This window comes from Patagioenas fasciata, chromosome 5 (assembly GCF_037038585.1).
Source record: "Patagioenas fasciata isolate bPatFas1 chromosome 5, bPatFas1.hap1, whole genome shotgun sequence".
Lineage (NCBI taxonomy): Eukaryota > Metazoa > Chordata > Aves > Columbiformes > Columbidae > Patagioenas > Patagioenas fasciata.
The window spans coordinates 22,934,649-23,187,535 of NC_092524.1; the positions used below are offsets into that span (position 1 = coordinate 22,934,649).

The 252,887-nt window shown below is 39.6% G+C and overlaps 3 protein-coding genes across 10 annotated transcripts; 2 read left to right on the top strand and 1 right to left on the bottom strand.

The window, feature by feature from the left end:
* Window positions 1–11,688: 11,688 nt before the first annotated feature.
* Window positions 11,689–42,131, bottom strand: APIP (APAF1 interacting protein). 2 transcript variants are annotated; one of them, XM_065838541.2, is made up of 8 exons: window positions 41,597–42,120; window positions 25,761–25,861; window positions 22,705–22,753; window positions 21,327–21,444; window positions 18,859–18,994; window positions 14,940–15,107; window positions 14,267–14,389; window positions 11,689–13,035 (listed from the first exon to the last, which is right to left on the bottom strand). In XM_065838541.2, the coding sequence occupies exons 1-7, from the start codon at window positions 41,630–41,632 to the stop codon at window positions 14,290–14,292; spliced, it is 708 nt and encodes a 235-aa protein (XP_065694613.1). In that variant the 5' UTR covers window positions 41,633–42,120; the 3' UTR covers window positions 11,689–13,035; window positions 14,267–14,289. The 2 variants fall into 2 exon arrangements, with proteins under 2 accessions (XP_065694613.1, XP_071665180.1); XM_071809079.1 differs by lacking the exons at window positions 18,859–18,994; window positions 21,327–21,444; window positions 22,705–22,753; window positions 25,761–25,861 and having other exon boundaries at window positions 41,597–42,131.
* A 387-nt stretch (window positions 42,132–42,518) lies between these two features.
* Window positions 42,519–178,455, top strand: PDHX (pyruvate dehydrogenase complex component X). Of its 5 annotated transcripts, none has more exons than XM_071809082.1 (12): window positions 42,519–42,709; window positions 52,380–52,463; window positions 72,317–72,417; window positions 84,437–84,642; window positions 86,721–86,819; window positions 91,714–91,897; window positions 93,418–93,565; window positions 102,444–102,502; window positions 106,832–106,990; window positions 110,516–110,580; window positions 129,520–129,552; window positions 135,197–135,275. In XM_071809082.1, the coding sequence occupies exons 1-12, from the start codon at window positions 42,568–42,570 to the stop codon at window positions 135,258–135,260; spliced, it is 1,344 nt and encodes a 447-aa protein (XP_071665183.1). In that variant the 5' UTR covers window positions 42,519–42,567; the 3' UTR covers window positions 135,261–135,275. The 5 variants fall into 5 exon arrangements, with proteins under 5 accessions (XP_071665183.1, XP_071665182.1, XP_071665184.1 ...); XM_071809083.1 differs by lacking the exon at window positions 135,197–135,275 and adding an exon at window positions 137,760–137,805 and having other exon boundaries at window positions 42,520–42,709; XM_071809084.1 differs by lacking the exon at window positions 135,197–135,275 and adding an exon at window positions 178,437–178,455 and having other exon boundaries at window positions 42,521–42,709.
* Window positions 178,444–239,104, top strand: CD44 (CD44 molecule (IN blood group)). Of its 3 annotated transcripts, XM_065839205.2 has the most exons (10): window positions 184,352–184,601; window positions 185,814–185,997; window positions 207,031–207,196; window positions 210,189–210,325; window positions 211,722–211,793; window positions 212,477–212,716; window positions 214,206–214,301; window positions 229,129–229,251; window positions 231,148–231,226; window positions 236,302–239,103. In XM_065839205.2, the coding sequence occupies exons 2-10, from the start codon at window positions 185,931–185,933 to the stop codon at window positions 236,516–236,518; spliced, it is 1,197 nt and encodes a 398-aa protein (XP_065695277.1). In that variant the 5' UTR covers window positions 184,352–184,601; window positions 185,814–185,930; the 3' UTR covers window positions 236,519–239,103. The 3 variants fall into 3 exon arrangements, with proteins under 3 accessions (XP_071665186.1, XP_065695277.1, XP_071665187.1); XM_071809085.1 differs by lacking the exons at window positions 184,352–184,601; window positions 185,814–185,997 and adding an exon at window positions 178,444–178,524; XM_071809086.1 differs by lacking the exons at window positions 184,352–184,601; window positions 214,206–214,301 and having other exon boundaries at window positions 184,758–185,997; window positions 236,302–239,104.
* The last annotated feature ends 13,783 nt before the right edge of the window (window positions 239,105–252,887 follow it).

The window sequence follows — 252,887 nt, forward strand, 5'->3', positions numbered from 1 at the left end:
ACTGGTTGGAGAGCAAACTTTGGACATGTTACTGCAGCAACACCCACTCTTCTAGGGAAAAGTATTATCAATGCAAATTAGAGGGTGTGTTTATTAAAGGTTACCAGTTTGAAAAATGAAAAATTTGCCTAGATGAATGATTGGTAGAAGCATCTGTCATCTATCTCAGGACCAAAGAAAGATTATAAGAATCATGGAAAACAAAAGAGTTTTTTTTTAAAAAAAAAAAAAGAGAGGCCTTGAAGCTGTAATTGCTCATTTGTTTAGTTTTGTTCTAAAGTGCCCATTCAAACCTCCATTTCATGCATCTAGGACTATTCTCAAGCATGTGAAGTATTTCTATTAGAGGTATCTAATACATAGTTATTTTCCCTTGTCACTTAAATTTCTCCTAGAATTGTGTACAGTCAGCAAAAGCCTTGAGTAAGTAACCACCTACCCCAAACCTAAGCACTTTCAGGAACCAGGGTCTTGATATACATTTGGAGGGTGTGAGCACATCAGGGTCAGACTCTGAATAAAATATTTCTCAAAACAAAGTGACACAGAAAGTAGCTTTTTATAGCCCTTGTTACATAGATTACACTCATTCAGAAACCTCCAAGACATTTTAATTCTTTCATCTTCTGAAAAGTCTTCATATCTCCATCTCCCATGACTAAAGCTTTGATGAGTGACTTCCTTTGGCTGACCCATCTTTCTCTAGTTCAAGCTAAAACAAAGTGGGACATAGATTCAAGTATCTTTAAATTAAACAGAGATTATAATTCAAGACTCCCCTTGTAAACTTTTGTTTAAGGATCCATAGGTGATCACTGCTATGTTTTTTTCTGAGCCACTGAAGAGTTCCACAGTGTCTTTAGCAAGAAGGAATGAGAGTACTCCCTCCAAATTTAGAATAGCTGAAGTTTTACAGAACTTCATGAAAATGGGAGAAACTTGGTTGCACCTCTTCATTGTGAAAAGGTACCAGGTTTTCATCATTCTGAAAGAGATCATTCTATGAGTTGAGACCATGAGACTACCTGGGTACAATTTGAAGGACCTGGTACTTCCTTTTCCTCAGGAATAAATTAATAATCCATCATTATATATACATATATATATATATTTTTTCTTTTTTTTCCAAAGACAGTGTTTAGGTATCTATCTTTAGGAACAGATGATAGGCTGAGATTTCTCAAATAAGAGGAGGCTCCTCTGTGCTGTGTTCAGTCTAACGCTCAGATATGGCTTAAGATTAAAGACCTACTGCTGTTCACATTATTTGATACTGGTTTCTTATTCTACTTCATATACAGCTTGTATTTTAAAAATTTAGATCTTCTTCTACCTTTGAATACAAATGTTTTTACAAGGAAGTCCATTGCAAGTATCAGAAACCTTCCTCATTTTTTGGAATAGCACTTTCAAGCTATACATGATTGAAAGATGCACAATGAAGTACAAAACTTTTACAGAGCTTAGGTGGATCACAGATGAATCAAGGACCTCATATTTCTTCTCTGCATAGAAAGTGATTTTTACCCAACTGGGAAATCCCACCTTTATCTTCTAAGAACTCCAGCATGGAAATCATAGTTTGGGGGAGGATGTTGTGAATATGAGCCAGCAGTGTGCCCAGGTGGCCAAAAAAGCCAACAGCATCCTGGCTTGAATCAGGAATAGTGTGGCCAGCAGGACTAGAAAAGTGATTGTCCCACTGCACTCAGTGCTGGTGAGGCCTCACCTTGAATACTGAGTTCAGTTTTGGGCCCCTCATCATAAGAAAGACATTGAGGTACTAGAGAGAGTGCAGAGGAGTTAATGGCCTCAAGTTACACAAGGGGAGGTTTAGATTGGATATTAGGAAAAAATTCTTCACAGAAAGGGTTGTCAGGCACTGGAACAGGTTGCCAGGGAAGTGGTCGAGTCACCATCCCTAGACATGTTTAAAAGGTGTTTAGATGAGATTCTTAGGGACATGGTTTAGTGCTAGAGTTAGGTTATGGTTGGACTCCATGATCCTGAGGGTCTCTTCCAATGAAAACGATCCTATGGTTCTATGATTCTGTGATTTTATACTACTGTTGTGCTCACTTGAAGCTGAAATGGCCAAATAGGATATTTTAGATAGTCCCAAGATACTGCATGAGTTATAGAAGATAATTTCCAAGGACATCTACAAATCCTGAGGAAGTATTGTACACTCTGCCCCTGAAATCACTGTCTTAGGGTCAGCCCCTAATGGAGAGTTTGCAAGAGTTCTGCAAGAAAGGCTTCATTTGCATACATTATTCTCCATCTCGGGGAAATTATCTCTGGCCTGATCTTAGACTTTTTAACATTTTGGTCTTTCTGCCCAAGAAGACAGTGAGAATTTCCTCTATAGACATTAGTAATGTTAAGAAGTACAATTTCAGTGCACAGCTGACAAGCTGTGAAAAAACAACTCATAAAACTCTCCTGGCTAAACAGCATTTCAGTGATCCCTGCTGCACTTCAGCTGCCTATCTTCTGTTTACTTCTTTGAAAACAAGTTTCTTCTCTTGTTTGTAGAATTTGAACTCTGTCATTTCCACTGGACTGACACTTTGGGATGAAGTAAGATGAAAATATTCTATTAAAAAAAAAATAAAGAAAAAAATGAATCTATTTTGGTCAACTGCAATTCAAAATAGTAGCTTAAGAATTTTAACAAAATACGCAAATGAGAAATAACTTGGATCAATTCTTAGTATGTTATTTTGAAGGGAGGATCATTACAACTGTGACAAAGCTGATCTTTGTGGGATGGATCATTAAGTTCTTGATTTCTCTATTAGCTTCTGAGCACATTAAATTTGCATCTATGTCTTACAGCTTATTGTGTGATAAACAACCTAGTTGACATCTGTAGCATAAGGCTAAGACTGGCCACTTAACGGTTTAACTTCATCAACTTAATGACACTTTTGAGCTCTTGATGGCTGCTTTTCTCTCTGCTTTTCTCTTTTCTCTTTTTTTTTTTTTTTTTTACCCCATGTGCTAGTCTATTTTTATGCTGCATTCCCTGGTGTATTACTTTGAATTTCTGGGATTTTAACAGCCATTCCCTACAGTTTTTAGTCTTCTCTTTCTTGTTCATCTGCACTGTATTCCACTGTTCAGGAATCCTGTGCTCATTCCTTGTGCTCACTTTTTACTGCATATGAATATTCTTCATTCTTCTTTCATCTGAAAGCAGGTCTTTCATGGAGAAGTCTTTGTAAAAATCCCCCCTGTGTTGTTAGGATCAATTTTGCATATAGTATGAGGAAAAAAATCAGACACATGTGAAGACAGGTAAGGCAGATAAGAATGTTGCAGAGATTTACAGAGTTTTGTAGGACTTCTGGAAGTGAAGCTGTGAATGGTCTATCACTCAATAACAAAGGAAGTAAGAAAAGTTATTTCAGGTTGCTTTTGGTTTTTGTTTTGATTTGGTTTGGTTTGGTTTCCAGAGATTAAGCCTTCTGATAAATTTCTTCATATAGATTTCTGCACAGATTTCCACATACACAGAAACATGACCAAGGAAAGCTCATGACTTGCATAGTGCTGTTATATGGCATAATGTCACAACTTTGGTCTCGGTGTTGCAGCCTGGGAACCTTTATCAAGTTAAAGTTAGGCATAGACTATATTTTAAGGAAAGACATGAAACTTAAACATGGCTGGGATGAGTGTCTTCCATCCTTTGTCTCCCTATGGGAACCAGCTGCAATATGTTGTTATTGCATTTTATTCAGCAATTAATTTTGTGCAAATGTGAGTTTAGGGTTACACTAAGTTATTGAGTGTTGTCTACTTGATCAGCCATTGTTCTCTTCTGGTCTAATTAGAATTAGTTCCTCCTGTTCAGTATGTGATAGTTCTGGTTTTAAGATTTTCCAAATTAAGGAGGAATTTCTGTTGCATTAACTACTTAAAATGTCTAGACCCTCTTTCTCAAATATAGCAGTCTTCCTTATTGAGGACCAGGAATTTCAAACAGGACAATACACCTTAATGTAGGTTAGTATATGACTTTTTTATTAAAGAAATTTGGTCTAACTATTCAGGCTATTAGAACTGTACTGTTTTAATAATAGTTAAAGTATAGTAAAACATGGTATTATTTTCTTGGAAGTGTTTCATTAGTGCTTCAACTGCAATAGACAGTGGTCACAATCCTATTAGTTTAACTGTGCTTATCTATTAATGTTCCTACAATTGCTATTAAATGCTTGCTTATTTAGGTATCTGAGATGTTAATGATGTTCTCTTTGCCTTTGCTACAAGTAAATAATTTGTTGTCATAATGTTTGCCCTTCCCTCACTTGAAACATTATTCTCCTCTTATGCTATGCCTTTAGGCTTGGTAGACTGAGCTGTCACTGAAATGCTACTAAATGGGTTCTCCTCCCTCTAAATATTCTGAATATCTCCCTCTCTATATACCTGAATTCTATATTCAGAAAGTGCAGCTCCTTGCTTCCTTCCCCTACACATCTCTTCATAACCCCATGGCAAGTAAACATGACAGTAGCCTTGGGCTTCCAAGTTGAGTAAAAAATAAATAACCTTTCAGACATCTCTACAGCATCTCAACAATAAGCCTCTAAGCATGTTTACATGGAAGAAGTATCAGGTGACAAGTGTGACAAATTCTTTACTTCGGCAATGGGATTTTCCAAATAAAAATTTAAAGCATGCAACTGGATTTAAAGTGGAAGTCAGGGACCTCCATACCTAAGTATTAATCTGTTCAGAAACATTTAAGTGCCTTGATTTTTAATTGCTAATGTACTTTCTTTTGGGCCCTTCTACTAAACTCCTATTTGGACATTCCTTTATTCATATACAAGTTGAAAAAACTATCTGCATTATGAAGTCTCATTGGTTTTGGTTGTGTTTTTCATAAGCATAGTCCTGAACTCTTGTTTTTGTGGTGCATGTGATATTTCAGAAGTTATCATAACCTGAAGGCAAGGGCATTAAACAAAATGATGATCCAAGGAGACATGGTAGCTTGATTTTGAACCTGTGACACAAGTCATAAAAGGGATAGTTCTTTTATTGTATTAATTGAGTCACAGGGATTGTTAAGTTAAACTTAAAATGACCCTTTTAATTCATGCCATAATTTTCTTCCTTTTTTTCCTGACCTTCTTTGTAAGACCTACCTTTGTTGTCCTTTTTCACTATCAAGGTAATTGAAAACATAAATTATATAACTAGTTTTATACTTCTTATATACCACAACCACTCACTGGAATATAATGATCTAAGCACAATCTTCATCTGCAAAAGAGAAGAAAGTGATTTCAAGCAAACAAAACAGTTACGACTTTTAAATGTTGTTGAGTATAATGAATTAGCCAGGAGGAGTTAGAGCCTGCTGATACCAACTGAAGTGCTTGGGGACTTGAGATAGAAGTCAATGATAAGGAGCAGCTTTCATGTTTTCAAATAAATTACATACTGGGTTTGGCTTAAGCCTGGCATCAGAATGATCTCTGGGGTTTTCCCTACGTTATCTTCGTCTGTGATTATGCAAATACCCTTTTAATGCGGCAACTCCATAACAGGAAATTAGTCTCATGCTTGCTCACATGCTCTTGCAACCAACAGACATTTGCTTGCAAAATTCTAATGTATCTGAAGTACAAAAGGCACATTAACCCTTTAAGTACCAAAATTTTGCTAACAGGACATGCTCAGATATGTCATGGATGCAGCAGATGAATCAGGAAAGAGATAAGTTTCCTAGCACAAAAATATTCTTGGGTTTGAAAGTTAAACCAGAATGCAAATGGTGTCAAGTTTACATTTAGTTTCAAAGAAAAGGAAAACGGGAGGAAGAAAAATCTTATAAAAAAGCAGGGTTAAAACTGAATAAAACATGGAAATGAGACAAAGCATAAAGACAAAATAAATTTAACTATTATTGTTAAATGCATAGCAATCTGCTGAGCCCAGGTAATCTGCCATCATCATTCACACACATAGAAGTACTTAAATTTATTGCAGTGATTTTGTTTTCAGGAACTGCACCAAAATGGGGACTATGAAGGTAACTTGCTTTGTCTGTAGAAGAGAAACTTAAGAATGGGAATCAGAGGAAATCATCTGGAAAGAGAGGCAACTGGTATTCTTTGGGAGTGGCAGAATTGAGGCCACAAAAATCGTGTTGTGTTACTTGTGGTAGTATTAATGTATGTATTAATCTCTGAGCAAGTAGGAAAGCTCACTTGTTGATTTGTTGTTTTTGTAAAACTCTGCTGGGTGAAATTATCTTGGGTAACCTTTTTCTTAAACTAAGGGTCTCTAGTATAAGGTCATATTTCGTTTTAGGAAAGAAAAAAACCCCAAACAAACAGTTTAGCATTTTTTGATCTGGGATACTCTAGTGCTAAGTTGGCAACTCGTATGTGAGATGCTCCCCACCCCCTTTTTCTCTTTTGCTCCCCTGATTGAAACAGAGACAGCTAAATAATTGGGGTTACAGGGGAGCCTAATGAAATTAAGAACCTAACTTTCTAATGGGATTTAGGGTAGTATCTGATTCATTCAAGCGCTTTTGAAACTCCCATCAAAGTGAAATGTTCAAGACATGACCTTAAGGTAACATTTGAATCTAGAGTTCCAGCTCTTTGTTTTAAATGTAATACTTATTCTTTCTTCTCTATCCAGTGTATTCTGTTTTTAATTGCTAGAAATTACTATTAGAGAAATCGGAGCTACTGTGAGGCTCATTAAGGAGTGAGAATTCATGCTTAACTATTCAAATCAATTCTTGTTGATCTGGTTTCTGGAGATTACACTTTTAATTTTATCTGTCATAGATGGGAGAAACTTGCTAGTAAAATAGCATAGTATCTTAGAGTAAAAAAAAAAAAAGCCAATACACGTACGTAGGTGTTCACAAATGTTATTCAAGCAACATGAATTTTCTATGATTCTGCATTAACTCCCATCTAGCCAAACATGCTCCGTTCATTTTTGGTATTAAACAATAGCCAGTCACTATTTTTTTCTGACTGCTCCAGCAAAATGTAGCAGATGCTAGATTAAGTCTGAAGACATATATAAAAATTTTAAAATCTGCTATTTGGAATTGATTTTGTTTTCAATAGATTAAAATCACAAGAAATAGCCAACTGCTGTGGTTCCACTAGATGTTTCACCTCCAAAATAATTTTGCAATGGTGCAATCAATATGCTGAACCACTAGAATTCAAATTTAGCAGAAACAGGTCCCTGTGCAAATGATGCCAACCAAAAAGTAGTGAGACTTTTATTGACTATCTGATTTAGGTAGTGAACCCTTTGGGTAGTACCATGATAAATGCCTGGGAGCTCTTTTTGAGACTCACGGACTTAGAAGTTTACTCTTTTAAAAATCATATCAGGTAGAGTTCTTCTGGCATAACATTAAGCTTTTAACACTAAGCTGACTTAAAATCAAAGTAAACAGATAGGTTCACTAACTTCTATGAAAGCTTTGATTAGCTCATAGCAAAGTGCAGTCACAGGCACCTCCATATTCTTTGTTACAAAAGTCTATCCCAGGTCAGAGGGCTGTCTTTGGACACAAGATGGGTCTGTAAGGCATGACTTTTTTTTTCACCTTACACTATGGGAAGAAAAACAAAAACAATGCCTGCAAGGGTTCCCTTCCCCTTACAGCAAAAAGCAACAACAAATTTAAAGTAGCTTCAAAACCAAAGCACTCTTCTAATTTTTTTATAGCTACAAATCTGTAGAGTGCATGACTGACACCTCCCTTCAGTAGGGAGAGCTTAACTTCTATGAGCTCAGAGGGTTTTTAACTATTTTGAAAGTAAGAAGCATTAACAACAAACTATATATTTTCTACTATACATTGATACAGAAGTAAGCCATCTAAAGTGCTCCAGGTTGCCCCCCACCCCTCAATTTCCCATCTTCTGTAAAATGGCAAAAAATGTTACAGATATATTTATCAAAACCTGTGGTAAAAGAGTATTTAGAGGAAAGCTACGGGTTTGTTTGTATTGTTCCACTACTCACTGTGCTTTTTCAGATGTTAATTTTTAAATTATTATTTTGAAGTTAAATTAAATTGGACACAAGTGGCTCAGGCATTACAGCATTCACTGGAGGACCTATATTGGCAACGTAACTGCTTACTGTATGTTAGAGCTCTATCTCCTAATGTTTCAAAGATGCTACAGTCTGCAGTTTTATTTCCTTCTTGGAAAACAAGCAGGATGTTTGCTAGGAAATTACTTTTATTGGGAAACATTGGATTTAATTAGTATTTTGGATGACCCAATTGAAATTGGAATTATGTCATTTTTACATAAGTCTACCTGGTGATACTAAACCTAGATAATCAGCTTTGATGGAGATCAAGTCTTTGCTGCAAATATAAGAATAACTAGCTGGTTTATCAGCCTAAAATTCACATCAGAAAATGATCTAGACTTAAAAATGATGGGAGTTTAGCAGCTTTAGATCACATGGGAAATTTCATATTTTGTTTTCCATAATTTGAGCTTAACTGTAAGAGTTTTCTGAAGACTTTGGGAAACAGTTTATGAAGCCACCAAAGCTGTGAAGTAATAGATTTCTTCATTGAGAGTTCATACACAGACATGAGAAGAGTGTATATAGCTCATTTCTATACCACTGAATGGGATTGTGAGCATCTTGGAATCCTATAAGAACTTTACTACTCCTAAGGAAATTTGATATTTCACACAGATTTTAGAAAGGTTATAGAGTGGCAAATTGTAGCTGGATGAGGAAATTAATATTTGTAATTCACATGACCCCAGAGGAATATATTTGGCAAAAAATACCTTTCCTTGTGAGTGTTCCTTTGTACTTTGTCATTACAAATGCAGAACAAAACAACATCAAGTGTAAAATCATCTTCATCCTTACAAAATTTCAGTATTAGGAAACAAAACAATTATTTTCTATTCTGATAGCATCGCCAGAATACTACAGTGATTTACTCTTTTGCAGAAATCTAGCAGTTTAAATAAATCACAAGTAATAGATGGCAACTAGATTTCAAGACTAAAGCAGACTGTTACATCAAGAAGTATTTTCGCTAGCATGCTCATAGGGAAGAAAAGCTAAGGGAAACATAATCTGCTTTCCCTTCATTTCAGTTGTACCGCTGAGATACGTTTTGTGCTCAAGTGGAGGAGAGGAGTATGCAGCCTGTCCAAAGTTACTCTCTGATCTAAATAGGAACATTTCACCAATGTTCTTACTGCAATCCACATAAACTCACAAGATGTGGAGCCACTGCAAAACGTTTGCCACTGGCAGGTATCTAATAATGAAAAAATGTATCCATAAACATATAGGCAACAACCTGCAGTAACTTAGTGATAACCACTATTGCACAATAATCAATGTCACCCTCCCCCTAAGGTTTAAAAGTTGCACACTGCAGGTACAGCACTACATGCAGTGGGGAAGGACAAACAGGTCTAACGGTAACAAGACACTGATCTTAATTAAACCTGCCAGTCTGTAAGTATAGCAGCACTACTCCTTTTCTATTTTAAGAATCAGGTAGCACAATGATTTGGGAAAGGAATTCAGAAATAAAGTAAATGGTATAAACCACAAAATGGTCAATGCTATTCTTATGTCTCTAAAATGTGTATGGAAATCCAGAAAAGAACTCCATATAGTTATTCCTTTAATCTAAGAATATAACGGCAAAGATTTTCTTCAATTTAATTCACTGTTATTAATGCTGGTGAATACTGCAGTCCAATCATCAGGGGCAAAAAGAGGTCTATCTGAACTATATGGCAATTTAACAACTTTTTAACAACAACTTTAACAACTCTTTAGTTTGTATCTGACAGGGACAGGAAAACTTTAGAGCAAGGCTAAGCTATTTCCTGTTGAGAAAACTGGAAGCATCCCAGAGAGGTGACGGTGTCGTGGCTGAGACGGACAAACGACATAGACCATCTTTCAGGATGAAAATAGTAGATGCCATTTATTGCCTCAAGTGCATTTTTATACAGTTTTACCAATTCATGTGTCTCTTCACTATTGGTTACAAGTTACAGCTCTAACATCTCATTAGCTATTTTTGCTATCATCAATGTTACTCTTCTACTCCCTTCTCTCTCACGGGTACACCCTTCACATCTCCAGCTACTCCTTTACTCCCATCTTTCTCACAGGTAGGCCTTAATATCTTCAAGGCTAATTTCTGTTCCCATGCCCTTCATCAGAGGGAATCCAAGGACCCACCGTAGTTACTGCTTAAAAACAGCAGGTTCCCAGGAGGCTGGATCAGGTCAGCAAGAGCTTGTCTTATACCATGACGCCTTATTGCAAATGAGTTTTGTCGGAACCCAGTGACAGACTGTTACATGGAGACACGAATACTCACCAAGCTAAAGCAGGATGTATTTTGTGCAAGTTCAGCACAATGCAGTTACCAGTAACTATAGAGACGAATGGCATATGTTGTATTATAACCAGTAGTCTGACATACATAACTAAAGAAAAGTCAATGGTCATTAATGGGTGAAAAATATAAGAAGTTTCTTCCAGACTTCTTGGTTGATCCTGTTATGGTGATTCCTATAACATGCAATTCAAACAATGGGTTACAACAATTTCAAGGTATTTTCATTATGATCTCCACCCCTGGTCCCTTTGGGCCAGGCTGGTCAGTTTAACATTGCAATGAACTCCTAGCCTTGCTCCAAGCCTGGTTAGCAACAAGAACTTCCTGCTATAGTAATCCCCATAATGTGCAACTTAAATCCCAGGTTTAACTTTACTCTCAATTTCCCTACCTTGTCCCCAGCCCTGAGTGGTGCAGGGCAATGGGGAACAGGGATTGTGCCCAGTTCATCACATGTTGTTTCTGCTGCTCCTTCCTCCTCAGGGGGTGAACTTCCCACACTCTTCCCCTGCTCCACTGTGGTATCTCTCCCACAGGAAACAGTTCTGCCTGAGCTTCTCCAGTGTGAGTCCACCCTATGGGCTGCAGTTTCTTCACAAACTGTTCCGGTGTGGGTCCCTTCCATGGGGTGCAGTCCTTCGGACATCCACTTGCTCCACTGGCTGCAGATGGATATCTGCTCTGCTGTTAACCTCCATTGGCTGCAGAAGGACAGCCTGCCTCACCATGGTCCACCATGGCCTGCAGAGGAATCTCTGCTCCAGCACTTGGAGCACCTCCTCTCCCTTCTTTTTCACCAACCTGTCTGCAAAATTGTTTAAACTGGAGTTCACACTGGAGTTCCAGCCTGTGCAGTACAGCAGCATGAAAACAGTAGCAATGCCCTGGCCATCTGCCAGCACAGGCACTAACTGCTTTTATCAATATGTTTCCAGGCACAGCAGAGTAAGAGGATAAGCAGCACAGCAAGCAGCAAAACCAAAAAGCAGCCACCAACGAGCACCAGGCTCTAATTTACAGTAAGGCTAGCAAGCCCCACAGCAAGCACAGAAGCCTGCCAATTAATAACTAAACAGCAATAACAGCTATAATTTGACCTAACACATTCCAGTCAAACCTGTCATTATCTCGAACTCTTTGAGACTCACACTGGGTGTCAAAAAGGCTGGTTTAACCCCAGCCAGCAACTAAGCACCAAACAGTCACTCATTCCCCTGTGGTGCGACTGGGGAGAGAATCAGAAGAGTAAAACTGAGAAAACTTGTGGATTGAGATAAAGACAGTTTATTAACAAAGGAAAATGCCACACACATAAGCAAAGCAGAAAAAGGAATTCATTCACTATTTCCCATCAGCAGACGTGCTCAGCTGTCTCCAGGAAAGCAGAGGTCCATCAGGCATAACAGCTACTTGGGAAGACAAATGCTGTAACTCTGAATGTCCCCCCATCCTTCTTGTTCCCCCAGCTAACATATGGAGCATGATGTCATATGGCATGCAGTATCCCTTTGATCAGTTGGGGTCAATTGTCCCACCTGTATCTCCTCCCAACCTCCTCTCCGCCTGCTTGCTGACAGGTCAATATGAGAAGCTAAAAAGCCCTTGACTGCTTAACAACAACTAAAACATCAGTGTATTATCAACATCCTTGTCATACTAAATTCAAAACACAACATTATACCAGCTAACAGGAAGAAAATTAACTCTCTCCCAGCTGAAACCAAGACACTTACCCTGTCTCAATTCACCCTTGGGACTAAAGTCTCAATACTCAATCAGCAAGTTGGTCAATGAAGACTTAGACATATGGGGGGCCACTTCAGGAGATTTTGAAAGAAGACACTAAAATGCATAAATACGTAAGAGAATATTTTAATCAGCAATTTGATTAAATCTACCTTAGGCTGGCTAACCACAGGTCATAAAAAGCTGTTTTAAGGTTGTAATGAAATCTTACTGAAAGTGAATGTGAACGCAAAGAGGGATAAAACAGAGAAGACCCATAGCAGTCTCAGTAACAACTTTCAAATGCATGTCATAAAATTATGTGTTTCCTAGTAATTTTAAAGACAACTAAGAGAATTTAAAAATACAAATACTACAGGCTTAATTAAAAAAACAATAATACAGCATGAATGAATCAACAGTTCAAACAATGCTTTAAACCTTATACATAATTAGAAGGGGTCATCCTCACTTTTTTTCCCCCCAAGAACATATACTATATTATACTAATATATACTATTATAACTTTCAGAAATGGAGACCTAGAAAAAGTTATATGATGTAGCAGTAGAGCAGGATCAACAAATGCAGGGTGTTGAAACAGAAATTTTTAAAGCACACAAACAAAATATCACATTAGTTCTCCACAGTTTTTTTAAAAATCCTTTTTTTGCATCTGAATTGTCATCCGTCCTACTGTAGCATTTGACAGGATTCATAAACAGCAATGATTGTTCGGCATTTCATTGTTCTTTTAATTCTTCTTTTTGAACGTGTTTAACAATCAAAACTGTCTGCCAATATCTGTCAATCAGTCGAGTATAACAGCACCCCCTTCTGGTTTTAACACTGTGAGGTGGAATCTGGAAATCCCGTCTCATGAAAGAAACCTGTATAGGAGAAGCGAGATAAAAGTGAAAATACTCTAAAACTAGGTCTTTCATAGTAAAAAATAGGCAAAGGGATATTAATTCCACTATAATAGCCGAACTTATTCAATTTCAGGGGCTGAGGAACAATTTTAGAATGGTTCTTGCAGGTCACGAGTTAGCCCTATGCAGGTGTGGTAGCCCGCACATCTTCATCACTCCAGCAGCACTCCAAATACCTGTTCATGCAGAGACTCAATTTACAGCAAGTCTCCTGTCCCGCTGCTTCTTTCTCTAGTGTAGGCATAAAGGCTAATGATCCAAGTACCTGTCTGTTCTGGGCTCACGCTGCCCGAGCAGCCATTTGTCATCTCTTCCAGTGCAAACGTGGTGAGTGGAGAGGATTATCTGATGGACAAAATCTGGGCAACAAGCTAGCCTATCCTGTTTAATTAGGCCACCACTTTGGCCTATCATCTCCTTTATAATCTCAGTACTGGTATCTTTAAACTTACCTATATCTTCAAGAAGTGTCCCAGACTCTCAAATGTTACACTACCACTGTGTTTTGCCATACTGGGCTGTAAATTGCTTGTGGGAGAATTGTTTCAGGGATCCTTCATGCAAAGTACTGATAGATCATATTATCTGTGTGCTTTTACTTCAAAATATTTGCCATGAAAGCTTTCAAAACATTGATCATTGCTACATTAGAAAACAGAAAGTCATCGTAATTTGCTGCATGAGGTAAACAGGTGACACTAATCAATGAAACTTAATCAAATTGCAACCAGCCATTTCTGCAGAAGGAAAAAAAAAACACAACCCACCACATAAAATAGTACCACTGAGATGGACTGAAATCAAACCTGGTCCTGCAGGCTGAAGAACAAAAGTAAGTCTATTCTCTGATTAGAATAGCTTACTAGGCTGGACTTTTTTTTTTCTCCTTTTTCTCCTTTGGCTTTTTCTAGTAATGCTTGATACAATTTAGTTTTAAAAAGTAATTGCACTCTGTGCTGTACATGGGTGCTAAAATATGCACAGGACACAACTATTAACATATCTTTTTGTTGCATTGTGTGGTAAAGGAGCATTACTTCAGGCATAAATAACAATTGCAGTGGTAATGGTGTGGGAGTGTGGGAGATGTACAATACTGAAGTTGCCTGAGTGGGAGAGCAGCCTGAAGTAATGGTGTCATCTGTAGCCTCTCCTTCCAAACAGATCATCTCTACAGACAAATTCACACCTGAATAAAAATGCTGTTGTCATTCACAAGATCCCGTTTTCTCCTGCTGGATGTTTTGAAGGATCTAGCCCGTGTTGCTTCATCTGCACTGCGATATCAAACAAGTAATCATAACACTCACACCTAAAATTAAAAGAAAAGTGATGTGTAAAGAAAGGCTCAAATCTTACCATATTTTATGAAAACTAGTAGTTTTCTTCCTTTACCTTTACATCACCAATGCGACAGTCTGATTGGACAGTTCTATTGTAATTTCGTTCCTTTACTGTGGCATGGAAAGTGCGTGGCATATTTGCTACATGATCCTGATTTGCTGCATTTCCATCAGTGAATAAAGAAGTAGATTAAAAAAATGGGACTAGGGAAGACTACACAAACTGTATTGGCAGGTGTCATATAAAAGCAGAGATTGCCTGCAGATTTCATATGAGGAGGGACTTGTCCATGTGAAACAAAAAAGTTGGCAACCCCGTTATCTAGCACTGGTATGAAAAGAGAACCAAGCAGTACAATCATGGATTAATGCATTCTCAAAAGTTCCCTATACTTTAATTGAGGCCAGAACTTAATGTTCTGAATCATTGTCCAGGGGCTGGAAATACACCCCACAGTAAGGTCATTAAGATTTTAAGGTATAATAGCAAAAGATACCACATTCCTAAATTGTACTCACATTGTTTTGGCTTTTTCCCATGTTTCTCCCCACACATAAACTCCGTGACGTCTGACCAATACAGCACAAGAGTCTGGGTATTTTTCCATTGCACGTGCCATTCTTTCCTTGAGATCCTTCTCTTCTGGTGTATTCTCAATAATGGGAACCACTAGTGTATCATCATATCTAAAAGAAAAATGAATGTTCATATACTTAAAAAACCACTGTGTTTGGATCTAAGAAACAGATTCTCCTTCGATTGTGTAAAGATGTTAACAAATTCTCAACCCTAATGATTTTACGCTCCTCTCTCATGAGTCACTCTGTAACATAAGAACTCTCAGGAACATCTCTCAGTCCCAAACATATGCTATGCTGCCAATATCCAAGCAACACTAGAGGCACAAAAATAAAATAACACTTTAATGTATTAGGCGTAGCTGTTTGTTCATGTATCAATTTCGTTGTTGAGTTCCTTTACAACTTTTTCATACTCTCTTCATCCTGTATTGGCATCACCTACAAGCTTTATCTCAGAGTGAATTATTTAAAAGAATCATGAAGAAAGAAAGAAATTAAGCTATTGCTGGAGAGCAGGAAAAAAAAAATATTCAAGTAGTCCAAAAAGCCCCTGGAAATAAGATATACTTGTTAAGGCATATAAAGAGAAATCAGAGTCAACACATGAAAAATAAATTGTCTGTGATGGAGTCACTGGTGAGCTATATGTGATCTTAAGAGAGCCTGAGAACCCCAGTTCAAGAGACAAGATGATGCATGCTACTCAGAAGATCTTGCCTAAGAGTTTCTGCTGAAGGAGAATTGGGATATTTGGCATTGTGTGAACCCTAATTAACACTGGCAGAAACTTGTTGAAACAGTTCTAATAAGTCTCCAGTTCAGGTCCAGGTTTACCATTGAGATCACAGATATTTCATGAGTAGATGCTAGTAGCACTTGTATAAAACACAGAGAGGAAGCAATAGTAAAAAAATTACAGTCTGTATTTTGAATCAGATATTCAGAAAATTAAAAAGTCTCATCCCTTACAGTTTTCAATGCTCCTGCTTTCCCAAGGAAGTCCATAAAAATAGTGAATGAAGAAAATGAAGTTGTAGATCTCTAGATTTACTTTGACTCTTACATATTCTGATCATTAAAATCAGATTTGGAGTGTTTCCTACTAATGAGGCCAAATGAGCTAAGGGACTGGTTTGCTACGTTCTGCTTTCTACTTGGATGTGAGTTTGGAAGCAGGTATAAATACCATAACTGATTCCTAATCATAACTATAAGCTTTTTATCAAGAACTAAAATCTATAAAACCCCAAGAATACTCTGAATGAGTTAAATACCTGATATCTCTTTAGTTTTACTGAAATATAAGCAGCCTATGTTTAGCCAAACCTCCTTCTGAGACTTTCAAAGCTATTTACTACAGATCTTTTCTCCTTCTACTGAAATCAAAGGTAAAGCTATTCTGGCATCACTGGGATCATATTTAGGCCAACAAATACTTCTGACTATCCTATCTGTAGCATTTTTTTAGATAGCTTCTGGAAAAGGCTTATATAATTAGAAACAACATATTGTCAAACCCTTTTTTGAAAGATCCTATTCTGTACTATGAAATTGATTTTGAATTCAATGGGGAGCCTTGTGTGAGGTAAGACAGTGGAATCAGTATGGATGAATATGTACTTAGGAACCATGTAATCTGGAGCTTTGATTTCTTTAGTTTTCCTGGTAAATTAACAGGATGACATGGGACAGCACAGAGACATGGAACCCAATAAATACAATGTCTCCTGATTAACATTTCGGAATGTTTGAGAATTTGAAATGCATATCCAAAAAATAAAACTGTAGTGTATTTTTTTTAAAAAACAATGTTGTTAGACTATTCAATATAAGGAATGTCTTTTGTCACTTTAAAAATACAAATGCTAATGCTGACAAGAAGGTAAAGCTGGCAAGTCAACCTAAATGGAATAAAATATGCCCAGGCGTAAAGTCACATGCCAGACAGAGGGCTTGCTCCCTTGCCAAAGGGCAACAGTTTCTTACAAAAATCAGCATTAAAAAGTGGAAAGAATTTAGCATTCCAATTTTTCATCTAATTGTGACATATTATATAAATATTGTTTGTGGATCTCAATTTAACACTCTGTGGGTGGAGTCCTCAAGACATCACACATAATTTGGAATAACACATCACTTAACTCAGAGCTCATCCTTGAAAAGTAGTAACATTATCTTTAATGAGTTGTTTATTCTGAATTTTCTTTCAAAGTCTGTCAAGTAAAATCTGAAATTCTCTGCTCCTACAACATGCCCTAAACTAGCACAGGCAGTGATATGTAAAGTCCACCCAAATGTAGTTTGTGTGTTATCAATGCGACCTAATGTTGGTTGGCTTCAGTTTCAGTTTAACATTGTATAGAATCATAGAATTGTTCTGTTTGGAAAAGACCTTTAAGATCATCAAGTCCAATCATCAACTCAGCACTGCCAAATCCATCTCTAAAACAAGTCCCTAAGAATCTATACATCTTTTAAACACCTCCAGGGATGGTGATTCAACCACTTCCCTGGGCAGTCTGTTCCAAAACCTGATAATCCTTTTGGTGAAGAATTTTTTCCTAATATCCAACATAAACCTCCTCTGTTGCAACTTGAGGCCATTTCTTGTCATCCTATCACTTGCTACTTGGGAAAAGAGATCTACACCCACCTCGCTACAACTTTCTTTCAGGTAGTTAAAGAGAGTCGTAAGGTCTCTCTGAAGCCTCCTTCTCTCCAGGCTGAAAAATCCCAGTTCCCTCAGCCATTCCTCATGAGACTTGTGCTCTAGACCCCTCACCAGCTTCATTGCTCTTTGAATTCACTCCAGCACCTCAATGTCTTTCTTGTAGTGAGGGACCCAAAACCGAACACAGTATTCAAGGCAGGGCCTCACCAGTGCTGAGTACAGGGGGACAAGCACTTCCCTAGTCCTGCAGGCCATGTTATTCCTGATGCAAGCCAGGATGCTGTTGGCCTTTTTGGCCATCTGGGCACACTGCTGGCTCATATTCAGTCAGCTGCTGACCAACACTCCCAGGTGCTTTTCAACCAGGCAGCTTTCCAGCTGCTCTTCCCCAAGTCTGTAGCACTGCATGGGGTTGTTGTGATTCAGGTGCAGGACCTGACACCTGGCCTTGTTGAACCTCATGCAATTGGATCCAGCCTGTCCAGATCTGTAGAGCCTTACTACACTCAAGCAGATCAACACTCCTTCCCAGCCTGCTGCTGTTTTACTGGGAGTGCACTCAATTCCTTCATCCAGATCACTGATAAAGATATTAAACAGAACTGGCCCCAATACTGAGCCCTGGGAAATGCTGCTCATGACTGGCTGCCAACCGGATTTGACTCCATTCACCATAACACTTTGGGCCTGGCCATCTAGCCAGTTCTTCACCCTTCAAAGAGTATGCCCATCCAAGCCATAAGTAGCCAGTTTTTCCAGGAGAATGCTGTGGGAAAGTGTCAAAGGCTTTACTAAAGTCTAGGTAGACAACATCCACAGCCTTTCCCCTCATCTACTTACCAGGTCACCTTGTCATAGGAGGAGATCAGGTTAGTCAAACAGGACCTGGTTTTGATCTTTAGATATTTGTCAGGACACAGCTCTTTATTTGGTTTGTTTCTGTAGCTCAACAGAGCACAGTAGCTTTGACATTACAAGACTTCATCTCAGATCTCTTCCATAGGCTTGAGACCTTCTTAAGGAAAGCCAATGACTGAGGTATTTCAGAGGTCTTTTTACTTCTTATTCCTAATACTTTATATTACACACTTTAACACACATAACTCAAATGACTTGTCATCTATTTATACTGCTGAAAACAAATGATCAAGCAGCACGCCTCTTTTCTTAAATACAAAGAAGTACCGGTAACAGCCTCCTGAAGTACACTTCTGGATTCCTTTTATCATCTCCTGATGGGTAATACTGAACTCACTCCCTGGGTAAAGAAGGGTAGCCATAACAGCAGCCTTGGAATGAGTATGGATCACTGCACCTGCCCCTAAGAACAGATAAAAGAAAGAAAAAAAAAAGAAAATAGAAAATATTTTTAGAATGAATTTTGAAATGTGTCTATTAAGAAAACTTTATTTACCTAATCAATTCATTTCCTTTGGCCAGACATCTTAGCAAATGGTGATCTACTGTATTATAGGAAAAAATATATTGCAACCTAAATAAAGGTATGAGATAGTTAGTCATCTATAAAGGATAATTATGGATTGTCTTAGGACACTAGTGTTAGTAAGTGACAAATTCCAGGAGAGAAACTACTTGTAAAAATTCAAGGAGAAACACTACTTGTACATTTCTTTACATACTACAATGCTTGAAACACTATTACTTATCAGAGTTCTGAGATTATAACGAATTCTCAAACTTATTTGTGAGATGAAATTTTAAAGACTCTTACTTTCTTTTCATGCTAGTATTTCTCTACAATTATCCACTGATTTTCTGAAAAAAAAATTTATTGTAATCTTATTGTGTCATGATGGAAAGATAGTGTCGTGGTTTAACCTGAGCTAGTAATATAACCATGATAGCCGCTTGCTCACGCCCCACCCCCGTTGTCCCAAACAGGGGAGAGAATCAAAGGGGATGGGAGAAACTTGTGGACTGAGACAAACACAGTTTAATCAAATAACACTAATATACTACTAATAATAACCATATACATATATATATATAATAGACTATAAAATAAAAGATACTCAACGTAATTCCTCACAAACTCTGTCTGCACCACGCAGTCAGTTCCAGGAAGCAGCACCCTGGTGCCGAACAGCCAATCCCAGAGAGAAAAAGGCAGAAAGGACCAGAGATCTCCGCAAAGTGGCAGGATGGCAAAAGGTCGAGCTAACCAAAGTCCCAAACAGAACTCACCCAAACAGGTCTCCATTCTGGCTCCAACCAAAGCCTAACCGGAAGAACCCAACTCTTCTTAAACATGAAGCATGACGCTAATTGGATGGAATACTCTTATTGATTAGCCTGGATGTCAGTCAAGGTTTGCCTCATCTATGCCCCCCTTCCTAGCTGCCTCACACCTGTTGGCAGAGCGCTCAGAACTGTCCTTGGTTCTCAGACCAGAGCAATTAAAAACATTAACTCTGTCCCAGGGTGTTATCTTCTTGTTCTCAAACTAAATCTAAACAATTATGATGCCAGCTACCAAAAAGAAAGGTTTCTAACTTCAAGAAGGAAAATTAACTCATTTTCAGTCAAACCAGCACAGATAGGTAGGCAATATTTACAATTTACTTACAAAGTTTCCATATGAAATGAGTTTTTCTGCATTACATGTGTCTTGTGCAGGAAGATCAGAAAAGACTCCCTAAATCCTTTCTAAAGTAACAGATGGAAACCTTCACAACAGCAAAACCTCTTTATTACTGTGCACCTACAAGAGAAAAGTTTCGTATTTCTTTCAACCTATCCATAATCAAGAACATTTGATCACAGCCAGTGGTTGTAAAGGGATCTAAAACACAGTTGCTGAATAGGCAAAACTACCAGTAAAAAAAAATGCTACCTCCTCCTGCAATCTATTGATCCACTGCAGCAAAAATTAGTTCTGAAATGATGACCATAGGTCTAGCTACATGAGAAGACTAAAATGTAAACAACAGTCAAAGGTGGTTACCACAGATTACCTCCCATTGTACCTATTCTTTCGCAAATCAATCCATTTTACAGTTTCCTGTTTATTTCACTGCAAGAATAGAGAATCACAGAATCATTTTGGTTGGAAGAGACCCTTAAGATCACCAAGTCCAACCATAACCTCAACCTAGCACTAAACCATGTCCCTAAGAGTCTCATCTATATATCTTTTAAACACCTCCAGGGATGGTGCTTCCACCACCTTCCTGGGCAGCCTGTCCAGCGCTTTACAAACCTTTCCGTGAAGAAATTTTTCCTAATATCCAACCTGAACCTTCCCTGGTGCAACTTGAGGCCATTTCCTCTTGTCCTATTACTTGCTACTCAGGAGACCAGCATTCTCAATGCTACAACCTCCTTTGGGATAGTTGTAGAGAACAATAAGCTCTTCTTCAGGCTAAACAGTCCCAGGTCCCTCAGTCACTCCTCATAAGACTTGGGCTCCAGACACCTCACCAGTCTTGTCACCCTCCTCTGAACTCTCTCCAGCACCTCAACGTCTTTCTTGTAGTGAGGGGCCCAAAACTGAGCACTGTATTCAAGGTCGGGCCTCACCAGCGCTGAGTACAGTGGGACGTTCGCTTCCCTAGTGTATGGTATTGATTTTTAATTTTGTGGATATGTATACACAGTGTTTCATCACTGAACTAAAAACATTTGCTATGCACCTCTCATAGTGTAGGCATTCATGAAAAGAGGTGTGCACTGGCTTTTCTTTAGTTTCTTGTGCGGTGGAGGACCACTGATATGCTGTTCATTCATGTCACAAACAAACATATCTTCTGCCTGTAAGAAAGCAGAAATTATTTTGACCTGTGATGACTCTTCTCAGGAGACAAATATATACAGCGCATATTTAATATAGAATGTGATCTCAACTTTGTAAAAGTGCTGTAATGCACCACATTTATACTAGCTTTTAATACTGTTTACTGACATTGTGAAATGTGAGTTAATATTAGGTACTCTTTTTATTCAGGCTGCTGCCAAGCAGATATTTGTAAAACCAAAGTTTCCTTAGAAAGGAGACAGCCTGTATCTAAGAAACAGAGAATAAATCAAAAGGAAAAGTAGTAATTGATTTAAAAAAAAAAGAAATGTAGATGTACTTTTCCTTCCCCCCTTAAGAAATCAACAAAGCACATGAATTAAACCTCCATATAGTATAATACAGTATAACCTGTAGAACTAATTTTTTAAGCCTTGCTTTCAGTGGCTTTACATCAATGTTGCCTTTGCAGCAATCAGCTATTCATAATAGTACATAAAATGTTTCAGGACAGCAGTAGAATTTTCTTCTTTAACGTTATTCTAAAAATCAGCAGGAAATACAGTTGCAAGAGACTTCCTGACTCACTGTGCTCAGTCCACTGCTACTGCTATCAAAGAACACAACCATCACAGCCTTGCCATGTTATGCTTTTGCTTGACTTGCTAGCATCTTCAGGAAGCACTGCTGCAAAATCCCAGGTTTCCATCAGTGAAGAGATTCCTTTCACTTTTCATTTTATTTATCCTCAGATCTATAAAACAATAAATCCTTTCCACATATTCTATTCTGGGGGAGTTCCTGCTGTCATAAAATAGTTTTCATTTACCATTCTCCCCTCCACTTATATTGTGGGTTTTTTTCTGGAAAGGACAGATAGAGGAGGTCATCTTTCCACAGGGAGAGTCACTCAAATTAAAATAGAAATAAGGTGTTAATGCTTAATTACATGTGTGCCACAATAACTTGAAATGTAGGTAGACCACTATAAAGTCATTCAAGCTTGACAAAGAATAAAACTGGACCTGAGTCATGTTTGAATTTCACAGTCTACTGTGTTAATTTAAAGCAAAGAGATCGTTAAGACTAATCTACACTGGCCACTGAAAGACATGTTGGCTTGCTATGTTAGTGGAGTACTGGACAAAATCGCCAGTTGTTTCGATACAGCAGTACAACAAGTTTATAACTTTACATAAGAAAAAATCAAACCCTAAACAAAGGTATGTTCATCTATCTCAAGTTGAGCTCTGAGGTAAAAATACAATTCAACATACCTGTATTCTTTCCTTTTGGACTCCTGAAGGAGCAATGTAGATTTCATTCCTAAGAAAAGTTACAGACAGGGAAAAATAGATAAACACAGGGCTGTTCAACTGCACAGGCTTTAAAGGTCTCAATCTACTGAAAAGGAAATAGCAAATGTAGCCCCTCATAATTTAATAACTTTCTTACTCCTTCTAGAGATTGACGTGTAGACGGTTTTCAAAATAAAACTGAATCATACAAGGGCATTTGAAATCTCTAAATTGCAAGGGTACAAAACCGTGCTTTCAACTTGCCAAGAGATTTGAAACACACATAGAAGTGCAGCCTTATTTTTCCTACACATAAAAATACAAAGCCTTCCCCTGCAATAAGTCCAAACAGGAATCCCCAGAATTTAGAATAAAAATGGAATAAGAGAAGTTGCAAGCAGATGCTGGTCTATAAAAAAACAGGTGACAAAACTACTACTTAAAAATCCAGGATACCTAAAACCAATATTAATTATCTGTAGTACTGTACAACATAAATAAGTTTGGTTTTTGTTATATTTGTGTACTTTAGGTTTTTCATGCATTTATATGTTTATTTATATCGATAAAAAAGATAACACTAATTCAATGCAATTAAATCACTGAAATTCAAACATTAGTGCATCACTTCTTGCAAAGTTTACATGAACAAAAACAATGAAAAATTGATTTAAATTAATATGATTTTAAGATGGGATCTGAAATATTTTAAATTGTAATCACTATTGAGTTTCAGCAGTAACATATCAAATTCAGGAGCAGAGAGACATCTAGTGAATAATTAGTCAAGTTACAGATACATCTTGTAAGGACCACAAGATGTTTATATTTCTGGAGAAGAGCACTTAGAAGAGCAACAAAGTTGGTGAAAGGTCTAGAGCACAAGTCTTATGAGGAGCAGCTGAGGGAACTGGTGTTGTTTAGCCTGGACAAAAGGAGACTGAGGGGTGACCTTTTTTGCCAAGCAGAGAGTGATGGGGGACAAGAGGAAACGGCGTCAAGTTGCGCCAGGGGAGGTTTATATTGGATATCAGGAAAAATTTATTCACTGAAAGGGTTGTCAAGCATTGGAATAAACTACCTAGAGAACTGGTTGAGTCCTCATGCCTGGAGATACAAAGATGATGTTTAGGCACAGCACTTAGGAACATAGTTTAGTGGCGAACTTCGCCGCATTAGGCTTATGGTTGGACCCGATGATCTTAAGGGTCTTTTCCAACCTAAACGACTATGATTCTAGCTCTTCCAAAAATACAACTCTTATGATGATGTACTCTTCATAGCAGTTAAACACCTGTGAAGCACATCAAAATGTGGCCTTAGCATATTTGTAATTTTCAATATTCATGATTAACACTGCCAACATTGCATTAATTTAGATTTAATTCCTTTGCATAAGAAAGATGATTGAGAGTGCAATATATTGAGAAATCAAGTTGTAATTTGGCTACTAATGAAACACACGCATTTCTTCTTAAAACATTTTTTTCTCTTTTTTTAGAAATTAATCACAAAGGGAAAAATCTGATTAAGAAATACCTTTGAAATACAGGACACCTGACACAGAATTCTAGATTCATTTCTAATATGCAATCCCACATCCAAACTGGCATTTTTGAGTAGCTGATAAGAACTGCACAGTGAGTAATGCTGAGTGGGATTAGCTGGTAAGACTAGTTGTTAGCATTTCAACCAAATTTCAATTGTTCTTTCGTTATTTTCTATGTAACAATTCAAAGTCTGATCTCTGCCTCCTAGCTACTCATTTTGAAACATACCTACTGTCCCTTTAGGAATATATTTATACCTATATTTATACCTTTTATACCTATAAATATAGGCACCTTAGGTATTTGTTTATACCTTTAGGTGTATAACAGTACAGCCGCAAAGATTACTATTCCTAGACCATGTACAATATTGGTACCAACTCAAGTATGTATTTCAGTGTAGTCTGAGCTATAGAACTGCTGAGGAAAACTGTACTACTATGTTAGTTGACAAGATTTGTCTTGCCACAACCAACACAAATTGCACTGAAATGATGAATAGGCTACATTTAGCTACCAATGAGAAATTAGTACTAGAAATATTTTTCCATAAATGAAAAAACATTTTAAAAAATATTAACCCTCTTATCATTTCTGTCTTTGTTATTTTGCAATTGCTTTGCTTGCAAAATCAAGCAGGGAAGTGAAATGCACGAAGGCATTAGAACAGCACAAATATAAGCACAAATATAAGCCTTTACTTCATATATATATATATATACACATATATATAATGTATCTAAATAGAAATGGCTGTTTGTGTCTGCATGCAAGTGTACAACAGAAAAAAGAGAGGTCAGACAATTTCAAGCTAGAGTGTCACAACACCCTGTGACTGCAGACAGAATTGCAGGCACTGTACAAAATGTTTTGCAGAATGAAGACTTCTGTTTTTTCAGTGGCCACTGAGAGGAGCTCTGTCTCCATTAAAAGCTTGGGAAGTATGAATAGGGGGAGACAGGCAAATTAAAAAGTGCTCCTGAGTAGTGGATACATCCCCAAAATTGTTTTGCTGTTACCTGTCGCAGTTTATTATATGTTAAGAATATGTCCTTAGAAATTATCTCAGTAGAACAGTAATTTATTTCTCAAATGAAATGTCTTGCCTGCAAAATTCACAGGCATCTGAAAGCTGCGTGCCTGGTGTAACCCATTCTTAATTCCACAGACAATTAAGTGAAAAAGGGGGAATACATTGTTCCTCAAACAAAGGAACAAAAAGCATCTACCTTAAACAAAGATAGAAAAAGGACACAAAAAAGACACTCTGAATTTGGCTCTCTCCATTGAAGGGACTGCGATGATTAATTTAGACCAGCCGCCTCCCTTCTATACAGTTAAATTTGGTGTACTATTCATTTCCCTCTCTAACTTCTTGTTCACTCTTCCAAACATTTTTCATGGAATTGAAATGCACTCAACAACTACTAATCACAGCAACTCTCTCTCTCACCATCACATTCTTTCTCTTCCATCTTCACTTACCCATGTTTCAGGCTGATTCCTCCACCAGTTCCTGTTACCCAGCCTAAACCATAAAACAGTCTACAAAGCTCTGGGATAAGATTTCTTGGATGTAAATTCTCCTAAAAGTAAGGAAATAAATTAAAAACCATCAGAACCATCAAACCTAAGAATTTCAATTCTGAAATTGAGTTTAAAGGGGTAGTACTTTCATATTGCAGTATGACAGTCTAATTCATGCTTATGAACATCAGTTACAAAATGACTGCATGTTTGCACAATACCCTTTACACTTTGCAGGGGCCATTCACACCTTGAAATGAACAAACAAAACTGCTAAACAAAATGTATGTCTGATTATCCTTCACAGGAAGGGTCTTATCTCAAATTTATGTGAGTGAAGTGGCCCACAGGTACTACACAAGCGAGATTAAGTCACAGACTACTGCCATAAAAAAAGAAAAATAAAGCACCTAACATTAGCCATTTTGAAAAGCCCAGCTAATGTTTTTTCCTATTGAATCTATTCTGTAGGTTTATTTTGCTTGATTTACAAATTTCAGTGGAACAAACTTTATTAGTTCTGTTATATAATATTTTCACATAGCAGTCAAAAATACAGTAAAAACCATAAGCAAATTATTTGATTCCTACATTTTTACAATGTTATGTTACCTTATATGCAGTTTAGCCAGAATTTATATTCCATTATTCTAATATTTCAGAATTTAAGAAGTTCTTATTTTTTTTCATATTCCATTATCACATGAATAAATATATCTACAAATAGATCTATATCAATCTATTAACCAAAGATATCTGTAGTGTCAGAGATTTACTCATAGCTAATCTAAACCAGAATGGCTTTATAGTACAAGCCAAAACTACTGGAAACTCTAAACTGTACACTGAACATGTAAAACTAAGAAAGCTGTACCTATGTCATATTTTAGGCCCAGCCTACCTGCAGTTAGCAGCTAAAACCATGTACCACTTGCTCACCCTTCCCATGCCCCTGATGCGATGGGGACAAGAATCAGAAAATAAAGGCAAAACTCGTGGGTTGGGATAAGAACGGTTTAATGGAACAGCAAAGAAAAAACAACAAACTATTCTATGATTCTAGTCTATGACCATTAAAAAGTCTCAGCTTTATTTTATACTAACTGCCTCACCTCTAATGCAGCATAAAATGACTGATGGCTGCAATTAAAATGCTTTGTACTTGATATGCTCCCTTGTCTACAGATGCTGCAGATTTGTAGAAGCTAAAAGAAGAAACCAAAGACAGGAGGGTGGTATGCATGCAGTCTTGTTATCAGTCAAAGTCCAGCCATAGATTTTGCTGCAGGTCTGCCTCAGCCTTAATACACAAATATGTCCCAGTCACCACTTTGCTGCCACTTGCAGTTCTTTACTGTTTCTTGCCTTTCTCCTCTCATCTGTGACCAGCAGGTTGATGCAGGTGATTCCCCCCTCTATTCTGCTCTGGTGAGACCCCACCTGGTGTCCTGTGTTCCGCTCCAGAGCCCTCAGTACAGGAAAGACATGGACCTGTTGGAGAGCATCCAGAGGAGGGACACAAAAATGATCAGAGGGCTGGAACACCTCTCCTATGAGGATAGGCTGAGACAGTTGGGGTAGTTCAGCCTGGAGAAGAGAAAGCTTTGAGGAGACCTTATTGCAGGCTTTCAGTATTTAAAAGGGACTTATAGGAAATATGGGGACAGACTTTTTAGCATGGCCTGTTGCAGTAGGACAAGGAGCAATGGTTTCAAACGAAAAGAGGGTAGATTTAGATTAGATATAAGGGAGAATTTTTTTTACAATAAGAGTGGTAAAATACTAGCACAGGTTGCCCAGAAAGGTGGTAGATGGCCCATTCATGGAGACATTCAAGGTTGGACTGGATAGGGCTCTGAACAACCTGATCTAGTTGAAGATATCCCTGCAGGGGAGTTGGTCTAGATGACCTTTGAAGGTCCTTTCCAAATCAAACCACTCTATGATTCTATGAACAGGAACAACAATGAAAGCACCTACAGAGCAATAGCCACAACCTGACCATGTGGTGGTCGTGCTGCAGCAGCCTGTGCCAAAATCTCCCACTGTGGCTTGTGCCAAAACTGCCTCCCGCTTGCACGAACCACAGCTCATGCCTGAAATACAAAGCACCAAACCGCATGGCCCATATAGAACTGGGAGTGTTCTCAACCACCCTGCTACCCACAGCAAGAGCAAGAGAGAGAGAGAGGGGAAGAGAAAGAGAGAGAGACAGCACCCCTGGCCCGCTTTGTAACTGAGCATGATCTTATACGGTATCAGATACTCCCTTTCTGGGTTCTGAGTCACCTGCTCTGACAGTGTAGAAACTAACCCTGCCTCAGCTGACTGAGCACTTTCCACCCCTTATTCTATATAATTTACGTCATGCTCAGGTCTTACCAACACATTTCAACTAATTACTACCACCTTAAACATATATACACATACACACAGATTTTTTTTTTCTCAGTTCATGGCATAGTCTTATTCCTTTGGAATGTTAATTGAGTACATGACTTTGGATTCTATCTATCAGGACAGCCTCCTGGGGCAAGAAAACTGGAGTGTCACATTGTACTGCTGCATGCAGCATCTAAGACTCATAGTTCATGCTCACGGTTTACAGAATAAAGGTGTCAACCCTGAGGAGGTGGCTGGATGCCAGCTGTTAGAACCAGTTCTGGTTCCATCATTGCTGCACTTTGTTTAGTTTAGTAGAAGTTCATTCTTCATTAACCTGAAAGGTACTTACTGAGTACTGTCAGTATGGTGTATAGTATTACGTAGCAATTACCATCATACAGTTCACATCATGGGAGTATTCTCACCCAGAATCAAATCCCCCTGAGGCATGCATGGAACTCCTCCATCCTTCAGCAATATCCACTGAGTGCACTCAGGTCCCTAAGCAAAAGCAGTTCCATGGATAGGTTTGCCTTTGCTCAAGGCAGGAATAACCCAGACTGTTTTCCCTAACAAAATTCATCATGTGCAACACAGGAACTCTATCCCCTTTACAGTACATGGAAGCTTTGATTAGGCAGGGCCAGCTCGATTGGTAGATCCCCTAGTGTTAACTAACCAGGTGGCCTTTGCTAAATCCAAAGTAGCAGTTCTGCTGACCACCCTCCTTACTTCCCCAAGAACAGAAAATTCAATCATTTTATGATCTCCATGCCCAAGGTGACCTCCAACTGACACATTACGCATGAGTTCTCCTCTGTTCACAAACACCAAGTCCAGTGGGGTGCCTTCCTGTCGAGCATTGATAGGGATCATGGCTGAAAAAATTGTGACTAGTTCAGCCAGAAGACAACACATTCAGAGCAGGAGGCACTGCGATCTGCAAATCAACGATGAGCTAACGAGCCACAGATCAGGCTGGCTGACCGACAGGAGATGGAGGATGTGCGGGAGGGCACATAGCCCCTTCTCCTGATATGTGCAGCTTGGCAAACACAGGGGAAAAGTTGAGACCCCTTTATCATGGCCCACGGCTTGTCGAAACTTGGTGATCTTTTGCAATCATCATCTCCCCCTGGATTTCTGCACAACACAAAGGGAGACCCTCAACGTGGCCCAGGACTTTTTGCAATCACCGCTTTTGCCCCACCCCCCAGACTTTCCTCTACTCTGGGAGTAATAAAAAACCCAGCTAAAACAGCACGGTAGTGGGGGGGGAAATACCAGTCTCATCTAAGGGCCTGTTCAGTCATCATCAGTGGGGAACACCAGTTTCACCAGGGCCTACCAGTCTTCACCAAGGAAATACCAGCTCGGCCTCACCAAGAGAATACCAGCACCCTGAGGACCCTCACTCTGAACCAGACATCGGAGGACGCTGCACTCCTGACCCCAGCATCCTCGCCGTGGAATACCAAGGCCACACATCATCGTACAAGTCTTGTCATCCACATTGTGGGGCCGTAAGAGACTGGATCCCTCACTCTTTTCTTTCTTCCTTTCTCTCTGCTCTTTCCTTCTCTCTTTTTTTTCTATACCCCCACTTCTCCGTCTCTCCTTCAGTATATATATATATATATACATAGATATAGATATATTACTCTCTTTCTTTCTCCCTTATACCTTAGTTTTTTCTTCCTCCCTACCACTCTTTTCCTCTCTTTCCCTTTTGAACATATAAGGATAACACCATCTTTAAGCTCTGCCGTTGATTTCTGGTTAAATTTCGTATTATAGCTATTGATGGTTGCCAATATATCGCTCGTAGTAGGACTTTCACTGTTAATGTGTTGATAAGTTCTGTTATGCTTTTGCCAAGTCACCATTTACTGTAACCAATATTCCAACAAGTACTTTTAGTAAAACTCACAACTGAATTGGACCCCGGAGGTGATTGTCTGTCATTCACTTCACATAATCGAGCAGAATTAACCCAGAGTTAACTCACACCTGGTCTCATCTGTTGAGCCAGGGCGCGTGTCACGTCTAGAGTTAACTCATCCCTCACCCCATCTGTTGGAACGGGACAACACCCCATACCACGCATGCTTTAACTGCTTGGCTTGCTTGATTGTAGTGCATGTTTTACAATTTTGAATAACCTGTGTAATAGTGCCCCTGGTCAAATCCATCCCTTGATCATGAGCCCATCTACATGTTGTATGCCTTCCCTGATGATCTGAGGCATCACTGGCCCACTGAGCTATAAATAATTAACTTTTGTGTTGCTAGTCCAAATCTACCTGAGACACTTTAATCTTGGCAGCTCGATCCACCTGCTGGTTGTTCTGCTGTTCTTCAATAGACCAACATCTAGGCACATGAGCATCTACGTGGTGCACTTTCACAAGCAGGTTCTCTAGCTGGGCAGCAGTATCTTGCATAATTCAGCAGCCCAGATGGGTTTGCCTCTGCACTGCCAGTTGCTCCTCTTCCATTGCTGTAACCACCCCTACGGGGCATTTGCCACCATCCATGGGTCAGTATAAAGATAGAACAATGGCCATTTGTCTCAATCACAATATCTAAAGGCAGCTGGATGGTTTTCATCTCTGCAAACTGACTTGATTCACCTTGGCCTTCAGTGGCTTCTGTGACACACTGTGTGGGACTCCACACAGTAGCTTTCCACCTCCAGTACTTTCCCATTATATGACAGGACCCATCAGTGAACAAAGCATATCGCTTCTTATTCTTGGGTAACTTACTATACAGAGTTGTCTTTTCAGCACGTGTCACCTCATCTTCTGGTGGTACTCTGAAATCCTTACCCTCTGGCCAGTCTGTGATTACTTGTAAGATATCTGGGTGATCAAGTTTCCCCATGTAAGCCTGTTGCATGATCAATGCAACCCACATACTCCACATAGCATCAGTTGCATGATAAGCAGAAGAGACCTTTCCTTTGAACATCTAGCCCAGCACTGGCAGTCGAGGTGCCAGGAGGAGCTGTGCTTCAGTACCAATCACTTAACAGCAATGTGACTTAAGGCCACGGTAGTCTACTGTTAGTCTCAACTCTCCACTGGACTTCCACACTGGCCATATGGGACTGTTAAAGGGGAAGTGAGTTTTACTGATCACTCCTTGGCTCTCCAGTTGATGAATCAACTTATGGATGGTAATCAGGGAGTCTCAGTTAGTGCAATATTGCCACCAGTGCACTGTTGTGGTAGCAACTGGCACCTGCTGTTCTTTGACCCTTGTCAGTCCTACAACAGAAGGATACTCTGAGAGACCAGGTAAGGTAGACAGCTGTTCAATGTCCTCTGTCTCCATGACTGCTACGTCAAAACCCCACTGGTACCCTTTTGGGTCCTTAAAATACCATCTTCTGAGGTAATCTATACCAAAGATGCACAGAGCATCTGGGCCCATCCCGATGGGGTGATTTTGCCAGTCCTTTCCAGTCAGACTTATCTCAGCATCTAACACAGTCAACTGTTGTGATCCCCCAGTCACTCCAGAAATGCTGGTGGGTTCTGCCTCTTCATAGTTTGATGGAATTAGAGTACATTGGACGCCGGTGTCCACTAAGAGGCCTGTACTCCTATGGCTCTGATGTTCCAGGCCATCGAATCCACATGGTCCAATAAACCCGGTTATCCATCTCTTCCACCTGGTTCAAAGCAGGGGCCCTCTAGTCCTGGTCATAGTACTCACTGCTTCCTTTTTGCAAGAATGAATCAGAAGCCTCTTCAAGAGGATCAAAAGCAAGATCAGCTCTTCTACTCTGTCTGGGGAACTGCCCACTTGAAACTGGAGTCGCATTTTTCCTGGCAGAATCCCCTCTTATGGTTGTCTTTCCCTGAAACTCATGTACCCATGCCTCTAGGACTGAGGTCAGTTTCCCATCCCACCTCCTCATGTCTTCTCCATGGCCATGCAGGAAAAAACACAGGGTTTCCTTTCCCTTTATATTCTCTCTCTTGATTGGAGAGACGCTCTTTTTGAGTAGCTGAGATCATAGGCTGTACAGGTGGAGAATGGAACTTTGAAATGCTGGAACTCTCAGGATATTTTTTCAGCTAGCACGTCTTGCAGTTTCTCCACAGCTGAGATGCAGGCCTGCAGGGAGGAAGATAGACTTCCTTTGTATCACTGTAGTTGGCCAGCCAATTCATCCACTATTTGTTCCTCATCTTCTTTCCATGACACTAATGCCAATAAGCTGGCACAGGATTTGGCAGCCAATGCATCCACTATTTGTTCCTCACCTTCTTTTCATGACACTATTGCCAACGAGCTGGCGAAGGAAAATTGTGCACTCTGCAGGATCTTTCACCACATGGGTTGTATGCACTGGACTTCATTGGGATCTGTGGGTAAATTGTCATTATTGGTGTAATTATAATTCACCTCCAGAACAGCTAATTCCCTCAAGTACTGGATACTTTTCTCCATGGTGGTGCACTTCACTGGGTGACAGGTAACATCTTCCTGGACAAGATACCTTTCCTTCACACCGTCCAGAGGCTGAGGGTTTGTGTCTTTTCCCCAATTGCCTTGCCAATGCCTCCTTCCTTAGACAGGGATCCTAGCTGCGTGGCTTCCCTACCCTCTAATTCCAAGCTACCTGCCCTGTTATCCTAGCATCGGAGCAGCCAAGCAACGATGTGCTCACCATCCCAGCAGCTGAAATATATGCTGCTGCCCACCTAGGGATAGAGATCGGGTGATTATCTCTGTTTCTGCCTCATCCTGTTATCACGATGGAGCTGGGTCATTACCTTCCCTCACTAAGGTAACTGATTTTTTTGCATATTTCTCTTTCTGTATAGGGGCAACTGATACAGACATGGGTTGGTTCTTTGATTCAGCTGCAGCACCTGCTGCCTGGGTTTGGGTAACCAGACTGCCTGTCACGGGGGCTTGAGCAGCTGCAGTGTTTGACACAAGGGTAGGAGTGGCCACAGTGTCTGTCAGTTTGTTATCCCCCTCTTCACCCTGGGGGTGCTGTATGCTATTGAGCAGCATTTGGTATGTACTGGCTAGGGCCTAGCACAATGCAGTAATTTGTGCTTCTTTGGAATAGCCAGAACATTTTCCTTTTAAATATTCTGTCACTTTATCAGGGTCCTGTAGCTGTCCAGGAGTGAAACTCCAAATCATCAGAGGTGAGAAATTCTCTATAGATATCTGCCCATGTTTTCCCACATGCCTTGCCATCCATGACCATCCAGCCTCGGGGCAAATGGGTGATATTCTTAACACATTCTTTTGTAACCCTGTATATGACCTCAGACACATTCAGGAAACATAGCAACAAGAGCATGCTAACTTGAATATCCCCAGGGCATTCAAAATCCACAAAAACTAATGTACCTAAACTACAGGAGATGAGGGAGGTGAAAAAATGGGGGGAAATTCTGCACCCCTCCACCTTCCCCATATACTGAGGGACGTTGTCTTAGATAAGAAAATAACAATACCTTATAAAAATTCCAACCGAGATGTGCAAAATAAGAAATCATGATCTCATAAAATTGATATTATACAGGACAGCAATAGGATAAACCCAATCCTTTTCCCAAATACAATAAACAGCACCACAGAGAACACATAGGGCATGTAGGAATTCAGATAACACAGCCATGTAGATAAAGAAATAAACATCATGACCACTCAACTAATATAGTAAATGCATATTTTAACACACTCTGGTCAGCTCTGCCGTTATTCCAAGAACGTATAAAGCAAGGGACACACAATGCAAACTGATGACATGGCCGTGGCAGCTCATACCGAAACCACCTCCCCGTTGCCCGCCCCCACCTTGCCTCAGTGTCCCAGACCGCTCTGGTCGAGGGAGGGGAGGAGGAGGAGGAGAGGGGAGGAGGAGGAGGAGGAGGAGAGGGGAGGAGGAGGAGGAGGAGGAGAGGGGAGGAGGAGGAGGAGGAGGAGGAGGAGAGGGGAGGAGGAGGAGGAGAGGGGAGGAGGAGGAGGAGAGGGGAGGAGGAGGAGGAGAGGGGAGGAGGAGGAGGAGAGGGGAGGAGGAGGAGGAGAGGGGAGGAGGAGGAGGAGAGGGGAGGAGGAGGAGGAGAGGGGAGGAGGAGGAGGAGAGGGGAGGAGGAGGAGGAGAGGGGAGGAGGAGGAGGAGGAGGAGAGGGGAGGAGGAGGAGGAGAGGGGAGGAGGAGGAGGAGAGGGGAGGAGGAGGAGGAGAGGGGAGGAGGAGGAGGAGAGGGGAGGAGGAGGAGGAGAGGGGAGGAGGAGGAGGAGAGGGGAGGAGGAGGAGGAGGAGGAGAGGGGAGGAGGAGGAGGAGGAGGAGAGGGGAGGAGGAGGAGGAGGAGGAGAGGGGAGGAGGAGGAGGAGGAGGAGAGGGGAGGAGGAGGAGGAGAGGGGAGGAGGAGGAGGAGAGGGGAGGAGGAGGAGGAGGAGGAGAGGGGAGGAGGAGGAGGAGAGGGGAGGAGGAGGAGGAGAGGGGAGGAGGAGGAGGAGAGGGGAGGAGGAGGAGGAGGAGGAGAGGGGAGGAGGAGGAGGAGGAGGAGGAGGGGAGGAGGAGGAGGAGGAGGAGAGGGGAGGAGGAGGAGGAGGAGGAGAGGGGAGGAGGAGGAGGAGGAGGAGAGGGGAGGAGGAGGAGGAGAGGGGAGGAGGAGGAGGAGGAGGAGAGGGGAGGAGGAGGAGGAGAGGGGAGGAGGAGGAGGAGAGGGGAGGAGGAGGAGGAGAGGGGAGGAGGAGGAGGAGAGGGGAGGAGGAGGAGGAGAGGGGAGGAGGAGGAGGAGAGGGGAGGAGGAGGAGGAGAGGGGAGGAGGAGGAGGAGGAGGAGAGGGGAGGAGGAGGAGGAGAGGGGAGGAGGAGGAGGAGGAGGAGAGGGGAGGAGGAGGAGGAGGAGGAGAGGGGAGGAGGAGGAGGAGGAGGAGAGGGGAGGAGGAGGAGGAGGAGGAGAGGGGAGGAGGAGGAGGAGGAGGAGAGGGGAGGAGGAGGAGGAGGAGGAGAGGGGAGGAGGAGGAGGAGGAGGAGAGGGGAGGAGGAGGAGGAGAGGGGAGGAGGAGGAGGAGGAGGAGAGGGGAGGAGGAGGAGGAGAGGGGAGGAGGAGGAGGAGAGGGGAGGAGGAGGAGGAGAGGGGAGGAGGAGGAGGAGAGGGGAGGAGGAGGAGGAGAGGGGAGGAGGAGGAGGAGGAGGAGAGGGGAGGAGGAGGAGGAGGAGGAGAGGGGAGGAGGAGGAGGAGGAGGAGAGGGGAGGAGGAGGAGGAGGAGGAGAGGGGAGGAGGAGGAGGAGGAGGAGAGGGGAGGAGGAGGAGGAGGAGGAGAGGGGAGGAGGAGGAGGAGAGGGGAGGAGGAGGAGGAGGAGGAGAGGGGAGGAGGAGGAGGAGGAGGAGAGGGGAGGAGGAGGAGGAGAGGGGAGGAGGAGGAGGAGAGGGGAGGAGGAGGAGGAGAGGGGAGGAGGAGGAGGAGAGGGGAGGAGGAGGAGGAGAGGGGAGGAGGAGGAGGAGAGGGGAGGAGGAGGAGGAGAGGGGAGGAGGAGGAGGAGAGGGGAGGAGGAGGAGGAGAGGGGAGGAGGAGGAGGAGAGGGGAGGAGGAGGAGGAGAGGGGAGGAGGAGGAGGAGGAGGAGAGGGGAGGAGGAGGAGGAGGAGGAGAGGGGAGGAGGAGGAGGAGGAGGAGAGGGGAGGAGGAGGAGGGCGGGCCCACCCCGTTTGTAACTAAGCATGACCTTATATGGTATCGGATACCACCTTTGCCTAGTTCTGGGTCAGTTGCCCTGGCAATGTAGAAATTAACCCTATCTCGGCTGACCCTGCACAACCTAACAGGTAGCAGTCCTTGATAAGTGAGTACTACATTGGAAAATTAAAAATTTTGAATGTTGGAATCATTTTTATGAGAAATATAACCAGTATACACAGAGAAAACTGGGACATGCTAACTTAATTCTGTGTGATTGAATTTATGCGTTTGCGTGTTGCCTTGAGTATTTCTTCCGAGAGAACAAAAAGCCCCATTCACCAGTGTAAAAACTAAAAATCATACGTTCTTTCACAAAGATCCTGATACAATTAAACCCATCAAGGAAGAAATTAAACAGTACAGAAACAGAGCAGTAATTTTATTTACGTCAATTTATCTCCCTGGGATGAGGTAGTATTTCCACCTACATTACCACAGTGCTACAGCTGGTTTTCTTTCTTACTTGACTGTGTGACAGAAATCAGCAAATAAGCACAACAAATGTGCTTCTTGCATTTGTTTCAACAGAAAAAAAGGATTAGTTTTAGGAAGTCTAGACACTTATGTCACCAAATACAGTTACCTGCTACAGCAGTCGACTCTCACATAATTCTTTAAAAATATGCATCAAGCCTGATCAGTACTTCAAAGTTCAACTTAAAAGTATGGCACCATATTCTTCAATTGCATTAGTTACTGAAGCTATTATCTTTAAAAAACTGGGATTCAGTTCAGATAGTATTCCTGCCTGCTCTGATTTTGTTTCTATTATTTAAAGTCTCTTTTAATATAGTAAAAAGTCATCTGTTCATTCATTTCAAGTGATAGAAACAAGACTCTAACCAGCACTCCTAGAATATTATATAAGAAGCTAAGATTTTCAAAGCACCATGAACCTTCATCAGTTCACATTACCTGAAATAAATAGAACAGCATATATAAGGGTGCATGAAGGAAAAGGACTCCTACATTTACAGTGAAAAAAATCTGAAATCTTCCCATTCACACAGCTGAAAATGAAACTACTCCTTTCTAGCTTTTTGTCACTGAGAATAATATACATCAAATATACTCTGACATTCCTCACATACTAATTACTCTGAAATGTACCATGAATCTGAAAATATTAATGAATGTGTTTTATATTTATAAATTCAAAACAAGTGCACAGAAGGTGTAAATGATGGGTCCCAATTTTGTTGTTCTTACTTATTTACACAGAATTAATGGCTGTACATAATTTTAATCTGTTCACCTATTACAAAACTGAGTGCCACAGCATCTTGTTTTGACTCTTATTTAAAAGGACATTCCTGTCTATTTGTAGCCTATGTGCAACACCAGTATTTTTCATTTCAAGTAAAAATTATTTATTTTCTACTTTTACTGGAATAAGCATGTATTTAACAGGTTTACATTGCTGTTATTTATTGAATGTACACAGCCATAAAACCCCCAGATTATAACACTCCTACAGCTGTTTCATATTTTCCCTGTTTGATGAATGTTGACATTTACTGCAAAATTCACATTCATAGGAGAACATGAATGCTTTTCACTACTTTAAATAATTAAAAAGAATTTTAAATAAAAGTTCAAATTCAGAAGCTATCCTCAGAGTTTAACAGTATTTTTCCAGGATCAGTGGATACTAATTGCAACCATAAAGTATTTAAACAAAAACATTACTGCATTTTGTGTTTAAAATTACTGATAATGACAGTTCTTTCCATAACTAAAAGTGTACTTGCTGTAATAAGCCTGAGAATTAACATGTGTGAAAGCAGTAGGCAATTCAGCAGGATTACTCTTCGTCAAATCTCAATTAGCAGTACTTTTAAATTTTATTTTTAAGTTGAAGTACAGATGCCATCGGTTATCTCTTCCTTCATATTTCCAACTCAGGATATGGCCCACTAGTTTTCTGATACAGCTAACATGAAAAATTTAGCTTCTTTCCTGCTATGTTATTACCATTTTAGCCTAAGTTTCTACATGGTGTTAGGTATTAAGGAAAACTCCACAGATCTCCATGAACTAAAAGAAGTGACTAATTTTTCACTCCATTAAATCATTCTTTTGAAAACAAATTTGCTGGTAAATTTCTAAATAGAAAGTGACTGAAAATTTAGAATATTTCCAGCAGTCAAATATTTTTTTAAATTATTATTGTATTCTGCAAGACTGTGGTGGTTCAAGTAAAACTAGCTTTTCCCTATTTAAATCAAATTACTGTACCTAATATAAATTAAAAACCCAAACAAACCCACCTTCCCAAACAAAATACCCAGAAAACAAAGTAGATCTAATATAATGGAAATCAAGGTGGATCCAGGCTACTCATGGAACAAACACATTTGTAAAAGACTTTAGAGATAATTTTCAAAAGGTGTAAAACTGACCAAAAATGTCGTTATTTTAAGATATTATAGTAAATAAATGGTTAATAAACAGTGCCTGAAATATGTATCTCCCTTTCATATATTCCTTGGACATCATACATTTTCCTCAGAAATAAGCACAGACTGCACAGATGAAATCATATCATTGATATTTCATACTGACAGGTAGTAAATCATGATGAGGTTTCTTTGAATAGCTATGTAAGTTTGATGTGGCAAAACAGATTTGTGCTACACTGTACAAAGTGAGAAAAGTACCATTAATAAGCTAGTAGATTTCTGTTTAAAATCTGTCTTTAGCATAGAAATTGATCAAATAAAAACTAAAGTAGCAAAAATACTGTCATGATTCTTCAAAAGAGTTGATTTCCTACAACACCTTCGGCACCACACAAGGATTCTATAATACAAAAGGGAAGGGTTTTTCGGTGAGTAAAATAAATAATTGTAAGGAAGAGGTAGGAAAGTAATGTGGTTAGGATTCCTACTCTGCTTAAAAGCCTCACACTGTCAATTTTTATAGCAAGTACATACCTCTAACTGAAATGGATCACTTACGGTGTGTCTTTTTTATGTTTGTAGTTTTTTAATTGCAGCAATTAGAAGCTTTAATAGTTTTCCTTAAAATGACAAGTGATTAGCTGCTCTATTACTCAGCTTAGTCAAATATGCCCATGAAAGAACATTTTCAAGAGAAATGTTTGTTTAGCAGCAGGAATCCAGATTGGGGGGGGGGGTATACTGTTAACACCCACAGAATAAAGAGAACAAAAGCAAAAAATAAGTAGCACATACCAAAAGTGTTAGACACTTACTACCAATACCTTCGCTGAAACATCAAAAAAAAAGTGCCGTTGTCACTGTTCTCTCCCACCACTGCAATACCACAGTGACTTCAAAAGTTGAAGACTAAGTGATCTTTGATGGTCTAAGGTAAAATCATAAGACTTAAACAAAGGGGAACTAGGATTTTGTGAGACTGCCAGCCTTCAGAATCACAGCAAGAACAGGCTTTGTTTATTGCAGCCTCTCTGGACAGACCACTTGCATCTTGTTGCAGGGGGCTTACACACCTCAGGAAAACGTTTGTATTGGACTTGGAGAACCAGGTGTGGAGAGGCAGTGGCAGCAGCACAGGAGAAACACGTATAGGTGCAAGATAGCAGCAGTGGTTCTGAGGCAGGAGACAGGCAAGGTGAAGTGATGGAGAAAGAAGCCTGGGGCAAGTTTGACAAGGTTTGGAAGTACCTACCTTAACATCACATTTAAACTTAAAATGACAACAAGTCAGAAATACCTTAGGCCAGGGGTGTCAAACTCATTTTCACCAAGGGCCATATCAGCCTCACAGTTGCCTTCAAATGGCCAAATCTAACTTTAGAATTCAGCCCGTGGGCCTTGTGTTTTCCATTCAGTTATGTGCATCATCAACACTGTCTCATAACACAACAGACATACTGTTTTTTCTCCTTGAAACACAAACATGTATTTGCTTTCCCATCTATCATTAAAGTGCCTTCCTTCTGCATCAGTCTTTAACTTACTAGACATTTTGGGATTCAAATTGATCCACTAAAGATGGTATAGTGCACCATCTAAGTAAAAGACCAAGATGTGCTTTAGGACCAGGTTAAATAATACTCAGGCCCTCTCATGCAGGCTCACCTTTCCTTCAAACCCCCTTCCCCATACAGCAGAGCTGGCCATATCCATGGAAAACAATTTACAATTCATGAGTGGGACCCTGGTCACTGGTTACAAAATATCTTTTTAGAGGTACTTTGTTTAAAATAACATGTAATTGCTAAAGTTCATGTATCTAGCTAATTTATTAAAAAATTAAATGAAATGTTTGCGCAGTTGAGAATACCCCTTTAAGTGCCTCATTGTCCCCTCACTACTATCTCCCCCCGCCTGGTAATTCTGCTTTTTCAGTGCCCCAAGGCAGCTACTAGTGTCCCACATCAGTCTCACCTATTACTCTTCCCACACCGGCTCACTACTGTCCTGTACCTACGGCCGCAGCTCGCGCCGTTCTGCTCCTGCAACGCAAGCAATGCGTGTCACACACGCTGCACGCGTGACTGCCGCGCTGGCAGGAGCCTGAAGGCGAGGAGCTCAGCACTGCCGTCAGGTGGAAACAAAGTGCTGGGCCGGATAAAACAAGGTGGCGGGCCGCATTCGGCCCGCGGGCAAGGTGTTTGACACCTGTGCCTTGGGCAGTCCATTTAACTGTACCAGGTTAGAAATATTTTCCTAATGCCTAACCTAAACCTTGCTTGTTGAAACTTAAGCTTGTTATCTCTTAACAAACAGTTATGGACATAAAGAAGACATTCTCCCCTTTCATCTCTGTGACAACATTTTACATATTAAGATAACAACTCCATTTGTTCCTCTTTTTTTTTTCTTCTGTCTTTTTGACTAAGGAAATTCTTTCCCTGTTTCCTGGCAGGCCACATTATGTAGTCTGCCAACGATTCTCATCTCCCTGTTGTCAGTCCACACTGTTCTTGATGCTTGGGCTGGTCTCTTGACCAGTTCCCCATATGAACCGGACAGGTATTTCAAGCCTTGTCCAGGTGATGCTCCCATATGCTCTAGCACAACGTTTGCTTTCTTTGATGAAGCACAGTACTGTCAGCCACTGAACTACAAAAAAACTCAATCAATCCAGCACAGAAAAAAAAACCAAAACAAATCTAAACCCTAAGGGTTACTATAAATAAATAAATAGGGCCCCAAGTCCTTGTAACTGCAGCCAGAGAGTAAACCGGCAACATTTTGGTAAGTGTAGTAAATTTCATAACATTTCTATACTCTCTGTTCATTATTAACTATGAAAGTTACTAGCTGATTACTAAGGTTACAAATATAGCTTCTACAACTGCAATTGCGAACTGCTGTCTTGCAGCACCCGCTAACACGAAGTGGCCCTAGCCAGGCGGCAGGCAAAGCGCGGGCAGATTGCGGGATCATCAGCAGGATCAGGGGTGACAGAGGTGGCTATGACAGGGCCCGAGCACGCCAGCAGAGCCTTTGCTAGTTCGCTGTCCCGTCTCAGGTCTCCAGAAGTTCCTCCCAGCGGCAGAGCGGACCCTGGAACGCACAACTCCGCCTGCAGGCAGAAGTGGCCAGCCTCACATGGCGCGCCACTGGGCTGCTTAAAGGGGCTGCTGAGGGGATGAGGCGTGCGGGCCTCCGCTGCTGAGCCCCTTTGAGGCTCACGCGGCCTGAGGGGTAGCTACTACTTGTGGGGTCTGCGTGTAGCCCTCGTTACCTGCGCAGCGTCACGGTCGTTGGCGGCGGCCGCCATGGCGTAGGTCGGTCAGCGAGTGTGGGGTCCTTTTCCGGGGGCTTCTTCCGGGGACCTCGCGGGCGCCTGCCTACCCTTGGCGCTGTGTTATTGATCCGAGCGATGCCTTGGCTGGCGGCGCGAGTCCTCTTCCCGGCGCGGAGGCAGACTGGCCGGGGAAAGACTAGCACCCTTCCCCCTACTCTCTCCCCCCGGTCGGGAGAGCAGGGAAGGGCCAGTAGTGGGAGTAGCTGGAGGGGAGAATCCCAGGTGCGGACAGGCAGACAGGGCTCAGAAACGCACGCATACATCTGCGGTAGGCTTGTACTTTTAGGCGATAGAGGCAGTCAGGTCCAAGCAGGCGAGTGGCTGGAACGACCGCGGCTTGTGCTGCGGGAGGGCTTACCGCTGTGCCAGGTGCAGGCGGGTGGCCAACAGTAGAGCAGAGGGCGTTGGTAAAACCTTTCCTCTGCGCTGAGGCGGTTTGGCTGCGGAGTGGGGGGCGTGTCGCCTTCCCCTCCTCTCCCTCCTCCTCCCCCTCCCCCCCCTCCCCCTCCCCCCTCCCCTTTCCCCCTCCCCCCTCCCCTTTCCCCCTCCCCCCTCCCCTTTCCCCCTCCCCCCTCCCCTTTCCCCCTCCCCCTCCCCCTCCCCCTCCCCCTCCCCCTCCCCCCTCCTCACCCCTCCCCCCCTCCTCACCCCTCCCCCCCTCCTCACCCCTCACCCCTCCCCCCCTCTCCTCCCCCCTCCTCCCCTTCCTCCCCCTTCCTCCCCCTTCCTCCCCCCCCCCTCCCCCCCTCTCCCCCCCTCTCCCCCCCTCTCCCCCCCTCTCCCCCCTCTCCCCCCCTCTCCCCCCTCCCCCCCCTCCCCCCTCTCCCCCCTCTCCCCCCCCTAACCTCAATGCTCAGGCAGCGAAAGAGACAGCCCCGGCTCCTGGGAGGGCGGGGAAGAGAAACAAGATGGCGGCTGCTTTGTGGTGGAGCTGTGGCCGCAGGAGGGTCCTGAGGCTGCTTCTGGGCTGGCGGCCAGCTGTGGGTGCTGGCGCGTTTTTCCTCGATCGAGAAGGCTGGAGGCGTCTGCACGGGACCCGAAAGCTACTGGGTGAGTGATGGGCTGGATTCTGCACCCTTCATTGTCATTTGGGTGCCTGCGCTGTTGGCCTGCTGCTGGAGCTGCGACGTTAACTAAGGGATGGTGCTGAGGTAGAAATAAGGGCTGTGCGAAGTGGTGGGGAAGTGTGAGTGTCTAGTATTGCCGGGTAGGTGTGTAGGGTGGCAAGGTCGAGCAGGGCTTTTGATGTACTGCTTAGGAGCGACTGAGTAACAATGACCGATTGGGAAGTGGATGAGAAGCCATGCAGATGAGTTAGTTTAGCAGAGTGTTCTTTGGTTTGGTGTCTGGAGGTACTAGAAGTACATCAGGAAGGGTATGAGTTTGATGGGACAGTATTCGAGAGATATGTGAGATTTATTAAAGGTCTAGAAAAATGTCATCACTGAGAAAAAATGAAGGAATTTGAATGTAGAGAGGAAAACAGATAAATTGGAGTTTAGGCCTTCAAATATATAAATATTCTGTTGTACATAAGGAAAAAGGTGCTTAATGTAGTTGAGAGTTTTCTAGGTTGAGTATGGTTAAGTACTGAAAGAGGTTATGGTTTAGTTTTGTTTGGTTTGTTTGTTGTTTTTTGTTTGTTTGTTTGTTTGTTTTTCCCAGCCCAATATGTGGAGATTCCACCACTTTTCTGTAATCTTTTTATTCTACAAGTAGTGTTTCAAGTAGCTGGAGAAGGGCATGGGAGCTATATTTTCTGTAATTATTTAATTATTTTTGTTTTAAAAATTGACTTTGAGTTTACAAATTTCATATCTACCGTACGTTGCTATGCAGAAGTTTAGTGTTTTGTTCTCCCAAGTCCTCTGCCCACAACATTTTCCAAGAGTGTCATGAATATTTTTCTTTCTGTGATATGCTAGCAAAAGCAGCCTAGAAATAATTATTATGCTTTGGTGGTGAGTATAGGAGTTGAGAGGAGAGAAAAGAAGTCTTGCGTGCGTTTTTCCAGGGTAGGGATTAAATCTTCTTGGCACTGTGATGGTTCAGTTTTTAAGTGTGTTTTTTTTCTGAACAACCTGCTTGCTGGAGGTGACTAAAAGTTTGCAGTGGTTTTCTAAATAATTCATGTCAGTTTTATGCCGTATACCTTAGCTGCTATTTAACAATCAAGATTGAGCTATAATTGCCACAAACAATAAAATAGATTAAAAATGTATGCAACTGCCATGTGGGAAAATACAGTAGAATTTCAAATGCTAACCTTTAGCAGCTACAAGTAAACCAATATTTTCTTTTGAAATTAAGACCTGTGATGTATTTGTTAATTGTCTTTTGCTTGAATCCATTTGGGAAACAAAATGTTGCCATATGCACATTAGTTTATAATTTAAGCAGTATGTTGAACTTTCATTGAATGCTTTAAGGAAAAACATCTATTACATCAGTAGTTGTCTTGCAGTGTGTTTTAGGTCTGCAGGGACAATTAAATAAATGTTCTTGACCATAGCATAGTCTCAGACATTTGTGCTTAAAAAAAGTGATTTAGTTGAACAGTAAAGTTAAAAAGAAAATGAGAAGTACAACAAAGAAATAGTCTGGACTGAGTGCTTCTCAAGGAGAGGGACCCTGAGACAAAAGGGGCATGGGCTTTTAAACTCTCACAATCTATGCACCTGCTCTTCATGTGTCCTTCATGTTCTGTCCATGCATCTTTTGGTCCAACAGTAATTCTGAGTCTGGGGGCTTCTTTGTTTCTTACTGGATTTTCTTTCTCTGCCCAGGCAGCTCTTTCACTATTCTCATCTAGATGGTTTGCAGCCTCTGCCGATGTTTCTTCTTTATCTCCTGGTACTGATCTTCAAGGCCCACTGTAACCAAGCAACCAGGTTAAGATAAGTTCACAGTATGTGGCCTGGAATTCCAGTGAGCCTGTCCGCTTATGCTGAGTTTGACTACTAATGCCAAACTAGGTTATTCAAACAAAAGAATACAGCTAAAATAAAATAATACGGTTAGAAATAGTTTGATCAAACTTATTCTGAAACAGCAGAATTTTACAGCCACGTATTTCTTTTTCTGAATGAAATTACTGCATAGAGTAGTATAATATTTGTATGTAATTATGTTTTGAAGTAAAATGTTAGCAGCCTTCCAGGTAGTATAAAAGTTGGTTACCCACAACTTGTGAGGTCTTGTATTTAGCATCTTCAAGGGAAGTGGAACATAGGGTTAGTTTTTAAACTGTTTTTCTTACAGTTTCTAAATATGCTTGCAGATTCACGAGAATAGAATTACACTGAAGTGTTTCCATCAGTCAAGAAGGGGGATTGGACTAGATGATCTTCTGAGGTCCCTTCCAATGCCAAACATACTGTGAAGGGAAGGAAGGCTATTTGAGTTTATAATACTCTATTTACAGCATAAAGCGTGTTACTAGAAGTGGAAAGATGAATGTTGTTTACTCTTGCTTTGTGATGTAGAGTGCATTATTACATCAGTGATATGGAGATAACGTCTCATTAAGAGCATTTGTATTCTCTTGTCTGCTGAAGCTGCTGAGCAGCCCTCAGCTCCCCATGTCTTCCTGAATAGGAGTAACTGAACACTGTGGGATTTTTTTTCAGAAACAAATTTTCCTTTGAGCCACATGATATATTGGTCTTTTTCAGATAGCAGAGAAGTTCTGCTATGTTATAATAAAACCCCCTTATTATTTGCTAGAGCTTTATGAGTCAAGTATGCTGTGTACCTGGTGGAGAGCTGGGGAAGGATGAAGGAAATAATTTTTTTTTAGTTACCATTGTGAGTACTTGTCTGATCTCCCACTTAGTAGAGGTTTTGTGAAGTTTTTATCTAGTGACAAGTGGGTTTATTCTGTGAGATGTCATTTGTTTCAGTGTGACTGTTAGTAATAAATCATTAAGCACATAAGACTGTTAGCCTACTATATTGGCTATTAAAAGCATAGTCACATGCCTTCTAAGATCAGTTTGAGTGCTGATCCTCAGTTACAGATACCATTTTGCAGTGAGGCACAGTAGTATAGAAAATGGCAGTTTCTCACTTTCAGATTTGATATGTGCCTTGACTTTTGGATTCTTCCTTCTGCTTTGTATCCAGTTTATTTTATTATTTATTTGTACACTTCGTGTGTACTTGCTGCTGGATCTTTTAACTTGATCAAAGGACCAGAGGGGACTGTATGTTTTGTGGTCATTGCTCAAAATATGAAAGGGAAAATGTTACAGTGGCACAAAGTTGTTGCTTAATTTCATGTTTATGCCAAAGTATGGAACAAATTCTGGGGAATGGTTCAAGTGACTCTTTACTGAAGTGAAACATGAACCACCATGTTTAAAATTTTTTTCCCCTCATTACAAATATGAAATGCTTTCACTTTTTTTTATGGAAGTATATCCACTAGTTCTAGATAGCCCTAGATATTTGTGGGATATGGCTTCAAAATCATGTTTTGATTGCCGAAGTTGATTTGTCAAGTTAGACAGATGAAACAAAGAATACTTCTTTGCATCCTGTAATCTACTTGTTGGTATCTGTAAATACTTTTTGAGTGAACATATATAGTGTAAATTGTGAACTCATGCTTTAATTTGCAGTATTTGAAAAATGATCATAGAGAAAACATGATTTGGTAAATGAACACAGGCATTCATAGAATAATACACATTCTTAACATAGTTTATTTGTCTGTGTATTGGTCCAAGTTGAGGGGTTGCAAGAATAAACTTGTTAAAGAAAATCCTTGGAGGTAATTCAAATGGCAATTGCCAGTGTTATGAGGAACATTGGATACATTTCTAAGCATTATAGTAATATTAAACTGACATGTATTCAAGTACCATGGAAGGGCTGAGACAAATATGTGTATTTCCTCATGCAGTCTTCTGGGAGCATGAACTGTGCATACACTGGGTTCATATCCACTGGGCTCAGTTCACGTGTTTTGGGGAGCATGATCCTCATTGTGCTGCTCTCCTGGGGGCTTTTAGGAATAAATAACTCACTTTCTGCTCTTGGTGCATTCTAAAATGTTAAGATCATTGCTGGCTGCTGAGGTTATTAAACATTTGCTACAGTGTTTCTGTTTCACATTCTTAAAAAAATTATGAATGGTTTGGGTTGGAAGGGACCTTTAAAGGTCATCTAAACTCATTGCCACTGCAATAAGCACGGACCACCTCAATTAGCTTGGGTTACTCAGAGCCACATCCAACGTAGCCTTTAGTGTTTCCAGGGATGGGGCATCTACCACCTCTCTGGGCAACCTGTTTTAGTGTTTTACCCCTGTCATCTCCTTTTTGGACTCTTCTTTTCTCCAGACTAAACAACCCCAACTCTCTCAGCTGTTCTTTGTAGGAGAGGTTTTCTATCCCTCTGATCATCTTTGTGGCCCTCTTTTGGACCCTCTCCAATAGGTCCTTGTATTGAGGCCTCCAGAGCTGGATGCAGTACTCTGGGTGGAGACTCACCAGAGTGGAATAGAGGGGCAGAATCACCTCCCTTGACCTGCTGACCACGTTTCTTTTGATGCAGTCCAGGATACAATTTGCCTTCTGGGCTGCAATCGCACATTGCTGGCTCGTATCCAGTTTTTGATCCACCCGTTGTGCTCTGCAGGGCTGCTTTCAATCTCTTCGTCCCCCAGCCTGTATTGATAACAACGGTTCCCCTGACCCAGGTGCAGGACCTTGCCCTTGTTGAACCTTATGAGTTTCTCATGGGTCCACTTCTTGAGCTTGTCCAAATTCCCCTGGAATGCCTCCTGTCCCTCAGGTGTGTCAACCACACCGCTCAGCTTGGTGTCTGCAAATTTGCCAGGAGTGCACTTGATCCCATTGTCTGTCATTGATGGAGATTAATTAAAAGCACTGGTTCCAATGTTGGCCCTGAGGACCATTTATCACCCATCTCTATCTGGACATTGCAAAGGAGATAAGAGCCTTGAAGATGCAGAGTGTAGTGGCTGACCATTGGAAGTTGACAATGACCGATTGAGAACTGATCCTCTTACAACTACGTGAGAAGTTGTCGTCAGTGATGTGTGATCTGTGCTTAGTTGTGTTTAGATTCATAAAATCATAGAATAATTCTGGTTGGAAGAGACTCTCAGGATCATTGAGTCCAATAATAACCTAACTCTAGCACTAAATCTTGTATAAATGCCTTTTAAACACCCCCAAGGATGGTGACTCCACACTTCCCTGGGCAGCCTGTTCCAATGCCTGACAAGCCTTTCTGTAAAGAATTTTTTCCTAATATACAATCTAAACCTCCCCTGGCACAACTTGAGGCCATTTCCCCTTGTCCTGTCATTTGCTACTTGGGAGAAGAGACTGACACCCTCCATGCTGCAGCCTCCTTTCAGGTAGTTGCAGGCAACAATGAGGTATCTTCTGAGCTTCCTTTTCTCCAGGCTAAAGAGCCCCCGTTCCTTCAACTGCTTCTCATAAGACTTGTGTGCCAAGACCTGTCCTCGAAGACTTGTGCTTCAATTCATTATTGAAAATGTATTTGCACAGACAGGTGCTCCCAAACACTGACAAAATATGGGCAGCATGAAGCTGGAGCTGTGGCATCAGAGCAGAGGGCAGTAATAGACAGTAAAAAGTCCTCAGTTTTAACATAACTTTGCTCTGATGCCGCTATAGCTTTAAATATCAATTAATTCCATCTGAAGGTTATGGGGTGCATTGCTGACATCAGTGGTGAAAGTATTGGCAACGATGGCGAAGTTTGAGTGCTCTCTTCTAAAATTTGAGAAGCACTGGTCAAATTCATCAGTTAACTGGCTCAAATTGGTACCCAACTGAATGCATGAAAAAGCACTGGGAAGTGAGGCTGAGATGCTCTGACAAGTAGGAAAGTGTACGAGATTGTCCTTGTCCACTTGGGACTTCCATAGGTACAAATTACGCCGTGATCATGTTGGACATCTGCATGATGACTTGTTCGTGTCCCTGCAGCTTCTGATTGAGTTGTGCAAAATGCTTGGTTATGTCACATAGCATAGCAAAATCCCGCAGCCTGTTCGTATCTGACAGCTCAGGCAAGGGTTTTCCTTTACTTTGCATGAAAAGTGCAGTTTCTCCCCTAAGCTCAAGAAATCGTTTCAGGACTGCACTCTTGCTCAGCCACCTTACTTCTTTATGGTATGGCACGTCTTCATGGTCCAAGTCCATTTCCTGCAAAAACACTTGAAACTGGTGATGATTCAAACTACGTGCTTGAATGAAGTTCACTCTTCTCATTACTATGGTCATAATACTATCCAGTTCCAGAACCTTTCCCTACAGAGCTTCATGGATAATGCAGTGATACGTTATCAAACGTGTGTGGCAGTTACTTCTTTGCGTTTTCTCCTTCATTAGTCCAACCAAGCCTATTTTTTCTCCACACATGGGAGGTGCACTGTTGGTAGTTAGCCCTACCAGCTTTTCCCAGGATAGTTTATGATTACTTATATACTTCTCTACCACATCAAAAATGTCCTTCCCTGTTGTTATCCCATGCATGGCAATTACATCGAAGAGGTCCTCAGTGGCAGAAAAGTCCCTCCACTGCCACAGCCCCCCCGATGTAATTCTTGACTTTCAGTGCCCCAAGACACTTACTAGTGTCCTCTGTCAGTCTTACCTATTACTCCTCTTACACAGACTTGTCACTCTCCTATAGCTACATCCACAGCTCCAGCCGTTCTTCTACTCCTGCAGCATAATGCACATCACACGCCCTACACATGTGAGCAAACACGCTGGCAGGAGTGTATGGGCAACGAGCTCGGTGCTGCTGACAGGTAGAAACAAGGTGCCAGGCTGGATAAAACAAGATGGAGGGCAGGAATTAGCCCGTGGCCCTTATGTTTGCAGCCTGTTCACTACAGCTTTCTGAATTCTGGCGAAACCATTCCGTCTGAGAAGTATGCTCAGCAAATCAATGAGATGCATTGAAAACTGCAACACTTGTAGCCAGCATCGGTCAACAGGCCCCAGTTCTTCCTCATGACAGCACCTGACTGCACATCATACAACCAACGCTTCAAAAGTTGAATAAATGGGGCGAAGAAGTTTTACCTCATCTGTCATATTCACTTGACCTCTCGCCAAGCAACTACCACTTCTTCAAGCATCTCGACAACTTTTTGCAGGGAAAATGCCTCTACAACCAACAGGATGCAAAAGATGCTTTCAGGAGTTTGTCGAATCCCAAAGCATGGATTTTTACGCTATAGGAGCAAATGAGCTTATTTCTTGTTGGCAAAAATGTGTTGATTGTAATGGTTCCTAGTTTGATTAATAAAGACATGTTTGAGCCTAGTTATGATTTAAAATTCACTGTCTGTAACTGAAATTACTTTTGCACCAATCTAATAGTATCTAAAAAGGTATTTATATATTTATTTATATGTCTTTGGCCCCAGAACTGTTCTTTAAAAGTTTAGAGAGAGAGTATTTCTTGTATTACAAGCTATATGTCTGAATACTAATTTGATATACTGGACCAAATGACAAAAGAAGTAGTGTGCTATGAAGCCAAGGAGTGTGCTGTATCATGAGCTCTGTCCTCAGAAGAATCCCACTTTATATGGCATTCAGCTTACTTCTGTGCAGTCCCACTTCTTCTCTCTGTATGAGTTTACTAAAGCAGGCTCAGTCAGTTGGCAGACGGAGTGATCTGCTAGCTAGCTGTGTCTAGTACATGGTGTTGCAGGGCCAGAGAGGTTGTGGTGTTGTGTTGCTTAAATACATTGGGCTTTTGTAATTTGGCTTGTTAAAGGAAATGAAAGGCTAAGAATTTACCAGGTCTCTGTATATAGGCACCCGTGAGAAGGATCTCTGTAATGAGAAATCTTTCAAGCTTTTTAACAGATACATGAGATCCAATCACTGAAACTTGAAATTAGGCAATTTCAATCTGCAAAGTAGATACAGTTTCCTAGCAGAAAGGATAAATAAACATTGGAAAAGTTTATTAGTGACACAGGTGGATCATCAGTGTCTGAAGCACAAGGATCAGAGGGCTCTGTTAATTTAAAAGAGATACTTTAATTTGTCATCTGGAAAAAATTCCACAGCCTATGGCAAAGAGGAGGAGGAGAGGAGAAAGAGGATGTGGTGTTTCTGCTAGACTTTGATAAGAACAATGAAACTTCTGATCTAGAAATTCAAGACTCTTGAATCCCCATTTGTTTTTTAATGTTGGAACTTTGGTAGAATGGGATTACATTATTTGCTTTGGCATGCCCTTAATATTGCAGTTCAGCACTAAGACAGAGGTCATAATGATGGATTCTAGCCTTTGATTATGAGTCAAAAATTCTAACAATTGGCTAGATATGTTATGCACATTTGTACCCCGCTCTGTCCTCACACTTGTGTGCCCATAACTAGAAGCCTGAAGATGGATAAGTACTCTGAAACAGAAGAGAAGATACCTGCCTGCCTGGTACTCTGGTTAGACATTTGTAATCATACTGCTCGCACACTGCGTAACTAGGAAGGAAAACTATGGTAAATAGCACTGAGGAATTTGTGTGTGGAGTAATACTATCCTCTGTAGTACTTCCGGGTTTATCAGTGGGGAGCAATACCCCTCACCTGATACTTCTCACCCAGTTTCTTGTGATTGCAGTGGTTCTGGCCTCTCTTGAGGAGTGAGATATGTGTGTGTGCATTTGTGTGTATGTTGTTCTCTCCTCTGGGCTTGCTTATGTCTGACAAATCTTATATTCAGACTTCCTTTCCTGCCAAGCAAGTAGGAAATTAAAGCACAACTCTTTAAGACTTGTCTCATTCGCTTGTGTTCTGGAGTAAATCAGAGGCTGTGGCACATCATTTTAACAGAGGTTTTGCTGAAAGGGGCAGGTTTTATTGACGGGGCAGAACTAAGTATATGCAGCGCCATGTGTGGAAAACCCCTAAAATGGGAAATATGATTTGGTTTGGTTTAGTACGTATGACTGATACACAAGAGGCAGGGGGTATTAGCAGGCTCTGTTTTGAAATCTCTGATATTTTAAAAGTGAGGGGGGAATAAAATAAAAAATGCTTGATAGCTTAATGCTAGCTGCTGTTTTTTGGGGGTTGGTTTGTTTGTTTGTTTTCCTAATGCATGTTTGTATTTTATAGCTGCTTTTTCATTCTGCACATGATAGCTTGTGCGTAGTTGGAACTCTAAGCAAGTTGTAGATATTTTTTCTGTTTATGTTACTGTTGGACAAAAGTTATATAATCCTGTTTCAATTACATCTGCTATAGAATTGTTCAGTAGGTCAGGCTGAACTGAAGGGTACTTGAAATACTCGTTTGTATATTTTTAATAATGCACTAAGACTTGGTTGTGGAGCAAGCTTCCATTAAAAAATAGTTGAATCCAAACTGACACAGCATGAGTCATCTTCATCAGATCCAAATTTTCTACATCGTATTTTTACTTAAGACAGAGTTCAATTTGCTAATACTTTGTATTATTTATGACTTCATACTCAAGTTGACATACAGGTTCTATATTTGGTGCCTTGTATTCCTTGGTGCTCTTAGGAGTGCATGCTTGTATGTAAGCTTAAAGAGCATCATAATGAATCTTTTGTTTAGCTGTCTTTCAGATTCATGGACTTCTAGTTTCTTTTGTGTTAAGCAGTTAACTGAGAAAATAATTATACTGAATTAGTCTAGATAATAATGTGTTTATTTTTCAGGTACACCTGGTATTAAAGTTCTCATGCCTGCACTTTCTCCTACAATGGAAGAAGGAAACATTGTGAAATGGTTAAAAAAGGAAGGTAAGATAGCATTTTCTATGACCGTGTTTGTTGTAATTTTTTAGCTATATGAATTTGTTATGTAAAAACAAGATCATTCTTTCTGGTTGTATCTTAGTATTTTGAGGCAAAATGTTTGGTATGTGTATGCTGTCTTTTTGAGCAAGACGCGGTTTAATATTATTAGTTCTTGAAACTTTTTCCTTTATTTAATTGTCTTCCAAAAGGTTGCATTGATCATATATTTGAAAAAATTCCATTAGGCTATTCCAGGGTGTGAGAGTGTGTGTGTGTGTGTGTTGTTTTTAATTCCTAGTGTTGTCATGCTGATCAGTACCTTTGGAAGTCTGAGCGCCTTTGACTTTAGGGAGGATCTCTGTTTCATTATTCTGCTGCATTACAGAATAACATATAGTATTTGTATAGCTGTTATTAAGGGCTTTTTTAATGTCTAAGTTATAGTCTACAGTTAAAGCTAATAGAACAAATTTAAATTACTTTCATAACCCAAATTCCAAATGGGGAAATCTCTTTCCAAAACAGACCAAACCCAAACCAAAAACCAAACTACTCCTCCAAAAAAAGTCTTTAACAACCTTGGTTATCTTGGATTCTTTGTACTTTGACAAGTGAAAAGTAGTGTACTTCTGCTAAAGTATGTTGGAGCAGCTAGATGAATAGTCTGAGTGTTTGTTCTGTCTTCACATAGGTTGTAGGTAAATGAAAAATGATCCACAGAAGAATCGGCAGTGCTTGTTTTGTCAGTGACCTTTCTCCTACCCTTTCCCCTCTCTAATTTAATATTAAAACTGGATTTTGGCTGTAGTTTTGGATTCCAGGTAGCAGTTGTCGATTGTTATAGGGTGCCTTGCAAAGTTTTAGGTAACTGTAGGAATATATCCTGTTCTCAGACATTTTTGGATTTGCTGAAGAGTTGAATGCATTTGGAGAAAAGAAAATCAATTAAAGCATTTTGTCTTTGACAAATGCAATTTGGTGAGCTAAACTATTCTGCCTAGGTAAGCCATGTCCTTTGTTTTGATACACCCAGCACCATTGCATTATTGGAGTACTTTGCTTTTGTATGTTTTGTATACGTTTTGAGAAACAGCTGGAAGGCAACTTCTTGCTCCAGTTTGCTCATAAAACTTATAGTAAGAATTTCTACAGAATTTACTAGGAACAGTATGGCAGTTTATGTGTGTAAAAAGTAATTGCGCCAATCTTCTTGAAACTTGTAACTTCAGTTATTCAAGTATCAAGTCTGAGATTATGCTGAAGAAGGGAGCCATCCTAAGTCTTTTTTGTAGTCATTAGTTGTCAACAGCTCTAAGACACTAAAAACCATAGTCTGTTTTACAACAAATACAGCGTTCAAAATTGCAAGAGAAAGCAAAGAAGGGAGCACGATAGGAATTTAAGTAGATTCCAGTTTGCTCAGCAGCACAAATTAATTTGTTTTCCTCCTAAAAAAGTCTTGGGACACAACAGCTATATAATGATTTTTCTGTCTTTCCGCACCACTGCCACCCCAAAAGAAAAGGAAGAAAAAGCTCCACACCTATTTTAATTAAATGAAAATAAATTCTTAATTGATGGTTATACTTCAAGAGAAAACTATTTTAGTATTTTCATTACTCTACTTTCTATTTAGAAACAGGACCAAAACTACATATAGCATATTGCCTTATTTGGCACATCTGTGAACATAATTAGTGCCTATGGATATCTTTTTCCTCTGACAGTCTGGAAAATGAACATAATGACAACATTAAAAAAGAAATGATAAATTTTGAAGAAAAAGCAAAGTGATATAATGCTTATACTCCTGTCTGAAAGGGATGCTCATAAGTATGTAATCTTCCAGTGAGTTGGCCATCAAAATGTAGTCGCATTACTGAATACGAATGTTTGATAATCTCATATCCAAGAAAATAAATACTCTAAAGCAATTGAGAGAAGAAAGCTGATGGTTGCATATGAAATGTTTTTCCCACTTCATAACCAGCAGGGGTCACTAGAATACTATTTTTATTATTTTTTTTTTTTCCCTGCTCTTTGTGTAATTATCAAAAGTTTTCATTTTATGGTTTCACAGGATGGACAGATAATTTCAGTACTGCAGAAGGAAAAATGCAGTTTGACAGCTTTACTATTCTCATTCCTAATGCAATTTCATATTGATTCCTGTGGGTAATGAAGTCTCATAAAAATGAAACTGTGTTTCTAAAAACTTGTATTTATTATTGTCGAGGGTCTCTCACTAGGCCTCAGTTCGCAGGGACGACCAGCAAGGTCCTCTCCTAATGTCAGCCATGAGGAAAAAAAAGGGAAAAAGGGCAGCAAAAGGGATGAGATCCTCGTGATCTCCCACTTTTATATGAAGTATTCACGTGAATGGAATGTTATACACCGTTGGTCAGTCTCTCGGACATCAGTTTCTCGTTGCCCCTCTCGCGAGATGTCCATCCGTGCTTATCAATAAGTTTGCATTCCATTGCTAGGTTTAACCAAAACATGTGTTGGGTTCTCCAGGAAAATGCTTCTCCATACTTATACTTTAACCATGGCCCCCCATACCATACAGGTTTTAACCATTTTGCTTGTTTGATTTCGGCGCAAGTTTCACATTCATGAATAACCTGTGAAATAGTGTCCATAGTTAAATCCACCCCTCGATCATGAGCCCATTTGTATGTTGCATCTCTACCTTGATGCCCTGAAGCATCATGGGCCCACCGAGCTAGGAAAAGTTCACCTTTATGTTGCCAGTCCAAGTCCACCTCAGCTACTTTAATCTTAGCAACTTGATCTGCTTGTTGGTTGTTTAGATGTTCCTCGGTGGCTCGACTTTTAGGCACATGAGCATCTACATGACGAACTTTCACAGGCAGGCTCTCTAGCCGAGCAGCAATGTCTTGCCACAGTGTGGCAGCCCAAATGGGTTTACCTCTGCGCTGCCAGTTGCTTTTCTTCCATTGCTGTAGCCACCCCCACAAGGCATTTGCAACCATCCATGAGTCAGTATAGATATAAAGTATTGGCCACTTCTCTTGTTCAGCAATGTTCAAAGCCAGCTGGATGGCTGTCACTTCTGCAAACTGACTGGATTCACCTTGTCCTTCAGTGGCTTCTGTAACTTGTCGTGTGGGACTCCACACAGCAGCTTTCCACCTTCGATGTTTTCCTACAAGACGACAGGATCCATCTGTGAACAGTGCATATTGCTTATCAGTCTCTGAAAGCGTATTATATGGTGGTGCTTCTTCAGCACGTTTTACTTCCTCCTCATCTAGAGACATCCCAAAGTCTTTACTTTCTGGCCAGTCTGTAATAACTTCTAATATCCCTGGACGGTTGGGACTTCCAATTCGAGCTCGTTGCGTGATCAGTGCAATCCATTTACTCCATGTAACTTCGGTTGCATGATGTGGAGAGGGAACCGTCCCTTTGAACATCCAGCTCAGCACCGGCAGTCGAGGTGCCAGGAGGAGCTGTGCTTCAGTGCCGATCACTTCTGAAGCAGCTCGAACTCCTTCATATGCTGCTAGTATCTCCTTTTCAGTTGGAGTATAGTTGGCCTCAGATCCTTTGTATCCTCGACTCCAAAAACCTAAGGGTCGACCTCGGGTTTCTCCTGGTGCTTTCTGCCAGAGGCTCCAGGTAAGTCCATTATCTCCGGCTGCGGTGTAGAGCACATTTTTAACATCTAGTCCAGTTCGGACTGGTCCAAGGGCCACCGCATCAGTTATCTCACGCTTAATTTGTTCAAAGGCTTGTTGTTGTTCAGGGCCCCACTCAAATTGGTTCTTTTTACGAGTCACTCGATAGAGAGGGCTCACAATCTGGCTGTAGTCAGGAATATGCATTCTCCAAAAACCTACAATGCCCAAGAAAGTCTGTGTCTCCCTTTTATTAGTAGGTGGAGACATTGCTGCAATTTTGTTGATCACATCCATTGGGATCTGACGACGGCCATCTTGCCATTTTATTCCTAAAAACTGCATCTCTCGTGCAGGTCCCTTGACCTTGCTTTGTTTTATGGCAAAACCAGCATCCAAAAGAATCTGAATTATTCTCTCACCTTTCTCGAAGACTTCTTCCGCTGTGTCGCCCCATACGATGATGTCATCAATATATTGCAAGTGTTCTGGAGCTTCACCTTGCTCCAGCGTGGTCTGGATCAGTCCATGGCAGATGGTAGGACTGTGTTTCCACCCCTGGGGCAAGCGATTCCATGTATACTGGATGCCCCTCCAGGTGAAAGCAAACTGTGGCCTGCACTCTGCTGCTACAGGAATAGAGAAAAATGCATTAGCAATGTCAATTGTAGCATACCACTTGGCTGCCTTTGACTCCAGTTCAAATTGCAGTTCTAGCATGTCAGGCACAGCAGCACTCAGTGGTGGTGTAACTTCATTCAGGCCACGATAGTCTACAGTTAGTCTCCACTCGTCACTAGACTTACGCTGGCCAGATTGGGCTGTTAAAAGGTGAGCGAGTCTTACTGATCACACCCTGGCTTTCCAATTGACGGATCAGCTGCTGGATAGGAATCAAAGAGTCTCGATTGGTGCGATATTGCCGGCGATGCACTGTCGTGGTAGCAATTGGCACCTGCTGATCGTCAACCCTCAGCAGTCCTACAACAGAAGGGTCATCTGAAAGACCAGGCAAATCAGACAGCTGTTCAGTTTTCTCAGTGTCCACAGCTGCTATACCAAATGCCCACCTATACCCTTTTGGGTCCTAAAAATACCCTCTCCTGAGGCAGTCTATACCAAGGATGCACGGAGCATCTGGACCAGTCACAATGGGATACTTTTGCCAGTTTTTTCCAGTTAGGCTCATTTCAGCCTCTACAACAGTCAGTTCCTGGGATCCCCCAGTCACTCCAACAATATTGATGGATTGCGTTCCTTTATAATTAGAAGGAATTATAGTGCACTGAGCACCAGTGTCCACTAAAGCTTTGTACTCCTGGGGTTGTGTTGTACCAGGCCATAGTATTTGTACAGTCCAATAAACTCTGTTATCCCTTTCCTCCACCTGGTTGGAGGCAGGGCACCTCTAATTCCTGTTTTGCACAGTCTCTGGGTGTGAATTAGAGGTTCCTTCAAGAGCATCAGAATCTCTTCTGCTCCTTTTGTAAACTGGAGCAGCCACCTTCCTAGGAGTTTTTCCTTTTATCTCACGTACTCGTTCTTGAAGTTCTGAGGTAGGCCTTCCATGCCACTTCTTCATGTTTTCTCCCTGCTCATGTAGGAAGAACCACAGTGAACCTCTTTTTGTGGGCTGTCTCTGCCCTCTCTCTCGAGATTGGAAATGTCTTCTCCTGACAGCTGAAACATAGGTTTGTGCAGGTCGTGAACGGTACGAGTCTTCTCTGAGCTCTTTGATTTCTTGCAACAGCTTTTCAAACCGGTCATCAGATTTTTCACACAATTTCTCCGCAGCGGAGACACAAGCCCGTAGAGAACCAGCAAGGCTGTCCTCAAAGTACCGGAGCTGCTCAATCACTTCATTAATTTCTTGTATACCTCTAGCCGACCAGACCATCCCTGCCAATGACTTAGCATATGCAGGTGGTACACTTTGTACAAATCTGCGCCACATAGATTCTATCTGGGTCTGTCCCCTCTTGGCTGTTTGGTCCTAGATAGATGATCTCTCGCACAGCTAATTCTCTCAGGAACTGGATACCTCTCTCCATAGTATTCCATTTCCCTAACTTGGATATACAATCTTCCTTGTAGGGAAATCTGACTTTCATAGCTGCCAGGAATCGGGTCCAGAGAGTAGCAGCATTAGACTCTCTTGAAATTGCCCTATCAATGGTGGAATATTTTGACAGAGATCCCAGCTGCCTGGCTTCACCACCTTCTAATTCAATTGTTTCTGCCCCATTGTCCCAGCATCGCAGCAGCCAGGTTAAAATATTCTCGCCTTCACGACGACTAAAGTCTTTTCGCAGCTCTCTCAGCTCACCTGGAGAAAAGGACCGAGTGGTGGTCACTTCATCTCCACCCTGTCCTGATGATGCGTCTTGGGTTGATATTGGCCCTGTGCCATCACCTGCTGCACGGGTAGTCTTTCTAGTGACTTTCTTACAACCAGCAACTGATGCTGATATGGGTTCACCATCATTTGATTCATTTTCAGAGTCTGAATGACTGTCACAGTGATTGCTGTGGTTACAGCAGCAACAGTGCCCAGTGTGTGAAGATGGGGGGGCTGCCTTGTTAGCCTTTGAGGCTGGAGAGGTAACGTTATCTGCAGCGACCTTGGCAGAGGAGCTCTGCGTAGGAGCTGTAGCTTCAGCCTGTGAAGCCGCGGTTGGGGGGGCAGTGGCTACAGCAGCAGCTTTAGCTGTTTTGCCTTTTCTCGAGCGGCTAGGAGTGCTTTTTGCTAAAGCTTCCGAAGACGCACCGCAAATCTCAGGACTAAAAAGAGACGCAAACCTCCTATTGAACCTCATTTCTCTTAACAGTAACACAAACTGACACACATTCAGCAAACCAGATAACACCATCACAGTTCTATCAAAGCTCCAAGGATATTCAGAGTTCTCTAACACATTTGCAAACTGTCCCAGCGAAATCACAAAAGTATTGTTAGTCAGCCTTTCTAAAGATTCGCTTGACCAATTAGCAAATATAGAGCCATTCTGCTCTTTAATCGCTCCTGGAGGTTTTTCAAGCTAAAGCAAAATCGAGTAGAAATTCATTAACGGCTGCAGTACAATAAAATAAACCGGTGCCATACCACACAGTATCATCATGACTGCTGTCCAGTTTCTTGTTGTTATATAATGAATACTTCGATTCAGAAAGAAACACCAACACAGATATGGGATCAGTGAGCACAACGTAGAAAATAACTGATACAACTTATGCCACAACATCTTTAAGTCAATGTAATTCACTTTGCCATAATACCACTAAATGATATCCGTAGCAAACAGACGCGCGAGTATCACAACTCTATGAGTTGGCACCGTGCCAAGAAAATTGAAAGGTACGTCAGAGCAGTAGAAAAGCCAAAAATCTCCAAATTTACCCCTTTCTCTCGCCCCACGTTGGGCGCCAAATTATCTGTCGAGGGTTAAGATTGCGGGGTGACAATCAAACCCTGGCAGATGTATTGTTATCCTCCTCTCCCCCCCACTTCCCCCTTTTGCCCCTCCCTCTCCCCCCTTCCCACTCAGGGCAGGCGATCAGGAGGGAAAGAAGAACAGAGAGAAGAGAGTTGGAAAAGTTAAAGATGTTTTACTAATGCTACTAATAAGAATAGAGAAAATAATACAAAATGTACAAAACCAATCTTGTAAGTCTCAGCAACTGCAGAGCCAGCACCCAAAGTCCTGGATTAGACTCTGTAGCCAACCGGAACTGGATTCAGTCTCTCACTAGGCCTCAGTGTGCAGGGACGACCAGCAAGGTCCTCTCCTAATGTCAGCCATGAGGAAAAAAAAAAGGGAAAAAGGGCAGCAAAAGGGACGAGATCCTCGTGATCTCCCACTTTTATATGAAGTATTCACGTGAATGGAATGTTATACACCGTTGGTCAGTCTCTCGGACATCAGTTTCTCGTTGCCCCTCTCGCGAGATGTCCATCCGTGCTTATCAATAAGTTTGCATTCCATTGCTAGGTTTAACCAAAACATGTGTTGGGTTCTCCAGGAAAATGCAGTGAACATGAAGGCTTTAGCTGACAGGCAAATTCACTAAAAAAGAAACTTGTTTTTAACAAAACCAGGACAATTATGTATGAATTTAATGTTGATGAAAGATGATGTATTGACAGCCCAGGAGACCAAATTCCTCTGCTTATTCTGGGCAGGAAATAGAAGAGGCAACAGTACTAGCAATTTCGGTATGTGGTATAACCCTGCTGCCTTCTGAGACATCACCTCTAGGGACTTCAGTCTCTATGCTCAGTCAACTTTGATTTGATTTGCAAAGAGTACATCAAGCAGCATAGGGAGCACTAGCAACCAGGAGAGCTGTGAGCAGAGCAGGCAAAGAAGAGTGGAACGAGGCAGTTCGTGTGGAAGGGCACATAGGAAAGGTGGGGAAGCTCTGCCAGCTCAACCAGGGAGTATGATGTCCACCTGCAAGAAGGCCATGGTGTCTGTATGGTTGGCACCCATCACAAGTGATTCAGCTGTCCAGACAGAGCTCTGGTGGGAAAGTGCTGCCACCCAGGTGTCAGGCTGCAGGGTGTGCCCTACTTCTACACCAATACTGGATGGCAGCAGTGAGCACAGCTGTGGGACGTGTGACCAGGTAGAGGAACTCTCTTCGTTTTTCCATGGGAGCCACATAACCTGGCACACCAATATGATGTTCACAGAGTTTGCTTTATTGTCGGACCGGGCTAACTTTATAGCAAAGCTGCCCTGTCCACGCGCCTTCCAACAATGTGATTGGTTGTAACTCGTGCTATACAATAACATGATAGGCTGCATGTACTGTCAACGCGCTCTGCACCAGTGTGTCCGCGCTCTGCACCAGTGTGTCCGGCGATTGTTCACTCATTATTACCTTCTAATGGTGCTCCTTTTGTTTCTTTTGTCTCTGGCTTCACCGCTCAGCCAGGCTGGCCAACCCCATCCCCCCGGGGCGGGGGGGGGACTCTGCCACTATATCCCCCCCTCTTTTATTTAATATAATATTAACAATGTGCCGTATCATGCTTTAAAGACAGTGTGAAATACAGGGTAAGAACATTAAGGCTAATAAAATTACAATTAACAAGAACAGACCTCTTTTCAATATTCCTTTTAACCAAACAAGGCATTCAACCCAAAAAACCCAATATCTTCTGTTTTTTTCTTGTTCTGCAAATCTTCTATCTTGTTAACTTTTAAGTTCAAACAAGACATACAATCAAACTCTTCATAACTGTGAACATGTCCAATAACAAAACATTAATCGCTGCTCTGTTTTACAAAGTGGTATTCTCAACATTGGCTACATTCATTGCTTAAAGCGGTAACATCTCTGAGGTTAAGGGTTGTCATCATTGCAATCAGTTTCTTCTCTGTTAGCTAGCCAAGGTCTCACCCACTTTGCTGGGATCCACGAATTTTTGTGGTTACCTGTAGAAACACAAGCATATCCCCTTCCCCGGGTTATTAGTGACATAGGACCTTCCCGTTGTTGTGGTGTTGGATTAAACACACTAACCGTAGGCACATCTTCGGAAAAATCTTTGACATTTTTGATATGGTGCATAACAACCGGTTCCATTTCAGTTTCACTTTTAGGATTAAGCCAGTTCAGCACATACAATGCCTTCATCAATACCTCTTCTGGGCTCACACTAATTCCCCCTTGTTTTTTCAAAATAGATAAAAGATTTTTTTAATGTACGGTGTGCATGCTCAATAATTGCTTGGCCAGTAGAATTTTAAGGGACTCCAAACAGGTGTTGTACCTTCCACTGTAGGAGGAAGGTTGCAAGTCTGTCAGAGTGATATGCAGGACCATTATCTGTTTTGATTTGTGTAGGGACACCCATGACAGCAAAAGCCTGTAATAAATGACGTTTTACTGCCTTTGCATTTGCTGAGGTCAAAGCTGTAGCCCACAGCAGTCCTGAACAGGTATATATGGAGACATGAATGTACTTTTGTTGGCCAGGTGCAAATTCAGTAATATCAGTTTGCCATAACTGACCTGGCTGCAAGCCCCGAGGATTTACTCCCTTTTGTTGGAGAGGTACTATGCGGGCACAATCAGGAGAAGCTGCAATAATGGCTCGAGCTTGTTCCTTGGCAAGTGTAAACGGCTTTTGGAGTGCTGCTGAGGATTGATGAAAGAATTCGTGAGCTTGTCTGGCTTGTTCAAAAGGGGATATATCTGTTACTGCCACAAGTTTGCCTATAATGCTGTTTCCTTCTACTAGACCACCTGGTATGTTAGTATGGCTTTTTATATGCATGATAAATACTGGTGCTGTCCTATAATCTAATACGTTCCACAAATCTAACAATGCTTCAAACAACAAGGAATTGGAAACTCGCTGCAAAAGCGCTCTATGTATTCTTTGTACAGTTCCTACAACATAAAGAGAATCTGTTACCAGATTAACTGGACAGTTATGTCATTTTTGCAATGCTGCTAAGCATACTGAGGGCAGTTTCTTTTAAGATATCATGTCTGTCCACAAGTAAAACATGCTAGGCCACAAGAAGAAGGGCTTTGGCCTTTCATTGCAGGATTAAGTGCTGCAGCCAAGGCCGCAGCGTGGGCTTGAGCATGTATTTTGCTTTTTCTACCTTCTGTTGCATACAGTACCCATGTGCAAGCTTCCACCATCTCTGCTAAAGAAGCAGTTTTTCCCAAACCGGCTAATATCTGTTGGCATTCGGTGTTTGCATTCATCATAGCCAAATCTTTTCCCCACAGCAGCTTTTGCCTCTGGAGTCAAGTTAGGAGAGGCATCTATACCTTCTTTCAAGCGATCTACAAACTTCATATATGGTTCCCCAGGATCCCGCTTTATTGTAGAATAGGGTGGCACAGGGTTACCTATATTTGGCAACTCTTTCACTGCCGCCTGAGCAAGCCCTTGCATTTGCTGCAAAATCCTTGGATGAAGTGCTGCCTGAGTAGCACCATCCGCATACTGCCCACGACCCAGCAACTGGTCCATGCTAGCTAACTGCAACGGATCATCAGCTGGTAAACGAACACTTTCTAATACTGCCAATTCCACCTTCCCCTGCCACTTGTCCAAGAACAGCAAATACCCCGTTGGAGGAAGCAATAACTCCATCAATGCCCTAATATCTGTTGGAGCTAGTACTTGCCCCTTGAAAAATGAATTGATTAGCTGCATCACGTGCTTATTATCCATACCATATTGCATAACTGCACTTTGCAATTGGTTAACTGTTTTCCAATCGAAGGGTGACCACTGCCTTTGTCCTCTGTTATCTGTGTGCACTGGCATTGCTGTAATACTACCAGGTAACATGATCCCTTCAATGGTTGCATCTCTGATTACCCCTTGCCAACGTTGCCCTGTATTATAAGAATGATCTCGAGGAATATCTCTACCCTGATGCACAGGGGCAGCACCCAAATTATCATTATTATCACTGCTATACAATTCCCTTTTGTTTCCCTGTGGATCAGTAAGTTGACGCATATTTGCAAACCGATCAGCTAACCCAGTCTCCAGCCCTTTTCCATATTGCGCTCTCAAATATTCATCTGCCTCTCTTACAGACCACATCCCATCTTCAACACATTGTCTAGCCCATTTTTGTATTCGCTCCCTTTTAATACGGAGCTCCTCGGGAGCGAGGTCTGATTCCACCCCCTCCCTTTCCTATTTTTCTCGTTTTTCACATTCCCTGCCAATTGCCTCCAGCCCGTCCTTAATTGCATCTGACGCCTTTTTATATACTATTAACTGCGAAGTTTTACTGTTACCGCCATCTAGTCGTTTCATAGCTTTTTGAACTTCTTGCATCTGGCTCTCCTGCCGTCTCAGTAAGTCCTTCAGGCTCTGCACGTGGCTCTCCTCCTGGAAGTCAGGGCGATTCTGCGGTGCTGCATCCTGGTGTTCCATCGGGTCCTCTGGCAAAGGCACGTCGGCTGGATTAACTTGTCGTGGCTTGTTGAAACTTGCTGGTTGCTGCCATTCGTCGTCGGAGCCAGGCAATGGCTCAACGGGTGCAGAGGCTATAATTTGCTCTCCGCCCCAGAACTCCCGATCTGATACGGGACATACCAACGGTGTTGATTTTTCAGAGTTCTCGGAGGGGGGGCGGCTCCGAGGGGAGGGCACACAGCTCCGGCTCCTCTGAGACTTCCTACAGCAGCTGCCTGACCTCCCGTCAGGGTCCGGCGAGGTCGCAAGCCTCGCGGCTCCCCCGTGTGACTGCTTCCCATAGTTCGGTCCCTATGTCCTCCTCCCATGTACCGGGAGAAAAAAATTCGTCCGTCGAACGGACACACCCCTTACGCAGGGCGAGTTGGAGCAGACGCTTTAACGCGTCTTTTTCAAAATACCTTCCTGTTCGTGCAGCCAGCTGCAGAATACTTTTCATTATTATTTTTTCTTCCACGGATGCCGTGTTTCCTATGCCACCTGCTTCCCCGTAGGCCTACTTTCTGCTATTCTAAAGCGCTGGGCTGGTGTCGCCCACCAGGTGGATTCCTTACCTCTTCACTTCCAGCGATCTTGCTTTGATATGAAGTATCACATCAGGGTCACCAAAATGTTGCTTTTTCCAGCGAGCCACGGAACCTGGCACACCAATATGATGTTCACAGAGTTTGCTTTATTGTCGGACCGGGCTAGCTTTATAGCAAAGCTGCCCTGTCCACGCGCCTTCCAACAATGTGATTGGTTGTAACTCGTGCTATACAATAACATGATAGGCTGCATGTACTGTCCACGCACTCTGCACCAGTGTGTCCGGCAATTGTTCACTCATTATTACCTTCTAATGGTGCTCCTTTTGTTTCTTTTGTCTCTGGCTTCACCGCTCAGCCAGGCTGGCGACAACCCCATCCCCCCGGGGCGGGGCGGGTCTGCCACTACAGAACTCCTCTGCTTAGTGACAGAACTCTGAGAGGAGGTGAGTAGGTTGGAATATCAGGGAGTGTGGGAGGGAGATAGACCACTGGAGTCACACCCTGCCTTCCCTGGGGCAGACCCAGAGGCAGACAGGCACACACAGTACAGAGGACTCCCTACCTTTTCTCTGCGTAGTGGAACATACTGACTCAATGGATAGGGGGCAATGGCAGCATGTTCCTGCCCAGTGCAGAAAGAGGAGTGTCTCTGCTGTGACTACCCCACCTTCCCAGGTTCTCTTGCAAAATGGGTATGAGGCTCTGCAGGTGGAACCAAACAACGATATTGAGGAAGGTGTTTCAACTGAGTTGGAGGTGCCACAGAGGATAAGTTGATCTGTGTGGTCCATCAAAGGAATTGCTACAAAGGAAAAAAGGCAGGTCATGGTCATAGGAGACTCCCTTCTAAAGGGAGCAGAAGGCTCAATATGCAGACCAGACCCACTTCTGAGGGAAGTCTGCTGCCTTCCTGAGGCCAGGGTTCAAGACGTGAAAACTTCCTGCCCTGGTAAGGTCCTCAGATTATTATCCTCTACTAATTTTTCAGGTAGGCAGCGATGAGACTGAAAAGAGAAATCCAAAGCAAATCAAGAGGGTCTTGAGGACCTTGGGATGACTGGTTAAGGGATCAAGAGCACAAGTCTTCCTCTGGCCCCCCAGTTGCAGGATATGATGAGGAAAGATGCAGGAAGACACAGCAGATCGGTAGCTGGCTGTGGGATTGGTGTCACCAGCAGAACTTTGGGTTTTTTGATCATTGGTTGGTTTACCTGACCTGCTAGCAACAAATGGGATGCACCTGTCTCAAAGGGGCAAAAGGTTACTTGAGCAGGAGTTAGCAGAGCTCATTGAAAGAGCTTTAAACTAGATTTGAAGGGGAAAGGTGAGAAAATCAGGCACAGCAGAAACAAACCCAAGGGCCGCAACCCAACATTTGAGGGATGTGGGCTAGTGAGGCCCTTTGGTCTGTTCTCTCGTTGGAGGTGGGGAATGGAGAGCTGTGCGGTAGAAAACACAAAAGGGTTATAGATGTTATAAATATGTTAGAAACCACAGTAGTGCCTGAGAATGGTCACAAAGGAATTAGGGCTTCTCACTGCAAAAGGTGGCAGTATCCATAACTCAGTTGAAATGCATCTATACTAATGCACACAGCATGGGGGAAAAAACCAGGATGAGATGGAAGCCACTGTGCAGTAGAAAAACTATAATATACTTGCCATCACAGAAACATGGTGGGATGACTCCTACAACTGTTACATAGTTGTGGCTATAAACTCTTCAGAGGCAATAGGCAAGGAAGGAGAGGAGGTGGGGTAGCCCATTATGTTAGGGAGTGTTTTGATTGCCTTGAGCTTGATGAGGGTGATGATAGAGTTGAGTGTGTATGGGTAAGAATCAAGGGGAAGGCCAACAAGGCAGATATCCTGGTGGGAGTTTGTTACAAACTACACAGGATGAAGACACAGATGAAGTGTTCTGCAGGGAGCTGGGAGAAGTTTCAGAGTTGCTAGCTGTTGTTCTCATAGGGGACTTCAACTTACCAGATGTCTGCTGGAAATACAACACAGCAGAAAAGAAACAGTCTAGGAGGCTCCTAGAGTGTGTGGAAGACAACTTCCTGACACACTTAGTCAGTGAGCCAACTGGGGAAGTGTCCTGTCCCAACAGATGGGGTGAGGGATGAGTTAACTCTAGACGCGACACGCGCCCTGGCTCAACAGATGAGACCAGGTGTGAGTTAACTCTGGGTTAATTCTGCTCGGTTATGTGAAGTGAATGACAGACAGTCACCTCCGGGGTCCAATTCAGCTGTGAGTTTTACTAAAAGTACTTGTTGGAATATTAGTTACAGCTAATGGTGACTTGGCAAAAGCATAACAGAACTTATCAACACATTAACAGTGAAAGTCCTACTACGAGCGATATATTGGCAACCATCAATAGCTATAATATGAAATTTAACCAGAAATCAACAGCAGAGCTTAAAGATGGTGTTATCCTTATATGTTCAAAAGGGAAAGAGAGGAAAAGAGTGGTAGGGAAGGAAGAAAACTGAGGTATAAGGGAGAAAGAAAGAGTTATATATATATATATATACACTGAAGGAGAGACAGAGAAGTGGGGGTATAGAAAAAAAAGAGAAGGAAAGAGCGGAGAGAAAGGAAGAAAGAAAAGAGTGAGGGATCCAGTCTCTTACGGCCCTGCAATGTGGATGACAGGACTTGTACGATGATGTGTGGCCTTGGTGTTCCACGGCAAGGATGCTGGGGTCAGGAGTGCAGCGTCCTCCGATGTCTGGTTCAGAGTGAGGGTCCTCAGGATGCTGGTATTCTCTTGGTGAGGCCGAGCTGGTATTCCCTTGGTGAAGACTGGTAGGCCCTGGCGAAACTGGTGTTCCCCACTGATGATGACTGAACAGGCCCTTAGATGAGACTGGTATTCCCCCCACCGTGAAGACTGGTATTTTCCCCCACACTACCGTGCTGTTTTAGCTGGGCTTTTTATAACTCCCAGAGTAGAGGAAAGTCTCGGGGGGGATGGGGGGGGGCAAAAACAGTGATTGCGAAAGAGGGACAAGTCTGGACAAGTCCTGGGCCACATTGAGGGTCTCCGCTTTGTGTCATGCAGAAATCCAGGGGGAAATGGTGATTGCAAAAGATCACCAAGTTTCGACAAGCCTTGGGCCATGATAAAGGTGTCTCAACTTTTCCCATTTGTTTGCAGAGCTGGGCATATCAGGAGATGGGGCCACGTGCCCTCCAGCACATCCTCCATCTCTTGTCGGTCAACCAGCCTGATCTGTGGCTCGTTAGCTTGTCCTTGATGTGCAGATCACAGTGCCTCCTGCTCTGAATGTGTCTTCTTCTGGCTGAACAAGTCACAGTGTTTTCAGCCATGATCCCTATCAATGCTTGACAGGAAGGCACTCCACTGGACTTGTTGTTTGTGAACAGAGGAGAACTCATGCGTAATGTGTCAGTTGGAGGTCACCTTGGGCATGGAGATCAGAAAATGATTGAATTTTCTGTTCTTGGGGAAGTAAGGAGGGTAGTCAGCAGAACTGCTACTTTGGATTTCCGAAGGGCAGACCTGTTGAGGAGGCTGGTTGGAAGAGTCCCTTTGGGAGGCAGTCCTGAAGGGCAAAGGAGTCCAGGAAGGCTGGTCACTCTTCAAGAAGGAAATCTTAAGAGGTATAGGAGCAGGCTGCCCCACATGCCAAAAGATTAGCCAGTGGGGAAGAAGACTAGCCTGGCTGAATAGAAGGCTTTGGCTGGCACTTGGAATAAAATGAGAATTTATAACCTTTGGAAGAAAGGGCAGGCTACTCAGGAGGACTATGAGGGTGCTGTGAAGTTATGCAGGGAGAAAATAGAAGGACCAAAGCCCAACTAGAGCTGAGCATAGCTATTGCTGTAAAGGGAACAAAAATGTTTCTGTAAATACATAAGCCACAAAAAGAGGGCTAAGGAGAATCTCCATTCTTTAGTGGATGGGAGGGAAACATAGTGACAGAAGATGAGAGAAGGCCTTGGGTACTTAATGCCATCTTTGCCTCAGTCTTTCATACTAAGACCAGTTGTGCTCCAAGTACACAGCCCCCTGACCTGGAAGACAGGGAGCAAAATGAAGCCCAAATAATCCAAGGGGAAATGGTTAGCAGCATGTTACATCGCTTAGATACACACAAATCTGTAGGGCCAGATGGGATCCATCCAAAGGTACTGATGAAGCTGGTGGAGGTGCTCACCAAGCCACTTTCTATCATTTATCAGCAATCCTGGCTAACCAGGGAGGTTCCAATCAACTGGAGGTTTACAAATGTGACACCCATCTACAAGAAGGGCCAGAAGGAGGATCTGGGGAATTATGGGCCTTGACAGGTCTGACCTTGGTGCCTGGGGAGGTCATGGAGCAGATCATAATGAGTGCCATCATGCAGCACACACAAGAAAACCAAGTGATTAGGCCCAGTCGACATGGGTTTGTGAAAGACAGCTCCTGCTTGACCGACTTGATCTTCTATAACAAGGTGACCAGCTTAGTAGTTGAAGGAAAGGCTGTGGGATGTTGTGTACTTAGACTTCAGTAAAGCCCTTGACACAGTTTCACACAACATTCTCCTGGAGAAATTGGTAGCTCCTGGCTTGGACAGGCATACTCTTCGCTGGGTGAAGAACTGGCTGGATGCCCAGTCCCAAAGAGTTGTGGTGAATGATGTCAAATCCAGTTGGAGGCTGGTCACAAGTGGTGTTTCCCAGGGCTTAGTACTGGGGCCGGTTCTGTTTAATATCTTCATCAGTGATCTGGATGAGGGGATTGAGTGCACCCTCAATAAGTTTGCAGGTGACATCAGGCTTGGCGGGAGTGTTGATCTGCTTAAATGTAGAAAGGCTCTACATTGGCATCTGGACAGGCTGAATCGATGGGCTGAGGCCAGTTGTATGAGGTTTAAAGAGGCCAAGTGCTGGGTCCTGTACTTGGGTCACAACAACCCCATGGGGAAGAGTGGCTGAAAAGCTGTTTGGTGGAAAAGGATCTGGGGGTGTTGGTTGACAGCTGACTGAATATGAGCCAGCAGTGTGTCCAGGTGGCCAAAAAGGCCAACAGCATCCTGATGTGCATCAAGAACAGCGTGGCCAGCAGAAGTAGGTAAGTGATCATCCCCCTGTACTCGGCACTGGTGAGGCCCCCACCTTGAATACTGTGTTCAGTTTTGGGCCCCTCACTACAGGAAAGACATTAGGGTACTGGAGAGAGTTCAGAGGAGGGAAATGAAGGTGGTGAAGAAAACAAGTCTTATGAGGATGGGCTGAACAATCTGGGACTCTTTAGTCTGGAGAAAAGGAGGCTGTAGCATGGAGGGTGTTTGTCTTTTCTCCTAAATAGCAAGTGATAGGACAAGAGGAAATGGCCTCAAGTTGTGCCAGGAAAGGTTCAGATTTGATATTAGGAAAAATTCACTCACAGAAAGGGTTGTGAAGTAGTGGAACAGGCTGCCCAGGGAAGTGGTTGAGACACCATCCCTGGAGGTGTTTAAAAGATGTATAGATGAGGTTCTTAGGGACATTGTTTAGTGCTAGAGTTAGGTTATTGTTGGATTCAGTGATCTTGAGGGTCTCTTCCAACCAAAATGATGATATGATTCTATGAATGTTGTTTGTATCTTGTGATTTGGATACTTGATTGTCAGTAACTGAACAGAGCACATAGGCAATTGAATGCCAGTTGGGTTTGATGTCCTAGAGGGAAATTTGGCTTAAAGCAAAGACGTGGCATAAGACCAATGATATGCTCTGCAAAAATGTTCTTTCCAGTCCTGTCTGTTGAGTAAGCTGGTTTGTATTTGATGTGAAAGAGGGCATTGATTTTGCAGTCTTTAATGAACATAACTATGATCCTTTCTCTTGTGCTTGGGTACTGAAATACAGATGAGTTTTTTTGAATGCTGCAGTGAAACATTCTTAAAATTGCATTTGATTAACTGCCTTCCAAACTTATGACCACTTCTTGGCTGCAGCAGTAAAAGAACAAAAAAAAAAAAAAGTAGTGGAAAAGTGGTTTGCCTGGTTTTGTGAAGTCATTTCCTCTTGCCTTCCCTGTGAAAGAGGATCTTTACCTTTCTGCCTGGCATACCCAAGTTAAGAGGTGTCATAAATGACAAAACACATGAATCAAGGTATTTGCTTTGGTTAGCTTGCACTGTTGGAGTTACTGCTGCAGGTTTCTTAGCACTGAGATTTCATTTTATTGATGCAGAACACTTACAGGCTGATTGCGGGCTGGGAGAAGAGAATAACTAAGATACAGAGTTAAGCTCATTTCTTCTTGCCTTCGTTCAGTATGTTACAGAATTTGCCCAATAATTTAATTTCTTAACATCTATGAAGTACTTAATGGTCTGATATATAGGCTACTTGAATTAATGATCCAATGGAATTAAAGTACTGATACAGAGCCTGGAATTATGACTCTCTGTTATAAACTGTTTACGCTTTAGTTATTGCGAAGTGCAGTGCAACAATTAAATAATTAAATTAAAAAGGTCAGGTGCTATTTTGTGTACTCCCCTGCCAAGTTCCATAAAAGGAACAATTATGACTTAGTTTTATAAGTGACTGAGTTTTAAATGTTTTCATTGCTTATTACTATAGAGGTCATACAACGTTTCATTTTCCCCTTCTAATTCAGGTAGTCCTGAACCAGGATTTTTTTTTTTTTTAAGGCATTTGTCTCTTACCTAGATGCAGGTGGTATTATTGTGCTTAAATATAACAGAGTGTGGTATCAGGAATTTAATGAAAATGCTTAGACACATAATACTGTTGCAGCATTTCTGGTACTGGGGTAGTATTAAAAAATTACTTAATATAAAAAATGTAGTCATGTGTTGGGATTGTATGTAATGTCCCTCTTTTTCAGTGCTGTGTAAGGAAAAGCTTATCATATTTTGTTGGAGGCCAAAACATTCAACTACCTCAAACTTTTTCTATGTAATTTCAATTTCAATGTTGGCCATCTATTCAGTATTGATGTATTTGAAGAATCTAGACCTGTAATATCTTTATCATGTTCTAGCATATATAGATACTCTTCAAAAGTATAAGAAGAGTATACTTTAGAATTAATCAGACTTGTGTAACGTAGCAAAAGCAATTTCTAACACTTGTGTAAATTTTTATTTCACAAAGTAAGTATGTTTCTAAAATACCATATTTAACTATATAGCAGACTGAGGAAACAAGCTTGCAAACATGCTTTCCAAATACATTAACGTTTCTGAGGTTTTTATTTGAATATCTTTAGTAACATAGATATAAACTATAGAACTGTGATAGTTGGTTAAAGATATCATTGCCTGTGACCTTTGTCTTAAAATTACAGTTTTAAATAGCTTGCTTTGACTTATGGCTTGCAATGAATATGAAAGGCTCAGGATTTTATTCAGGGCAGTGTTACTCAGTGATGGTGTTGTGGAAATAAATTTCATTGTGTGGGTACTTCGTCTTGGAAAACCTACTGTAAACATCAGTATTTGTATTATGTTAATGCTATGCTGCAGCAGTTTGTGTCTCTGAATCTCCGTTTTTTTATTTGGAAATGAAAGTTACAATATGATAAACAATAGGGGAACAACTAGCTATAGAATATATTAAAGAATGTAAAGCAGCTGTATTAAAGGGATAAATATCTATCTTCCGTGATTAAATAGATCTAGATTTCATGGTTAAATGGTGTAGGCTAAGTGTTCTTATGTTCTGTTCTATTTGGCAGGTGAAACAGTGAATGCTGGAGATGCATTGTGTGAAATTGAAACAGACAAAGCGGTGATTACCATGGAATCAAGTGATGATGGCATATTGGCTAAAATACTGGTAGGGATTCTGCCTTTCTGAGTAAGATTATACAACTTCTCTTCAGACTATTGTTTACCATATTGCCCCAAAAACTAGTTTAGATAGCTAAATTTTTTCTCTCAACTTTCAGAGTAATGCACTGACTTGCATTCCTAGTGAGAAATAATTGCTCTATTTATTTTGTACGTATAACAGACTACTGGTACATGATCCTATATATTTTTAATGCATTTTCAGTTAACATGATTGAATTATGTTGCTTTGTACGTTTTGTACCTTCTGAATTATGTCCATGAAATATTGCCATTTATGACATCTCTGAGTTCTAGAAAAGTTACGATCAGTTAGTTAGAATATGGAATTTTGGATGGTACTGTACCCAGAATGCGTGGTCTCTGTGCTAGATTATCTTGTGCTGGCCATTGAAGATGGAACATTATACAAGATGGGCTTACCTGAGGACAATTCTTAGAATTACTAATTTCCTGTATGCTTAAATTGATTGATTAGGCTTAATGTAAAAGAATGAGAACTGGAATGAATGTGAAGTTCTCTGAACATCATTGTGGAGTATTTGTATGTATGAGATTCTTCCCTCTTACATGTGCACAGTTTGAGTTCCGAGTTTATTTTTGGCTTTAAATCCTGTTCTGTACCAAGGTGGAAGCAATAATAACTGAACTACAGAGATCAGGATAGAGGACATTGTTCTAATCCTGCATTGCTTAAGGTCAGCTTGCAAGTCTGGTGCTATTCTTTACATACAAGTCGAATTCTGAATCTTTTCCTTTCTCCTCCTTCTCTTTTCTAAGATTTTTTGAAAAATGCTTCTTATTTTAAAATGACCCAGTATTATTTCTTGTCAGAATTTAGAAGGGTGAGGTTTTAATTCTGAGGCCTTCTGTTGCTGCTTCTGTGTAAAAGTAAATATTATATTTTCTGAAACTCATATTTGATGCTTAAAATTTAAGGGAGACTTTTTTTCTTGTTCCTTAAATGTATATAATGAGAAATGTGTTTTAGAGTTTCTTATCTTTAGGGAGGGGAATTAAAATTGTTCTAAATTTTGTTTTTATTTTTCCTCCTTTCCAGTATTTACCCGTTTTTCCAAAATTTCCCCAAACACTACCCAAATCTGTGGAGTTCTCTTATCCTGTGAAAGCTTTATCTGTCAGCTAGCCTCTAGCACTTCCAACAAGAGCACTGATACATTTTCTTTTAGAAATTGGGTAGATAAACATGGATAATCTTAACTATGATTTTGCAATGAATTTACAGCTTGGGATAAAGCAACTTGTACAATTACAATTGTACAATATCTAGTTAGGCAGTCAAGTAGGCAGATAAATGGGGAAACAAGGTAGTATTTCTCAGGTTTAATGCATATACAGATACATAAAGAGCTGCTTACCGTATTTGAACATCCTACTTAGGACCTACTGTAGCCAAAGAAAAGTTATGAAACAGTTTGTAACGTTCAAATGATATGGAAGAAATCTACTTGAATCACTGTGCAACTTCTTAGCTTTTTTGGTGATAGATATGTTAAAATAAATATTAATGAATATTAATGCTCATGTGAAAAGTCTGGTTTTAAATGACTTGCCCTTGTATTGTGTGGGAACTCAGTAACAGAAAGGACTAAATTTCAGTTCTCCATGATCATTCAGTTGTCTTTGGTGATACCTCCCTTTCAGTTCTTTGCCTCATTGTTTATATATCTTTATATAAAACAAGCAAACAAAAAAACCAACAACCAAAAATGAAAGACCTCAAAAAATTAAGAAGCAGGGATGTCCTAGAGGCAAAACTCCATCTCTTTGTACAGTCTTGATGTAGCTTCATCGAAAATGGAAGTAGTACAAGTGAGCATGTTAATAAAGACTAAATGATACATATGCAGAAATTGTGCCGATTGCATGTTTGACTTTCTGGCAATACAGTGATGGTCTTTTGCTGTTCCTGTGTGCGGAAACTGTAGTTGCAAACTACATTTTCCAGATTTTCATGGTACTTCTGTGCTAGTCTATACCTCATTTGAAAGAAAACACATATGAATTATAGTCTTTGTTCCCCCCACAAGACTCCATCCTTGTGGTTTCTCTGGGAGGACTAAAATTTTGTTTCTTTTATTTCTTTTTTTTTTTCTCCCCCAAACCCTTTGAAATTTTCAGAAGGGTCTCATTTCTGTTCTGCTGGAGTATTGCGGCTCTTTCTTCATGCCCTCCATGATAATTAAGCAATAGGGTGAATTGGAAGAACTTTGAATAAAATAAGTAAAAAATAACAAGAAATTGTTTTGCCATATATGTAGCAGATTATGAAACCCTTATGTTGCATTGAGGATTAATTTAGCAGAAGTTAAGCCCCCTTGTTATGTGGCTGGGCTGAACCCCTGAGTGATATCCAATTACATCAAATAACCTCAAGTCAGCACTGTAAATCGGATTGTGCAAACGTACTTGCACAGATTCACAAATAGTATAACATATACTCGAAGTCTGAGCACATTAATTTGCACAATTGGATTCACTGATAGTGCGGGATCTCTTGAGGTCCCTTCCAATCCCTAACATTCTGTGATTCTGTGACAGTTGCAACCACTGAATTTACACAATTGCACAGATTCACAAATAGTATAACATATACTCGAAGTCTGAGCACATTAATTTGCACAATTGGATTCACTGATAGTGCGGGATCTCTTGAGGTCCCTTCCAATCCCTAACATTCTGTGATTCTGTGACAGTTGCAACCACTGAATTTACACACTTGCACAGATTCACAAATAGTTTAATAATACTGAAAGTCTGAGCGCATTAAATGAGAAATTCTCATTACTTGATTCTGAAGTATTGAGGGTTATTAGAGCAACAAATGCAAGTTCTTTTAGATGCCATTGATAAATACACTGTCTGCAAAAACACACTTTAGTTGTAAAAACAAATGTTAGTTGCAAGAAATAAGTATTGGTACCATATATATCTAAATTCTAAGATTACTATATTGTGCTATTAATGTGATTACAAATACAAGCTTGAAGTCTGAGTGTCCAGGGGAAGACTTGGTATAACTAAGTGTTCAAATTGCACCCGAAAGTGTCCCTTTGCAGCAGGGAAGGTAGGTACAGACTGTAAACTGCTCCCAGAAGTCTTATTATGCTGTTCCCTTGATTTCTCAGTGATGGTGTCTTCTCTCACCCTTCCTCTATTTTTAGGGTATTTTATGCTATTTTTTTATGCTTAGGTGGAGCTTGAGTGACTCTAGTCATACATACCTTTGTTATTTGGTGGTGTAAAAATCTCTCTTCAGTTTTTAAGGTAAAAACTTTGCTACACATGCTCACAAGTGTGCTGTAGGTGTATACCATTTGACATGGAGGTATGTTTTGATATTATAATGAGATTTTAATGAACAACATCCATCTATTGGACAAATTTCTGGCTCAGTAACTAGCATTTTGGATGGAACTCAACATTTATTTTTTTAATTGACAGCAGCTATACCTTATCTTTAAAATTGGCAGCAGCTATACTATCTGGTTCCTGTACCTGCCTTGTTATACAAGGCCTGGTCGTGGTTTCTTTGTATCACTTCGCCCCCCATATCTTCTTGATTGGTACTATACTGAGCTCACCCAGGTACTACCATCCAAGAATGCGGGCCAGGTGGGGGCAGGAGGGCTGAAGCCATACAGAGTAGGTTTTTTTCCCCACCACTCAGCTGCCTTATATGCTGAAGATGGGGATATAGCTTTATTTTCAGCAAGTGTATCCTTTCTAATTAGTTTCAATAATTTGTCCCCTCAGTAATTATTCCACATCCTTTGTCAAAATTTTTATTTCCAGTTGGTATGTTAGGAGAGAAGGGAGAGGAAAAAATGTAGAGATTGAGTAGTGAAATGTAACAAGTGGAATGAATTTGAAAGGGAAAATTCCTGACTGAACAGAAGTGGTGGGTTTGAGTGAAAATAATGCAGTTACAGAATTCTCCACTAGGAGAACAGATCTAAGACCCTACTGAAAAGCTGTATTGAATAAAATCATTTTTGTAATAGGAAGAAGAGGCGGAAGGAAAAATAAATAAATAAAAACAAGTCCCACAAAACAACAACAACAAAACCACCAAAAATCTGCACCCAAAACATAAAAAAAATCCTCTCTTGCGTTACACAGTAAGACCTGATGAAGAGATCCAGCCTTTAGTTTGAAACATTAATTGACAAAAATAATTTGTATTTTGTATAGAGCTATAAATAAAATTGAATTTACTATGTAGATTTTCATTAACTGAATGCTCAATAACGTGAACTGAAGAGACAGTTCTTCATTGACTTTTATTCACTGAGATCCTTTATGCTCTGTGGTAGACATTTTTACCATTTTAAACTGGTAATATTAAGGGTAATACTCTTAAAAAGGTTCTTTTTGTTTTGCATGATCTGTTTAAATAGTTATTAATTCATAATCTGCATACAATTTTTGTTAGTGTTTTCTTAAAACAGTTTTTCAGAACCTGTTGATAATTGGAAAATATTATTCCAAAATTAAACATGAGATTCCTTTAAAGATGTATAATCTTTCACCTTCCTAACACATAGAAGTCAAGTGTCACATTAGAAGTATTTTGTAGATCGCGATGTGTCTGAAACGCAGGAAGTAATAAGAATTCCACTGTGTTTAGGGTGAAATGAAGGTTAAAGTATTTCTAGTTTTAGTATGCAAAGTTGTGTAAGCACAAAGCAATGATTTCCTGAAGCTTAAAATAAAATTTCAACTAAACCATACCTCTTGTGGAAAAAAAAAAAGTTATTCTTTATTAATTTTAACTCCATGTGGTCATATTTTTTGATCAATAAATATAAGTAGTCTGAAGCGTTTTGAACTGTACTCAGTACTCTAAATCCCTTTGTGGAGATGATATCTACTATCTCAGTCATGTTTCTGAGCATGAATGCTTATGAGTTCTGAGAATTCTTAACAACTCCATGGAGCTGTTGGACTTTATCTAAAAGGCGTGACTGTTTTTTGTGGTTCCACGCTAAACAAACACTGTCAGATGCTGCCCTGCAAATGTTGCTTTATATAGAGGCACTTGTTAATAATGAGACTGTTTAAAGCTTAATAACATTCAGTCAAAACTGAAAAGGATTTGTGAAAAGATAAAATGATCTGAAAAATGAAATAGGCATGAGATTTAAATGTCTGTTTCCTTGATGTTTGCTAACCATTGTTTTACTGTGTTTAATACAAACATTTCACAATTGAGTTTACGTAGAAAGTGGGAAGAATAATTAAAAATTGGGGGTTGGCCTTCCACAGAAATCTTATACTGTTTCTGTAGTTATTAAATGTTGCTGTGACCACAAGTGTTGCTAGTAAAATTTCTCCAGAAGATATTGCAGTTTTTGGTCTTAGCACTTAGCTATATTTGTAGTTCTAAAAAGGGTGGATATTGACTTAGTTGACTGCAAAATCTGGAAGAGAATACAGAAGATCAGTGTGATCAGAATGGATACAAAGGTATGAAATTTGGCAGTATATATCGTGTGGAGACAATAAGCTATAGATAAGTAGGTTAGAAAAGGACAAGTCATTGATTACTGCAGCCTCCTGGACTGACAGCGGGTCTAATTTGCCTAGACCATTTGCTGTCAGACAGTCTTTACATGCTGTGACACCATTCTATATTTGTATTTAGAAAAAAAATATTCTCAATCATCAAAAGCAAATAGTTGTACGAGAGTTAACTGTCTTATTCTCTTGATGCAGTGGCCACAAATTGCAGCTCATAACTATTCCGTTTATCGCAATCCTTTATGTACTGGGAGACTCTTGAAGTATCTCTCCAAGGTATTCTCTTTTGCAAATTTGAAAAAGCTTGCATTCTTCGACTCCCAAAGGATTGTTTTCAAAAATCTCTTTTTTCTCTTATAATCCTTCAAACTGTCTTTAACAATTTGTCTTGGAAGTATGGTGCTCTAAACTGAATTAAATATTCTATCTAAAGCCTCATCAGGGCTTTATAGAGTGAAATGCTTCTCAAGCTTTTAATGGAACATTTCCAGAATGAAATATGCTATGCTTCTCTCACCCCTGCTTTTTTGCCTGTTTATCTTGACTCATGTTAACTAGTTTCCTGTGTGATCTTGGAGCCTTTTCGACTTAACTAAAACAGTGTTATTCTGCTAACAGTCCTACAGTCACTAAGAACCAAGTTTTCACTCTGAAAGAAAATACTGTTAAGGGCAAACTTTTATAGTAAAATTTATGTAATTTAGTCAAGGAGGTCTCATGTAGGGGATATCTACAGCAGAGTTGTGGATTCCATAATTATATGCAGGCATACTGGTGTTACTAATAATTGCTACCTAGCTACTTAGGAAACAACAGAATGGGCATAGGTACAAGCTGGTTCCTGGAGCCATCAGTGTGCAAGAGAATATTCTACTTTACACACGGTGAGACACACATTTCTGCTGCTATTACAGAAGCTCTTTGGGTTGATATATTAGGTTACCTATCTCTACTACAGTTGTATTTTCTTACAACAGCATGTATCTGCATAGTTATCCTTTAAAAAAAAAAAAAAAGAGTAGTTCCCTTCCTGGCAGCACTTAAGAAGTGATAGTCTGTTTAGTCCTTTTTGTTCATGTGAAGGGAATTAACATACTTTGCAAAAATGAAAGCATCGAAACAGGTCGGGGGGCTAGGTGGAGAGGAGAGGTGTTGTAAGATGGAACTCAGCTGCAATGAAGTCTATCAGGGCTTACAAGAAATTATCATTAGTGTTTATTTTCTCCAGGATAACTTGCATTTTAAAGACTAGTTTATATAAAAACTAAGAGTTTTTTAAATATTTTCCTTCTTTTAATTTATGTTGGTAAATAGTAAGTTTTCCCAGATGATCTGGTTTTTTGTAGTACCTTGAAACATCTGAGTTTTTGTATTCGACTGTGGAGCAACATATCTAATGAGTTTCAGATAATCTGTTCTGCTATCCCAGGACACAATCTCACATCAGATGTATATTTAAATGTTTTTTCTTGTCTCCATGTAGTTATTTTAATAATTACTGAGTGAGTAATGGTTTCACTGTTTTTAATTCTCTCTTCTTCAGTTTTGAATGTTTCTGAAAATTATTTTGCATCTAATAGCCTTGACAAAACTTGTGCAAAATCTTCATCATTTTTTTAATATGAAGTACCTATTCTACATTTACAGATACTGCTTTTTTAGATTATGTGAAGAGGAAATATGGGGATTGTCTCTGCAAAAGTATTAGAGAATGATTCCTAGAGAGACATTAAGAAAAGAATAGCAGACTTCAATATTGATTTTTCAAGTTTCTTTAATAGTAATTCACAATGACTGCAAGTAGCATTAGTATTTCAGAAGCTGTGTTTTTCCTGTTTCCTTTCTTGTATTCCAAATGCATTCCAAATTCCAAAATTTATTTGTATTGCTGTTGTACAGTGTTTTTTGATAGATCAAAACCAGAATATCTAGCAACTAGGTGATAGCAGTATCCTGGAGCAGTGACACACAGCTTTAGCCAAGATATCCACATAATCCAATTAAAATAATATGCTGAGAGCTGAGTCTGAGAAGGAGGTGCCAGGAGATAGAATGTAACTATATTGTCTTTCAGATTAAGGGAAAAGAGTCAGTTTTATTGAAGTAACACAAACAGATTATTACGGAAACCAAATCTTCAATGGATTCTTTTAATGCTCATTTTTGGAATCTAGAGACAAGGGACTTAAGTTTTAGAGTACAAAATAGATGCACAAATAGGTTTTTATTCTAGTCTCCTAATAACTACAGAGAAAACCTGATGTTTTGGAAACTGAGATAATAGGGGAGCAATAAGACTAGAAAACTTCTGATTTTTTTTTCCTGCCTTAAGTATGATCCTTAGTAGTCTTTCTGCAGTATCCTATGGATATTTCTGCACTATATTGGGTGTTCAGTAGATGTTTGTGTAAGGTTTATAATATTAAGTTGCCTTAGGTTTGTGGATGGAGAGATCATTTCTGATTGAAAAACTCCAAGAAGCCACTCAAAAATTTCAGAATGTCATGTAGTCGATAGGAAATTAGGAATGTTTGATGCATCTGAGTTAACAGCATTGTTGAGGGTTAAGATTGCGGGGTGACAATCAAACCCTGGCAGATGTATTGTTAACCTCCTCCCCCCCACCACTTCCCCCTTTTGCCCCTCCCTCTCCCCCCTTCCCACTCAGGACAGGCGATCGGAAGGGAAAGAAGGACAGAGAGAAGAGAGTTGGAAAAGTTAAAGATGTTTTACTAATGCTACTAATAAGAATAGAGAAAATAATACAAAATATACAAAACCAATCTTGTAAGTCTCAACAACTGCAGAGCCAGCACCCAAAGTCCTGGATTAGACTCTGTAGCCAACCGGAGCTGGATTCAGTCTCTCACTAGGCCTCCGTTCACAGGGACGACTAGCAAGGTCCTCTCCTAATGTCAGCCACGAGGAAAAAGAAAAAAAGGGCCGAGATCCTCGTGATCTCCCACTTTTATATGAAATATTCACGTGAATGGAATGTTATACACCGTTGGTCAGTCTCTCGGACATCAGTTTCTTGTTGCCCCTCTCGCGAGATGTCCATCCGTGCTTATCAATAAGTTTGCATTCCATTGCTAGGTTTAACCAAAACATGTGTTGGGTTCTTCAGGAAAATGCAGCTAACATGAAGGCTTTAGCTGACAGGCAAATTCACTAAAAGAGAAACTTGTTTTTAACAAAACCAGGACAAGCATTTAGCTGAAGTTTACTCACTTCCTAAAAGAAATGAGCCAACAATTTCATGTTCTTTGGTGCCAACCACGATTCTGCACCACCTTGACTGAGTTCAGTGTGGAAAACTGAGTCAAATAAACACACTATCAACCTAACACTTTGGTTTTTATCTCAGCCGTAAAAGGCAGACAGTTCATTAGATTAAATGAATTCAACTTCTGTAACCCTGCTTGTTTTTCCTGAGTGTATAACATAAGTATGTATCATTTAAGAATGAGCAGGCTAACAATAAAATAGATACTCATGCATATATTCCTTTTCTCTCTGGATAGGTCTTTAATGATCACATCTGATTCAGTGTAAAATGCAGTAAAAGATTAAATGACTCAATGAAAGTATCATTCATGTGATGCCAGTATGGTGATGTATGGTGATCACTCATTAACACTTTTTTTTTTTTGCCTGAAATACTTATTAGTTAAATTTTGACCAAAACCAGATGATGAATGATTAAGAACTGCACTTAATATTCACTGCCATTCATGACCAAAATGACAATTGGTATGAACTGAAACTGCTTTATATAAAACTTTCAAGGCAGAGTGAGCCAGCATAGGTTCTGTCCATCTTTCTTCCCAGTGTAGGAAATGAACATCTACTTTGGTATATGTATGTTAGTGACTAAAGCACTGAGCTGCAGTGGCAACAGGGAACTTTATTCCTCTTTGCACTTAATCTCTTCCTTTTTTTTTTCTCCCTGTCATGGGCCATCTGTGCTTTGTTGGTTTGTCAGCAAAGTTAGGATCTTTTTGACTCATCTTGGCTGTGTGTACACAGTAATAGAAGTATTGTGAAGCTACTTATTTCAGCTCTTTCTACATCTGAAATTCTGGGCTTCATTGAGATGTATGCAGAGAGGTTTTCTGGTATTGTGGATTATGAAAGTGTAGAAGTGACTCAAAAATCCAGGAGATGAAAAGTTAAGTAAAATAATAACAATTGTTCTTTGTCCTAGTTTTCAGATGCAAAGACTGCGTGTTTAAAAACATATTTTTTAAGAAAATACTTGTGTACACTTTTTTAAAGTGTTATCTCTGCAGTCATCTGGGCTAGAAACTTGTATTGGAGAATAAGGAATGCTGGAGTTTTCACCTAACTGTCTTGGAGTGCTGAACATCAGAAAGAACATCACTGGCTTGCTCTGAAGAGTGAGAGTTGAGAACATCGATGGCTTTGAATCCTTCTATAATACTGGGTTATAAACCCTAACTAGTACAAATCTTGTGTTATATTTCTGAAGGCTCAACTCGATGTCTTCATGTATCATCATAGCACCACTTACACACTCTGACACTAAAACTGTGGTAAGGACTTGACACCACAAGCATGTTGCAGTTCTTGGTCTATTCGGTTACAATATGTAAACTGCTTTTAAAAGTAAGTGTTCTCTCTTGTATGTGCAAGCCTTTGTGAAGCAAAGAGAAGACATAAAAAATTGCTTTATTCTTATTTTGGGAAAAACAATTAACTGCTGCATATTTATATGCTACAGGGGAAGTATTTTGAACTTGGGGAATATATGTGGTTTTCATCATCATTGGTATGGCTCAAACATCTGAGTATTGTGCTGATAGTTTTGTTTTTCTAAATACCTTTTTCAGTGCTAAGTATGATAATGCTGTAAAGTTGTTAATTAAGAACTTCAGCATTTTGATCAGAACAAGAAGCATTGAACTAGCTCTTAAATTTTTTTTTTCGTCTAACAAATATTTTTAAAGTAATATTACACTGGAATTTACCTGCTGTTCATGGCGGGGGGGGAAAGAAGTGAAGTGACAAAACTGTAAATGTGAGATGTTTTATCAGAACATACTGAGGAAAAATTTGCCTTTGTTCCTTCTTAGGTCTAATATCTGTCCTAGTGAGGGAGCTAGAACTACGTAATCCTGTGAAATCTGATAACGTTCTGTCAGTGGAGTCAATAGTGTGCAGGCAACAATCTTATCTGAGTTATAACTTACTAGTATTTGCATCTGCATAGTACAGTCTTTACAGAATTCTGTTTTATTTATTACTGTTTAAATGCCTAGAAAACCAAATTAAGGCAGTAGGAACAGTGTGATACTTGATACTATCTATATTTTTATTCTGTGTGTCTGTCTTTGGGTTTTTCATATGATAGTGATTTGCATTTTCTTGGGTAAAATGTCAGAATTGCGGATACATACCAGCTCCTTTTGAGGAAAATGTATGTGCATTATGGCTTTATGGTGGAAATGAAGTGTCTGTTTTCTTTGTTAGGAAATTAACTCTATTTGGGCTGATACAGTTGAAGGTGTATTTGACTATTTGTGGTCCTAAAGAGCTATCTCTATATTTGGCCTTATGGCCTGGAAATGTTGCTTTTGAGAGCCTGCAGAATTGTACTTCTGCAACCATTTCAGAGACTGTAGGAGGAGCCCTTCATTAAGTTGTTAGCACAACTGCCATGCCTTTATCTGCCAAAACATCAAAGAGATATGTTGACTGTGATACAGATATAGTTTTGTTTTAAAATGAACATCTAGAATAGATTTGCCTTATCCAGTCTAATTAGATTATATTGGATTAGCTTATATTTATCGTTCTGTAATTTTCTGTTCGGATGTTCTTTGAAATGGGGATTTACATACTGCGTAAGTGCTATCACTTTCTTGGTGGACAGATTTGTTATTTGGCACCAGTTATGATAAAATAGACAAACTTAAAGGTGGAAGTTAGTGGAAAGCAAGTGTTATCTTTTTCAAAAAGAAGTAATGAGGCACTGTTGTTGTGGAGTTTTGGTTTCTTTTTGTTCCTCAGCTTCTAAATTTACAAGCATGTGTTTTAAAATGTAACAGTGCTAGATACAGGGTAGATGCCTTAAAGTATATCTGCTCAATGTGTCCAGCAAAGTTTTCAGGCTCTGTTTACAAAGATTAGACAACCACATGTATTTTGAGTTTATTCCAGGAGGTACTCAATAGTCTGTAACTTACTTAGTTTGATTTCTGAATGCTGACTTTAGATGTATAGGATTTGGAGGCATAAATTCGTATTCCTCACCTTATAATAGCAACTGTAATTAATCTTGGTAATGAGTCATCTTATTAATAGTAGGAATAAAATGATACATATTGCCTTGATGAAATGTCATTAATATACCTGACATTTCAACATGTACTATTTTTAGTCCTATTAGTCCAGACAGTGCAATGTGTAACTTAATGTTCTCATTGTCTTAAATTAAGGTGGAAGAAGGAAGCAAAAATGTACGCTTGGGCTCGCTAATCTGTCTGCTGGTAGAGGAAGGACAGGACTGGAAGCAAGTTGAAATACCAGCTGACAGTAGTGATCCAACTTCTCTGGCTCCACCAGTACCTGCTCTTACCTCAACTCCTGCAGGTCCTTCTGTTTCAGCCCCTTTTAAAGTGGAACAGAAACCTGGAAAATTGCAGTAAGTTTCTGTGTTTGTTATGAAATGGAACTTGTGTTTAGTTAGATCAGTAGAGCTAAACCAAAATGAATCTTTTGTCCCTTTTTACCTAGTATTAAGCTGTTAGTTTAAAAGAGTGTTTCAGGATGTGTGAGGTAATAAAGCTTGTCTACCCAGAATATTTCTCTGCTTGTAAGCTCAATAAATTTGAACAATATGGTTTTATTAGAACACTTTCTATGGGTGTGCTTTTATTTTGACTTAATACTGCTTTATGAAGGATTCTAAACTTAGATTAGTAAGAAGTTGTATTTATATATGATGGACTCTAATGCTTATGTATTGGATGCCTAGTTTACCTATACCTTGTTTTCTATTTATTTTATTAGGAGAAAAAAGTAAACAAACAAGTGGCAAACTCCAAACCCCTTCCAAGCTCTTGCACTTTTGATAGCAGAAAATATTTCTTCTTATTTCCATAACAGTGGAATGTGAAAAACTCAAAACTGTGGATTTACATGCTCTTGTTTTGATTTGTTAGGGTACTCTGAGCATTGCAAGCATCTTAGAGAGAGAAGTAAATTAACCTCAAAGTGTTAGTCGGGTAACAATAATCTGTAAATCACTGGTTTGTGTTGCAGGATGTACCTTATTTTGAGGTATTGCCCCTTATTTGGAGTGAATTGTAATAAGACAAAAACTGTAAAATTACAGCCTATTAAAGAAAATAATAGGAAACTAATTTTGGTGGCATGTACTATGCAAGCTGTTTGGTTTGGGTAGTTTTGCAGTGTGTATGGGTTTGTTTTTTTGTTTTGGGGAGTTGTTTGTTTGTTTTCTAGCAAACCAGATAGAAAAGGTAATGAGGTTTGAAATGTTTACTTTTGCTGTCAGCATTTAGGTTTTCCTCATGCAAGTGGAAGACAACTAATTGGGGTTCCTTGCCCAAACATTACCTGTAGCAGGGGGATGATCCAAGGCAAGACTCCTTGAAAGGATTAAGTATTGCATTTTAGTACCAAAGAACATCAGAACTGCGTCTGTTTCACTGCAGCTGTTGATTAGAGATGTATTGACATACTTGAAAACAAGTGATCATTTATGACATAGGTTTTCTTTGCCAGCAGTTTATGGACAGTTCTTAAAACTCAGCATGGTGGGAATATAGTCTCCTTTAGAAAATAATGAATTGGAGATTTTGTGGAAAGATTTGAAACTGAGTATTCATTATTTTCTGATAACTTTGCTGCTTTTGTATATAAGAATTCTGAAATCTCTACATGTTGTTGTTTTTCCTCATTTCAGAAAGCAAATCATGCTAAGGGGCACTGTATGCTCTGTAGCTGTGTACTGTGCTTTGTAGTTGATAACTCTTTCTGTTTCCAGGCAGAAATGTTACTATTGAGCATACCCCAGATAGGTCAAGATGGCAGGTTTATTAGTATTATAGTATATCTTAATTATATGCAGATTGAAAGGTTTTAGTGTTGGAGGGCTTAATATTTGGTCTTCTTAAGTGGATACCAAATTATGCAACTACATCTTTATGGCTTTTGCTTTCTGAAGAAGTAGCCATTTCATTAAATCAATGCTATAAAATAAAATTGAAGCTAGGACAAAGTTAATGTTATAATTACACTGCATTAATGATGGAATTACAGCTAGGCAAACAAATAATAGAGATGAGCAACCCTCTTGTCTGAGCTCCTAAAACTAATTTTTTAATGTTACTATAACAAGCTGGTCTTAAAAATGTATTTGGTTCTTCACTAATTACCCTTTTCCAGAGGAATCCACAACTATAATGCAACACTACTGTAAGAGGAAAGTTTGGACGTGAGTTTTACAGTCTTTATTTTGATCTCTTCAAAGTAATTTTTGTGGGTTTTTTTTAAATTCAACGTTATGTTAAAGCTTGGTAAAAGGGGCACTGTCCAACTTCAGTGTTAGCATTGCAGCCTTTGTACAGAACAGTTTTATTCCCTAGCTGTTGCTTCTGAAATAGGGTATATATTGTGTAGTTTCTCTTGATATCCATTAAAATAAATAAGTTAAACTTATTGTTGAAATTTTTTTTTTTTTCCTCCTGATTTCTTTAGAATTCGCTTAAGTCCTGCAGCTCGCAACATTCTGGAAACACATGGACTAGATCAAAGCAATATTACTCCTTCTGGGCCTCGAGGAATCTTCACTAAAGAGTATGTAGATATTTCAGTGAAGCTACAACCTCATATTCTATTATTTCTTTATTTGAACCTAGAGCAATCTCCATGAACTTGAATAGTTCATTTATTTAAAAGGCAACTTTTTGTTCCAGTTTTTTCTATGTGGGAATGGCTTAGTTGAATTTGAAAAACCTGTTGAGAAGATATGGAGAATAGAAATTGTAAGAAGCCTTTAATTTAAAAAAAGGAAATTTTGTTTTTATATCCCATCTGAGCTGCTGTCACATTTCTTGCAACTCACGTGGTAGCTATCAACTCCTGAGCACCACTGTTAGCTACCATTGTTGATCTCAAGAATTTTGCTACTCAGAGATGTGTTCAGAGCCAAAATAAAATACCAGTAGCCTGTTTTCTTCAACTCCTTTTCTTGTGAGAGTTCAGATATTTTGCTACTTTCACTGAAGTTCAGTTTTAAAGTCTGTCGGGGTTTAATTTGTTCCCTTTTTTATTAGGCTAAGGAGAGCAATGAAGTGTAAATTATGAGACATAATCTTTGATTTAAAGAATGTTTGTTTACAAACCTGTGATTTGTTATGATCAGACTTCTAGTAGTTTCCTATACTTTTTGAGTGTCCTGATGTAATGATTGTCACTCAAGCCTTGGGATGAGGAACTTGTGTATAAAAACATGTTGTGGTATATCCAAAGTCCTTGGCCTTGAAATGGTGCGTTATTTTCACATTAGCATATATGTTATTGGACATAAGGATTTTGGCAGAAATATTTAATTTTGTTCTCAGTAAAGTTACTGCTTTTGAAAAATGCCATAATTTGCCTACACAGACCTCGTTAGCTACTGTACTTTTAGTTCCATTCAAAACCAACCAGTTCTTACCCTGATGGTGACTTGGAATTGAACCCAGAGAAGTAGACATTGGAATTCTGCTGTCTTTTTAGAACTCTTTTTCCTATGGTCTTTGGCTGAGCAGAGATCAAATAAGGTCTTGAATAGATATAATATCCTATGTAACAGCAAACTATCAGTATGTTTTGTCTTAAGTAAGTGTAGTGTTAATTTATAATGTGTTACTGGGCTAGGGCAGGTGTAAACCCTCTAGGACTTTGAGCTACCTAATTAACATTCCCTAGTTGTCATGGAGATGTAGCAGAGAGTTTTCTTTAACTACAAGAGTTATCTAACAAAATCTTCTTTATTCAAAACAACTTTCTTCTATAGAAAATATTTGACTTTGAAATGTCATTTTAAGAAACAAACTTTTTTTTTAATAAGTTGTTTTGAAATGGTATTAATCTTTCAGATACCTACAGGCTCTGCTATTATGTTCAGTTTGAAATGAAATGTTTGCAGATTTTTCGTGAAGAGCTGCTACAGATATTCAGGAAAATATTTATTTTGCTAACTTGAGATTACTGTTAAAATGCATGCCATGCTTTATAGCTGTGTGACTCATGGTCTCTCTTCCAAGTAAATGAGTGATTGATTCTTTAAGGGTGTATTGCAAGTTCACTTTTCACTTTTAAACACTTGAGTTTCCTTGTTGAACAGGGCTACACTCAGCAGATTGTAAGAAATAAAGAGAGATACTGAGCTATGTGAGCAAGCAAGATTATTTCCTCTCAAATTTCTATCTTTAAATTCAATTCACTGTAAAACTTTTAACAGTAACAGGAGCTTTAACTTAGTAGCTTTCTCTGTCATAATCTACTCCCTTAGTAGGCTGGTACTTAATTTCTTTTATGTATCTGTGCAAGGCTGGATTACTGTTGTCTTCCTACCTGTTTTTGTTTTATAGATTGTCAGCTTTTTTACTTTTAAGCAATATCTTCTGCTTTCTTCAGAAATATACTAGGAAATCAATGTGTCAGTACGAAGTAACTCATAATTTCTATCAAAGATTGCCCAGTGTTCCTAGTCATCAACTCAGACACTGTTTGGGAGAGCTGAGTCAGAATTGATGATTCTTTCAGGTTGCTTCTGCCCTTTCTTATAATTTTCACTAGTGATCTAGGGATTTATAAATGAAGCCATAAAAAGGTGGGGAGGCCAGTTAGAAGTAAAACTATGTTCTTCTGAGGCTGTGTTCCTCCCATCTGTACCTTACTACCAACTGTCACTGTGATTTGGGATCTTGGAGCTGCTCGAGCATTTGCATTTTCAGCTTGCAAATAAGGCACAGCATACACATATAGTGCTGGTTTTCCAGACACTCATGTCATACATATTTAATGAGTACAGGTTTTCGGTGGGATCTATGCTGCATGCAATTTTTTAGCTGCCACCAGAGAGGAACGAGTTTCTCCTACAATGTTGGTAGTGCAGTAAGTCGAATACCTAAAAGTTTCTAATATTTAACGTTCTCTGCTCACCTTTTTCCTTCTTCCAGGAAACCTATTAATTGAATAATCGGATGTTCAGGAGATAGAGCGTTGGGACAATTTAGTAACAGTAACTGTCACTAGAGGAAGCTAGTGTTAATGTGTGTATCTCCTCTTGCGCCGTCTGATCCTTAGTGATTTTTAGGTGTGTGTATCAATTCTAACTTGTCCATTTCAAGCAAAGTATATTTTGAGAACAAAGTACTCGGTTTACTTTCACCATTGTTTGGATTTTGGCTAACATAAAGTGAAAAGACTGCACACTTCTTTAGTAATGGTAAACTGAAGTGTAACAGAGTTGCCAGTATTTGCATACTTCTAGTAATAACAGTTCAGTAGGGTACATCATTGTTTAATAAATGTTTATGAAGCTCTGGTATCTTTTCTATGGAACAGACTGCTCTCTTTTATGTTTGTTACCTCTGTCTCATCTTTGTCCATTACTATCCTGTGTTGGTAGAGGTTTATAGAGTAGAAAGGAGGTGTCCAGCTCCCGGTTCTGATGAAGTATCTGTTTGCCTGCCTTGTACTGAAATCTGTTTAATTTGACTTGCTTTGGTACCTCTTCCAAATTTATGTATATGCAGACTCACAGTCTTGCACCCATGACAGTCATAGCATTGCTGTACCTATTTTTTTTATTCACTTAAACCATGTGGAATTGGTAGGGGGAAAAGTATTTTTATATGTATGTATAACAAATATTTATATAATATACAAAATATAAATATATATGAAATATTATTTTTATATATGTGTATTTTATAGATATATCTCATACTCATGCATGAGTTTCAAAAAGTCCTGAGTGAATCTTCTAATCTAAAAATAAGATAAATTTTGGTAATATACTTTGCAGCTAACACAATAACAGCCACCAAAATTATAAAAGCATTTTGACTTGGCTACAATAGGTAGGGCTATCAGGTTTTTTGTCATTTGCATGTTATATGGAAGTAATTCTAAAGCATTTCTTTAGCTTTAAAATCTATAAGAAGCTATACAAGCTTTATTTCAGGTATTATGTAATATAATGAGCAGATGGTCTATCTTATGACTGCCAAGTTAAAACCCTGAAGTGATTTTTTTTGGTGGCTTCTAATATTTTAACTAGAGAAGTTGTATTATGTCATGCAGTTACTTCTTTTTGTCGCAAATTATAATGGTAGGGGATGATTTTCGTTCAGTGAAATCTAACTTTTTCCCTGATACAGTATTTATGTTAAATACTAAACACTTATTTTTAAAACAAATTTTGGCTAACATTTTAATTTGGGAAAACAAGTAACAGCTTTAATAACAAAAAATCTACGTGCCGAGCTCAGTTTAAAAAAGTATATTGTTAATATTAATTTCCTAAAGTATGTATTAAAGCTAAAAATAAATTTAAGCGAGTCAGCAATCGGTAAAAGACATCGTATAGAACATACAGAGCTTTAGGGTTTTCAGTTCTTGGTTCTGGTGTGCTGCTTTGTTAGGAAGAACTAAGAACTCGTATTTTTTGATATTTTTGTCTTTTCTACAGAAATTTAGTGGTATACAAACTATTGACTCTCACTCAAGAATAGACTTACACTGAAGCAATAATCTAATGAAGTTGCATAGCTTTGTTTTTTAGTATTTATGGCTTGTGTTTCAAAGACATGGTATGGTTGTAAGTAGTCTGATTTTTAACTTATTTTTCATTTCCTCTGCCAGTTTATGCAGTAAAATTTTGTATACATAAACTTTTGTGTACATGCTGTGGTGATATCATCATGAAGTGGTAGAGGTTTATCTAGAGTATATGATACAGATTTTCATTATCATATCTTGAGCATAAAGACAGATTTGTTAATGATACAACTCTTCTAATAAGTTGCTAGTACAACAGTAATACCTGCAAACCAGAAATTTTACTATAGCTCATTTCCCTTGCAATTGGCAGTGGTGGTGTAAATAGTCTTTTCTGTTTACCCTCATAGGTGCTATCTTTAGCATGTTACTTTGTAAATACAATGAACCTAGGGTAGATGTGGTCTTATAGCTCAAAGATGGAAGTTTATTTACGTCTGTCATACTGTACCCATAAGAGGGATTTTTGTGGTGGCAGCTATATCTGTGTAAAGACCCTGGGAGAATGCTTATAGAGCAGGTGAGGTTCAGCCACACCTGGGACTGTTACATGTTACTCAGTTTTTGGCTTTGGTTCTTTAGTGTGGTGCTATCTTTCAAATTGCCTATGAAGTATGGACTTGCATGCCATCTACGCCTGTTTGTGAACATGTCTGTCAGAAAGATACAGAGAAATGAGTGATAAATTACTACTCATTTTTTGTGAGCACTAATTAATTACATTAAATTTAAATTATTACAAATATAATGGATGAAACAGTTTTTATTTGAGACTTTATAGCCTGAGTAAGTATACTCTGGTATCTTATTTAGAAGAATTGTCAGCACAATTCAGAAATTATCTCGTACACTCACAGTTAGTGATGATGAATAATACGCTTCTCTAACACAAATGTTTTCTGTGTTTAATCACCAGGGATGCTCTCAAACTTCTGCAAGCGAAGCAGAAGGGCAAACCCAGTGAATTGAAACCTGTGGTTTCTGCAGCTCTTCCCCAGCCTACTGCAGTGCTGCTTTCTTCACAAACAACAACTATGACTTCTGCTTATCCAAGACCAGCAGTTCCACCAGTTTCCACACCAGGACAACCTGCTGCACTGGTAATGATTCTGTTAAGTCCTCAACATCACTACAGCTAAATATTGCCATGGCTGCTTAAGTAGCTATATGAGATTTCAAGAACTGGAGAGATGAAGGAATTTAAGACCACCAAGATGCCAAGGCCAAGGACATGCGGTTTTTAGTATGTTTGAATGATTCTCGAGCAATGTAATTCAAACTGCAGAGCTCTTGGAACTATGCACACTACTTTGTGTAACTTGCAAATTGAAGCCATGAGACAATTTACAATGTGAGCCTTGGAAGGGGAAAGTCAGAGAGGCAGCAGTTTTATTTTAGTCCCCGAACATGAAGATGGCACTAGTTTAGAAATCAATAATACACCTCAATCCTTGCAGGATCAGTATGTCATTGTATATTTTCAAACTTGGAGAAACTTGTATCCTGACTTAATTTTGCTGTACTTCATTGTACTGTACTTAACTTTCCTGCAGTATATGTAAATATCCATTGATCAGTTGTCAAGAAGCAAGGAGAGAAAGGCTTAGTGGTTGCTTTGAAGAGTAATGTTGCAAACTCTATCACCTAAATACAGTTTCTGTTAAAAATGTTAGAAATACCCATGCTGAAATGCACATTAGTAGAAATTGAAAAGCTTTTGTGAAAAATGCAGGGAAAAATCTTTCTGACTTTAGAACAAAATTTGAATCTTCAGAGGCTGAAGTTTACAGTGTAGCTACAATTCATAACAATCAGAAAATGCTGCTCTTTTTTACCCTGTGCAAAGAACTAAATCAAGCACAGAAAGCTCAAACTTGGTTATTTTTCCATTACAGGAAAAAAAAATGTTATATGATTGCAGCAGAACATACATATTGCAATTTGTTGTGTGTTGACTGTTACTCAATATGTAGTATATGTGTAACAGATTAGGTATACAAAATAATACTGTACTGAATGACTTATTTTCTTGCTTTCAGTAGTCACTGATATTTCAAGTGATTGCTTGAAAGTTGACTTACCACTATGAAGAAGCTGGGAAAACTTCTGCATTGAAACGTTACTGAATATATCTGGAAGGAAAGAGAAGAGTAACAAAAGATATGCAGTAAAGCCTGTCTTAAGGAACCACTAAGGGAACTGAAAAAGCAGTAGCTTACTGAGGAAATATTTTATTACAATTTAAATAGAACAAAACATATTCTGAGCAGTATGCCAAGTCTGGCAGATGGAACAGTGCTTATATACTCTGGCTGGGAATTAGTACCTGAATATTTGGAATTTTTTAAGCAGTCTGTTAGGACAGTAGGATTAATTCTATACTGTAAAGTGAAACTATTCGGTAAAACCTGTTGATCCAGGTTAAGTGGAGTCGACTGGAACACTCAGTGGTTTTAATCATTAATGTCAGGAGTTGGAACATGTCATGTTTTGGTATGTAGGGGATATTTGAAGTGAGCAGGAGTTAGGGATAACACATCAGTGCTGGAGTCCTGTTTTATCAAAGGGGAAGTATGTTTGCGCTCTTGATATTTAATATGCAGCATATGATTTCTTTCAGGGCACATTCACAGAGATCCCAGCTAGCAACATCCGAAGAGTTATTGCTAAGAGATTAACAGAATCTAAAACTACTATACCTCATGCATATGCTGCTGCTGACTGTGACATCGATGCTATTTTGAAATTAAGAAAACAATTGGCCAAAGGTTAGTGATGAAACCGATTTACTGTAACATGGTGCTAATGCATAGTTTGTCTTGTTTACATAATCGTACCCAGGAGGTGTAGATATTTGTAGAGGCAGAACACTGTATACAAGTAATCTTTTTCAGTATTCTGTATGTTGGACTCAAGCTGTAGTTATTTAGAAAAATTTCTTGAGATTTAAGGTCCTAATAAAAGATTGCTTTGGTTTTGCCAAAACTGTTTTGGTTTTTGCTAAAAATCAGCTGAGTATACTGTGCAATAGGAAATTTTAATAGTTTCAAAATTAACTATGGAGACTAGAGTGTTCTTTCCAAAATCTCAGTCCAACGAAGTATACGTGACATACATTTAAAAAAACCAGAATTTTTCAATAGAATACTCTTCAGACAGGTACTTCATTTTCATGCAAAGTATCACAAAGTGGTTTTTGCTTGGTTTCTTCTTGTTTAAGGACTTCTACTTAATGGGGTAAAAAAAAATTAAAGACAATTTTTATTACTTTAACATCATAATATTCTTAATTTAAATACATTCTATTATATTTAGAAATATTTGGTCAATATACTGATTTTAATGTTGTCTAGAGAAAGTGCCCCATGTTCCATAGTTTGTGAAGGTATTAAACCAAAAACTGTGGAAACTCTTTAGGTACGCGTTGTTTTATATTAGTTAGTTCTTGCAATTGTCTGCAGTTAGTAGTATTTTTTTTTCTTTTTTTCTCTTTTCCCTTTTGGTTCCTTTTGCCTTGTTTAGTATTCTGTAAAGAGGACACCAGTACAGCATTTATAAATACCAATATGGAAACAAATGTTTTTGTAAAGCTTTGACACCTGTAAGTTAATTTTATCAAGCCAGATTTGCGACTAGGTTGGTTAGACTTGTACTAATCTAGGGCAATTTGCTCTTCAGTAGAGAAATTTCTAAAAATTTTGTCTTTTGACTCAGAGATATTTAAGCCCAAGGAAAAAAAACATTTTGTAATGTTTCATTTTTTCTGTCACATTTACAAGACTATTTTCCATTAAATACATGTCTTGAACAAGAATTTAAAGGACTGTAAAGAAATAAGATCAGAGGGAGAATTGCTGAGCAGTTGGAATATAAAACTGTGTTTCTCTCAGCAAGGTTATGTTTAAGTCACCGATCTGGTAAGCTGTGGAAAAAAAAATGAATGAGTTTGCTGTGCTTTTTCAGTCACATCTTCTATCTTCTCTTATCTCCTACTTGCAGAAGTTATAGATTTTTGGAGATATATTTCTTCACAGAAAAGCTATTTTAAAGAGTTGGAAACATGTGCTGCATGTTTCTGCCTCTGTAATATCTTCTTTCACTCTGATACCAAAACTCGAGTTATTTTAAAAAGTTCTAGTCCACTGATATATTTCGGTATCAGACCTGTAGAACAGTTATACAAGTACAATTGAAGTGATATTGCAAAGTAGGAAGCAGTGGCTGACGGTAAGGTAGACAGGCCTGGGTTGGGGGCAATGCCTGCTTTCAGTTTCCTGCTTGTCCATGGAGCTCCAGCTAATTCTAATACATTGAGAAATGAGGTTTGGTTGCAGCTGTCTGGGAGGAGTAGCCTTCTCAGGAAATCTGTCTCATTTTAAGGCAGAACTTGATAAATTATTCAAGATCATGTATTATGATTGTCCGCAATACCTGCAAGTCATTATTCTGGTCTTAAGCTTCTATAAAATGTGGAATATTCTTCACAAAGTATAATATTTACTTATAGTGTCTGAGGTTAGCAATATTATTTATTGAACTGACAGTATATTGCCTTTACCTAAAATGGCGTGATATCTGTTGCATTTTATCTGCTGGAAATCAGTTGAGATCAGTTGATGTCTACTTTATCAGTTACAGCCAAACTAATTATGCATAGATTTTAAAAATAGTTTTAATTCTTTTAGAATCTTCAAATCAAGTTAGGAAAATATTGATGATTGTTTCTTTTGATAGTTTTAGCTAATTATGCTGGTGAAAGAATAATTTATTTGTTTATGTTTGAGTAGTATTCAAGGCACATGGATTAATCTCTGCCACTTCATAAATTTAATTTTCGTTCATCATTCATTCATTTTTACAAAATTTCATTTTCCATACTGTTCAGGCTACATAAGCAAGTAGTGAAGGAGACATGTACACGTACACCTCAAAGCCTGACACTAACTAAGTCTGTTACTTGGGTAAAAAATTCTGAAGGGTCATCATTTTATAATGAGGAGAAACAGTATTTCTTGAAAGTAAAAATGAGGAGGAAATAGGAAGGAAGAAAATAGGAAGGAAGAAAGGTGTCAGCTCATAACTCTGGAGTTGAGAGGGTGAATTTGATGGGGCTCACAATCAGTTTTTGAGCTCTATTCTAGAGACTGGTCCTCCTGAGGTGTGGTTCTGTCAAACTGCGGTAGCTAAGCAATGCTTTAGAGAAACCTTAATTGACAGGCAGTAGTTTTTTCTTTAATACGTAATTGGAAATACAGTTTTTAAATCAATACAATTTGTGAAAATAAAGCTTGTTTTTTTCATTTCAAGCTTAACTGGTAATTGAAATTAATTAAAGCAAATCTGAAAGAAAACATGGTTTTGCAGAAGCAGGGAGTCCATATAGTGTTTCAGGTGATCTTTTGGCATATCTGCAACTTGAAATGTATTTGAGCATCCTAGAGGTAGAAGATTCAGTTTGGACTGAGGTCAAATAAGAGAAGAAAGAGCTTTTTTTTTTTTTTTTTTTTTTTTTCTAGCTAGCAACAAGCAGTAATAACACAGTTTGTGTTTTTGTGAATAGATATACTATTGTCACATCCCTTTTCAGTTCTTGAAAGAAAAGAACTGAATACCAAACCTTGAAAAATGGATTGGAAAGATTCATTGAAAAGGCACTTGTACAAATGCACAGGGAGGTAAGAGTTGACATTTCTTGGTATCCCAGTGACACGTACACTTCAATTTGCCAGTTTATTTTTAGGTGCAAAGTAGTTCATTGTACAATGTGCATTAAATAACTTCTTGGTAATAAATTATTTGATAGAGAGGAAAGCATGGTTTTTCTATCACTTAGGAGACAACTGTCAGTTTTAAGTCAATGAAACATAGACTCCAAAGTCACATAAGTACTTCTGACACATTGTGATCTGGTAATCTTAAAGTAATATTTTTATTACTGTAGCTTTGGGTGATGATCCACAATTAGTTCTTCTTCAAGCAAATGACAAAATCTTTCAAGTGATTTGACCAAATCATTCTTTGTGCTATTCACCTGTCTTTATTTTGCTTGTTTGTTTGGTGAGGTTTTTCTAACATGATGAAGGAGAATAGCAGTAGAACAAGTGTTGAAAGATATATTTAGACCGTATGGATTTTGTGGAGTGGGTTTTGTTGTTTGTTTGCTTTCAAAAAAAATAGTATTGTAATTGCCCTAGACAGGGTACCTAGGTTTTCAGAAGCTTTCTTGGTCCTATCTGTAAATGTTTTGTATCATAAGACCGACATAACTCTGCATTATGTCAACTGGGCAGAGAATGGATTAAGAGCAGCCCTGAAGAGAAGAACTTGGGGATGTTGGTTGATGAGAAGCTCAACATGACCTGTCAATGTGCACTTGCAGCTCAGAAAGCCAACTTTATCCTGGGCTGCATCAACCGTATCCTGGCCACCAGGGTGAGGTCGAGAGAGATGATTTTCCCCACTCTACTCCATGCTCGTGAGACCCCACCAAGAGTACTGGTGTTCAGCTCTTGGATCTCCAACATAAGAGGGATATGGACCTGTTGGAGTGAGTCCAGAGCATGACCACATAGATGATATGGGGTCTAGAGCACCTCTTCTATGAAGACAGGCTGAGAGAGTTGAAGTTGTCCAGCCTGGAGAAGCATCCAGGGAGACCTTGCCTCCCAGTACCTAAAGAAGACCTACAAGAAAGTTGGAGAGGGACTTTTTACAAAGGTGTGTGGTGACAGAACAAGGAGTAATGACTTTAAAGTGCATGAGGGTAGATTTAGATTAGATATAAGGAAGAAATACTCATTGTGAGGGTGGTGAGGCACTGGAACAGTCTGCCCAGAAAAATTGTGGATGCCGTGTCCTTGGAAGCATTCCAGGCAAGATTGGCTGGGGCTTTGAACAACCTGATATAGGGGAAGGGGGCTTGGAACTAGATGATCTTTAAGGTCCCTTCCAACTCATACCATTCTATGATTCTGTGATACCTCAAATGAGTAATTTTCCTATCTTCAAGGAGAGGCAGGCTTATTAGCAATCCAGTATTCACTCTGTATGATTCCAAATATAGCTGTAGATAGGTGTGGTTTCTTCCTTGTTGCCACACCCCCCAGAATGATATTATAGCTTTTATATGTGGCACCTCTCCCAGCTTAAATCTTTAAGAGGGTTCCCCCACTTGGATCATCTAGCTGCTAGTGCTCAACAGAAGGAGTTTGATTTACTGAAAACCATGCTACTGAGGCAAGGTTAAAAATCAGCTTTGTTGTTATCACAGTGCAGCATCAAAAGGTATTTTCAAGGTACAAGTTAAATTTCTTTACATGTATGGATGTGTAAAAAAAGGGGTTTTCAAGGATAACCTGATGAAGTTATCCTTGAAAGGTTCTGTAGATAGAGGCACCAGTTAGGTTTTAGAAAAGTATAAGTTTTCCTGTGGTAATATGGCTGTCTAACAAAGGAGTTACTACTCTTCATTCTCTCCTTCACCCTTGCTTTTGTTGATATAACAAATTATCTGCTTGCAGACAGGTATTTCTAGAAAGTTAGACTGTTTTGTTTTTCCTGGGGGTATCTCAATATTCCACAAAATCCAGAAAAATACATACATTTCACAAATCCATGGGCCTGGCTGGGATGCACCCATGAGTGCTGAGAGAGCTGACAGATGTTATTGCTAAGCCACTCTCCATAGTCTTTGAAAGGTTGTGGAGAACAGGAGAGGTGCTTGAGGACTGGAAGAAAGCCAGTGTCACTCCAGTCTTCAAAAAGGGCAAGAAGGATGACCCAGGAAACTAAAGACAGGTTAGCCTGATCTCCATCTCTGGAAAGGTGATGGAACAACTCATTGTATATGTAATCTCAAAACATGTGGAGGAAAAGGAGGTTATCAGGAGTAGTCAACATGGATTCAACAAGGGGAAATCATATTTGACCAACCTGATAGCATTCTGTGATGGCACTACTGTCTCGGTATGTGCAAGATTTGAGGGATTTTCTTGAAGTTAATGTGTGGATAGGTTTCTATTAGGTGGAGATTTGTTATCAAACTAGCCAGGCCCACAGGAATTTTAAGGCCACCTCGTCAAGCTGAAAATAGGATCTGCTCTGGGAGTGAGGCAGTTCGGCGGCTGCAGGGCAGCAACACCACGTAAATCAACAGACCTATTAGCAGTGAGACTCAGGCGCGTGGACAGCCCGTGAACATAGACAATATCCAATCAGTTAATGCATGCTTGGAGCGTGGACACGTGATCAGGAAATAACTGCATATATAAGGAGGCTTGTTTTTGTAATAAATTGGCTTCGCTTGAATTCATATTGGATTGTGTGGAGTCCATGATAATTCACCCTGGCATGGGTAGAGGAGGGGAGAGCAGTGGATGTTGTCTACCTTGACTTCATTAAGGCTTTTGACACTTTCTCTCACAACATCATCATAGGTAAACTTACGAAGTGTGAGTTGGATGAGTGCATGGTGAGATGGATTGAGAACTGGCTGGATGGCAAAGCTCAGAGGGTTGTGATCAATGATGCAGAGTCTAATTGAAGGCCTGTAGCTAGTGGTGTTGCCCAGGGGTCAATATTGGGTCCAGTCCTGTTTAACCTGTTCATTAATGACCTGGATGAAGAGAATGAGTGCACCCTCAGGAAGTTTGCTGATGATACCAAAGTGGGAGGAAGAGCTGACACACCAGAAGGCTGTGCTGCCATTCAGCAAGACCTGAACATGCTGGAGGACTGGGAAGAGAAAAACCTGATTAAATTTAACAAGGACAAGTGTAGGGTCCTGCACCTGGGGGAAGTAACCCCAGGCATCAGTACAGGTTAGGATTTGACCTGCTGGAAGGCAGCATTGTGGAGAAGGATGTGGGAGTCCTGGTTGACAACAGGTTGACCATGAGCCAGCAATGTGCCCTTGTGGCCAAGAAGGCCAATGATATCCTGAAGTGTGTTAGGAAGAGTGTGACCAGCAGGTCGAGGAAGGTTATCCTCCCCCTCCTACTCTGCCCTGGTGATGCCACATCTGGAGTACTGCATCCAGTCCTGGGCTCCACAGGTCAAGAAAGAAAAGGAGCTACTGGAGAGAGTCCAGCAGAGATCTACAAAGATGATTAGGGGTCTGGAGTATCTTTCTTGTGAGGATAGACAGAGAGAGCTGGGTCTGTTCGTCCTGGAGAAGGCTGAGAGGGGATCTTATCAATGCTTATAAATATCTGAAGGGTGGTTGTCAAGAGGATGAGACCAGACTCATTTCAGTGGTGCCCAACAATAGGATGAGGTGAATTGGGCACAGACTGAAGCGTAAGAGGTTCCATCTGAATATGAGGATAATCTTCTTTACTTTGAGTGACAGAACACTGGAACAGGCTTCCCAGAGAGTTTGTAGAGTCTTTTTTGCTGGAGACCTTCAAAACCTGCCTGGATGCATTTTTGTGCTACCTGCTTTAGGTGAGCCTGCTTTAGCAAGTGAGTTGGGCTAGATGATCTCCGAGGTCACTCCCAACCCCGACCATTCTGATTCTGTGATGTCTCCTTAAGTGGCATTATAGCACGTGCCCTCCAGGAGTGTTAGGGTACTTCATAGTCACTTGCTGTTACTGAGGCTTTATCCTGTGAGTCAGTTTTCTCTCAGCTTAGTGTCATGGAGCTGTACTCGTAAGAACTAGAATGCTGATGTTGGAGGGCTACTGTTATGTACTGGTGATTAACCCACATTTGTTTATCCATTTGTGAGGTTCTACATTAAATTAGACTGCCATATTCAGTTTTTCTACATGATGCTACAGGAGCTGTTTCTCCTTTTCTTGGAGTTTTGCATGACTACTTTTTAATGCAAGAGTGTCCAGGTCATTTTTCTACATGATTTTATTTTAAAATGGTATCTTATCACATGTCAAAGACAATTTATGATGTTGATATTTTCTTTAAATAGCAGCAGGTCATAAGACACAAAGTAAAAAATTGTGTTAAGAATGCTCACCTAAATTTTTTCACATCTCTCTTGCTGCTATGGATTCTTAATTAATATTTTTTTAAAATGTAGGAGTGGAAAAGAGGCATATGTCTTAGCGTAAAATTGAATTACGGAGGTGGTACTGGTAGATTTTTTTCTGATGGAAATAATGGTGGTTTCTACTGCATGATGAGATGTAATGTGGAAGTTTTATGCGGCATTCCCTGCTGTCAAATTCTTTGTTTTGGGGGTAATGTATAGCAATTATCCCTACTATAAACTTCAGTGATTGAGGGTAAAATATTATCAGACTTATTTCATTTGACCATACTCCTGTAATTTCACTGCATTCCTCTCCCCTAGTGGAAAGTGACATTTTTGCCAAGAATTAGTGATATAAATCAAGATATAAAACAGCAAATGTATTTTATGATCAAGATATGGATTTGTCTGATGTGAAATTCTGTCAATGCAACATGGTACTTGCAGATCCCATTGTATTACATGAGAATTTTGTCTGTCTTATATATAGATTGCTAATCGTGGCAAATGTTGCAGGTCCATTATCTGGTAAGTGGATACTTGGCTCATTCCTCCAAATTTCTGATCACTTAGGAATATTTCACTTAATGTAACTGTCTATAAATAACTTTCCCTTTACAAAAGCTTTTCTAAAGGTACATGTATTACATGCTGTAAACTAGGCTTGAAAATGAAGTAGTTTTGCTTATTTGCTGTTCAGTTGACAGCGGTGATGATGGTAGCAGAGTGACTTTGTTGTTGTTGTTGTTTTCTACTGTGAGAATGATGCATTTAATATTGTGTAAATATTATGTGTCTTCAGGATAATCTTTTATCAACTGTGGCATATTTTGCATTGTATCGATAGTCTTTGCTTCTGCTACCAGTACCTCAGTCTCCTAAAACCTGGAAAAAAATAACGTAGAGCATACATGGCCATTGTTTCTATACCTCCTTTCTCCCAAGCTTTTGAGGAAAGGAGGCAGATATGCTAAGTGTTATGCAGTATTTCTAAGCCTCACATTAAAAAAAGTCCAGTCCTCTCAAGGTTATTTTATCTGCTTCTGGCTAATGTTCTCTTTTGTGGCGTGTAGCTTTGCTTTTATTTTAACAATATTTCACTCTCAGATTATTTTGCAGCCTGCTTTGGAATATATTGTTAACCCATTTTAAGAATTGACAGATGACTTCACCTTGCTAATTCTTACATTATAATGCCCCAAAGGTCACTGGAGAGTAACATCTGATTTATAGCTGAATAAACGTTGATCTCTGCCGTTATTCCAGTTAATTCATCACACTACATAACTAATAGTAGTCTCCGGTATTGTCTCTGTATATTTAGATCTTGCAATAGATTTCTACATAGACAATAAATATGTAAAGCATAAAACACATATGGGCTGCTACTTATGAGTAGAATACTAAAGTTTAACCTTCTATTAACAGCTAGCAAGAACATCTCTGCTCAGGAGGCTTTTCCTTGATGATACTCCTTTTGTCCCAACAGGCAGAAAAGTTTTCTTGCTTTTATGATTGTAGTTTGAAGATGAGTTACTTTCTGGCAGTGTTTCGAAGAAGCAAATCTGCTGAATCACTGGAATCTCATCGTCATGTAAGTGCTGATAAACAAATCTTATGAGCAATGATTGTTGTCTTCTTTTTTCTTTTTACAGATGACATTAAAGTATCTGTAAATGATTTTATTATCAAAGCAACTGCTGTTACTCTGAAGGTAAGTGAATAATTGACTTAAGAAAAATACATTTTATAGTAAACTTCCAAGGAGACAAGAGAAGTATTTTGTGAGCCTATATGGAGATATGAATGGTATCATAGCAAAGTTTGTAATCCTTTATCACTTATTGTTAGCTGTTTTTTAAGCTTTCCAGGAAAAATTTTCTACACTGTCTATGCTGTAGACTGTAAAAATGAGAACTTCTTAGTAAAGATCCACTTACTACAGTTACCATCTGCTGAAAGTGGTAGATGCTTTATCGGCAGACTAAAGCAATTGGCAAGATAAGTCTTCTGTGCTTTGCTGGTGCATCTTAGTTTCTCTTACAGTTATAAACAAATATTTGTCTAAGTCTTATACCAGTCTTGTGTTTTACCTTAGGTATATTCTGATGGCATATTCAGTGACCTCTACTTTGAATTAAGAATTCTTCAGGCAACCAGTCTTTACTCATTGCTAAGAATTGTCATTGTTCCCCTTGCCAATGTAATAGTTAAATGATTGCAATACATCCTGAAGTCAAGATCTTAAATTTCATTAGGGTATACTTGTTCTATGCCAAACTACAGAGGCTTAACCATCTCCATAAGCTATTTCCCTGTTCTCTGGATAGAACCGTATGCATTGTCTTCTAATTTGTGTCAGTTTCTCTACTTGGAAAACACTCCCTGTGCCACTTAATTTGTTGAAACTGAAAAGTTTCAGAAATCCTCCTTTAGGAGAACTCCCACACTTTGGAACTGTCTTTCCTTAGTCCAGACTATCTCAAATATAGTTATTTGTAAAACATAATGTGAAATTAATTTTGTTTCCAAACTTGTGAAAAGAAAATACTATTATGTTTTTCACTTAGATATGGAGCATTTTTGGTTTAAATTGGGTTTGCACTTTTTTTTTAAATGAGGCATAGGTGGGAGCTCTGACCAGTCTGAAGGCCAGTATTTTTAAGGTTCAGGAAGAAACAGTGTCTTTTAGTGATCACTAACACCTGGAAAAGATCTCACTCATGTATAAAGGTAATAAAGGGGGACAGACGCTTGATCCTCAGACTATCCTATGAAGTTTGCCCTCGTCATCAGGGCAAATATACTCATGTGTGACAATGAATGAATTCATATTTTGAAGCAGTTTGGTATTGCTGTGGATTTGTTACCTGTGCTTTCCTGGTTGCACAGTATTCACTCCTAGCTAGATGGTAAATGCCTGGAAGAGCTAAACTTTTCTGATATAACTGCATCACTTGAGCAGGGGGTTTTAAAAGCTTAAAAACTGACGAGATAAAGCAGAACAAAGATCCAGACTAGTGGCATTACCTCACAACAATATAAAATCATCAGAAAGAGAGTGAGAGCTATTTTTTTCATTTGCAACGATGATTTTGATTATTTTAATTTGTTTGAAAGCTGAAGCAGGAAATTACATATAAGTTATGGAACTATTGAGAAATTTCTACCCGAACATGATCTAAATATTTATGTATAATTGCAAAAGCTATAGATTTTTACAGGAAATAGACAGGATTCTAAGCAGTTTCATAAACAAGTACCTGGAAGAAATTCTGGACATTGAATAGATTGGGAAAAACTTCCCAAGTTATTTTATACCAGAAACAGAATGAGGAGCTAAACATGATTGGTATGTGTTTGTTACATGTGAACATAACAAGAAACTTCCTTTGGTGGCCTAATGCAACCTTACATGAAGAAGTGGTGACATCTAAAAATTACTGTGAACTGCTAGCTGCGAACATGGAATAACAAATCTCTGCAACAGAGAGTGGGTGAGAGGAACAAGAGACACAGAGAGAGAGGAATGAAAGATTAGGTTTTCTGTTTTTCTCTTCTACACAAAGAAGGATCAGTCAAGAAAGATAACGGGATGTAATTCTAGCTTACAGTTTGTCTATATGTGAAAGAATGACTTGAATACAGTGTACTTCCTATTACTTCTGCTTATGTAGTAAAAGGTTTTTGTGGCTATTTATGGTTTTATCAAATTGCTACCTTATCTGCCATCATGAGATGACTTAACCAGTGAATCCTGCAAATATGATTTCTCTTTCTGATATACAAATAATAATAGTCTGTTATTACTTTTGTATTCTTTTACCTCATAATTTTAGCCGACACTTACAATACAGAATTTGAATCTTGAACTTAAGGATTAGATAGATCTATGTTGTGAACATAACAAAGTCATCAGTAGCATGTCATTCTTAGCTTGCTTAAAGGAAATTCAGGAGGTAAACAGAGTGAACGATAATGCATACGGCTTTGTAAAATCAATGCATCTTTGATTATAGATGAGTTGGTGTTGCAGGTCTGATTCTGAGAAGCTGGAGTTCTTGTGCTCTGGGTTGAGGTGTTTTGTTTTCTGGGTTTTTGTTTGATTGTTTTTAATGGGATGTTAGTATAGTGTTTAAATGGAAGTAGTCTTTAAACTATTCTGTCCTGTCTTATTGCTTTGTTACAAATCTATGCTAGCATTTGTTTTACTATTAAAGTAATACATTAAAAAAAAATGAACTCAGTATGCCAAGAAATATGTTCATGATCAAGCTCACGTCTCAACTATTTTCTGTCAGTGTTTCAGGAAAATACTTCCACCTGTTCCTCCCCACCCCAAAATTCAGTGGTGTGAACACATTTGCAAGTTTAAATTCAAAGTGGCTTTGTTGGCTCTTTTCTGGGCACTCTCCAAATCATACTTTGTTAATATTTTCTTCCTAAACAATGCAAGACGCGCTCTTCTAACTTGAATGAACAGACAGCAACTAATTTGACACTTGGTAATTGGTTGGCAAACACCTTAAGATAGTGCTTGTATCAGTTCTTTAACATGCTAAACTTCTCCTTCATAGGATCACAACTCCAAGTATAAATTCTAGTTTTCATCTTGATCTTGCAATTTGACAGCCCGATGTCTGTGAATGTGCCAGTGGGCTCACTGGATTATAGCCCATTAGAACAATTCTGGTGGCTTTCTGAAACAAGGAAGGAGGAGTAAGGCTGGAGGAAGAAATTCAAGCTTTCCAGGCTGATATCCACAAGTAATTTGGCTTAGTAACAACAGCTGCTATAGCAGCCATCCTTTAAAAATAGTGTCTTTCATCGTGGAAGTAATGGATGAAATAGTATTGTCTGGTTTGCATCAAAATTAAGACTATTCTAATCCTGTTGAGCTTGATAGGAGAAACTCCTTGTCCCTACCACCTCTTTTGGATACCTTATACAGAGTCATACTTGCACAATACCCATTTGGAGGCACATTACAACTGTGCGTACAGTGTGACTTTCCTGAAGTTTATTGAACTTGCAAAGAGGAATAGTATCTTTTTTTTTCTTTTTTCCCCTATACATTCTGGCATTGAAGAGTAGGAACTGAGAGTACCGTTACACCTCTTCTTCCAGGAGTGCAGATAGATAGATAGTTAGTATAGTTAGAGATAGACAGTGGAATTAGTTTATGTAGAGGTAATGTATCCCTCTCATAGTTTCTTCTGGAATACACTCTCCAATATGAAGTCAATTTTCTAATTCTTAATTTCATTAAGTTCACTAAATACTGATCTTGGATTTATTGGCAATAGTACCTTGGCGGTATCTGTGACCAGTTACGTGAGACTTCATCTATATGTTGTAGTTTTTTGAAGGGGTGAGGGTGGGTTGGTTGGTTTGGTGTTTTTTTTTATTTTTTTATGTGTGGAGTGTTTTGGCTTAATATGGTAAAATCAAAAGCCTCATTGAAAAGTAAACATCATCTCAATTTTAATTAAGTCCACACACAAAAAAAGCCACTGATGCATTTTAGGAGAACTTCATCTGAATAACAATGAGCGTACCTGCAGGATACTCTATTTGTAGCTTCCTTTGTTGAGAGCCAGGCTTGACACAAACGAAAAATAACACGTGAGTGTAGTAGGATGTCCATTTCCATGCTTCTTAAGTCGGTATCCTGTGCTTTATTTTGGGGGAGAAATGACACTGCTTTGTGTCTTTGCATGCTGGGCATCCGTAAAGTGGTATCAATGACTCCTGAAGGAAATTGTTGGCTTTTGTTATTTTTTTTTTTTTGGTCCAGGAAGTTAAATAAAATAAAATAAATGCAAGTTAATCATGTACATCTACTCTTAGATTTTTTTTCTTGCTCATGGCATTTCTGATGACAGATGTGACCTTTTGTTTTGCCTTCATTTATAGACAGAACTCTGATTCTCTCATTAACTTGGTGAATGCCTGTATGTAGACATGTGTTTTAAAGGATTTTCCTTTATAATTGATTGCACCATTATTCTTTTAACAGCTCTCTTTTTTTACTGTCTCCTAGCAAATGCCAGATGTGAATGTAATCTGCAGTGGAGAAGTCTGCAGGCAGCTGCAATCCATTGACATTTCTATTGCCGTGGCGACAGACCGAGGTCTCATTACACCAATCATAAAAGATGTTGCTGCCAAAGGAATAAAGGAAATTGCCGCCTCTGCAAAGGTAGGTCTTAAATGTACAGTAGGCTGAAGAGCAGAATAACAGAATAGTGTAGCAGAAAACATAGGATGACCCAGATACACATCAGTAATAACAAAGACAGTTTCAAAATGGTTCTAAAGCAGTCTCAGCATTCCGTAGACTTCAAAATTATTATTAATTTTGCTACTGTGTTCATTTTTAATTAACAACAACTTAGCCATCATGTTATTTAGTTGAATACTAGCTAGAAAAAATAAACATGTACAGACTTCTGCCATTTGACATAATTGTATTTCTTTAATCCTCATGAGAAAGCTAGATAATGTTAATTTCTTTAGTATTTCCAGTCTTTAGTTTTGAGATTTTGTTTGCTTGGGATGTTTTTTTCCTCCTTCCCCAGAAATTTGCCTGTAGCTGCTTGTGTTACTCTGTTTACAGTTATTTTATGGCACTTGTTTCTGTTTGCGTGTTTTTTTAAATGTGATTGTGACTGTCACCTGACAGGTAACATTAAATTCTTCAGACTAATGAGCAGTTAGACTAATGCGAGTTAGTGACTTGAATCTGTGGCAGTTGTTGCCAACCATAGAAGTAGTATTTTGTGGCAGGCAAAAATACAATAAATTATGAAATCCCCCAACACAAGCGTTTTTTTGTAATTTAATGAGTGCTAATCAAAGGCCTACAGTATCTGAGGAATGCGTGGAAGTAGCTGCTAGGGCATAAAACTGTCCCCAAAACAGACACAAGCTGCACTTTGTAAATTTTTGTCTTTTACCAAAAAATACAGAAATCCTAATAGTCTCTGTTGGAAGAGGCGAGCAAACAACAAAGTTGTAGCAGAAAAAGGCGTTAAGTGTCATGCCACAATACATTCATAATTGCTTGTTTTTAAGATATTTCCAGTCCATATTGCTTACTTAATGTTTAATTTGTTGTGAAAGGAAGTCCTTTCACTGATACAATAGCCAGCCAAGGAGGAAGGTCAGCTGAGGTTGTTACATTATTCTGTGATTAGTGATAGAAGGACAAGAAGAAAAGAATTATGAGAAGTGAAGTATAGGTCGTGCTTTCATTATAATCTCTATACATCTGATACTGTGATGCAGTATTACAAACCTCTCTTACCATAAACTACTGTGTCCTACAGTTCCCATGACGGGAATGTACGCTTGCGTTATGTTTACCAGGGCTATGATAAGTAAGCATTCCTGTTTCATTTCAAGTTGAGTGTGTGTAACATAGATCACACTATGAAGGTCATTTGGTCAGGTAGATTGCAGGTGTCTACACCAACATAATTTTATTTTTCAACTTCTTCATTGAATTATTGAAATACATATGTGCCTGACATGCACATGTGGGAGTCACAAACTGAAACTTCAGCTGTTTCTCTACCAGTCTTCCTGTAGTTTGGCAGGTGCGTTCTTTGTGTAGATTGGTTATATGTCCCTTTCTGCTGCATGTTTGTTTTAATTTCTTTCTGGGTCATAAGCATCCTAGCACCATATTTTCATCATTCAATTGCACATACACATGCTGTTCCCATGGCTGTTGTGTATGGTTCGCTATTCAGATATGAATAAAAGCCTAAAATAAAATTTAGTATATCCTTTTAACTTTTAAATTAATAATAAGGGTGTCAAAGTTTTGCAAAACTTGGTGTAATCTTGAATTATTTAGTGGGTGCTTCATTAGAATGAGAGTCTCTTAAACTTCTTGGTGTTTATTTTTAAGCTGAAGTTATTGCAGTTCTTACACTACAGTGGCATTTCAGAACCATTGCCTTGAAAATGTTTAGAAATGTATGAAGGGAGGACAGTTGTTCACCATGACCAACAGAGTTAGATTTACAACATGAAAAGGGATTAATCCATGTCATAACTCTAACTACTGATCAACTCATTATAAGTGTTGAAGTTTATCTTGCAATGACTTACCTGCACCCACAAGCAAACAAAAAGAAGTCAATTCAGTCATAGTTTCCACTTATTTACTCTGGTCCTTGAAGGCAGGGGTGAGATTTCATAGAAATTACCTCTTGGTATATTGAACTGAGTGACCGGATATTCATAGAACACATGTAGAAAATCCCTGGAGAGCAGAACAGGCATTTCCTGGAAAGTAATGTAGAATATATATGTATATATAATGGTTTTTTTTGAGGGGGTGGGGGAGGGAAGGGGCAAAGGTCAATTGTTAGAACCTGGAAAAATCCTAGAAAACAGCAGCAGAATTCCTATAAAGGGATTGGAAAATTCCTAGAAAACAACGAGGATTCATGGAATAATCTGCTCCAATAAAGTTTCACAAATATGATATATCGCTTTTTAAATGTTGTTTTAATGTAGATTTTTTTGGTTATTTATTCACTTCCACCATAATTTCCCTAACATAATTAAATGATTGGAATCTGTAATCAGTTTTATTATTTTTACCAGAAGGAAAAACGGCCTGTGATGATTTTATCAGCCTTCCCAGAAGCAGATCTGAGTCTATTTCCCTGACTGTGCTTTTTTGTCTTAAAATGTCATAATGCTGCACTTGTCATAATATGACATTTTCCATATGCTTTTCCACCTTCAGAAAAAATATGATACAATCCAAAAACACTAAATGTATTTTGTATGAATATGAGAAATCATCTGTCCTGCATATATTCCCATTTCATTCTCTGCTGTCATTTTGAAAAGGTTGCTACTAATGGAGGAGTCCTCTGACATGTGTCCAGTCACCACCTTTTCCTTTGGGTACTCACAGGGTGTTAGCAATGGGTTGGTGGCTGAATAACTGGCTCTTGACCTACCAATGAGTGCCATTTCTCTTGAGGTCCACACAGTCCTTTCTTCCTTACATGGCAGCTACTATGGAAGATATTAATCATGATACCCACTGCTTCCATCTGAGGAAACCTCTGAACTACAGACATCCTAGGTGGGGATAAGGTTCTTTTTCTCTATGATTTTATCTTAGAACATAGTATGAATTTCTTGGACTGTATTTTGACAAAGAGTTTGTAGACAGTTTCTTCTGTGTATATTTAGAAGCAGAAAAGTCTCACAAATTAAATGGAGGTCACAGAAAGCATTGTCTCTAAGGTAGTTGAATACGTAGCTGTAAAAAATACATTCTCTAAATCTGCTAGAAAATTCTGAAGTCATACATGGCAGTTTCTTTAAACAAATATTTTAAGAATAATGCTGTGAATTTGTCTCATCAGCATTATGCTAGATATTTTTGTCACCTGAAAACACCAGGGAGAATGGTGGTTCCATTGTGAAAACTGGATCAAGGTTTGTAAGGTGAAAGAACAGCTTCTATTGAACAGTCAATATAGTTGGAAAAATAAAGTTTTATGTCCATATGTTTGCCAAATCATTGTAGCTACAAGCACAGTATTGCTGAGGTGCTTCTCTAAATCCATAAGCAGATGACTTTTTAATGGCTAGATGGTAAGTATAGTGTCATACTGAAGTAAAAGGAATTATTCTATTACAACACTTTAATTTCTTTTCTCTCTCCTTTTTCTTTTTTCATTTTCCTTAGGCTTTAGCAAAGAAAGCAAGAGATGGAAAACTGTTACCGGAAGAGTATCAGGGAGGATCTTTCAGGTAAAACTCTAACAGCATTTAGTATGTGCAGTGTGCATTCAGCACTATTTTACTCTCCACTATTCCTCTGTATGTTAATACATTGCCTTTTAAAATCTTGCTCTATTTAGAAGGAAACTCCGTATGATGATTCTGAGGGCTGTACCTACACTGTGTCCTATGTCAGGGTGAAACAATTATCTTGACATAGGTTTATTTCATCTGAACCTGGTGTGAAATTTGTGTTTTTCATACTGAGACTGATCTGACTTTTATTTTTGCACCTAATTTTTCCCAATTGCAGAAGAATTTTGTTGTTGGGTTGTTGTTCTTACTGTTGTTCTTATCATTGGTTGGGGGGCAGGGGGAGGAGTGTTTCTTTGTTTATTTTGGGGGTTTTGGTTGGTTGGGTTTTTGTTTGTTTGTTTTTTAAGTTGCACTCTGTAGTTAGGAGAAGACATTAATAATAGTTTAAATATATTAAAAGGAGTTGTTTGGCAGAAGTATCGCAGCAGACAGTGATGTCCAGTTTGTCTTCAATTCACTCTTGAGTAGAATATCTCTAGAGGGGCAAAAAAAGTTTCAGCAAAGGTGTGGTGTTAACTCTTACAGTTAGTTTTAACTGAAACATTAAAAACTGATTCGATCGATTTTAAATAGCAACATACATTCAGTAAATATTTTTTTATATAAAACATACTCTGCAAAAGGAGTGAGTGAACTCAGCAATGAGAAATAAGTGGCATGTGTAAAACCGACATGAATGTAGTGGCACAGTTGCACAATTAATTTTTCAATCAATTTTTTGTACTTCCCGAGTTTCTAAAACTGTTAATGTATTCTATTTTGTGACATGATTATCATCAAGCAACAGGCAGGGGTGATACGGTTGTACGTGTCTATTATAGGCCACCAGATCAGGCTGAGGAAGTTGATGAGGCCTTCTATGTGCAGCTGAGAGTGGCCTCGCAGTCACAGGCCCTGGTTGTTGTGGGTGATTTTAACTTCCCTGATGTTTGCTGAAAGGACCATTCAGCCAGCCAGCCACAGTCCAGGAGGTTCCTCCAGTGCATTGATGATAACTTCCTCATGCAGATGGTGAAGGAGCCGACTAGGAGAGGTGCACTGCTGGATCTCATCCTCACTAACAAAGAGGGTCTGGTCGAAGCAGTAAAGGTTGAGCGCTGCCTGAGTTGCAGTGACCACGAGATGGTGGAGTTCAGCATCTCATGTGGCAGGAACAGAATAGCAAGTAGAATTGCAACCCTGGACTTTAGCAGGGCTAACTTCGGCCTTTTCAAGCAATTGCTGGGGGAAATCCCATGGGCAAGACTGCTTGAAGGAAAAGGGGCCCAAGAGAGCTGGATTGCATTCAGAGATTGCTTCTTCCATGCTCAGCATCAGAGCATCCCCACACGTAGGAAGTCAAGGAAGGGAGCCAGGAGGCCTGTGTGGTTGAATAGGGATCTGTTGGGTATGCTCAAGCAGAAGAGGAGAGTTTACAGGTCATGGAAGCAGGGGCTGGCCACTTGGGAGGAATATAAGGCTGCTGTTAGAGGATGTAGGAAGGCAGCTAGGGTAGCCAAGGCCTCCTTAGAATTACAGCTGGCGAGAGGGGTCAAGAACAGCAAAAAGAACTTTTTCAAATACATAGCAGATAAAACTAATACCAGAGGCAATGTAGGCCCACTGATGAATGAGGTGGGTACCCTGGTGGTGGAAGACACAGAGAAGGCAGAATTGCTGAATGCCTTCTTTGTCTCTGTCTACTTTGCTGGAGGCTGTTCTGGGGAGCCCTGTACCCCTGAGACCCCGGATGAAGCCAGGACAACGGAGGTGTTTGCCTCAGTTGATGAGGACTGGGTTAGGGAGCAGTTAGGCAATCTGGACATCCATAAATCCATGGGTCCAGATGGGATGCACCCGTGGGTGCTGAGGGAGCTGGCTGAAGTCATTGCTGGACCGCTCTCCATCATTTTTGCCAAGTCTTGGGAAACGGGAAAGGTGTCTGAGGATTGGAGGAAAGCAAATGTCACTCCAGTCTTCAGAAAGGGCAAGAAGGAGGACCCGGGTAATTATAGACCAGTCAGCCTCACCTCTGTCCCTGGGAAAGTAATGGAACAGCTTATCCTTGGTGTCATCTCAAGGCATATCAGGGATAAGAGGGTCATTAGGGGCAGTCAGCATGGCTTTACCAAGGGTAAGTCATGCTTGACCAACCTCATAGCCTTTTATGAGAATGTAACAAGGTGGATGGATCATGGCAGAGCAGTGGATGTGGTCTACCTTGACTTCAGTAAAGCCTTTGACACAATCTCTCACAGCATCCTCACAGCTAAATTGAGGAGGTGTGGTCTAGACAATAGAGTAGTGAGGTGGGTTGCAAACTGGCTTAAGGAGAGAAGCCAGAGAGTGGTGGTCAATGGTGCGGAGTCCAGTTGGAGGCCAGTATCTAGTGGAGTGCCTCAGGGGTCAGTACTGGGGCCAGTATTATTCAATATATTCATTAATTATTTGGACGAGGGAATTGAGTGCACTATCAGCAAGTTTGCTGATGACACTAAGCTGGGAGGAGTGGCTGACACGCCAGAAGGCTGTGCTACCATCCAGAGGGACCTGGACAGGCTGGAGAGTTAGGCAGGGAATAACCTGATGAAATTTAACAAGGGAAAGTGTAGAGTCCTGCATTTGGGCAGGAACAACCCCAGGTTCCAGTATAGGTTGGGAAATTACATATTAGAGAGCAATGTAGGGAAAAGGGACCTGGAGGTCCTGGTGGACAATAGGATGACCATGAGCCAGCACTGCGCCCTTGTGGCCAGGAAGGCTAATGGCATCCTCGGGTGTATTACAAGGGGTGTGGTCAGTAGATCGAGCGAGGTCCTCCTTCCCCTCTACTCCGCCCTGGTGAGACCCCATCTGGAATATTGTGTCCAGTTCTGGGCCCCTCAGTTCAAGAAGGACAGGGAACTGCTGGAGAGGGTCCAGCGTAGGGCAACAAAGATGACTAAGGGAGTGGAGCACCTCCCTTATGAAGAAAGGCTGAGGGAGCTGGGTCTCTAGTTTGGAGAAGAGGAGACTGAGGGGTGACCTTATTAATGTTTATAAATATATAAAGGGTGAGTGCCATGAGAATGGAGCCAGGCTCTTCTCAGTGGCAAACAATGATAGGACAAGGAGTAATGGGATCAAGCTGGAACACAAGAGGTTCCACTTAAATTTGAGAAAAAACTTCTTCTCAGTGAGGGTGACAGAGCACTGGAACAGGCTGCCCAGGGAGGTTGTGGAGTCTCCTACTCTGGAGACATTCAAAGCCCACCTGGACATATTCCTGTGCGACCTCACCTAGGTGTTCCTGCTCCAGCAGGGGGATTGGACTGGATGAGCTTTTGAGGTCCCTTCCAATCCCAAACATACTGTAATACTGTGATAAAATTTAGCTCAACTCACTTCTTTGTCAGTTTTTGAAAAGCTAAATCTGAATGCATATTTCAATCATATATTTTAGAATAGATAATTTGTGATGAGAGTAATAATACAGACTTCTGGAGAAACATTGCTGTAATGTATATTAACATGTGGGTTGTATGTGTCCCTCATGCTGGAGGAGTGGTCAAAAAAAAAAAAAACATCTCTAAGCCGTTCAGCAGACAAAATCATTGAACTGTAACAGTTTCTGAGACAGAAACACAAACTGCCATCAGAAAAAAAAAAAAAAAAAGGGGGATCCTCTATCCTCACTGGGCTGAAGACAGTAGCTTAAAGGAAAGGAGTGAATGGAGGCAAGTCTGTGCTCAGGATGGCAAGTGAACCCCCTCCTTACCTTCCCAGGTGCCTCTGTACAACAGGTATGAGGCTCTGGATGTGGAAGGTCACTCAATGGATGCAGAGAATGAAGGTCCGTGTACACAGGAGGTGCTGCCAAGGTCAGAAAGGCCTAGCCCCATATCACGACCGCTTCTATGAGGAAGAAAAGATGGGTTACAGTTGTAGGCAACTCCCTTTTGAGGAGAGCAGAGGGTCCAATAAGCTGGGAACAGGGTTAAGTACATCATTAGGAAACTTTCTAGCCTTGTATGGCCCTCGGACTATTACCCATTCCTGTTTTTTCATGTGGGAGGCAATGAAGCAGCGACCTGTAGTCCAAGGGCGATCAAAATAAACTTCAGGGCCTTGGGAGGGTGGATAAGGGAATCTGGACTGTGGGTTATTTTTTTCCTTTCTCCTTCCAGTTGCAGGCAGCGACACTGAAAGAAACAGACGGACCTGATCTATTAATAAATGGTTTTGTGGCTCTTCTCACTGCCACAGTTTTGGGGTTTTCAATAATTGGATGGCATTACATGGTATCAGGCTTGCTGGTGTTGGTTGGGATTCACCTTTCTCAAAGGAAAAAGAGGATCTTTGCTCACAAGCTTGCGGGGCTCATTGACAGAGCTTAAACTAGACATGAAGGGGGATAATATCAGGCTTCCCCATGACACACCAAGGTCATGGGAGAGGATGCTTGTAAGGGCTCTCAGCCTGTTGCTCTGAGGCGTGCTGGTTACATTGGAGCATACTTGAAGTCTTACAGAGATGAGTCAGCATCTCCTGAGATAATAGGAGCAAACAGGGAAACACCAGTAAGAAGGTGACATAGAATCATTTTGGTTGGAAGAGACCCTCAAGATCATAGATTCAAACCATTAACCTAACTATGGCAGTAAACCATGTCCGTAAGAACCTCATTTACACATGTTTTGAACACCTCCAGGGATGGTCACTCAAACCTTCCATGGGTAGCTTGACCTTTCTGTGAAGAAAGTTTTTGAAATTTATGGTCTAAACCTTCCCTGGCACAACTCAAGGCCGTTTCTTCTCATCCTATCACTTACTACTTGGGAGAATAGGCCAGCACCTTCCATGCTACAGCCTTCTTTCAGATAGTTGTAGAGAGTGATATCATCTCCCCTGAGTCTCCTTTTCTCCAGGCTAAACAATCACAGTGCTCTCAGCTGCTCCTCATAAGACTTGTTTTCTAGACCCTTCACCACCTTCATTGTCCTTCTCTGAACTCTCTCCAGTACCTCAATGTTTTTCTTGTAGTGAGCGACCCAAAACTAAACACGGTATTTGAGGTGCAACCTCACCATTGCCAAGTACAGGAGGACAATTGCTTCCTTAATCGTGCTGGGCACACTATTCCTGACACAAGCCAGGATGCTGTTGGCCTTTTTGGCCACCTGGACACACTGCTGGCTCATATTCAGCCAGCTGTCAACCAACACCCCCAGGTCCTTTTGCACCAGGTAGCTTTCAGCCACTCTTCCCCATGCCTGTAGCGTTGCATGAGGTTGTTGTGGCCCAAGTGCAGGACCCAGCACTTGGCCTCATTGAACCTCATACAATTGGCCTCAGCCCATCGATCCAGCCTGTCCAGATGCCAATGTAGAGCCTTTCTACACTTAAGCAGATCAACACTCCCGCCAAGCCTGGTGTCACCTGCAAACTTACTGAGGGTGCACTCAATCCCCCTCATCCAGATAATTGATAAAGATATTAAAAAGAACTAGCCCCAATATTGAACTCTGGGGTACACCGCTTGTGACTGACCACCAACCAGATTTCACTCCGTTCACCAGAAGTCTTTGGGACTGGCCATCCAGCCAGTTCTTTACCCAGCAAAGAGTATGCCCATCCAAGCCATGAGCTGACAGATACTCTAGGAGAGTGCTGTGGGAACATGCTGGGACATGACTGTCAGCCCTGCTGAAGTGCCTGTGCTCCGATGCATGCTGCATGCGTAACAAACAGGAGGGAGCCACTGTGCTGCTAGACCTAAGCTATGACCTAGCTGACATTACTGAAACTTGGTGGAATAAATCCCATGACTGGACTGGGGCTATCAATGACTACAGGCTGCTCAGACAGGACAGGTGAGAAAGGAAGGGTGGAAGGCTTGCCCTCTACATCAAGAGTGTCAAGAGATGTTTCTGAAAATAGCCACAAGCAAGTTGGAAAGCTCATGGGTAAGAATTAGACACCAAGACAACAAAGGGAACTTTGTGCTTGGTGTCTAATGCAGGTCACCTGGTCAAAAGAAGTGTATTGATGAAGCCTTTTTACTCCAGCTACAGGGGTCATTGACTTGCAAGCTTTTGTCCGGCTGGGACACTTCAATCTTCCTGACATCTGCTGAGAAAGTAGCACAGCAAGCTGTAGGCAATCCAGGAGACTCCTGGAGTGCATTGAGGATAACTTCCTAAGCCAGGCAACAGACAGCCCTACCAGGGGGATTGTGATACTGGACCTGAGTAAAGTCAGGATACCAAATTTTAGGAAAGCAAACTTCCAGGTCTTTAAGGAGTTAGTCAATAGGACCCCCTAGGAAACTGCCCTTGGGGACAAGGGAGCAGAATGGAGCTGGCAGATCTTTAAGGACACTTTCCATAGAGCACAAGAGCTCTCGATCCCCAGGTGTGAGAAATCGGGTAAGGAAGGCAAGAGTTTGCCATGGCTCAGACAAGACCTGCTGGTCAAAATAAAGGGTAAGGAGGACTTGCACAGGCAGTGGAAGTAGGGACAGGTAAACTGGGAAGAGTATAAGGACACTGCCCTCTTGTGCGGAGATGGGGTCAGGAAGACCAAGGCCGAGCTGGAGCTGAGCTTGGCATGGGATACAAGAAAGGCTTCTTCCACAAAAGGGGAGGTGAAGCATACCTTCCCACTGAGCAAGACTGGCAAACTGGTAACAATGGACAAGAAGAAGGCTGAGGTACTCAACAACTCTTTTTCACCTCAGTCTTCACTGGCAGCCTCTCTTACCACACTTCTTGAGTGGATAAACTGCAAGACAGGGACTGGGGGAGCAAAGTCCCTCCCACTGTAAGAGATACGGTTTGCGATCACCTGAGGAACCTGAACATATGTAAGTCTATGGGACTTGAAAAGATGTATCCAAGAATCCCGAGCAAATTGACTGATGTAGTTGCCAAACCACTCTCAATGATACATGAAAAGTCATGGTGCTCAGCCAGTGGCTGCAAAAAGGGAAACATTTCACCCATTTTTAAAAAGGGGTAGAAAGGAGGGTCCCAGGAACTACTGACCTATCAACTTCACCTCTGTGCCTGACGAGACTGTGGAACAGATTCTCCTATAAGCTATGGTAAGACACATGGAAGAAGGGGAGGTGATTTGAGACAGCCAGCACAGCTTCACCAAGGGCAAGTCCTGTCTGACCAACTTAGCAGCCTTCTATGATGGAGTGACTACATCAGTGGACAAGGGAAGACCTATGGATGGTGTCTGTCTGGACTTCTATAAAGCCTTTGATATGGTGCCTCCCAACATCCTTCTCTCTAAATGGGAGAGATATGGATTTAATGGATGGACTGTTTGGTGGATGAGGAATTGGCTAGATGATCATATCCAGAGGGTAGTGATCAATCGCTCAATGTCTGGATGGACACCAGTGACAAGCGATGTCCCTCAGAGGTCTGTATTGGGACCAGTACTCTTTAATAACTTCATAATTTACATAGACAGTGGGATTGAGTACACCCTCAGTAAGTTTGCTGATGACACCAAGCTGAGTGGTGCAGTTTACACACCTGAGGGATGGGGTGGCATCCAGAGGGGACCTGGACAAGCTTGAGAAGTGGGCCTGTGTGAACCTCATGAGGTTCAACAAGGCCTGCACCTGGGTCAGGGCTCTGAGCAATCTGATGTAGTTGATGATGTCCCTGCTCATTGCAGGGGAGGCTGGACTAGCTGAGCTTTAAAGGTCCCTTCTAACCCTTATTATTCTATGATTCTGTACAGATTAATCTTTTTTTCTACTTTTTGTAGTAACTATAAAAAAAGAGAGGATGGTGGGCCAGCTTTCTCAATAGACAATCTGTCACAAAGAGTCCAAGCCTTTCCTAATATACCAATTCCTGTTGTTGACACAGACTAACATGTTCAATGGAGAGAGGTGTGATGAGTCTTCCCTGTGTCTGAGTGATACCTGGATGCCCAAATTGTATCATGTGGTTGTCAGCAGCCATTGTAACTTAAAGTTGTGAAGTGCAGTCGAAAATATATTAGGCATGGAACAGAGACAGGAAAAGTTTATTTGAAGGTATCACTTTTGTGTCCTGCTTTCTGCTTTTAGTACATGCAATGCAAGGATATATTAATGTAAAGAAATGGGACTTTTTAAAAGGTGCGTTAGTTGTAATTGCAAAAATCCCAAACCCTTGTGAATCTGAATGTGCCCAGGTGAAAGCCAGTTCAGATCTATTTTAAAGGTACTGAGTTCAGTCTTGAGAGAAAATTAGGTCACAGTAATCATTGAATGTAGATCATTTATTCTAGGAAATATGTATTTTCTGATATAACTGATAACTTTTTTCTTTCATTTAGTATCTCCAATCTGGGCATGTTTGGCATCAATGATTTCAGTGCAGTCATAAACCCTCCACAGGCCTGCATCCTAGCTGTGGGCCGAGCAAGAACAGAGCTCAAGATTGTGGAAGATGAAGAAGGGAATGAGAAACTTAAGCAGCATCAACTAATGACAGTGACTCTTTCTAGTGATGGTCGAGTGGTAGATGATGAATTGGCTTCAAAGTTTCTGGAGACCTTGAAAGCCAACATAGAGAATCCAATGCGACTTGCCTTGTGTTAAACTCAGTGAAGATTGCGTGTTTGGACAACATAGATAATTGTTATGTACTTGGGATTGTTTTTCTGTATAGAGGAGTAAATAGTTACTGTCAGATGGACAATTAAAATATGTAATTTATTAAATTAACATGAAAAAGTATTAATTTTCTTTCTCTTAGTCTTTCGCATTGACCAGGTTTTATACTGTAAAGGTAAGACTTTAAAGTTAACATATTACATTTCTTTAAACGCTTAGTGCTAATAGTGTATAACATTTGCCTAGAAAAGTCAGTCTCCTCTGTAATGGAAAATTCAAGTAAACTTTAAGAAACTTCAAAGGGAATTGTAGAATAATTTGGATTGGAAAGGGCCTTTAAAGCTCATCTAGTCCAATCTCCCCTGCAATGAGCAGGGACATCTTCAACTAGATCAGGTTACTCAGAGCCCCATCCAATCTGACCTTGAATGTTTCCAGGGGTGGGGGCATCTGGCATCTCTTTGGGCAACCTGTTCCAGTGTTTTGCCACCTTCATCATAAAAAAAATTTCTTCACAGAATGGTTAGGGTTGGAAGGAACCTCTGGAGATCATCTAGTCCAACCCGCCTGCTAAAGCAGGTACACTTAGAGCAGTTTGCACAGGAATGTGTCCGGACGAGTCTTGAATGTCTCCAGAGAAGGAGACAACCTCCCTGGGCAGCTTTATATCTAGTCAGAATCTACCCTCCTTTAGTTTAAAACCATTATCCCTTGTCCTGTCACAATAGGCCCTGCAAAAAATTTGTTCCTATCTTTTTTTATAATCCACCTGTAAATACTGGAAGGCTGCAATAAGGTCCCTCCAGAGTCTTCTCCAGGCTGAACAACCCCAACTCTCTCAGCCTTCCCTCATAACAGAGATGTTCCATCCCTCTGATTATTTCTGTGGCCCTCCTCTGAACTCGCTCCAGCAGGTCCATGTCTTTCTTGTGCTGAGGACTCCAGAGGTAGATGTAGTACTTCAGCTGGGGTCTTTCCTGTGCTGTGATGGGATGCATTATTTTAAAGGTTAACTATCTAGCTTTTAGAGTGAGGAAAGCAAGAACCATCATTTAGCAAAGTGTTGCCATGAGTGCTGGTCAATACTGAGATAACCAAGTAGCTAAGTTATGTTGCTGCAGTGCAGAGTTTTTCAGTTTTCATAAGACTTTTCTGGTATGCTGTGCCATTTAATTAGATTGAAATAATGTTTATAAGGTTTTGACAGACATTTCAGTGATTTCCTACATAAGAGCAAAGACAAGCCAAAAAAGTTTTGGTTTAATTTAATTTACATTACAGAAGTAAAAAGAACAGTTGTACAGATGTACAAAGAACAGATAGTTCTTTGCCTTGTCCTTTACTAAAAGGTACATTGAGGAAAACAAGATGACTGGAGATAAATAGGGAAAAGCAATTATAGGAAATTCTGAGAATGACTAAGACCATAGATAAAGTCATTTCTCAAAATATTAAGTAATCTGGTGAAAGCCACAGCTTCCTTTGTATGACTAGAACTTATTAAAACACATTTAAACTGTAGGTGAATCTTTATTCCAGTATTTGAATAACCACATAATCTAATGCCTTGCAGAGAGGAGATTAAACTTATCTGAATATATGCATTCTCCATAAAGGATGGAATCTTGGCATCGTTGATTTTTGGTTTTTGATGCAACCAACATTTAGTGAATACAACTTTTTGTGTGTGTTTGTTTGTTTGTTTTTAATAAAGAAGTTTTTTTTGTTAACTTTATTTGCAGTCAATTAACATATTTTAAATTCAGGAGTTGCCCCAACTCAGATATCTTCTTCAATACAAAAAAATGTAAAAATACAGAATGTCCCGAGTTGGAAGGAACCCACAAGGATCATCGAGTCCAACTCCTGTCTCTGCGTATGAGACAACTCCACAGTTCACACCATGTGTCTGAGAGCATTGTCCAGTCTCTTCTTGACTACTGCAAGGTTTGAGGCCATGACTACCTCCCTGGGGAACCTGTTTCAGTGCTCCACTACCCTCTTGGTGAAGAACCTGTTCCTAATGTCTAGCCTGAACCTCCCCTGGCACATCTTTCTGCCATTTCCTCCAGTACTATCATTGATCACCAGAGAGAAGAGTAATTTAAACATTCTGATCCTTCCCTTTTAGTCTTTGTGTACTAGGTTAAGTTTAGAAACATACGAAAGTTTCCATATTTAATTCAGCCAGATGACAGAGCTGAGTAGGGATTTCTCTGCTGGTTTTAAGCAGCAAGGCCAAACCCTTTGAGAATGTGTCATTTAAATTAAAGTTCTAGCAAACATTTTAAAAATATGCCAGCTAGATACTGTTCTTGCAGAAAGAGTGTATCTAAGATGAGCATGAAATTGATCTCAAGATGCAAGGAAGGTGAGCATTGCTGCGGTGGCTTTAAAGGATGTTAGCACAATAAAGAAGTATCTTCAGTGTGTATCCTATCAGTTTATTTTCTGACTATAGTAATGTAGCATGAAAAATGAAACATTGTTTTACAGGAAAGTGCATAAATTGTGGGGTTTTTTTCTCTTGCTGTATTTTGCAGATTACCAGAAATATATGTATATTTATCCAAAATTCATTTCCAAATAAAGTGTATTAATTAACCTGTTGATCTCAGCACATAGAGCTGATCACTGTGTCATTCTTCAGAAATGAGAACCTAGATATTGATGTACTCTTCATTGGTGGATTAGCTTGATGCAAGCCTTGATGGTGCCACTGTTTTTGATAATTTCATTCAAGGAAAGACTTGTTTTGAAGGGAAAATTGAAAATACAGAAAGGTCAGAAAAGGGCAGACTGAAAAGCCTGGGATTTTTTATATTCTGGGATCTCTTTAAGTGTAAATATAGTCACTGAACTATTTTAGTGTGTGGTTATTCTTGAGTTTAAAATATAGCTTAATGGTTTGATGTTTGGTTTTGAAGTATTTCAGAAAGCACCTGATATGAATAACGAAGGTATAGTAAACACTAACTTGCCTTGTTCTGTTGGAATTCAGATCAGATGGAAACCTTGATTACTATACAGTACTTCCTGCAGAACTCAATTGCAGAATCATGGAATATATCAAGTTGGAAGAGACTCATAAGGATCATTGCGCCCAACTCCCTGCTCCTTGCAAGACTGCCTAAAACTAGATCATCTGACTAAGAGCTCCATCGAGACACTCCTTTAACTCTGTCAGGCTTGGTGCTTCCCTGGGGAGCCTGTGCCACTGTCTGACCACCCTCTCAGTGAAGAACCTTTTGCTAATATCCAGACTGAACTTCCACTGATGCAGCTTCATTCCATTTTCTTCCATTTTCTGTCACTGGTCACCAGAGTGATCAGCACCTCTCCCTCCCCAAGTCCTCCTTGAGGAAGTGGTAGACTGCAATGAGGTCACTCCTCAGCCTTCTCTAAGCTGAACAAACCAAGTGACCTCAGCCATTCCTCCTTATGTTTACCCTCAAGACCTTACACCATCTTGATCACCCTCCTCTGGACACACTCTAATAGTTTGATGTCCTCTTTTGTATTGAGATGCCCAAAACTGAACACAGTACTTCAGGTAAGGCCACACCTGTGCAGTATAGCGTGGGTGTCAAGGGTTAAGATTGTGGGGTGACAATAAAACCCTGGCAGATGTATTGTTAACCTCCTCTCCCCTCCCCCACTTCCCCCTTTTGCCCCTCCCTCTCTCCCCTTCCCCCTAAGGACAGGCGATTGGGAGGAAAAGAAGTGCAAGGAGAAGAGAGTTGGAAAAATTAAAGATGTTTTACTAATGCTACTAATAAGAATAGAGAAAATAATATAAAATATACAAAACCAATCTTGAAAGTCTCAGCAACTGCAGAGCCAGCACCCAAAGTCCTGGATTAGACTCTGCAGCCAACCTGGAGCTGGATTCAGTCTCTCACTAGGCCTCATTTCGCAGGGACAACTAGCAAGGTCCTCTCCTAATGTTGGCCATAAGCAGAAGGGAAAAGGAAAAAGGGAAAAAGGACAAGATCCTCGTGATCTCCCACTTTTCTATGAAGTATTCACGTGAATGGAATGTTATACACAGTTGGTCAGTTTCTTGGTCACCTGTTTCTCGTTGCCCCTCTCACGAGATGTCCATCCGTGCTTATCAATAAGTTTGTGTTCCATTGCTAGGTTTACCAAAACATGTATCTGGTTCTCCAGGAAAATGCAGCTAATATGAAGGCTTTAGCTGACAGGCAAATTCACTAAAAGATAAACTTGTTTTTTAACAAACCCAGGACAGTGGGACAGTCGGCTCCCTCAACTCACTAGCTATGCTGTGCTAAATGTACCCCAGGACATGAATTACCCTTTTGGCTGCCAGGGCACATTGGTGACTCATATTCAATGATGTTTAGTTCCAATTGTCACCAAAATATTGAAGGCATAGAGAGCAGATTCCTTTAAGTCAGTGTGGCAATTACATCATAATAGATTAAACAGGGAAAAAACATTGAAAGTTGTCAGTTAAGCAAAAGTTTTAAACTTATAACCTTCTTGTGATTTCTTTATTTGTAATCGTCTTTGAATAAAGCAGGAGGATGTTCACAGTAGCCTGCTGGAGATTTGTAGAAACATGCTAACCAGTAAATGTTCAAGAAACACATAAATTTAGGATCTGGGTGAAGACCCATGTGTTGATTAAACTGGGGTGCAAATCGTTTACTGGAAGCCTGACTAGCTACTTTGTGCGATTACAATATCTACCTAATCTGTATCAGTGAAAAGCCGTCACTATTTGCTTGAATTCAGTTTGAACCGCTTCCCTTCTCTATCAGTTTTGCTTCGATGTGTAGGCATCACAGTGGGTAATTATTCAGATACAATAACCATATTGTTGTTCCCTTTCTCCACAAAAATTGTCCTACCTGGCTAATTAAACATTTGTGTTATTATGAGAAATAACCAGCTGGAAAATACCATACCTGTACTAAGAAAAATGATCCATGCTACGTTAATGAATACCACTATTTATGTCCTTAAAGATTAGAGATTAAGAGAAGTTTCTCTTCTATACCTCAGAAGTTCCTCTTGTGTGGCCTAGACCTAGATAGGAAGAAAGGGCAGCTATGAACATTTTTATTTCTAGTCACTGTTGTAGGAAGCATATACTGAATCATTAGTGCAGCAGATCTCTCTCCTACAGTTTCATGATTTTTACGTTGTCTGTGTACTGCTTATTACAGCATGCTGTTCACTTCACTTTGCAGGAACCCAAGCAATTGAATCTTATAGGATATTCTCTATTGTCCTAGACATCAACCAATTTCTGTTTCAGCTGCCCGTCTTAGGAAAATAGGTGTAATTATGTTTCATTTTGCAACTTTGCTGCACTTTTAATTTCCTCCTTGCCAAATAAATTATAAGGTTAAATATCCATGGAGGCTGTTTGTTTGTACATGTGCTTATACTTGCTCTGTCATGTCCCAGTTTCCATTAGCAGCATGCACTGAGTTTCTCTAGGTTTTAGCAGGCAGCATCATGCTGTTTCCTCTTCCTTACGTGGAAAGCAGGAACTATAATGGATCCCTTGGTTGATCAGAAAGAAACTCTGTTGAGACTTCTGGCTTATAGTGTAAATCTCCACCAAATATTATAAGTGCAATATGTTGCTTTCTCACTTGCTTATTTTGGCAAGTATTCTAGGGCAGGTTTACTATTCACTTTATAGTACAAGCAATACACAGATTAAAATGAAAATAATATTCACACTTTTTTTTTTTTTTTCCTACACAAGAGTAGAGAGATAAGAATTATTTTGGAGTCATTTCACAAATCATAGAATGATAGAATAGTTTGGGTTGGAAAGGATCTTCAAAGGTCATCTAGTCCAACCCACTCACAATGAGCAGGGACATCTTCAACTAGATCAGGTTGCTCAGAGCCCCATCCAATCTGACCATTAATATTTCCAGGGATGGTGCATCTACAACCTCTCTGGGCAACCTCATGTCTAGCCTGAATCTCCTGTCCTTTACTTTAAAACCATTACCCCTTGTCCTGTCATAATAGGACCTGCTAAAAACTCTGCCCCCATCTTTCTTACAGGCCCATTTTGAGTACTGAAAGGCCTCAATAAGTTCTTTATAGAGCCGTCTCCAGACTGAAAAACTGCAACTCTCTCAGCCTTTCCTCATAGGAGAGCTATTCCATCCCTCTCATATTTTCATGGCCCTCCTCTGGACCCTCTCTAGCAGGTCCTTGTCTTTCCTGTACTGGGGATGTACAGGGTGTTTCAAAAATATGGACCCAATTTGAAATGACTGTATCTCTGTAGCCATGAACTGCTCATTAATTAAATTCTCAACACTTAAAAGGGCAGGGCATAGAGTTTCAAATTATTACCATGAGATGCCTCTCCCAGTGTATGAACAGCCGCTAGCCTCAGTCATTCACAAGATGGCATCCCTGCCACACAAGGCATTTTGTGTTCTGCAATTCGGCAAGACTGAATCTGTAATTGTGGTCCACTGTGCATTTCAAAAGCATTTTGACATAGGTCCACCAATGCCAAAGAGCATTTGTCATCAGTACTGACAATTTGAAGAAACAGGATGTTGTCATCATGAAATATACTGCTTTGAAATTAGGTGCATTTTTTTGAAACACCCTGTAGTACTCCAGATTGGATCTCACCATAGCAGAGAGGCAGAATCATCTCCCTCGACCTGCTGACCATGCTCTTTTTGGTGCAGTCCAAGATACAATTTACCTTCTGGGCTGCAAGTGCGCATTGCTGGCTCATGTCCAATCTTTTATCCACCAGTATCCCCAAGTTCTTCCCCGCGGGGCTGCTCTCAATCCTTTCATCCCCCAGCTGGTATTAATACTGGGGATTGCCCCAACCCAGGTGCAGGACCTGACGCTTGGCCATGTTGAACCTCATGAGGTTTGCATGGGCCCACTTGCCTCTGGATGGCATCTTGTTCCTCAGGTGTGTCAGCTGCACCACTCAGCTTGGTGTCATCTGCAAACTTACTGAGGGTGCGCTCAATCCCACTGTCTATGTAAATGGTGAAGATACTAAACAGTACTGGTCCTGATACAGACCCCTGAGGGACACCACTTGTCACCAATGTCTATCCAGACACTGAGCCATTGACCCCTACCCTCTGGATGTGACCATCTAGCCAATTCCTTATCCACCAAACAGTCCATTCATTAAATCCATATCTCTCCAATTTAGAGAGAAAGATATTGTGGGGGACTGTGTCAAAGGCTTTACAGAAATCCAGATAGACATCATACATAGCCCTTCCCTTGCCCATTGATGTAATTACTCCATTATAGAAGGCTGCTAGGTTGGTCAGGCAGGACTTGCCCTTGGTGAAGATGTGCTGGCTGTCTCAAATCACCTCACTGTCCTCCATGTGCCTTAGCATGAACTGGTTGTGCCTACAAAAATTTTAGATGTTATAACATCTCACTTTTCCCTGTTGACAAGTATAGAAGAGTTAGAGCTTTTTTTCAGGCAGATTAGGAGTCTTTCCTCTGTCCATTCCTGTTTTGAACACAATCTAATTATCATAGTATTCAAAGCGGGTAATGTCTTATTCAGGCTCATAACAAGGGCTAATGATTCTGAGTGACTCCCAGCCTGGAAAAGAAGAGACATTTTGGGATGTGCTAAATTATCCTAAACAATGCTCTAAGGTACCTCCTTGGCTGCTTTTCCTGTATGTTTGTATGCTATGTGACAGACTTCAATCATTCTGACAGCTGCACAGGAAAGCCACAAACAGAGGGTCTGGGCCTCTTATTGAAATGGATAATTCTAATAAAGGAGAAAAAATGTGATTATTGGCTCATTTTCACAATATTTTTGTTAATAGTTCCATTCCAATGCCTTTAGTCACAGTGCAGCTAGTTTCATTGTCTGTAAGTTGAAGGAAAAAACAGAACCACAACAGAACTGCTGCTGTGTTAATACTTTTGTTTTGAACGAGGACAGATTTTCCCTACTCTGGGCTGACATAATGACGGTGTTAATAATCATTAGTCTGTGGCACACTTAGCTGTATTAGAAGAACAGTGCTTATGAAGATACATACTGTTTTCCTGGAGATAAGCAATTCCATTTTTACCAGTAGCACCAATGCTTATGAAACTAAATTAACTTATCAGGAGTGTCTTAAATATTATTCATCTGTCTTAAATATTGAGATCTGAGCTGAGAGAGAGAGGTGTTCTGGCCAAAGACTACATTTTAGCAATTGCAGGAAGTCATCTTTATTTTGGAAGACAAGCCCTATTGTACAGGGTAGAAAAGATGAAAGAAAGTCAAAAGAAAGTGCTCTTTTTCACCTGTGCTTAATTATCTTTGTATAGCATTATATCTATTTTCTTGATTAGCAAGGAATGCCTGGACCTTTTTTAAGCCATAAAGGATAAGCAGATGATTTCTGTTCATGTCTTAAGCAAACACTGAAGGAAATAATACTTTAAAACTTAAATATTCCATAATTTATTTAAGACAGGGAATTTTACTTCTTGGGCCTCCTTTTAAAGCATGTATGCATACTTTGCATGTGTGCCTGTGCACATGTATGTCTGTATATACTGAGATGACTGGTAAAGAGGATCAGCTGCTATTTCAACCACATTTGTTAAAGCCTTTCAGATTTGGGCTACAGGATGAACAGAGAGACAGGCTTCTGAATTCCCCTTCTGAGACTTCAACATTTCCTCCTTAATGTATTATGTGTCAATGTATGTGTCTATAGGTACAACACTGGGGAGCCCTGAGAAAAACCTGCCCAGATTACATTTGAAGAAAGTAATTGCAACACTGCATCTGTTGCTCAAACACAAGTCATGAGACAGGTGAAAGGATAGCTAGGAGCAAATATTCTTGGTTAAGAGGGATACCGTGAAGAACCTATGAAGCAATCTTTGTATGAGAAGGTAGCTTTCCCTTATGACATATGTTATCATAGTATTTTGTGGGGGGTAGTGGTAGAAAGAGTTGTCTTGTGTAAGCATAATGTGTCTAGTGCTCTTGGAGAGGTTTTACATTGTTATTTTTGTCAAAGAATAAAAAGACAATCAACTCACCAAGCAAAACCTGCAACTGTTGAAGAATACTTTAAGTTTGTTGATAAATCTATGAATCCGGAAGAGGATATTCTCAAAATCAAATGGTGATAGGACTGTTTTAAGCATAGGCTAAGCTATTATTTTCTCTGTACTTTTCTAAACCTGAGTCCTATTTATTTTTTAAGCTGTTTAATGTGATTGTCTGTTTGTGAATGTGCACTGTATCTGACTCAGTAGTGTGTGTGTATAGTGTTTATACCAAAGTGACTAGCTGTGGATGGTAATTAGCAATTTACTTTTTATTTCAGAATTGACTAGAAAGGCATCAATGCCAGAGGAAATGTCATCTTTAAAAATAAAACAAAGCAAACCAACCAACCAAAAACAAAACCAAAAAACAACCAACCAACCATTACTGCATAGTCATATTAGTGGGTAGTGCCTGCTCCTGAGATAACATTTTGTCTACATAGTAATAGAAAGCAAGAGAGATCAGGACAGGAAAATAGTAACTCTGTAGACAACTCAATGGCAAAAGAACTCTGGATTCTTGCATACCTCAAGACTGAGGTGGGGGGGGGTGGGCTGCAGAGGGTGGACTAAAGTTTTCTGGAGTGGATCCCCATGTCACTGATGGCAGGAAATGCAAAGATGGCTTTTTCTAGGTTCTCAACCAGGTGAGAGCAACATCTAATGTTCTTTTACTCTTTTTTTTTTCATTTAAAATTAGTTTCAAGGTACTGAAAGAATTACTGGCCTGGTTTACCAAAAATATTTATGAATACATTGACGTTTTCATGAAACTATGGATGTATATCTATAGTCAAAAATGTTTTTATTAGAATTTCTGTGAAAATTTCAAAGATGTTGATTTGCAGAAGTTTTGATTTAGATATAAATGTATATCAATAATAAAATGTATGCATAAAGATTATTTTCATTCTGACTACCACTCTGAGGACATTTATATATCAGTTGTTTAAATAATTTGAATAATTTCTTACCTGGCAATGTTTAATCAGTTTTTCCAGTAATCTCAGAAAGGGGAAATTTAGACTGGATATTTAGGAAAACTTTCTTCAATGGAGGATTGTCAAGCTTTGGAATAGGCTGCTCAAGAAAGTGGTTTAGTCACCATCTTCCCACTGGCTTTGAATAATCTCTGCTAGTTCTGCTTCTTCTTGAAACTGTCTTCTATGTTTACCAGTCCTATGTCAGGAACTACTTGATATTTGTCTTCACAGATTCTGCAAAAGGACAAAATCAGAGGCTTTAAGGTAAGTGACTATTATATATGTATGTTTGTGAATGTTGTATTCATTTGCCTGGCAACTCTGAATGGTTTCTTTTGGGTTACTGCAAAGCAAGAGGAAGCATTTAATTCAGATTACTCTATTTCCTCCCTTACAAAATGTTCACTATGAGCTATAATGTGGTAGACTTTGCCATCCCTTCAAAAGAATTATTTTTCTGTCTGTAAACTGTTTTAATTTTTCAAGATTCACTAAAGCAGGACTCATTAATGTAAAGCACATACTATGTTTCACAGTTTAGAGCAAGGTAACTGTTGCCAAATCACTTTCTTAGAAGCTGCTTACTGAGAGATATATAAAATACACCATGTTGAAGTTAACATGGTTTATAATTTGTTTTTACTATTTTCATTTTTCTTACCCCTCAAGTTGTGTGTTGGGATTCTGGTGGCCCTTTATACCTGTGTGACAACCTTGGAGCACTCCCCCCCACTCTTAGCAGAACAAAGGATCATGTCATGCCTTAAGCATCTAGGTTTTGTTACTTTGGGAGGATTAGATAGATGGCTGTGGAGACAGACCTCTCGTCTTAACTTTCCCAAGGTTTTGTGTTTGGCTGTGGTGTTAGACACCTTATAAGATAAAGGCAATCAGTGAAGGCCCCATGGCCTAATTGGGATGACAGACAACTAATTATCAGAAGAAACCATGAATCAACAGCTGCCCCTGATGGGCAAAATAACTCGCTTCTGGTCAGTACCATGGACTTTCCCCTAGTTTGAAGACCTCAGACCTATTTCCAGAAGAGTCTTCCTGATAAGACTCTTTAAACCTGTTTCACTCTTCCTCATGAAGAGTAAACAGAGAGGGGAGATGAACCACCCACATGTAAATTAACTGGGTTATAAAATGACCCTGCACGTGGCATGAGGTGTGACATGTATATGCCGCACAGCATGACCAAAGTCTTCAACGCGACCACTCTCCCCCCATAGGACATCATTGCTTGCCCGATAACCTGTGGAGTGATGATATCTTACTCTGTCTCTTTTACATCTTAGTTTTCCTTCTTTGTCTCTCTTTTCCTTTTTCTTGAACATATAAAAGCAGTATCATTGTAAGTTCTGCTGCTAAGGTCTTGTTAAGTTTTGCATTATAGTTACTAATTGTTGCCAATCCACCATTTTTTGAAGGACTTTTACTGTCAATGTATCAACAACTTTTGTGATATTACAACATACTTTTGCCGAGTCACTAATTGCTGTAATTTGTATTCCACCAGGTGCTTCTAGTAAATCCATAATTGAATTGGTCCTGTGGAGTGATTGTCTGTCATTCACTTTGCATTACCACACAGAAATACCCAGGGTTAACCCACACATGATCTCATCTGTTTAGTCAGGGCACATGTCATGTTCAGAGTTAACTCATCCCTCATCTCATCTATCTGGACAGGACAACCTGGTAAAAAAAAATAAAATAAAATAGAGAGAGAGAGAGAAAGAGAGATAGAAAAGCTAAAGCCATAGGAGACAACAGCTGCTCTTTAGGAGTGTCAGCTAGAGACCAGGTGGGATATCCAAATATCTCTAAAATAACACCAAGTCTTGTATGTAACCAATGAACTCTCATCGCTGAATTACAACACTGAGTAAGCACGAAGAGAAACCACTGTTAGGTTTTAACTTACTGTTTCTTGTTTCCCTAGAGAATGAACTTGAATGATTTTTTGTTTGTTTTTTGAGAGGAACTTTTGTACTCTCACTGCACTATATGATATAAAAATAATCAATTTGTCCTTAAGCTTGGAGATGTGTTTCTAACAATGTCCTGAAGAGAAAGATACACATGTTACATACAACTTCTGCATTCCTGGAAGATTGCTGCTTCATACATAGGCAGAAAATCACTTTGCAACCTACTCTCAAAATGAGAAGCAAAGGACTTGCTGGAGAATAGCTTGATTTTATTATTTTCCTGATAGATTTCATATCTTTTGTAGCAGTGAACTGAAGTTACATGAAATAGAAATAGCAGGAAAGAGACACTCTAATCTTCGGTTTTGATTAAATCTGATCCAGTCTTCAGCATCAACTACTGTTATCTATAATGTGGAGATTTGGATCATGAATCAGAAGAGGAAAGTTCTGTCATAGTAATTCCTGGCACAAAGTTAAACGTTTACCAATGACTGTTGAGTTTTAAGTGTATGTGCTCAGGAAACTCCAAACTGCAAACCCCAGATTTCCAAGGAGTGTCTGCTTACCAGATGCCTACCAAGTGATTTACTGAGGCATGCGAAAGAAAATATAGACACTTTTAAAAATTGGGAACTGAAAAAAAGGTAACTGCTACTAATACTGGGTAAGATGTGTGCAAACAATGAATTAGAAGTGTGCTCTGATTTCATATTGAACACATCCAGCTAAGAAGACAACTAGACTCCTTAATTTTTAGAATGGAAAAAAAAATAAACAGTGCTCCTCAGGATAACAGCATTACATAGTAAATTAATATGAAACATAGATACTACCTCTGTATGCATTTTTTTTAAACGAAGAAGCCCTCAAAGTAGACATAAACAAAGAAGAAAATCCTAGTACAAGGATATGAACTTTTCACAGCATACATGACTTTCCAAAACCTAAGAATAATGAGATACACATCTTCTAAATACTTTGCACATACACAATAAAACATTTCTTCAGTATATACTAGGCTGACATACAACAGGAAAACAGTAGGGAAAAAAGCAAGAGATGCTGGTACAGGCTGGTGCTGATTACAACACACTAGCTTTGTTGTCTTAAACCAAGAGCATGACATCATCAAACTAATGTCTTTGATTGCAAACACCAAGGCAAACAAATTAGTATTATATAAAAGGCCACACACTGGATTTTTCCCAGTACCGTTCCAAATGATTATTTGGAATAAGAATAATTAATTACCATGACTGTATTTTATACAGTCATGTAATTAAGTCCATGATTAGGCCTGATTTTTAGAACAGATGAGTATGCATTTCCTATTATATTCCAAGAAAAAAAAATTATCTGGCAGGGGAGTACATAAGACAGAAGGTTACAGAAGGAGACCATGCTGAAGAGTTTCCAAGCAGAGGAACATATGCTAGAGCTGGGTATCGAAAATGGAAAAATAGAGATGTAGGTCCACTGGCTGGTGCTGTAGGAAGCAGAGCAAGTCTGGTGAATGGAACAATTGAGTTCTTCAGTGACTCCCAACTTGCCTGTTTCAGGAACTGCTCAGTCAGCTCTAGAACGGAGCACTTACTTTCCATGCCTCTCTGCATCATAGGTGTTGATCCACAGTAAAAGTTAACATTTCTATAGCTGTCTTCACTCCAACCACTGCGAATATATAATGCTTTGTCTTTGAGATTTCTTACGTGAAGTCTATTGAGTGCATATGTGATCAGCAGGATAGAGATGGAGTTATTCAGCAGCTTGTCTGGCCTAGTTCAAGTAACTGGCAAGGACAATTTGTGCCTGGCATGCCAGCCAAGTGCTTTTTCATTTTGTATTAATAGAAAATGAAGCCTCCTTGACTAAAACATTCTTAATAAAAACAAAGGCATTTCATTTCCAAAGAAAATAGGTCTGATGCTGCACCTCTTTTCTGCTCCATAAAGTGGTGTCACTGTGTGAGGATCGTAGCCTTCGGTTGTCACACTGTAGAGCATTATAAGAGATTCCTTTGTGGGTGTCTATTACAGGCCACCAGATCAGAGTGAGGAAGGCAGCTGAGAGCAGCTTCACGGCCACAGGCCCTGGTTGTCGTGGGGAATTTTAACTTCCCTGATGTTTCCTGGAAGGACTACTCAGCCAGCCTGCCACAGTCTAGGAGGTTCCTCCAGTGCATTGATGAAAACTTTCTGATGCAAATGGTGGAGTAGCTGACTAGGAGAGGTGCACTGCTGGACTTCATCCTCACTAACAAGGAGGGTCTGGTTGAAGCAGTAAAGGCTGAGGGCTGCCTTGGTTGCAGCAACCATGAAATGGTGGAGTTCAGGATCTCATGTGGCAGGAACAGAACAGCAAGCAAAACTGCAACCCTGGACTTCAGCAGGGCACACTTTGGCCTTTTCAAGCAATTGCTAGGGGAAATCCCATGGGCAAGGCTGCTTCAAGGTAAAGGGGCCCAAGATAGTTGGTTAGTGTTCAGGGACTGTTTCTACTGGGCACAAGATCAGAGCATCCCAACACATAGGAGGTCAAGGAAGGAAGCCAGGAGACCTGCGTGGTTAAACAGGGAGCTGCTGGGCAAACTCAAGTGGAAGAGTTTACAGATCACGGAAGGAGGGGCTGGCCTCTTGGGAAGAATATAAGGCCATTGTAAGAGGATGTAGGGAGGCAACTAGGAAAGCTAAGACCTCCTCAGAATTAAACCTGGCAAGAGGGGTCAAGGACAACAGAAAGAGCTTTTTCAAATATGTGGCATATAAAACTAACACAAGAGGCAATGTAGGCCCACTGATGAATGAGGTGGGTGCCCTGGTGAGAGAAGATAAAGAGAAGGCAGAGTTACTGAATGCCTTCTTTGTCTCTGTATACTCTGCTGGAGGCTGTCCTGAGGAGCCCTGTACCACTGAGGCCCCAGAGGTAGGCAGGACAATGGAGGCGTTTGCCTCAGTTGATGAGGACTGGGTTAGGGAGTAGTTAGGCAATCTGGACATCCATAAATCCATGGGTCCGGATGGGATGCACCCCCAGGTGCTGAGAGAGCTGGCTGAGGTCATTACTGGACCACTCTCCTTCATCTTTGCCAAGTCTTGGGAAATGGGAGAGGTGCCTGAAGACTGGAGGAAAGCAAATGTCACTCCAGTCTTCAGAAGGGGCAAGAAGGAGGACCCGGGCTGTAGACCGGTCAGCCTCACCTCCATTCCTGAGAAACTGATGAAAAGACTTATCCTTGGTGCCATCTCAAGGCATATCAGGGATAAGAGGGTCATTAGGGGCAGTCAGCATGGCTTCACCAAGGGGAAGTCGTGCTTGACCAACCTCATTGACTTTTATGAGCACATAATGAGGTGGATAGATGATGGCAGGGCGGTGGATGTGGTCTACCTTGACTTCAGTAAGGCATTTGACACAGTCTCCCATAGCATCTTTACAGCTAAACTGAGGGAGTGCAGTCTGGACGATTGGATAATGAGGTGGACTGTGAACTGGCCGAGGAAGCCAGAGAGTCGTGGTCAGTGGGACGGAGTCTAGTTGGAGGCCTGTACCTAGTGGAGTGCCTCAGGGTTCAGTACTGGGGCCAGTATTATTCAATATATTTTGTGGAAGATTTGAGGGATTTTCTTGAAGTTGTTGTGTGAATGGGTTTCTATTAGATGGAGATTTATTTCTGAACTAGCCAAAGGAATCTCAGGGCCAGCTCGAAGGCTGAAAAACAACACCTGCTGTGGGAGTGAGGGCCTCAGGGCCTCAACAAGAGGTAAATCAACAGATCTATTAGCAGTGAGACTCGGGCGCATGGACAGCTTGTGAACATGGACAATATCCAGTCAGCTAATGCATGCTTGGAGCGTGGATGCGTGATCAGGAAATAACTGCATAAATAAGGAGGCTTGTTTCTGTAATAAATGGCTTCGCTTGAATTCATATTGAATTGTGTGAAGTCCATGATTTTTCACCCTTGCAAGTGGTGATTCCGACGTGATCCATGAGGAGGATTTACGGAAGGGGGACGACTGCTGTGGGGAGTGAGCCCCAGCTGGAATGGCTTGGCTGGACCGTGACCTGGACGTAGTCTGTGGGCTGCGTGACTCCTGATTGATCTCTACAGAAGTGACACAGGAGGGATAAAGGATCTGATATTGTTGCAATGGACACTCGAAGAGGTGAGCAGCTGGGGGTGAGAGGAGATGGGGCAGAATATTTTTAAAGAAGAAGTAATACTGCAGCTCCTCTCACATATTCTCTCTAAGACAGGGGTGAAGTATGAGGAGGGTAGCCTCAAAAGACTATCAATTTGGTGTAGAGGCAATGGGTTTCCTGCTGACCTGTTAGGAGCTTTTCAAGTAGACACTTGGAAAAAAGTGGGAACTCTGTTGTGGAAGACAGTCAGTCACAGTGAAAAATGTATTCTTGGCCTTGTAGCTGCCTGGAAACTGATAATTACTGCAGTGAAGCAATTAAAACCTGAAAAGACTGTTATGAGCATTAGTGACTCAAAACTTAAACTTGAACTTTGGGATGACATAGGGCAGAAAGTATAGGATAAAGTCAGCAATGGAGATAAAGAAGCTAAATCATTAGTAACTACATGGAACCTTATAATCACTACCTTAAAAGATCTTAAGGCTGAATGGTCTGCTGCTGCCAGAATTTTTGCAGCGTTGCAGTCTGATAAGTATCCTGAAAGTCGCTGTGAAGTTTACCTGGTTTGTGTCTTTGATACCCTCCCTATTCCATCCCCTGCTGTGCTTTCAGCACACCTGATGGTTCAGCAGTCCAGGGCAGGGGGAGGAAAAATGCCGAGCGGGTGTCCTCCTACACTATTACCCAACCCTGATGAGAATAGCAAGTCCAAAGGATTGGAGTCAGACAACTTGCCCAAAGAACCTGTGAAGGCTGAGAATGCTAAGATCGTAAACAAGTGTGCTATCAGTCCTTTTACCAATTTGTATCTGCCTTTACTGCCTTTTAACCCACCAACTTCCATGAGAGAGCAGAAAGGAGTCACTGGATAAGAACTGGACAACAGAACTGAGTGACAGACTAGATCGGCTAATAGCGAGTGAATCCAGCAGTCGGCAATACGGTCACACTGATCATGACAGGAAAGGGGGTGCTCCTGGGGACTCAGGTTATACAAATAATTATTATGCTAGAAAGTATTGGCGAGAAAGTGCACTGTTCCGAACCCCCCTCTTACCAACGATTCTCCAGCACCATTCAAGTCCACGTTATCTGATGACTCTGATGAGGATGAGAGTCTGCAGCATTTTTTTTTTTTTTAAGCTAACAGGAAAAAGAGTATGTGTACGTGTTGCCCCAAGATCAGATAAAAACTATGAAAGACTCAACCAAATTAGACCTGTGCAATGTAACAGCTTTAGATTATTTAGGATGGAACGATGGGGACTCATTGAAAGGGGCAGGTATCCCACAACTCTTGGAACAGACACTAATTGACACACCACAATTACAGGTGCTATTATTTTCTGAAATCCTGAGACAGTCAACAGATCTTGCACATCAAACTATAGTAGAGGTGTCTGAAACCAACAAAGCAGCCAAATCTTTTATAACTACTATCAGGGTCCCAGTGAGAATTACATGCGATTTATTGACCATCTTCAAGAGGCTATCAATAAGCACGTTGAAAACTTAGAAGTTAAGGAAGCACTGGTGTTTAAATTAGCAGTAGAGAATGCTGATGTTTGCTATCAACGTGTTATCTGCGGGTTTTACAGTACATCTTACGTGCTTCTGTGTGTTGCCCCTCTGAAAATCAATCAGCTTGTCAGGAATGTGACTTAATTGTTTCACTGGTTGTTGTTAGAATTGTTTCTTTGTGGTGTAAGTACACCATAAAACTTTCTCCCCACTTTTCCCACTCGCGCTGCAAGCAACCCTGTGCTTCCCCCCGCTCCCTTCCTCTTCTCATAGTTTTTACTTATGAGATGGGGTCAGGAATGACTGTTTGCAGTCGTGTTCCTAAGAAATCGGTATTGGGAGGTGTTTTAATACGTAGGAAAGCACTTGGAAATGGCACTCCTTGAGCTCTTGTGTATAATTTCTTTTTTTACAGTCTGACAAAGGGTTGGTTCTCCACCAGTCTCAGCCTGCACAGCTCCATTGACTTCATCTGGGAGCTCTCAGACTGCATTTTTGTTCTGATTACATATTTAGCAATATGTGGTAAAAAGACACTGTGGAGCAACCAATTTAAGCACCATTCTTTTCAGCTAGGAGGCTCATGGACGTTTTGCCCAAGCCATGTTTTCTAGAATGCTCTAAATAAAAAAGGACTTTTAGCTCATTATGACATACAAAAATAGTATTAGAAAAAGGGAAACCTTTTTAGCTATTGTGCATTTTTTATGCAGCAGCTTGTTATCACAACTCTGTCTGGTGTGTCACCCCTAGATACAGTTTATAGCTACATTATTTCTTTTCATATTATTCTTTGGGCTTTGTGATTAATTTTTGAAAGGAAGCAACATGTTATATACTTTTTATGTCTTTGAATCATTGCAGGTCAAGACATTGGAAAAGAGGTTCTCTCTAGCCACTTTTGCTCGATGACTCAATGGCAGCTTCCATTACTGTGATTCCCCAGGCAGGACATTCCTTTATGAACTCCACTGTATAGCTTCTAAGTATGAACTGTTTAATGAAGAATGATGAGTCTCTGAACAGACTTTCGTACAACTCACTAAGTCTGTTAATCCTGAGGATGTGCTATAGATGCTGGTATAGAGTCATAAGCACATGGTTACTGTAATATAAATCAATTATAGCAGTATGGTTTGCCAGAAATTTAGTGTAATATTGATTGAAATCATAGAAACAAGACCATCATGTCAAGGGTGCTTACTTTTGCCATGTACGTTTCCTTAGAAAGTAAATTAAATTAGTATTCAAATCAGATAAAAATAAAGGCAGCATAGTATTTTGCCCTGAGTTTCTCAGCTATCAAGCTGTACAATTTCTAACCTGGTTTTGTTTGTTTTCTGTTCCAACCAAAACACTTTTGAAAAGTGTTATACTGAGAGAAGATTTTTTTCTTTGCTTGAAGAACAGTTGAGAATTGCTCATATTGTTCTTTTCTTCCTTTGTAAGGACTGATGACACAGTTATCATTTTTTTCAGAAATCTGCTGGTAGTGATCTAATATCACAAGTGTTTTGGAAAAAGAATTCCTAGTAGTGCATCTGCTTTACAGTCTTTATTGTTTTTGTTTGTTTGTTTGTTTTGTTTTGTTTGTTTGTTTTTGTTGGTGGTTTGTTTTTTAAACTTATTTATTTAGTTAGTTTGGAGTAGGATGTTGTGTTTGGGTTTTGGGGTTTTGTTTGTATGTGTTTTTTAATACATTTATATCCAACACTACCAGTCAGAGCAGGGTTTTTCATTCGTTGATTTTCTGTTGTTAAGGCATATTTTTATAAAACCAAATGTTTCAAGGCCTCTTTTTCACTATGTATTTTCAAATATGAATGTGTAATGTAAAAATTCCAAAGCTTGGGTCTACATGCTCTTTTGCTTGAGCACATTAACAGGTGCAAGATGAACAAGTTTTTTCAGCTTGCTGTGCATGCAGCTGCCTGGAAGTTAGACACAGTAATCCTGCAGCATCTTCCGGAGTTTCACTATCTAGCAGTCATGCAAGTCTGTGGTTACTCTTTTATGCTCTCTCAACTACCTTCTTTTCTGACACCTGTCTTTGATTCCTGATAACTTGATCTGTCTCCAGAACAACAAAGCTGTTCTCATTCAAAGCATTGTTTTCCTAATTCCGATCGACAGGAAATGTTTAGCAGCCTTCCGCTGTGTCACAACTCAACAGTGGTCTCAGTTATAAACCCTGATGCAATGATCTGCCTGCTGGTCTGCTGGTAGGTCTGCAAACTGATCAAAAACTGTGGGTGACCATCACCTCCATGAGTGGTATTGTCTAGTTTCTTCTATGGCTCCCAGCCTCTGATACTAAAATTTAAGTTATCTTTGCAGAGTCTTCTCAGGGTACAAAAATACTTGGGCACACAGAGCTCAAGTTCACTGTGACAGGAGGGCCAGTCTTTTCTTTACACTCTAACCTGGGAGTTCACCTCTGCATGCTCTTTTTGGTAGTGTTGCATGACAGATAAGCTAAAGTAATAAGACACATGAAGAATCTACTAGAAGTTATACACAGAGGAGGGGAAAAAGAGGGAATTTTCCCTCTGGCCTGTGAGACTTAATTTTCCAAGATAGTCTGATAACAAATGAAAGCTAACTCCCCTGTTTAGTTCTGGAGAGGTGTGTGACTTTCTTTCTACTTCAGGGAGTTTCTTGTAAAATTTTCTTCTGACGGTGAATAACATCATATTTCCCTATATGCACCTGGCTCTGAGAATCATACTCCATGTTCAGCAACTGAATTTTCAATCTGTAATGGTATGAAGGTTGCATCTGCTACAAGAGTTTCTCCTGTTCGATGTGTACCTTGTACAATTTGCTAGCTCACACTTCAGCCTATGCCACAGTATCTTTAAAGTACGCCATTTTCCAAGTAAACCCATTCAGATGTGACACCTCATTCCATAATTTATCTATGTAAATCTCTGGCAGTGTATAAGAAATGACAGAACTATCACAACCAATAGTTTAAATGGTGAAAACTCTTTTGAACACAAGATTGTTCTTTTTGAACAGAAATTATTCGGATTATCATCTAAATTTGGTTTTGGTTTTCAATGGTTTAGCAAATTGTAGCATCCATGTATAGGGATCTAGCCTGTAAGTTATTCAGTTGTACAGATAATAAATAGGTAATCAGCTGACAACACCAAACTCTACACGTCAGTCAGTGTCAGATCTCTTTAATAAAATAATTTTCAGAACCTTCTTTTTTGCTGTTTAATTTGATCATCTGGACACTTTTCTAAAGGTTTAATGTTTCGTTTGTTTTTGGTTTTGTTTTTTTTTTTTTTCTTAAAGCTAAGGCCTCACCCTGGCATGACATGAAATTTAGGTAGGAAGGGAAGCTGAGTGAAACCGATAACTTTTTCTATAAGCAAAGATAGTAGAACATTAGTAGTTCCTTTTTATGCATGTCATGTTTCCTGTGAAAGTAACTACTTGAAATGCTGACTGCAGCACAGTATTAAAATGTGCACAAAACCAGAGATGAATTAATATTTCCACTGGCTTAATGTCATGCTGGATTAGCTGCATTTAAACAAACAGAACTCTTACATTTCCAGGATGAGACATGCTGCCTCAGTCCACCTACCATATAACTGTGGACAGTAATGAAATATTTGCTAATGTCTGTCCGCATGTCTGTGCTTTCTGCTGACATAATAGATCTGTCAGGTCATAATGAAGAGATCATACTCTAGTAATGTTATCTGATTTCTCACCTGAAGCTGCTGGTAAATGTGGATATGAACCAAAGAGGGAAATAGAATATTGCATAGGAGCTGACAAAGCTCAGAAACTGTTTTTTTCCATCTCAAAGACTTAAAGAGGAAGAACCCAGCCCTCATGAATAGAACAGGATGTGAAGACAACAGGATGTGAGGTTTCCCAGACTGTGTGCATGCAAGGAGGTTTCTTGTTCCAGTGAAATCTTGTGGAGTAAATGGAACAATACAAGTTTTCATCAGGTTATGATTGAAATGGTCTTACCCTGTGAAATTCGAATTTGGAAGTATTTTTTTCTTGGAATCTGAACATTACGAAGAGGCAAATGAGTCATCTGTTAACTTGCAACAATCTGCCTTAGAGATTTTGGGGTAATATCTGATTCTAAACAGGGCAACCTAGTTCATTATTTCTTTCAGAAGGAAGTGACTGAGAGACTTTGTGCATGTTTTTATGAGAGACTTTTGCACATGTCTTTTGCACACAGCTGTCCCAGTACAGGCATTTACATCCATAAGTCATGTGCTGGGGTTTCTGAGTTTTTTAGGCTGTTAAATTGCTGAAAAGCTTGGAAATTAATGACAAAAATCTCAAATGAAAAAAGGAACCTGTGAAAGTTAAGCATCTTGCAATTCACAGAGAATTAGGCTAAAAGCCACCCTGCTTGTTCAAGGCAGACTCATGGAGGCCAGTAGAGAAATACTTCTTAAATCTGGCATTTTTCTTGGGCTTGAAATTCTTCTTTAGTCATGATTTGAGGTGTATGGAAGACACCCCCTTTTATAGTTCAGAAGCCCATTTGTCTATTCAGTCAGGATGCTGGCTCAGTGGTGGGTGGTGGTTTTAGCACAAATTCCTCTGAAAGGAAGTCTGACATTTAGACTTGCTCAGAAAATAGATTGCCTCTGACAAGTGTTCACCCTTCCAGGAAAAAAAGCCGCAGATAGACACAGGGTAACCTAGCACCTGGTTTTCTTTACCTATATCATGAGAGTGAACCACTATGTAGCCAAGAGCATAACATTCAAAAACAAAGAGAGTCAGCCAGAGAGGCTAATGTGCAAGACTGTCCTGGAGTCATGGTTCTCAGGAGTAAAACCTGTGCTTAATTCATTGTTATTTCCCATAAATAAAGTTTATCTTACTGTTCAGTGTTAGGTGAACAGTAAACAATATTTACCATCAATTATAAGAAATCAGATCCCACTTTTTAGTGCTTGTGATCTCAGTGAATTTTGCCTGTGAGCATTCTGAGCATATTCAGTAGCAGAAATCAAACTCATTTTACTGACACAAACCATAGGTCTACATGGAATAAAAATGTTGAGATAAGACTGCTGATGACCACAGCCTCGAGCTGAGACCTCCTGAATCCTTTCTGTTTTGTCATTGAGGTATGTTTGAGTCTATGTTTTAGTCTGATTCTTTGTAGGCATCCATTTCTTGGTTTTGCTGTCTCTCAATGAATCAGTGTTTTACTTTTTCAAATCTCAGAGAACGGAAGGGCCAAATATTTATCTGTGAAAGCAGACATAATGCTCCTGCCTGCAGCATGATTTGCAGAGGGAAGTTTTATCTCCTACAAATGAAGAGTGTAAATATCTTATTTTCTTCCTTTTAGGCACAATTTTGGTGACAAAAGGTGAAAGTGCTGTCTTCTATATGATTGATGCTACTTTCTGCAGGTGTTCCCTTTTAAGTGTACCATCAGAGAAGTTAACATTTGAAAGTACCAAGGGAATTGCAGTACACTGTTGCTTCACTATCTTTCTGAGTGGAATAATCATGGCCAAAGACATGATATGTGCCAATGAAGGAATCTGTCATACACTTTGTGTGATAATTCACAGCAAGTGAAACCAAGTCATGAGCAGCGTAGAGCTGGACTGAGATAGTAGCTAAGCCTGTATGGATGGGTTACACGAGCATGATTATCCCTTTGTCACAAAATTTTCCATGGTTATACTGCATAGCTACAATGCATGCAAACATTGTTCTGCTACAGCAACATGACTCATTTGTTCTTTTAAATACATTTCTGTTACATTAGGGGGATAATTTTTGGAAGTCTGGTTATTTTCACTGAGTCAGTTAACTGTTTTTTCTTTTCCAAATGTTTCCGATTATCTTCTGAGTAAGCTCAGAGAATGTGAGGCTGAATTAATATTAGTGGTGTCTGCCTACACACAGAAACTACCCCAAATTAATACATAGCTTGTATGTCATGCTAGTATTGTTCATACACATATTATGTAAGAAAGAGAACAATTTAGCAAACCAGCAAACACTTTTTCTGATAGTAAATCGAAGAATGCGCACTAAGGAAGAGGTAACTTCTCTTTCTATGAGGACTTTACAGGTTGTTTGGTCTCTCAAAAATAATTCTTAAATTGGTACAGTATAACTCCATAAACAAAGCCCAAATACTTATTTGTGTTATACAAACTACACTTTATGAAAAAGCAACTTTGTATCACAATTAATAAATCATAAGTAGTAAGATTGTAGAGGACTTTAAATGTTGATATAATAAAAATTTGAAGTTGTCTATTTAAGAATTATTTTTGTTTAAACTATATGGTCCAAGGTATTGTCACTGCATTTCTGGAAATTCTTAACTAGAGATTTTTACCTAAAGTGATCAGAAGAAATCAAGATTGTATCTCCTTCTATTTATGTATAAATTTACTGGAAAGTTTTATAATAGAAAGGTGTGTCTGGATGAGAGAGCATATTTATGTGTGTGCTCCTTGATAGAAGAGACAGAATTTATTGGTTTTGAAATATTAAGTCTGCAGTAGTCATTTGATATAAACCAGCAGAAAAAGAAACACCACCAACTGGGTAAGTTGAAAATAATTCTGCCTGCACACTGTCCATATGATTTGTGTGTAAATGGATAGTGATATACCCTTGTCACTTGAAATTATTAAAATCACAGTGAGGCAGAGATAGGTTTATAAAAAAACCCAAACTTTTCTTAAAATGACCAGAAGGAGAACATAAGCATTAGTTTTTAAATACTGTTGTGGCTTTTTTGTTTCACTGACATAACTATTCTGCCAAAAAAAAAAAAAAAAAAATCTTTGTTTGCTATAGTCATTATGGTTATTATTGCTGAAGAGAAATACAAGCAGTGCTTGTTCTAGCTCTCATTTTCAGGTAAATCTCAGCCTAAGAACTTGTGAAATGGCTCTTGATTGTCTTGAAGCCTGTGAGAGTTGCTGGATGGAAACCAAACAGCAGGGATTTCCCAGGCTTCATGCTAGTCAACTTGGAAATACTGAATTCCTTCATTTAAATTACTAAGAAATGCTTCCTCCATCTCTGGAAAACTGAGTTTTGAAAGCTTGAAGGCTAGCAGACCACTGTTGTCTTAATGTGCAGTCTGCTCTGCTTCTAGTCTTGTAAGCATTCCTGTGACATGAGTCGAGAGTTACGAAGTAGGAGGTGTGCTCTGTGTCACGGCAGGCAGAGGCAGCTGAATTAATAACTTCTCAGTTATTTATTCTACTCTTACAAAATCACCATAACCGACTCATAAGAAGTAACAAGCCTCAGCTCGCTGGATTGCCTTTAGTTTTACTTTCTTGCTTGCAAAGGCAACTCTTGCTGCAGCCAACAGGACTATTCTGGGCTCCATATTAATCATAAAGTACTCATAAATTCTGTAACAAAATTATTGAAGAGACATTGACATACAGACCTCCAGTCTGTAAAGCTCTTACTGTATTCTAGGACACTTTAATATTTTTATTAACACCGTTCTCTGTTTGCTTTTAAGCAAAATGAGATGAATCAAACACATGTGCAAACTAGAACAGAAATCACAACAGCACACAGTTATATGATATATATCTGGCATTACACTGCAAGTATGTCAAGATTAAAAAATACTAACATGGAGGTCCTAATTAACTTATGCACACTGTTTTGGCAATGAGCAGCTTTTGAAACATGAATTCACTGCATCAAACTTTCTCAAGACTTGCCTCCTCTGTAATCCAGCTGTGTATGAAAGACACATCTGCAATTTGTTTTCTGGATTTATTCACTTGTTTTAATATGTATTATGCCTGCTCTCTTCAGAGAAGTTTGCAGGCAAATCATCCTCTAAGATTCTATTTTTTCTAGGCACTGATTGATTACTTTTGTCTGTTGTTTGAACAAAGAGAAATTGAAAAATCAAAGCAAGACTTACATCACCCTGGGTTTTGTTCCAAGGAAGGTACCATGTGCTTTAACCCTTCTGATGCAAACCAAAAAATTATGTACAAGCCTATAAGAGGACACAGAAACAGTCTGGAAAAAAATAGCATAGAGACTGCAGGTACAAAAATGTCTATACATGTATCTGGGGGCAGGTTTTCTACTTCTGCAAAGCAAACTTTATTTTAAAATATTCTGCAGCACAAAAAGGCTTGTTAGGATCTTTACCACTTGAGGAAATTATCACTTATTTCCTACATACCTACTTTTTTCCCTCCTAAATACATTGTAGAATTGTTTTGGAAAATTTTTTTAGTCAGAAAATTATTACAGGAACAGACAGAAGGAACTAATAATCATAGAAATGCATTACAAAATAAGGTACTGTTAGAACCAGAAAAGCAGCAAAGCAACCTGCTTGTGGCTTATTCTCCTGTATGAGAGAAAGAGTTCAGAGTGTGACTGGGAAGAGGAAGTTTATGCCATAGAAATGTGTCCTGGTTTTGTTAAAAAAACCCAGGTTTCTCTTTTAGTGAATTTGCCTGTCAGCTAAAGCCTTCATATTAGCTGCATTTTCCTGGAGAACCCAACACATGTTTTGGTAAACCTAGCAATGGAATTCAAACTTATTGATAAGCACGGACAGACATCTCGCGAGAGGGGCAAGGAGAAACCGGTGACCAAGAGACTGACCAACTGTGTATAACATTCCATTCACGTGAATACTTCATATAAAAGTGGGAGATCACAAGGAGCTCGCCCTTTTTCCCTTTTCCTTTTTCCTCATGGCTGACACTAGGAGAGGACCTTGCTGGTTGTCCCTGCGAACTGAGGCCTAGTGAGAGACTGAATCCAGCTCCGGTTGGCTACAGAGTCTAATCCAGGACTTTGGGTGCTGGCTCTGCAGTTGCTGAGACTTTCAAGATTGGTTTTGTATAGTTTGTATTTTCTCTATTCTTATTAGTAACATTAGTAAAACATCTTTAATTTTTCCAACTCTCTTCTCTCTGTCCTTCTTTTCCTCCTGATCGCCTGTCCTGAGTGGGAAGAGGGGAGAGGGAGGGGCAAAAGGGGGAAGTGAGGGGAGAGGAGGTTAACAATACATCTGCCAGGGTTTGATTGTCACCCCACAATCTTAACCCTCGACAAAATGTAATGATCATCACTCGTGAGTAAGGAACTGGTGACTGATAGTGAAGTTTTGGGGTGCAGGTGACATAGTTTCATTCTCTGAATCCTGCCCATGATTCTGAGAAGAGGTCTCTGGTTTTTTTGCCCATTTGGCTGTGCATTTGACTTTATTCACGATTAGATCAACTGCATATGGAGTGCTGCTGACTATCTTTCTGTAACTATGCCTATTAACATTCCTTTGCACCTAAGAGGAGGACCCAGAATTCTGGTCAGATTCCAAGTCACTGCGTTCTGCCTCCTTACATTCTCATATATATTTATCTGAAATAAACAATTGTCAAAATAATATGCTTTCAATCAATTGCAGTGACACACAAATTTATCCTTAAATGTAGCCTGCAGTTAGAGTCCATTGATGATGATGGACTGCTAAGTAAACAGCAATTGCTGCCCATTATAAATACCCGTATAATAAACCTTAACTAGATAATTGCTGTGTAAAATTGGTGGATGGAGAAAATGAAATTGATGTGGTTTATATTTTACTTAGTAGTTTTAAAGCTGAGATGTAAATTGTGCACTATATCTGATACAGAAGCCAGACAGCATCATAAGATTATTTGTTTCATGCCAGTCAAAAGATAGCAGTAAAATACTGTGAATTATTAACTATCAGATAGAAAGGGTACTAAAATAACGTTCCTATCTCTTAAAAAGGCAAAACTGGAGGTGCTGGGAACATAGCAACCAGGAAATTAAAAATAAAATGTTGCTGGAATGGAAAGTAAACCTAACAGAAAATTGAACTTCACTGTTAGAGGTTACTATGTCAATTACATTTTGTTGAACTGTTGGATTGCAAGCTTGGAATATGAAGACCTTTTTAATTAAGGAAAAAAAAAAAGAAAAACATACTCACTTGAAAAGTACTTTATAAATGACATTAGATGAGTTGTCTTGAGTTATTTAAGTAGACCAGATAAATAGTTTGACTTCTGGTGTTTGAAAGAGTACATGTTGCCAGGTTTTCCTCTCTTCCCTGTTGCAGTGTCACATCTTGCTCTCTCAGGACAAGATATTACACTGGATGGTCTGCTAACCTAATTCCTTAATTCCTTTAAAACTTCCTATTTTTATATCCCCTTCAAGATTTTATTTGAAAGCCCATGTCTGAATCATAGGAGTCTTTACTGGTTCATATTTTGGATGGGTTGTTACCAATATGTAACATGATTTAGTAGGTGCTAATCAGGGAGAAAAACATTTAAAACTCCTTCAGAAGTGAAGATTTTCCCAGTTTGGTGTAATTTCCCTTAAGAGGATGCTGATTAAAATCTGGTAGTGTAGTAACTATTGGCTAGATCTATACTCAGATTAAATTGTGTTGTTAACAGTTACAGTCTCTTTCTCACTTAACCGAAGTGATCTGCTGTTTTAGTCTCCTTGTGAATCCCTGAGATTAAGCTTCATTTTTTTTCTCTCCTTACTTTAAGTCATCTGAAAATATGCTCCTCCCAGTAGCTTAACACTCAGTGCTCACTCTCTCCCCATTGCTTATTTGCTGGCTTCCCCACAAAGCCACTGTCTTTAATCTGGCAAGAGATATCCCTAGGTGCCCCACTAAGTATTATAAGAAACATTTTGAACAAACCATTTGAAATTAATTAGGAAAGGGAATAAACTGATAATTACACAGACACACAGTTTGAAGAGAACAGTATGACAGTCCCAAACTCCAGCATTCAAAAAGTACAAAATAGCAGAAGCAGGATTGTCTGTGTTTCCGTAATTTTGGCTTCTTTATATATCTGATTACAATGTTTTCTTCAATGCATCCTCAGTCTCTCAGGACCCCACACTCACTTAGTGCATGACATAGACAATGTTCACTTAATAAGCATCTTTTCAGCATTTTGTTTATGCGTCGTTATTCTATTTTTGACATTTGGGGACTGTGATGACTAAGAAGCCATGTGCTTTGAGATGACTCAAGGTTTTCTGTAGTGCCTCAATGCGCCAAAAGCAGTAGTTTGTCTTTAAAAAGACTCCCAAGACGAGCAAATCTTATCATATCCAGTAAGTTTTATGATTAAAAGAAATAATTAGCTTGATTTGAGACAGTACGGTTCTATATGTTAACATCATGTGCCGTTCTGACAGAACAAAGACATGCAGGAAATCATGTTTTAGAATATGTAGGAGTAAAACAAACTTCATATCTTCAAAGTGTAACTCAACTCTCTTTAACTTCATTTACAGCTATAAAGAAATGAGATTTCTTTTACTGGTCCTGAAGCTTCAGTTCAGATACTCAGAAGTTAACATGCAGAACTCATTTCTTAAAAAACTAAAATATTAGTTCAAGTAACTTCTCCAGTTTCAGGCAGAAAATGCATGGCAGAGAGAGGAATTCAGTTTAGCTTTTAACCTTAGTCCTGACTACATCTTTTTCTCCTGCAGTCCCCTAGTCTAACAGCTATATACCTCCCAGTCTCTATGATGATTATGAGTGCTACCAACAATAATCACTTTTCTGCCTCCCCAGGCTGTTTTGTAGCATGCATGCTGAATAAGGTATTGTGAAGGAGGAAAATATATGATTGTGAAATTGTGAAGGTGGCTTCCTTATGCATACAACAAGACTGAATTCTGATTGTAGACTGATGAATGCTGATATGTCTTCATTTTGAAACCTTAATCTTGAAAAAAAAAAAAAAAAGTGTTCTATATAACCTGCTTTGTTTGCAAAAAGCAAAATGAAAACAAACAAACAAAACTAAAACAACCAGAAGTGCTGCCTTATAGAGAACTGTCTTGAGTTGTTATTGAAGTCTTTGCATCAGTTAACAGTGATGTTTATCTGTGGTAGACAGATATTTTCAACTAGACCATCACTAGAGGAATAATGATGGAGTGGTAGATGATAGTGAGGCTCTCGTGGATTTCTAGAATAAATTTACTGTACATCCAGTGGGACAATGCTTCTGACAGAAGAAAGGGATATGTCTTGAGAGAAATAGTATGAGTCTATATACAGCTGCCATTTTTATTTTTTCTAACACAAAGCTGAGCTTTTCTATTGCTTCTGTTCTATGACACAATTTCCCTCTTGCTTTTTTTGTCCTGTTTCCTTACTGAGTCAGCCCAGTTCCACTTCTCTCCCTGACAGGTCTTTCAACAGGCTTCTTTTTGCAGTCCACTTCTATACGGGTCAACTCTTGTCGTCTCCTGGACCCTGAGAGCTTCTTTATCTCTCCGGGATTTGTGTAGCTACATGGAATTTGGCAGTTTCAGAGCTAGTTGTGCCTAAGCCTCATGCTTGGGCATGCCCTGTGGAGGTGGAATATTTGATAATCATAGCTGCTGGTGTATATGAGATGCAATTACTCTCAGAATTTTAGCAGGACTCATAGGATTGGAATATGTCATGCTCCTGACACAATAACCACTCCCATGTAAAATTGTAAACTATGTGTGGGTGTTAGAAGAATGGAAAGGAAAAAAGTGTCAGAAGTACAGATATCTGAATAAAACAATGTATTCTTTATTTTATGTTTTCAAAAGACCAAACTAATCTGGTTGAAATTTTGCAAAATCTAAATTTAAATATGATTTTTAAAATCTTCAGAGCCTTAAAACTTATTTATTTAAGGAATGTCTTTCCTCACTAGAAGGCATTTCCCTATACAGCCAGTCTCTACCTCCTTTCTGCCCCTTTCCCTACATTTAATAAAATGTTTTTCTTGATCTACAATATTGAAATGAGGCTGAGACCCATCTCATATCCTTTCAAAAAGAAAGACGTGTAGGGAGTATATTTGAGCTATTAGCTAAACCTTTTCTAAAAAAATTTCCATTCTCTTTTAACAACTCTTTGGATTTTTCTTCATAAAATCATGACCTAAAAATATGTCATGAAAAACTGAGCTGGATCCTTGAATGGAGGAAGAAAAAGGAAAGATTCCTGCAGAGCTCTGGAACATACAAGTGGACAAAATGAGCCAGATTTTACTCTCCTTTTATAGATTTTTGTTTCAAAAAGCCTGGCAAAGACAAAACCAAAAATATTGGGGCCTTTTCAGATTTCCTAGGATTTCTGTGAGCAGCCAGTGTTTCCTTTGTATTGCTTTAAGTAGCTTTAGGGAGGATCTGCACACTCTTACAACAACAACAAAAAAGTCAATTATACAGTAGGGCTCATAGTGCTAGTGCTATATTATCTGTTGTGACTTTATTTGTACACACACGTATTCCAATATTGGAACTAACTGGAAAGATTTTATACTCTACACTTTCTACCTTCATTTTTCTTTCCCTTCTCTTCTTCTCAGACATTTCTCCTTTTCTATTTTATCTGTCTTCCACAGCTCTTTGCTTCATGTCTGCAACTCATTTTTATTACTCACACTGAACAATAGATTAGGTTGCTAAGTTTCTATGCTATTACTTGCAAGTCAAAGGACTGCCTCCTTGTTAAAAATAAAAAAAAGAAACAGAAAAAAAAAAAAAGGAAGAAGGAAAAAAGAGAGATGAAGAAGAAAAAGGAAATTATAAAGAAGAGAGAGAAGAAAAAAGAATAAAAAAAAGGGAAGAAGAAGAAAAAAAGAAGTCTTAACTCTCCACCCTGTAAAGATTCCATGTAAAGCTCTTGAAGGGTTTATATTATCTTCTATCACATTCACAGAGAGGCATGTGCTAAATCTATTCTCATGTTCATGGAGGAAAAGTTGGTCTTATTTGGAAGAAAAAATTTAACAGATCTATATTTGTATTTTCACAGCTAATGACCGCACACTTCATGGTGAACGTGTTGGGATCTTCCTTTCCAGATCTGTGTGTACAGTAATAAAATTGCAAGGAAATTCATAACATCAAATGCTGTATGAGAAAAGGACAGAGATTCTTACTAATACTCTCCCTCTTCCAATGTCTCTGAAAAGGAAAACTAATTGCAATCTGTAGTCTGGTTTCTGAGACTAAGAAACTTGGAATGTTTCCTCTGTAAATCAACACTGCAATTGGAGGTTACTGCAAACCCATCGGCCCTCTTTTTCTAAGCCAAGTGGTCTCTGTCAAATGTGTTAAACACTGCTGAAGGAAATTTTCTCACAACACTGGTGACTATTCCTTCAGATACCTCGTATTTAAGCTTCAACTTTCATAGAATCATAGAATGGAATCATAGAACTGTTCAGGTTGGACAAGAATGCTATCAGTTTTTGAGGGACATTGCTCTGAAGCCAACCTGGTCTGCAGTGGAGCAGTAGATCTTGCTGCAGTGAGGGATTTTCTGAGGCAGAAAAATGCCAAGGCCATGGAAAGACCTGCCAGGAGCCAGCAACTCTCTCGTGGGAGAGGCTGATGAGACCTGGGCATTGCCAGGGCAATGGTGACCACCTCCCCAAGCCTATAAAAAGCAACTCAGGGAGCATTAGCACTAGTGACCCGGAGCACTGTAAACAGGGCAGGTAAACAGAGCTGCTTGTAGCAGTTCACATAGCAGGATGTGCAGAGAGGGCCTAGTTGCTCTACCAGCTCAAGAGATTAGCTCAATTGGTGGTTATCACCCACTCAGAAGGGATCTTGCTACGGTATCCACCAGGTGCAAAGGTGTGTCTTCTGCACTTGCCAGGAAGGACATAGAAACCCAGATGGAGCTGCCACAGAAACATGCAGCCATCCAGACCTCAGGCTGCATGGAGTGGCAGAGCCTTTCACTAGTATTGGATGGCAGTAGAAACAACAGCTGTGTGAGATGTGACCAGGTGGATGATCAGCTCAGCCTGGTGGCACAGCTAAGGGAGGAAGTAGAAAGATGTTTGGGAAGGAAATTTGTGAGACCATGCTCTGTCCTCCCTGAGACAGGGACAGATATGGTCACCACAAAAAAGCCAAGATCAAGGGGTTCCTGTATCCTCCCCACTTCATTCTGAAGTCAGTAACTCAAGGGAAAGGAGTGTGTGGAGGTAAGTCTACACTGGTGGTGGCAGGTGAAACCTACCCTTGCCCACCTTGCCCTCCAAGGTTCCTCTATACAACAAGTATGAGGCCAGTATGTGAACATACAACAAGTATGTGAAAGGCCAGTCAATGGATGAGGAGGATGAAGATCCATCTATACTGGAGGTATTGCCAAGGTCAGAAAGGTCTACTCCATCTATTACAACCACCTCCATGAGGAAGAAAACACAGGTTATAGTTGTAGGCAACTCCCTTCTGAAGGGAACAGAGCATCCAATATACCAAACAGACCCTCCTTTTAGGGAAGTCTGCTACCTCCCTGGGGCCAGGGTTAAGGACATCACCAGGAAACTTCCCAGCCTTGTGTGGCCCTGGGACTGTTACCCATTACTGCTTTTCCCATGTGGGTGATGATCAAGCAGTGACCTGTAGTGCAAGGGCAATCAAAAGAGGCTTCAAGGCCTTGGGATGGTTGATAAGGGAATCTGGATCACAGGTTATTTTCTCTTCTCTCCTTCCAGTTGCAGGCAGTAACATTAGGAAAAACAGATGGACTCAGTCTATTAATACATGTCTCTGTGGCTGGTGTCACTACCTCAGTCTGGGTTTTTTGATAACTGGATGGCCTACAAAGCACTAGGTTTGCTGGTGTTGGGTGGGATTCACCTTTCTTAAAGGGAGAAGATTGCCTTTCCTCACAAGCTAGCAGGGCTCGTTCACAGAGCTTTAAACTAGACATGATGGGGGAGGGGGACAATATCAGACTTGCCCATGACAAGCTGTGGGATGAGACATCAAAGTTAGAGGGACGACATGATGGCAAGGACCTTCAGCTGGTAACCCTGAGATGTGTTGGCCACATGAGCAGGTTTGAAATCTTAGAGTTGAGCCCGGGATTCCTGAGGTAATAGAAGCCAACTGGAAATCACCAGTGAAATACTTACAAGAATTAAGGGATGTTCATCTAAGAAGGTGACCAGCCAAGAGCCCAGCTGAAGTGACTCTACACTAATGCACACTGCATGGGCAACAAACAGGAGGAGCTGGAAGCCACTACACTGCTAGAAAGCTACGACCTAGTTGCCATTACTGAAACTTGGTGGGGTAAATCCCACGAGTGGAGTGTGGTTATTAATGACTGCAGGATGTTCAGAAGGGACAAGAGAGAAAGGAAGGCTGGAGAGGTTGCCCTCCACATCAAGAGGTGGATAAAGTGTGAAGAACTGTCTCTGAAGAATCACCACAAGCAGGCTGAGGCAACAAAGGAGAGCTTGTTGTTGGAGTCAGGGGGAGACTATTGATGAAGCTTTCTTACTCTAGCTACAGGAGGTATTGACGCACAGGCTCTCATCCTGCTGGGGCACGCCGACATCTGCTGGAAAAGTAGCACAGCAAGCTGTAGACAATCCAGGAGACTCCTGAGTACATTGATGGTAACTTCCTAATCTAGCTAATAGATAGCCCTACCAGGGGAGATGAAATACTGGTCAACCTAGCAGCCTTCTACAATGGAGTAACTACATCAGTGGACAAAGGGTGGGCTACAGATGTCATCTACCGGGACTTCTGTAAAGCCTTTGACATGGTCCCTCACAATATCCTTCTCTCTAAATGGGAGAGATATGGATTTGATGGGTGGACTGTTTGGTGGATCAGGGACTGGCTGGATGGACATACCCAGATGGTAGTGGTCAATGGCATGATGTCTGGATGGACATCGGTGACAAGTGATATCCCTCAGGCGTCTGTATTGAGATCAGTACTGTTTAATATCTTCATCATTTACACAGAGAGTGGAATCAAGTGCATTCTCAGTAAGTTTGCAGATGACACCAAGCTGAGTAGTGCAGTTGACACACCTGAGGGACAGGATGCCATCCAGAGGGACCTGGACAAGCTCAAGAAGTGGACCCATGCAAACCTCATGAGGTTCAACATGGCCAAGTGCCAGGTCCTGCACCTGGGTCAGGGCAATCCCGGTATTAATAACAGCTGGTGGATGAATGGATTGAGAGCAGCCCTGCTGAGAGGGGCTTGAGGGTACTAGTGCATAAAAACTGGACATGAGCTGCAAACCATATCCTGGGCTGCATCAAAAAGAGCATGGCCAGTAGGTTAAGGGAGGTGATTCTGCCCCTCTGCTCTGGTAAGACCCTACCTGGAAAACTGAATCCAACTATGGAGCCCTCAGTAAAGACATGGACCTGTTGGAGAGGGTCCAGAGGGGAGCCACAAAAATGATCAGAGGGATGGAACACCTCTCCTGTGAGGACAGGTTGAGAGAGTTAAGGTTGTTCAGCCTGGAGAAGGCTGCAGGGAGACCTTATTGAGGCCTTTCAGTACTTAAAATGAGCTTGTAAGAAAGATGGGGACAGACTTTTTAGCAGGTCTTATTGTGATAGGACAAGTGATAATAATTTTAAAGTAAACAAGGGGAGATTCAAACTAGACATAAGGAAAAATTTTTTTACAATGAGGGTGGTAAAACACAGGAACAGATTGCCCAGAGAGGTTGTAGATGCACCATCCCTGGAAACATTCAAGGCCAGATAGGATGGGGCTCTGAGCAACCTGATCTAGTTGAAGATGTCCCTGCTCACTGCAGGGTGGGGGGGGGGGGTTGGACTAGGTGACCTTTGAAGATCCCTTCCAACTCAAACTGTTCTGTGATTCTATAATCCGTCAAGTTCAACTGTTAACCTAGCACTGCCAAGTCCACCAGTAAACCATGTCCCCAAGTATCACATCTACATATGTTTTAAACACCTTCAGGAATGGTGACTCAATCAGTTCCCTGGGCAGCCTGTTCCAATGATTGATAACTCTTTCAGTGAAGAAATCTTTCCTAAATATCCAATCTAAACCTCATGTGGGGCGACTTGAGGCTATTTCCTCTTGTCCTGTTGTTTGTTACTTGGGAGAAGAGACCAACGCTCACCTCACTACAACCTTTCAAGTACTGGTAGAGAGTGATAAGGTCTGCCTGGAGGCTCCTTTTCTCCAGGCTGAAAAACCCCAGTTCATTCAGCCATTCCTCTAGACCCTTCACCAGCTTCACTGCTCTTCTTTGAACTTTCTCCAGCACCTCAATGTTTTTCCTGTAGTGAGGAATATAAAACTGAACACAGTATTTGAGGTGGAACCTCATGACCCCTAAGTACAGGGGGACCATCACTCCTGTAATCCTGCTGTCAACACTATTTCTTGATACAAGCCAGGATGCTATTGGTGTTTTTGACCACTTGGGCTCAGTGCCATCTCTTATTCAATTGACAGAAAAACAATAAAGGGAATCATCTAGACAAAAACAGGGAACAGTATAGGTGCTGAAGGAACTACACCTCATCTCGGAGACTGGGTGTGGTGAGAAAACAAATATTTATATAGTAGTACTGCAGCCTAGTAACACAATGAAGGAAGTTGAGATGGTAGGGGAAATGAAACTAGACATTGTGGGGATAAGCAGAACATGGTGGAATAAAAATAATGACTGGACTGTAGATACTGAGAGGTATGCCATATACAAAAAAAACTGTAAAACAGGTTATAGTACAATACTGAAATCTGTATAGATGTTTTCAGATTCGTAATGGTGTTAGTAAACACTTTTGGGAATTGCATGACTGTGAGAGTTTTAGCTTTCTTTGTAAGAGTAAGAAAAGAAACACCACTTACAATGATGAACCTTAGACATTCCCCAATTTAATAGTTAACATATTTCTTCATGGTTTGTTCCCTGAATCAGAAAAGTGTAATGTTACTCAGCTTGGTTTGTGTGCATAATAAAACATGCTACAAAGATGCTGTAGAAGAGTTGGCCACAGAAAATAATTGTGACTTGAATGATGGTGGCGTGACTTACTATAAATTCAGGGAAGGATAACGAGAAGCAGAGCTGTGAATAAGGCATTCAGTTTCAAGAGAGAAAAATATTTTTCTTGTGTAAAAGACAGGAATTAGTTAGTCAAGTTACTTGAGCAGGAAAGCTGAGAAGCTTGTATGTAGGCAGTTTTGACACTTAATTAGAATGTTGTAGAAATATCAGAAATTCCTATTCATGCAAAGGTAAAGTTATTCAAGGCGCTCTGTGTCTAAATAGATAATAGGTACCTCCAGAATATTATTATCATAAGTAAAGAATTGGGAATGAATGGAAAAATGGTCTGCTTATCAAAAATACCCCATGTCTTGGTCATGAAGTATATGGCTATGATAAGAATCAACAGAAATATAGCTCAGACAGACCTTGTTAAGAACATACAAAGCAGTTTTCAAAAGGTCCTTTAGTCATATAAACTGAAGTTTCTAAGGATAAATGCAGTGAGGATGTGATTGAGATTAAAGCTATTTATCTATTATGATTCAAAACCTAAATCAGTGTTGTCTTCTTTCCCAGATTTCCAAGTTTTATCTAGTAAGCAAAAATTAGTGGGGCCAAGTTGCATCTATTTATCATACAATGTTCAGATTAACGTTGAAGAAAAGCAAGTGTTTTATCAACACTTACGGAGGAAGGAATATTTCTACATATCTGTAGGTTCAACCTGAAAGAGAAGGAGGCCTTCAGAGCAAATTTGAAGGAGAGGATTACTCAAAGGCTGAAACAAGCATGCATTCAAACAATGATTTTGCAAACAGAAGGTCGTGCTACTCAAAACTTTTACCTCTTTCTCTAGATAATCAGGGAATTATTTGATGAGGAGGAAAATCTTATTTATTTGAATTGAATGCATCATATATAGGGTCACATTAGAAATTATTGATTAAGAAGCGAATGAATGCAAAAATCGTAAAGTGGAGAAGGAGATGGTAAAGGAGAAGAGAGGTAAAAAAGAACCTTTGGAGTAGAGGGTTGGACTGATCCGTTGTCATCATATGGTAAAACTGAATCATCACACAGAAAAGTTTGAGTGCATCGAGGATTAGAGTAATACAAATGAGGTAAAACTCAGCAGTACAGCAGGGAAAAACACTTCTAATGGAGAGACTAATCACAAAACTATACTGAATTGTGACGACCATGGGAGTAGGGAGCTTAGAAATGGGGTGAATTTGAGTGAGATAATGGACAACTATCAGTTGTCAACAAGATATTTATCCATGGGAAAAGAAAAATGTCCTGATAGCTATCAGTCAAAGCATTTCTAGCAGAGGTGGTAGGTTTGTGAACAAGTGATTGAAGCTAGAAAAGGTCCAAAGAAAAGCAAGTAGGATGATTAAGGCAATGGAGACATTAATGAAAAATTTCAGTTCTTTGGCTTAGAAAGGCAAGTGGAATAGGTGATATTGCACATGAACAAGGAGGATAACCACAACCAAGAGACAACATTTTAAACCAAAGAATACAAGATGAAATAGAGGTTCTGCTACTGTATGGAGTCTGAAATTGAAAGCAAGAAGGCTTTGGAGGAGCCCTCCATTAGAAACAGTCCATAGTATTCATGGGACTTTTAAGATGAAGATTGGAAAATTCGCTTTTTTGACTAGGTGGCTGTATGGGAATAGTGGAAGAATGGTGAGGAGGATCATTGTAAATATGCCCAAGCAACTATAGCTGGGGTGTAGAAAAACACATACATCACACTAATTGTTTTACTGACCCTGTGTACTTGACAAGAAGAACCTCTGTGTTAGATAACATAGGCCTGTGAGAAACTCTAAGGCACCTTATCATTATGGCTGAGATTCCTGCTTTGTTATGAGAAAGATCAGAGCACAGCGGAAGGCTGCATCTACTTAAAGCCTTGAAATACAGGCAAACGCAGCAGGTCCAGTGATCTTCTACCAGGGCTGAATTCTACAGTGCCTGCCTTTCTGCTTGTGTCACCTCTGCCAGGTAGCTTTTTTGGAGGTGCCCTGGTAGCATGGTAACTAAAATAAATTTGTTCTTTGCCATTGCATTTGTGGCCTATGGTTGTTCTTGCTACCTGCCTGTGTTGACTCACAGAGTGTCTGAGCAGGGATTTGCTTTGTGTGAACCTAGAAGATCTTTCCAAACTTACAGCCTAAATGTGTATTCAGTCTTTGTGAAAAGTTAGTCCCTGGTTCCTCTCTTCAGTTCCCTTAATCGACAGTGAAGGAACTATTCAGGTCTTCCATATAAACACACTTCTCAGTACACATTTTCCAAGGCTCATCTTTCTGAACACAGCAGTGAACTTAATTACAAGTTGAGTGGGTTTAGTGTCATTTCCAGTACTAGCCAAGAAGAAAAAAAACTTCTCTTTTTTTCACCTCTACCATTTTTATGAAAGAGCCTACAAGTAAAAAACCCTTTCATTTTACTTTATTTGGAAGGGAAGATTAACAGGTTAAAATAGCCTGTCATCATTTTAGATGGTATAAACCACCAAAATATCAGCTTCCCAGAGAACCACTGGCCTGCTATATCTGAGGAACTGCACAGGTGGAAATTTGAGAAAGGGGATGTGATATGAAAATGTCATCCTGCTGACCTTATTTAAATTACAAGCAAAAAATATCCATCCTCAGACATTAACTAAGTATTTAATTTTATCATACTCTGCTGTTGCTCGCTTCCTTCTCCTTCCATCTCCCAAGTGGTATATTGTTTTACTCCTAGAAGCGTCCTGGTTTTGTTAAAAACAAGACCAGTTCTCTTTTAGTGATTTTTCTTTCTGGTAAATTCTTCTAGGTGGCTGTACTTTTCTACGTTTTAGCCTGCATATTTTTTCCTAGGATGCTGTACTCGGTGCTGATAAGAGAACAACGAAATACTGAAGAAGCTCCTATTTAGATTTATTACTGTGGTAGCTAAGAAAGACTGATAAGTTTCCCACGTTCCATTGTGAAAGGGGTGTGTTTGAGGAGGGTTGGATGGAACAAGTGACTAGAACTGACCAATGGAAGTAGTCCATCCCATAATCGTCATACCCCCTATATAAGAGGGTGATCACGAGGGTCACTCTCTCTTTGACCATGATTGGCATCTAGAGAGGACCCTCCCTGTCTGCCTGTGATCTACAGGTCTCAGGCCCTGCACCCCTGCAACCAGGTTCTGGTTTGCTGTGAAGTCCTGCCCATGGCTTCCGGGGGCCTGACCTGCACCTGCTGAAGCTCTGCACACCCAGCTCTGCCGCTGCTGGAGTGACACCAACTCCACATCGAGCATTCGAGATTGGTTTTGTATATTTTGTATATATACTCTATTTATTAGTAGCATTAGTAAAACCCCTTTAAAACTTTCCAACGTGAAGTCTAAGTCTCTCTTCCTTTCCCCTTATCTTTCTAATAATTTTTCCGATCTAAAGGAAAGGGGTGGTGGGAAGTGAGGGGATAACAAGGAGCGTCTGCCACGGTTTATTGCCGCCTTGCCTTAAACCTTGACAACAAGAAGTCACTATGTGGCACAAGAAGTCACCATGTGGTACTCGATCATAAATTGCACAGATAATGAAATGGCTGACTTTTCTACACTAATGTAGCTGTTCTGAGTGGCTAAAGTATGCAGAAATTCTACTCTAAACAGCTCCCTCCACAGACCAAACTCTCTATCACTTCTTTGATGTACTTATCTTGCCTAGTGTAGGTATATACATTACCACTTGGAAACAGTTTGCCAGTCTTAACATATGAGTTAATGGCCTATCTGGAGTCGCTAAGTCTGCCTGGAATTTTGTTGCGTAAATAGGACACAGAAAGATGCATGATATATAACATATTAGGAAATATATATATATATATGCAACCTCAACTGAAGCAACCATGAGATGGTGGAGTTCAGGATCCTGCATGGAGAAAGCAGGACAATAAGTAGGACTGAAACCATGGACTTCAGCAGGGCGAACTTTGGCCTCTTCAAGGTCCTGCTTGGAATAATCCAATGGGATAGGGCTCTAGAAGGTCCAAGAGAGCTGACTAGTATTCAAACATCGCTTCCTCCAAGCTCAAGACTGGTACAACCCTATGAGGGAGAAATCAAGTAAAGGGAGTAAGAGGCTGGCATGGATGAGTAAGGAGCTCCAGTTAAAACTCAGGTGGAAGAAGGATGTTTATGTAATGTGGAAAAAGGCACAGACAACCTGGGAGGAATATAAGGAGGCTGTTAGAGTATGCAGGGATGCAATGAGGAAGGCCAGGCTCCACTGGAATGCAAATCTGGCTAGAGATGTCAAAGACAACAAAAAGGGCTTCTTTAAGTACATCAGCAGCAAAAGGAAGGCTAGGGAAAATGTAGGTCTGCTGCTGAATGAAGAGGGTGCCCTTGTGATGGATGATACAAAGAAGACAGTGTTACTGAATGCTGTCTTGCTTCTGTCTTTACTGCTAAAACCAGCCCTCAGGAATCCCAGATCCTAGAGACAGAAGAGAAAGTCTGGCAAAAGGAAGACTTTCCCTTAGTTGAGAAACATCAGGTTAGAGATTGCTCAGACAAACTGGACATCCACAAATCCATGGGATGCACCCACAAGGGCTGAGAGAGTTGGCAGAGTAGCTAAGGTTCAGCTAAGGTTCAGAGCAGCTAAGCCGCTCTCCATCATCTCTGAAAGGCCCTGGAGAACAGGAGAGGTGCCTGAGAACTGAAAGAAGGAGTAGTCAGCATGGGTTCACCAAAGGGAAACCATGTTTGACCCAACCTGACAGCCTTTTATGATGATATGACTAGCTAAGTAGATGAGGGAAGAACAGTGGACATTGCCTAGCTTGGCTTCAGTAAGGCTTTTGACACTGGCTCTCACAACATCCTCACAGGCAAGCTCAGGAAGTGGGGGCTGGATGAATACACAGTGAGATGGATCATGAACTGCCTGGGTGGCAGATGTCAGAGGGTTTTGATCAATGTTGCAGAGTCTGGTTGGAGGCCTATAGTTAGTGGGGTTCCTCAGGGGTCAGTATTAACCTGTTCATCAATGACCTTCATGAAGACACTGAGTGCACTGTCAGCAAGCTTGCTGATGATACAGAACTGGGAGGAAGGCTTGACACACCAGAAGGCTGTGCTGCCATTCAGCAAGACCTGGACAGGCTGGAGGACTGGGCAGAGAAGAACCTGATGGAATTCAACAAGGGTAAATGTAGGGTCCTACACCTGGGGAAGAATAACCCCATGCACCAGTACAGATTAGGGGTTCACCTGCTGGAATGCAGCTTTTCAGAGAAGGACCTGGGACTCCTGGTTGACTACAGGTTGACGATGAGCCAGCAATGTGTCATTGTCGCCAAGAAGGCCAATGATATCCTGGAGTGCATTAAGAAGAGTGTGACCTGCAGATTAAGAGAATTTATCCTCCTCTGCTACTCTCCCCTGGTGAGGCTGCGTCTGGAGTACTGCATCCAGTTCTGGGCTCCCCAGTTTAAGAAGGACAAGAAATTACTGAAGGAAGTCTAGCAGTGGGCTACAAAAATGATTAGGAGCTAGAGCATCTTTCTTCTGAGGGGAGATAGAGAGAGCTGGGTCTGTTCACCCTGGAGAAGAGAAGGGTGAGAGGGGATCTTATTTATGCTTATAAATACCTCAAGGGTGGGTGTCAAGAGGATGGGATCAGATTCTTTTCAGTGGTGCCCAACCATAGGGTGAGGTGCAATGGGCACAGACTGAAACATAGGAGGTTCCATCTAAACATGAGGAGAAACTTCTTTACTTTGAGGGTGCCAGAGCACTGGAACAGACTGCCCAGAGAGGTTGTGGAGTCTCCTTCTCCGGAGACATTCAAAACATGTCTGGATACATTTTTGTGTGATCTGCTCTAGGTGAACCTGCTTTAGCAGGTGGGTTGGACTAGATTATCTCCTGAGGTCCCTTCCAATCCTCAACATTCTGTGATATACACCGTTACTCCAAGAAAGTAATTTCTGTTCATTATTGCCCTACATTCACTTAAGAAAAAAACTTGCAGATGATTTCATTTTATCAGCACAATACATTGTCAGTGAGGGGACATGCATTATTAACCACAGTTGACTTTCGCTATGGAGGATGCTGAATAGGGGAGAGAATTCTCTGTGCGATAAAGTGAGAAAGTGATAGACATGCATGGTACTATCTAATCCCTTCAATGCAGGAAAATAAAATTGAAGGAAAACAATCTAGGAGGGTTGTGAGGAGGCTTGAAATAAGCAGCATAGATACAGGAGAGTACAGAACACTGTGCTTGGGCTCACCTGCTCTGGCATTTCACTTTATCTATCCTAATATAGAGAGAATTTTTTCCAATTCTCTGCTGATGTCTTCAGCAAAGTGTTCTAACTCAAGGTAGTTAAACCAAAACCAAAACAAAAACAAACAAACAAACCAACAAAAAACCCAACAAAAAATTAGGAAGTAGCTTCACATTGTACTTCTGCAAAAGTAAAACAGAATATATCTTGCAAGAAGTTTTGCATTTTCACTTTTTGATCATTTCATAAGATTATGAATTGCTACAAAACTTGTTTTTTCTCTGTGAAAATGAAAATCTCTAGATGCCTTAGATTTCAGTGCAGTAAATTTAATACAGGAGGAGTAATTAAATGTATGTGTTTAAAAAGACAACAGCTATGTCAAATTATTGGTAATTTTTCATGTAACTACTGAAAATTTTCTGGAAAGTACTGGAGACCATTCACAAAATGTGATCATTTTATAGGTCTTAAATGATAAATCTAATACATTAACTTTTTGCACATGGGCAGCTCTCCCATAGGAAAAATGTATAACAACAACTAAAATGATATAATACTTGTCTGGAAGGAACATATTCAGGTCAACATTTAAAGCCCAGAAAGTACCTTTGTACCTGTTACTTTGCTTTGGTAGATACAAAGTCTTATGCAAGGGTATTCCTAGGGGACTGATGATGAATAAACTTGAGTGCAAGAAGTAAAAGTAGCATTTCAGGCAGCAAGAAAAAACAGTGTTTCCTTTCTCTTTTTTTTTTGTCTGTGATTACTGCTGTAGTTAGTAGACTAGTGTTAGGAGGAGCTTGTGGTTCTATAGAGGTGTGACAACAAATTGAGGAATGGAAAATGAAGTGCTTGCAGATGTATGCATCTGATTCTCAGATTTTTCAAAGTGGAGAAGATTTGATGCAGTAAGAAAAATTTCCAGTCTGTTCATTTTATATTACTTTTTATTAAAAATTTCAGTTCCTTTTCTGGAAAGCCTCCTCAACTCAGTTGCTTTTAGTAGAAGTTGATTTCATTGAAAGCAACAGTTGGACTGAGAGGGATGCAAAAATAATTTAAATGTTCTTCTTCTGAACAAATAAGTTTATACAAGAATTTTGGTGGCCTTATATTTGTAAACAGGGCCTAAATTCTTTGTATGAAACTGCATAGCAGGAGGATTTTATCGTATTTACTGCTGCTGTATTAAAAAAAAAAAAAAAGAAAATATTTGTTGGCTTTGTTTTAAAAGTGATTGCTTTTGTTCTCTGTAGTAAAAGTAAAAAATTATGTTTTAAAACTCCTGTTCAGTTACTTTCTTGAGTCCAGAGAAGAGTTGATAGAATTGCTTACTATACTTTTTGGATACAATTTACCTTTATCCTTTCTGGCCTATTTATGTCATGTGAACCTGTTTCTAAATCCAGGATTAAACTTGCCTTGGTTAAATGCTATCTGACCACTGATTCTGTCTGTGTACCTTTGGACTGCTCCATGGACAGTGCTTCTTTTCGAGGCCATTTGACCTAGGACAATCATACACAAGCCACATTTGGGCTCATCTTTGACTTGGTATCCCACAGGCCTTTGGTTGGAAGAGACTCCTTGAGGTGATCTAGTCCAACTCTTGCTCAGGCAGGGCCATCTAGAGCAGGTTGTCCAGCTGGGTTGGAACACGTCTCCCTCTGACCTACTGTTGATCCTGAGGAATTTTAACATTTTTAAATATACTGAAAGTAACAATTAATATTTCTTTACAAGAAACCGAAGATCACTATAGGGCAACTTTGTTGTCCACCTTATCTTTGCTCTCCTAACATGTCTAATGGTCTGTCTTTGCGTAAAGAGAGATATGGCATAAAGAGTTAGACACAAGATCTGATGTATTAACAGTTGAGAATGCAACCAGTGAGGGGGAGGAAGACATGTCTTGATATTAACTCATTCTGCGTGTTGGAACAGAGTTGTCTAGTGAGCAGAAACCTAATTGTCCTACTTTGGAAGACATTGCAAAAGTGATGGAGCATAAAAAATTATCTACATTTCTTTTCCATAATCAGTATTTAAGGACCATTTAATTGAGAACTTGCTGAAGGCATAGAAGCAGAAAAAAAGGTAAAAAATAATACAGAATATCACAATGTTTAAATAAAATACCAATGTTAATTTTCAGACTGATTTCTGAAGCCTTTGATAAAATTTGAATACAATCTTTGTTGAACTTTCTCCATTGGTTTTTAGAGTGAAAGAATCCACTATATCTTCCATGGATATGTGGTGATCTTTCTGGGAGGGAGCTGGGTCTGTCTGGATCTTCTTATATTAGCAGCTGGTAATGAGTTTCAACAACAGCAGGAACAGCATAGAAGTATAGAGAGCTGAGAATCTGCAGGAATTGCAGCAAGAGTTGGGAACACGAAGGAGAAAATGAGCAGAAAAGATTTCACACTTCGATGCAGCACATGCATGTTTACTGTATACATGGGTATATATTCCTACTGAAATCATACATGTTCAGTCAGTGTTACACCAGAGATTGAAACAAAATCTGATTAATTGAGAGTGGAAGAATTAACTGTCAAAAGGGAATCATTAGTACATGAAAAAGTTTCTAAATTAGCCTCTGGTTTTTTGACCCACTTGTTATTCAATATGTTCCTCTTTAATGAACAGGAAAGTATAAACTCCTTTCCAATAAAGTTTATGTAAAACATGGTGCAGTAAAGAAATTGTCAGACAGATCAGTTATACACTATGTCTAGTTCACATGGTTAGCCTGTACCTTTTATTTTAATAGAGCTGCATGTAATATTTGGCAACTGTGAGCAGAAAACAGTTTGCTAGGGAGGAAACTGAATCCCACAAACAGCAATGAGAATTTCTTTTTTATGAATGATAAACGAGGAATGAAAATGAGATTCTGGTATACACATTTACCTTTTAGACCACACCTACCTCTGAATTATTCTTCCATTTTATTTTTCTGCTGATTTGATAATAGGATCTTCTAAACCGAAAATTTACACAATGACATTTGTCTCGTCTCTTCCTTCCAAATGTAATTAGTTTCTTTTTTTTCCCCCCCCATCCTTTCCCAATAAGTACATTGTTCCAGGCTGATGTCTTGCTCAATTAAGTGTTATCTTTGCTTCCAAGGCACAATCAGAACTTTGTTGGAAATGAGTCCATAACTTTTCATTATTAGAGCGAACCGTTAAAATTATTTTTCCCTGATGGCTGGCATAGAAGCAACGCCAAAATCTTGATAGCTCTTAAAGACCTTGCAGTACTAATTATTGTAAATGCTTGATGCACTGTTTGGCAGTCCAGATGGGATTAAGCTGACCTTTATACCACGTAATATTTCCCCATCACATTCGTCAAGCTTACATTCACCAGTTTCTGGAGTTTATAACATAACTGTGGTAGTGAATTTTTTTTTTTTTTTTTTTTTTTTTTTCTGCTGAGTGATTGGAAGGGCCTCAAAAGATCATCTAGTCCAATCCCCCTACTGGAGCAGGAAAACTGATCTAGCTGAGTACATTGAACACTGAGTTAGACATTCTGAATCTCCAGCGCAAGGAGTCTACATCTCTTCATTGCTGCAAAGTTACCAGGTGTTTTCTTCCAAAGCTTGTTCAGTAAATATCCAATGTGATGGAAAAGCCCATTTTTACGTTATTATAAAAATAATGGCTAAAAAAGCTGTGTAGATGCTCCCAAATTAGATGTAAAACATTTATATGCTGGGGGCCACCCAGCTGGGAAACATCTTGGTAGAAAAGGACCTGGGAGGCCTGGTGGACACCAAGCTGAACATGAGTCAGTAATGCATCCTTGCTGCAAAGAAGGCTAATGATATCCTGGGTTGCATCATACAAAGTATTTCCAGCAGGTCAAGGGAGGTGATCCTTCCCCTCTGCTCAGCACTGGTGAGACCACAACTGGAGTACTGTGTCTAGTTCTGGGCTCCCCAGTATGAAAGACACAGACAGACTGGAGACAGTACAGTGAAGGGCCACTAAGATGATGAAGGACCCAGAGCATCTCTGCTATGAGGAAAGGCTGAGACACCTGAGACTGTTTAGCCTGGAGAAGAGAAGTCTCAGAGGGGAACTTAAAAGTTTATTTAAATACCCGAAGGGAGGGATTAACAAAGACAGAGCCAGGCTTTTTCAGTGGTGCCCAATAACAGGACCAGAGGCAATGAGCACAAACTGAAATTCCTTCTGAATGTCAAGAAAACATGTTTGTACTGTGAGGATGACAAAGCTGGATGACTGGCACAGGTTGCCCAGTGAAGTTATGGGCTCTCCATCCTCAGAGATATTTAAAAGCTGTCTGGACATTATCCTGTGCAACTGGCTTTAGATAACTCTGCTTGAGCAAGGGGGTTTGAATCAAATACCTCCAAAAGTCCCTTCCAACCTCAGCCAGTCTGTGATTCTGCGATTTATTAATAGTTTGGGGACTGATGGGAGTTCAGTCATGACAGTATAGATTGAAAGAAATGGCTAAAAATACTTACCTGAACCTTTACCCAGCCTCCTGGCATTACTGCCATAGCCAAGCCATTTCAATAGTCATAGGACTATTGAACTCTGGAGCTCATGTACATATCTTTGCTTTCCACAGCTGCTTCTGTTATTTGGTTTTTGTATTTTACTTAGTGAAGAATGAAAATACCCTGGATTCATTATTGCATTTACTGTGTTTAAGCCAATTTCATTTTCATTCAGTTGAACATTTTCTTTGTAAACATGAGAAGAGGGTGCTTAACTGCTTTTGCAAAAAAGTTTTCTTGCCATGTGAAAAGACAATACTCTGAGATCTGCTGCTAGAATGACTAAAGAAAATCTTACACATGATCTCTTGGTTTATTATTGTTCATATGTTCTTTAAAATTACTTCAGTTCACCTTACTGAAAGCAAAGATGATACTGCAATTGATCAAAGTTGTAACTTTAATTTTTTTTTTTTTAATGAATGTGTCGTTATCATTCACAAGTAGTATTTAGCCAAATACAAGATCGCTAAACAAACATAATAGAAAAACAAAAATATAACCATGCAGACTGTAAGATCTACTTTGAGACAGTAATTCTGCTGCTTCTGCCCTTATGGTAACTTCAGTATCTTGTGATTAAAACCATATGAAACTTTGATATTGGATTCAAGAGGCAAGATGGATGTATATATTACAAAGGAGCTGCTCTAGATGGCTACCACAGTACTTCTGAGATCACAAAATTGCGATGATTTTGGTGAAAGCATCAGAGTTCCCTGTGAAACCTGCTTATTGTAGACTTAAACAAGTTTTTGTGAACTTGTTAGTTGTTCTTCATGAAATGAATATAAGAAAGGTTATCAAGGCCATAACTCTTTTTTTTTTTTGAAAAAGTCCTAACTAACTCCAAGTACCTCTTACTGTGGAAGTACCAGGTTTGTTCCTGAGACTTTTTTCTAAATAATGGTTGCATTCTTGGTCACTGAAATAATTTAGGGCTTTGCTTAATGTAGGCTGGCAGGAAAAGAGCATGAAGCTTGTCGGAGTGGTCCTCCATTAGTATTTATGTAGATAGTATTGTCTGTTTATAAATCCCTGATCTTCTCTGTCCCTGTACAAATATTTTGCCTTATTTCCATGGAGGTAATTATGCACAGACCACACAAAATTCCTACAATTCCTCTCAGCAAAGTAGTGTATCTATTTGAGCTCATTTTTGAATTATACACATCTTCAGGTATCCAAACCAATGTGGCTTAAACATAAAAAATTAGTCTGTTGGTCCTGTCAAAGAAAATTATTTTCAACATTCTGTGTTGCCCCCTGCTTTGCTGGGTTCTATTATTTTTTGTCATTCTCTTTGGGACTGATTTTATAGGAAAATGAGCCTCATTGTCAGAAATTTTTTCTCACATGCTGTAAAATTCTGATCACTATGTGCACTCCTTCTCAAGCCAATGAGATCACATACATCAGTATTTACCACAAAGTAATGTATTTGCTCTTGTAAGAGAGAACTGTGAAGAATTTTTGCAACATTGACCTACCGAGTTCTAATTGCAGTAAAATATAAATTACTGTCTCTGGGCAACATAATAAGAGAGAGAGAATTAATGAATGAATATTTAACTTCATCTCTTCAAATGAGAAAATCCATTTTTGAGGAATTGTTTTGTTTGCACTGCATAAATGAATATCCAATCTGACCCGTTGAAGGAGAAAGTGTTAGGCTGAACACAAATATTTCTGCACTGATTAGCACTTCTTCATTTTATTGCTTAATCTAATAATATACATAAATGAGGACATAAATGCAAATCCATATTTCTATGAATATGCAATTAACTCAATTCCTAAGACAGAATTACAAAGTTCTTCAAAAATACAGAGTTCTAACCTGAGAGCGATCATAACCACTTTGCCTAAGGTGTTGAAGGAAATAGACGCTCAGGTTTTGTATTTTAGGGCAGAGGATTAGGGAAGAATCAAATAAAAAGAAAGGGAAAAAACTCATATGAAGAGGAAATTATTTCCTTCTAGTCGTGATCTCCTTGGTGGTGGAAAAACTGACAGTCATTGCTGCTTCGGGAGCACATGTCTTACAGTCTGCTAGGCACATGGGGGAAAAGATGCCACCAGCATCAGTAACTTTCTGTCCATATATTCTACACAAATATAGTAAATCTGTATGCTCTGAAATGCAGTGAGAATGTATAGTGGGTTGTCTTTCTAAAAAATTATTTTGAACATGGTGACAAAGTAGGGATCCAATCTCATCTCATACTATGCAATAATATTTACAGGAGTCAGCAGTCATAAAGATATATTCTTACATGCCCTCAAGTGAGTGCAGTTAAGAACATTTTTTGTTATAATTTTTATTTAATCTAGAAGATAAAAGGGTAACAGACCAGGCAGAAAGTTTCTCTGAAGTAACATGTTAATTCAACTTCTTTTTTTTCTCTTTTAGCATAATTCTCATTAGTCAAATGGGTAAAACAGAATAAAAATAAATTGTTCCTTTGTTGAATGACTGGAAGTACAGGTGAACATTTCTTCTACTAGGTGATATTATGAAAGATAGTAAAGAGTTGTGTTTCAGAGATTCTTCAGCAGGTAAACAATTTTCTTTCTCTTTGGGAATTTCTTTTCATCCTGAGCACTTTTTTTTGAACAAAATGTGCAATCATCAATAGTTCCTGAGCAGCAGCTAGGAATAATTGAAGCTGCCTGGAGTGTGAAATAGGCATTTGATGAGCCAGTATCACAAGCCATTAATAACTGTATGGTGACACAGAAACTGGTATTCAAGAGGGAATATGATAGAACATGTCTCTGTATCCAGTACCTTCAACCATGTGCTGTCAGTCATTACAGATATCCTGAGAATTACCACATGCTGAAGCTAGGCTGTTCACTGTGTGAAAACACCAGAGAATATGGACAGTTCACTGTCAAACACATATTCTATTTAAAGTTTTAAAGAATATTTCTGAGAGAACTTACATGGACTCAATTTTTTACCTAACATCCTGCCAGAGAAAAATGGGTTAAACAAGAGTTTTGTAAAACCTAAATGAAAAAATGTGAAACACCTGCTTCTTAAATTTAGGTAAGAATGTTGAGTACTTGTTGTGATGGAAGAGGCGAGATTACCTGTAGCAGGGAGAAAACAGGGCCTTTTGGAGAAAGGGGAAGTTAAGATATTAAAATGATGAGATGTCAAAAGTTTCTTCAGTGAGTTGTTAAGAGGAGACACTGTATGAGGATGCATGTTTTAGGTCTTGCTTCTGTCATAGTTAATATCAGTACTGTGGAATTATAGATTCTAGTGAGACGGAGACAAGACATTGAGATACCTGAATGCCTTTCACAAATTCAACTCCCTTACCTCCTGGTAGGCCAGCAAGTAAATCTATGTTTTGAAATGTTCACCTGAAATCACATTTTAAGTTCGCTTTCCTTATTTACAATATTTTTTCCTGTTTCCTTTAATTGTTGCTTTACTTTACTCCCTCCTAGCTCAGCTCCTAGTCTCTTCATTGCCACACTCTGATGTTTCCTAAGCAAAACAGTGTTTTCCATGCCTTCCACAGTGCTGAGCACTCAGTTTCTGACTTTAGGAAAATGCAATAAAGTGGCATTATAGAGGAAAACTTATTTTACTGTTTTATGAGTCATTGGTAGAAATAAAGACTTTATTGTTATAATTACTTGACTACACTTTTGAGCTATGCAGATCTGAAATGAGCTGAAAGCATGTATTTCATATTCAATTTATGAGATGTTAGAAATCAAAGAATATTTGATATGATTTGGTCAAATAACTCTACATTTCAAAACATACTTCAGGTCCCCTAAGGATAATTTAGGATTATATAAAGCAAAACACATTAAATATGATGAAAGCTTTCTATTTTTCATGCCTTAAATATGTAGGATTGATGTTGCTTTCCTTGGTGTTCCCTGTAATAAACATTCTTGCCTTTCCTAGAAAAGTATCAAAACATCAAAAAAATCTTGTTTTAAGTAATAATTTCCCATATTACATATCAGTTTTCCATATTTGATTACTTCACAGTGTGATGTGCCTGGGCAGAATTTAGCTTACACAGTTCAGGAAAAAACTCAGAAAACTTGTTTTGCCATTGGCTCACCTCCTCAGTAGCAAACTTGGTGGATTTAGAGCAGAATATAGTGGTAAGCATACACAATGGCAGTAGTTTGAATTAATTTTGCCCAGTTATAAGTAAGAGAAACAGAAAATGGTGTATAATAATATCTCAGTGGTATCAGTGATCAGTTAGCTACATGAGCTCTCTCTTCGACAAGAATTAAGAGGCAGTCTAATATGGATGACACAATTGTGGCTGTTTACTACAGACTACCTGATCAGGAAGAGGAAGTTGATGAGGCTTTCTACAGACAGCTGAAAGCAGCCTCATTATCAGAGGCACTGGTTCTCACGGGGGACTTCAACCACCCTGATATCTGCTGGGAAATACAACACAGCTCAGCATACAGAATCCAGGAGGTTCCTGCAGATCGTTGATGATAACTTTTTGACACAGGTGGTGAAGGAGTCAATGAGGAGAAGTGTGTTACTGGACCTTGTCCTAACAAACCAAGAAGGACTGATTGGAGATGTGAAGGCTAGGGACAGCCTCAGCTGCAGTGACCATTAGATGGTAGAGTTCAGGATCCTGCATGAAGGAAGCAGGGCAATAAGTAGGATTACAACCATGGACTTCAGGAGGGTTAACTTTAGCCTCTTCAAGATCCTGCTTGGAGGAATCCTCTGGGTTAAGGCTCTAGAAGGTAGGGGGGGCCCAAGAGAACTTGAATACCTAATAATTATGTGTGTCAGCCCTATTGCTCCCCAAATAGCACCCAGAACCTCACCCAGAGTTCCCTATAGAGTGGACAAGCCAAGTCAAATATCTCTAAATGAGATCTATATGGGCAATTTCCTATAGCTATGGTGGGAAATGTTTAGAGGAAGAGGGCTATTTCTAAAATCTCACATTCCTCTGAGGTTTAGTTAGATTTCTCAGTTTTCTAAGAAAATATTTCCATTCACACAGCATCATACCTCTAAACAACTCCTTGAACGTTGGTATCTAGCATCAAAAGTATATATAAAGCAGTATCTGAAAGAATAAAGTCCTGCTTCTCCACAGAGAAAACTGGGTTTCTCATTTAAAATATGATCAGTAGTAGCAGTAGTGACTTTGCACTGGATTTTCCCCTTGTCTATAAAGAACTGATCTGTTTTAGTACCAACATTATTTAAAGCTGATCAGGATTAAGAATCTCAAGGAAATCAGAAAAATCGGAACCAAGTTATCACAGAGAGATACTGAGAAGTGGTTCTTTGATTTGGGTTGATATCATGGCTGAATTCTACTGAGGAATCCCTTTTTCATGTATTCTTGTAGTTTTGTTTGTTAAATATGTGATGGGTCATTCAGAAAGTTTATTGTTTCACACACACATATATATGTAATATTATAAATATATATATATATACACAAGTGTCTTTCGATGACTACATGATATCGTGGAGCTTTCAGCCTTCATTTGCATGATGAAAGGAAAATAGATGCAAAGAAACCTGATACCACAACTATATTTTGTTTTCCTTTCTTTTTAAAAATATTCTGACGAGAACCTAATGTGATTTACAGCCAAACCAGAAATTATATTTCTGCTACAACTCCTCTCATTTAAAAAAAAAAAAAAAATTGTCTCCACAAAAGCTAACACTGTTAATAATTGCATAGAAATCCAAATAGCAGAGCAACTCTGCAGAAATACAGAGGAATAATTAAACCAATTAATCCTTGAATGCCAGTTTGGTAGTTTCTATAATTTATTTGCATAGATGAGACCTTTATTTCTGTTAAGATGATGTTGAGGATTTCTGCAAGTTCAGAACAAATTGTAACTATACCCCCCAAACAAACACCCCGAAACAAACAAACTAAAATGAAAAAAACAAAACAAAACAAAACACAACCGTGTAACAAACTGTGTAACTGTGTGGAGCTTCTCAACTGACATGCAATTTCTTGGCTATAATAGAGAGATTTCGTTGCCAAATACTTCTCCTGGCTATTTTTGCCTTTCCTTCACTCATATGTAGCCACATGCAAATGAAATAAATGATTGGACTATGGTGGATGTTGAGAAAAATGTGTTTGTGCATTTAGAAACTGGAGTTTATTTATAAACCCCACAGGTAGCTTCTGATCCAGTTTCAAAAAGCTTTTGAAAATAATGTGTTTGATGCTGAATTAAAAATAAATTTCAGAAAGTGAATTTCTGTTTATCCAGAATGAGCGCAAGTAGATGGTCACTGCATGTAGATACTGACTGAGAAAAAGCAGTCTTAATTGTTGAGTGGAAATGAGTTATCTATCTGTATCATCACGGTTCATGTGTCCTTCTGCAAGCTTGTATCTGATTTGAGATTATGGCTTAAAGCAGGTTTCTGAATGCTCCCCAGGCTCACCTTTTCTGTGCTGTTTGCACCTCTTTCCACTTCACAGCAATCATCAGAGAAGAAAATTCTGATGTGCCTTTGATGTAACAGAGAGGTTTATAGAAATTCTTGAGACTTTGGACCAGTTTCCTTACTCCTCTGATCTGTTGGGTTTTATGATATATATAGGGAGTAAGGTCAACATAATATTTGGCCTAGTGAGACATATTGGTCCTACATTTGTAAGTGTTCAGCCTTAGGGACAGGTTTTGCTCGCTAACCAAAGCTTAACTTTACAACTGAAACGGGGAAATCCTTGATTTTAATACTTGGAACAGACCCAATGTCTAAGACACTATTCCCTTTTTGTCATACTGTTAAATTTGAGGTCATTGAGAGACACATCTGAGTGCCTTTTGGGTTGTACATTGATCATACTTCTTCCGAAGACAGGCTGAACATCTGAAGTCAGATTGCTTTCCACACAGTCTTGCAGACTGATTGATAGGTAGTACTCAGATCTCGAAATGCTGAAAGAGTTCTAGCTGTCAAAAAATTCTGTTTTTCTTGGGAAAAGTATTTTTACACTGGTATGTAAAAAGAATCTCTGCTTAGGTCAAGAAATTACTTTTCTACCTCTAGGAGGATAACTCCATTTTACAGTTTTTACATTCAGGACAAGAGGCCAAAATCTAAATATAAAGAGGGTCAAACCGTGGCTTGTGATCCTTGCCTAGCTTCATTCTGGGAATACTTAGCAATGGGGAAAGCTCAGCTGGGACCTAAACCTCTGGTGAATTTGAGTCTCTGCCTCTAGGAAAGAATGTCTGAGGCCAGTGTTGCTGGGTGTCCCTGTACGTTCATCTAATTTCTGCCCCAATACGGAAAAGGAGACATCATCACGTGAACCTCTTCTGGAACTCCCCTCTTCTCCCCCACAAGACAACTTGTCTTGTGGCTCTCAGATTAAGGATGGTACTTCAGTCTTGCTTGTATTATCAGTGTTGCATGGCTAAAACCATGTACAAGAATGAGCATTGTAGTGTCATCAGAAGAACAATATATAAGTATCTTTTGACTGACATCTCTGTCTCTCTAGAGTTGTTGTTTTCAGTGACAAAGAAAGTATCTCCTGGCAGATCATATGCTTGTTTCTTACTCTACTACTATATTTATAAAAGGGCATTATGTATTTCCTGTTTCTGAGCTGCACATCAGAAATAATTCATAGACCACATTAAAATAATGCAAACCAGAAAATAACATGTTTAGCCCAGTCCTGGTACCCATGTTTCAAATAGTGTGTCCCTTTTCTCTATGATTTATTTCCCTCTGTACCACTCCACTTGTAAGAATTTACGAAACAAGTCAGAGCTGCATGGTTATTATTTCCAATATTCCCTAGCAACAGTTACCATTCTAAAAAGTGATCATTATTTCCAGAGTAATAGCTCAGCATGGGAAGCACTGTAAAATGTGTAATAGCATGGCAAAGAGAGAGATCACTACACGTCACTTTGGGATAACTCTTTTTTATATAGATTTTTTCTTTACAATGCCTGTGACTTGAATTCTCAGTTTAGTTAGGCTTCAAACCTTATTTTTTCTCTTGTTTATGTTAAAATCAATTACTGAATCTGTGAAGCAGTAGCAATTGTTCTGAGATCTTGATCCTGTGAGGCTCTGATTGCACTGCACAGCCCAGAACGTGGTGCCAAGACAAAATCACTGAGTGGAGGAAAGTGTAGGTAAGTTGGTGCTTCTTTTTGAGCACAAAGTAAGAGACTATAAAGAATGAACTTCTTAAATTCATACTCAGACTATTCCTCATCTTTTTTCTGGTAATCATTTGTCTGCTGATAATCAGGAATGATAAAATGGACTAATGAGGAATGTAAAATCCAGGATGTCTGTGATATGAGCAGTAACATGAATAGAGATGAGACAGTTTAAAATACAAAAGTTCTTTCACATAAAGTAATTAATATGTGTCCCAAGAACCAGAGGAAGCTACTGGCTGAGCTTGAGCCTGCAAGTAGTGTGACTGAAACCACCCCTTGTCTGCAGTAAAGTCTCTGAGGAGTGGCAAATCCAACCAGGATATGATTAATTCCTAGTGTAGGTTTCAGTGACTGTTCAGATGTTTAGTATAGCAGTTGAGATGTGGGATCCTCTGAAGTGAATCACAGACTCATAGTTAAAATTACCCAGTCATTCAGCAAAGATCATAGAATCACAGAATCACAGAATGTCCTGCGTTGGAAGGGACCCACAAGGATCACTGAGTCCAACTCCTGTCCCTGCATAGGACAAGCCCAAAATTCACACCATGTGTCTGAGGGCACTGTCCCGATACTTCTTGAATATAGTAAGGCTTGCCACCATGATCACCTCCCTGGAGAGCCCATTCCAGTGCTCCACCACCCTCTGGGTGAAGAATCTTTTTCTAATGTCCAACGTAAATCTCCCCTGGCACATCTTCCTGCCATTCCCTTGGGTCCTATCATTGGTCGCTAGAGACAAGAGATCAGTGCCTGGCCCTCCTCCCCCACTTGTGAGGAAGCTGTAGACCGCGATGAGGTCTCCCCTCCATCTCCTCTTCTCCAGGCTGAAGAAACCAAGTGACTTTAGCTGCTCCTCATATGGTTTTCCCTCCAAACCTTTAACCGACTTCATGGATGAGCATGTTCTGAGAAGCTATTCCACTATATAGCCAGTATCGTAGTAGAACCTTCATAGTATTCAGCTTATTTTTTTCCTGTCTGAATTTTATCACTTATTCCAGTTGAATCTCAGGAGGAATTTTCCTAGTCTTACTTGGCCAGGCTTCCTTATTGCTAAAGAACTTCTTACTTGTCAAGGTCAAAATCTGCTACTGAATAGGCTGTTGCTTCAGTTTATATCCATACCAGCAAAGACTGAAATCTTGGAGAGCCTTGAAAAAGAAAAAAAAAAAAAAACAATAAGGTGGGGAAAGGACAGACTGCCTCAGATTTTAGTGGGACATATGCCCTTTCTTATCTGAAAGGTCACAAGCAGTGTTACTGGTGACTTATTACTAAATCTTGCAATGTGCTGTGTTCTTTAGATAAGCTCAACTCAAGAGACTAAGGACAGGACTTCAGCATACAGTAGAAGAGGGTGAAGAGATGTCCCCAACTAGTACTTCAACATGGTGTAGTGTCAAGCTATGTAGAGGCAAGAGTTCCTGAAAGATGTAGATCACTATCAGAATGCAGCTGGTCCTGTCCAGTTAGGTTAATCTACAAGGCTAATTAGATCACAAGCAATGTCTTACAACTGTGTCTGTGATGTTTCCAGCTCCAAAGCAGGCTCAACTGGCAGCAGACTAGAGCTGTCTTTGCTATGCAGATGTGTGTATATATGCTAAACTACCTGATCCTTGAGGAAATATGAGGACACAAACAAAGCCATGCAGCCATAGGTTCAGTTTGCTTAGGCCTTCTGGCCTAAGCAAAATGGAGCAACTTCAACACAAACGCTTGAGAGACAGTCAGCTCAAGGGGACAAAGCTGTCCTCTAGGCTAGTGCACAGTTTTGGGAGAGCACATGTGATTGAAACAGCTGGTAAAGGGCTTAAATTTGTGACTTCTGCACCCCAGACAAAAAAACAGTACAATCAAATACTCTGGTCTTACTCACTCATATGTGTGTATTTAGTCTTAGAGTCTTGGCTGCATTCTAATTCAGATAATCACAATCTTAATCAAGACTGTAACCTATATTTTCAGTTAGAGAAAAACTATATTTCTATTCTCTGAAATTCTCATGCTTAACAATATTGTGCAAAGGATCTGCTCTGCCCTCTACACGATGCACCCATATTTTGGAAGGAAATGAGTAAACTCTTAAGAGATGCACTCTGAACCATCTCAGACATTCAGTAAGAGTTTCTGGCTGCCTGTGACTAACACCATATAGTGTATTTTTACCTTTTATTTCTCTTCAATTAGTTCTGTAATGACCTAAGCTAGAAAAAATGCAAGCATTCTGGAATTGCTAAGTTCAGCAAAGACTGGGCCATGTGGACTGGGTTTCAGATATCTGTATGTAGAAAAATGTGTCATTAAGAAGAGAGGAGAAACTAGCTAGGCTAGGATTGAGGAACTGAATTTGAATATGGGAGGGAGAAGTTAAAAGGAATCCTTAAATAGTTGAGGTAAGCTTTATTATCCTTATATCTTTATTCTAACTAGACTGTTGAACATTCATAGCATGCCTATCTCACATCTGTGCCCCTTGAGATATGCCTCATATACTTCATCACTTAGGGGATAATACATTTGTAAGAGTTAATGTTGATGTAGATCTATCCTTCCTGGACTAACTAATACCAAACAGTTACTTTCCTCCCGTATAAGGGAAAGGAGCTTTGCAGGAGTGCACTCAACACACTCCATTTTGTCCCAAGACTCTCAAAAAACTGTTCAGTGATGCTCTTTCTATGGTACTAGCTAGCAGTTCCTGCTTGCTAGATAGTACTGTGTGGAGTTCGTTGTAGTACCAGGCCTATCAGACTGACAGGACATTTTTTTCCTGCCTTCTATTATCTCTGCCTCTCTTACCAATTCCCCTACAGAAAATTTTCATTAAATTCTTGTAACAATTTAAGAGGGTTGGTTATAGAAAGCAGACTGAATGGAGTATAAATCCCAACTAAATCTTTATGTTTATAAATATATTTATCTTAATGTATATTGCAAAAGATAGGAAGAAGGGCTTTACTGATGAGACTTCCAGGTACAATGGGCAGCAGATAAGTTGCAGACTCTCTTGCTAGTTCTCATATCCATTTATACATCACCGAGTGTGCTCTCAATCATATCTTTGAAATCTCAGATGATTCAGAGATAATTTCTTATACATTCAGTGCAAGTTGGCTGAAACTTTAACATTTGAAGAAGTCTTAATATAATTGCTTTCCAGATCTGACTTGTCCAAAATGCTGTTCAGACATGACCTTCTTAATCCTTCCAACCCTTCAATAAAATGTTTAGCATATACAAGTAGCATTTTAGAGGTGAACCAATAACTCATAATACTTCATTGCCAGTTGTACATTTCTGCAAATTAAAATTTTGTGAATATATTGCAAATATTTTAGACAAGCATTATTCAGAAGAACCTGGCAAATTCCTGAATAAATGTTTTCTTTACAAATGAACCACAAATTATTGAAAAAGTAGTATGCAGGAATCAAAAAATGTTACGGGCTGGTTAGCAATGATGATCATGTGATACTGTGTCATTTGATGACTAGTGTATTTATATAAATCACCAGCACAGGGCATTTTTTTGTTTTAAATTTAGAATCCCATAAAACATTTAATTTCTTTTTTTTTTTTTTCCCTATATGGAATTTCTGTCTGTCTAATATCTCTTGTAGGTAGATCCTGTCACTTCAAATATCCCTCAAAAGACAACCCAAAAGGACTGCAACTGAATGCAAGCACATTTTCAAAATCGTATTCAAGGTAATATTTTTTTTCTTAACTTCAGTAAGATATTGTCACTCACTATTACAAAAGACAAATCAAATAAACCACAAGTAATACCAGCTTTTGGTCAACAAGAAACATAGGTTCTCAAACACAGCTGTGTTATTCTAGGTATGTAATGAAAGAAATAAACTTAAATACTTAATTGAACTCTTACCAATTATGCAATAATATCCCAAATGAGTGTTTACTTTTTATTTCTAAAGTATTTGCTTTCATTGTTACTTAAGCCAAGCTGTTAAGTAGGCAGTGGATGTGTGGTCCAGTGTGACAATTCCCAATTCTAAGATAAACACACTGTGTTGTAATAGCATTCAGCTCCTCCCTTGTCTGTTTCTTTACCAGAAATGCAGGAACATGGAAATGTGCAAAAATAGAGTTTCTGTCTCATGAATTTTATGAAATCTATTTTCTGTGTCTCTGTCCCAGCTTCACACAGAACTCCTTCCTGCAGAGTCACCCATAATTACCTTCTTTTGTTTATTTATATAGAAAAAGCAATTTCCTTCAGAAGTTGTTGTTTATTTTCATTGACAATTCCCACATAAATTATGTACAGCTCAGAAATGCAAAATGCTTTCCTTACTGCCACCTCTATACAATCTGAGTGAGCTCCTAGGGGCAAACTGGGAGTTGTGGGAGGCGGGGGTGTGTGTCCTGCCTTGTATATTCTCCATCCATGAATCACAGAATCACAGATTGGTTAGGGTTGGAAGGGACCTCTGGAGATCATCTAGTCCAACCTACCTACTAAAGCCTACCTGGTACACCTAGAGTAGACTGCACAGGAATGTGTCCAGGTGCATATTGAATGTCTCCAGAGAAGGAGACTCCACAACCTCTCTGGGCAGCCTGTTCCAGTGCTCTGGCACCCTCAAAGTAAAGAAGTTTTTCCTCATTTTCAGATGGAACCTCCTATGTTTCAGTCGCTGCCCGTTGCCCCTTGTCCTATCATTGGGCACCACTGAAAGGAGTCTGGTCCCATCCTCTTGACACCCACCCTTGAGATATTTCTAAACATTGATGAGATCTCTTCTCAACCTTCTCTTCTCCAGGCTGAAGAGACCCAGCTCTCTCAGTCTCTCTTCATAAGAAAGATGCTCTTAACCCCTAACCATCTTTGTAACTCTCCACTGGACTCCCTCCAGTAATTCCTGATCCTTCCTAAACTGGGGAGGAAGAGGTACTTAGTGTTGTTTGGACCTGAGGCACCTCCTTAGGCTCCCTGTTTTCCATTTGGGTCCAGGGAGAGAGCTGTCCTGGCTTTGGGTATGCCTGGGTAGAAAGGATCCAATCTTAATAAACTAGCTGCTGCTGTTGCGCCAGGAGGAGCCAAGTTCATTGATTCCTGGTTATGTTTAATTGGCAGAACTAACATGGTTTGAAAATATTTTTTGGGTGGGAAATGAAAAGGGCAAATGCTTGCACATCCAACAAGGTAAAAGGACTGCCTGTTTGTTGGAGAAGATAGTACTGCTGTAGCAATGCATTAATCTAAAGCCATATAAGAGGAGTAGACTGCTTGGTGTGTATTTCACACAGCAAGTTCAGCAGTCCAAAAACTAGCACTGCTATGCCTGTCAGCCTCCTCACCCCGTTCATCATATGCTGTGCACACACCTGCACCCTCCCTTCTAAAGCCAGACTGGAACCAGCTATTATCTCTCTCTCTGAAAACAAACATGAATATTATGGTCTAAAATTAGGATATTTTTCCTTCCCTTTCACCTTTTACAGGGTCATAGCTGACTAACAGGTAGACTGCTGAAATTTATTAAGTTTCTGTATATATACAGACCAGGTCTGGTTTTAGTGTTTTTCATAACTAGAAAAGACAGGCTTAATTATTCATTCCCACACTAAGTTTAGGGCACAGTTTAAATGTCACTATGTTATATGTGGCTATGGCAGGACTGGCATAAACAGACCTGGCGTGGACAGAAATTGTTCTATGAATGAATCCGACAAAAATTTGGTTTTTACTTTCTTTATTGTATCAGTGGCTATGAATCTGATGTAAGTCCTCTGTCCTCTCAGATTATATATATACATTGAAAAAATTAGCATGGTACACAGAGTTATCATAGTATAGATATGGGACTAAACCAAACACTGTTCACAGCTGGCTTGGCTCAAAATTCCTCAAAATCACTAGAAAACTTCTCTTGACTTTGAAGAGTTCTGGTCAGGTCCATATTAGCCATAAGAACCCCTGAGAATTTATCTGTAGGTACAGTTAACAGCTTGCTCATGCAGATATCGAGTATTTCCCAAATCATGTGAATGTTCGTATTTTCTAAAGCTCACCTGCTCTTCTGGATCTTTAAATATTTGATTTAATTATTCTAACATGCTGCACAGAAAGGAGAATGGATGAGAAAGGATGGGGGCTAAGAAAAAGGAGAAATAAGCGCAGACAAGAGAGAGGAGTCAAGGTAGAAGAAACAAAATCAAAAGGAAGAGAATGGAAAGACAATGGAGAAGAGAGTGAGGGAGATGAGAAAGAGCATATCCTGGAGATGACCCGGTAAAAGCTTGATTTAGTTATTGTTGAAAACGAAAAGAAAGGAGGAAGGGGAGGCGAGGGAAGGGAGGGGAAGGGAAATACAGAATGCTTGACACAGAGATGGCAGTTCATGCTCTGATATATGATTTTGCAGGTTCTTGTTGCATGGTGTGGGCTGGGACAGCAGTCAAGGGAGAGAGAAGGCAGAGAAAGACTGAAACTACATAAAGAGAAAATGTAAAATGTATCTCCCTTTGTCACTGCAGTTCCTCCTGTAATCCCCGCCCCCAGCCCTCTGCAGAGCTGCTTTTGGCTCAATTAGTCAGCATGTCTGTGCTGCATGCTTGGACATCTGGTGGCTTGGACATCTGCTGTGTGCAGGTTTCCTGCCCGATCTCCAACAGTGACATAGTAACTGGGTACAGTATTATGCAAGTTTGTGAACGGAGACTGGCACTGTCACTTCCTGCGCTCTGCTGGGAGCCATATAAGTCAGCCAGGGACTGAATGCTTTGGGATGGTGCTAGGAACAAGAAAACTGATGGGGCCACATGGTCTGCTGCAGGAGAAAGCTTGTTGCAAATGGTTTCTTCTGGCCTACTTGAGTGAATCTTCTTGTTAAGATTTTTGCTTGTATTGGATTAGTGAATTGTTTAGGCATCTGGGGCAAACCAGTAAAACAGGCTGATGAATCCACAGGGTAGGTGCCAAATCTGGATTGCTACCTTTTTCAGAAGTAAACAAGTAGGAGCCATTGTTCATCTTCCTAACCCTCTGCAGGACACAGGCTGCAAATTACATAGGAATAAAATGTTGATGGGTGTAGAACCAGGTGCCCAACTTCCCAAGGGAGTACTTTGCCCTCCAGTTAAAAGAGCAGCTTTTCTGGCTTAAACAAGAAAGGGCTCTTCTTATGCCTTTCCATCAGCACTCAGAGCCCAAGGAAAGTGTGCAGTACAGGTTTTGCTACATTGAAGCATTTACAACCATTTCCATTGCAAAACCTGATTTCAGGGTTGATCATGGAAATTAAATCCAGTCTGGAACACAGGAAATTATTGTAGTCTAGGGTCATGGGAGGAAATCTTATTTAAAATACCGTATCTTGTTGAGATTACAGTTAAATGGGTATAAAATCCTCCCTCCTCCCCCAAAACTGATTTACAGTCTCACAGACCAGCTGTAGTCTCTCCAGAATGTGCATTGCCATGACCAGAATTACCTGATGAGTTCTGTTTTTATATATTCACCAAGACTATATTCTTCAAGTCCCCAAAACAAGCTTGAAATTTCCACCAAAATATGTTCAGAAAAGGATTTTTAAGTGATTTTTTTTTTTTCTGCTGATAATATATACATATATATTTTTATTAGGAGCTTTCTTTTTCAAAGTTTCTGGTTTTTACAATGAAAATGTCAACTATTTTGACATAAACAGAATTCCTTTCTTGCCATCTTTCAACTGTTCCCATTTGATACTGAAACTGACCTCCATTGTGTAATTTTTTTCATTGTAAGTTCAGTTACATCTACTTTCTAATCTGTCCATGTAATAAAATCCAAATAAATACACAATATAGGGAGAGGCTGCCCCACAGTGGAATTTTGGCCTTTGACTTCAGCTGGGCCAGAATTTCATTCTCTATGGGATTCCCACAAAAAACCTCTCTTTATATTACTGTAACCCATGTTGTAGGGCTCCAGCACATGCACTCACTAGTAGGACTTTTAATCAAAATTAATTGGTGCTGGCTACAGTTCATGTATGTGATAAAATGACAGACACATTATTTTGGTGTGCCTCTACTATATTGCACCATCATAGATTCAGTATCTGCTGTGTCAAAGGCTTCAAAGAAAAACACATTTTTAAATGGTGAATTTTAATCCTTTTTAGTTTTATTGTTTCATTCTCTTTTGAAAAATTAATTCATTTGGTACAACTTGTTATTCTACAATTTTTTAGTGCCAGTAATTTACCTGCTTGTTGCCAAGGGAGTAAGCAAATTCCAAAAGCTCGAACACTTAACTATGGGATTTGCATTGTTAACAATAAGGTCATGAAAACAAATAATAATAAACTGATAGGCTCAACTTAAAGTGATACTGTGTTGCTGAATATGTGCTTTAGGATTTTTCTGTTCTTATATACTAAGATTATCCCAAGCTAAATAAAAACTATGTGTTTCTCACAAAGAAATCCCCAAAACAGAAAAATAATTTCCTCAGAGCTGTATGTGTCCTTTGACTAATTTTCTGGGTAGCATCAAGCCATGCACCCAGGCTACCTTTGGACTGCTATCTCAGACCAATATATTTCAGGGAAGGAATTCCATGTTTGAGTGGGAAAGAATGAAATATTTTTCTGTTTATTTATTTGTTAATACCAGTTCTTTGAAGTGCTCAGTACATTGGAATGCAAGTGTGTGCCCTAGGCTTGTATGTAAGCAAAGAGATGGCATGTGAAATGGGCAAACTTTCATGTTATATGCATACAGTTTATTAATTATTTCTGTGGTTATCACGTGAAATGACGTACTGTGATGAATTATTTTTCTTGTATACATTTTGCATTAGATACTAACACATCCATGTACCTGGTGTAAATGCATCTAATCTTAGCCCAACTTTATAGGGCAATGAGCAAGAGAGAGACTTTCCAAAGCAGAATACCACCCACCCCTGCCAAACACATGAAGAGTACTAAGAAGATGCATATCAAATGACTGAGAAAACAACCTGTTCATAATCTGACGTCAGAAGGGCTAGAATTAGAAAATTCAGATATAGGAATTCAGACTAGGAATTTCTACTCCTGGTAAAATAAGACTTTGCCTGTGTAACACTGGTCTACATCCCTGAAATGAACATTTTTCTTCATTTCTCTGTGCCAAAGAATACTTATTCTCATTTTTTCATTCCATATAATTGTGAATACAGGACATTAACAGAGTGGTGTTTTACACTCATCAAAAAAGATACGTAAATTTTAATTAAATAATCCATTATTTGGTTTCATCCACAGGGATGAATTTTAAAAGTCATTTATCAATTGAAGAAAAATATTTGCTTAGTAAACTTACAGCATGCATTTCCTGTGCACCAGCATTTTAAATCCCTCTAAACTTCATTCATATATTTCAATGCCAAAGTATCCATAGCTATAAATGAACAGGAGTTCACAGAACTATTTCTTTTCTGCTACTATGAACAGTAAGGTGTATATGTTTTTTCCTTGCTTTTAAAGCCATTTGTTTAAATATAAAAAGTAGCGTATTCACTAAATTAAATGTGTTTTATCTGTAACTTCGAAGTTGCTAGCTTCTTAATAAAAAGCTCCTCTGTGTTTTAAAGAAAGATTTTCACTTTAACATTGTTCCATCAGATATTCTAGACCCATAGGAAAAGCTTGCTGGAATCTGTTGCTAAAAAGTTGGCTGACGGAGGAAAGGACAGCCAACCATCTCTAAGTCAAAACCTGAAGACAAGGCAATGAAAACCTCTTTGTGTAACGTTCATGTGTGCTTGTGGCTGGAAAGACTTGTCTGTATGTTTCCATTGTTTGTGTTAACAGAGATTAAAAAATAATAAGAAAATTGTTTCAAGTGGGAGGATAGACAAAATGGTATTCTGATATAGAACTATTCATTTCAAATTTGACAAATGAAACTGAAATCAGGGCATTACTGAATGTCAGTCATTGCCACAGATTTATTGTTAAAGGTGAGATGTACTGGCTTTGGTGATTCCTGACCAACTCCTCAGTTCCACTGCACACAGATCACCGTGTGATCCTGCAGCTCAGAAGAGAAACCAGTGTATGGAGAAACCATGAGAAATCACTAAGGCACACAACAGACATGCCTTTTGCTTATATACAGAGGCTTGAGGTTTTCAATGAGGATTTCGTGTTGCATCTAGAGTCACACAAAACACCACACTGCAATGAACTTACGTCCCTAGGGAAATGAAACCTTATCTGAATGCCAAAGACTGTCATATGTTCTCATTCATTTCTGTGCTTTGTAAATTTGGAAAAGGAGGAATAATTCCTTCTACCTCATACCATATATACAATAACATATCCACCTTAGTCCTTAGCGTGACTGCTGGCACTGCTGTTAGTTACCACTTTTGTTGGAGCAACCTGTGCAGAGAAGCCAAGGGTAGAATGGGCTGTGGGAGACTGAATTGCCTCAACTTATCATCTGCATGAGGTTATTCTCCAGGGATGAATAGAAACATTTTAGAAAGGTTCATTGCAGTGTAGGCATTTTGCTTGCTCTAAATTTAGTGGCAAAAAAAAAAGAAAATTGTGAGATGGGACAAAATAAGCAAAATTTTTTTGGGAAATGTCAAGGCAGTTGTGGATGCTCTGCTGAGGTTCAGAAACTCTAGTGCTTTATGTTCACCTGGGTTGCAATTTTAAAATGCAGAAGAGGAAGCCTGTAACAAACAGAGCTAACTCAAGAGAGATTACACAAATTTTCCGGCAAGCGTAACTTTTGACTGTACTTGTATAAGAGGAGGAGATTTAGTGCCTCTTTAAAACTTGAGTGTGGCTGCTCAGTCGGTACTAGCTCTCCTCCTCCGCCCGCCCGCCCCCGCTCGCTGCCCGCTTTCCCCCCGCCCCGCGCCTTCCCCTCTGTCCCGCCCTTCTACTGCTGGGTAACTTTTGTTGCAATACGGGTGTGACTTTTGATGGTTTGATGGAACTCCCCCTCCCAGTTATGTCATTACTTCTGTTCTTTTGAAACAGAATAAAAGCGCAGCCAACTTCAGACTCATTGACTGCAGGCTTAACAAGCGTTGAGACTTTTCTTCCTTCTGAGACTTGCAAGGATATCTGTTTTTGCAAACCAGTTCTGAGAAAACAATGGCCAATTTCTTCTTATCGGCAACTTTTGGATTATGTTTGCTGAAGCTTTGTCTAACAGAAACACGTAAGTTTTTTTATGAATGAAAACACGTACAGTTGCTAAAAAATTTATGCTTCAGAAAGCAAGAGCTAGATAGCTAACAGCTTTCTTGCATCTATCTTTATTATATAAAGTTTTATTATTCAAAGTTTTATTATTTGTAAGAATTATCAGAGATGCTTTAGAACTGTAACCTCAGCTGTGCTGGTCTGTACAGTCATCAAAAGCTGTGCATTACTTGTAAAGGGCAATTCCAGACCTATAAAAAGTGAATTGTAGATCATCAAAGTTAAGTTTAAACTAAGAGTAGAAGTACATCAGGAAATTTAAAATAGCTCTAGTAAAGCTCAGTTCGACAATGTTATTGCTGTTACATAGTTTGCTCTTCCAGCTCCATTTCAGAGAGTAAAGAGGAGGCCTGGGCAGATGGGGATGGATCCCCCAGTGTACAACAACTGTATTCTTGAGTTTACATGGGCTGAACTAACACCTAATGCATACTGTATTTGCTGAACAGAAGCAAAATTGCAGTGATCTGTGATTGAAATTTGAAGAGCTTTTATGCCAAGCATGTTGTTTCTGACTTCCTCAGCTTTCTTTGTGGTTGACTGATGAGATTTTGGAACAAAGCAGGCTAGAAGTGATCACAAAATTCGGTTGTTCATCAATTAACTTTCTGTAGCTTCATTACCCACTTCAAATATTTGTCTTTAAAAATGAAACATCAATACAGAGAAAATAAATAAACATTGTGTGTCCAAAATGACAAAATGCTTTTGAAATTTCACATGGTGCATGTTTGAGGGAAATGGCCATGCTTTTAATAGACTCTCACTATGATAACAACTGCCTCAAGGCATTTTGTGATAAGGGTTAACAATTACTCTTCTACATAATTTTTCTAATCTTCGGTTCCATAAGTCTAACAAAATATATGGCCATTGTCACCAAAGGACTCTGTGCATGTGTATAGTAAATATATATCTCATTCATATAAGCAGCAGTGGATACTTCTGTAATGGTTGCAGCCCTGCTGGGCTGTGAATGGGTGTGCAGAGTGAACAGTTCCCAGCATATCTGTGACAGCTGCAGCACCCTCATTGTTTTTCTTTATAAAAATGTATGCGCTTGCTAAATGAAAGTATACAGATAAAGCCCTTAAACAAAGTGCAGGGGTACTGTAGGAATAAGAAGTATGTCTGAGATGTGTTTAAAACTTGGCTTGGTCCAATTTTGTATGCTGTATTAAGTATTGTAATTATTTGGTTATCATCTACGGGACTGATTTCTTCTTCTATGACTGCCAGGAGAATCCGAAAGAAGCAGGGTCTGCAGTGTCTCTGGGAGTAACGCATTCTTACAGTGAAACATAGCAGAAAACCCTATCATGTAGACTTCAGCGTAGTTACAAAAAGTATGTCAAACTTCACATATGCCCCACAGGGAAGTTTCTTTAATGGCTTACCAAGGTATTAGACTATATCTACAATATATTTTAGCTGGTATGTGGTACATTCCAGCATGACTTTGTAGTCAGTCAGGACTTCAAAACAGCCATTAATGAGGGTTTTATTTTCTTTTTTAAACCACTGACTTTGCTGTTTATCACAGAGTACTGGCCATTGCTGTTGGGGAACACCTGGCTTGAGGACAGAATTCAGATGTGCTCCTTAGTTGGAATTTTAATTTTTTTAGTGCAGAATTTGGCAAAATTAGAAGGGGCCTGGGATTTCTGTTAACAAGACTACTAAAGGAAAGATGAGGTATAGACAGCAGCTGAAAAAGTTACTCATCCTGGGTTATATGCTGTTATGACCATACTGTCATTGACATAAGAGCAAGGCGTACTCATTATATTGATGTGAATTTCATTGTATAAGGAGTCTGGATCCAGAAGGATATAAATGCTGACACATTGGTTAATGATGATTCTGGGGGAGATTTTCCCCTATGAGCATCATGTATTTGTAAAAATATTTATTGCAAAGTTTTCTTAGATAACACTATGTGAATCCTAGAATTTTGACCCCCAAACTGGAAGAAGCTGGAATAGAAATAGTAGTAAAAATTAATTGAAAAGAGGGAGAATGAGTTCACCAGTGCGAGAGAGAAGCTTAGCTGGTAGCATTGGATAGGTTGCAAGTCAGCATGAGGCAAGGGTCTGAGAAAGGACTACTACAACTATCAGTCAGTCACAAAGGAAGAGACCTGCCTGTCACTTGGCTTATATATCCATCATGTATATTGGTAAATAAAACAGTTTGAAGAAGCTCTTTGTACTAATTTGTTTTCACTTAGTGCTTACAGTGTGTATCTTGGCTATTCTCCTAGGTCCAAAGTAACTAGACTTTATTGCAGTTCACTTGAAGTTCCATCATCCTTTAATGAAAACTTTGTATCTCCCCTTGGAATACTTGCACACAGAGCCAACAAACCATGACAGATGACCATCTTTCAGTCTTTGGAGAAATGTTTGTTGATTCTTTAGTTATTGGTGTTCATCACAATGTAGAACCATGTAGAACAGGAAGCCAGAGAAAAGCTTAGCATCATACACTCAGGGAAGAACTTTTTAAACTAAATGCTTTTAAAACCACTTGTAGGTCTAGCCAAAGGTAAATGAAATGTTCCCCCATACCTGAAAACAGGTTGCTAAGACACAGTGTTTTTAAGGACAGATTAGACAGTTTGGGTGTTGGTGATTGTGCTACTGAGTAAGAAGATGGAGTAGAAGACTTCTGGTAACTTTGTTTCTTCTTTGATAAAAGGATAATTTTAGTTATGAACTTAGTTGACTGGTAGTGGAATACATTGCAGAGAAGCAAGGAAAAAATTATGTAAAGCTTCTGATATAAAGAGAGGAAAAGTCAGCTCAAGAGCTTAAAAGTTTTTTTTTAATTCCAGAGATGCTGTATGAAGGCTTCTCCATTTACTTTCTAGGCTTCTTGCCTTGTGTTTCTGTTCCTGCACTAATGGATAGGTGTCTGAAAATGCAGTCAAGATAGAAGATAATAATTCTCAACTTCAAGTGGCATATATTAATTTTTTTACAAAACTTTTTTTTTTTTTAAGAGGACCTGATGTGAAAGAGTGGGAGAAGGTGTTCTACCAAACCCTTCTTTAAAATTCCTTTATCCAGCATCAATGCTAAATGTACATAGTTACCATGAACCGTAACTTCACAGAAAGGATAATCATGAAACAAACATGACCCACCACAGTAATCTTGCCTACTTTGAAAACAATACAACACTGTACTGGAACATTTCACTGTGTTCAAAACGTGATATTTTAGCATGAGATGGTAACTGAGAACGTGCTTTATTAAATTTTATTTTTCAGCACTAAATTCAGTTATTTGACTAGAGAAGTTTGAACTTCCAATTGAAGGCCAGCAAAGTGAGAAGAGCAAGAAAGGTTGAGTTTGTCATCAACACGTCTCAGATACATACATCATGGTTGCTACCAAGTGAAAAACCCACATCCACAGTCTATCTTCTTTGCCTTTACCTGTCAGGGTTTCTTTGTGGTTTGGACCATTGTCCGTGAGTAATTGACAACTGCAGATGTGAAGGCAGTTTGGCGTAGCTGCTTGATATTTTCTAGACTAGACCAGAAGTTCATCAGCTATTAAGACACAGTTGTCTCTCAGTCTCAGGGAGGTAATAATAATTTCAAAGCCATCAGATGCTGTAATTATCAGTGACCTTTTTTGCTGCTGCTAATAGCGGTGGCAGAGAAGATAGTGTCAGGTCTGAGTGTTAATCAGTTTCTTCCCTGTCAAATCACAGGCCTCCCTACAGTGGCATCAACAGTAATATCAGTAGCAGCTGGCTGTGATTTTCCTCCCTTGCTGCTTCTGCCAGAGGTGACCCCACCCAAGGGACAACAGAGCAGTTTGTCATATGAGTGAATTTGCAGACAGTAATATGAAATGGCAACTGAGAGAAAGATGTGTTTTCCTTGGAGAATCTTTTCAGTCAGACTGAAAGTTCAGTTAGTTTTGATTTGAAGTTCAAATCTCGCTGTTTCCTGCCTAATAGAACCTGCAGTCACTCTTTGAGTCTGTGCCCACAATTAAGAACATGTGAGCTCCCTTTTTTATGCACTGGTTTTGGGACTCTCCAGTTCCTCTACATGACAACTCTGGCTGCATTTTATGACACAGTAATCTTATTTCAGTACAATAACCTTCAACTCTCACATTGTGAAGCAGAAAAAATAAGGTGTTGAATAATTACAATTTTAGCAATTACTAACGTGGAAGCTCAAACAACCATGCTGATTCAAAGTAAAAATCACGGAGAACTGAATTTTATTTGCATTTGCAGTTTGAAAAATGCGTTGTTTTGCTTTCCTTCTATTGATTCCTGGCCTAGGCTTGGTAGCTGGAAACTCTAAGAGACTGTGTTGTGTCTTTGCAGAAAGAAAAAAAAAAAAAAAAAAGGTCAAGTGTGCAGCAGCTGGTAAAACTTCCAACTCTGTTTCTGCTAATGATACTGTTCCAAAAGTGATGTGAGATGGTTATAAAACCGTTTGCCAGGGTACAGACTCACAGCTGCCTAGGTAAAGGGCATTAGCCAGCAATCATCAACTACACAGTTTATGTCTGCTTTACTGAATATTTGCTTTTTTTAAATAAGAAACTTCTCTTGACAGAACATAAAATTTGAAAAATATCTGCTGTGACATAGTTTTTGTTGATTATATATGTCTCACAGTAGGTTAGCAAAACAGGTTCTCAGGGGGCTTTTTAATTGTTATTTTTATTAATGGGTAAGTGTCTGTAGAGAAGAAGGGTGTTGTATGTGTAGATAGGTGTAATGAATAGTTTCTTGCAGCATTCCTATACAGAAGTGAAAGGTTAATTGGAGTTCAGCACATGGTGTGTGTGGCCACCCAAGACCCTGTGGGCAGAGGTGAGTGAGCTCTGTCCAAGCAGCAGGCAAGCTGCTATACAAATCAGAGTCTAAAATTCAAACACCAACCTTAAGTTGGCAACCTCTCTGAGAGAACGTATCTTGCCACCAGGAAGGCTTATCAGCAAGGTGTTGGTGTCACACATGCCAGAGCAGTATGACTGCAGCTGTTTTCAGGGAGAAGGCAAAGCACACATTCCCACTCAGACTAAGCAAGCTGGAAGCTGCTTTCTACAGCATGTGAATGCCATAGTTCAACAGTGCCATAGGGCTGATTTGTGATGTTAGTGATTAGTCGTTTACCTACTCTTTGCCATTGGCCAATGTACATCTTATAGAAAAGATGGAGTATCCCTATCATGGAAAGAAGGCTAAGGCAGTGATACAGTACATCACTTCTAAGGCAGCAAGGTATTCCCAGCTCCTTCATGGTGCTCTGGGTTAAGCTTCTGCACAAGGAATATGGAGTAGTTAACTGAGCAGGTTCAAGGAAAAGTAGTATTTGCCAGTTATGAAGAAACATGATTCATTAATAATGAAGATACAGAGGGTGAGGCCTGAACTATTTTTAATGTTTTGCTTTCAGTCACTTCCCTGTTCTTCCTCCTCCTGCTTGATTAGATGTCCTCCATAAATTTATGTGCCATTTCCCTTTTCCATCATTCACTCAGAGATGGAAGTGCAGAGGAAAAAAAAAGCCTCGCTTGCTAATGAGTTTTTATATTTATAATGTTTTTGTTCTCAGCTCCTACATATTGCTTATGCATAAATTCAACATATGCAAACATTTAGAACGTGGAAGTGAAATAATATTCATTCTGTTCGAATCAGTTTATCCAGTAGCAGTGCTATAAAAATCAGATAAAACTTTCCTTTTTCACTCTGACAATTTTATCCTGCTTACTTGTGTGTTTGCTATTATATACAAGACTGGCAGATATTTCCAGTTCAAAAGCACTTGGTTCCTGTTACACAACAGCAAATGCAAAACGTACTTTTTTTAAAAAGTTCAATTAAAGACACATATTTTTATAATTAGGGCAAATGAGAATTGACTTAAATCTTTTGTCTTGCTGTCAAATGTAACACTTTAATGGGTTAAAGAACTTTAGAACTGATCTTATAATTGATTGAAGAATGATATCTTACACTTAGTCAAGTTTCTCTCCTGTTTGAAACAGTACTTCCTAGTGATAAATACCAGCTTTTTGAGATCTTGGAGGTATTTCTACATAAATGCTTGGTACTCCAAGAAATCTCAGTGCCAGGGGACATTAAATGACCCAGCAAACCAAAGCAGCAGCCAAGAATAGACCCACGGTCTCTAACCCAAATGTGGGCCACCTGGTCACAATGCCAGAAGGCCATGCAGCCAGAAGATTACTAGTCTGGAGATGTTTGAGTGTCACTGTATAGCAACTATGTGTATCCAGGTGGTATGTTTTTTTTAATGTCCATGTTGTCCATGTTGTCTTTTGAAAAACTTTTTTTTTCTTGCACCTATTATCTAATCCACCTTCATTTCTCTGGGACATATGGCTGAAGCAGTCCAATAAATCTGATAGACTCTTGTCAACCTGTGTCTGTGATAGAAGGTTATATCTTTTGATCTAGTAAAACTTCCGCTTAGCAGCTTAGTCATTCTGAGGAAAAATGAAATGCATAGACCAAGTTCTTCTTCCAAGAGACAGGCCTCAGAGAAGACTTTAATGGCAGGAAAATTCTCTTATTTGTATTTTTTCTGATTTTCTTTTGATTTTGGCCTACTGTGCTGGCAAGTGTGACTTGCTGTCATGCTCAACATCAAGCAAAAACTCTTCTAGCAGAGAAGAGAAAAATACATTTATTAATATCTCAAATTAAGCTCTAAGCTCCTAAACTCCTCTTTTCTAGAATGTAACAAAATAATTTTATAGCTTACTGAGAATAGATATTTGGTAGTTCCAGTGCATCACTGAATGGGCACAGTTGAGGTTTTAGACAGGCAGCTATCCAATTCACAATTCTTGTATTGGAATCAGTAACAGGCAGGCATTCTGAGCATGAGACACCTTCCCGTGATGACTGCCTAGAGAGAAGTTTCTTTCCTGCTTTTGTGGCTTGCCTTAGAAATCCATGAATCCATTTGCTCACTGTTGTGCTGTAAAACATTGCAGAGCTGTTCTCAGTGTTTATGATGGTTTTTGTATCTCCTGACATTTCTATTAGATCAGTCCTATTAATTCTTTTTCTAATGACTGTATTTCATGGCTGCTCACTGAGTAGGAGAAGATCACAATAGTTTTGCTATATTTTCTCAACATCTCCTTGACCTGCTGACTCTCACACATTATCCAGTAGTGATATAGTTTGTGTTCATTCTGAAAAGAGCACACAATTAACTGGCCTTTTTAAAAGTGAAGCAGAGGCAATCTTAGAGCATCATGGGGTAAGATGAGTACAGTTATTAATTTTTTTCATAACATCACTAGGCACAAATGCTAGACAGCATTTTCTGTCTCTGTGGATTAGAGAAATGCCCAGTCATCCAGTTTTCTAGGAGGATGCATATCCTGTGGCTTAGAGATTAAGACAAATGACTGAATCCAAATTTGGTTTCTGTTAATGCTTTGCAAAGAGTATGTTTTTATACAGGTAATTCATATAACAAGTAGTTCATGTTTCTTTCTGGAGATGGAGATTATTTTTCTTCTTCTTTCATATTTCCTAATGACTTCTACTACCTACCTAGGATTATGTATTTATTAAGATGGCTTATTCCTAATTTTCTTCTTGAATTGACTCTTGCTCAGAGTGAATCTGACTTCCTGATGCTTTCCAATGTCATGAAACTCACAGTACCCGAATTGAGGCCTGTCAGTGTACCATTTGCCATTCAAAGATTCTGTATATTTTAATAAAATCCAGCTATATCTCATTAAAATATAAGATTAGTAGAATCAGCGAGCATCACAGCAAAATCACTGGCTTCATGATGATTCTAGCACCTGTGGGAGACAATGATGCTTCACTATTTAAGGATGGTTACATGCATTGCCCTTATATATCTCCACTGCCTAAATAGATGTGGGATTCAATTAAGTATTTGAATTCACAGAATAACAAGGCCATGTTGCCAATGCCTCCTTCCCATTCTTCCCTCACTCAAGTGAATCTTCACTGCCTCTCATGAGTTGTTAAGTTTAAATAAACTTTTTTTTTTAACTAGGAAAAAATATGTTAATCATGTAGTTATTCTCACCTCATTTCTGATAGCAACAGCATTGTACGCATACTAATGTTAATTGTAAACTATAGTTATTTAACATACTTTTTTATTAAGTCAATTGTAAAGGAATCAAAACTAAGACTGAGAATTATCAAAGATATTTAGCTGAACATTTGGCTTGGGTTATGAATAACCTGCATGCATCTTAGGAAAGTTTCTTGTTCATTAGTATTTTCAGTATGAATCTCAAGATTCTTGAAACTGTAGTATGTGGGTGGATAGAGTGATATAGAGCCCAGAAAATGTAAATATTTTGCCACCAAAAATTCCAGTAGAAGTTGCTTGCTGACCCGGGCATTCTGGTTTTAGGCTATGGGATCCCTGCCATTCTGGTTTTAGGGAAAAAACAGAGGGAGTAGTGGATATGACAGTGTTCTCTTCCATTGTCAGAAGGTTGCAGTGACTTCAGGTAGCATAAGGCCTTTCTCACTGATCTCTATAGATTCTAGGCGAGATTTGATTAAGTGAATTGTGTTAATTGGTTGCATGCTTTTTTACAAAGTGATTATTTCCAGGGGTAGCTTTCTGTTTGAATCACACTTACTTCAGATCCCAAGCCAAGTCTTTCTGCCAACAAAAATCTTAAGCTTAGTGTTTTTTTCACTATTAGTCTACCCTAATATTTCCACAGTAAAATTTCAAGGTCTTCAGCAAGTGAAAATGAAATGTGTATTTGGTTTTTGTTTGTTTTTTTTTTTTTCAGTAGTGTGCAGTTTGCTTCCCAGTGCTCCTAAGAGCACAATGGTTGCCATTCCCCTATTGAAAATGTACCTATGGTGGTGTACTTTTTGGGTTTTTGTGGACAGGAACACATTGAGATGAACCCACTCTCCATCTCTGAAACTGCAGTGGCTTGTATACACACCTGGATATGCAATTTTCACCTTTCATTGTTGCCTCTGAATTAAGCTCTTCAGACTTCTTCCATGATCTGTTCTTAAGAGAACACATTCTTCCAAGATTTTTTTTTTACTTTCTTTTTCATATCCAGCATTTCTGATCTCTTCAAATCACACCATTTGTAAAGTTTTGTGGATAATAATGACCAGATAGCACTACTAGCAGAAGATATTCAAATTCCGACTGTGGAAAGAAAGGAGTTTTCCATTGTAACTTTACAAAGTAAGTCAACTGCTTTTTCCTAACAGTTGATTCTAGTAAGTAACTTTCTTCAGTTTTTGATTTTGACTTGATTATCATTCATCCAGAAATTTTTTAGGACTCAGAAATCTTCCATATTCTGGACACCTTCAGAATATAGATGATACTATATCTTGTTTGGTTTTTTTTGTTTGTTTGTTTGGGTTTTTTTGTTTGTTTGGTTGGGTTTTTTTTTTGTTTTTTTTTTTTTTTTTGTTTTTGTGAAAATCACAAATATTCAAAAGTAGTGTTTTATCTGTGTTTAAAACTGTGAAGTTACATACAAGGGTTATAGCTGTATTCTTAATCTGAGAAATCTGAATTTAATATAACTCAGTGAATCATGCATTACATTGGAGGTTTCTGTTCTCCAGTTTGATTTCTAGCAGGCCAAATTCAATTGATTATCGGACAATAATTTAATAAATATGCAATTAACAACTGTCAAGTGTTTACTATTGTCCTACTTTGTACTGTTATATAAGGTACCTCCTTATAAATTTGTACAACTTCTACAAAAAGGCTGGATTTAATTTTCATTTTCCCATTGATTTGGAAAAAAAAATGCAATACATTTGCAAAATAAACTGGGAGTTAGTTCATCTGCATTGTAGGGAAGCTGAGTTTGGAATAAGTACTGTTTGGGCAGTTCTTTTTCGCTGCTTTTTGTTACTAGGATTTATCCTTTGACATGTCTTATATTGTGAGGCACATTCTGAGCAGCTGCCTTCTTTTTAGCCTGCCTGCCAGACTAATGTTATCTTTATTTTAACTGGCTGGCTTTCATAGCTTTTAAAAAGATTCTTTGGGTTCCTTTCTCTGTTTTCATTTGAAATGGCCTTGTTAAATTCAATAGATGTTCTGCTTCTTACTCAGTGTCTTTTTTTCTCTTTTTCAGTTTTAATAATTGCCTACTTTCCCATAATGAACCTATTGCACAAATGAGTTAAAAATGTTGAGAATACCTATTGAAGGTTTCCCCTTATAACTCAGAAGACCAGAGGAAGTATAAAATGCACAGTTTTTAGTTCAGAAATGGTTTAGGAAAAAAAACACCACCACAAAAAAAAAAATCAATATTACGTGACAAATAGTTTCAAATCATACCTGGTATTATTATTAAGTAGCATATTACAAATAATTAGAATTCAAAATCTGTCATTTAATTGGACTCGTTAATCACAGGACTGATTTTTGTATTAATTTCTTACCCAAATAACCATAGAATTTAAATTATACTTCCTGTGACTTGTCAAAGCTTAGACAGTGGCTGAATGTAAAAACTGTAAGAACACAATAAAATAACAAGGTAATAGTTCTTTGCCAGTGCAGCATTCTATTTCAGTAAATCTAAAATTTCATTATTAAGGTTAGTTGCAAACTGAGGTGAAGAGATGAATTGGCTTATCAGCTTGTATGTGACAGAGGAGGGAATAAGCATAAGGCCCTTTGACCTCCAGGCTGGGTATCTGTCTGCTGAGCAACACTGTGTCTCACCTGCTTGTACCCAAAATGCCTGAACAATTTGCTTTCAGTCAAACAATGAAAATCAGACTCTGATATTATCACAGTATCAGAGTATGTTTGGGATTGGAAGGGACCTCAAAAGATCATCTAGTCCAATGCCCCTGCTGGAGCAGGAACGCCTAGGTGAGGTCACACAGGATTTTTCACCAGCTTTGTTTCATATATATTTCTTCATCTGGATTGCGTGGAACTGATCCTAACTGATTTGCTCCATAGTCCCTGTTACTTAGTGGTAGGGGTTAGACTACTCATTGTACAGCCTGAAGCTTTCCTAGTATCAACACTGATGATTATGTTTTCATCGCCTTGAGGGGGACATACCTGATAACTATCTAATTCCAGGATTATGATTTCACTGCCTCCAATATTTCCACTGAGGTGCTGCACAGCTGTACCATGTTCTAGTGGAGTCTGAAAACTTTCAACTCATTATTGGGTGAAACTATTACGAAAAGAATAATACTAGTGTCAGCAGCAAGGAAGTTTATTCTAAGAGATGACATTGTATACGTTCACTCAGGATGTTTACCAGAGCTATAGTTGCCAAGCAGATGAAGTATGTTTGGAAGATGCATTAACAGACTTTTCTTCCTGCAGCAACTGCTGAGGAATGAAGCACATTTCTCGTAGTTACTTGCATTTTGAATGACGCTATGAATTCTTGATTCATTAATAGTGCCACTCCCACCTCCACTTTTTAAATTTAGTAGCCAGGAAAGCTATCAGATTATCTGTTTACCAATAGGAAAAGTCTTCAATCCCTTAAAGAGACAATGACTTGGTGACCAGTAGGCAGATTCGTTACAAAGGACAATTAAGAAGGAAGTCAACAGCTCGCGTTTTGTCTTACATCCCATTTCCAGTGTACACTTACTGAAGTAAGAGAAAAGTAAGGAATATTCATTAACATATGTTGGAGAAAGGAAATCCTCCTACTGCAGCGTATCCCTCTCTGGCTACTCACTGTATCCCCAGCCACATCTCTCCTTTTCAGAGATCCACTTCACACAGAATCACAGGATCACAGAATGTTAGGGATTGGAAGGGCCCTTGAAAGATCATCTAGTCCAATCCCCCTACCGGAGCAGGAACACCTAGATGAGGTTACACAGGAATGTGTCCAGGTGGGTTTTGAATGTCTCCAGAGTAGGAGACTCTACAGTCTCCCTAGGCAGCCTGTTCCAGCATTTTGTCACCCTTACTGAGAAGAAGTTTCTTCTCAAATTTAAGTGGTACCTTTTGTGTTCCAGTTTGAACCCATTACCCCTTGTCCTACCGTTGGTTGTCATCGAGAAGAGCCTGGCTCCATCCTCGTGACATTCACCCTATATATTTGTAAACATTAATAAAGTTTCCTCCAAACTAAAGAGACCCAGCTCCCTCAGCCTTTCCTCATAAGGACGATGCTCCACTCCCTTAAATCATCTTTGTTGCCGTGCGCTGGACTCTATCTAGCAGTTCCCTGTCCTTCTTGAACTGAGGGGCCCAGAACTGGACACGATACTCCAGGTGTGGTCTCACCAGGGCAGAGTAGAGGGGAAGGAGAACCTCTCTCGACCTACTAACCACCTCCCTTCTAATACACCCCAGGATGCCATTGGCCTTCTTGACCACAAGGGCACAGTGCTGACTCATGATCATCCTGCTGTCCAGCAGGACTCCCAGGTCCCTTTCCCCTACACTGCTCCCTAACAGGTCATTCCCCAACTTATACTGGAACCTGGGGTTGTTCCTACCCTACGCTTTTCCTTGTTGTATTTAATTGAATTTTTCCCCGCACAACTCTCCAGCTTGTCCAGGTCTTGCTGGATGGCAGTGCAGCCTTCTGGTGTGTCAGCCACTCCTCCCAGCTTGGTGTCATCAGCAAACTTGTTGATAGTACACTCTATTCCCTCATCCAAATCATTGATGAATATATTGACTAATACTGGCCCCAGTATGAACCTTGAGGCACTCCACTAGATACAGGCCTCCAACTAGACTCCGTCCCATTGACCACAACTCTCTGGCTTCTTCAGCCAGTTCACAGTCCACCTCACTACCTGCTCCTCCAGACCACACTCCCTCAGTTTAGCTGTAAAGATGCTATGGGAGACTGCGTCAAATGCCTTACTGAAGTCAAGGTAGACCACATCCACTGCCCTGCCATCATCTATCCACCTTGTTATGTCCTCATAAAAGTCAATGAGGTTGGTCAAGCATGACTTCCCCTTGGTGAAGCCATGTTCACTGCCCCTAATGACCTTCTTATCCTTGATATGCCTTGAGATGGCACCAAGGATAAGTCGTTCCATCAGTTTCCCAAGGATGGAGGTGAGGCTGACTGGTCTATAGTTACCCGGGTCCTCCTTCTTGCCCTTTTTGAAGACTGGAGTGACATTTGCTTTCCTCCAGTCCTCAAGCACCTCTCCTGTTTCCCAAGACTTGGCAAAGATGATGGAGAGTGGCCCAGCAATGACCTCAGCCAGCTCCCTCAGCACCCACGGGTGTATCCCATCCAGACCCATGGATTTATGGATGTCCAGATTGCCTAACATCTCCCTAACCCAGTCCTCATCAACCAAGGCAAACAGGCAAACGCCTCCATTGTCCTGCCTTCCTCTGGGGCCTCAGGGGTACGGGGCTCCTCAGGACAGCCTCCGGCAGAGTAGACAGAGACAAAGAAGGCATTCAGGAACTCTGCCTTCTCTGTATCTTCTGTCACCAGGGCACCCACCTCGTTCATCAGTGGGCCTACATTGCCTCTTGTGTTAATTTTATCTGCCACATATTTGAAAAAGCTCTTTCTGTTGTCCTTGACCCCTCTCGCCAGGTTTAATTCTAAGGAGCAGGGTCAGCAAGGCTATGTCATGACTTTTTGTGTAGTTGACAGCATACAAGAGACTGAGGAAGCTGCTATCTATTTGGCCTTTCAGCCCAAATTAGTAGGTACAAAAATATAACTTGGTAGTAGGAACAGCTTCAGCACAATTCCAAGGAAAGGTCGGAATTTTTTTTTTTTCCAATTTATTTATTTAATTTTTTTTTATCTGTGGGGAGGCATCTTCGCTTTGTTACCATACCCAACTGCTAAGAATATGTTGTCTATAGCAGGAAATCCTTGCAACAAGTGTTTCCCTGGACTTTACTGTCTTTGAAAAAACAGGTGTGCGGAGAATCTCTTAGGGGTATAGCTATTCTTTTCCTCTCACATGAAAATTTTCAAGATTTAGAACATTCTCCTATGCCAAACTGAAATGAAAACATGACATTTTTAAAAATTCTACAGGGAAATATTGGACTGGTTCCTTAAACACTTTACTTGTATTGCAACCATATATACATTTAAACTTAACTTTCTTAAATAATTTTATTTTGTGCAAACTAATTAAATTTCAAAATGAAAGGCCATTTCAACCTGAAAAAGAAAACCCTTGTTTTGCTTTAAAAATACACAAGGGATACTTCCAAAACTGAAAAGAAGGTTTATTCCCACTAAATCTTCCTGTACATTTTTTTAGGTTTCACAACTTGGCAAGTATTTCATCTGACAACTCCCTAGAATCTGTAAAGACTTACTTTCACTGTCACTGTTTGGAGAAGCCTCACTTATGGTGTAGGTGGCTTATTTCCAGGTTTGCTTCTTTGCTTTCTGTAGAGAATGGTGGCTAGTGGAGCAAGAATATAACTGGGAAAACAGTAAAACATAAACCAGGCAGACTAAATGACTGTACATGTTGCTTGATCTTTGGTGTTTTTTTGTTGTAATGGTAAAGGACTGAAGCCTCACAAACACAAACTTGTTTTATTCACATGGATCCTGCAGAATTTGACTTCTAAATTTTGATTATTGTATAGTCGTTCCAGTGTAGAGACTGATTTTCCCAGCACAACTTTCCTTTCTCTATCAGGCCCTGAGGGATTCAGTTGTAGGTGTGTTTTAATGATGCTGACACGTATCTATTAGTGATTGGACCTGAAATTAAGGAATCATATTACATAACTAGCAAACAGCTATCCAGTGGTTTTCATCAATGCTGACCTGGACTTTAGTCCAGCTTCTGACATAAAGGTAGAATCCTCTGTATCCTATTAAAATTGTCTAGGCTGCAAATTGCTTTAGTGAATGGTTTTACTAATAAGCTCTAAATAAATGGTGGAATACTCAGCAAATAATATTGCCACCCAGACCCATGTATATTGTAGTATATTACGTAATCACCGAATGATACTTTTGTACATTTAAGTTTCCTCAGATGTGAAAATGATGGTAACTGGGCTGTCTTAGTGTATCTGTTGACAAAATGTCTTGGATCCTGAGATGTTTCATGAATCCATACCATATTAAATTTTGTATTCAGAGGGCACTTCCTCTAGTCAAGAGTCAAATATGCATTCTTATTTAGCTATGAAGTAGTTTTCCTGAGAAACATTAAAAAACCCCAAACATCAACTAGAGATAGGTCTGAACTGAGAGAGACCTCCCTAGATCTTAGGACTCATATGGCCAAATTTCTAGATTTGCCTGGAGGGGAACTGTACTTACTAGGAGGCTCTTTTGTTTCAAATATGCCACTTTTCTCTACTTCATTACTAGCATGCATTAAAGCAGGTGCTAATATTCAAAATGTAGATATTGCTGCTAAGCTAATGGTTGTTCTTGTTCAGAGGTGTTAGTACAAGATTAAATGATCTGTGATTATAAGGAAATGTTTACTCATGTATATCTGCCTAGAGCTTGAAATCTATTTAATACATTTAGAAGAAAGTTCTTACAATTAATGTAAAAACGATGTTATTTTAAAACAAACAGAGAATGAAAGCTATCTGCATTGTCAAACCTCTAGTTCTTTCCCTGTTTTCAGCCCCAAATTATCACATCTTGGTGACCTATCAGTCATCTTGAACTGCAAACCAAAAAGGAAAATCCCCATGAAAACAGCACACTAACATTTCCTGGTTGCCATGCAATGCAGACTGTGGTTTTACCAAGAAGTCTGCTAACAATATTGTGTCTAAATATTCTTCTACAGGTTTTTGTTTAAGGGGGGCAGGGTTTTTTCAAATCTTCCACTTCATTTGCTTTGATGTATCTCTGCAGTTGTTAAAATAACTTTTTTTTTTTTTTTTTTTTTTTGTAATATAAGACGGCATCCATTTTGAGGATGAAACCTCTAGGTATTGTCTTGAAAACAATGAAATGCATGGAGCAGTGCATGAAACATCCATACAGTGGATCAAAAATCTTTATGGAAAATTGACTCCAATCAGAAGAGTTTGCATGAGTCAGTATTACTCATTGTGTGTAAACGTTGCAGAACCAGGGTGGAGATGGAGATTGCACCTGGCTTCTTACTGTGACAAATTCTAACGAGCTTCTGGTATTAATAATCTGGGTGTAACTTACACTTTCGTGAAAGGACCATGCTCTTTAGTCTGTCTCAGTAAATTCTATCAGACTAGCTGACTCTAGCTAACAAATTATGGAACTGGAGTTAGTGATTTTGGCTGAAAATTATTAATTGAGCCTGGTTTAGATACACTAATGGCAATAGCAGAGAATGGCTTGCATACAGCTGCTTGAAACAGAGGAGCAGAAGTGCCAGGAAAGAAAGGGAGAAAGGGCCTGTGTGGAAGTTTATGTACTCCATGCTCATAAAATTAATTGCATGCTTAGGGGTATTCCATGGCTTTGAGTTGAGTCACACAAGTCTCATGGTCTGGATGAGACAAATGAGGATGACAATTCAGACATGCCTAGTAGTTTTTGCCTTTTTTAAGAGCTATTATTAAACAACTTCGTCTTTTGGCTGTAGCACATCATAGGGATGTCAGGGAAAGATCATGACCTGTCAGGCCCTAAAGCCTGCCAGCTGTCAGAGAAAGCAGAAGGGAAGGTTTGAGTGCTGTTTGTGATTGCTCTGTAAGTTCACTCTGAATAAGCTCTTCTGAAATTTCAAAATGGTTGAAGGGATCAGTAATAGTTCGACACATAGTATGAGTTTTTCACTGCCTTGTCCCTTTCAACAGAGAAAAAATATGTTAAAGCCAACTAAGCAACATCAACATCAAACTATTGGATTTGACCTTCCTGTGCTAAGGGAAAATGTGGATTGCGTAACCATGGTTCTTCCTTCACTCAAAATTAGTCTGTAAGGCTCAGCATGGAAAAAAAGAATTTAAGATTTTAATTTAACCCTACTTTTATTTTTGATAAGTTTTCTGTTGATAAGACTAGAAATATTTTCATTAATTCAATTATGGGTACCCATTGTCTGGATTTTAAAATATGGGACCATAAAGAAAAAACTCTGCATTCCTTGACAGCTCTGAGCAGAATTCTCTGTATCTGTATTTTGCCATTTTTAAAATGTGGTAGTTACTGTCTTCACAGAGGAGATGCTGGGTTTATGCAATTTGCTTAGACTGTGAAAAGTCATGTGAGGTTTAAATGCTGCTGTGGTCTTTTTTCCACATTGACTGTTTCATGAACAGAGTGTCTATACTACAACAGTGTTACAAACATTAATAGTAGTTGTAGAAGATATCATAAAAATAAAAACAAAGCATGCTGTCTCAACATGACTTTAGGGCAAAGTGTCAACTAATTGGATGGCCTCAAAACCAGTTTTGATAGTTGAATTACCACATTTTTTGCCCGGGGCCTCCTGGGCACACACATGATCTCCCACGCTGCAGGAGCAAGGCTTCCTGAGAGCTTTATCTCTTCTGTGTGCAGTGCAGTTGGTTAGCACACGTGTAATAAGCCTGATACTTCCCAGAGGTGTCCTGGTCTGCAGTATTACGCTATAGAGCCAGGCTGAGCATTTCCATGGAAAAAAAGTACATGTGTGTAACTGTAGCCTACAAGTAGTTCTATTAAGCCTATTCTAATAAGCCTATTTATTTTCAACACTTGGAGTTTAAGGAATTGACTTTAATAAACTGACTACGATGGGATCTCTGGGTGGTAATGAAGCATATAATATAGTTTTTTAAAACCATGAATAGAGTGAGGTTTGACAGCTGAATCAAATTCACTCTAAACAAAAGTGAACTTCACTTAATATTTCAGTGAATATGGGATGAGCTGCAAGATTCAAAGGCAACCCAAAATAAACAGGAAAGGTTCTTCAGAAATTAGCCTCAAGTTACTGGAAGATATGTTGATGTTGCAAACAAATCTAGTTCCAAAATCATAGAGCTTGATACTTGTAAGTAATCAAACAGAAATTTGTGATCTGATCCCCAAATTTAATATTAAGTCTTGGGCTTCACAGAGTATATTTCATTATTAACAAATTTAGACCCACCTTTTCTAAAGGGAAAAGAGAGTCAAGAAGGGAAAACTAAAGAGAAGCCTTTTTCCTATCTAGATCATTTATGTTTAATACAGTTACAGAGTGGACAACTTACAAAATAATGTCAGGCTTTGAATATGGAGCATTCCAAGCCAAAGTAAAAGTCGCTCGTATGGCAGCTGTTAGAGCAGCTCCATCCCATAGCAGTAGTCTTTGGCCACATCCTTCTGTGCAGGGTATGTATTCATTGTGTTGTCATAAGACAACAACTATTTGGATCTGCAAGCTGAACATCTGATGAGTACATTGGTGACTTCTAGGCACCCATGGCAATGACTTTTGAGCATGTGGTACTGTTCATCATGGGGTGTGGCTGCATGTCTCTAGTCCATCTGGTCCCCAAGACCAGTCCTGGGCATGTCTGTGTCTGACACTTGTGGAAACATTGTGACTAGTTCAGAATCACCTGTGGGAACTTGCTGGGACTGTCATCTTAAATTAATCCCCTAGCTTCTCCTAAGACTGTGGAACTCAGCCCTGCAGTGAGGGAATAAGTCGTCCTGGAAAGAAAAATGTGTTTGTTAGTGTTCCATTTCACACAGGTTCCTCATGCTTGCCTTCAAAACTTCTCATGATGTGGCTGTCATCAGAGAAATTTTAATAGAACTAGTTTTCCCTGGAAGAAAACAACTGTGTCACAATAAAGGCAGTTTGAGAAAACATGATAGTCTTGCATAAATTTTGCAAAACTAAAAAATTATGTCCTCTTGGTAATTTTTTATAGCCTAAGAAAATAAAGATAGGAACTGTAACCACCAAGACTGTTAAAGAGCTACACAACGTATATCAATTTAGACTGACAAAAAAACTCAGTGTAACCAAAATAAGTGGGGGCAGGTAGGTGAAGAGATATTTTTTACATTCTTTATGTAGGAAGACTTTTAATTCTGTTGCCTGTGTGACTTGGACAAGCAGTCATCAATACTCTTGAATTCCTACTTTTGCTGCAAATAATGGTTGTCTTCACACACACCATACAGTCTGGACCTAATCTGGTATTTTTTCTCCTTGTTTCCTGTACCCTGTGAAGAGGAACATCCTTTGCAATTTACACTGAGTAGATAAACTGGGCTCATTCTATCTACAGTGTATCAATGAGTGAAAGCAACTGAAGGCAGAGTGCACATCTTGATTGATATCATTTGCTTCCACATGTATGCTATAGGAGAAAATAGGCTGTCAGGCAAAAATGACCTTAGTAAAGTTGCTTGTTATTCACATAGAAAGTATCAATGCAAATGTACATGAATTGCATTTTGGGTCTTCTAGGAAAATAATTATATTGCAACTTTTATTTCAAATAGATGATACAGACACCCCTTTTTATTATCTGGAGAAGACTGGTCTATTTTCCCTTTCTTGCATGTGGAAGTCCCATTAAAATTGAGGTAAAAATGAGTCATACTCCTCTCTTCACCAGTAATAACAGGCTACTCCAATTAAGTGTGCTTTGCAGTTGTCATTCCAGTCTGGAGTTGCAACCACTTCTTTCTCTTAGGGGAAAGGTGGGGCAGGAGAAAAGTTAATATTGCTTTGCAGCATCCTGGTCTTTCCTCATTTTCTCTATGCACATGATTATTCCCTGTCTTCCCCTTCCATCTTTCTTAGCTGTTCTTGTTGAAAAAAGATGTTCAAATAATGTTTATTTTATCTCAGTTTATTCAGTCACAGACTTTTCTTGGATCATACTGTTTTCCTATTGTACCTTTTTCATTGTGTAGGCAGTATCATTCCAACATGAAGATGAATGGGTTGTGATGTCCTCAGAGTCTCCAGCACTTATGCCTTTTGTTCAGTGTTCGTGGTGAATTTTATGAGGTGCTCCCTTCCTGTAGGCCAGGAAACAGATTGGGCAACACAACTGTGACATCTACTTTTTTTTATTTTATTCGTTATTTTTACCCTCTTACTGCTTGCCATTGAAAGTTACTTCCATGTGCAAACTTTTACAGTATTTTTAAATTAAAATCCATCTAAGACACCCTTTAATATTAAATAGGCTTGCTGCAGTACAAATTGAAACTCTGACATACGTTGGCAGTAAAACTTTTATGTCTGAGAGTGAGCTCAGCAAGAAGAAGCCTTTCAAAATGGAGGGAAGTATTGTCAAGATGAATGAACAGGGAGCAAGAAGTTAATTCATGTGAACTCTTACATAATGTGTAGTTGATGCTTCTCTTTCTTCCCTAGCAGGCTGAAAAAGAAGAGCTTAGAGATGATCTTTCAGGGACTATTTAACAGTACAATGTTGTCCTTATTCAGAATATATGTGAAGATAATTTAGGTTTTGCCTCATATAGATCATGCAACATCAAACGAGTGCAAGCTTTTGGCTTTCGTCTAGCTAATAATAGGAGCGTGTTGCCTGAACTAGTTCTGAAACTGGGTATTGATGTATACATTCATTTTAAAAGGATTCACTGTGAAGGCATTACAGTGAAACAATTAGAGAACCTTACGATTATCTTTTAAAAAAAATCTGTCATTAATTAAATACTTTGTTTTCAAATACATTCAGTTAGTTTTGCAGTAATGTAGCTTCCTAGACTTACACAATGTATTTACATCTTTTGCATGTTACTGTTAATGGTCTTTTAAAAGTGCTAGATACCTCACAAAAACATGTTTATTGCTATTTTTGGAAAGGCTGAAGATTTGGCATGTGTCTCAGCTCACAGAAGGGAAGTATGAAGAAGGTAACCGAAAGTGCTAGCTCTCATTCTGAACAAATCTGTAGCTGCTACTTGTTGTTGGTTTGCATTGAAAGCACTATAATTGAAAATACATAATTTCCAGGTCTTCAGTGAAGTGTTTAGTTTACAATTTGAAATTCCTTTCTTTTCTTCTTTTCTTTCAATAACAGAATTCAATGTAAGTTGCAGATATGGAGGAGTTTTTCATGTTGAGAAAAATGGTCGCTACAGTCTCACACGATCTGAAGCAGTTGAACTCTGCAGAGCTCTCAATAGTACATTGTCAACACTAGAGCAGTTGAAGAAAGCTCATGAACTTGGATTTGAAACTTGCAGGTAAAGAAATTATTGAAAAAATAATATATCATGACAAGTCCATCAATCTATGCTACAGTGTAATAATTACAGTTGGTTTCGTATAACTGTTAATTAGATATCAGTCCTCAGGTAAGTTATATTTTTTGCATGTGTATGCTTGCTCTGGGTCCAGTAATAAATAAGTCCTTGACGGCATATACTTTTTACCAACTATCTTTAAAAAGTCATAGCTTCTTACTGATAAAATATGAAGATAACAAAAGATTTACAATATAATAAACTAATTAGGAAGATGTTCATATGGTATTGCTGACTAATTGGCAAGATAAGTATGTGAAAATTATATACTATTTTTAACGACCCAATGTAAGGTCAAAGACTGAAGATGGTGGATAGAGCATAGGAAACTCTGTCTTGCCAAGCAACAATAAAAAGCAGCAAGTGGTACTGTGAGGGGTGAACTCCTGACATCTTAGTGAAAAAATGACCATAGTATTAGTGCATTCTTACAATCCATGAATGGAGAAGTTTCAGAAGACAGCCATAAAAATTATTAAAAAAACCCAAACCACATTCTCAAGTGACTTATTTACCATCTGTAATTATTGATGTATAGGACAACAAATACAGATAATACAGACTCTTCAGTTTACAAAAAATAACTACACCAAGAGATTGGAAATTTCTCACAGAAAATTTTCGATTTAAAAAACTGCATACTATACAACAAAAAATGAAAATATAATAATCATTGGCTGAAACAACTTATAAAGGCTTATTGTAGATTCTTTGTCACACCAACTTTTCATCAAGATGAAATATTTTCCTCAAGGATGCCCTCTGTTCAAACAGTAATCAAGTCGGGACCATCATGTGGTGTGTAAATATATCAGACTAAATGATCATGTGATCTTGCATTACAAAATACATAATACACTTATTATGCAAGTAATCCTAAGCATTCCTATGCAGAAAAGAGATCAAACTCAGGAGCGGTAAATTTGAAGTTCGGGTGTTTTGTGTTTGTTTTGTGTGTGTGTGTGTGTTTTGTTGTTTGTTGGGTTTTTGTTGTTGTTTTGGTTTGGGTTTGTTTGTTGGTTTTTGTTTTGTTTTTTTAATCAGATAACATAGATTCATACTGGTAAACCATTACAGAGTTGAAATAAATTTCAGTAGATTTTCATCTTTATTACAATCTAAAATAAACAGCAAATATGGAGACATGTTGTTTATATTCTGACACGAAGTAGAAAAGTTCAGTGGATATTTGTCCAAAATTTTAAGACTTTCCTAACAGACGGATAATACTAGCATCAGTACTTATTGCAATTATTTCTTGTCAGGTGATTAATTTCAGTCTAGTCAGCGGTGCTTTACTCTTTTAACACCTAATGCATGAATGTTCTTTCCCACTGGTTTGCAAGCGCATGAAAATTGAACAAAGCTCCTTTCAAACTAATAGTATCTGTACAAAGTAATTTGTAACAACGTAAAGATATACTTGCAGGGCCTTGAAAACATTCTTACACATATAAATGTCATGCACTGCCATTGATGACAGCATATGGAACGTTCATTTTCACAACCATTATGCCCTACCCACTGGTGAAAGAGGTGGGCAGTAACGCCAGGGAACAATGGACAGAAAAATCTTAGAAGATTCTTCCATGAGAAGTGGGAGTGACCTTTTAAAATAGTACTGCATAAAGACTAGAGACAATTCTTTACTCTGAGAGAAAAGTCCTGCATAACACAGTAGGCATGTTCTTTTTCTGACAATAACATATGAACATACTTAGCAATCTAAATTGTCCAGCACTATACAATATATACAGAATAAGGATAAAATCCTAACTGAACTCCTAGGGGTGGAGATTTTTAGTGCTAGCAATTATCAGTATTCTACAAAATGGAAAATCTTTTCTAAACTTATCAGTATGGCTAGGCTCTTATCAAACTTGAATAGGAGAGAAAATTATACTGCGTACAATCACCAAAATACATGTGTAATGTTGGATGAATAAGATGAATCAACAGACCATAACACAAGTAGAGTGATTAATTGATTAGTAAGTGTCAACATTGTAGTCCCAGTTTGAAGTGTGAGTAAAGCAGTTCATAATTCCACCTACAAGAGAGTTTCAGAATTGCAAGTATCTCCCCATTAGACAGGTGACTGAAATGGGGTTCATAGATGTCAAACTGTAAAGCTATTAAATTTACTCCTCCCTGATTGTACCTCTCAAGAAGCAAAACAAAACCCAAACCAGATCCCAGTTCTCATTACCATTCTGTCATGGATCCCAGCTGAATACATTGGAATTAATCAGGTGTTACAGGATTGCAGAATGGTAATAATGCATTATGCATTATGTAGCACTGTTGACAACAGTCTTCACTGAGTTATGTGAGCTCAGTACAAAATAGTCACATTGTTTGACTGAAAGATACAATAAGAATTTCTGGATAGATGAGTGTTGTATCTGAATATGTATCTGTATCTGAATATCTGAAAGTGGTGTGTCTTCCAATCATTCTTTAAATTTGCTCAGGTTCAAAACTGAGCCCCAAACATTCCTGTGTGAAATGTCACTGAGTAGCATGTAATGCTCAAAGCAATAAATATGTCACTCTGAGGAAAAAAGAAGCCAGTCTTTAGTATCAGGTAATACAACCTCACGCTGAATGAAAAGTGCACTTGCATCCCAGTCCCTCCGCTTTCACAGCCTTGCTCTGGAACTGGTCATCCTACCTAATAAGATGTTCACATAATTAAAATGGGTTTAGTTCTTGAAGTTACATGCAAAATGGTGTTGGGTGTCTGGAGACTCGCACATGTAGCTACATGTGAGAAAGGAAAACCCTTCATATGCAAAAAGTGTATTATTTTAAAAATCATGTAAGATGAAAATAATTACTTCTTTGTAGCTTCTTCATGTTTGAGATACCTAGAACATTTATGTTATCTGCTTTAATATGTAGTATTGTGTATTTCCTCTGTTCTTCACAGGTATGGTTTTGTAGTGGGGAATATTGTTATTCCACGAATCAATCCCTATCATCTCTGTGCAGCAAATCATACTGGCATTTATAAACTCTCAGCAAACACAACTGGTCGGTACGATGCATACTGTTACAATGCTACAGGTATGTATGTGCTTTTATGATATATTTTAGATCTAGCTTAACTAACAATAACATATGTAATCTGTTTCAGGTGCTGGAATGAGGGCTTCTGTACTAAAAAGCATCTGTTTTTCAGCTGAGAAGAAATACCTTGTCAATCTCTAGAAGTGTATCTCTAATGCCAGCAATAAATTTGACCTATTTTGTCAATAGTGTGTTTTGAAATAAACCATTTTCTGCCCTTGGAATTAACTTAGTAGCTTATAGTTAATTTGTAAGTGAACCACCCCAGCAGTGAATCTAAAAGACATAACTGTTGTAGGTGGTGATGCTCAGTTCTTCTGTTAATGCACAAACGAGCTTCTATAGCAAACAATAGTTATTTGTGTTAAGGGATGCTGGGAGTGGCTGACAACTACAGCAGCTCCAAGGCCCAATGGTATGCCTGCTACACTCCTGTTTACAGGTTCATCCTGTATTTGCTTTTGGGCAAGTCTCCATTCAGACATTAGGCAGTTAAATAACAATGTGGATCAGAAACAGACTGCTTTCTTCTAAAGTTTTGAACTTTTTAATAGTTGGAAATATTTTACTAAATTATTAGGAAAATGTAGATAATCTTGTGACAGATGCTGAACACAGAATTTGAAGATAAAGTCTGGGCTAACTTCAAGTGTTTTGAATTTCAGTAAATTATTGTATTCACAGTGGAAACAGACAGATCTTACAGAAAGCTGTAGGCAAGACTCATTCATTTGAATGACAGTGACAGTTTTTGATTTTGTTCTTGGCAGTCATATAACTAAAAATCATCTTTGTGTTGTCATAGTATCAAGTGAGCTGCCATCCTCTGTCACCCACAGACTCTTCTTGTGCTACAGTGATGTGCAGCCCCACCAGAGCTTTGTAACTGCTTCTGAGTCTTTTTTCTTCTGGCACTATGAGCAGGTGACTCACACCCTGGATCTGAGCATACCCCTGCAGCTCACTGGAGCAAGCAGCACTCACAAGACCAAGGCATACTCTGCCTGTGCTGAGCCTTGCATGGAGTGGATGGGGTCCTTCTGACTAGAAAGGATTAGCGTTGCCACTGCTGCCACAACAGTGGGGCTACCTGCATTGAAACTGGGTCATAAGGCTATTTTAGCTGACATTGATTACAACTCTTTTCTGGAATGGTTATGGAAATAGAGAATCTTGTCATTAGCTGACAGAACAATCTTGAAATGTTCCACCTGGGAAGGAGCATAAAGGGAACTTAGGTAGAATAGTGAATAACATTTGATTTGGAAATTTGTTTTCTATTTCCCACATCTGAAACTGTTGTTTTGTGGTTATGTACAATTAATATGGGTATACCTGTGACTTTTAAATCAATTTTCTCAAATTATTATTTCCTATTTTCCTTCTTTTACAGAAACAAGGGACAAAGCATGTGAGCCAATTGAAAGGCTAGATACCTCTTTCCTCAATCATCAGGGTGAAATAGGTACTGTATTGATGAGAAAGACTTACCACTTGTTTCGTCTTTTTAGGATCTGGTTATCTTTTTTTTCATATAAACAATTGCTAATATTAAAAATCAAACCAAACATAAGAAAAAGAAGTCAAGAGATGTTCAACAACAATTGAAGCAATTAGTCACTTGTCTTCACCTAAATCTTATGTAGCTCAGTTTGTCTCAAGGTGCTACTAAATGTTTTTTATATAAGTACTTGACATTTTTTAGCACCTCAGAGATGCTGATGTTTCTTTTACATATAGGACTTCACATAAGACAGCACCCTTTCTACATCTCATTTGAGATACTGTTTAGAAAAGCAGCTGGAAGTGGAAGAAAAGTCTCATAATAGATTTTTTTGTCCTCATACTAAAATTCTGATTGACTTTATAGAGGCCAAGATTTTATGCTCAAAGTCAAACTGCCTGATCAAAATTTCAAAATATATGATGCAGAGTTTGACAAATATATACACTAGCATATATACATTAGACATAGTTTAGTGATGTATGATCTAGACAGATAAGATGTCAAAAATTGATGAACTGATATTTATCCACAACTGTTTCACTTTATTTTTTTGTTATAGGACTTAACTGTATTTCAGTAATGTTAAACAGTCTATGTAGCTCCTTGTTATTATCAGTGGTTTAATTTCTTCTTTCCAACAGTTATTGACAATGCAGATGGCTCACATTATGATGCAGATGGTACACGTCATAGCGGAGAGTCCTCAACCTCAGGAGCGGATGATGAAAATGTAGGTAGTGGATCAACACATGACACAACTCCCATGGATACCTCTATCAGGAGATCCAGCCCCTCATATTATGCAAGTGCTACTCCAGTCTCAGAGCTGCCAAGTCATTCTTCTGGAGGGGATGAAAAAGAAATTCCTGGAAAAGATTCTGGTGAGTACAGTAGGTTGCCCCTTTAAAATAACTGGGTGAAGGATTACATAGCTAGTTAAAGGATATCGTGAGGGAATAAGAAGTACAATCTCTAATTTGTATCCTGGAGAAGTAAAAGGGGAATGTGTGTCTCTAAAAGAAAACAGAAGCATTCTGAATTTCTGAGGATTTTTTTGATTGCACAGGAACACAAAGCGGCCATGCATCAGCATAATTTCCCACATCAACTTTTCCAGGATGTTGAGAATAGATGGTTCTAAGAATTTGATCTTGTTCATATTAAAATGTTGATTTCATTAAAAGCTCAAAGACATATCTAGTGTTTAATACAGAGAGATTAGTTAGACTGGGGCTATGGGTACATAGAGGGTACAATAACATTCTTGGCCGTTCTTTGAAAGGGTGAATTGACACTAGACATTGACATAAGAACAAGGAGGAGTTTACAGTAAAAGTGATTTGTCTTTGTACAAATACGAGGAGTTGTTTTAGGACATCTTCTTGCTACAGCATATTACAGAATGCAGAGAGAGATAAAAATGTCAACTTAAAATGTAACTGTTTTCTTTTTCATTTAGGCTGTAAAGCCAAATTCTGTTTTCATGAAGCTGTACGAGATGCAAATGGCATAGTCTCTTCTAGGACATTCTGCAAATTAGTGAAATAGAGTGCCTGAGCTGTATATTGCTTTCTTGCAAAATGGCACATATTTTATTTCATCTTTTATGTTGTTTGTGTGGCTGAAATTATCAGAGGTCTGAAATACTCACTCCTATTTAACCAAGGGAATACAAATATATTTCTTCCTCTAGGTACAGTCAAGTTTACTTTTTATCAAGTCACCAATAACTTACCAGTGAAGGATACCACTAGTTTACATTATTATCCTCAATAAATATGGAAATTAAAAAATAATGAACATTAGAATTATAAAATGGTTTTTCACTATTGTGCTTGTTTGTTCATGTAGTTAGCATCACAAAAGGTAAATCTTCACATTCTCTTTCCAAGGAACTATGATCAGAGCCATTCTCCAAGGTGTATGCCATGTATTTCATCCACTTGACATAACAATTCCTATCAACTCTGCTTACATGCAGAGTTTAGACTTTTGGGCTAAATCTCAGAATATATCTTGGTAAAGAGGGGAATACAAATAACTTCACTCATTACTCTAGAATCTCTGCTCAGATGGTATACAGGTACAATTAGAGCTTGAATCACATGAACAGATCATTGTCAGAAAATTCATTATCGCTGTAATACGTACTCCTCTTGAAATAATCTGTTTTGGTGATATCCTTACTGTGTCAGTAAAGTAAGGCTATTAGGGGTTGAATTATATGAAGAACCAAGTCTGTGTCTTTATTCTCTCTTGGACCAATAAATGAAGGAATGAAACTTGCTGTATAGAATAATACAAGTAGTTGTCAATATTGAGATGCAACTCAGCTAATGAAATAGTAATGATTCATCCATCACTATACAGATGATGAAATTTCCCCTATATCACTTGACATCTCTTTGGTGACGACAGCTGATGATTCCCGTGAAAAAGACAATGGACAGTATCCTGCAAGTACTAGTAAGATTTGTGTATTATAATAACTACATCAAACATAGATTGCATTAAATCTGCTTTCTTCTTCCAACAGGGCATTCTGGTAAGTGGTGAAGTATACATCGTCTCCATTTTTGGAAAGCCATTGAAAGACAGGACTTTACAGACTGGTTAAGTTAGAAATAAACTTGGCACTCTGAGACAAGGGGAGAAAAAACATTTACTGTCTGTTTACATCGATGTTTACACATGAGTTCAGAAAGATTGTTTTGTGCATCTCAATGAGAAGTAATGAAATATTCAGTAGTAGGAGAAAGTTACATGGAGAACAAACAAAAAGGAAGATAAAGCCATGCCTCAGTCTCTGCTGCTTATGTTGTGCAACAGTACAGTCTCGTTGGAATATCCCAGCCACAATTTAATTTCCCAAAGAAAAATCCCACAGACAGGAAACTGGAAAACTAAGAAATAAGCAAAGAAAACTATTTAACATATATCTTCAGATAGATGGCTAAAATTACATCTATCTAATTCTATATTGTTGAAAGTGAAAAGCAAAATCAGTGTCTCTCTGTCCTTACTACACCCTATTTGTAAACTTAAAGTTTGGTGAAAAGGTGTTCAGCTTGATCAAAACACTTCTTTGCTATGAGTCCAAAGTAAGCATTTGCCACAGCTCCTTGTTCTTCAGATCATTCCCTTTCGTTATTGCCCTGGCTGTGGACATTATGGTGATGTTCTCCATCAAGCCCATAGTCCAAATTGATACACTGCCAGCACTTTGCCATTGACTTTCTCTCCTGGCTGAAACAAGGTTTTCTTGTTGTTATCAACAAGTTATGATTGATCTGTTGATGTACCATGGATCAGATGCCATAAAATTCTGTTGCTGATGGATGAGATTCTTCCCTAAGTTATCAGACTTATTTGCTCAAACATTAACTGTGACTGGTTATATAATAGGTCTTTTTATGCTCTGGTGGATTTTCCTTCTATCTGGTTTAGAGCATTCCCTGAAAAAAAATCTAAGCAATTTAAAAAGTCTTATATCCCTACTTCTGCTGATCTGACAGGAAAGTATCTGCATTGGTGTTTTGTATGTGGAAGGAAGTAATAAATACATATTTATCCCTTAAGAAAATAAGCTTTTAAGGCTTGTTGTGGAAAGCTGAAGTGAGAATTTTGCCATGGTTACAGCAAGTCAGGTGGCAATTATTCAGTTATTTTCTTGTTAACAATTTTTTGACATTATAATTTTGTTTACATCCCAAAGCTCCAAATCTGAGACCACATGGGTTTTGATGGTCTGTCACTCAGATCAGATTTTGAATGTCCAGGTTTCCCATGTTCTGACACCACTTTCAGAATAGTAGTGCTAAGTTTAGGGAACTGTTAGTGACTGTGAGAAGAGACATTATTTATGCAGTAAAGTACAGCTTTTCAGAAAGGCAAAATCTGTTAGGTTTTGCTACCAAGATAGCTACAGCTTCAAAAAATGCAGTTCTGATTTTAAGTCCATGAACTGAAGAACATCAGTTTATCCTATTTGATCACTGGAACTTTGATCCCTAGGTCTCGCATTTTCCAATGTTGTCATATATTGCACAGAAATAAATCAAAACTAGTGTCTTTGATGCTAGCTTTCAATATATTTTTCTAAATTAATTATGTAAAGTTTTTTTTTCTGAATGAAAAAGAGCACATATCTTTTTTTCATCTTCAAGATACAGAAATAAGATGATCTAAATTATGATAAAAATATTGCTTGTGAGGAATAATGAAAATAAATGTATTTCCAGAGAAAAAATTTGAAGCAGATTTTGCTTTCTTTTGGTGAGTATCTGTATGACTTGAAGTGCAGCTCTTATTGCGAACTCTGCTTCTCAGTTTATTGATGAGTAACTTTCTTAGCAGAGGGAAAGGCGTGCATGCTTCTACTAGCTTTGAATGCTTTTTGCCAAAATATTGGGATATATTTCACATGCAGTACAAATTTTGATTTGTCACCCCTAAAAGTGCTATGTAAAATTCGTTTACTTTACTGGAATTTCAGAGGTGGTAACACAATCTCATACTTCGGTAGAATGTTTCAAACTTCGCTTACACTAAAAGCATTGGTTATTTTTGCTGTTGGAGGAATGTAATGATACCATAGGTTCATACATTTGCCTTGCACTTTCATCCATCTCAGTGGCATGAGCACGCTCAGGGTGCCAGTACTACTGGACTTGACTTTGCTGGAGGAAAAGTGCTTGTCAAGAAATAATAATGTCACCATTTACTGCAGGGCAACAAAAAAACGTGGCAGATGCTCTCTGTTACATGCCCCTTATCTCTCACTGGCTGTACGTTTGATAGAAATAGAACAGTTCTTCACATCGTTCATGTATTGCAGAGGTATTTCGCCTGTCCAAAAGGGATGAGTATGTAAGTAATTTTAGAATGGATGTATCTGGGTTTTTCTTTTTTCCTGTTTGGAGGCAATTTAGAAGTAGACTATTCCAATGAGAAGGACTTGTTTTAGAAAGGCAGAAAATGTTTTCAAGCCAGTACATGATACTTTCTCTGCCAGAAGAGGACAGGGTATGATTAGGTCTGCAGGCACGCACAGGGCACTGAAATGTGGCTGAGAGCCACGCTGGGGCAGTTTCAGCAGGGCTATGGCAGAGTAATGAATCTCTTCCGGCTGGAAGAACCAGTAGATATGGACCATGGAAAGCATGGTGCTGTACGCTGTCCTGTGTGATTGTAAAGCTGCATGTAGGGGAGACAGGAAAGCATAACTGCTGTCAGCAGTAGACTTATTGGGTTAAGGGCTTCAGGGCAGATTTGACATTATCGTAGAAGATGTGACCTCAAGTGGCAATGGTTCAGATGATGAAGACTCTTCAGAGGAAATGATTTACCCAACAGTGTTTCCAGGCTGGGACAAGAGTGTGGCCAAGGATGAGTATGATCTAAGTACTAGTAAGGAACTTGATGGTTTCTTCTTCTTTTTCCTGTTCCAATGTTCCTCTTATTTTGCCACGTATATATTTTGTGATAATTGGATGCTGTTCTCATCAACTGTTCCTTCAGAAAAATCTCTTTTACAATTGGAAAAATCATATGAGGTCCATATAGATGGAATGAATATCTCTTCTACCACTACTTAAAATTAACTTCTTAGTGTCCTGCCTATTTGAATGTGTACATTCGTCATGATATTCCAAGGAAAAAAAAAAGCTAATTTTTTTTTTGCTATTTTTTTGGGAAAACTGTTAAAAACATTCCTGTTCATGTTGTTTATAATCTACATCCATACAATAGTAGATCTCCTCTCTGTGGAAGATGTTCAGGCACAATTTGGGGAGGCCAGACCCCAAGTGCCTTTTTCATTGGAAAGTGTCAGCAAACCAATCTCATATTAGCTACCTCCCACAGTCTTCCCATGCACTCTTCTTGTATCGTCTTATTTGTTTTGTGATATCAGATGTTTAGGCATGCTTCATTACCACTACTCAGATATTTTAAAACATGGCCTTATTTTTCTGATATTAACTAACCCCACATTGATAATCTGATAGCTCTTTTTAAACTAAAAAACACCCCAACCATACCTGAAATAATTTTGTCTCAAAATCAGAAAACCACCACATATGAGTATCACAGCCAAATGCTGTGTGTCATTGAAACACAGAGTCTGCTACTTGGCCTTATGATCATGGAATGGCCCCAGACCTCTTTGTTTATTTGTTTGTTTTCCGTATAGATGTTGCCATTAATGACTATATTCTAACTCTCTTTTTTGTGCAACAATAATCTGATTCTTTTTTGTACTTTAAGTGAAATCTTAACATGTCTTTTGTCTGTGTACTTACACAGTAGTGTTTATAAATTGCTGTTTATAAGCTTTTTTTTTTTCTGAAGATAGTGAAGCACTTGGGTTTTTTCAGCAGTGGTCTTTATTTTTAGACTATGCAAAATGAGCAAGTCATCTTGCTTCAGGACTTTTTATTCTTTTGCCTAAGCTTTGGATTTTTCTAGTGTTTGTTTATTTTTTAAACTGCATTGGTGACTTATTCCACATGGCATATTGCATTCCAGCTACCTACTATGTCACAATGGTGTCTGTACACTCCATGGGTGAAAATTAATACAATCTCTGATCATAGACTCTTGTGGAAGTTTTATTTTATCTGTTCAATTGTATTATAACTTTCTTGACTAATGTTGGCATCCTGGTGGCTGTTAAGCTGCTGTTGTGGGGTTTTTTTGTTGATCATAGCTTTTGAGTGCACTGGTGAATATTCTAACGTGAATCTGAGTACCTCTTGAGTATTTAGCAAGCATTCTTTACACATGTTCAGACATCTGTCATTTTTTTAGGTCCATCATTATTCTTCAAACTTGAGTTTACATGTCTGTAACTGCTGTAATGGTTTTGTGCTACCTCTACTATTCTTCTCTTGCCTGTTTTCTGCATTTTTCTCTTGGGAAACTTTGCATCTGTCCAATGCAAAGAGAAGAATGAAAGGTTTGATGTAAAGAGATTTTATAAGAAAAGTAGAGAGACTACAGTTAAACTATGCATGAATTTCCATTTTCTATCACCATTATGGCATACACTACCAGCAGAGTAATAGTGGTAGATGTAGAGCACGGTCAGCATTGAATCCTCCATTGTCCTAACAGCGGTGAACTTACAACACAAAACACTTCTGGAAATCTCCACACAAGATCATTGAAACCTCATATATGCAGATGAAGAGGAGCAGTATCCTAGCTCTGCTGGCAGTGGTAAAGCGTTTCAGATAATATTCAGATTTGTGACATAATTCAGTGAAGTATAACACTGTTATGGACCAGCTAGTTGTAATTCCCCTACCATTAGCCTCAATTCAGTATAATACGTTTATATTATTTGTACTAGAGCCCTCAAAGGTGGCATCTATATAGTTCATCTGTCATTCCAAGTCTATATTTTGCATCTTCTTTACTTGCCACTTTTCCTTAAGTCTCTGGGATTTTAAGACTTGCACTGCCAGTAGTCTAATAAAACTGAGCAAATTGTTACACTTGGGGATCTACCTTGGTGACAAAAAGCTGCACCTTTTTTACACTTTAAAATTTCTATTGTGAAATCTGAGGACAAAAGATAAAAAAGGGAACTAGTGATTCAAATACACGAAAATATGCTACAGAGGATAATATACTACCTCCAGGTGAATCTGAACTTTTTGCTACCAGTGTTAGTGCCAGTAGCCAACTGAGATACTGAAAGTGTGCTCATGTTCTTCAACCCTAAAAACTTCTCAAAGCAAAGGCTTACAGATTACATTATCTAGCTATTTTGCTCTGTAGCTGAGTAGTTTCCAGGTTGTTTTGTTTGTTGTTTGGGGTTTTTTTTGTGTGTTTTTTGTTTGTTTGTTTTTTGTTTCGTTTTTAGTATAGCTGGATATGACCTTCATTTTTAGGATGTTTTGGCTGTGATGTACAGCTTTAACCTGTTAAGGACAGATGCAAAACTGAATATCTGGAGGCACAGTTATTTATAGTTGGATTGGGGGCCAGCCTGGTAATTGCATAAAATTAAATTGTACTGAAAAGACATACATGCCATTGGGTCTTGTGGGAAGTCTTCTTATCCTTCTGTAGGAAATGTTTTTGCAACCTGTAGCAGTTCTTTAGATTTATCCAATCTGCCTCCAATAGCTAGATACCTCTCTTTTTAGATCCTAGATTGTTTTGAACAGTGAAAGTTTATACAACTGGCACCAGAAATAATTTTTGTGATTTTTTTTTTTTTTTTGTAGTTCTGAAGTATTGTTAGGTCAGTTGTGTTCCTACATTACTTAATTTTAACTTTTTTTTTTTTACAAGAAAATATATATATTGGTTTTAATTACAAAAATAATGAATTACATTTGCCTGAGTGCCCTTTTTGTGAAATTTCATTGCCTGAATATAAAGATAAATATTCTGCCAGTTTTGCTCTTTTTGGGAAGTAGTGTAGGTTTCTCTAGCTGGTGCCTTATGGTATATGTAACAGGTGCAGCTCATTCTTTGCATGCTCTGATTAAGGAACTTTGCTTTACCTTTAATGTACATGTCTGATACCTAAGGCAAATACATTTCAAACTGAGTTCTAATCCTCATCTTAGTGTTATAGTTACTCTTTTTTTCCTTGTCTATCTTTTCTAAGCCTTTTAATGTTCATTAGAAAGTCTTATAGTGCTGGGTACTTCAGGTGATTTCTGACTGCATTTTCTGCTATGTGAACAACAGCAAATTAAAGAGTGAGCAATAAATTTCTTTTATTGGTGGGAACTTTAATTATTATTGAGTTCAAAACCAGTATGCTTTTCAACTTCAAATATATTAATGTGAACCTAGTTATTTAGTTCATCCAGTCCCAGAAGAAATGACTTTTTTCCTTGGAACCAGTCTTATACTTGTGTAATTGAGATATTAACTCAAAACAGAAAGTTCATAATCTTTTTCACTTTTAAAAACCCTGAATATACAGACTCAACAGTTAAGTTAGTATTAATAAATGTGAACCAGAGATGTGAACTGTTGTTTCTATCTGTTCTTCCACTGCTGCTCTGTCGAGGGTTTAGATTGTGGGGTGACAATAAAACCCTGGCAGATGTATTGTTAACCTCCTCTCCTCCCCCACTTCCCCCTTGTGCCCCTCCCTCCCCCCCTTCCTACAAAAGGACAGGCGATCGGGAGGAAAAGAAGGATAGAGAGAAGAGAGTTGGAAAAATTAAACATGTTTTATTAATGTTACTAATAAGAATAGAGAAAATAATACAAAATATACGAAACCAATCTTGAAAGTCTCAGCAACTGCAGAGCCAGCACCCAAAGTCCTGGATTGGACTCTGCAGCCAACTGGAGCTGGATTCAGTCTGTCACTAGGCCTCAGTTTGCAGCAACGACTAGCAAGATCCTCTCCTAATGTTGGCCGTAAGCAGAAGGGACAAAAAAGGCAAAAAGGGATGAGATCCTCATGATCTCCCACTTTTATATGAAGTATTCACATGAATGGAATGTTATACACAGTTGGTCAGTCTCTTGGTCACTTGTTTCTCATCGTCCCTCTTGCGAGATGTCCATCCATGCTTATCAATAATTTTGCATTCCATTGCTATGTTTACCAAAACATGTATCTGGTTCTCCAGGAAAATGCAGCTAATATGAAGGCTTTAGCTGACAGGCAAATTCACTAAAAGAGAAACTTGTTTTTTAACAAAACCAGGACATTCACCTACAGCTTTTCTCTGTCATTGTTCATTGGGATACTTTAAAGCACGTGTAAATCTTCTTCCAATCCTGGTGATGATTTGATGTGAAAGGGTTTCAGAGGACTTTTGTTTTGTTTCATCTTTCATTTCACACCAAGTCAATACACTGAAATTCTGTGATTAAAATCTTAGTGATTGGCCATATTCTTGCAGTTATTTCTGCCTTTGCTGTTCTTAATTCTGCATGAGTGGATATTAGTTTGATATTCAACCAATACAAAGTCAACAGCGTCATTTGGGTAAATACTTTTGAAAAACTATGAGCTATCTTGATTCTGAAAAGTGTATGCTCAGTCTGAGGAAGGAGTCAGTCCTATTAGTGACAGTAGGCAGCTTTTCTAAACAAAAAGCAGAATAAGAAGCAAATCTGCTTTACTTTGCCATTAAATGTAGTAGACATGTAAGGCCTGTCATAGAGACAAGAATCGAAGAGGAGAATAACATGAGAAACAGAATTTTATATACTGAGTTAATAATTGCTTCACCATCATCATAATAGCTATGGCCTCCAACCGTGGGGCCAAAGAGAACAACTCAGCACAAGACCCATTGGTGTATCCAGGTTGGGACAAGGGAGATGATTATGCCGCACCATCTACTATAATAAATAGAATTACTATTCCTTCCAGAGAGAATAATCATGAAAGAGTCTTTAACTACAGGTACTAGTAATAATGTCAGTTATGTATATTTCATCACCTCTGTCTCTCAGATGGCCTGTCTTGGAAAGATATTGCATGAACTTGTAGAAAGGAGTAACTTACTGATCTCTTTAAGACAATGACATAAATTATACAGTGATTAATTTTCTCTGTGCTCTGTCTGGATGGTAGTAGAAGTTTTCAAATTTAGCTCTGTATAAAATATTTGTTATTTACCAACACCACTTTTAGTGCTTTCTGTTCCTTAGTGAAGCATATCTATAGAGTTGCATCCAGTTCATTACATAGCTTATAGAATTTACCGAACTGTCTTTACCATAAAGTTGAATTCATACTTATGTATATTCGTACATCAACAGGTTCATGTTTTTAATTTGTGAATGTTCATCTGGGGGAAGAGAGCTCTTTTCATAGGTTTTATCAAAGCATTTGTCCCTTTAATTCATAGAATGGTGAAAGGAATTTACAAAACTGGCATCACACAGCAACCATGATGTAACCTTGTATAATGCATACCATTTCTACCAACAAAATAATGTTCTACAATCATAAGATGAAAAGCATGACTTATTCCTGAAATAAGAGGGAAGTTAACCTTTAATCCTTTCTTAAACAGACAATTCTCAAGACCTATTTTTGATTTTGTGACAACTAGTTACATTTCTTTTATGGTTGATGATATCTCTTCTGTCTCATTGCTTCTGCCATTATACAACATGAGCCAGCTATTCTGAAAAAGCAGGGCATCTTATGTTACGAAGCTGGAAAGCTGTTTGTTTTCTTCCTTATGATCCCATTAGGAAAACAAACCAAACAAAAACCGCCACCAAAAGTCTAGTCTGCATATAAGGAAGAGAGTGGGTTCAGTGTGGGTGGTGGGTTCAGCAAACACTACATCACGAAATCATTTTAATAGATAAAATCCTTCAGTAAAGCCAAAACTTGAAGCTGATTCTGAGAGGAAATCTGGTCTTACGTCTACCTTGAACAGAACAAAGAATTATAATTTTCTGTAACTTGTCACCACTCACAGAGGCTTGAGCAGTGAAGGAGAATCAATGAGTTTCTACTGTAAGTACGGAAATCAGTAGTGTAAAACACACTGTAGCAGCACCTGACAGTGTCCCTGAAGCTGATGATCTGTGGTCAGCCTGGGATGCAAGTCAGGGAATTCTCCTGACTATGACCTGTGTGTCCTTTCCCTCTGTCCACTGTACTTGGGAATCTTTTGAATTAAGTAAAAAAGTGGATGAAAATGTGTGATCAATGCATTGAGAGAGCAGTGATGATGTATGTAAGGACAGTAGGTCTCCCTTCTCTTTCCCTTTTGTAGTGAGAAAAGGGTAGCAGTTGTTTAAAGTGAAGAGGAGTCTTAAATTTGGTGTGAATGGGAGGGCCACAGCAGCATACACATGGAATTCACAGCTAATTAAATCGTTGTGGTAACAGCTGTTGCCTCTCCTGATGGTGCCCACTACAAAGACCCAACTCAGCCACCTCTACTTTTAGATAACGAACCAGGACAGGGCACTGAAGTCATCGCTCATCCCACAGATGCCTTTGGGGATGAGGTCCTCCATGGGACCACAGCTAGTATGAACAAAGCTGGTGATGGCTCTCCTCTGCTGGGTGCTAGTAAGAATAACGGATCATATTAATTTCTTATGCCTGGTGACAAACAAGATACTTCTTCTGAAATGGGCTCCTTTCTGAATCTTTCTCATTCTGGGGCTCTACATTCCTGGTGTGGACTTGCAGTTCCAAAACCTGTGGTGGGATCTGTGCTGTTGATAGAATTACCTTCTGGACAAGGCATAAGAGACTCCTTGCTGGTACTGACTTGGCAGTTTCTGTTCTCTGCTGAAGCATGTTTCTGGGTGGCCTTCTAACTGGTCTGCAAGACATACACTTTGATGATTCTGAATCCCCAGCCACATCTTCCTTTCTTGTGCATCAGTAGGATCAGGCTTGATATGCTTTGGAAACATGATTGGTGTGGTGGAGGTACTCTGGTGGGTTAATCGGATGACTTGCTCCTGTGGCTCAGTAGCAGCACCATCACCAGGGTATGCTGTTCTGGCGGTGCGGGGCAAGGCAATCACAGAAGAATCATATCCCATAAATTCTGCCTTCAATTCCTTACTCCTCCTCATGGGTGCATTGCCAGGCAGGAGAGACATGTTTGGCTGCAGTATGGCCATTCTCTCCTGAATTACAGGGTCAGGTTGTTGCTGCTGTGGTCTCTTCTAAAGGTCTTCCCTGTCCATCTGTCACTGGTATCTATATATGTAGTCAATATCTCCCTCTGACATGGTGAACATGGATGTGGTGCTTAAGGGTCCTTCAGAAGCCAGTCACAGTGTGGAAGAAGAAGGGGAAGCCTTCATGTCTTCTCTCCTTTTGTGTTTTGAATGAGGGAGGTGGATGTGCTTTCTGGCTTATTGAGGTACAAGAAAAAGGGAAGTAATGTGGGTGGTGGTTTTGTGAGCACTCACTTTAAAAGCTGATTATGCCATTGTCATGGTAGTCACAGAGTCTGTGTATGATGTTAACCAAGAGAAAGCAACTAAGGAGCCACTAGCACCTGGCACTCCACCTGGAAGTGAAAGTGAACAAGCAAACACCACAGATGGTTCCCATGTCAGCTGGATACCTGGAGTTTTTCCAGGCATCAAAGATTATCTTGACCAACTGCAGACCCCTCTTCCTACTAAGTAAGAACTACAAATTGTGAGCATTTAATTTTTCCATCATGCAGTTATCCTTTTGGACAATGGCAATTGATTAAAAATGTGTTCTAACCATAATTGTAAATTATTTTCATATTATTATTTCCCTTTTGGTTTTTATTATTGTCTATAACCTGCCTAAGAGATGTTCTTAAAGGCAATATCTTCCTGTACAGAGCAGAGGACATTTGCTAAAAGGCTGAAAAAAATGTTTTGTAAACAACTTTTTATCATATTATGTTGTCTGTATGTGGTAACACAGCTATTAGAGCAAAGAAGTGTAAACTTTCTTCTTACGCCCATACATATGTGAGAGTGTTTTCTCTTTCTTTTTTGCTGGGCACAAGTGATAGGTATGTAACACTTAACTGTCTGTCACTTTCCCCCCATCTGTCTTCCCTCTACATTAGCTGAATATGTATCATAAAAAGGTAAATCTCTGTGAAGCATTTTTTTTTCTAGGTGTATTTGCTATTGGTATCTTAACAGCAGTTAATTATATTACTGGAGCTGTAATAGACATTTCATTTGTGAACAACTTTTTTTAAAGGGTAATTCTTCTGATAGAGTTAGTGCAGTTAACAGTAACAGGATTTACTTATTACACTAAATATAGCCTTTCTTTTTTGTGTGTGTGTTTGTGGTCACATGCTAATATTAATAGTACAGGAAATGAAGGGACTTTTCCTTAATCCCAAATGCAGTTTCCATACAAATAATCATCCTAACAGTGGGGTTTTTTCCCAAATACTGCTTCTCATGCACACTAATCCAAATACTATTTTCATGTGCTTCCTTGGAATTTAGTGGAACCATCCTAGGGTGAAATTTGGCCAATGCTCTGTGGACATTCTTTGTACATAAGCAAGATTATGTATCTATATTTTTATGGCATTATACAGCAAACAGTTTAAAGATAATTCTGCTATTAATTAATTAGTTATTGTTGATTCATAGATTGTCAGGTAGAATTTGGCCTACTTATTTTGTTATTTTCAGTTTTTTTTACAAAAATCAGTAAAAACAACCCTATCAAAATTGCCCGAGTTATAATATTTTGACATAGACATAGAAATATAAATGCAAAATATGTATTTAATATAATTTTATTGGACAGATAAATTTATTTTTAATAATGCTTTCCTATTACGACAAATTCATTTCTTCACTTTTGCTGCCCTATTCACTTATTTATTCCAAGCTGCCTCCTTAATACTATGTGCAGACATTAAACACTATAAAAAATACTTCCTGCATTCCTGTTTTGAGCACAAAAAACCTGTAAGAACTGATTTGAAGATCTTTTTCAAGGTTAATGTCTCAATTGAATCTACATTGTCAGTGTCCTGGCAAAGGTTCATAAAGCCATATTAACAAATATCTTCCTTTCTTCATTTATCTTCTCTTGATACTTTTTAAAAACATAATACAAGGGACTTACACTACCATAATCGTGAAAGAGTTTATTTATTGAAGGGTTTGTGCACTTGTAACATTGTCCTATATAGCTGTAATGGAATGGAAAAAATTTGTTAATGCATTGGCAGACTATAGTTAAAGGCCTTCTCTAAATAAATGAATGGCTTAGTATGGTATACTATACTACTTTCTTTCACTTGTTTTTTCTCTACAGCAATGTTTAAGTTGTGGTCTGACATCACATTTATGACTGATCTGTTGTCCATGGAATAGCAAACCAGGCAACTGAAGGAACCCCAAAAAATAACTGTCAAAAGGAAAAAAAATCTAGTATGTAATCAAAATGAAATGTTAAGAGCTTTTGAGGATCCCTCCCTGCCACTGGCAAGCACCTTCCCAGAGCTAAAACTGCAGGGGACATGACTGAATCCTGGTGCTTCTTCTCAGTGCTCAAGGGAGGGAAACGGTGAATGTAGCAGTCCTCCAAGCACACAAATTTTGATATATGTTTGTGTGCCTTTCTAAGGGGCTTTATGCTGGAAAAGCTCAGTCATTTCTCAAGGATGATATAAAGCAGCTTAAAATAATCTGCTGACATGTGGTGTAGACAACTCAGTATGTTCCTCTTGATCAGCTTTCTTGGAGGCTAGATCAGGGCCGTTAGTTGCTGAATTAATGCTCTATCCTTTGTGGTGAGATCACACAATACAACTCACCAGCCAATAAGTTTCTTGTTAATAAAAATAATGAAAACATCTGTAAGATTCGTGAACTACTTGCTGGCTAAACTTAACAGAGGGAAAAAATATGCTCTCAGTTTTGTATTTGCCAGCAGCTCTTAGGAAATGAGATCAGAAATGCTGGCTAGAAATCAGTTGCAATACGTGTTAAAGTAAATGAAAAATAACTTTACATCTGGTTAGAGTAAGTGCTTAATTTGCTCTACTACATTTTGGAAGAATTCAGAGAGGTGGAGATTTGTAATATCTTTCCTGTAGTCATAATGAAATAACAGTCCCAGATGAAATCACTATATCTGTGGTCTGCTGATAATTTTAGACTTGGCATATTCACATGGCAACAACATGGGCCAGAAATGTAGTTGCATAAAAGTTCAAGAGGTATGGCCAGCATAGCAAGTACTTGAGACTGGAAGCATTGATTTTGATTTAAGATTTAACGCCATCTTAGAACCAAATTACACAACTTATTAAAAAGGATGAGGGGTTCTACCTGTAAGTTTACAGAAAGCATTTTTTCTAATATAAAATATATTTTAAATATTTTAAGTCCTACTCTATGTATAGCTGTCATATTTAAATCCATTCAGGGATCTATCTTTCTATTTTATTAATGCATTAGAGTTTTAGAAATTCAGTGTAGGAATAAAATTAAAAGTTTCAAAATTTCCTCATATTGGTAATTTTACATATTACATAGAATTACATAGAATGTTCTGAGTTGAAAGGCATCCAAAAGGATCACCAAATCCAACTCCTGTTTCTGCATATGACAACTCTGTAGTTCACCCCATGTATCTGTCCAGTCTCTTCTTGAACACTGTCAGCCTTGGGGCTATGACGACCTCCCTGGGGAGTCTGTTCCACTCTTCCACTACCTTCTGGGTGAAGATCCTTTCCCTAACATCCAACCTAAATCTCTCTGGCGTATCTTCCTGCCATTCCCTCAGATTCTGTCACTGGTCACCAGAGAGAAAAGATCAGCACCTACCCTTCCTCCTCCCCTTGTGAGGAAGCTGTGGACAACGATGAAGTCTCCCTTCAGTCTCCTCTTTTCCAGACTGAACAGACCAAGTGACTTTAACTGCTCCTCATCCAGCTTCCCCTTCAAACCTTTCACCAACTTTGTAGCCCTCTTCTGGACACTCTCCAGTACCTTCATATCCTTTTTATACTGTGGTGCTCAGAACTGCATACAGTACTCCAGGTGAGGCCGCATCAGTGCAGAGTGGGACAATCACCTCCCTTGACTGGCTGGCAATGCTGTGCTTGATGCACCCTAGCACACAGTTGGCCCTTTTCACTGCCAGGACACACTGTTGGCTCATGTTTGACTTGCTGTCAAGCAGAACCCCCAGATCCCTCTCACAGAGCTGCTCCAGCCTCTTGTTCCCCAGTCTGTATGTACAGCCAAGGTTGCCGTGTCCCAGGTGCAAAATCCAGCACTTGCTTTTGTTAAACTTCATGTGGTTGGTGATTGCCCAGTTCTCCAATTTGTCTAGGTCCCTCTGAAGGGCCCTTTTAGGTTTAAGTAAAAAGTAAAGTGTTTGGGGTTTTGTTTGTTTGTTTGTTTGTTTGTTTTTCTTATTTCTTCCGTCTCTTTTCCCCATGGAACAGACAAGATGTTTGGCTTGTATGACAAAAACCTCTTCAGAAAGTTGCTAACGTTCATGTCTTTACATTTTCTCCAGAAAATATTTAGGCGATTATAATTGTATTTTGTTTCATGAAAGTATAGTGTAATTAAAACTGAAACATATGAGAGAGACAAGAGGGGAAAACCACGAGGTTTGTTATTCAAAATACTAAAACTAACCATAGTTCAGATGAGTATGATGTTTATAGTCTATGTAAATAGTTTTCAGTATAAATGCTTTTCAATGACCTGAGTATGAACTTTCTAGAATATGATATTTTGAATTGTGAAGATCATAGTCTTTGTACCTTGCTTTTACATATTTAGTAAGCGTATTTGGCCATTTGGCCTAATGGTCAATTTTGTTCTTTAGGATCTACCTCCAGTATATATGGTAATCAAGGACCACACAAGGGACTTTATGAATCCACTGCTTTTCCTCGAGACACCACCACAACAAAATTAGTTCCACAATCAAGGTCACCCCAGGTACCAGGTAAGTTTTTGAAGTAATTTGTTTTAACAAATTAAGAACAGAATTGTATTAATATGGACTTAAATAAGAGGTGAAAATGTAGGTCAAGGACAGTTATTCAGGCTTTGTTCTGAGTCAGATCATATTCAGCATTATTGCTAGTCTGAAAATCTGAAAAATTGCGCATATTATAACTCATACAATTCTCCAGCAACATCAAGATGAGAGAAATCATGCATTTGGAGAATGAGATTAAGATCCAAATAAGCTTTATAAATTGATATGAAATCAGACAAAATTCAATAAAGAAATATGCAAAGTATCATATCCATGAGAATGTTCAGTGAAAATAATAAATGAGTGTTGCAGAATAGGTCTTGCAGAATAGGATAGGATAGGATAGGATAGGATAGGATAGGATAGGATAGGATAGGATAGAATAGAATAGAATAGAATAGAATAGAATAGAATAGAATAGAATAGAATAGAATAGAATAGAATAGAATAGAATAGAATAGAATAGAATAGAATAGAATAGAATGAAGCCAACACCATGATACAATTGTGAAAGAATGCAAACATATGCTGGAACATATTAGCAGTAAAGTATTTTTTAAAACAGAGAAAGTAATTCTCCCACTCTACTTAGGCCTAGCAACTCCAGAGCTGAAGCTCTGTGTTCAGTGCAAGGCATTACATTAATCACATCGAAATAAAAAAAAAGAGAGGAGCAAAAGGAAAATTTTAGAAAGGTAACCTTTGAAGCACCTTTTGAAGAACTCACAGTTTTCAGATAAAACTAAATGGAAATATGAGAAGAGTACATTACAAAAAAGAATGCTTATCAGTTTTTCTGCAATGGAGTAATAATAATTAACCAATTAGAAGAAGTAATTTGTTTCAAATGAAAAGTATGATACTTTTTAAACAAGGAGACTTGTTTCAAACAAACAAAATATAGTAGTTAGCTCTTAGGAGAGATCTGTCTATAATGGTCGTAGAGTACAAGGGTAATGGGAAGGTTGTGTAATCACCTTTCCTAAAAATGGTAAGAGCAAATCATAGAATCATTTTGGTTGGAAGAGCCCCCAAGATCATCAAGTGAAACCAATAATCTGACACTGTCACTAAACCATGCCCCGAAGAACTTCATCTACATGTCTTTTAAACATCTACTGGCATGGTGACTCAACTACTTCCCTGGGCAGCCTGTTCCAATGCTTAACAACCCTTTCTGTGAAGGAATTTCTTCCAAATATCCAATCTGAATCTCCCCTGGTACAACCTGAGGTCGTTTCCTCTCGTTACATCACTTGTTGCTTGGGAGAAGAGACCAACACCCTCCATGCTAAAACCTCCTTCCAGATAGTTGTAGAGAGCAATAAGGAATATTCCTCAGCTGCCTTCCTATTGATCGTGTTTAACTAGAGTGAAATGTAGCTGATGTGACCTCTTAGGGTCCCTTCCAGTTTTGTAATTACTTTTTTTTTTTTTTTTTTTTTAGTTTGCTACAAAAATACCCCTTAAAGTAAGATTTTAAATGAAAAAATGAATGCTTCGCTCTACCTGAAGGTCATCCTGCTTTTGCACCTGGGATTGCAGGTGTATCATTGCTAAGCCTTTTATTTTGCTCTTAGAGTAAATCAGTGATTCAACTCCATCAAAGTACAGTGCTTATAGGTGCCAACAGAGATGGGATATTTCATCTGAGTTGGCCTGTGTATGGCTGAATGATGAAAATGTATTTGATTTGCAAAGAAGCACTTTGTAAAACAAACAAACGTTCATGCAAGCTAGGAAAAAAAGTGTGGCAGTTTAAAGAATGTAAAAATTTTGTGTTCTTGCAGTTCTGCAAAATGGCAAAACTACATATATGTGTTAACATGCTTTCCTCCCCTCTCTCAACTCTCCCTACAGAATGGCTGATCATAGTTGCTGCTCTTGTGGCACTTGCATTGATTCTTGCAGTGTGCATTGCTGTTAACAGTCGAAGAAGGTAAGTTAGCCCCTTTACTTTTTCAAAACACACTGCCTTGCTATTTTTTTCATCAAGAGGTGTCAAAATTTCATGAAAGAGCAGAGTACCATGACACAGGAAAGAGCTTCCTCTGCAAAGGTCTGTGACTTGGGGTTTGAGGGCTCAGGTCACTGTGTCCTGCACAGGTCACACACACTTATAGGCCTTCACACTTACATGGAATGGTCTGAAGTCAGTAGCTATATAAACCACTTAGTCTTTACTTGTAGATGGAAACTAACTGTATATAGAACACAGAGAATTAATTATTCTCTGCCTACTACTTATTAATAGAAATGTTATCATGTCCACTTAGAGTGAAAACTATGTGAGATGAACATAGTAGCAACCACAGGATAAACTGAGTATAATTCTTCACCATTTGTTGTTGTTCACCACCAGTGTTGTCTGTGTATAGTGTGAAGGGTGGTATTACACTATTGCTGTCACAGGATTAATTTGTTCCTTCTAAACAAAAAGCAATGTCACAGCTGGTAGTCACAGGGATATATTCTAACACTGCTATCAGCACACTCAGTGGTTTTATTTACTGCCCTTTGCAGATTAAGAAGCTGAGGGATAGAAAGTTGCAGTAATCTATGCAAAGTTAGCCAGGAAATTTGAAAAAAAAACCTAGCCTGAAAGATAGGCTATAATGTTCTTAGCTTTATTTTCTCTGGGGGCTGTTCTGAGGTTACTTCTCAGTGATCTTAAACAGCTTTTTGCTACTTGAATCTTAAAGTTGAACCCTTTAACGGAGTAACTATTTTCTGCCTGAAAGTTGAATTTGAACTTTTTAAAATAAGAGTAACTATATAATATATGGAGATTTTTGTTCAGGAAGCAGTGAGCAAATTTATTCCTAGTCTGCTGGTCTTGCAGGAAAGCACATGTTAATGCTTCTGTGAACTAGTGTCAAGGCCCTCCAAAACATGGCATGGATGGTAGAATAAATCTCTGCCACCATGGTGAGAGAGCAACCCCGGCAGTCCCTGCCCATGATGCAGAAAGCTTCTATGGGACAAACCAGTGTAAAGTAAATGCTGAATTGTCAGACAGAGCAAACTGATACAGTTTTGCTAGAGTAAGTAGTGAGATACCACTTGGTATGTTTGCCATATGACTGTATCCATGATACCAGTGCTGCTTTGACAGTATTATTAAAAACTTGCTCAAATAAGAAAGCTATCAAGCATGTGGTAAGACAGAAAACTCTACAACTTTCTTTCTGTGAAGTACTTATGGAGTTATACAACCTGAACAGCATGGCCCATTGATTTATATGTTACTGTGTTATGCCTTTAAAAGTAGACACTGCCATTGTTTCCTCCTTCTTAACCCAGAGTCACCATAGGAACAGATAAATAGGGCCAGTATGGCTAATTATAGGTTGCATCTGACATGAAACAAAACAATCTCAGAGCTGTAAATTATGCCCTAAGTACTTTTACTTATAGCTTCCATGCAGCTGAGAGTGAGTTGCAAAGAGAGAAGGTGCATGTGAGAGCATGTATGTGTACAAATGCATGGATTAGACCCTAGTAATATGTGTTAATCACTGTGAAGAAAACTTTTTGAAGCAGAGGAATACTCTGGTATGCTTGAAACTGGTGGAATTTTTTTCTTTCACTTTAGCACATTATAAACGATAACACAAATAAGTCAAGAATCCTTTCTTCATCTATTCTGATAAGTGCTAAGGCTGAAAATTTATAGGGAGGTAGTTGCCTTGCAGTCAGCATGCTCCACATGAATGTCAGCTTATCTGAAACTGACACTGCGGGAGTGCTATGAGAAAACTGGATAGCCAAGAAAGGACAATTGAGCATTTCAGTGGTAGCTGGGCAGAAAGTTGAGAACATTTCAAGTGTTTAATTATTTTAAAAGTAAGAATGATCTGTGTTTTCATTTGTGTAATGTTGTCAGTTGCACTATTTTAAAATGAATGCTAACGGCAGCATCTCCAGTATCAGTCTCATTCAGGTTGTCTGAAAAAGCCTAATTGAATGTAGGCATTGGTTTCAAGGTACTCAATTTCCTGATTCAGAAATCAAGAGATTTAGCCTTTCTAGTTAGGAGATCAGTATGCCAGAGATTTCAAACATTTCAGACAAGTACTTGGGACTTCTCAGTAAACAGCAAATTGCTTGGCTGCAGTATTTTTTGTAAAAAAAAAAAAAAAAAAAAAAAAAGTATTGTCATACGTTGTCTTAAGCAAAAACCAAAATGGCCAAGGCTCAGTGTGGTCCTGGTAAATTAGTTATTCATAGAGTCATTTTGGTTGGAAAAGACCTTTAAGATCATCAGGTCCAACAGTTGACCTAACACTGTCATTAAACAGCATCCTAAAAACCTTATGTACACGTCTATTAAACATCTTCTGGGATGGTTACTCAACCACTTCCCCGAGCAGCCTGTTCCTGTTCCAATGCCTAACAACTCTTTCCATGAAGAAATTATTCCTAATATCCCATCTAAACCTCCCCTGGCACAACTTGAGGCCATTTCCTCATGTTCTGTTGCTTGCTATAGTACTTGGGAGAAGAGACCAACACCCTCCAAGCGAAAACCTCCTTCCAGATAGCTCTAGAGAGCAATAAGGAATATCCTCAGCCTCCCTTTCTCCAGTCTAAACAAGCCCAGTTTCCTCAGCTGCTTCTCATAAGACTTGTGCTCCAGGCACCAGCTTTGTTGCCCTTCTCTGAATTTGCTCCAGCTCCTCAATGTCTCAGTTCCTCTTATTGCAAAGAAGATTGTTTCCGTCTGGTGCCTGTTGTAAAAAGTGTTAGGATCTCCTTCCAGGGTCCAACAAAAGATACTGCCTAGCTTAACCATCATGTCAGGAAAGACATGCTGAGCTGCTATTTCAAGAGACTCTGGAGCTCCACAACTCCTCACTGGCCTCTGTTGGCCATTCCCAAAGGTGTGTGTAACATTAGCACAGTGAACTGAGCTACTTCAGATAAAATAACTCTCATGTAAAATAACCCTGATCTAAAATAACTCATACATTTCAGTAAGCATGAGAAAAATAATATTTCAGAAAGAACTGAGCTGCCAAATTAGTCATTCAAGCAAAATATGCTTTATGTAAGAAGAAAACACTTCGAAGTACACATTCATGGAGACATTATCCCTCTTAAGAGAGCTCTCCTTTGTATATTCAGTTTAAACATGGCTGTTCAAGGACAAATAGGCTGTTCAGCACTGTGTAGGAAGAGAACCATTTTAACAGTCTGGGGCAAATCTGACAGCTGTGTAACTAGTACTTTTTAACTACCCTAAAGAATACCTAGCCTACATTGACCAGCATACATCAGTTTTTGACTGGCAAATTCCAAAAGAGGACGAGGGGAAAAAGGGTGTTCATTCAGAGCTGCATATAGATTTTACTGGGCAGCACTGAAATGAGTGTAATTTTAAAAGCTATTTCCTACCTTAATACCATAAGGAGTTATGCTGTTGATAGTAGCAAGAGTAGTTCTCCATACTTCCTTGCTGTTGGTGTGATTCTAGGCCTGACATGCTAATACAAATGGGGAAAAAATTATCTTGTATAATGAGGTGAGAGCTTCATCCAAATTTTCTATTGTCGCAAGAACTTCAACATTTTCGAAGGCATGTTCCCGTGTCTTGATTTATAATGTTCCTATCCTTATAGTGGGATATATACAAAGTTCATAAATGTGGATATATCCAAGTGTTAGAAAACCTTAGAATCATAGAACCATTTCAGTTGGAAGAGACCCTTAACTTCATCAAGTCCAACAATAACCTAACTCTAGCACTAAACCATGTCCCTAAAAACCTCGTCTATGAGCCTTTTAAACACCTGCAGGGATGGTGACTCCACTACTTTCCTGGGCAGCCAGTTCCACCACTGCTTCATAACCCTTCCATGAAGAAATGTTTCCTAATATCCAGTCTGAATCTTCCCTGGTGCAACTCGAGGCCATTTCCTTTCATCCTATTGCTTGCTACTTGGGAGAAGAGACCAACACCCTCCATGCTACAACCTCCTTTCAGGTTGTAGAAAGCAATAAGGTCTCCCCTCAGCCTCCTTTTCTCCAGGCTAAACAGCCCCAGCTCCCTCAATCGCTCCTCATAAGACTTGTGAGGGGCCTGGAGCACTAGCTTCGTCGACTTCTACTGAACTCTCTCTAGTATCTCAATGTCTTTCTTAAAATGAGGGGCCCAAAACTGGACACACTATTCAAGGCGAGGCCTCACCAGTGCTGAGTACTGTGGAACAATGACTTCTCTAGTCCTGCTGGCCACACTGTTCTTGATACAAGCCAGGATGCTGTTGGCCTTTTTGGCCACCTGGGCACACTGTTGACTCATATTCAGCTGGCTGTTCAATACCCCCAGATCCTTTTCCACTAGGTAGCTTTCCAGCCACTCTTTCCCAATCCTGTAGCATTCCATGGCGTTGTTGTGATCCAAAGGCAGGACCTGGCACTTGGCCTTGTTAAACCTCATACAACTGGCCTCAGCCCAGCGATCCAATCAGTCCAGATTTTTCTGTATAGCATTCCTACCCTCTAGCAGATCCACTCCCACCTCATTTGGTGTCATCTGCAAACTTACTAAGGGTGCACTCAACCCCCTCATCCAGATAATTGATAAAGATATTAAACAGAACTGGCCCCAATACTGAGCACTGGGGAACACCACTTGTGATCGCCACTTACTGGATTTGGCTCTGTTCACCACACTTTGAGCCCAGCCATCCAGCCAGTTCTTTATCCATCTTTTCTAGCTTTCAGTAATGCAAGTTATTTCTGTCTGTTGTAGTGATAGATACAGACTGAATTAGTGGGCTCCTGCCAAATTTTTTTGCATATAAAGGTGGATGCTTTCAAAAATAAAATACGCAATATGGAGAAACTTTACACTTTGCATTGTATAAGTCTGTCCAACACGATTTTCATTTCCTCTGCACTGGCAGACACAAGTTTCATTTCCAAGCATCTTTTCCTAAATATTGACTTTCATTTTTTTTCATGTTAGTTGCAATTTATAGTATTTATTTCCTTTTTATTTCTTTCTAGATGTGGGCAGAAGAAAAAACTGGTGATTAACAACGGCAAAGGGGCAGTGGAAGACAGGAAGACAAGTGGATTAAACGGAGGTGCAAGCAAATCACAAGAAATGGTGCACTTGGTTCATAGAGAACAGTCAAGTGACCGAACAGGAGCATGTGATGAATTCCTGACCACTGATGAAACACAAAATCATCAGGAGCTTGACATGAAGAGTGGAGTGTAATAGTATGACGTTGCCAAGTAGATCAGAACTGGGGAAATCAAAATCTCATGGAACTTGGACAGCAATTCACAAATGCACTGTGCTACTGATGTCTTTCGAACATAATTAAACTTAAGGTTTATTCATTTTTAATAACTTTTAAATGGTGTCTGAGTTAAAAAAAATAGTTTTTTTTTTTTTGGAAATATGCCCCAAGTGTTGCGTGTTTTCAGTTCCTGCACAGAGGACACTCACTGTGTCTTCGTTGTTAGGAGGGATACAAGCTTATGTCATTGTTCCCAGAGGGAGGGTCTTCACCAGCCAGAGCTGGTGAAGTATCCAGCCACTCCAGCTTGCGGGCATTAAAGGTACTAAACTTGCCATCGCACAAAACTAAGTAAGGCACAAATGTCAAGGGCAAAAATCAAATTTAAACCAAAAAAGCCTTCTATGCAATGTCTAAACCACCAGAATTCTCCAGAAAATGCCTTCCAGCCAGGAAGAGCAGTAGGTGCATTCGAAGTCTGCCAGTATAAACAAGTGACATTTTATAATGATTTATGGCTTGGTCTCCAAAGAGGGAAACCCAGAAGTGCAAAAATTATTTATCTTTATTTTTAAATATCTATAGGCATATAGCAAGTCTTCTGGGCGGGGGGAGGGGTGGGGGGAGTTAATAAAGAGATGAAAACAGGAGCCGATGCATAATAAACTTATATACTTTATTATCCTAAAATCTGTATAGTTATTCTTGAATTTGAGGTGTTCATTGCTCTCCCCCCTCCCTCCTTCATTGATCACAGTTTGTCCATGTTTTTAATGAGTCTGTTAGTTAGGATAATGAGTAAAACAGAATGACCCCAGCTCTATCACACATGCAGAAATTGGAGGTCACGAGAGAGATGCTGAGTCTGGTAAATCTCTTTTCCCATATAACTATTATGTTATACCAGTTTGATGATATTTAAAACTTGCCTTTCTGTGATCTCTCTCACTTCCTCTGATTCTATTTCATCCATATTTTTTCTCTCCTTTTTAAAAATACCAAAAGAAACTTTTCTTGCTTATTGGTACCGGAAGTTCAAATTCTACTGAAAAGATCAGAGAAAATTAAAGGAAATTTTTCCAGCCATGTAATATAGTAAACTAGCTGCAGCTGCATTGTTTTATGCTTTTTTTTTTGTCCTTATGTGTCTGTTATGTAAAGTGTTTTATTAAGCTATGATGCTGTGCATTATATTGATATGAACTGTCAGAATGAAAATTATTTGCTACCAGTGATCTGTGTAATTTTTAAGAAAGCATATGGGAATGGAAGGAGAATGACATCTTCTAACTGGACTGCCTTAAAAATTGCAAGTAAAACCAATCTAAGGTAATTGCAACCAGTGGTCTGTGTCAGTTGTGGGATGGGTAATGTCCTGCAGCAGGTTTATTCAAGTGGATCATAGCACCTGTCTTTGAAACTGTTCTGCTAAAGCATGTTATGTTCTCCATCTGAAGCAATCTAAGGGATGAGTATTCAACTGGCTGAATACTAACATTAGCAAGCACTGATATTTATTGTAACATAAAACACAAGGCTTCTTATTATATTTCTCAGTCACAGCCCTCCAGCAGTTTCCCATGTGTTTCATTGAGTTGTTCAGGGTGCTGATGTTTGCAGGCATATCTCCTCAGGTGCCATTTATGTCTGGGCAAAAGGTCCCAAGATGGGGTGTGATTTTAAAATACACATAGGACTTTTTCTGACTTTATGTAGGCTAGCATGTTTCATCTATGAACAGTCACACAGCTCGTGGTCCAAAGGTGTTTAAACAAGCTGAAGCTAATGGGGTCAAGGTGATTTACACTATCACAGTCCACTATCAAACTTCTCAGTCCTTTCATGTATTTTAATACTAGACTGTGTAATGGGAAGTCTGTTTAGTCTTACATTGATTTCTCTTTAATTCCTGCAGTGCTTTTAAGCAACTTTTTCTATTTGTCATTATAAATCAAAATTATCTATTGAAGGCCATGTTTAAACTGGTGTTATGTGCTGATTTCAGTAAGTGTGGAGGTTTAGAGTAGGAATTATTCCTCTCTTTAAATCCTAATTGAATATAGGTCTCAATCAAAAGGAGATATTTAATTGTCTTGAAGGCTAGATTTTTCTTTAAAAAAAGGCTGTGTCATGTTATTCATCTCCCTATTCAGATGTTTAATGGAGAAAACCACAGATTCCTTCCAAATTTATCTAATGTTCAGTATCTATAAATGCAAGGACAACACTCATTGTCTTCTTTATATATTTTTAAATGCTCAACTTCTCTTTACAAAGGCAATGCCATTATTTTATATATGCTGATTCTTCTTAGATTGTCATGTGATTCATGTGTAATTAAGTTTCATTATAGTTTCAAAACTAGATCGCCATTTCATATGTGTTATATAGTACATATTTGAGGGGTTCTGTGTTGTATGTATGTGTTTTTTATAAAGAGCACTTGATATATTTGCATATTTATTTAACAGATTGATCAGAATGGAAGAAAATAAAAACTCTAAATTTTAACTAGAGGTAGTATTGCTAAAAACAGGAACTGTAAAATAGGCTTCAAAAAATAAATTTGATGTCACATTGAGGATAAAAAGCAAGACTGGCATTATTAGAGGGAGAGAATTACTCAGCAGGATAGTTGTGATTAGTACTGGTGAGTTGGGGTAATTTTCTTCTGCATGCAAATTCTAAGCCAGGCTCAGTTGAATGCTGTGTGACTTTGTCTGCTCTGCCATCCTCCCATAGGCTCCCAGGATGCTCCCAGGATTTAGCAATTAACTCAGGTCCCCCCTAAAACCAGATGTGTTTCAATTTAAGATCAGCCCAGTAAGATCTTGACAACTATTCCTGACTAACTGAACCAATGGCATTTGGAGACCAGTAAAATCCAGCCCTTCCTTCAGGGTGATGACAGACGAGGTTGGTATTCGTCTGCCCTTGGTGTTTGGAGAGAATGAGGATCTCTCCTAAAAATGCTGAGGAGACCAGGCTGGACCTAGAACAGACCCCGTGATCAGCTTGTGCTATTCTTAGGTCTTGAACAGTTTTAAATAAATGTAATTGACACCACTTCTGTAATGGAAATACTGTCTAAGGCAGTAAGCATATTTAAGAATGGGATCGTATGTTTCATGAGAATGTAATATTTTCACTAAACAATCCCAGGTGATTGTTTCACATGTATTTCCTTGAAGACCTAAGAAGGAATGATAGAGGAGGTAAAAGACATGTGGGTATCATGTCACAGAATTATTTTGGTTAGAAAAGACCTTTAGGATCATCGAGTCTAACAGTTAACCCAACACTGCCAAGTCTACCATTAAACCGTGTCCTGACGAACCTCATCTATGCATCTTTTAGAAACCTCCAGGGATGGTGACTCAACCACTTCCCTGGGCAGCCTCTTCCAGTGCTGCACAACCCTTTCTGTAAAGAAATTTCCTCCTAATATCCAACCTGAATCTCCCCTGGTACAACCTGAGGCCATTTCCTCTCGTTCTATCACTTGTTACGTGGGAGAAGAGACCAATACCATCCATGTTACAATCTCCTTTCAGGTAGTTGTAGAAAGTGATAAGGTCTCCCCTAAGCCTCCCTTTTTCCAGGCTAAGCAACCCCATTTGCCTCAGCCACTCTTTATATGACTTGTGCTCTAGACCCTTCACCAGCTTTGTTGCCCTTTTGTGAATTCAGTCCAGTACCTCACTGTCTTTCTTGTAGTGAGAGGACCAAAACTGAACACAGAAGTACAGATTCACAGAATTATGGAATCACAGAATGGTTAGGGTTGAAAGGGATCTCTGGAGGTCATCTAGTCCAACTCACCTGCTAAAGCAGGTTCATCTGCAGCAGACTGCACAGGAATGCATCCAGGCAGGTTTTGAATGTCTCCAGAGAAGGAGACTCTGCAGCCTCTCTGGGCAGTCTGTTCCAGTGCTCTGTCACCCTCAAAGTAAAGAAGTTTCTCCTCATTTTAGGATGGAACCTCCTATGCTTCAATCTGTGTCCGTTGTCCCTCATCCTATTGTTGGGCACCACCGGAAAGAGTCTGGTCCCATTCTCTTGACATCCACCTTTGAGATATTTATAAGCATTGATAAGATCCCCTATCAGTCTTCTCCAGGCTGAGCAAATACAGCTCTCACTGTCTATCCTCACAAGAAAGATGCTTCAGACCTCTAACCATCTTTGTAGCTCTCAACTGGAGTCCCTCCAGTAACTCCTTGTCATTCTTAAACTGGGTAGCCCAGAACTGGACAATGTACTCCAGATGTGACCTCACCAGGACAGAGTATAGGGGCAGGATAAGCTCCTTTGACCTGCTGGTCACACTTTTCGTAATGCACCCCAGAATACCATTGGCCTTCAAGGTATGGCCTCTCCAGGGCCGAGTACAGGGGGATATACACTTCCCTAGTCCTGAAGGCCACACTATTCTGATACAAGCCAGGATGCTGTTGGCCTTTTTGGCCACCTGGACACAATGCTGGCTCATATTCAGTCAGCTGCTCACCAACACTTCCAGGTGTTTTTCCACCAGGCAACTTTCCAGCTGTTCTTCCCCAAGTCTGTAGTACTGCATGGGGTTGTTGTGATTCAGGTGCAGGACCTGACACTTGTCCCCATAGAACCTCATGCAATTAGCCTCAGCCCATTGATCTAGCCTGTCCAGATCCCTCTGTAGAACCTTTCTACACTTAAGCAGATCAACAGTCCTGCCCAGCCTGCTGTTGTCTGCAAACCTACTGAGAGTGCACTCAATCCCCTCATCCAGATCACGGATAAAGATATTAAACAGAACTGGCCCCAGTAGCAAGCACTGGAGAACACTATTTGTGACTGGCCACCAACTGGATTTGACTCCATTAACTGCAACTCTTCGGGCCTAACCATCCAGCCAGATCCTTATTGAGTGAAAAGTACACCCATCCAAGTGATGAGCAGCTGGTTTCTCAGGAGAATGATGCAGAAAACTTTGTCAAAGGCTTTACTAAAGTCCAGGTAGAGAACATCTACAGCCTTTCCCTCATCCATTAAGTAGGTTACCTTGTGTCGAGGGTTAAGATTGCGGGGTGACAATCAAACCCTGGTAGATGTATTGTTAACCTCCTCTCCCCCCTACTTCCCCCTTTTTGCCCCTCCCTCTCCCCCCTTCCCATGCAGGACAGGTGATCGGGAGGGAAAGAAGGACAGAGAGAAGAGAGTTGGAAAAGTTAAAGATGTTTTACTAATGCTACTAATAAGAATAGAGAAAATTACACAAAATATACAAAACCAATCTTGTAAGTCTCAGCAACTGCAGAGCCAGCACCCAAAGTCCTGGATTAGACTCTGTAGCCAACCAGAGCTGGATTCAGTCTCTCACTAGGCCTCAGTTCGCAGGGACGACCAGCAAGGTCCTCTTCTAATGTTGGCCATAAGCAGAAGGGAAGGAAAAAGGGCAGCAAAAAGGGACGAGATCCTCGTGATGTCCCACTTTTATATGAAGTGTTCACGTGAATGGAATGTTATACACCGTTGTTCAGTCTCTCGATCATCAGTTTCTCGTTGTCCCTCTCGCGAGATGTCCATCCATGCTTATCAATAAGTTTGCATTCCATTGCTAGATTTAACCAAAACATGTGTTGGGTTCTCCAGGAAAATGCAGCTAACGTGAAGGCTTTAGCTGACAGGCAAATTCACTAAAAGAGAAACTTGTTTTTAACAAAACCAGGACATTCCACCCCTTATAATATGACATTCACTGAATACTTAAACCTTATCAATACAATCTATCAATACAATCTAATTAATCACTACTACTATATATATATATATACATATGTACATATATACACAGGAGTAATTAATCAGTGGACCATCCTTTGGAAAGTTCATTAAGTTCATTTTGTCACAACAGTCTCCCAGGGCAGGAAAAATGGTACAAGTGCATCTCATGACCGCTGTTTGTGGGTTAAGGACACCAACTTCGAAGAAGGTGTCGGGCGCCACTTGAAGAAGCTACCTCTAGTTTCATCACCATTGTCTTGATCTGAAAGACACTTATTAAACATTGTTAGTGCAGCAATTCACATCATACAGTTCAGCATTGCATATTTTCACCTGAAATCAAATCCCCTTGAGGTACACACCAAACTTCTCCATCCTTAAGCATCACCCACCAGGTGCTGCCAGGTCCCTGGGCAAAAACAATCCCACTAATAGGTTTGCCTTTGCCTGAGGCAGGAGTAACCCAGACTGCCTTTCCTAAGATATTTTTCATGTGTACTACAGGGACTTTATCTCCTTCTACAGTCTGTAGAATTTCTGATTGGGCAGGCCCGGCTCGATTGGTTGATCCGCTAGTGTTGACCAACCAAGTGGCTTTTGCTAAATGTGAATCCCAGTTTTTAAAGGTTCCACCACCAAGTGCCTTTAGTGTAGTTTTTAACAAACCATTGTACCTTTCAATTTTCCCAGAGGCTGGTGCATGATATGGAATATGATATACCCACTCAATACCATGTTCTTTGGCCCAATTGTCTATAATACTGTTTTTGAAATGAGTACCATTGTCTGATTCAATTCCTTCTCGCGTACCGTGCCGCCAAAGGACTTGCTTCTCAAGGCCCAAGATAGTATTTCGGGCTGTAGCATGAGGTACGGCATATGTTTCCAACCATCCAGTGGTTGCTTCCACCATTGTAAGTACATAACGCTTACCTTGACGTGTTTGTGGAAGTGTAATATAATTGATCTGCCAAGCTTCTCCATACTTATACTTTGACCATCGCCCCCCCATACCATACAGGTTTTAACCGTTTTCCTTGTTTGATTTCGGCGCAAGTTTCACATTCATGAATAACCTGTGAAATAGTGTCCATAGTTAAATCCACCCCTCGATCACGAGCCCATTTGTATGTTGCATCTCTACCTTGATGCCCTGAAGCATCATGGGCCCACCGAGCTAGGAAAAGTTCACCTTTATGTTGCCAGTCCAAGTCCACCTCAGCTACTTTAATCTTAGCAGCTAGATCCGCTTGTTGGTTGTTTAGATGTTCCTCGTGGCTCGACTTCTAGGCACATGAGCATCTACATGACGAACTTTCACAGGCGGGCTCTCTAGCCGAGCAGCAATGTCTTGCCACAGTGTGGCAGCCCAAATGGGTTTACCTCTGCGCTGCCAGTTGCTTTTCTTCCATTGCTGTAGCCACCCTCACAAGGCATTTGCTACCATCCATGAGTCAGTATAGAGATAAAGTATTGGCCACTTCTCTCGTTCAGCAATGTCCAAAGCCAGCTGGATGGCTTTCACTTCTGCAAACTGACTGGATTCACCTTGTCCTTCAGTGGCTTCTGTAACTTGTCGTGTGGGACTCCACACAGCAGCTTTCCACCTTCGATGTTTTCCTACAAGACGACAGGATCCATCTGTGAACAGTGCATACTGCTTATCAGTCTCTGAAAGCGTATTATATGGTGGTGCTTCTTCAGCACGTTTTACTTCCTCCTCATCTGGAGACATCCCAAAGTCTTTGCTTTCTGGCCAGTCTGTAATCACTTCTAATATCCCTGGACGTTTGGGACTTCCAATTCGAGCTCGTTGCGTGATCAGTGCAATCCATTTACTCCATGTAACTTCGGTTGCATGATGTGGAGAGGGAACCATCCCTTTGAACATCCAGCTCAGCACCGGCAGTCGAGGTGCCAGGAGGAGCTGTGCTTCAGTGCCGATCACTTCTGAAGCAACTCGAACTCCTTCATATGCTGCTAGTATCTCCTTTTCAGTTGGAGTATAGTTGGCCTCAGATCCTTTGTATCCTCGACTCCAAAAACCTAAGGGTCGACCTTGGGTTCCTCCTGGTGCTTTCTGCCAGAGGCTCCAGGTAAGTCCATTATCTCCGGCTGCGGTGTAGAGCACATTTTTAACATCTAGTCCAGTTCGGACTGGTCCAAGGGCCACCGCATCAGTTATCTCACGCTTAATTTGTTCAAAGGCTTGTCGTTGTTCAGGGCCCCACTCAAATTGGTTCTTTTTACGAGTCACTCGATAGAGAGGGCTCACAATCTGGCTGTAGTCAGGAATATGCATTCTCCAAAAACCTACAACGCCCAAGAAAGTCTGTGTCTCCCTTTTATTAGTAGGTGGAGACATTGCTGCAATTTTGTTGATCACATCCATTGGGATCTGACGACGGCCATCTTGCCATTTTATTCCTAAAAACTGGATCTCTCGTGCAGGTCCCTTGACCTTGCTTCGTTTTATGGCAAAACCAGCATCCAAAAGAATCTGAATTATTCTCTCACCTTTCTCGAAGACTTCTTTTGCTGTGTCGCCCCATACGATGTTATATTGCAAGTTTTCTGGAGCTTCACCTTACTCCAGCGTGGTCTGGATCAGTCCATGGCAGATGGTAGGACTGTGTTTCCACCCCTGGGGCAAGCGATTCCATGTGTACTGGATGCCCCTCCAGGTGAAAGCAAACTGCGGTCTGCACTCTGCTGCTACAGGAATAGAGAAAAATGCATTAGCAATGTCAATTGTAGCATAGCACTTGGCTGCCTTTGACTCCAGTTCAAATTGCAGTTCTAGCATGTCAGGCACAGCAGCACTCAGTGGTGGTGTAACTTCATTCAGGCCACGATAGTCTACAGTTAGTCTCCACTCGTCACTAGACTTACGCACTGGCCAGATTGGGCTGTTAAAAGGTGAGCGAGTCTTACTGATCACACCCTGGCTTTCCAACTGACGGATCAGCTTCTGGATAGGAATCAAAGAGTCTCGATTGGTGCGGTATTGCCGGCGATGCACCGTTGTGGTAGCAATTGGCACCTGCTGATCGTCAACCATCAGCAGTTCTACAACAGAAGGGTCATCTGAAAGACCAGGCAAATCAGACAGCTGTTCAATTTTCTCAGTGTCCACAGCTGCTATACAAAATACCCACCTATACCCTTTTGGGTCCTTAAAATACCCTCTCCTGAGGTAGTCTATGCCAAGGATGCATGGAGCATCTGGACCAGTCACAACAGGATACTTTTGCCAGTTTTTTCCAGTTAGGCTCATTTCAGCCTCTACAACAGTCAGCTCCTGGGATCCCCCAGTCACTCCAACAATATTGATGGATTGCGTTCCTTTATAATTAGAAGGAATTATTGTGCACTGAGCACCAGTGTCCACTAAAGCTTTGTACTCCTGGGGTTGTGCTGTACCAGGCCATAGTATTTGTACAGTCCAATAAACTCTGTTATCCCTTTCCTCCACCTGGTTGGAGGCAGGGCACCTCTAATTCCTGTTTTGCACAGTCTCTGGGTGTGAGTTAGAAGTTCCTTCAAGAGCATCAGAATCTCTTCTGCTCCTTTTGTAAACTGGAGCAGCCACCTTCCTAGGAGTTTTTCCTTTTATCTCACGTACTCGTTCTTGAAGTTCTGAGGTAGGCCTTCCATGCCACTTCTTCATGTTTTCTCCCTGCTCATGTAGGAAGAACCGCAGTGAACCTCTTTTTGTGGGCTGTCTCTGCCCTCTCTCTCGAGATTGGAAACGCCTTCTCCTAACAGCTGAAACATAGGTTTGTGTAGGTCGTGAACGGTACGTGTCTTCTCTGAGCTCTTCGATTTCTTGTAACAGCTTTTCAAACCGGTCATCAGATTTTTCACACAGTTTCTCCACAGCGGAGACACAAGCCCGTAGAGAACCAGCAAGGCTGTCCTCAAAGTACCGGAGCTGCTCAATTACTTCATTAATTTCTTGTATACCTCTAGCCGACCAGACCATTCCTGCCAATGACTTAGCATATGCAGGTGGTGCACTTTGTACAAATCTGCGCCACATAGATTTTGTACAATTGATTCTATCTGGGTCGTCCCCTCTTGGCTGTTTGGTCCTAGATAGATGATCTCTTGCACAGCTAATTCTCTCAGGAATTGGATACCTCTCTCCATAGTATTCCATTTCCCTAACTTGGATATACAATCTTCCTTGTAGGGAAATCTGACTTTCATAGCTGCCAGGAGTCGGGTCCAGAGAGTAGAGGCATTAGACTCTCTTGAAATTGCCCTATCAATGGTGGAATCTTTTGACAGAGATCTCAGCTGCCTGGCTTCACCACCTTCTAATTCAATTGTTTCTGCCCCATTGTCCCAGCATCGCAGCAGCCAGGTTAAAATATTCTTGCCTTCACGATGACTAAAGTCTTTTCGCAGATCTCTCAGCTCACCTGGAGAAAAGGACCGAGTGGTGGTCACTTCATCTCCACCCTGTCCTGATGATGATGCCTCTTGGGTTGATGTTGGCCCTGTGCCATCACCTGCTGCACGGGTAGTCTTTCTAGTGACTTTCTTACAACCAGCAACTGATGCTGATATGGGTTCACCATCATCTGATTAATTTTCAGAGTCTGAATGACTGTCACAGTGATTGCTGTGGTTACAGCAGCAACAGTGCCCAGTGTGTGAAGACGGGGGGCTGCCTTGTTAGCCTTTGAAGCTGGAGAAGTAACGTTATCTGCAGCGACCTTGGCAGAGGAGCTCTGCGGAGGAGCTGTAGCTTCAGCCTGTGAAGCCGCGGTTGAGGGGGCAGTGGCTGCAGCAGCAGCTTTGGCTGTTTTGCCTTTTCTCGAGCAGCTAGGAGTGCTTTTTACTAAAGCTTCCAAAGACGCACTGCAAATCTCAGGACTAAAAAGAGACGCAAACCTCCTATTGAACCTCATTTCTCTTAACAGTAACACAAACTGACACACATTCAGCAAACCAGATAACACCATCACAGTTCTATCAAAGCTCCAAGGATATTCAAATTTCTCTAAAACATTTGCAAACTGTCCTAGCGAAAACCAATTAGCAAATATAGAGCCATTCTGCTCTTTCATCTCTCCCAGAGGTTTTTCAAGGTAAAGCAGAAGCGAGTAGAAATTCATTAGCGGCTGCAGTATAATGAAATAAACCAGTGCCATACCACACAGTATCATCATGACCGCTGTCCAGTTTCTTGTTGTTATATAATGAATACTTCGATTTAGAAAGAAACACCAACACAGATATGGGATCAGTGAGCACAATGTAGAAAATAACTGATACAACTTTTGCCATAACATCTTTAAATCAATGTAATTCACTTTGCCTTAATACCACTAAAAAAATATCCGAAGCAAACAGACGCGCAAGTATCACAACTCTATGAGTTGGCACCGTGCCAAGAAAATTGAAAGGTACGTCAGAGCAGTAGAAAAGCCAAAAATCTCCAAATTTACCCCTTTCTCTTGCCCTACGTTGGGCGCCAATTATCTGTCGAGGGTTAAGATTGCGGGGTGACAATCAAACCCTGGCAGATGTATTGTTATCCTCCTCTCCCCCCCACTTCCCCCTTTTTGCCCCTCTCTCTCCCCCCTTCCCACGCAGGACAGGCGATCAGGAGGGAAAGAAGGACAGAGAGAAGAGAGTTGGAAAAGTTAAAGATGTTTTACTAATGCTACTAATAAGAATAGAGAAAATTACACAAAATATACAAAACCAATCTTGTAAGTCTCAGCAACTGCAGAGCCAGCACCCAAAGTCCTGGATTAGACTCTGTAGCCAACCAGAGCTGGATTCAGTCTCTCACTAGGCCTCAGTTCGCAGGGACGACCAGCAAGGTCCTCTCCTAATGTTGGCCATAAGCAGAAGGGAAGGAAAAAGGGCAGCAAAAAGGGACGAGATCCTCGTGATGTCCCACTTTTATATGAAGTATTCACGTGAATGGAATGTTATACACCGTTGTTCAGTCTCTTGATCATCAGTTTCTCGTTGCCCCTCTCGCGAGATGTCCATCCGTGCTTATCAATAAGTTTGCATCCCATTGCTAGATTTAACCAAAACATGTGTTGGGTTCTCCAGGAAAATGCAGCTAATGTGAAGGCTTTAGCTGACAGGCAAATTCACTAAAAGAGAAACTTTTTTTTAACAAAACCAGGACACCTTGTCATAGGAGATCAGGTTAATCAAGAAGGACCTGCCTTTCATAAACCCATGCTGACTGGACCCGATCACTTCGTTGTCCTGTATGTGCTGTGTGATTCCACTCAGAATGATCTGTTCCATAATCTTCCCCAGCACTGAGGTCAGACTGATAGGTGTGTAATTCCCTGGATCCTCCTTTCAGCCTTTCTTGCAGATGGATATCACATATGCTAACCTCCAGTCAACTAGAACCTCCCTGATTAGCCAGGGCTGCTGATAAATGATGGAACCTTTGGGTGGATGTCATCAGGCCCTGTAGACTTGTGCATGTCTAAATTGTATAACACGTCACTAACCATTTCCCCTTGGATTACTAGGGCTTCATTCTGCTCCCTGTCTTCCGGTTCAGGTGGTTGTGTACCTGGAGCACAACTAGTCTTACTATTAAAGACTGAGGCAAAGAAGGCATTAATTACCTAAGCCTTTCCCTTGCCCTCTGTCACTGTTTTTCCCCCTACATCCTCTAAAGGATTGAGATTCTACTTAGCCCTCTTTTTGTTAATATGTATTTATAGAAACTTTTTTTTTTTTTTCCTTTTACAGCAGTAGCTAGGCACAGCTTTAGTTGGGCTTTGGCCCTTCTAATTTTCTACCTGCATAACTTCACGGCATCCTTGTAGTCCTCCTGAGTTGCCTGCCCCTTCTTCCAAAGGTTATAATTTCTCTTATTATTTCAGAATTGCAGCCAAAGCTCTCTGTTCAGCCAGGCCAGCCTTCTTCCCCTCTGGCTTGTCTTTCAGCATATGAGGAGAGCCCACTCCTGCACCTTTAAGACTTCCTTTTTGAAGAGCAACCAGCCTTCCTGGACTTCTTTGTCTTTCAGGACTGCCTCCCAAGGGACCCTGCCAATCAGCCTTCTAAACAGGACGAAGTCTCCCCTTCAGAAATCAAAGGTAGTAGTTCTGCTGATCACCCTCCTTACTTCTCCAAGAACAAAAAACTCTAATGATTTCATAATCACAGTGCCCGACCATCACATCACCCTCAAGTCCTTCTCTATTCACAAACAACAGGCCCAGTGGGGCACCTTGCCTAGTTGGCAAGCTGACCCCCTGTACCAGGAAGTTGTCTTCCATATACTCCAGGAGCCTCCGAGACTGTTTCCTCTCTGCTGTGTTGTATTTCCAGCAGACATCTGTTAAGTTGATGTCCCCCACAAGAACAAGAGCTAGTGATCATGAGACTTCTCCCAGCTTCCTGCAGAAGATTTCATCTGCCTCTTCATCCTGGTTGAGTGACCTGTAATAGACTCCCACCAGGATATCTGCCTTGTTGGCCTTTCCCCTGATTCTTACCCATAAGCACTCAACCCTATTGTCACCATCATTACACTCTAGACTGTCAAACCTCTCCCTAACATACAGGGTTACTCCATTGCCTCTCCTTCCTAGCCTATCCCTTCTGAAGAGTTTATAGCCATCCATTGCAGCACTCCAGTTGTGCGAATCATTCCATCATGTTTCCATGATGGCAACTATATCATAGCTTTTCTGATGCAGAATGTATTCTATCTCCTCCTGTTTGTTGCCATGCATGCATTGGTATAAATGCACTTCAGCTGGGCTGATTGATGTCCTTTTTCACAAAATCAATTCTAAAATTAAATTTCTGCACAATGTATTTCACGTGATAGGAATGTCTTTTTTTTGGTCCTTTGTCAAAAACAACAACAACAACAACAACAGCTTCGAACTAAGTAGTTTGAAACATGTTGCCTGGAATACTATTAGGAGACAATTACGAAGTGTCTCTTTAGCACACAGAAAGAATACTGGACAGGGACAGAGATCAATATATCATCCTGGTTAGGGTTAGTTCTAATTGCTCTTTCTGTAGATGAAGGAAAGAAATTCAATCCCCTGGCAATTGTGTTGTGCCTCAGCATACAGACACAAGGGTATTTTGTAAACCAGCAGTTAATGGGTTTATGTTATGCCATATTAGACCATTAACCAATAATTATTTTAGCCTTATTAAACAATTCAAGGTTCTGACCTCTCTGGTTGCAAGAGATTTTCTTAGTCTAATACAAACCCTTTGGGTAACCACAGGTACTGACTAGCTTTCCCCTATGGAGGGGAAAAAGACAAAAATAAGTTCAGGAAAAGCACTGCATTAGGCTGTTCTTTGGAGTGGGTGACGAAAGTCTTGCTCCTTATGGGGGGCAAGAATTTTGCAAAGGTGTTTTGGTGGTGGGAGCTTTGATGGATTTGGGATGGAGGAAGGACACAGCTGCTGGAAGAGGATGTAAATGGAGAGTGAAATTTCTGTGCTACTAACTGGGAAAGTCCTTCCAACACCCCCAGGACTTTGGCACTTGTATGTTTCACAACTACAAGAAGGAAAAAATAATTGTCCTTTTTCTGTGAACCCCCCACCTGCAAGTCACTTTCTACATTTACTACTTCATTTGCAAACTGATTTTGAATAATTTTCCCCTGGTAGCTTATTTCTCATTATTACTATGACATGCTGCGTGTGGCATCACCAACACCACACTGAGAGCAAACAGATGTGACAATGAGAAATGAGAGGCAAAGTGCAAATTTAGCAAACATGAGTAACAGTTTCTTTTTCGTCTTCCCTGTCTCACCCATTTGGGGTAAGGTTAGCAAAGGCAAGATTTCAAGAACACTCCTCTTGCTCATTTTCCACTTTATAAACTATCAGATTTAGATGGATCTTTACATAAGTCAAATGTGCTACTGCACAGTTTTGTTTTGTTTTTTTTTAAAGTTGATACTGTAGAAGTAAATCCATCATCAAAAGAGCCGTCCTGACCTCAAGGGAGCTGATTATTGTTGAAGCGCAAGTAAAGTAGAGGCAGCGAAAGCTTTACAAATGCTTTAAACAGAGCCTTATTTCAATTTTGCTTGGATGGTTTCAGTAGACATTGAAAAGGTTTTGCCTGAGCGATATCTTCAAGGAGCCTAAAATTTTTCATTAAAACTTCTCACTTTACAGCCAAAGGGATTTGGATGAACAAGTGAATGGATGAAACCCGTTTTCACACTTTCTCTGCCACACAAATCTATGCAGTGAATGCTGATATGAATGTCAGTACTTCTGTGTTTTCCTTAAAAAAAAAAAAAAAAAATCAAAAATCAAAACAAGTCCACAATGACTGTCAAATGAGAAGATTACTATTTTTCATTTTCAGAAATAGACATAGTTTTATTTAGTTTTAATATTTCAGGTAGAAGATATAGCTGCTCAAAAGTACTATTTTTGCTTTCCCTTTGTACTAAAATGAAATTTTTATAAGTAATTTATTTCTCATTGGAAACATGTGTAAATTTACAGTAAAATAGGATTTGTCGAGTCAAATGGAATCTGACGTAAATTTGAGTGCATCTATTTGAGAACCCTGAAGCATTTTTTAGAATATTAGGGGAAAGTCTCACTCTGAAATACTCATCTAACCCACACTTTAACTCAACAGCAGTTTTTTTCTGGTGCTGAATCTGAGGCAAGAGGCCATCTTGTAAGCAATGCTAAAGACGCAGCTGAAGTTAGGGTCATATAGGCTGGCAGTGGGAAATCAGCATTGCACTCAGTGAAGGCTCTATACATCAAGTAGGTTCCAGGTTGGCTGAGTTAGTCCTGAAGTCCTCCAAACTTCCAGAGCAACTCAGGACAGAAAAGGATGCCATAAAGCATTTTCCACCTCTTTTCCAGAGGCTGTAAGTTTTCTATCTGGCATCAGAAAGCTTTGCCCCAATAAATTTTATTATGTTGCAGTGCATAAATGGTTTTGTTAAAGCAGCGTTTAGCTTTAAATGTAAATTTACTTGCAATCATTTGTGTACATCTAGCTTCTGGTGCCACATACTCAAAAGACTTTTTTTTTCCCTGGCTTAATTAAAAAAAACTTAGTTTGATCACGTTTTCCTCACATGAACTTAGACTTCACACTTTCATTTTACCCAAACCAAACAGGAATAAACTGGGTATATTTTGCCTCGTGATTGGATGTTAAGTCTGCATTTAGATTCATCACTTTTTATCAGCATACTCATTTTAATAACAAGTACCACATTCAGTTCGGCTGCTGCTGATTGCTAGCAGCACCCTTACCATAGTTAGTTCAGAGAGGCTGTCTTCAGTAGCTTCCAGCCTGACTCTGTAGGGTGAGTTTTTCTAAGACGAGATTGTCAGAATGGATCCTTTTATCGAAGACAGTGATCTGAGCTGACAACAGCACAAGGGAGAGAAAAGCCTTCCTGTGAGTGCTCTATCAACAATACAAGACACACAGCATGTATCTAGAAAAAAGTATGTTGGGTTCATTTTACTTTTCAAATATACAGTGCTTTGTTCAAGCACTAACAATGTATGTGTACATCGTGCCTGTCTATTTGTACCCTAGTGTGC

Coding starts and splice junctions, on each gene's coding strand:
- APIP (XM_065838541.2), bottom strand. CDS start 41,632: ATGGCGGCCGCCGCCAACGACCGTGACGCTGCGCAG. Junction 21,445..22,704: donor TCCAAAAGGAAAGAATACAG/GTATGTTGAATT, acceptor GCTTTCTTACAG/GCAGAAGATATGTTTGTTTG. Junction 18,995..21,326: donor GAATGCCTACACTATGAGAG/GTGCATAGCAAA, acceptor ATCTGTTCTTAG/GGGCAGGTGCAGTGATCCAT.
- PDHX (XM_065838256.2), top strand. CDS start 42,568: ATGGCGGCTGCTTTGTGGTGGAGCTGTGGCCGCAGGAGGGTCCTGAGG. Junction 102,503..106,831: donor CAACTGCTGTTACTCTGAAG/GTAAGTGAATAA, acceptor ACTGTCTCCTAG/CAAATGCCAGATGTGAATGT. Junction 110,581..118,950: donor TATCAGGGAGGATCTTTCAG/GTAAAACTCTAA, acceptor TCTTTCATTTAG/TATCTCCAATCTGGGCATGT.
- CD44 (XM_065839205.2), top strand. CDS start 185,931: ATGGCCAATTTCTTCTTATCGGCAACTTTTGGATTATGTTTGCTGAAG. Junction 210,326..211,721: donor ATACTGTTACAATGCTACAG/GTATGTATGTGC, acceptor CTTCTTTTACAG/AAACAAGGGACAAAGCATGT. Junction 214,302..229,128: donor ACAGTATCCTGCAAGTACTA/GTAAGATTTGTG, acceptor TTTGTTCTTTAG/GATCTACCTCCAGTATATAT.